Source organism: Leptodactylus fuscus, chromosome 6 (assembly GCF_031893055.1).
Source record: "Leptodactylus fuscus isolate aLepFus1 chromosome 6, aLepFus1.hap2, whole genome shotgun sequence".
In the NCBI taxonomy this organism is placed as follows: Eukaryota; Metazoa; Chordata; class Amphibia; order Anura; family Leptodactylidae; genus Leptodactylus; species Leptodactylus fuscus.
Window position 1 is genome coordinate 43,226,895 of NC_134270.1, and position 288,358 is coordinate 43,515,252.

A 288,358-nucleotide genomic window follows, 5' to 3' on the forward strand; every position below is an offset into this window, starting at 1 on the left:
TTATGTCATAGCTGACATAATGATATAAATCCAAGCACCAAATGAAACCAAGCAAGAACATTTAATAAAAATAAATAATCAGTTCTGTATATGGCTGCATTGAACACCTTTCCAGAATAATTAATGTCAGCAAATACATTGAACTTTAAATAATGAAGGCAACCAAACATGTCTTATGTGGTGTTTAGCTGAACATGAATTAATGATTGAATAATCAAAGCTGTTGCTGATTTCCATGAACAACATCCGGAAAATGAACATAAGTCAATGCAAAATACAAATAAATGTAGGTGTGCAGGCGCTTTGAGGTATCCCACCTAGAGGAATCATGCCAATATCATTATCTAGTTGGCAAATGATGCCAGCTACTCTTTGCTGCACAACCTATTGAGAAACAGATTATAGTCCACAAAAAAAAATGAACCAAAACAAAGATATGGATTCAATACACTGTTATATTTGTATATAAGCAAGTGTGATAGATGTTGCTAAAATAATTGAACAAAATTATAAAATATAACAAATTAAGTAAATTAAAGTGTAACTAAACATTAGGACGAATGATATTCTGGAGGTATTTGTTACAAAAATGTGTAATATACTAATAGAATTTTGGCTCCTTTCTGTGAAATCCTGCATTTGATCACTCTTTCCCTTGCTTCTCTATTGAGAGCTGATCCTGCCTCTCACTGAATGTTACTGTGTTCAGCAGGGGTGCTCACACTTTGTCAGCATGTGAAGTCGAAAGATCTACTACCCACTTTGTGTGGGCGGGGCTGGGCATGTGGGTGGGGCCTGGCGGAGCGTGAGAACAGGAGACAGCGGCGTTCTGTGGCCACCCAGGGATCCCCGCTGTCTGCTTGTTCACAGCGCAGGCTGACAGTTATCTCTGGACACTGGCAAGCTGGGGCTGCAGCAGCCCCGCCTGCCAGTGTCCTTAGATGACTCTCAGCCTGCGCTGTGAACAAGCAGCACCCCGGCCCCCTCCATCCCTAAGAGCGGCCTGCAAGTGTCCACTTCAAATACTTTGCTTTGGTGTCATATGAAAGAGGAGTTTGCTATCTAAATTATTCCGAGAGATATCACTGGTTGAAAATAGTCAGAATTATAATTTTTACATCACGTACATTATACAGTTGCACATAAATATCCTAATCCTGACTGTGTTTTCAACCAGTGATATCACCGAAAATAATTCACATAGAACTGCAATGTTGGTGTCATATAAAAGAAGAGAATCTTCTCTTTTATATGACACCAAAAGTGTTTTATGATGTTCAAGATATAAATGTTTGATGTGACCCTCCTTTTATTTTCTCTACATTTTACACAGCCCCCCTCCCCCATACAGAGTACATTCAGTGAGAGGCAAGCATACCACTGTTGTTCAATGTCCTCCTTTTGATGGATTTATGAACATTAACATTAGCTTTATCTTAAAGATTATTTGCATTCCTTTGTAACCTTGTGAGCTATACCATGCCTTGGTCTTGGCTAGAGATGAGCGAACACTAAAATGTTCGGGGCTCGAAATCCGATTCGAACAGCCGCACACTGTTCGACTGTTTGAACGGGTTTCGAACCCCATTATAGTCTATTGGGGGAAATGCTCGTTTCAGGGGTAGGCAACATTCGATCAAATTCTACTTACCAAGTCCATGAGTGAGGGTCGGGCTGGATCCTCTGTGCAGTCTTCCCCCTACGCAGCGTCCCCGCGTCCTCTTCCGGCCTTGAATTCACTCTGCTAGGCATCGGGCCGGGGCAGAGCCGACTGCGCATGCCCGCACTACAAGCGGACATGCGCAATCGGCTCTGCCCAGGCCCAATGCCTGGCAGAGTGAATGCAGAGCCGGAAGAGGACGTGGGAGTGCTGCGCAGGCAGAAGACTTCTAAAGGTAGAAGAACCAGCGTTGATTGGCCGACTGTATAGCATTCTGCCAATCAACGCTGGTCCTGCATCGAATCTTAACTTCGAACAGCTAGTAGTACTCGATCGAGTACAAGTATTTTGAATACCGTAGTATTCAATCGAACACCTACTCGATCGAGTACTACTCGCTCATCTCTAGTCTTGGCATGACTGTGGATTGGTTACATCCAGACTCTTTAGAGATGTTTTTTTTAACCTTTTTCAGCCTAATGAACATCAACAACTCTTCTTTGTCTTTATTCATGCCAATACAAAAACATAGGTATCCACAGCAAGGACATGGTCTGCATTTTTTCCCAACAGTGGTTGAAAAGGAGGACTAGTACCCAGGGAACGCTCTAGATTGCCATGGTAGAAAGGGTCAGAGGGATGAGGAAGGGATGAAGAGCATAACCAACCCTGTCTGTGTTTGTAAAGTGCCATATGTGGCATGTGTGGAACCTACTTATGTAAGTTAAGGTGCTTAGTTAATGTTGCTGTGTAACTGGATTGGATTGGGCCAAATAAACTGAGCTGTGGGCTCATCCTGTCTCCTGTGCTTTTATTCACACATAACACCAAGGGCACCCCAAAACATAACTACATAAAAGACAAGCAGCAGGAACCCTAAACCATCATCTCAGAGTGAGCCCCTCATCAGTGTGGCAGACCTGCAAGAGTATTTAGTGGCAAAAGCCACCGTGATCAGAGAGGCTGCCACTTTGGGCCTACTCTTAACCATGTCATCAACATCTATATGTGCCCTGGGTTACTCTACCACAATTATATTATAAATAAGCATGTACAAAAAACAATGAACATGTGGATTAGCATACATACGTCTGTCTTTATTTCTAATGTTAACTTTTGTGGTTCCTCATTGGAGGGTGAATCAATTATCATTGGAGATATTTTGAAGTTGTAACTTTATAAACAGTTATCTGATGCAACATGTTCTGCACTACGAAAAGAACAAAAGGGCCTTCTTCACTGTCAAAATCTCTACTCTAGTCAGTATTATGGTTTGGCAGCGGTGTAAGTCATTATCCATACAAGGGTCATTGACTAAAACGACAGGGATTCTAGGTATAAAAAATCCTGCCCTTTTGATTTTTTTTTTTTTTTTTAAGGGTCCCTTCACACATAGGTGATTCAGCTAACAAACACAGTTTGCCTGTCGGTTGCATTTCTCTGCGTGATTATGACTTGTAAACACAGAACTTATGGCATCATAGTAATTTATCACGTAGACATGGACCATATTTCTCAGACTGGTCACAATTGCGGGTTAAAAAACTTCTTATAAGTTTATCCAATAAAAATGTTTAGGTGCTTTCCTATAATCACTGTTATGATCTATTTGATGAAAGTTTGCATGGTTGTGAAGTGCAGCAATATGGGTGACATGAAGGGGATACTCTGTTCTTATGATTGTGGAGAACCCAGTGGTTAAACATGCCCCTTTAAATATTGAATAATTTTGAATAAATTAAACTTTTTATTAAAAAACATTACAAAATGCCTGATACTATGCTCTGTAATGTTATGATGTCATATATAAACCCTAATGAACAACAACACCAGCAGTGCTTTGGCTCAACTTCTGGATCTAGTCCAAGGGTTATCTTGTCCATTTTCCTGCTATTTTTGGGTTGTGGATGAAGGAAAAACAAGCATGTTAAATTTCCCCTTTTTTTAATTCTGCAAAAGCTTATTCACACGACAGTGAAAAAAAAATATAATAAATTTTAAATTTTAAATTATTTATAAAAAATGGTCATGTAATGGCCCTTTCAGCAACGTCCATCACACATCTGTTTTGAGAACACATTGAATCCAATGTGTCTATTCACATATCCGTTTTTTGACAGTCCATTCATTTTTCAATACCTTTGTCCTTCAAAATGGACATTGGTAGTGCCAATTAAAATTTTATGGGCCACGTGACTGCCATTTCAAAAATAGCCATCACATGGCCATTGTTCACTGCCATGTGAATATGTGCACTTGCTCAGATAGACCCAACATGTGCATAAGGCCTACGTCTACAGTATTACTTCTGCATTGGTTACTCGTGGTTTTATTTTACTGTATTACTACATTATTTTAACGTACTGTATAATTATATCATAAAACCATAGGCAGAATTAAACAAAAATCATAGTATTTCTTCCATTTATTATATAACAACAGACATAATATTTTTGTAAATAGGTATATATTGCAAGTAAACCTTCATATACATTTTTGAGGTGGAGAGGTGGCTCAATCAATTTTTTTTTTTTGCAGAAAAATAAAATCTATAAATTATTGTGACTTGGGGGAATATTATACTTGTATCTAACACCAACACAAAAAAAAAAAGAATTGTATCTATAAAAATTCATTTTTTATTTTGACTATATGTATAGCTGAAAATTGTACATGATAAATCAAATGTGAAATATGTTATTATGTTTAAGATAGAATTACTGCACAGACAACTTACAACAAGGAGCAAAATCAAAAATAATAATGAATAACAAGAATAAAAGTAAAAATAATGTACTACAAATATTAATTCGGTAAATCAGTTTAATGTCAGAGAAAATAAAATATAAGATAAAAAAAAAAACAAGCAACTAAACTGTATGGGGTTTTTTATGTTATAGCATTTATAACTGTGCTTTATAAAGTCATTTTCAATGTACACTGAATTAAATAAAAGTGCCCTTTCTATTTTACAATATAAACTCACAGTATATAATATCGAAAATCCCCAAATCTTGGGCATCCCTTTAGGTAACAGAAGCTCGGGCGTTGTCTTTTTCATTAGGTTAATGAGTTATCTTTCAGTCCTGCTATTATTTAATATATAAACAATACGTATAATAATAATAATCTAGTTCTCCATTAACTATTCCATCATTCTATTAATTGCTCAACGTTCCGTGAACAGGATATTCTTGTGACGTTCTTAAGTTTTCAAATATTTAAGATTTGTTAAAAAAATAATTGTATCTTTTTTATTAACTTGTTTTATTATTCAGTAGGATATCAGACATGACTCAATAAAGCATATCAAAGTTTTGAATTTACGGTTCTTTAAGAATTTTATTTCTTAAGAATATTGTTTATCTTGCTTTAAAGGGATTCTATAATTAGAATCCCGTTTTAAGCTAAACCCACGTTGGAATAGCCTTAAGAAAGGCTATTTTCCCCCTACCTTTAGATGTCTTCTCTGTGCCGACGTTCCTTAGATATCCCGATTTTCATCTATGTGCTAATTAGTTTTATCGCAGCACTGGGGGAGGTCCCTGCGCTCAAACAGCACTGGGAGCATCCACAGTGCTGCGAGAAAACTATCCAGCACCAACTTCTTCTTGTTCACTGCCTCCGCCTTCTTCCTTATCCCGTCACATCTTCTTCAAAATGTACCGATTGCACATGTCCGTTACATAGTTACATAGTAGATGAGGTTGGATAAAGACATTAGTCCATCAAGTCCAACCTATAACCCTACAATCCCTACAGTGTTGATCCAGGGAAAGGCAAAAAACCCCATGTTGCCGAATGGATGAGGCCACAGGAAAATGGCCAATGAACATGCGCAATGGGCGCAGTCAGCCATTTTCCTGTGGCCAAAAAGGAAAGAAGAGGTGGAGGAGGCGAACAAGAAGAAGGCGGTGCTCTATAGTTTTCTCGCAGAAATTACTGTTTGAGTTCTGGGGACCGCCCCCAGTGCTGTGAGAAAAATCATTAGTATATGGACGAAAATCGGGATCTCTAAGGAACGACGGTGTGGAAAAGACATCTAAAGGTAGGGGAAAGATAGCCTTTCTTAAGGCTATTCCTACATGGGTTTAGCTTAAAACGTGATTCTAATGATAGAATCCCTTTAATTATTTAGCCACTCTGTGATGTCCCACATCACTTCAAGGGAAGATTTGTAAAATAGTCTGAAATTCAGTATAAAGTTTATTTCTAATAAAAAAAATTATTTCATTTAAATATTTAATTATTTTATGATTTCTGAAACTTTAGGGAACACGTTAGATTTCTTTTAAAATTTAAATATATATTTTTAAATATCACTATTTTTTTAATTTCCTGTCCACCCCCCAAAAAAAGTTTAAGAAAATAAAATAAAGGAAGGATCATAAATTGTTTTCCTCAACATAAAGTTAATAAATAAAGATAATACAAAGTATTGTTGCATATAGGTTTTCAGTATTACAGTATTAAAAGGCAATTCAATACTTTAAAGAACAATTCAAATACTGATTCCTTAAAAAAGTCATACTTTCACATGGATATCTTTGAGTATTTACTTATTTTAAAGCGGTAGCAATGACTGTTTTTAAAATTATACATAAAATTCTGAGTGTGATAAAATAAATGCGTAAAACAAAAACAATAGCCGTTCAAATGCTACACCACCAAAAAAAGAAAAAGGAAAAAAAAAAACGAAATGTAGTTTTACTGTCTCTATACAATGTTTAATTCCCTATAAACAGGTCACCAAATCCATATTTTTTTGCCGCTATTCAAAGATGAATTCACTTAGCTTCATTTTCAATGGAAGCCTCCCAAATCAACTCATGGCACATATTGGTATTATTGGCACAGGTTCAAAAATCACAGTCCAAATCCAAAAATTCATATGGTCAGTCTTTTGTTTGATAATTTCTTTTAATCTCTTAAATTTATTTTTTTTTTCTTCATTTGTCTTTTATCCAAAACAAACCAAAAAACTTTTTTTTTTTTTTTTTGAGGAAAAAAGTTACAGTGTCTGTAGATTTTACATATTATAAAAATAGATTTGTCCAGTAGAGTTCAGCTCTGTGAGTCCCATTGGTAAACAAAAATAGTAGACACCTGCTATATTTTTTTTTACAGGTTCACTAAGGGAATCCTGAAGAGAAATGAGAAACAAAAACAAATTAATACAGTTGTTACAAAAAGTCACAGAACACTTGTTACAGATACATTGTATATAATACTAGTTATATAGTCAGCTATATTGTTTTATAGGAAGAAACATCCATTACCTACTGGATAGAAATGCTGTATGCTGGGTACATAGAGTTGTTTGATAGTCAAAGTAACCTATTATTTTATGACACCCCCTGCACAACCAAAAAGTAGAGCTTGAAATATAATCTAAATATCCCATCACCATTGGTCTGGATTCAGAGATAAAATCTTTAATATTTTTTGTGTGTTCTATATTTTTACAGAATTCAGTCCAAACATTTGCACTCTAGAAAGTGTGGGCCTTATACCAGACATTGACCTGTATTCTTATATAGGGAACACAAAGGCCTCATGCACAAGATCAAGTGTGCAGGACAAGTCTCTTCCATTGGGGGCTCTTCCAATAGAATTGAATTTCCCATTAAAATCAATGGGGGGCAGAAGCTACTTGGATGACTGGGATGTCAGCCAAGTGCATTCCACTATGAAATGACCCTTCACCCTCGGCCTAACTACCCCTGTGTTATAGATACTAGAGATGAGCGAACAGTAAAATGTTCAAGGTTCGATATTCGTTTCGAGCAGCCCCTCAATATTCGACTACTTGAATCAAATATCGAACCCTATTATAGTCTATGGGGGGAAAATGCTCGTTTCAGGATGAAGTCGTGGGAGGAAATGTTATATAATTCTATTTTCATTTTTACAACTGTCACTTAATGGGTCATTCGAAAGGTAAGAAATGATCCTGTGTTGCAGTTTTGGTTTCTTTCCAGAGCTGCACTCACTATTCTAGTGGTCATCCCTGAAAACAGTGAACCAAGTTGAAACAAGAAATGTATCTATTACAGATGAGCGAGTAGTACTCGATCGAGTAGGTATTCGATCGAATACTACAGTATTCGAAATACTCGTACTCGATCGAGTACCACTTGCTATTCGAATGTAAAATTATACTTACCAAGTCCACGAGTGAGGGTCGGGCTGGATCCTCTGAGCAGTTTTCTCCTTGCAGCGTCCCCACGGCATCTTCAGGCTTTTCATTCACTCTGCCAGGCATCGGGCCTGGGCAGAGCCGACTGCGCATGCCCGCACTACAAGCGGACATGGACAGTCGGCTCTGCCCAGGCCCGATGCCTGGCAGGGTGAATGAAGAGACGGAAGACGCAGCGGGGAAGCTGCACGGAGAAGACTTCTAACGGTAGGAGAAGAACCAGCGTTGATTGGCCGACTGTATAGCATTCGGCCAATCAATGCTGCATCGAACTTTTACATTCGAATAGCGAGTGGTAATCGATCGAGTACGAGTATTTTGAATACCGTAGTATTTGATCGAATACCTACTCGATCGAGTACTACTCGCTCATCTCTAATAGATACATTTCGTGTTTCAACTTGGTTCACTGCTTTCAGGGATGACCACTATAATAGTGAGCGCAGCTCTGGAATGAAACCAAAACTGCAACACAGGATCAATTCACACCTTTCGAATGACCCATTAAGTGACAGTTTTTGTAAAGATGAAAATAGAATTATATAACATTTGCTCCCACGACTTCTTCCTACTTGCATTAGAGACATTGCACCATCTTAAGTTCTAGATAGTACAAACTCAGACTAGACAATTTTGAACAGCACCACATTTATCAAAGTGTCTAATGCTGAAATATTATTGTCTGGTTTATTTTTACACCACTGCTATTGGCTTAGTTTTTTACACAAAATGAATGAATTGGTTGTGAATGGTAGAACCATTTTAAGCCTTGCCTCTTTTCTAATATCCCATTCCCCCTTTCATACAAGTCATAAAAATATCTAAAAAGTTTCTAAAGCACTTTGTAAAATTGTGCCATTGTACAACAAAAAGCACATAGAATACAGATACCAACTTATAATGATGTCACTTCAAAAAAAAAAAAAACTTGGGCAAATTGTCCAAACTAATAAAATGGACTTACCAGGGTCATATAACACATTTGGACTAAGTCATTAAGAAAGAAGCTTTGTGCATCAATCTTAACCCATTTGTATGTAAGCAGAGATCCACCCTACTAAGAATTTTTAGGATACGTAGGCCCGCTTCAAATCTGCATTTGTGTTTCCATTTGGGGAGTCTGCTTGGGGACCCTTGAACGGAATCCTATACGCATTAAAAAGTGGTTACCTAAGGAAACCACACATACCCCATAGACCATAATGGGGTATGTGTGGTTTCTGCTCAGAAACCACATGATCATGTGTTTATAAAGAATACTTAACATGCGATACACATATCTGTATATGTATGTCCAAAACACAGGTTAGGGAGGCCACATATGTAAATCTGTTGGATAGAGGAATCCCTATCCCAGCTTCCCTTGATCCCCGCCCTTCCACTGACTTATTAAAAAAGTGGCAAGTGGAGCACCAAGGGCAAATTTTCCACAAAATCCCTGGGGTGCACCAAAATTGTAACTTTTTACATGCCTTGTACACCAGAAAATTGGTATTCATAGCATGCTACTGCTTGTACAAAGCCTGCTCTGTTACTAATTGTAAAAAAAAAAAATGCTAAAATTTCATTAAATAAATAGTAGATTAAATATAGAAAGAATGAAGTAAAACAAATCAAACATAATATATAAGTAAAAAAATAAATTAAAAAAAATCCTTAAATAAGAAATGAAATAGATAAGTAATTATTATTTTGTATATTTTAACTTCTATTTTTTCATTCTCGTTTTGGAATGAATTCATTCTCTTGTTATATTATTATTTTATAAATATTATTATATAATTATTATTATTATATAACTATGAAATCAAACAATAAACCATAGAAATAAACATAAAATATCCAAAGTAATACCATTTTAATCTGACTATAATAATCCAATATCCCAGGCTTTGTGGATTTTGGCCATTCATTTAACATAAAATTTCAAAATTGCCAAAAAATTTTTTTTTAAAAAAATGTGGAAAGTCAGGATACTACATAAGATTTACCAGTCAATTCAAATTTGCGCAGAAAGTTTCGAAACACAGGAAAAGATAACATGACAGGAGGTGGAAGCAATGACATGAGTCAGAAAATGTTGTCGAATTGGGTCAAGTAGAAATCTTAAGGGGATATCAAGGCTGGTAAAGGCCATCACTTAGTGTTAATTTTTGACACTGGGATATAGGAAGCAACAATAAGCTTAATCTATAGTGATAGCTGAGGAGTGAATTCAATGAAAGTAGTGTATATACAGAATGACATTGGCAGGATGGCAGGTGTAGGGCATGTGTTACATGTATGACTTAGGAGAAGCCCCCATTGGCCCCACATCTGTATGTGCTGCCCTACCAGCTCTAATAGCAATAAGGTGTTAAAAGCTGTCAATCTACATCTGCCCTATCTTCTGTTCACTGCTGAACAAGGTAAAGCAGCCGCTCTATACATAGAACAAGAGGTCTGGCCTAAGGTAGAACTTACAACTCCATAAAAGTCTGCAGTAGTCAAAGTTATACCATAAGGTACGGTAATGTCTCACAATTTCTGAAGCTAAGTAACCTCTACATAAATAAACTACATGAAAGTACTCTCGGGGTTATGAGAATATACAGAGCTGTACATTGAAAGCACAGACCACAGGATGAGAAACTCGCTTATGGTACTTACAACGCTAATCATTTCCTTTATTCGGACGGATAGTTTTAAGAAATTGCGTTTTAGGTGCAATATTTTGTTCTAATTCACTTCTAATCATTTTTATGACTCCTAAGGGCTCCATTGTTTCTAGCAAATCCCCTTTATGGAGACAGAGCAGTATAAATGATACAAGTCTATTATGATCATCATGTAACCCTTACTAGCCTACTGCATGCGGTTATTCAGTTTACTGTACAGATGACCATCGGTGTGTCCACCCAGTAAATGTCTTGTAAATTGTAGTCTCTTAAGGGTTTTGTTAGCATGTTACAATATTGGATTGGTTCCATGAGAAATAGGGAGTCCTTATCCGAATGTGAGCTATGTCAAGGTTGGATACATGTGTATAAACAGAAGAAAGTAACTTCTGGCAGGCGCTAATACATATAATTAGAGATGAGCTAATCAAAGCCAACAAAGAGGAATTGGATCCGAATTTCAGGAAATATTCGATTCACATCGAATCTGAATTTCCTCACACTTTGTGATAATGAATTGCACAGCGCCGATCATGGGTTTTAACCCCCTGGAAGCTGCTGTCAAACATGACAGCATTATCCAATTGGTTTCACCATGGTACATGTCCACCCCAGAAACCGCCGTGGTTAGATCGTGGGGTACCGTCATGGTTAAAAATTAAAAAAAAATACTGATATTCACCTGTCCTGGGCTCAGCATCCACCCAGGAGCCCTTACGTTTGGTGGCTGAGACTCTGCTCCCTAGGCGTTACTGCTGGGGCCTGTCACGTAGAGCGCACCGGTGTAATGACGTCAGCGTGCTGGCAGAATGACATTAGCGCGCTGACATAATGACGTCATCATGCCCCACTTCACCGCTGAGGCCCAATCACAAGCCCCAGCAATGACGTCTGGGAAGCAGGACCTCAGGACCTGTGGAGCAGGACCTGAGTCATCGGCCAGAAGAGCTCTGGAGTGGATGCTGAGCCCAGGATAGGTGAGTATCAGTATTTTTTAAATTTTTAATCAAGATGGCACCTCAAGAGAATGCGTCCGATCAGGATGCCAACGTATGGTAAAACCCCTGAGATGCCATGGCATGACCCATGATTGGAGCTCAGCTCGACCAGGGATGTTAGAGGACAGTGTCAGCCATTACATACGGCTGACACCCACAAAGCACGTTGCACACACAGCTTCTGCGTGCGCACCATGCTTCTGTGTGGTTTGCAGGAAGTCCATCCCATCAGCACCGTACTATTAGGGTGGATGTCGGGAACGGGTTAACATGATTCGCTGCGAATTAATTCGGTTTGAATCGAATAGTATCAGAAAATTGGCTCATCTCTGGATATAACTTGTAACTTTACATACAATAAGCATCTGAAGATTAAGATGACAATTGGCTGTGATGGAAACTCTTTGGCATCCTGTGATCGCATCCCCCTAACTACTTAGAAGTATTGGCTACTATCGACCATGGTAACTGAGGGACTATAAAGCGGGGGTCACAGTTATCTATTGTAACATTCTCTATGCTATAGCTGCTATATTTGCTGCTATGGATGACACCGGTTTAGCTTCTGAGCTCACAAATACACTGCATCATACATGAACAGTGTGTTGTGGGCACTACTTCCCAATACCAGCATATATGTACCGTATATTAGAAAGGGTTTAAAGACTTTTTCCATTATCAGCAAATTAGACTTACAGGTTGTATAATAAAAAAGTAATACCATTATACTCTATATAACTTTATAAACCGAGAAGGATCATACTTTGTTTCCATACAATGAATTTGTGCCCCAATTATATCATATTATATTCAAAATAAACTTGAAATTTCCATTGCTTTTATTATAAGAATAATTATGTTTCCTCCAGACCCCTCTGAAGCTCTCTAAAGTGATACTGAACTTTTTTTTACTATTGTATAGGGGATATCTGGTAAACATTTTTGCAATATACTTTACGAGACCATTTTCTTCTAACTAAGCATTGGCAAAGAGGTCTCTATAGGATTCAATGTGTATTGCCAGGATGTACAGAGATAGCACATGCAACAGGGGGAAGTTCACTGCAAATAGCTGTATCGCCAATGCTTCTGGTGTCATATGAAAGCTGAGTTTTCATATTCTTCCATGTTGCAGTTCTAACTGAAACAAAAATGGTGACATCATTAGCAGTGCTTAAATTGGGAAACATTTTTAGGGGAAATTCTGAAATAATTAACCATTGCCCCTTATCCTGACAGACCCCCTTCCCTGACACAAACACACTATTATGCCCCATATTGACCCCTGCACACAGTATTATGCCACACAATAGCCCCTGCACACAGTATTATCCCCCATAGTGGCCCCTCCACACAGTATTATCCCCCATAGTGGCCCCTCCACACAGTATTATCCCCCATAGTCGCCCCTACACACAGTATTACGCCCCATAGCCCCTGCACAAAGTATTATGCTGCATAGTGGCCCCTGCACACAGTATTATGCTGTACAGTGACCCCTGCACAAAGTATTTTGCTGCATAGTGGCCCCTGCACAAAGTATTATGCCCGATGGTAGCCCTTGTAAACAGTATTATGCCCCACTGAGAACCACCCATGTACAATTATTATACTCTGGGATCTTTTCAGACCCCAGAGTATAATAATCGAAGACCCAGGGATGGATATAAACATAAAAAGCACAATTACTTACATCTCCTGGGCTCCAGCGCATTCCCTGCTGACGTGAGCCATTTTCAATGATGGAAGAAATGTTACTTGAGCTGGGCTTGCATCGTGATGCATAATGACACAAGCCCCGTCCCATGTGACGTCTGGGATGACACTGAGGAGACCTGAAGCCTTCCAGAACCAGGAGAGGTAAGTAACAGTGTTTTTTATGTTCCGCATTCAGACACATTTGATTATTGAAGCTTTGATTTCTTTATACCGTAATGCTGAAAGACAGTTTGTAATTAAGCAGAAACTGAGTTTCAGCACATTTCGGCCCAATTTAAGCACTGATCACTATCTCACTAGCTAGAATTGTAATCTTGGAAGCAAATGGAAACTGAGACTCTAATCTTTCGTATGCCACTAGGCTGTGGTAATACAGCTATTTCACGTGGCCGCCCACTTTTGCAACTGCTATATCTCTACATATTGGCAGTACACAGTGAATACAGGATGGAAAACTGTTTTCTACCAAAAGGAGGTAAAATAATTTAATAAAGTATATTCCAAAAGTGTTAACCAAGCCCCTCCTTGTGCAATAGTAAAAATGTGAAATGTGAAAATGTGAAATGACAATGAAGAAAACGTAGAATTATGTGGAACAAAAACAAAGTTTAGCCAACTAATATAAAAATGTTGAAAGGTTAACATTCATGTTATCGTTTTCCATTTCAAAATAAAGCTTAAATAATGTGATTTTCTAATATATTTTGAACATAAATTCCTCACATTTTTCAACTTTCTACTTGCAGTCAGCTAATGAGAACAAAAAGAGAAACTGCAGCTGCATCTCCCTCCTCTTCCTTCCATTCTGTTAATTATGAATTGAATGCTTTTGGTATTGAGTTTTTTTTTTTATCATCTACACTTTCACTTTTTAAATTATTTGCAAATACTATTACTTTATATTAAACATATTATATTATATATAAGCTTTGACTGTAATAAACTGGATAATTGTGTTCTGATAGTCTGCTTATCTTAGGCTTAAAATCTGCTAAAACGACTTAGGCTTATAATGAATGATGGATCATAGGATCATTCCTTTAAATTCTAACAATTTAATCTTTGTGACATAGAAGATCCCAGATCTCAGCTGGCCGTACATTACACACTCTATGTCATCAGTTTTACAGTCCAGATACTGACAGTATAATTCCCACTTATGACTTTAATATTTATATCTGTCACATTTATTTCCATACAAAATCCAAGTAGAAAAAGCAAATTACACAAAGCTTAAAAACTCAGTTGCCTCAATCAGCTGAATAAAATGTTGTAATTATACATAAAAATTAGATCTAAATTATGGGATCTGGACAAAATTATGGATTTTTTTAAAAGAAATTTTAAATGTTACAAAAATTTAACTTGACATCAATTAAAAAGACATTGAGAGGCTACTAAAATGAAAGGCAAATTAATCTTCTGTGTCACAGTGTAGTTAACATGTTATATGTCAAATTAAACTTTGTTACAATTGTATATTATGGGGATAATTTATAAAGAGTGTCATACTTCCTGCTAGTCTTAGGTTTAGTTCACACATAGTTTTTTGGTCCAGATATTGACGTGGGAAGCTGCTTCAGAATTGGACCAAAATGCACCTGTTGTGGCTAGCCGCGACTGTTGCAGCTTCCGACAATTGCGGTTTTCCGCTGCGGATTAGGCCCAAATGAATGGGCCTAGTCCAGAGGGATTGTCTTGACGCGGATTCTGCCACAGAATCTGCATCAAAATAGGACACTCAATGGGAGGTGGTTTTTTTACCCAGATTTTGACGCGGATTCTGCATCAAAATCTGGACCAAAAAACGATGCGTGAACTAGCCCTTAAAGGGGTTGTCCCGTCACAAGGATCCTATCTATAATGCTTATTAATGTGAATGTAAGACTTTTCCTAAATACACTGCTTCAGCAAAACTGCTTTGTTTGGCCACTATATTACTTTATTCATTTTTTTGTGGCCACAGCCCTGACCTAGCTGCTCCTGAGTCAAGTGATGTGTCTGCCTGCTCTGAGGGGGGAGGGAGGAGGGGCTAAGTGCACGGGAGCAAGCCTGGTGGGAGGAGGGGGGGGGTAGTTTACCCTTTGGGGGAAAGGGCCGCCAATACAGGGTTAGACGCCGGCACAAGTGAAGCCAGCAACATCGCTATGTGCCTGCCCTGCATGAAGCCAGCAGTGGCAGAAGCGATGCTGCTATTCCGGGGGGGGGGGCGGAGGAGCGGAATAACAGCATCGCTTCTCGCGACGTGGGAGTACCCCTTTAAATAATTCCTGGCTGGCGCAAGATGCTCCTATATTATTAAGAGGCTTGGCCTTCCAATAAGTCAGGAGAACTCTCATGAGCCAGAATTGAAGTCTTCTCCAGTCAGAAACTGACAAAAATTTCAGGTAGAATTTATACCATCCTTCTGGGGTGAGTTATAATAAATTTATCCAGACAAGGTGTCCCCGGTGGCCATCTTTATCTCCACCCTATTCTTCCCACTTTCGTAAAAAGAACAACGTGGCGCATTTTTGGCCCAGAGAGGGGTACATCTTTGGGGGTAAGAAAACTGTCAAACATGGGTTAGTAAATTTCCTCCATATGCTTAATTTTATGTTACTACTGATTGTCTTATGATTGAGGTTAGCCTATTCTACAGGATACTACAGATGATAAATTCATGAACGGCTAGAGGACCACCACTGGCCACCCCACTTATCACTGGAAGAGGGAGCACAAGTTCCACATTCCACCATACTACATGACTGCAGGGAGGAGTTTGAATAGGGCAGTATTCACACATGTATCACTCCATTTAATAATTATGGGCCTGACAAAGATAGCCAAGTGGTATACTAGACTGTAGAGATGAGCGGATAGTATTCAAAACTCTAGTTTCGAATACCTCGCTCCATAGGAATGAATGGAAGCGGCCGGCGCTTAACCCCTTGGTGTTCGGCCACTTCCATTTATTCCTATGGGAGTGAGGTATTCGAAACGAGCGTTTCAAATACTATTCGCTCATCTCTACTAGACTGTTGTTGTCAGCCCCATAGAATTAGAGGAATTGACAGGTCACATTCATGACTACTACTTCACTCAAAACCCTCCTCACTGTAGTCGTATCACACAAAAAGTCGAAACAGTGGGTTCAAGAAGATCAAGTTGAGAGAACTGAGCTACTTTGCAGGAAGCAGACTAGGTAGATATTTCTTTTTTAAAACATAGATTGTGAACCCCATATAATGCTCACAATCTACATTATTTGCAAACATAGGGAGAACATACAAACTTCTTGCAGATGTTTGCCCTTGCAGGATTCAAACCCAGGATTCCAGCACTGCAAGGCTGTATCTCTAGTACTAATCACTAAGCCACCATGTTGCCCCATAGGGAATCCAAAAAGCATCGGGGACATAATGGCAAGTACAGAATGCAATAGCTACACACAGGAGCCTTCACTTTTCTGTATTGTGTCTGTCTGAGTAGATTAATATATAATTGTGTCAAAGCCCCCTTAAAGTGTGAGTTGCCAAGTCTATGGTTCAGGCACTTTTTACTACACTGCCTCTACCTGCAAAGTAGCGTACTACAAGTAGGCTTTTGATTTACATGTTGCTTTGTGTAATCTTACAGCATTTTTCCTATACTTCTTGCTTCCATATATCTAATAGTAGTAGCTTTATATCTTCGTCTTTCCTCACTTATTCTTCCGTGGTTCCAGTTGGCTCACCTGAAGTATTTAATGGCTTCACTGGAAATTAGGGCTAGTAATAAGCCATTATCACTTTGGGTAAAACTTTCAGAATAAGATGTTATACGGCACGTAGAGTTAAGTGTACTGTATATCTGTGCGCACTTTTGTTTAAAAAAAACAACATAAATTCCATCATTTTTTATATTTTCACATACAGGCGTTGGGTTACTTTTATCTTTAGGTAGAATTTTACTTTAATGCATCAGACATTTAATCCTAGCATACTGAAGGTAAATGTCAAGAAAAATACAGGCAATGCATCCTGGTACACAGTGTCCTGAAAAACATAATGTGTGGCAGGCCGATGCTTAAGGAATATTCTGGTAATAACAACTTATACTATAACTGCTAGATTTATGGGGATTCAAACACTGTAATATCTATGAGACTGGGAAAAATAAGCCACATATAGAGCTTGACAATCTCCAGGAGTCCCATATACAAGAAAGGGTTGGTGTGACACAGAGGAGAGGGGATATCTTGTTATTATGAAAATACAACTTTAAGCTTGACGGCCTCTATGAGATGTTTTATTTCTGACTGGTCACAATCATCTAAATTTGAGTCTATAGTACTATATAGAGCCTCAATTTTTCTTGTTTTCTGGTATATACTATGGGCTTCAGAGGTCATGGTACTGTGAAAATGAAGAATTATGATAAATAGACAGAAAGATAGATAGGGTACTATTAGATAGATAGACGATAGATAGATAGATAGATAGATAGATAGATAGATAGATAGATAGATAGATAGATAGATAGAGTCCTATGAAAAAGTTTGGGCACCCCTATTAATCTTAATCATTTTTAGTTCTAAATATTTTGGTGTTTGCAGCAGCCATTTCAGTTTTATATATCTAATAACTGATGGACACAGTAATATTTCAGGATTGAAATGAGGTTTATTGTACTAACAGAAAATGTGCAATATGCATTAAACCAAAATCTGACCGGTGCAAAAGTATGGGCACCTCAACAGAAAAGTGACATTAATATTTAGTAGATCCTCCCTTTTCCTCTAGTCGCTTCCTGTAGCTGTTAATCAGTTCCTGGATCCTGGATGAAGGTATTTTGGACCATTCCTCTTTACTAAACAATTCAAGTTCAGTTCAGTTTGATGGTCGCCGAGCATGGACAGTCCGCTTCAAATCATCCCACAGATGTTCAATGATATTCAGGTCTGGGGACTGGGATGGCCATTCCAGAACATTGTAATTGTTCCTCTGCATGAATGCCTGAGGATTTGGAGCGGTGTTTTGGATCATTGTCTTGCTGAAATATCCATCCCCGGCGTAACTTCAACTTCGTCACTTATTCTTGAACATTATTCTGAAGAATCTGCTGATACTGAGTGGAATCCATGCAACCCTCAACTTTAACAAGATTCCTGGTGCCGGCATTGGCCACACAGCCCCAAAGCATGCTGGAACCTCCACCAAATTTTACAGTGGGTAGCAAGTGTTTTTCTTCGAATGCTGTGTTTTTTGGACGCCATGCATAATGCCTTTTGTATGACCAAACAACTCAATCTTTGTTTCATCAGTCCACAGGACCTTCTTCCAAAATGAAGCTGGCTTGTCCAAATGTGCTTTTGCATACCTCAGGTGACTCTGTTTGTGGCGTGCTTGTAGAAACGGCTTCTTTCTCATCACTCTTCCATACAGCTTCTCCTTGTGCAAAGTGCGCTGTATTGTTGACCGATGCACTGTGACACCATCTGCAGCAAGATGATGCTGCAGCTCTTTGGAGGTGGTCTGTGGATTGTCCTTGACTGTTCTCACCATTCTTCTTCTCTGCCTTTCTGATATTTTTCTTGGCCTGTCACTTCTGGGCTTAACAAGAACTGTCCCTGTGGTCTTCCATTTCCTTACTATGTTCCTCACAGTGGAAACTGACAGGTTAAATCTCTGAGACAACTTTTTGTATCCTTCCCCTGAACAACTATGTTGAACAATCTTTGTTTTCAGATCATTTGAGAGTTGTTTTGAGTAGCCCATGATGCCACTCTTCAGAGGAGATTCAAATAGGAGAACAACTTGCAATCGGCCACCTTAAATACCTTTTCTCATGATTGGATACACCTGGCTATGAAGTTCAAAGCTCAGTGAGGTTACAAAACCAATTTTGTGCTTCAGTAAGTCAGTAAAAAGTAGTTAGGAGTATTCAAATCAATAAAATGATAAGGGTACCAAAATTTTTGCACCGGTCAAATTTTGGTTTAATGCATATTGCACATTTTCTGTTTGTACACTACACCTCATTTCAATCCTGAAATATTACTGTGTCCATCAGTTATTAGATATATCAAACTGAAATGGCTGTTGCAAACACCTAAATATTTAGAACTAAAAATGATTAAGATTAATAGGGGTGCCCAAACTTTTTCATAGGACTGTAGATAGATAGATAGACAGACAATAGATATATAGATAGATAGATAGATAGATAGATAGATAGATAGATAGAATGCAAAAAAAACAAACCAAAAAAAAACAGATGGCACTCCAATTTACATGAAAAAAAAGTGGAGTTTATTAGCCCAATGTCACTTTTGGTTCATTATTAACCTTGAAAAAGGTTCAATATGAACTGCAGCATCACATTGGGCTGAACAAGTCCACAAATTCTTCACACTAAGGAGTGCTACCTGTTTTTGGCACTTTATTACATGGTGATTGAGGTACTGACCAGGAATTTGCACTCCAAATCTTTAGATAGATAGATAGATAGATAGATAGATAGATAGATAGATAGATAGATAGATAGATAGATAGGAGAGATAGATAGATAGATAGATAGATAGATAGATAGATAGATAGATGATAGATAGATAGATAGATAGATAGATAGATAGATAGATAGATAGATAGATAGACAGATATTAGTCTAGTGAAGATGTGGGTCACATAATCTCCTCTCAGACTGCTCTGAAAACTAGACCCTTGTAGAGCTATGAGCTAAATTTAATCTCTCTTTCATGTGACACACTTGTACTTGCTCGGCGCCTAAAACTGGTTACTCTAAAGTCCTAGGAAGACTCTAGTTAAACACTTCAAAGGTCAGACTCTACTACTCACTTTGCATTCTGTCAGTAAAGGTATAAATCAGCTATGACTAGAGCTAAAAATGAATTGTCTTACTTGATTTAATACAAGTGAACGTCAAGTGAAATTTCTACTTTGGACAAAGCATTATGCAATGTATAAAGCAGATATGAACACATGAAGTAGATGCGCATAAATACAGATTACTAACCAGCATGTGAAAGGGGAATAGAATGGCGTAATGGAATAACTGAAGTCATACCCAGCTTACCTTTCCCTGTTGCTCCAATTCCAATGCCAGTTATTATACTTCCATGCCATGGACACGTGACCTCTCCAGCTAATGTACCAGGTCACCACTTCAGCTAGGTTCCAACATCCACACGTCAAGTCAAGACTGGAAAGCATTGGAATGGGAGCAGCGGGGATCGGTAAGGTATGAATTACTTTATGACGGTATTTAATATTCCTCAAAGTCCTTATAAAATAACCTCCTTTCACTTGTATGAAAGTTACATAAGCATTTTGGATTTGACTTTCAGCAGGGACAAGGTGAGAGAAGTTGGGCAACAGAGCCTGGGGGGGAGGGGGGGTTATTTTAGAAATAGATGTGGGTCCCATATGCCATAACCATGTTCTATGGACAAACACCTTTCTATGACAATTCTACATCTATTAAATATATACAGATACTGATATATACGGTACTTTACAACAATTTCTCTTTATTACATAGGTTGCACCATTATGAGATATTACAGTTAATTGAGCCAAACCAATATCCTTTCTGATAGAGATTCAAAGAGTTCATTATTTTGTCTGGTAATCCCTTGAGCTCTTACACCATAAGATAACTCAAACTAAAAATAATGGGATTTTTTTTTTAACAAACAGTACCAGGCCTGACCACACGGTGTGCTGTTGGGAAATGGATACATTCGAGCCAAGTTATGTGCTCTAATGCTCTAAAATTCCACTTATTTGCAGAAAGTTACAGCAGTATAACTTCTGATTTGGAATTGACACATTTTGTGACATAATTAAGATTTTCCATCCCACTCTATTGATGTAACATTGATACATATAGTACTTAGAACATTTTCTATGAATTTGATATTGGTTCAGCTCCAATGTTATCTCTGACTAGACATCAAGTACAAATTAAATACATAAATATTTTACCAAATAATATTCCAGAATCTTAAAACCTTATGTTCTTAAGAGCGGTACGTACCAGTATATAGAAACATGGCGTCTGCCCTGCCCTCAGGAAGAAAAACAGACTTCAGCCAGTCAGCAGGAGATTTCAAACCATTTCTCAGACACAAAGGCCACAGGAATTAGATGCCGATCAGAAGAAGTAGGTCTGCAGCGAGCAGAAAAAAGGGCTTGCGCGTGCTGGTACGTAACACACAACAAGCAAGCCTGGTCAGGCCTGCTGCAAAAAAATTGCTAATTAAAAGACACATGCTCTAAACAAATGCTTTACTGGCAGGTTGGCCTCTCATACACATACAACTGGTGAATATTCGGGATAGAACGTATATATACATTATATGCTTAACACAGATTGGTTGCTTCTACATAATGGAGAAATACACTTTTCACCCCTAGCATATCACTCAATCTACTTTCTAGATATTTCTAGTCTATCTTCCCCTAGACACAGTGGTCACCTAGACCCAGGGCAGACTATTAACTTAAGGAGGCCCAGGAAGGAATCTAAAAGTAGCCCATGATATTTTTGGCTTAGTCTGGCAGAAGACAGGGCCAACATGAGTATGTAAGGGGGAGGTTGGGTAAATTCCATCAACTATGAACTGCATGGACTATTTTTGTAAGGCTTCATGCACATGGTGGTATTTTTTTGTTTGTTCACTATCCATTTTAGAATACGACTTATGTATATAGACTTATACATTTTAATGTCCCATACATGCAACCTTGTTTTCCATAGGTTTTATATCTGTCTGTTTTGCAATTCAGGCTCATTCATTATGGTGTATGGGTGTGTGGAGAACATAGATGCCACCCTTGTGTAGTCCATTTGTTTCATGGACCCATACCAATAAACTTTACGCCTCCTGTTGGAATAAAGTTGAAATTCCAAGTTCCACTATGTACTATTCACAGGGCTGAACCTAGCTTTTTTGCCGCCTGAGGCGGATGACAGAAAGCCACCGGAGCGGAGGGGGCGGCGTTAGCAGGCAGAGAGCAGGCAGGGAGAGAACCTGCTCTCTGATAAGCGTGAGGGGAGGCTACTGGAGCAGCGCTGCGTCCACAGGACCTCCCCAATACACCACTTGTTTCCTGTGCTGGGCTGCCGAGACGGTGATGCTAAGCCAGTCCAGGACAGCTTGTCCTGGACTGGCTTAGGTCAGCAAAAATAACTCCCCCTCCCCCGGGGCTCTGGCATAGCACCGCCTGAAGCGGTCGCTTCAGGTCGCCTCATGAGAGGTGCGCCGCTGACTATTCAGACCTGAGTAGAAAAGTAGAACATAGATGTGATCACATGAGTGTGATTTTACTATATGTCATCTGGCATTTGTCTATAAAACTTCAGTAAAGTCTAAGAGTGGTGACCATAATGTAGATGCTTAAATGTTGCAATATTACTATTTTGTAATAGTGGTTGTGAGCAGGAGCAGGGATCAGTAAGCAAATAGGGCCCTTTACCTGCTAGGCACAGGCCGCCTAATGTCCGGGGCCCTGAGGCAGCCACTACCACTGCTACCCCAGTAGTTAGGCCACTGACCTCCACAAAACCCACCATAGACCAGATCTTGAGGTGGAAGTGTCTAAATACAGATACATGAGGAATGGAGGATCTGTATCTCACTCACGGGTCATGGAGGGCTGCAATCTCTGCAGGAGGTCAGTACATGTCTTATATATGGAGAGGGGTCAGAATTACTGGATACTCACATATCAGTGAGCTGACTCCTTATTGGATCAGAATTTATTTTCTGAACATGCTAAAGGTGGCCATGGTAGAATAAAGCCCCAATCTAAGGGTTGCGATGGGCCTCCATAGTTACTTGTTACTGCCCTGATATTGATATTGTATCCAAATAAGATTATTAGGACTTACCAACACAATGGGGCAAATTCATCATTCCTTATGCTCCAGAAAACTGGCATAGAGGAATGATATTGAGGTGCATGTTTCATCCAAGACCATTTCTTGCGCCAAGTGTGTGCCTCAAGCCCTGATCTATGCAGCCTATTCATAAATCTCTTGGTTGGGCCATTTATGAAGATTGGCGCACGATACTCCAGTCTTAATAAATTTGCCCCACTGAGTACATTATGTGTATTTTAAGGTTTTTTTTTAGCCATAATGATTTGACAATGTTTTTAATATGCAGTAAAGCTATTTTACCATTTTATCATGTTAATACTTGCTATAATGAAATATATCTCTGCTATAACTTGCACCCACAATTGACTGACTTCATTAAAAAGTAATTGTAATGGAAACGGCTGATTTTCTTTTTACACTCCTGGAATTTCAATAAAAAGTTGCCATAATAGAAATATACTGTATTTTTTAAAACTTGTTCAAAGAATTATTTGCTGTCAATTTATGCTAAAATGAACACGAGAAAAATGTAGAAGCATATGTCAAGCAAAACTAATGAATTTAAAATATTTCCGTGTAAAATAGCAGAAAAACAGAAAATGTAGCAGCACTCCAATACTTGTAAAAATGGCAAACAAAACAAAATGAGGGAGGTCATCGAGTTTAGTGTAATGTCCCCCGGAATGAAGTGTACGCCATGTCATGAATTAGACACCTCCTCCGGGAGTCCCTGTGCTTCATGGATAATGTATGGTAGGACTCTGCTGGTGTAGGTTTCAGGTGTCATTTATGCCTAAATTATAGTGAATCTGACATGGCCAATGCCTATTCATCGAGGCTTGGTTTGGTGGCACCACCTGCTACCTGAGTGCTGTTTTTTAATGTAAAATAATGTAAATGGAGGAAATAAAGTTTATTAACATTACATTAATGGGGTTTTCCAGGCAACTTTTTTTTTTTTTCCAAAAAGGTCAGTTAGTGCTATTAATAGGTTAATAAGCGCACTTAAATAGCAGTGTGTTGAGTGATTGAGATTCTCCGTGAGCTCCTGGTATCTTCTGCATTTGTTTACATGGGCATCTTCCTGTTCTGTGTTTTTCTAAAACTACCATGATGCCTTGGGCTTCACTTGGAGCTGACTCACAGCACGTCCCACTCACACCCCTCCCCCTCCCTTTCTCTCTAGCTAGTCCACCCACTACTAGCCCTTCCTAACTAACTCAACCTCCCCACCTACTTACCTGTCTTCTGTTCTGGACCTTCAGTGCATGAGGCTCTATTGCACAGGTGTGGGCAGCCAGCAGATACCACGAAGAGGAGGTGCCAGCCGCCCAGAAGAAGTGATGTCCTGTGTCAAGAAGATCCAGACCAGAAGAAAGGTAAGTATTATGGGGTGGGGAGTGGGTTGAGTTAGTTAGGTGACGTTCCATTTCCAGTAGGGAAACTACAAGTTCCCTGTAATGTCACCGGAAAATTGGAAAATATGCCTGGGGCAGTCACATGACCGCCCCGTTGATTAAGTTAATATAGATTTTTGTTACATTAAGTAATTTAGATGGTAGGTGAGGGTTGATGTTTAGCTTATATTAGAATTTTAAATTTACCCAGGGAAACCAATGTTCATTTTGCACCCAAACATGTTTGTGATATTCTTCAAAATCCTTGACTAGACCTTTACCCTTTTGTTAGAGCATTAAATAAAAAAGGGATGTACAACATAGTAATGGATCCATTGCATGATGGACTCACAGTAGCAACTAGTGGTTCCCATTAAAGGGATCGTCTGGAGAGTTTAGATTCATTTAGCTGATATGGCACACTCTTGATAATGGACTTGGGGGTTCTGGCTTGGTTCCGACCCTATGGTCATGTTATAGGAACTTGTGATATCGGAGAGGATGGAGTGATCCAAAATGTGGAGCACTGGGTATAATCTCGGCAATCCTTTTACATATAATAGGGAATCTGGAGGTCAATGAAGGAAATCCCCACTTAGGATAAGAGGACTACTATAAAAAAGCATCTCTTGCTCTGGAGGATCCAGATGTTACTTTATTACTTGTACATTCACTTGAAGGGCAGATGGTTCACACTACAATCACCATGCTGCAAAAATTGGCAGCTTTATCTATCCCCAGGATCCTCTGAATATGGACTGTGATGATCAACTAACCCTTCCTTATCTTCATGAACTTCCAAACACTAAACTCAACAGAAGTTATTTTTTAACCTAACCATAGAAATACTGTACGCAGTATGACTAGAGATGAGCGAGTACTATTCGAAACGGCAGCCGGAGCCGGCATCCTGCCGCTTTAACCCCCTGTGTGCCGGCCGCTCCCATTCATTCCTATGGGAGATTGCTATTCGAAACTGCCGTTTCAAATAGTACTCACTCATCTCTAAGTATGACCATTGATCATATAGTCATAAACCATCAAAATAATCACAAAAATATTCTTCTCATGTTTTTGAAGCAACCATGTTGAATTCAATCGTGTATCACAACAAAATTTAACAAATCATTCTTAGAGGCCAAGGAAACCAATAAAAGCATTAGTTTAAGGCTACATAAAAAAGCAATGAACTATATTCAACAAATGCAATACAGTAATGGGAAAAGAACAGTGATTTACAAATACAATGCTTACAATGATACACAGATGGGCCCTAAAAAAAGAAAAGCCATATTAAAAATGAAATACCTAACACCCAGCATTAAGTGGTCAAAACATATTATAATGTTATTACATATATGTGCGAAATGGTTTGAAAATTCTTGCCAATTGTTTTCTGAAAAATGCAATAATTCCAATTTAAAACTTTTGTAGGCTCTATTCAACGGAAAATAATGGCAGGGCCCTTCACCGTCACATACAATCATATTTTTAGACTTTTTGATATCATCTGCAATCTTTAAATTCAGCAAAAATCAGGATAAAACATTTACAGAGGAAAGAAAGGACAATGGAAACCACAGACTTACCGGCACAAGTAAAAAGAATGTTCCGAGATCAATATTCAAAAGGCTAAAAATATGAGAACATGTATATTCAACTAAGTGTTCATCATGGCTTACAAAAATCTAATCATATTGTATCGCACCATATTATGCCGATAATTTAATATAAGTTATAAGATCCCCCAGGGGCATGAGAAAGGGTTGGGAGATGTGAAACAGTCATTGGCCCGTGAGCATCTTCTGTTATCCTTGAATTTGCAATAAAGGTTCAAATAAGTTCTTCTGTTGTTATTGAGATACTATATCCTATATAGAGAGCCTCAGACTATATTTGTGCCGAACAACTAAAATGTGTTCTTAAAGGGGCTGTCCACTTTTTTTTATTCTTCCTTAGGATAGGTTGGGATGATCATTGGGATGGTGTGTGTGTGTGTGTGTGGGGGGGGGGCGATATTTGGATTCCCATCATATTCTTTGTATGAACCTGCAGTCATGAGTTAATTTTTCCTGTAGTGGCACCGCAGGAGCTATGAAGCATTACACAGTAGCCAATTAGAGTCAATGGTCTCTATAGACATATTGTGCCTTCTAGAGATAGAGACACTGTTCACTGGTCTGCAAAATAGATAAGTGTCCAGAACATGAGACCTTTCATCTATTAAAAGGGAATTCCCATCTCAAGGATCCTATTTATCAAGAGTTTTCTTAAATAAACTGCTTTGTTTGTCTGCTATGTGAAATTATTCCTCCCATTGTTTACACATTGTTTCCATAGAGCTGGACCTATTCAGTTCAGCTAATTTCAGTTTTATGATAAAGGCTCCAGGTGCCCTGTCTGTTATCTCTTTAGAAGCATGGTAAGTGTTCTATACACACCTGTATAATGTAATATACATTTACTGTGCATATTATTTGATCTACATTTATATTGGATTTCTAGTAATCATAATAAATAATCTCTCATTGTAAGGGCAAAGTCTATATTGTGATACTTCATAGTGTCCTGTTCATCAAACAGGCAAAACACTACCACCAGCTAGTGGAAGAAAACAGTAAGTGAGAAGAAGAGACAGCAAAAAAGCTGCTAAAACAGAGAGATTGGAAAACAGGGTTCTTTAATCCTGACAGTCCCTTCTTACAATAACTGTATATGTTGCGTACTTTTCCTTGCCCAACCTTTAGTTGAGCTTCTCAGGAACGTAAAACTTGAATATTAATCTGAAAGTTATTGTGTACTTTTATGCTGACTTTAGTTTTATGTTCTCCAGATCGCATATGATTTTTCGCAATTTCCCAGATGATCCGGCATCTTCTCTATTCTGTTTTTATTTAGCACAAAAATGTCAAATTAGTGAAGGATTACAGGAAAATGACTGTACTTTTCTACATTTATTATTCACAAGTACAAGTAAAATCATGCATAATTTCAACCTGATGCTCATTTAAAAGTAATCTGTCCTTCGATATAGACGTAAAGACAAATATATTCAGATTTCTGGATAAGGTTAGAGAATGTGGGAATGAAAACTCCCGGAAAATAGTATATCTGAGCTGACTAATGGGAAATATTCAATGAAATATTTGCAAACTCTACAGCACGTACGATAATGAGGCAATAAATCTAGAGTTAACGAAGAACGGTATCCTACAAGCACCTTGTAAGGTCTTACAAGAACTGAATACGAGATAGAGGAGGCGTTTGCTTAAAGGGGCCTTTGACTTACTTTGGATATAGGTTCTGCTGCAACAAGCTACCTCCCAGATGGTAAAATTAGATTAAGGCTAAGGCCTACATTGCAGAAATGCAGCTTTTTTTGTTGCAGACATTTTTTTGAGCCAAAGTCAAAGCCAGGAGAGGATTGAGCAGGAGGTGGAAGTATAAGAACTTCCTATATATTTTCCATTCCTTTTGTAGCCATTCTTGGCTTTGGCTCAAAAAACAGCAACAAAAAAAAAAACAGCGTTTCCGCAACATGGGGCCTTAGGCCAACAAGGGGCCTCAACTTTAGGCTAAAGCCCTTTGTTGCAGAAACACAGCTTTTTTTTGTGTGGTTTTTTGAGCCAAAGCCAAGATCATCTACAAAACGGAATGGGAAATGTATAGGAAGTTCTTATACTTCTGCCTTCTGCTCAATCCACTCTTGGCTTTGGCTCAAAAAACTGCAACAAAATCTGCAACAAAAAAGCTGCATTTCTGCAATGGTGGGCCTCAGCTTTAGGTCGGGGCCCCACGGGCCGGAAACAATGCGATTTGGCCGCGGCGCGGGAAAAATCGCGGAGTTGTACAGTACTTGCAAAGTGGATGGGATTCATGTGAATCTCATGCCCACTTTATGGAAAAAAATCAGGGCGGACACGCTGTGCTTTCCAAAACCGTTGGCGTTTTGAAAATCGCAGCAGGTCAATTATGTCTACGGAAACGCCGGCGGCTTTCCCATAGGTATAATTGTAACAGAAGGTCTGCGGAGGAAAACTCCATGAACTTTCTGTTCAAAGCGTAGCCGGAAGAACCGTAATGTGTTCACGCCGCGGTTGTTCCTGCAGCGCTTTAGCGAGGCGGTTCTGGCCCTTGGGGCTTAGCCTTAGATGGTATTCTAGTAATTAAAATCTATATTCTATTCACAGGGTAGGAAATAACTGTCTATCTCTATTAGTTTGCTGAAGGGAACTTGATTATACAATTGGACTATCTTTATCGGTAGAATTAAATATAATGTGTATACTTGACCTCCTGTCCTATAAGACCCTTGTTTTTGTGATCAGTGGGGTCCAATAGCTTGTCCCGATCCATTTCCCTATCTTGTGGACAGAGGATAAAAAAGAACTTTATTTAGTCTTAGGCCCCAAATTGCGGAAAAGCTACTTTTTTTGTTGTAGATTTTGCTGCGTTTTTTTGCACCAATGCCAATAACGGATTCAGCAGAAGGGACAAGTATAAGTGTATCCTAGATATCTCCCATTCCTTTTGTAGCCACTACTAGCTTTGTCTCAAAAAATAAAAATAAAAATAAAAATGCTGCAAAATTTGCAGCAAAAAAAAAAAGCAGCGTTTCTGCAGTATGGGGCCTTAGACTTAATACTTTTGTACCTCTATATGAAAACTTCTGCAGATAAGACCTCCAGATGATGCCCATAGGCTTATCTACTGTATCTGTCTGGATATTTATCTATCAATATCTATCTATTGATCTATCTAAAAAAAAACAATTGTAGCAGCACCAGAAAATCTGGGTATCATCCCATAAATTGCATGGCAGAAACCCATCTCCAACCAAAGGGGTACCTAATAGAAAAAACAATCCAGTCTGCCAGCAACTTGCGTAGATGGAACATGTCCTTTAGGCTGAGGCCCCATGTTGTGGAAATACAGCTTCATCTGCTGCAGATTTTGCTGTGTTTTTTTTTAGCCAAACCTAGGAGTGGCTACAAAAGGAATGGCAAATATATAGAAGCTCTTATAGGTCTACCATCTGCTCAATCAACTCCTGACTTTGGCTAAAAAAAAAAAAAAAAAACACAACAAAATCTACAACAAAAAAACTGTGTTTCCGCAACGTGGGGCTTCAGCCTATTGGAAAAAAAGTACAACATGTATCGGTCCTCACACATTCACTTGAGAAAGGTTCCTGTGAGGACTGATACGTGGTGTACTGCTTTTCCAATAAAAGGACATTTTCCATCTATACAAGTTGCTGGCAGACCGGATTGTTTTATATATTTATTTAGCTGCCTACCTGATATAAATCTATGTATTGATCTATTTATGATCTCTCATCTATCTATCTATCTATCTATCTATCTATCTATCTATCTATCTATCTATCTATCTATCTATCTAATCTATCTATCTATCTAAAAATCCATCTATGCATCTGTCTATAGTATCTTCTATCTATCCATCAATCTAAAGTAACTTAAATCTAGCTAGCTAGTTAGCTATGTGCACTTATTGTTCAATAGGAAACAATTATGTACCAAACAAAGCATCTATTTATCTTCTATCTATCATCTTAAATCAGTCTATCTCTATCTATCTATCTATCTATCTATCTATCTATCTAATTCAAATCTATCTATCTATCTATCTATCTATCTATCTATCTATCTAATTCAAATCTATCTATCTATCTATCTATCTATCTATCTATCTATCTATCTATCTATCTTCTATCTATCTATCTATCTATCTATCTATATCTATCTATTTATCTATCTATCTATCTCCTATCTATCTATCTATTTATCTATCTATCTATCTATCTATCTATTTATCTATCATCTATCTATCATCTACAGTCCTATGAAAAAGTTTGGGCACCCCTATTAATCTTAATCATTTTTAGTTCTAAATATTTTGGTGTTTGCAACAGCCATTTCAGTTTGATATATCTAATAACTGATGGACACAGTAATATTTCAGGATTGAAATGAGGTTTATTGTACTAACAGAAAATGTGCAATATGCATTAAACCAAAATTTGACCGGTGCAAAAGTATGGGCACCTCAACAGAAAAGTGACATTAATATTTAGTAGATCCTCCTTTTGAAAAGATAACATCCTCTAGTCGCTTCCTGTAGCTTTTAATCAGTTCCTGGATCCTGGATGAAGGTATTTTGGACCATTCCTCTTTACAAAACAATACAAGTTCAGTTAAGTGTGATGGTCGCTGAGCATGGACAGCCCGCTCTCAAATGATCTGAAAACAAAGATTGTTCAACATAGTTGTTCAGGGGAAAGATACAAAAAGTTGTCTCAGAGATTTAACCTGTCAGTTTCCACTGTGAGGAACATAGTAAGGTAATGGAAGACCACAGGGACAGTTCTTGTTAAGCCCAGAAGTGGCAGGACAAGAAAAATATCAGAAAGGCAGAGAAGAAGAATGGTGAGAACAGTCAAGGACAATCCACAGACCACCTCCAAAGAGCTGCAGCATCATCTTGCTGCAGATGGTGTCACTGTGCATCAGTCAGCAATACAGCGCACTTTGCACAAGGAGAAGCTGTATGGGAGAGTGATGAGAAAGAAGCCGTTTCTGCACGTACGCCACAAATAGAGTTGCCTGAGGTATGGCAAAGCACATTTGGACAAGGCAGCTTCATTTTGGAAGAAGGTCCTGTGGACTGAGGAAACAAAAATTGAGTTGTTTGGTCATACAAAAAGGCGTTATGCATGGCGTCCAAAAAAACAGCATTTCAAGAAAAACACTTGCTACCCACTGTAAAATTTGGTGGAGGTTCCATCATGCTTTGGGGCTGTTTGGCCAATGCCGGCACCGGGAATCTTGTTAAAGTTGCGGGTCACATGGATTCCACTCAGTATCAGCAGATTCTTGAGAATAATGTTCAAGAATCAGTGACGAAGTTGAAGTTACGCCGGGGATGGATATTTCAGCAAGACAATGATCCAAAACACCGCTCCAAATCGACTCAGGCATTCATGCAGAGGAACAATTACAATGTTCTGGAATGGCCATCCCAGTCCCCAGACCTGAATATCATTGAACATCTGTGGGATGATTTGAAGCGGGCTCGGCGACCATCATGCTCGGCGACCATCAAACTTATCTGAACTTGAATTGTTTTGTAAAGAGCAATGGTCCAGAATACCTTCATCCAGGATCCAGGAACTGATTAAAAGCTACAGGAAGCGACTAGAGGCTGTTATCTTTGCAAAAGGAGGATCTACTAAATATTAATGTCACTTTTCCGTTGAGGTGCCCATACTTTTGCACAGGTCAAATTTTGGTTTAATGCATATTACACATTTTCTGTTAGTACAATAAACCTCATTTCAATCCTGAAATATTACTGTGTCCATCAGTTATTAGATATATCAAACTGAAATGGCTGCTGCAAACACCAAAATATTTAGAACTAAAAATGATTAAGATTAATAGGGGTGCCCAAACTTTTTCATAGGACTGTATCTATCTATCTATCTATCTATCTATCTATCTATCTATCTATCTATCTATCTATCTATCTATCTATCTATTTGTCTATTTATTCCCTAAATTGAAAACAATTATTTAACACTCAAAGCATTTTTTAATAAATCCATTCCCCAGATGAACCTGAAAGTCTATGTATGACTGTCTTTTATGATAATGTGCCTATAGCAATTCTTTCGTTCCTCATATCTATTCATACATTAGGTCACTCCGGGATCTAAACATGTATCACATTATCATTACACTTCCAAGGGATTGATTGTTGTCCACGGCCTGTGTGTAGCCGCAATCAAACTTCTCTTCTTTTGGCAACACAGCAAGAACAGAGGCAGTAGCTTGGGGGAGAATAACAGATGGTGTAGTTGATATGATCTATCAAGCACAGTGCTCTGTGGTGTAGCAGAACTTCGGATGGGGATAGGTGATAATGCACACATGAAATAAAAGCTGGACCTCTGAACACTAAACTAAAAATGTTTTATTCAGTTGAGTTTAGAATTTGGGATAACTTTAATGTTAGTAGACTGTTGTTGCTTGACATTGTCCTTTACACATTTTACAATGTAAAATCAAACCTGTACCTGCTTTGTGGATACTTTTCTGCTTCATTATTTTAGGAAATATTGGATTATTTTATCTTTTTATAAATTATTGGCTCTAATTCTTCTCCATAATAAAGCTTTGGCAGTAATGTCTGGAGCCTATGACAATTCTCCCTGTATTAAACTTAGATGTTCATTGCAAAATTGGTTAAAAACCTCAACCCTGTGCAATGGCAGTGAATACTGTGAATTTATGGCTACTGTACTGAAGCCCTTGTTTAGGACTTTCACTTATCACTAATATTACAACATGCTCTCGGCCTCAATGATGTCTTATTACGGCCAATGGATGTATTTGTAACATCTCTGCCTGATCGGTTCTCCCTCCGCCCGGACGCTGGAGCCTTGTTCAGTTTGATTCTTTGCCTAGAGTTTTTTGTTGCTCTGTTTGAATGCTGCTCTATTACTTCCCCTCTGTAATTGAATTTCCTCCACACCCATCTCCTGCACCTTGTTTCCCTCTGTCCATGAAATAGTTAATCTTAGCCTTGTCTGTGTGATTGACAGCCTGTCTACCGGTCGAGTCTGGGGCAGCCCACACAGGTTTGCTGACTATTGTGACTCTGTCCTGTGACTTTATCCCTGCTAAGATTCTCTTTCTGCTACTATTGTGTTACTGACCTCTTACCTTTGGATTCCCTTGTGACTTCTCTTTTGGATTACAATTTTGTACTGCTTTGTCTCTCTGGCTTTGACTTGGCTTGCTGACTTCGCTTCTGTGTTGTTTGTCCTGTCTTAATGTATGTGACATTTATTTCAGAGAAGGGATTGTTGCCAAGTTGCTCCTGTCATTAGGACAGTGTGGCAAGTAGGTAGGGACAGGGGCTGGGTCAAGTTTAGGACTCACTGTCTCTGTCTTCCCTTCTTCCTGGTTCTAGCAGCAGCCACTGGGGAATTGCACTACTAGCACTACTAGCAGTATTAGAATTGTGTTCTGTGCTGGGGGCAAGAGGAGATTGAATAGAATGACTCTTACTCTGATAACTAAATGAGAAGGTGATTCACGTTATTTTAATTCAATGAATTTTGCACCATGTACTGTAATATTAAAACACTCTCATCAGTGATTTCAATCTAGGTTGTTGCCCACACTAATGTCCTTTAGGGGAGATTTATCAAAAGTGTTAAAAAATGCATGAATTTATAGTTTATAAAATTTGAGCAAAAATTTTAAAAATTACGCTTGCAACATGATAAAATTTGTTTCAAATTAATCCATGATAGAACCATATGGGTCACACGTGCCACTATAAGTTTTTACACACATTAATCTCATGAGTGTCTAACTTAGACATAATATTTTAACCATTAAATAGATGTCTTGTAAATTACCGTTTTATACATTTCTTATCATACTATACACTGATGAGATTGTACAAGGTAGAAACTGTACAAACTGAAGACCAAGTTCATGAATGTTGTTTATTAGATATTTTATTTGCAATATAGTTTATTCAGTGTAAAATCTAGGCATCAAACTAATGTTGGTGTTTGCTACATCGGTATGTTATAAGTCTAAAATAGAGAAACCACTGTAATGCCCTTTTGTGCAAAGTAATAATATCCCAGAATTGTAATGACAACACTCCCATGTAATGTAAATGAGATACATTTTAGTTCTAAATGTTTTTTTTTTGGTAAATTATTGTCCTGTAAATTCTCTACAAAAACTTATCATCAGCAAACTATACGAAGTCCTTGAAAATGTTATAGCACATACAAACAGTAAGGTAGATTTTCTAACCCTGTGTAATGTATAAATCCAGGCAGTCTGAACTGTGTTGCAGTGGCTCATATAGTTGATAAATCTGGTGCATCTTTATTCCTTTTGTCTAACTTTATAACCTTTTTGTTGGCTTAGTGTGTGCCTAATATTAATGTATGACAGGCTATAACACTTGGGGTATTTTACTTCACATAAAAGTTGTTCAAATATATGAATGGACAGTACAGAGAGATTATCAATAATATCTATATACCAGGGCCTGTAGTCATGACAAAAGGGCATCCACTAAGAGCGGGTTCACACCTGCGCCCAGTCTCCACTTTGTAGGTTTCTGTCTTCTGCCCGAGAAACTCGACAGGAGACAGAAACCGGCAGTAAGTTTTCAAACCCATTGCAGAGCGTCCGCCCGTGAGTGTCTTCTGCCTCTCCACCGCGAAGCTGTTTTTTTTTTAACCGGACACAAAGTCAGACATGTAGGACTTTGTGTCTGGTTAAAAAAACCGGTTTCACCACGGAGAGGCACAAGACACTCACGGGTGGACACTGACTGCTGGGTTTCCGTCTCCTGTGCAGTTTCTTGGGCACAAGATGGAAACCCACAAAGTGGAGATAAGGCGCAGTAAAGGGCTTATAGTCATCAGTAAAGGGCTTCTTTACAGTAATTTACAAAAATTCTGGCATATGATTTTGATCAAAGGACTTATTACAACTTCCATATTTGGAATTTGGATGAATCTTTTTCTCTCATGGGGCGATTAACGTTAGTGGGTTTTTTTGTCTTCCTCTGGATCAGCTTGGAAAGTTTCTAGGTTAGATTTGATGGACTATTTGGTGTCTCTATCCAATCTGATCTACTGTATTATTACTACCGTGTTTCCCCGATAGTAGGACATCCCTGAAAGTAAGGCATGGGGTTTATTGTTGTAGAATTGCCTAATATAAGGCAACCCCTGAAAATAAGGCATGATCAAAAACCATTGCAACCGGCTGAACACTGTGCAATGTCTTCCGTGTGCACAGGAAAGCCAGCTACTGCCCCTGCTGTTGTATCCACTGTCCTTGCTGCTGTAGGATAAGCTGGGAGATGACCGCTGTGCATATGCTGCGGGGAGTCAGCTCTCCCAGCTCATCCCAGAGGCAGAGGCAGCAGACACCTTTACTGTGCACATGGAGCACAGTGCACAGCATCCAGCTGGCTGCAATGCCAGTGAAATGAGGGTCTCTGGTGCAACCGCCAGAAGCCTCGCTAAGCCCCGCCCACCACTTCCGCTGCCGGGATGAACAGCAGCACCAGCGCTTCTATGAAGATGGGAAAGGTAAGTAGGATACCTTCCCCCCCTCCCCTATACTACCTACAACCGGCAGTCATGCCGGAGCTCCGCGAAGGAAGTGCCGGCATGACTGCCGGTTGTCATAAGACGCCCCCGAAAATAAGACAGGTCCTATATTTAGGATGACAATTTAATATAAGACACTGTCTTATTTGGGGGGAAACACGGTATGCTACTATGTCAATGATCTATTGATGACTATGTACATGAATCAAATAAGTCATACAAACTACAGTAATAAGCCATACAAACCACTGAGTAATATAAAAATACAAATATAATATAAAAATTATAGCAATAACAATAACATGTTATTGGGATGCAGTTTAAGTTATACTTCTTGGCAAACTTCAAAAAGTCCACACAAAAATTCAATGTTATTTGTAATATGCTTGGTCGTTACCATTACAGTGTATTCTGTTGCTCATCCTTGTGTAGTCTTGCAGATGTCATGAAGATAAGATCCATTATTGCTGTGACATATTGAGCTTTAATTATGATCCCTCACTGACAATATCTTTAATAGCTTTTCACTATCCAAGGTTCTCAAAAACACAATGGGTTGGGGTTGTAGAGGTTTTCCAGAAAGACTCAAGTATCTGCCATAACCAAGGACAGTTCTCACTATAGTGTTAGTATTGCTTATACTGCACATATACACCATTGAATTTCTTCTTCAACCAACAAAAATTCCAGTCCAATAAAGTAAGCCTTAAAGAGCAAGATTAAAAAGATCAAGTAACTTACTCACTAAAAAAATAAGCGAACACACAAGCAATTCCACTAAACATAACTACATGTAAAAATTTTCCGTTGAATAGATACAATAGTTTTAAATCTTAGATTTATTAGGATCTACTATTGTAGGTTAAATAATTTTTTTAATGCAAGAATATGTAACCAACCAGGAAACTTAAAGAGGTAGCATTTAGACTCTGTATGGGTGTATTTATCCTGTATCTAAATTCAGAAAACATATCAAGCCTTATTGAATTAAAAAAAAAAAAAACTGTAACAAAAATTTCAGAGTTGGCCAATGCAACCAATTGGACCAATTTGTTTTTCTCATTCTGAAGTCAACTCTGATAAAATTGAAATTTAATTGGCGGCAATGAGCAGCTTTAAAAATTTTTGACGGGAATTTGTACGTTGTTTGGGGACCAATGTGTCCAAAAATATTTTCAAAAATTGTCAAGACTTTGTTTTATTTTGATCAACAAATATCAGTGAACATTGATGGAAGCAAAATAATTTTTACCTAATAAAACAACGGTTTTTTTTTTAGACAAGTTATCAAACACTCCAGTAGCACTCCTGAGATTGGGGCTTTAGAGTATTCGGATGCTCGAGAATAATTTTTTGACTAACAGCATAGCCTGTGGTTACTTGTGGTACTGCTGGCAAAAGTTTTTCTGCAAAATGTTATCACTTGAACAAATCATATGTTACACGAACACCAATAAAATCCATTAATAGTTAAATTACGTGTGCACAAAAAAGAAGTAAAAAAAAATATGTTTAAAAAATATCCAGTTCCGAAAAGGTCAATGGCAAAAAATTACTGGCATAAGATTTTCAGAAAAGAAAATCTCATTTACTTGCTGAGATGCTGAAAATAGTGCCATCAATTCCATAACAAAAAAAATATACAGTCCTATGAAAAAGTTTGGGCACCCCTATTAATCTTAATCATTTTTAGTTCTAAATATTTTGGTGTTTGCAACAGCCATTTCAGTTTGATATATCTAATAACTGATGGACACAGTAATATTTCAGGATTGAAATGAGGTTTATTGTACTAACAGAAAATGCGCAATATGCATTAAACCAAAATTTGACCAGTGCAAAAGTATGGGCACCCTTATCATTTTATTGATTTGAATACTCCTAACTACTTTTTACTGACTTACTGAAGCACAAAATTGGTTTTGTAACCTCAGTGAGCTTTGAACTTCATAGCCAGATGTATCCAATCATAAGAAAAGGTATTTAAGGTGGCCAATTGCAAGTTGTTCTACTATTTGAATCTCCTCTGAAGAGTGGCATCATGGGCTACTCAAAACAACTCTCAAATGATCTGAAAACAAAGATTGTTCAACATAGTTGTTCAGCGGAAGGATACAAAAAGCTGTCTCAGAGATTTAACCTGTCAGTTTCCACTGTGAGGAACATAGTAAGGAAATGGAAGACCACAGGGACAGTTCTTGTTAAGCCCAGAAGTGGCAAGCCAAGAAAAATATCAGAAAGGCAGAGAAGAAGAATGGTGAGAACAGTCAAGGACAATCCACAGACCACCTCCAAAGAGCTGCAGCATCATCTTGCTGCAGATGGTGTCACTGTGCATCGGTCAACTATACAGCGCACTTTGCACAAATAGAAGCTGTATGGGAGAGTGATGAGAAAGAAGCCGTTTCTGCACGTACGCCACAAATAGAGTTGCCTGAGGTATGAAAAAGCACATTTGGACAAGGCAGCTTCATTTTGGAAACAAAAATTGAGTTGTTTGGTTATAAAAAAAAAAGGCGTTATGCATGGCGTCCAAAAAGAAACAGCATTCCAAGAAAAACACATGCTACCCACTGTAAAATTTGGTGGAGGTTCCATCATGCTTTGGGGCTGTGTGGCCAATGCCGGCATCGGGAATCTTGTTAAAGTTGAGGGTCGCATGGATTCCACTCAGTATCAGCAGATTCTTGAGAATAATGTTCAAGAATCAGTGACGAAGTTGAAGTTACGCCGGGGATGGATATTTCAGCAAGACAATGATCCAAAACACTGCTCCAAATCAACTCAGGCATTCATGCAGAGGAACAATTACAATGTTCTGGAATGGCCATCCCAGTCCCCAGACCTGAATATCATTGAACATCTGTGGGATGATTTGAAGCGGGCTGTCCATGCTCGGCGACCATCTAACTTAACTGAACTTGAATTGTTTGTCCAAAATACCTTTATCCAGGATCCAGGAACTGATTAAAAGCTACAGGAAGCGACTAGAGGCTGTTATCTTTGCAAAAGGAGGATGTACTAAATATTAATGTCACTTTTCTGTTGAGGTGCCCATACTTTTGCACCGGTCAAATTTTGGTTTAATGCATATTGCACATTTTCTGTTAGTACAATAAACCTCATTTCAATCCTGAAATATTACTGTGTCCATCAGTTATTAGATATATCAAACTGAAATGGCTGTTGCAAATACCAAAATATTTAGAACTAAAAATGATTAAGATTAATAGGGGTGCCCAAACTTTTTCATAGGACTGTATATATATAAAAAAATTCAGGAACATTTTTATTTCTCAGACTCAATTTTATATTGAGTTTATTTTCCATATATCTCACACCAGACAGTTCTAAGAGAGTTTCTCTTCAGCAGCTCAGCAAAATTCACAGGAGAAGACCGGCTGATTGTCAGGATGGAAAATTCTTTTCGAAAGTTAGTTCTCGAGTTATATTTGGGTGGAGTTGTTTTTCAAAGTCATAGCAAATGTGGTGAATAGAGATGAGCGAGTACTATTCGAAACGGCAGTTTCGAATAGCACGCACCCATAGGAATGAATGGACGCAGCCGGCACGTAGGGGGTTAAACGGCAGGACGCCGGCCCCGTCTGCGTGCCGGCCGGCTCCATTCATTCCTATGGGTGCGTGCTATTCGAAACTGCCGTTTCGAACAGTACTCGCTCATCTCTAGTGGTGAACATTAATACAGGACCGAACTTTAAACTAATATACTGTACATATAACCATGACAATCTTGTGATAGATAACAGATGAATGTGTTTTTCAAGGTTGGGTCCAAACCCGGTTGAACAAATAGAAAAAAACTTCAGGACTGTCTTAGTATGATGCAGATAAGTGATAGAATTAGTATAATCCACAGGCAACACAAAAATCAGAAGTGACGTTTTGGCCTAAGTGGCTTCATCAGACTCTACGCAACCTTATGTTGTGCTGTGCTTGTAGTAGTAGCATGGCGTTAAGTAAAGCAGCGGTATGGTGCTAAGTATAACACTCTGGTAATTCACCGTACCGTTAAAGAAATCCCATCTCCGCACTGTAGAAACAAATCTTCAGTGCAAAATGTCATGCGCTGTGGGATTCAGATTAGCATCATGTCTATTGTTGTTGCGTTTGCATGGGGTTTTTTAATCTTTGCAATGCAAAGGTCACCTGGGAATTACACCAGCATATTTGACTTGCTGTTGTGGGTTCATGGTGACATCTCACAGTAGACCCAACATGTAGGGCCTTAGCCTCAAGGTTTTTTTTTTGAGACCACCGCAGTCTAAGGATTGGCCATCAATATCAGATTGGTGGGGAACAAATTCTAGGCATCCATGCCGATTGATTGTTTTTAATGGGCCGTTTAAGGGGCATTTGTGCAAAAGCTGCTTTTTCACTGTTTACCTTGGTCCATCTAAATGTGACATATCATAGTAACATAGTCATAAAGCTTGCAAGAATGAAAAAAGACACACACACATACTCGTATGGTACTTCTATCCATCTAGTAGCTATAACCTGTAACACAATGAAAAGATTTTATTTGGATTTTATTTCTGGGTGCTCTATAACCCAACTCAAGCTGTGCTATGCCTTTCTTGTGCACCGGTGCCAAAAACTGAGCATAATATTTCATGTGTGATCTGACAGGTTATTGGTAGACATGGTCACAACTAACATGATGTGACCCAAATATTCCAAATTAGCTGCTGCCGGTATATTATTATAATCTGGTGCCTCCTCATAGTGTCATGATGTTCGGCGTGCCTCAGCAGTGACCGTGGGTGCATGATGTCTCAGAAGATGGCCAGACACCACAAGGAGGCGTACACAGATGGCTGGAGGAGACCCAGGAGAGGTAAAGGAAGGTGAGTATAAATGTTTTCTAATTTTTGTCACCTGCCCTGAGCCTCCAGTTATTATACTCTGGGGTCTCAATAGCAATGGTCTAACTAACGTCTTGTGGGTACGGTGCAATCTTTTGTCCAGGGCCCCTACCTCATCCCTACAGAGAATTCTTGATCGTGATGGTTACTGGTGCTAAGGAGTTTAATCCACCTTAGTTTACCTTCACACGGAGTAACGCTGGGCTTGTAAAAATCCTCATTCAGAGCCGTACACGTGAGCGCTGCAGAAGGCTCCCGAACACTTCCCATTCACTTCAATGGGAGCGCTCGTAACGCCGGCTTTATAAGAGCGCTCCCATTGAAGTGAATGGGAAGTGTTTGGGAGCCTTCCGCAGCGCTCGCGTGTACGGCTGTGAATGAGGATTTTTACAAGCCCGGCGTAACTCCATGTGAAGGCAGCCTTAGGGCCCCTTCACACGGCTGATATGCTGGCTGCTTTAGACCGTGTAAACGTTCCGTAGCAGCGGCGTCTAAAGCAGTTCCCATTGTTTTCTATGGGTGCGCTCCCCATAGAAATGAATGGAAAAAGCAGCCCATTCATTTCTATGGCGAGCGCGCATCTGCCGGCTCCCATAGAAAACAATGCGATCTGCTTTAGTCGCCGCTGCTACGGAACGTTTACACGGTCTAAAGCAGCCAGCGTATCAGCCGTGTGAAGGGGCCCAAAGTGTGTTTAGGGTAATCTGTGGGTCTCCTTGGCTAATGGGCCAGATGGAAGATGCAATCTCAATACTGATGCCAGTGCTTATGGGCCCCCTAAGGCTCCTGGGCCCTGATGCGACTGCACCCTCTGCACCCCCTCAAGTTATGTCCCTGCACAAGAGACCCCAGAATATAACAGTTTTTCTTCCTATCTGAACAAGTTCGGAGCAAACCATAAGTTTGATTAGTCAGAACACAGGATGAAATGAATCTTCTGAGGTTTGCCCATCTTTAGTGATTTATGAAGTGGCAGAACTACAGTTTGTTTGCATCTATTGACCCACCCCATCTTGTTTGCTTTGGCAGCAACTACCCGCATGATATTAGTATTTTGGGTGCCAAAAACAACAGAATTGATTGATCAGGAACAGTTGGGGCTAGAGAAAAATTCTAACTGCACTGGAATCAGTGAAACGGCATCAATTGAAGGGTATAAAGAGTAAGAATTGGTGGAGGTAGTGAAAGGTCCTGTGTAAATGAGAAATAGCTGGAATGTAAATTACAGCTGCTACTAAGTATATAGTATACATGGACCAAGGTAAACAATGGAAAGGTTGCAGCACACAACAGCTCATGGGTAGCCAAAGGCCACCAATATCCTTGGAATCCCTATTAACTATGCTAAGAGTTCTGGCAGAAGTTGAGGTTAACTCTGCTACATCTGTGTATCTGCTGTTTTATATAAGGAAGGATCTTGTATATATGGTTATTTCCACAACATGAGCTCATTTATTAGTTGCTTTTATCACACTGTTGTTAAATTAATAGTTACTGAAATGTATTTGTTGATCAAGAAAAAACAAAGCTAAAAAGTATAAAAATAATATAATATGTAATATTACAAAAATGATGGCACGGGAATAATAAGAACTACCTTGTCTCTAATATGAGCCTTCATACTAAAAATTCTAATTCTCATTTCAGTATAATGAAAATGTTCCTGACTTGAGATACAAATTAACTATTATTATATTATCATTAAATTATATTGTACCCTATATCAAACCACAGTTATATCTTTTATTTCAGCTCTAAACTCACATTTATTGTCATGCATTGATAATGAAGCTCCTAGGCTGATAAATAAGAATAGGATCTGTGCTCAGTTCATTAAACTTTACATAGATTTTGTTGGTTGTGTTAGTTATTTATAGCTATTTTTGGAACTAGAATGCTAAAATTGTGTGAAATCTATAACCATGCATTTTAGGATATCAGTATCTTATATAGCAGAGGAGCCTTTGGCAACTACCACCTCTGGACCATTTTTAGAGATGTCCATAGATGAAGATAGATAGATAGATAGATAGATAGGAGATAGATAGATAGATAGATAGATGTATAGATAGATGATAGATAGATAGATAGATGTATAGATAGATGATAGATAGATAGATAGATAGATAGATAGATAGATAGATAGATAGATAGATAGATAGACACAGGGAGAGATAGATAGATAGATAGATAGATAGATGATAGATAGATAGATAGATAGATAGATAGATAGATAGATAGATAGATAGATAGATAGATAGACATGAAACAGAAGAAGAAAGGATATAAACCAGGGGCGTAACAGGATCCAGGATCTGTAAATGAGGCCATAGGCCCAAGAACCCAACAAACACTGCTATCATTATACTCGAGGGGTCTTATCAGACCCCCGAGTATAATGATTGGAGGCCCAGAAGAGGTGAGGGAACATAAAAAAACACACTTACTTACCACTCCTGGCTCCGGCAGCCTTCAGGCATACTTGGTGACGTCCTAGACGTCATGTGGGCCGGGGCTCCGTCATTATGCGTCTTGACATAAGCCCTGGCTTACGTGATGTCCCTACATCATTGAAGATGGCCAACATCAGTGGGCAGTGCTCCAGAGGTATGGAGAGGTAAGTAACAGTGTTTTTTTATGTTTGTATCTTCCCCTGGGTCTCCGATTACTATACTCTGGGGTCTGAAAAAACATGAGTGGTTCACAATGGGGCATCATACTGTGTGCGCAGGGGCCACTATGGGGTATAATACTGTGTGCAGGGGCCACTATGGAGCATAATAATGTGTGCAGGGGCCACTATGGGACATACTACTGTGTGCAGGGGCCACTATGAGGCATAATACTGTGTGCAGGGGCCACTATGGGGCATCATACTGTGTGCGCAGGGGTCACTATGGGGTATAATACTGTGTGCAGGGGCCACTATGGATAATAGTACTGTGTGCAATGGGGGGGGCACTATGGGGCATAATACTGTGTACAGGGGCCACTATGAGGCAGTGCATGCAGGAATGCAAGAAGGGGGGAAAAGCAGTCAGTCAGGTTCGTTCGAGGTGGGGGGGGGCAGTCTGGTGGGAAGGGGGGGGGGCTCCATGTCAAAAGTTCACCATGGGGCCCCGCTATTCCTAGTTACGCCACTGATGTAGATAGATAGTGACAGGAGTCAGACAGATAGATAGATAGATAGATAGATAGATAGATAGATGTGACATGGATAGATAGACTGACTGACTATCAGAAGAAATAAAGTTTTAATATAACTTTGAGATAGTTATTTAGTAGTGTAATCTATGTTTTATGACAAATCTTTACACCATATTTTAAAGAACAGGGACATGCCTAGTGATACTTTTTTGGAAACTTCTTTAAGTTCACATACACTAGCACCTATACTTATGGTGGATATCTCAGCTGAGGTTATTATGGAGTATGATGGAACCCTATTTATTCATTTTTGGACACTTGCTTCTATGCAATATATTTCACCCTAAAATATATAAATATATTATATGGCTCTACTACCCTGATAGCAAATATAGTCTTATATTGATATATAAGGTAAAGGAGCTGCGTCTTACCACTACCTATGGCTTCTATGGAGGTGCAAGATCTTGCCTCCGGACCGGAGAGGAAATCAGCTGATGAAGCTGTGTGTATTTTCTTTTGGACACTTTGTGTATACTATCTTTTAACTCATATGGAATAAAGCTACGAATGTTTTAAGGCTCGAGGAGTGTCCGCAGATCGTCTCTCTTCATTTATCTTCATAGTCTTATATTCTTTCATTGTTGTGAAAAATGTGAAATTATTTGCAAAAAAACAAAAAAACAAAAACAAGTCGGTATGGTGTCCTTTTCTGGCCCAGATTTCTGTCCTCATTAATTTTTTGATATATCTTTATTGGAATCTTTTCTGACACAGGCCCCCAATACAACACACTTGAATAATATAATATTAATAATCATTAGAGATGAGCGAACAGTAAAATATTCAATATTCGTTTCGAATAGCCGCTCAATATTCGACTATTCGAACAAATATCAAACCCCATTATAGTCTATGGGGAAAAAATCTTCGTTTCAGGGGATCCCACCATTCAAGTCAGGAGAGTCACCAAGTCCACTATGACACCCCAGGAAATGATGCCAACACCCTGGAATGCAACTGGGACAGCAGGGGAAGCATGTCTGGGGGCATCTAACATGCCCAAGTCACTGTATTACATCGGGATCCCTGTCAGCTTATGATATGCAGGAGCTGACTTTTTCCCATAGGAATGCATTGACCAGCGTTGATTGGCCGAATGCCATACAGAGTACAGCATTCGGCCAATCAACAATGGTTCTGCCGGAGGCTCGTCTGTGAGGAGTCTAAGATCAGACCAGAATGGTCTGACCGCCATAAAGTTATATCAGAAAATTGGACAGAGAACTATGGACATATTTATATGAAAAATACAAAATAATTTTTTAGCCTGGGTGTTAATTTTAATACCAAAAGGAGAATATTAGAGGCTTATCTTCCTTTCCTTGTAGTATATGTATTATCGGAGGGTGCAGTGATCATCACCAACACGCAAAACATCACAATAGCTTGCACTGGCCTATATGATAAAACAACACTGAACACAAATAATAATACACGTACAATAAAATAGAACATGAAAAAACAACTTGGAATCGATTCAAAATGAACAAAATACAGAAATTCTGTGTTGAGTCCGTAAGGACAGTTAGTCTCTCACCTATTGCCATTGAACGTCGTCTTATACGCTCCAGTTTGGTGTAATGCCTCATCTGTGTAGACAGGGACAGGGGTCCTTACACACTCATGGGAACATTGCAGGGTCTCATTGTATGCAGTGAATATATCCATGTTGCTGGGCACACGAGCTGGTGTAAAGTCTGTCAGATTTTGGCAGCTCTCTTCTTGTTGGGTAATTTTTCGCTGGTGGCTGTTCCTCCTGGCGTTTCCACTTTGTGCACAGCTATGGTAAAGGAAAAAGAATATTGTCATTAGTCATGGTTATAACCTCAATGCACATACAGTAGTGGCCAGAAGAAAGTCTAGGATATCATAGTGGTCAGGCCACAATATACTGGAGCGACAAGGAAAAAGATACCCTAAAATGAGAAGATACTGGGTTGGGGAAGTCTATGGTGATACATGTAAAAATGTTCTATTCTTTTCAAACTATAGGATGGACTTGATGGACTGATGTCTTCATCCAACCTCATCTACTATGTCAACTAAGGGTGGGATAGTCATGAAGTCAATGAGAGGATAACCAAATGTGGCACCAGTAGATGTTGGGTTTGGGTGGTCTATGGTGATCTGAGTAAATATTATCTATATTTCTTAAGCTAAAGGAAGGATAGTTAGGACACCATCACCCAAGAGCTCACGTATACTTGACCCTTGGGACAACTCACCAGGTTTTTGTATTATTTTGCCCATGACTGCATCATGATCAGGCAGCTGTATCAACACTGTAGGGGATTGTAGGGTTATAGGTTGGACTTGATGGACTGATGTCTTCATCCAACCTCATCTACTATGTAACTATGATGTACAGGCTAAGCTGAAATTGTAGAACCAAAATCAACATTTCTTATCACATAACAAAGAAGAGGGGGTCCCATAAAAATGAATCTTTTTTCCATTTTCTGCTATTCTCCCACCACCCATATCCAGAACTTGTTCAAATTTCTTGTATGGTAGATGTGAACCTTGGGTCATTTTACTCATTGTTTGTTTATACTGAAAGATTTGTAAAGGGATAGCGTCATGCTTACATACAACGTCAAGGCCGAGAATTGGCCTCTGTGGGCCCTTGAGCCAAAGTATTAACAACTGTAAGGGGGCGATCACACTGCTGCCGCTGTCCGCCCCGGGTTTTCCTGGACAGGGGATGGCTTGCGGGCGGTCAGCTTTAAAACCCATTCATTTGACCGCTTATGTCTGTATGCGGCCTCTCTACCTGGAAACTGTTTTTTGTTTTTTGCATGGACACCAAGTCGTACATGCAGGTCATTGTGTCCGCACAAAAAAAACAACAACAAAAAAAAAAAACGGTTTCCAGGTGGAAAGGCCGCGTACGGACACCAGCAGTCACCTTTAAAAACCCATTCAAGTGAATGGGTTTTAAAGCTGACCATCGGCAAATTGTTCCCTGTCCAGTTTCCCCAGGGTTTACGACGGAAACCCTGGGGCGGACAGCAGCAGTAGTGTGAACCCAGCCTTAGGTATATATAAGTAGATAGTCTAGGCCTCTCCAAGCCCAGGGCCCTAAAATCTCTCACATGACCCTGTTAAAAAAAGTAAGATAGGAAATTTAAGGACGGAAATGAACAGATTCCAAAAAACACTGAAAAAACTCTGTGCATTTTGGGACCATACAATACAGAACATCTAATATTAGAATCTTAGGTTTTCTTAATTTTTATTTTTATTTTTGCAGGAGTCAAAAGTGATCAGTATCTCAAGTGTCCTGGGAGCTCTTCTACAGTACAACTCTGTATCTTGGTGTTGTCTAAATGCAGATGTCCTCCGTGGCCATGAACAAATGACAAAGATTCTGTTCTGAAACAATTACATCCAGCGTCCTGTAGTTTACTTCTCCAGAGATGTGAGCTGGACATGACAACCATTTATTTCATAGTGGTCCTTCGATATTCTATGACATTCTGGGAACGCTGCGCATCCTGGTGGCAGCGGCTATGAAATCTATTCGCTTGATTTATTGAAAAGTAAAAGCAATTTTACTTGAACTGTCTACAGTAAGTCAACGGCAACTAGTTGCACTGAAATGATGGTGTTTTTAGGTAAGTTATAAAACAGATAAGAATTGAGGTCTGACATTGGTACAAATATTAGGGATTGTGAAGTCTATCTATTGATCTGTCTACCCATGTGTCTGAATTATACCTAATGGTCATTTCTTTGTATCTTTCTCTTGCCCATCTCTTCATCTATCTATCTATTGATATGCAAAGTAGTACCAAATCAGATAGAACTTTTAGGCTAGGCCCCACATTGCGGAGACGCAGCTTCTTTTGTTGCAGTTTTTGCTTAATTTTTAAGCCAAAGCCAGGAGTGGATTTAACAGAAGGGAAACGTCTAAGTGTTTCCTTTATATTTCCCATTCCTTTTCATGCCACTCTTACCCATGGCTCAAAAAACGCAGCAAAATCTGCTACAAAAAAGCTGCTTTTCCGCAACGTGGGCTCTTAATTAGAGATGAGCCAGTAGTACTCGATCGAGTAGGTATTCGATTGAATACTACGGTATTCGAAATACTTATACTCGATCGAGTACCACTTGCTGTTCGAATGTAAAAGTTCGATGCAGAACCAGCATTGATTGGCCGAATGCTATACAGTCAGCCAATCAATGCTGGTTCTTCTCCTACCTTTAGAAGTCTTCTCCGTGCAGCTTCCCCGCGGCGTCTTCCGGCTCTTCATTCACTCTGCCAGGCATCGGGCCTGGCCAGAGCCGACTGCGCATGTCTGCTTGTAGTGCGGGCATGCGCAGTCAGCTCTGCCCAGGCCCGATGCCTGGCAGAGTGAATGAAGAGCCGGAAGACGCTGCGGGGACGCTGTAAGGAGAAGACTTCTCGGAGGATCCAGCCCGACCCTGCTTCATGGACTTGGTAAGTATAATTTGATCGAACGTTGCCTACCCCTGAAACGAGCATTTTCCCCCATAGACTATAATAGGGTTCGATATTTGATTTGAGTAGTCGAATATTGAGGGGCTACTCGAAACGAATATCGAACCTCGAACATTTTACTGTTCGCTCATCTCTAGTCTTAACCTTAGGCCAGTGCCCCACGAGATGGAAATACGATTTTCCCACAGCGGAAACACTGCGGGAAAAATTGCAGCATTTTATAGTAATAGTAAAGTGGATGGGATTCTAGCGAATCCCATGCCCACTTAATGATAAAAACCGTGATGCGGACACGTCGCGATTTCCAAAACTGGTGCAGTTTTGAAAATCACACCATGTCAATTATATTTATGGAAACGCTGGCGGTTTCCCCATAGGTATAACTGTAACAGAAAACTCCATGAAGTTTCTGTCTAAATCTCTGCGGGAAGAACCGCGATACGTTTCCACCGTGGTTTTTCCTGCAGAGCTTTATTGCTGTAGGTTGTCCCATGAAGGCTTAACCTTAAATGGGATATACCTACCTGAATGATTTTCCTATCTAAAAAGAGGGGTGGGTTATCAATAGTAATAAAGAGGGGTGGGTTATCAACAGGGGTGAACCTGCCCCTTTCGCCGCCCAAGGCGAACGACAGAAAGCCCCCCCCCCTCGGGAGGAGGAGGAGGAGCGTAGGGGGCATGGCGCATCGAAGGGGGTGGGGCTTAGTGAAGGGGCGGAGCTTAGCGCCGTTCGCAGGCAGAGAGCAGGCACGGAGAGGCCCTGCTCTCTGCCTGAGCGTGAGGGGAGGCCGCTAGAGCAGCGCTGCTCCAGTGGCCTCCCCAATCCACAGCTCGGTGCTAAGCCAGTCCAGGACAGCTTGTCCTGGACTGGCTTAGGTAAGCAAAAATGCCGCCCTCTCTGGGGCCCTGGCATAGCGCCGCCTGAAGCTTCAGGTCGCCTCATGGGAGGTGTGGCGCTGGTTATCAATAGCGAAAAGAGGGGTGAGTTATCAACAGCAATAAAGAGAGGTGGGTTATAAATAGTAATAAAGAAGGGTGGGTTATCAATAGTGAAAAGAGTGGTGGGTTATTAATAGCGATAAAGAGGAGTGGGATATAAATAGTAATTAAGAGGGATGGGTTATCAATAGCGATAAAGAGGGGTGGGTTATGTAAGTTGATTAAAAGTCGATTAAAAGAGAACAGAAACAGGTCTAAGTGACATTTTCTGTAGGTGAATATCGAGTTCCGTTAGCGACCATAAATAGTTAATTTTCTGAGCATTTCATTCAATAAGCTACAAAACTTTTTATAACGGAGATGAAATGTTATATCAATATCCTGCCATAAAACAATATATTATGGCATGCAGAAGAATGCAGGATATAAAGTTTATAGGATCTCTTATGTTTGCAGCTAAATCCAGCACAAGTAAATTATAGTCTCTCATGGACAGTAACACAGAATTCTATTATTAATGGACCAAACAGAACTTTTTTGTTGCCTTTATATATGAAACTGTATTGAATTTGTCAGACCTGCTGGGCGAGGTTTACAGGAAACTTTCTTACTATAGTTGTAATATACTGATACTAGTTCACCAGGGTGGTCAAGTCATGAACTGCAAATAGTTGAAATTTTATGATGGTCTCTAAAGAAATATAACTTTATTAATGATATAGCATGTATTTTATCACACTATTAACAATGTTAAAGGGATCCTATCATTAGAATCCTGTTTTGAGCTAAACCCATGTCGGAATAGCTTTAAGAAAGGCTATTCTTCCCCTACCATTAGATGTCTTCTCCGTGCCGCCGTTCCTTAGATATCCCGCTATTTGTCCATATGCTAATTAGTTTTCTTGCAACACTGGGGGCGGTCCCTGTGCTGTGATTAAATTATCCACCACGCCTTTTTCTTGTTCGACGCCTTTGCCTCTTCTTCCTTGTCCCGTCACAGCTTCTTCAAAAAACACTGACTACGCATGTCTGTTGCCACAGGAAAATGGCCGACGGACATGCACAGTGGGCATGGTCAGCTATTTTCCTGTGGTCAAACAGGAAAGAAGAGGTGGAAGCGGAGAACAAGAAGAAGGTGGCACTGGATAGTTTTCTTGCAGCACAGGGGACGCCCCCAGTGCTGTTTGAGTGCTGGGTACCATCCCCAGTGCTGCAAGAGAACTCATTAACATATGGATGAAAACTGGGATATCTAAGGAACGGCAACATGGAGAATACATCTGATAGTACAGGAAGATGGTACAGGAACATGGGTTTAGCTTAAAATAGGATTCTAATTATAGAATGCCTTTAAAAGTATTAATTGATTAATATATTTTTTTATTATTATTATTGTTGTTGTTGTTTATTTATATAGCACCATTAATTCCATGGTGCTTTACATTTGGGGGTTACATACAATACACAAAATATACAGGTAGATATAATGCTAACAGTAACTGGCGCATTGGGGTAGAGGGCCCTGCCCGCAAGGGCTTACAACCAGATGGCACTTTTGTACATAATTGGGGTCTAAATGTAGTCCCAGAATCTACAGGCCGATAAGTTTAACCTCTGTTAAGGGAAAATTACTTGTAAGGGTTTCTAAAGTGATGCTTGGAGTATCTCAAAGATAATACACTTATATCACAGCACCCGCATGGTGTATGAGTAGAGATGAGCGAACAGTGTTCTATCGAACACATGTTCGATCGGATATCAGGGTGTTCGCCATGTTCGAATCGAATCGAACACCACGTGGTAAAGTGCGCCAAAATTCGATTCCCCTCCCACCTTCCCTGGCGCCTTTTTTGCACCAATAACAGCGCAGGGGAGGTGGGACAGGAACTACGACACCGGGGGCATTGAAAAAAATTGGAAAAAGTCATTGGCTGCCGAAATCAGGTGACCTCCATTTTAGACGAATAGTGGATTTCAAATCCGGGTCATATGAGAATGTGAACTTTGTGACTATGAGACAGGGATATCTGTACAGGCAGGGATAGCTAGGGATAACCTTTATTTAGGGGGGAATGTTATTAAAAATAACTTTTTGGGGCTCTATCGGGTGTGTAATTGTGATTTTTGTGAGATAAACTTTTTCCCATAGGGATGCATTGGCCAGCGCTGATTGGCCGAATTCCGTACTCTGGCCAATCAGTGCTGGCCAATGCATTCTATTAGCTTGATGAAGCAGAGTGTGCACAAGGGTTCAAGCGCACCCTCGGCTCTGATGTAGCAGAGCCGAGGCTGCACAAGGGTTCAAGCGCACCCTCGGCTCTGATGTAGGAGAGCCGAGGGTGCACTTGAACCCTTGTGCACCCTCAGCTCTGCTACATCAGAGCCGAGGGTGCGCTTGAACCCTTGTGCACACTCTGCTTCATCAAGCTAATAGAATGCATTGGCCAGCGCTGATTGGCCAATGTATTCTATTAGCCTGATGAAGTAGAGCTGAATGTGTGTGCTAAGCACACACATTCAGCTCTACTTCATCGGGCTAATAGAATGCATTGGCCAGCGCTGATTGGCCAGAGTACGGAACTCGACCAATCAGCGCTGGCTCTGCTGGAGGAGGCGGAGTCTAAGATCGCTCCACACCAGTCTCCATTCAGGTCCGACCTTAGACTCCGCCTCCTCCGGCAGAGCCAGCGCTGATTGGCCGAAGGCTGGCCAATGCATTCCTATGCGAATGCAGAGACTTAGCAGTGCTGAGTCAGTTTTGCTCAACTACACATCTGATGCACACTCGGCACTGCTACATCAGATGTAGCAATCTGATGTAGCAGAGCCGAGGGTGCACTAGAACCCCTGTGCAAACTCAGTTCACGCTAATAGAATGCATTGGCCAGCGCTGATTGGCCAATGCATTCTATTAGCCCGATGAAGTAGAGCTGAATGTGTGTGCTAAGCACACACATTCAGCACTGCTTCATCACGCCAATACAATGCATTAGCCAGTGCTGATTGGCCAGAGTACGGAATTCGGCCAATCAGCGCTGGCTCTGCTGGAGGAGGCGGAGTCTAAGGTCGGACCTGAATGGAGACTGGTGTGGAGCGATCTTAGACTCCGCCTCCTCCAGCAGAGCCAGCGCTGATTGGTCGAGTTCCGTACTCTGGCCAATCAGCGCTGGCCAATGCATTCTATTAGCCCGATGAAGTAGAGCTGAATGTGTGTGCTTAGCACACACATTCAGCTCTACTTCATCAGGCTAATAGAATACATTGGCCAATCAGCGCTGGCCAATGCATTCTATTAGCTTGATGAAGCAGAGTGTGCACAAGGGTTCAAGCGCACCCTCGGCTCTGATGTAGCAGAGCTGAGGGTGCACAAGGGTTCAAGTGCACCCTCGGCTCGCCTACATCAGAGCCGAGGGTGCGCTTGAACCCTTGTGCACACTCTGCTTCATCAAGCTAATAGAATGCATTGGCCAGCACTGATTGGCCAGAGTACGGAATTCGGCCAATCAGCGCTGGCCAATGCATTCTATTAGCCCGATGAAGTAGAGCTGAATGTGTGTGCTAAGAACACACATTCAGCACTGCTTCATCACGCCAATACAATGCATTAGCCAGTGCTGATTGGCCACAGTACGGAATTCGGCCAATCAGCGCTGGCTCTGCTGGAGGAGGCGGAGTCTAAGATCGCTCCACACCAGTCTCCATTCAGGTCCGACCTTAGACTCCGCCTCCTCCAGCAGAGCCAGCGCTGATTGGCCGAATTCCGTACTCTGGCCAATCAGCACTGGCTAATGCATTGTATTGGCGTGATGAAGCAGTGCTGAATGTGTGTGCTTAGCACACACATTCAGCTCTACTTCATCGGGCTAATAGAATGCATTGGCCAGCGCTGATTGGCCAGAGTACGGAATTCGGCCAATCAGCGCTGGCTCTGCTGGAGGAGGCGGAGTCTAAGATCGCTCCACACCAGTCTCCATTCAGGTCCGACCTTAGACTCCGCCTCCTCCAGCAGAGCCAGCGCTGATTGGTCGAGTTCCGTACTCTGGCCAATCAGCACTGGCCAATGCATTTCTATGGGGAAAAGTTAGCTTGCGAAAATCGCAAACTGACAGGGATTTCCATGAAATAAAGTGACTTTTATGCCCCCAGACATGCTTCCCCTGCTGTCCCACTGTCATTCCAGGGTGTTGGTATCATTTCCTGGGGTGTCATAGTGGACTTGGTGACCCTCCAGACACGAATTTGGGTTTCCCCCTTAACGAGTTTATGTTCCCCATAGACTATAATGGGGTTCGAAACCCATTCGAACACTCGAACAGTGAGCGGCTGTTCGAATCGAATTTCGAACCTCGAACATTTTAGTGTTCGCTCATCTCTATGTATGAGGAATCGGTGCTGTCGGATTATCCTGATCAGCTTTGATGAAGAGGTAAATTCTAGACTGGACACGGGTAATAGGGTACATGTAGTATATCTGAATTTTTCAAAGGTGTTTGATACTGTACCACATAAAAGGTTTGTACGTAAACTGAGAATACTGGGAATAAGGGAAACTGAATAAAGAATGATAGCTCCCTGAGTAAGTCTATCAAGTGTACAAACCTCAACAAAGTCAACGTAAACCAAGGGTACGGGAAAGAGTAGGAAAAGAGGTCGGCAAAAGATGTGTAATAGTTGTAAACATAACTCTTATTTGTGATATTAATATCAAATCATCTCTTAATAATATAAGTATAAAATAATTAACCCCTTCTCCCCGCCACAGGCATTTATTAATAACCTGATAGAGATAGGCTTACAGAGAAGACCCTCTATATTGTCAGATGATACAAAGCTCTTAACACTGAGGAGGGTAGTAGAATATTACAGAGGGATTTAGGGAAGCTGAAAGCCTGGGCGGGAAATGGCAGATGAGTTTTATTGTGAGTAAATGTAAAATTATGCACCTGAGCCATGAAAGCAAGTGTTACAATTATGTACTAAATAATAAGACACTGAGTAAGACGACTGCTGAAAAGACTTGGGAATACCGGTAGACAGAAAACTTCATTTTAGCAACCAGAAATAGGAAAATAAAATTGGTTTGGATCTTGAAATGAGAAGGCACAAAAAGTACTTTAAGAAAACTTTACTGACTTGTTATAGCTGAAATTTCTCCATCCATTACCCACTATGAAATAGATATATAGTAACAAATATATAGATAGATAGATAGATAGATAGATAGATAGATAGATAGAGTGTAAGCCGATGGCTGGTCAGGTAATGGAGGGGGTGGTACATCTCACCCAGGCTACTCAGGTGGGTGAGGTGAGAAAACTTCAGAAGGAATGTTTGTTCTCAGCAGACAACTTTCGTCTGCTGAGCAGTTTGGTAAATGCTCAGTACTGGGCTGGATTTTTAGGAATGGCAGGTAGGTTGGTAGTGGGACCTGCCATTCTACCCCCCTCCAGTTCACACTTAGGGGATGTTCTGGCAGCGACTCAGCTACAGAGAGTCTCCTTGTCAAGGAGGCTTAAGAAGCCAGCTCCAGCAGCAACACTTTGGCAGAGCTTGGCTGGAGTGCCAAACAGAGAGGTCATTTTTTTGGAGCTGTGTCCTGAATTATTCTACTGGTTTTGGATTTCTGTTATCCTAGGTGAGGTAACCTATTCTATGTTTAGTTAGAGCCTAGCCGGGCAGGGATTTATTTTTGTATTGTTTCCTTTTGTTACTGTACAATATTTTTGAGTGAAAATAAAACTCTACCTTTGTTTTGGACTAAAGGGCCTGGACTTGTGTGTCTATGCCACCCCACCTAGCAACCTAACTGGTATGTTAACGGAAAAATATAAAGGTTTTGGTTTCTGGAATATGGGAAAAAAAAGTAATTAAGGCACAAATTAGGTTATCCATCAAGAGGATGATAATACTAATATGTATATTACTACTACCAATATACTACTACTACTACTGCTACTACTACTACCACTACTACTATTACTATACTGCTACCAATATACTACTACTACTGCTACTACTACTACTACTACTACTACTACTACTACTACCACTACTACTATTACTATACTGCTACCAATATACTACTACTACTGCTACTACTACTACTACTACTACTACTACCACTACTACTATTACTATACTGCTACCAATATACTACTACTACTGCTACTACTACTACTACTACTACTACTACTATTACTACTACTACTGCTGCTACTACTACTGTATACTACTACTACTCCTACTAATATGTATACTACTACTACCAATGCTATTTTAAAAAAAATTAATAATTTTATTATAATAAAAAAAAAAATCAGAAAAACCATATGGACACACACCTTAGGTAAATTCTGACGATAATAATTGTAATAATGATGCTATTTATTTTCCCTGCATGTTTATTATTTTACTCTATATAAAATTGATGTGCGGCTTAAGTTCACATTGTAAGGAAAATGCATTGCGTGACAAATACAGCAGCCAGTTTTCCTATTTAGAAGTCTGTAAAGTAAAGCTGCGGAGATGTCTTGGCAATGTGACATCTGTTGGCAATTATGCCATTATCATCCTTTATAACGCTCCAGCTTCCTGCTCTTCCTGTTTCCTGTTGCTTGTCTGTTGTTTACTTCGCTGCGCAGTGCAATAGATTTATGTATTATTTGGATAATTCACTAGAGTGTGACCTTCACTTGCTCCATCATTGTCTTGCTCCCTTCATTTTACTATAGATTGATCCCATGGCTCCTGACCACTGATTGTTTCCTGCTCCTCTGACCATCGGCTCTGACCTGATTCTACTTGTTTGCTTCCTTTTCCTGACTGTGCTTATTACTCCTGCTGCAGTAATCAGCACCTGCCATGATCTGTGTCCATCGCTTCAATAGCTGCAGATAAAGGCATAGAGTCAGTCACCTCTGCCAAAAATACTGGGTGAACAACGCTTTATTCACCGGCATACAAGAAAGCAAACAAAGAATTAACAAGGTGACAGATGCAGCAGTGAAAAAGCGCTAATATAGGGCAGTCAACAATAAACAGGGACTCTATAAACTACTGTATATAGGAATCATTGAAATAAAGCTTAGTTTTACTGAAAAACTCCAAACTAGGGTTGAGCCGATCTTGAGATTTCAAGATTGATGTTAAAATCCTATTTCCGATCATTTTCCAGCCGATCTCGATCCCGATCTCGATCGTGAAATTTGCTCGATCGCCGATCGGAATCCGATCTTTTCTGATCCCGATCTTCAACCCTAGTCAATGATTTTCTATGGGAAAAGTCACTTTTAGGGTTGAGCCGATCTTGAGATAACCTCCGATCTCGATCCCACTGGAAAAGATCGGGTCGGAATTCTGATCTCGATCGTGAAATTTACTCGATTGCTGATCGGAATCGCGATCGCTCAACCCTACTCCACACCCATAAAGTCCAGGACGCTCAGGCTAGTGGGGCTATTTGATGGGGGACTAGTGCTTTATTGCTATTTCAGTTTTCTCTTTGTCTCCAGCGAAACTAAACTATATAGGAATCATTTACATAAAGTTTCGTTTTGCCCAAAAACTCCTCACCTAGGAAGATCTAGGAAGCAGAGATGCGTGAAATTGTTCCGCAAGGAAGCTAACACTGTAGAGCCGCTTAGCTTTTCTTTGTCACTAGTGAAGATTGTCCTGCTTGCTTGGGCTAGCTCAAGAGTAGGTGGGCTTTGGGGGCCCTTTCTACAGTACTCTGCACTTGACTGGGAAAGAATAGGGTAGGCGTAACTAGGAATGGCAAGGCCCCATGGCAAGCTTTTCACATTGCCCTTCCCCCACATGAGCCCTCAGAGTATAATAATCGGAGACCCAGGAGAGGATACAAACATAAAAAACACTGTTACATACTTCTCCTGTGCTCCAGCGAACTCCCTGCTGATGTTGGACCTCTTCAATGATGGACCAGACGCCACATGAGTCGGGGCATGCGTCGCGACACATAAGGATGCAAGCCCGGAACATGTGACGTCTGGGACGTCACACATGTAGACCTGCAGTCATCCGGAGCTAGAAGAGGTAAGTAACAGTGTTTTTTATGTTCCCTCACCTCCCCTGGGCCTCCGATCATTATACTCAGGGGTCTGAAAAGACCCTCAAGTAGAATGATCGATATTTGTGGGGTTTGTGGGCCTGTGGCCTCACTTGCCAATCCTGGTTCCTGCTCACAGCCACCTCCACCAGTGCAAGCATTTATGAGAAGGAGCCGGGATCGGTAAGTAAATATGGCCTGTTACCTGCTGGAGTTATTACTATTAAGAAAAATTAAATCCACAGTAGTAGCAGCTGTCACAGGTCCATCTAATTTACCACGGTAGTTATGTCCTTGCCCTATCACCAGTAGATTCCAAAAAAATAATTGCTATTCAAGGCTAGGCTCTGTACCTCACGTAGCCCCATCTTTTATCTATCAATTTTTCATGAAGGAGATAACAGCAAAAGCCCGGACATAGAAGTATTGTTGTATTTGGCCCCACAGATGGAGAGTTTCAACATAGACTATCACTCCACTCTATCATCTATCACCATGTGTTCCACGTTCTCGATTAATTCTAAGGTGCCCATATACATACAATCATTGGATACAATCTAACAAATCAATGTTTTGGATGACTGATATTTTAGCTGTCGTCATCTGAACAGAAGAGGCCGTATTCAAAAATTTTGTCCAGTAGATGCTAGTCGATGAAATCTCTTTCCATGAAGGACCATTCCCAGAAGATCCCCAGATAATTTGTTCTTTGTCCGTTGTTACTGAACCTGTATGGTCAGATTAAACCTATGTAACAGCCAATATGACTATGTCAGTAGAAGGATCATTCACCAGATGATAGTTAATTCAACAACTGTTCAACCACCAACCTACTTCCATGGAATGTGTATGGCCAAGTACAGACTGTAGAAAATGGGGCAGATGACTACAAGATGAAGCCACATACAGGAACTCTATATAACTATGGAGTCACCTACAGTATGTCATCATAAGAGTTGTATACAGAAAATGGCAGGACATTTTTAATAATTTTTTGAATAAATTTGCATTATAGAGCTTTGTAACGTGAAGCCTCATGATAATCCCACCGTAGACCCATTCCATTCCATCGTCCTATATAGAAGGAAGTCAGAAAATCCAAATTTAATTTTTAATTCTCTAAAATTATAGTCAATTTTGATATTCATTTACAAAAAAACCTTTTCCTTTGTTCCCAACTAATGTTATACAAACTTCTACATTTTTTTAAGGAACTCTAGTCTCCAGGCCTTCCAGACATTGTAAGAAAACCGCGGTCTATAATTACTGTAACGTTATGTTTATTCATGTTTGCAAAAATACTGCAATTTCCAATAAAAAGCTCCACAGGTTGTCTTCGAGAACACTGTTGAGGAAAACGATAATTTATTTTTCCCTACAGTATTTTTGCAAAATCAAAGAGCTTATTTAAGGATGCGTAAAAAGGAAGAAAAAGAAATGGATTGGAGAAAATTAAATCCCAGATGGATCTGAATGTGCACATGAATTACTTTATATTATATTCTAGGCGAGGTAAAACCCTGTACCGTAACGAGGTTGTCCTACAACTTAATCCAAGAAAGGTAGAGTACATGGATACATGGATATCGGCAAATGATGGCACCACTTCTCCTTGTGATGGTTAAATCCTACACTGTACGCAGTCCATTTCATGGTACAACTGAGAAATATAGGGAGTCACAGAACTGGCAGTTATGATTGGGCCCCTAAACCCAGGTACCCATAGAACCAACTCTCCACATTACTGCTGGTTGGGTACAGCACTCTGTAATTAATCTGCCTAGTTATAGAGAGGACTGTGAAGCCATTCAGTTACCGCTGTTCCTCTGTAACTCTTCTTGTCACTCATCTGTAATTAGTGCAGGGAAGAAACAAGAATTTACAGGCACTACAAGATTGGAGCCTGGAGAGGTGAGTAACTACTGAACCCCAGGTATGCAACATCCACCTTTCCCCTGCCCACCTACTAGGAATATTAAAATAAGCCCCCTCACAAGCCTAGACCACTAGTGACACTATAATTTACCCAATCACTACCCTAGAAAACTACTTATACTGACTTTAATTTCCATTGCTTTAGACCATGAAGTATACAGACCTTAATCCTTTTACTACCCTAGACTACTGGCTATACTGACATTAACCCGTTCAATGCCCTAGACCACTAGGCATAATGGCATCAACTTCTTTGCTGCCCTAGCCTGGTTAATGTAAGTATATTGCCTTAAAATGGCAAGTATACTTACATGAACATCTTCTACTAGGACTAGTACACATCTCACTGCTGGCACTGTATGTTAATATTTATTCTATATAGTTCAGAATTTCCTGGCTTAGAGGGAACAGAACCCAAGTCCCTAACTGTCCTGATACTAGTCACAAAGGCTTAGAGGAGAAACTGCCAGGAATGTAGCTAAAATGTATGTGCCAGCTGACTGTGACTGGTATTAACAGTCATGGGCCACTCCCCTCTGAATAGAGTTCAAGGTACTAATGCTGACATACAAAGCCATCCACAACCTGTTCCCTCTATATATCTCCAACCTAATCTCCTGCTACCTGCCCACATGTAACCTGCCTCACACATCTGTCTCCAAGATGTCTCCCGTACATCCCCCATACTCTGGAACTCCTTACCAAGACACATAAGACTGACCCCCACAATCACAGGCTTCAAGAAGGCCCTGAAGACTCACCTATTCAGGAAGGCCTACAACCTCCAATAACACTAGTCACCACACCTCCATGCAGGGTTTTTCTGTCTGCTTGAGAAGTCAGGCATCTTCACTTGCGGACAGGAAAGGACGGGCACGGAGTGCAAAAGAACGCACCCGATGCCCATTGAAATAAATGACAGGTGTCACGGACACAGCTAGTGTCCGCTCCTAGTGTCCGTGACAGATTTTGAGCGGACACTACCTGTCGGACACCGACGGTAGTGTGAACGCCCCCTAAGACATATGCAGAATACAAGTGTTTACTAAAGCAGATACCTAAATGTGAGGAGAATGAGCAACCATTTGTAAATCTATACTGCAGAGAAAATAATCCCTTATAACTGGATACAACAGTGGCGCAACTACTGCCATAGGGGGCCCCTGCTGCGTTTTTCTTTTTATTCTTTATTTACATACCAATCTCTGTTCCTGCTCAGGAGGGCAGAAGGGGTCAGCTGTAAGCAGGAGCAGAGATTTCATAAATAAGGCTGTGCGTCTGTGATAAAGCATTTGTTAGGCGAACCCTGCAGGATTAGTCTTGCGAGGTTCGCCCAGCGGTTCCATTCAGACCAAATATGTTCAAACTAAAAGTGCTATTATTATTCGCTGTGGTTTCATTAGACCCCAGAATATAATGATCAGAAGCCAAGGAGAGGTGAGAAAATTAAAAAAAAATATGCTACTCATTTAAGAGGGCCAAAGACAGCAGGGAGTTTGGCCTGGAGCCCAGGAGAGGTAAGTAACACTTGTTTTTATGCTTGGACCTACAAGCATTATACTCTAGTGGTGAACCCCAAAAATTTCGGGTTATGCTGAACCCAAAATTTTTGCAATATTTGCAACAAAAACCATAGTTGACAGTGTGGTACATTATACTGTGTAGAGGGGCTATTATGGGACATTATACTGTGTGGAGGGGCCTCTATAGGACATTATACTGTTTGGACGAGCCAGTATGGGATATTATACTGTGTGAATGAGCTCTTATAGGACATTATATTGTAGGGAGGGGCCAATATTGGACATTATACTGTTTGCATTGCAGGGGCCACTATGGGATATTATACTGTGTGGAGGGGCCGCGATCGGACATTATACTGTTTGCAGGGGCCACTATGGGATATCATACTGTGTGAAGGGCTCCTATGGGACATTATACTGTGTGGAGGGGCCAATATTGGACATTATACTGGTTGGAGGGGCCGATACAGGATATTATACTGTGTGAAGGGGTCGCTATACTGTGTGGAGGGACCAATATGGGATATTATACTGTGTGAAGGCCGCTATGTGACATTTTACTATGTGAAGGGGCCACTATGGGACAATATACTGTGTGCAGGGGCCAATATGGGACATTATACTGTTTGCAGGGGCCAATATGGGACATTATACTCTGTGGAGGCCACTATGGGACATTATATCGTGTGAAGGGGCAGCTATGGAACATTTTACTGTGTGCACGGGCCGCTATGAGACATTATAATGTGTGAAAGGAAAATACTGTAGGGGGGGGGGGGTCTACAAGTCAAAAGCTTGATATGGGGCCAATCTTTGCTAGGTATCCCCTTGAGAGACACATCTATTTAGAAAATCCATGTAATGAGGCAAACAATGCATGCAGTCAGATAGTCAGCCTCCTGTGTATATAGAGATCAATGTAAAAAAAAAAGCTTGATTCATTCCTATTGGGTTTTATTGATAGACCAAAAGTATGGAATAATGAATTTTTGTGTTCTTCAAAAACCAGACAGAAACGGGTATGGGTTTTTTTCACACTGATCTATAAGTAAACAAAAGTTTTTCGCATCCATTAAATTGATCTGCTAAACAAATCCAAACAAATGATGTGAATGTACCTTTAGTTTCATAGCAGTTTGTTTTACAACCTCAAGCTCAAGTACCGTATTTCCCAAGTGTGTACAGAAATAGTCTAACTATACGAGCCTTGAATATGATAAATTTGGGCAGCATGCTGGTAAATATAGCAAAAAAACCCTTCAATAAGTGTAAAAACTAACTATGATCACCACCGTCCAATGCCTACTTGAAGTTTTAAAGCTCAAGTGTGACCTTAGACTACACGAAGATGATACCCCTGGCCCAATCCCACTGTACTGCATATGCATTATACATCTAGAACATGCTCCCAATTACTTCCTTGCATAATATTGAGTGGAAAATGAGTAGAAGTCATCCTTACCAATTTTTCAAGACGAGTGTTGTTATCAAGGCTGCAATGACCATGATTAGGGAGACAGTGATGGTAATAATCTGGTGTACTGCTAGACCTGTACAGAGAAGCAGAGACAGAAGCAAAAGCCATGTGATATATGAGCGAAAAAAACAAAGTCAATAACAGGTAATAAAGTAGCAGGAAATGCAATTAAGATGTGGAAAAGCTCTATCAATGCTCCCATAGGATGCCATAGATAGGTCCAGCCTGGTCCATGTTGGTGAAGTGGGACAGGAGCATTGTCTGTTTATGTTCTAATGGATTTGTTGGCAATATATTGGGACATTAATTACACTAGGTCTATAGAATGTAGTAACAATATATTGCAATTCATTACTTAAAAACACACTAAGTGCATATGGATTTTCAATAAGAGTAGGAAAATAGGCGACTGCCAAATTTTTGTCGTATACCCAACAATCACCAGCCCAGCGCTTCATACACAATAGATGGTTCTTCTCATGTAAGTCTTATGTGTATTTCTGATGAAGGACACCATTCCTCAACTATTATAGCAACACTGAAGTGATCTTTGTTGATGGCATCCAAGTTCATTTCTCAACAGTATCACAAATAATTTTCCAAGTAATCCTGAAGGCCTAGAATAAAAGACTACACATACACGCCTCTGTATTTTGGCAGTGATCCACTGAAAAGTTTCCTTTAAGGTACCTGGTTTTTGTTGGTCTTCCACCCACTCGTGAAAATGTTAGCCAACCCGTGAGTGACAGATGATGCTGCGTTTCAATGGAGCATTGTCTGGTCAACCAATGATCGGCAACATTGCTCACATGGTTGAAGGTCAGGGAGACTGAAGACCCAAAGGTAGAATCAGGGGTGAACCTACTCCTTTCGCCGCCCGAGGCGAACTACAGAAAGCCGCCCCCCCAAGGAGGAGGGGGCAGAGAGGGTGGAGCAGAGGGGGCGGGGAGGAGCGCAAAGGGGCGGGTGAAGCAAGGGGCGGGGCTTAGCGGCGTTCACCGGCAGACAGCAAGCAGGGAGAGGACCGGCTCTCTGCCTGAGCGTGAGGGGAGGCTGCTGGAGCAGCGCTCCTTCAACGGCCTCCCCAATCCACCGCTTGGTGCTAAGCCAGTCCAGGACAGCTTGTCCTGGACTGGCTTAGGTAAGCCAAAATGCTGCCCTCCCTGGGGCCCTAACATAGCGCCGCCTGAAGCGGTCGCTTCAGGTCGCCTCATGGGAGGTGCGGCACTGGGTAGAATGAGAACAAGACCCACTTCCTGCTACACTGCACCAAATACTCAGCTGTGAGAGCTGTCTACTTCCAAAGACTCTCTGCCCACATCCCAGACTTCATATCTGCAGACGAGAAGAGGAAACTCTACATCCTACTGGGAGAAGAAGAGGCCACTGTGGAGATCGCTGCCCGATACATGTCCAGCTGTCACCAAACAAGAGGAAGATGAGACCCCACGGACTGTTATACCCCAAACCACCCACCCCACCCTCCCATATAGCGGCCACCAACTAAGAGGAAACTGAGACTTCACGGACTGTTATACCCCAAATCAAGGATAAAGAGGCTTCAGGAAGAATTAACACGATAAATTGTACCATAAGATCTGCTATTGTAAGATCTGCTTTGTATTTCTACAGATTAATTGCACAGATTAATAGACTTTCTCGATTTCTAGTAAATCATAGAATATTATGTACAATGGTTATCTGATCTGGAGGAGCTGATCAGGCTCTTTTTCTGTTCACCCCCTTGCACACAGACACACACACTGACATTTACTGTAAAATCTCTGCTTAATCTGATTTATGGCCACAGAAGTGTCATGTTTATGAAGAGGGGAGAAGAGTGACACTAGGTTCACATTAATTTTGCATCTCCTTTGTTCAGATCCATCGGGGGACCCCAACAACAGAGAGGCAGACGGCTAAAACAATGGTTACACACCGAGTCTAGCAGACCCCATTGACTATAACAGGGTCTGTCGGGTGTCCGTTGTTTTTAAACTGAAACCTCCTTTTTCTACCACCAATTTTTAGCTAACTTTGGCACAGGTGTGAATGTAGACTTAGAAGGGAGAGGAACATAGGCACAGAGAGAAGCATTCATAAGGGGGCCACACAGTGGCTCAGTGGTTAGCACTGCAGCGTTGCAGCGCTGGAGTCCTGGTGTTCAAATCCCCCCTAAGGGCAAAAAAAACATCTGCAAGGAGTTTGTATGTTCTCCCCGTGTTTGCATGGATTTCCATCACATATTTCAAAGACATACTGATAGGGAATAATGGACTATGTGAGGCTCACAATCTACATTAAAAAAAAAAAAAAAAAAAAGAGAGAAGCATTCATACTAAGTGCTTTATACACAAGTTCAGTACTATCTTCTATAGCAAGGGTCAGCAACCTTTGGCACTCCAGCTGCTGTGAAATTACAACTCCCAACATGCTCCATTAACTTCTATGGGAGTTCCAAGAACAGTAGAGCAAGTATGCATGCTGGGAGTTTTAGTTTTACAACAGCTGGAGTGCGGAAGGTTGCCTACCTCTGATCTATAGCCATAACATCATCCTGCTGTTGCTTGGAGTGAGTAAGACATAGTTAGGGAGCAGATTCTCCTCTACTGTCTGTGCACTTTTCTACAGCAGACATTATAGCAGCTAGTCTCCCCCCACCAGCTCAGAAGAGACCCCAGAGTATAATGCAGCGGCCATTTTATTTTGCCCAAGACAAATTTCGTTTCATAAACAAGTGAACAATTCGGAATATTTGGCTCGAACCCGGTTGATACAAACAGATTTCCTATTTCTAGTCTTAATACAAAAGCCAAAAAAAAGTTATACTTTACATTCCTAGTCTTTAGAGCGGACATAAACCACAAGTCCTTCTTCACTGTCCATACAGACAGAGAGGAAGTATATAGTGTTTCTTGCAGAAGAAGAGGAATTGCATAAAGGGGTTCTCAGGCCCCAAATATATATTTGACCCTGATGACCTATCTGCTAACCTTAGACAAGACAAGTACTGTAAATCTTCTCCATTATTTCTCTTCTGCACGCGTACCTTTTGATTGAAATTAACAAAAGTTCCATATGAAACCCTATATAGGCGACATTCCTTTTGTGCGCAGGTACATATACGCGTCTATGGCGTCACAATTGCATCAAATCGTGTATCAGGCTCATCCAGGTCGTGGTATATTCTCCCCTAACATAGAGAAATAAATCTCTGTCAAGGAGATTTTCTATGATATGCAAATCCATAGCTGTAATCCAATTGTGAAGTAGAATTACACAAAGACGCCGAGTGTCCTAAACATTTTGTAGAATCTACTTTCCAATTTAAAAGGCATCAATTCGGCGGCGATGATGAAAGCTCGGAATAGCTCATCCACAAATTGACTCTCAAGCCTTTTTTCTCTCTTTCTTTCTCTCGTTCATTGGCTCATCTATCGGCTGCTTGGGTAAGTACAGTAGATGAACATGGGCTGGCATATTTCATTTTCTCCTCTAGTGCCATATGCTATTATAAGACGCCTCATCACTGACATGATCTTATGGAAATTCTCTAATGTTCACGATTCTAATAAAACATCTCTGAGAACATTGAGTTTGGTCTCTATCTCTAAAATCATTTCTACAGGCTCTTCTTATGACTGGCATAATATTGAGGAAAGTCATAGCGAGAGCTGAAAAAAAGGAAAAAGTCATTTACTGCTGATATAAAGGCTTCTAAAAAGGATGAAAATATGCCATTAGAATTGTATGGCTTATGTAACCCATATTGTAAAGCAATATTGACTCTGGGCAGCATGGTGGCTCAGTGGTTAGCACTGGTGTCCTGGGTTCAAATCCAGCCAAGGACAACATCTGCAAGGAGCTTATATGTTCATCATGAGATTCCCCCGGGTACTCCGATTTCGTCCCTTTCTAAAGCCACTGATAGGGAATTTAGACTATGAGCCTTATATGGGACAGTGTTGACAATGTCTGTAATTTGGAATGTGGTGGAACTATATAAGTAATAAGTGTATTTTGACATCATCATATGGGTGCTGCAAATGTGTCCCATAGACTCGATTAGGCCACCAATCTATGTTATCAAAAGTAAGTAGAGTAGTGCCCATCATGTAAGCAATGCTAGGTGCTATGCACTCTGGGAACAGCTGATCTGCGTGGGATCTGACAGTTAGGTTTTCCATTTTCTTGCTATTGATGATCTGTACCCAGAATAGATCATCAATAAGAGATCAGAGGTGTCAACCGGGGCTCCCACTGATCAGCTGTTTGAAAGGACCGCTGCACTGTGACCTCTTCCCTGTTTACATCATCTGTTTTTATAGAGATTGTGCATAATATTCACTTCTATAGGATCATAGTATAATTATTTAGCATGGCTTCTACAAAATATTTGGAGTGCAATCATTATTAGGTAAATAGTGAAGGGGTCACGGCACTTGCACAAGCCTTTAAACAACTAATCAAAGTGGTCCCAGGTTTTGGACCTCCACTTATTCTCCTGTGCATAGGCCATGCAAGGTAACTGGAATAACAATTTAAAGGTGTTATTGATTGAGAAGTCCTCACTCTAGGTTCATGACACCAACCAGGGAAAACCTGATTGCTGTCTCCCTGACATCACTGACAGCAGGGATCGGCACTGCCTGGAGAGTTTAGTGCAGTGACCTCTGCGGGGAGCTGGCATCTCAAGCTGACCATAGGCCCCTCCGGGTCTAGTTGCTACACCCCTGTTCTACAGTCAGAGGAAATATTACTTCTCGGAATGACTGGTGCTCCTCTGAAGAAGCTTTTCTTTCCCCTAACAATAAGACAATCTGAATAATTCTTAAAACAAAACTCTGCATCTTAGTGAGACGTAAGCGGGAGACTGAACAGCTGCACATAGTCTTCTGACCTTTTTGGATTAATTAATCATTTTCTCAACTTCACGAGCAGTCGCTGAAAGCTCTTCTATTTATTTCCAGCCTTTTGCATCTAACACGGTTCATTATTTTGCTGCTGCAATATTTTTTAAAGGGAATATATCATAAAACCAAATCTAATTTATTATTCACACAACCATAATAAATGTGTGTGTCCTAAGAAACAGAGTCATCATCTTCAATTTCCTGAGTAGCCGCACAACCTGTGACCTTACCGTGCTATGTTCAGAACCGATTCAATTTCCATCATAAATTGGGATAAGAGTAATTGTGTGACATCATTGCACTTACTGTAGTTGGCGCGTGTAAGAAAATGACTTAAGTGAAGGGGTTTGAAAGGAAAATGGCTTTACTGGAAAAATATTTTTATGATGATTCTTTATTTTTGCACACAGTGTAATGGCTTTGGTAAAAGGGTTGTACGGCATTAGAAAAACTTGACAGCTTTTTATCATAAACAGAACTGCACTTGCCCATAGGTTAGAGCTTAGCCCAATTTATTCATTGCAATACCAACTATAATCCATGGTCCAGCATGACAATGTACATGTAAAAAATAAAGTAAGGCCTCGTTCACATCTGTGCTTGGATTCTGTCCAGGGAGTCCGCATGAGGACCCTCCCGAACGGAATACCGAGCGCAACTGCAAGCGGTGTGCCAGTGAAAGCACAAGGACTCCATAGACTATAATGACTTGCCGCCAGATCTACGCAGGGATCATGCGGACAGGGAAGTAGTTCACAATCTACTTTCCTGTCCGCATGTTTCTTGCGGGCAGTGTGTGACAAGCACAAACTGTAGGGGGCGTAACTAGGAATGCCAGGGCACCATGGCAAACTTTTGACATCGGACCTCCCCCTAACTGACCCCCCCTCCCTGAAGACCCTGACTGACCGACTCTCTCCCCGCATTCCCGCATGCACTATTATGCTCCATAATGGCCCCTGCACACAGTATTATGCCACACAATGGCCCCTGTACACAGTCTGATGACCCATAGTGGCCTCTGCACACAGTCTGATGGGACATAAGGATGCAAGCCCGGCCCACGTGACATCTGGGTTGTCACCAAGTAAGCCTGAAGCCCTCAGGAGCCAGGAGAGGTAAGTAATGTTTTTTTATGTTCCCTCGTCTTCTCTGGGTCTCTTATCATTATACTTGCAACGGCCCATTAAAAAAAAAAATAATAATAATCTGTAGAGGTAGTTACACCACTGGGTATAGCTAGGGGAGAGGGCAATTGGAACATGTGCCCCAGGTGCTGAATGGCAGGAGAATGCCAACAAGTCTCTTTTATGTATTTAGATACAGAATAATGGGAATGAAATGGACGCCTGCCCTTGGTGACGGAAAGCCTAGCTACAACTCTGTGAACTGTATACAGAAACAAATGGTTTGTGCACTGTCTGTCTGGAAAGTTATAGAAACAACATAAAAATAATTAAATAAGAATTTTTCTTCTGCTACAAACTTTTATTGAATCTAAATACATGATATATCCTCTATAACATGCCTCAAGATGGGAAGAATATGCAAATCTGACTTCCATGATGTAATTAGGATGCCAGTGCCTCAAGTATGCACACCAATAGAGGGCGCTGACTGAGAATGTGCAAGTCTGTCTTCCATGATGTAATTAGGAAGACAGAGTCTCAGTCAAGCAAGCCTATAGAGGGCGCTCCCTTTAACATCATGCCGACCTTCTCATGGAAGTCAGATTTGCATATTTTTCCGATGTTCCTTTGCAGTGGAGCGCTCATGGCTTAATAAGACTCCACACACCTATATGGTGGTCTCTCCCTATGGAGTGACGATATCCCTTAACCATGCCTCAAGATGTTAATCCTACCTCTAAGCCTAGATTTCTCTATAGCAATGGTCTCTACCTTTGGGCCCCAACTGTTACCAAATCACAACACACATCATGCCCTGAAAGCCTGCAGCTAGATAGACTACTACTCTATAGGAATGTTCACAGATACCGGGACCCACATGGCGAAAAGTCCAGTGGAACTCCAACTATACATTAATTATATCCTCCCTTAGGCCTCCTTCATATTATAGTGTTATAGTTATGGTATAATGTGTTATAGTGTTTGTGTTATGGGCAGAACCCGTAAAAAAATGGCTTAAAATACTAGGGTTGGCCACCAGGGACGGACATCCCCTTTACTAGCAACGCTTCTAAGTGTATAATTCATCACAATTGTAAATTTCAGATGGTGACAACCCGCAATGTTCATTTGTGTCTAGGCAAGCAATAACGAATGCATGTTTACATTTCATTCAAGGTTTATCTTTCTTAACTCATAAGACTTGTGGATGTGCGCACAATGCATGGCTGTTCAAGTGAAGACAACAATTAATTTCCAATCAGCGCTAATTGCGAGACTGAGAATTCTTGTCGAAACTTTATCCAAATGAGTCAATTTATTCTGAGATAGCGATTAAAAGTAGATTTATCAGTAACATTAAGATTCACCGGAAAACATCATAGGATGCAGTAGTTGGTGTTTTGTTTGTGTACTGTCAAAAACAAAAGATTTTCTAAAGTTAGTGACTGCGCAGCGACAAAAATACAAAACGTCTTAAAGTGAAACTCCATGGAAATGTTTACAATTGGTATAATGGATATAGGGTCAGAGAGCGTAACAGGGACATCCAATCCTCCTTGACGGGCAAAACAACACCCACTGCTCTGACATCACTTCCTGCTATGCAGCTATTGGCTGAAGTTGTAACTTATAGACTTCCTGTTCTGTCAGCCCTTGCATGCATGTTGCACATAATATTAGCAATGCTATTACCAGTTAAATTCAACATAGATATAAAGGGTCAGTGTCTACCATATAGACACTATACCATATATCCGACGCTAAATGTAATTCTCAGAGGTCACCATTCTAAACCTAACCATGGCCTTATTGGTATATATACGCATAGAATCAGTGGCGTAACTACCATAGAGGCAGCGGAGGCGGCTACCACAGGGTCCGGGCCATTAGGGGTCCGGTGACAGCTGCTACCGCTGCGTTTTTTTGTTTTTCTTTGATAGGCTGTTACGGGCCCTATTCACTTGCCGATCCTGGCTGGGTCGGGATCGGTAAGTGACACCACGGGCCCCACAAAGACTATCATTACACTCGGGGTCTTTGCAGTCCCCCGAGTATAATGATCGGAGGCTCGGGAGAGGTAAGGGAATGTAAAAATCACTGTTCCTTACCTCTCCACAATCCTGCCAGGCCTCCGTCCTACTTGTCTGACGTCTCTGACGTCACATGAACCCAGCCTGCTTCCCTGGTCATGTGATGTCCGTCATAGAAGAGGGCCGACAGCGGACAAGACAGCGTAGGAGCCGGGGGACAGGTAAGTAACAGTAATTTTTTATGATTTTATTCCCTGAAAAGACCCCAGAGTATAATAATTGTTTATGGGTGTCCACTATGGGCTATAATTCTGTGTGCAGGGGCCAGTAAGGGACATAATATGGTGTGCAGGGGACACTATGGGCTATAATACTGTGTGCGGGGCCACTATGGGGGATAATACTGTGTGTAGGGGCCACTGTGGGGCATACTAGTATGTGCAGGGGCCACTATGGGCTATAATACTGTGTGCAGGGGACACTATGGGCTATAATACTGTTTGCAGGGGCCACTATGGGGGATAATACTGTGTACAGGGGACACCATGGGCTATAATACTGTGTGCAGGGAACACTATGGGCTATAATACTGTGTGGAGGGGCCACTATGGGGGATAATACTGTGTGCAGGGGACACCATGGGCTATAATACTGTGTGCAGGGCCACTATGGGACATAATACTATGTGCAGGGCTTACTAAGGGACATAATAGAGTGCGGAGGAGGGAGTCGGTCGAGGTCTTCGCTCTGTGTCGGTTGGGGGGGGGGCATGTCAAAAGTTCGCCACAGGGCCCCGCCATTCCTACTTACGCCTCTGCATAGAATGTAAAAGGCTACATTTTTATGGAAGCTGAAACTCCAACTTCCCACAACTTTGAGTTTGCTACAGTTGTGTTTGATATTAAATGGTCCCAATGAATGATCTGTCCATAGGATGTCATTCATTTGAGATTCATAGGGGTCAACACGATAAGCTGAATCAATGGGTTTTAAAGCTGACCGCCAGGAAGCCATCCCCTGTCCAGTTTTGCCGGGAATTAGGATGTAAGCCTGGCGGAATGACACAGGGTGGACACGGACGCAAGTGTGAATGCCCCTGATCGGTGCAAGGCTAGGCATCGGATCCCCAGCGATGTCAAATTAATGACCTATCCCAAGATCAGGTCATTCATTTTAAGTCTTGGACAACCTCTTTATGTTATGTCAGTCCAGGTAGCTGCAACGGGGCTAAGGGATACCAGTAGGGAATCTCGCCCTGCACTACTCCCACTAGCTATCCCGGTCCCTGCCTCACGGGTGTGGGTCGGCTGTACTCAGGCTAAGCCTGACCCCGACAGCTCCTCTCTCACTGATTCCGTAGGCCTAGAGGGAAGTGGGAGAAGGAATGCCCTATAAGACCTCTAGGGACTGGAGACTAAAGGGGGTCACCCCTAACGAACAAGTGAAGCTGCTACTGACAGGGACTGACAAGGGTGTGCGCTGACTAATAACACAAGCAGCACACAGGAAAAATGTGGGAAAGGTTCCCCAAATCAATATGGGAAGGAACTTTACACTAGGAAACAAACACAGGGAAACTGAGTAGAAATCGAAGGATAAGGCAATACACTCACACAGTCAATTATACACAGAGGGAGGATTGGTGAACACAGAAGGGAAAACACACAAACCAACTCGTTCACCCAAACCTCCCAAAAACCAACCACGGAACTTCCTCTATCCAAGATAACCACCTACTCCTCCTGCTAAGGCCTAGCTCTGTAAAAGCGACACTCAGCACAGAACCATGGGAGGCATGGGTTTAAATACAGAGTAGAGACCACTCCTCCCAGGTGCAAATGGGAGGACAGACTAATCAACCAGGAGATAAAGCTGCCTACCATCAGTGCGCACGTGCCAGTCAGAAGGTGTGCACCAATACTCACGACAGGACAACCCCGCAGCGCCAGGATGCCACCCCAGACACTGCGCAGCCAAAAACTCCCCAGGTAAGAAAAATAGAAAGTAAAGAACCTAAATACTCCTAACAGGATCCTCCCCTCAAGGAGAAGACTCCGGATTCTCTAGGAGCATCCTTCTTCGGGAACTCCTTGTGGAATTTCTCCACGAGTCTGGGGGCTGACATATCCGACTCCAGGACCCAAGAATTATCCTCAGGACCGTATCCCTTCCATGCCACCAGATACCGTAGCTTCCCCTGAACATATTTGCTATCCAGAACTCGGGATATCTCATACTCCCCGGACTCAGAAACTGGTGGAACCTTAACTGGAGACGTTCCCTTCTTGGCCTTCTTTAACAAGGAGACATGGAAGACCCGGTTTATCTTCCACCTTTTAGGTAGTTGCAGCTGCGCCGCCACTTCATTTACCATCTTGATGATCTTAAAAGGACCCACAAACCTGGGACCCAGCTTCTTGCTAGGAACCTTCAACCTGATATTCTTGGTGGACAACCAAACCATCTCACCAGGGAAGAACTGCAACTCTCCTCTCTTCCGATCCGCCTGGACCTTAGCCTGGTGCGACGCCCGCACCAGATTCTCTCGGATACGGGACCATACCCCTTGCAGCTTTTTAGAAAATAGCTCCTCCTCCGGAACTGGGGAAGAAATGGAAGAAAATACTCCGAAAACAGGATGTCTACCACCGGAGCAAAAAAAAGGTGTGGTACCTGTGGCATTGGAATCATGGTTGTTTAGGGAAAATTCTGCCAGGGGGAGAAAGGCAGCCCAATTATTCTGGTTCTCTCGAACAAAACACCTCAAAAACTGTTCCACATCCTGATTCTTCCTCTCTGTTTGTCCGTTAGACTCTGGGTGAAACCCGGAGGAAAACGACAGTGTAACTCCCAACCTGCTGAAAAAAGCCCGCCAGAATTTAGCCACAAATTGCGGTCCCCTGTCCGAAACGATCTCCTCAGGAAGACCATGCAACCTTACAATTTCTTTAATAAACGCCTCTGATAGTGTCTTGGCACATGGCAGCCTGGAAAACGGGATCAAATGGCACATTTTCGTGAAGCGGTCAACGACTACCCAAATGACCGTGAAACCCTTAGACACCGGAAGGCCCGTGATGAAATCCATAGACAGATGAGTCCAAGGTGCCTTAGGAGGTTCCAATGGATGTAGAAGACCGTGGGGACGGGTATGCGACGCCTTGGCTCTTGCACAGACCGAACAATTTTGAACAAACTGCAAGACCTCCTTACTCCACCCTGGCCACCAAAAATTCCTAGACACCAATCTCATGGTCTCTGAAACCCCCGGGTGACCAGCAAGAACCGACTCGTGACACTCCCTCAGGAGACTTTGTCGGAGAGTAGTTGGGACAAAAAGCTTGTTTCTAGGTATCTTGGAAGGTGCAGCGTGTTGCGCTTCGATCAAGGCCTTCTCCAATTTCGCGCCCAATACTGCTACCACCACTCCATCCCCAAGGATAGTGGCAGGCGTCTCTCGTTCCTCCTCAGTCGACATATACCGGGATAAAGCATCAGCCTTAACATTCTTTGAACCCGGCACACAAGTCACGTTAAAATGGAACCGCGCAAAAAATAGAGCCCATCTGGCCTGCCATGCATTTAATCTCTTCGCCGACCCAAGATAAATCAAATTCTTGTGGTCAGTAAATACCTGGACTGGCCTTCTGGCCCCCTCCAGGAAATGACGCCAATGTTCGAACGCTAGTTTTATTGCCAGTAGTTCCCTATCTCCGATGTCATAATTCCGTTCAGAGGCAGAGAATTTCTTAGAAAAGAAGGCACAGGGATGCGTACCCTCCTCGAACTCCTGAGAAAGTACTGCTCCCACCCCCACTGAGGAGGCATCCACCTCCACTCGGAAGGCCAACCTCTCATCCGGCTGTCTCAAAATGGGAGCGGACGAGAATCGCTTCTTTAGTTCTTCAAACGCAGCTAGCGCCTCTGGCGACCACTTAGCACAGTCAGCCCCCTTCTTAGTCAAGTCCGAGATAGGTTTCACAACCTCAGAAAATCCCTTGATAAACTGGCGATAATAGTTGGAGAACCCCAAGAACCGTTGGACCGCCTTTAGGTTCTCGGGTCGCGGCCACTCCAAGACTGCCCTGACCTTCTCAGGGTCCATCTCGAACCCCTTGTCCGATAGGATATAGCCAAGGAAACATAATTTATTGACCGCGAACACACATTTCTCCAGCTTAGCACTTAATTGGTTAACCCTCAGGAGATCTAAAACCTCTCTCACTCTCTCCCAATGAGTCTCCAAATCCGGGGTGTAAATGAGTATATCGTCCAGATATACCACAACCCCCCTCCCTATGACGGCACTTAGTACATCATTAATAAAATTCTGAAAAAACGCAGGCGCATTGGTTAGACCAAAAGGCATCACAAGATTCTCAAAGTGTCCTAGGGGTGTGTTAAACACTGTTTTCCACTCATCCCCCTTCTTGATTCTCAGCAAGTTATACGCCCCACGTAAATCTATTTTACTAAACCAGCGGGCTCCCGTAATCTGGCTGAATAGATCCAAGATCAACGGAATGGGATAGGGATTCCGCACCGTGATTTTGTTAATCTCCCTAAAATCCAAACAAGGGCGCAACCCTCCATCTTTCTTCTTTACAAAGAAAAACCCCACTGCTACTGGGGACTTAGATGGGCGAATATGCCCCACCTCTAGACTCCCCTCAATATACTCTTTGAGCGCCTCCCTCTCCGGAATAGTGAGATTATACAACCTTGTCTTGGGTAACACTGCATTTGGTAAAAATTTAATCGAGCAATCATAGGTGCGATGTGGTGGTAATGTCTTGGCTGCCCTTTCCTCAAAGACCTCCCTGAACTCACATATTTCTCGAGGCAAATTGTCTATAGACAAAGACATAACGGATATGGGCAGACATCGACCATTACACCCCTGCCCCCAAGAAACTACAGACTCGGTCTCCCAGTTGATAATAGGGTTATGCTGCTTCAGCCAGGGCCACCCCAAAACTACTTGTGCTGGTAACTTAGACAACAAGAACAAGTCAATCTCTTCCCTGTGGCCACCCACAATAAACTCCAAATCCTCCACCTGTTTGGAGATGACAGCTTGCTGTAGAGGGGTCTTATCAATAGCCCACACCGGTATTTGAGACTCCAAGACCAAAGGACTCACCCTTAATTGCTCACAAAACTCTGAGTCAATAAGGTTGACTGCCGAACCACAATCAACCAAAATCCGGCACTTCTGCCCATTTACCCATCCTTCAAGGGTCAACCCGGCAGTCTGAGTACAGGAAATATGCACACCTCCCTCCTTAGTAGGTTTTCTCCCTTTACCCTCAATAGATCTGGGGTTATTACTCTCCTTGGCGAACCATTCTCTGGAGGGGCATACCCTTGCTACATGTCCCATCCCTCCACACACAAAACAGCGTACTGTGCGGGACCCTTCACTCTTGGGTCTTGCACTTCGCACAGTGGCCCCAATCTGCATGGGTTGGTCCCCCGGGTCCTCTCTAAAAACAGAGAATTGAGGAGGGCTAAGCCCCCCAGGACTCTTGTCTCCACGCTCCCGGAGGCGCCGTCCAACTCTAATTGCCAGCTGCATGGCCTCATCTAGATCTCCCGGAACAGGGTGAGAAACTAGATGGTCTTTAACCTGGTCCGAGAGCCCTGCCTCAAACTGACTAAGTAGAGCGGGGTCATTCCAGTGTACTTCTGCTGCCCACCTACGAAACTCTGTGCAATATTTCTCTATAACGTGATCCCCTTGCACCACAAGTCGTAGGTTATACTCAGCCGTGCGTACCCTGTCTGGGTCGTCATACAGTAACCCCATTGTGGAGAAAAACGCCTCTACAGTTAGTAAGCAAGCTGAGTCGGCTGATAACGAATGTGCCCAGATGAGGGGATCATCTCTCAATAAAGTAATAATAATCCCAACTCTCTGTACCTCAGAACCGGAGGAAAACGGCCATAGCCGGAAATACAAAAGACAGTCCTTTTGAAATCGGAAAAAATCTGACCTCTTACCTCGGAAGGGTTCAGGTAAGCTGACTTTTGGCTCCAGAGGTCGACCCACAGGGGCGCTACTTACCTGCCTCTGTATGCCCTCCACCTGAGAGGCTGTGTGTTGAGCCAACTGCTGTACTTGAGATACGCCAGAAGCTTGGATGGCATCCATTTGTAGCTTGATCCCCTCCATCTCAGTGGAAATCTGCTGCACCGCCTGGTACAACTGTTTCAGGTCTGTCATAATGCAAACGAACCTTTTTTTTTTTTTTTTTTTTACCGGCTGAGTGTACTGTTATGTCAGTCCAGGTAGCTGCAACGGGGCTAAGGAATAGCAGTAGGGAATCTCACCCTGTACTACTCCCACTAGCTATCCCGGTCCCTGCCTCATGGGTGTGGGTCGGCTGTACTCAGGCTAAGCCTGACCCCGACAGCTCCTCTCTCACTGATTCCGTAGGCCTAGAGGGAAGTGGGAGAAGGAATGCCCTATAAGACCTCTAGGGACTGGAGACTAAAGGGGGTCACCCCTAACGAACAAGTGAAGCTGCTACTGACAGGGACTGACAAGGGTGTGCGCTGACTAACAACACAAGCAGCACACAGGAAAAATGTGGGAAAGGATATCCCCAAACCAATATGGGAAGGAACCTTACACTAGGAAACAAACACAGGGAAACTGAGTAGAAATCGAAGGATAAGGCAATACACTCACACAGTCAATTATACACAGAGGGAGGATTGGTGAACACAGAAGGGAAAACACACAAACCAACTCGTTCACCCAAACCTCCCAAAAACCAACCACGGAACTTCCTCTATCCCAGAACACCACCTACTCCTCCTGCTAAGGCCTAGCTCTGTAAAAGCGACACTCAGCACAGAACCATGGGAGGCACGGGTTTAAATACAGAGTAGAGACCACTCCTCCCAGGTGCAAATGGGAGGACAGACTAATAAACCAGGAAATAAAGCTGCCTACCAGCAGTGCGCACGTGCCAGTCAGAAGGTGTGCACCAATACTCACGACAGGACAACCCCACAGCGCCAGGATGCCACCCCAGACACTGCGCAGCCAAAAACTCCCCAGGTAAGAAAAATAGAAAGTAAAGAACCTAAATACTCCTAACACTTTAACCCTATGTGACTGACATTTCACTTGAACTGATACATTGTAACAAAGTAAAGAGGCTGTTGCTGAATTAATTCCATAAATGTTCATACGATTTTACACAATAATTCAGTTATCTTAAAAATCAAAGACAGAAAAACTATGTTTCCACCCAAAAGAAAAGATATATCTGAAAGAAGAAATCCATCCATGCTTTTACTATTATAAGGGAGATTTGATTTCTTTTTTTTTCTAATCCTCTGCACCATCCTCTATTGGACCAAAATGATAGAAGTGCGAATGCTGGTGTGAACAATCCCTTACAGAGGAGTGCCTAGAGCAGATAGATTTGTAGCAGTCCCTCGGGTATCAGAATGTTCCCGCTCACCAACAGCAAGCAGACATCTTGAAAGTGGTAAAGAACTGAAATCTATTGGAAAATATCTAATGAGGTCCTGAGATGGTGTATAGGCAGGTACATGACAAAATGTTATTTTACGCTATCGCTATAAGTTTGTAAGCCAAATTATTAATGCTTGTTTTTTTTCTAAACCCAGGGAAGTTGGCAGAAATTCTGATTTTGTCCTTAGAAGAACCCTGGCAGTGCCTGAGCCTCTTACTATTCATCACTGTCACTGTTCTTTGTGCAGTCTGTCCTGGACTGGATACAGTAAGTATAATTTAAGCCCTTGTTATTTACATCATACATATTCTTGTATACAGTCCTATGAAAAAGTTTGGGCACCCCTATTAATCTTAATCATTTTTAGTTCTAAATATTTTGGTGTTTGCAGCAGCCATTTCAGTTTGATATATCTAATAACTGATGGACACAGTAATATTTCAGGATTGAAATGAGGTTTATTGTACTAACAGAAAATGTGCAATATGCATTAAACCAAAATTTGACCGGTGCAAAAATTTGGGTACCCTTATCATTTTATTGATTTGAATACTCCTAACTACTTTTTACTGACTTACTGAAGCACAAAATTGGTTTTGTAACCTCAGTGAGCTTTGAACTTCATAGCCAGGTGTATCCTATCATGAGAAAAGGTATTTAAGGTGGCCAATTGCAAGTTGTTCTCCTATTTGAATTAGGGAAAGGGTCATATGAATGTATACTACAAGGTACAGTACATGGATGCCTAGAAAAACACTGACATCCCCACAACTGGGAAATATAAATCAGGAAGTTTTGTTTGAGCTTAAAAATATGAGGGATGGTAATAATGGTCCAAACACACATAAAGGTCCTCAGTTATGTTTAGTCATTTATATAACAAGCTTTTCCTGCCTTAACACTTTCTTGGTCCCAGAAATCCCCTTTAATTATTGCTAGGGACTGAGGGAGAGATGTCTATCTTTTCACAATACTGTCAGAGAAGCCTGCATTGAATTGCAGCACAGACAGTGAGTGGTCATTGTCATGTTCATCTGCTGCACCAACATTCAATCACAAATTCTCAGACTCCAATTCACATTTAATCTGTACCTTGTACCCTGTACTGTGTGTGCTACTACACTGCACCATACTATTCTTATTATACAAATGAAGTTTTATCTGCTATTATTATATGAAATGGGGTATTATGTGCCATTTGACTATTCTCTAGGCATTAAAGGGACCAGATCATTACAAAAGTTGCAACAGTTTATGATTGTTCAGACAGGGAAGAAACAAATGATGCCTTTCCTGCTGCTTTTAGTCTTAATAAAAAAAAATATCAAAAAATAAACAAATGGAAATTTATAGCTACTGCAGACCTTAATTCATCAGGGAGTTGCAAAATCAGTGCACCAGAAAGCTGAAGGCCCGCCCCCAGAGCACCAACTACCTGTTTTGCATAAGACTTCAAAGTTGTTTTTATCCAAATCTATAAATAATAATAATAATAATAATAATAATAAAAAAAAATGTTATTTATATAGCGCCAACATATTCCACAGCGCTGTACAATTTGTAGAGTTCAAATACAGACAAAAAGATACATTACAAAGAAAGTCATTTCACACAATGGGCTGAGGGCCCTGCTCGCAAGAGCTTACAATCTATGAGGACACAGGTGTGCTGTTTATCACTAGAGATGAGTGAAGTAGTTTAGATTGGCCACATTTGACCCAAATTTGACAAAATTTTGGGTTACACCTAAACCTGAAAGTTTGGGGTTTGGTTATCCACAACTCAGAAGTGAAATTATTGTACTCTGGGGTCTCTTCAAACCCCATAGCACAACTTGGAGCCCAGAGGAGATATATGAAATAACAGTTATACCACTTTCCTTCACCTCTACTGGCCATCTTCATTGTGTCTGGCACTCCCTCTGGGTCTTTCTGTCTCCTGGGTGACAACATGCACCCCAGGATCACCACTGACACCCAATCACAGACCCAGTGGAAAGCGAGATGCTGTGAGGATGCCCAGAAGAGGTGAGGGAAGGTGAGTATAGCTGTTTGCCATCTTTCACATCTCCTCTGGGCCTTCATCTATTATACACGAATGGTCTTAAAAGACCCCAGATATAATAATTTAATTTTCCATGCATGATGAACTTATTCAACCAAAAATCAATTTTTGGGATTAACCATCCGAACCCAAAGTGAAACAAATGTTCAGAGGTTTGCTCATCTCTATTTATCAGCATAATGCAGTGATTTGATACCTGCTCTAAATCTCCACCAACGTCGTTTGGACAAGCATTGAAACGCATTGCTTGTAACTTTGTATCTCATCACACGCAATATCCCAATCCAGACTGAACCAGTAATATCTCTGGGAATTATACAGGTAGGATTGCATGCTTAGTAGAGATGAGCGAGTAGTATTCGATCAAGTAGGTATTCGATCGAATACTATGGTATTCGAAATACTCGTACTCGACCGAACACTACTAGCTGTTCGAAGTTAGGATTCGATGCAGAACCAGCATTGATTGGCAGAATGCTATACATTGCCAATCAACGCTGGTTCTTCTCTTACCTTTAGAAGTCTTCTCCCTGTGCAGCTTTCCCGCATCCTCTTCCGGCTCTGAATTCACTCTGCTTAGGCATCGGGCCTGGGCAGAGCCGACCGCGCATGCCCGAATTCAAGGCCGGAAGAGGACGCGGGGACGCTGCACAGGGAGAAGAATCCAGCCCGACCCTCACTCATGGACTTGGTAAGTAGAATTTGATCGAATGTTGCGTACCCCTGAAACGAGCATTTCCCCCCTTAGACTATAATGGGGTTTGACACCCGTTCGAACAGTCGAACAGTGTGCAGCTGTTCAAATCGGATTTCGAACCTCGAACATTTTAGTGTTCGCTCATATCTAATGCTTAGTATCATATGTAAGAAAAAACTTATAATACCTGAGACATAGCCAGTACATCAATAGAGAAACCAGGGAACGAGTGAACAAATTCAGGATTTCACAGAAAGGAGCCAAAATATGTTAATAAAGTATATTACAAAATGTATTAACGGAACAAGAACTACCCAAAAATCTAAAGTTGTTCAAAAGTTTAGTTACACTTTACCAGTCCCATTAACCCCATTTCTAGTTACACTCATGAATTTAGAACTTGAAATACAGAAACTGCCGAACTACGTCCTCTGCCTGTATAAGATTGTTCCATTCATTCCCCAGCTACTGTAGCTGAGAACAGCAAAGCATGGAAAGAAGTCAAGCTCAATCCACTATCTGCAATGCACAACAGCATCAATACAAAAAACTGTTAATTGTGTTATAAATCAGGGCGCTCGGTGCCAGGACCGGTTTAGAAATCAATGTCTTCTTCTTGTTAATATTCATTACTAGTGGTGGTATTTTATGGATCATATATAATTCATGTTTAATTAGCGTTTACTGCCTTTAACATTTCATGAAATAACATTTCATAGACTTCTCATGATTACTCATTAGTAAAAGAAAATAATAAATGAAGGCTGTGTAATAAAGATCCCGCATTGTAACTCAAACATGAAACATCATTAGCGCCCATCTCCGTAATGATTCACAGCGGTAAACGTGCGCTAATCTCATAATCAGCATTGATTACAGGGGTAACATTTTGGTTGATAGAGTAAGGACTTAGGTCCAGAAAGATGTATAAGGATTCACAAGCTAAGTTTCCTGCTGCATGAGCTCCCATTGATAAGTTGTGAACTGGTGGTGCAACCTGGTGGCAGGATTTCAATTCTCCTACTGTGCCCCCGAAGGGCAAATGAAGTATTACACAGTGCCCATAGCCACCAGTGAGTCATTCACAAAAAATGGAAACCTCACAAGCTTATAAATTGGTTACCCACCCAAAAACTGCGGAAAAAATGTGTCCACATTTTTTAAGCAGGGTTGGAGACAGAAATCCCAAAGGGAGTTCAAGCGCTGGTGTGAAACCAGCCTTATTTTTTATTTTATAACATTCATTACATCAGTAGATTGCCTGCTTTGACCATGTCAGGAGAAATTAGGTATTACATGGCATCTATTTAAGTGAGTGAATGACTTTGCAATTAGGGGTGAACCTAGGGTTTCTGCCGCCTGAGGCGAACGTCAGAAAGCCGCCCCCCGGAGCGAGCGTCGTTAGCAGGCATAGAGCAGGCAGGGAGAGGACCTGCTCTCTGCCTGAGCGTGAGGGGCGGCCGCCCCAATCCACCACTCGGTGACGGTGACGCTAAGCCAGTCCAGGACAGCCTAGGTCAGCAAAAATGCCGCCCTCCCCTGGGGCCCCGGCATAGCACCACCTGAAATGGTCGCCTCATGGGAGGTGTGGCGCTGTTTGCAATACATGGACATGCTGAGTCCTCCAGAGCAGAAGCCACTCTTGACCCAATAGGACATATGGACTGGACAAGTTATCCTTTATTGTAAGATGAATTTCAAAAAAGTTAAAACATTTTCTAAAATGTTCTTCAAATTTCAGACCCCATTATTCATAGATTGGTAAACTTTAGTCACGAGACATTCCCACTGTTTTTCATTATTACCACTTTTCCACTTTTTTGTGTTGTTAACACCAATTTCTAAATGAACAATTTATTTTTCAAATTAAATAAAAATGATGTGTGTGAAGTGAAATGAAATATTATGTGCTCTGTGTTCTATTGTGACTACAATATGGTTGAAGTTCCAAATCATTGCGTTCTTGTTTTCTTTATATTTACACAATGTGACAACTTTTTTGGAATTGAGATTGCAGACAAAAGCACAACTAGATACGACTGAGAAAATTGTTTGATAATGCCAAAATTTTTCATTGCAGAAGTTATCGATGGAGATGAATGAACCTATAACAAGCTGGATTCATTATGATTTTTCCCAAAAATGTTATGTATGGCTGAGCCTGAAATGTTTGGGGTTCACAATCTATGAATCAGTATTATATTCTGGGGTTTCTTCCAGCTTCTTGGGTGTTGTTTACCTTCCCTTACTCCTCCTGGACCCCCTTGTGGTCCTCTTCCAGCCTCCTGGGTGTTGTCATGGATCCTGGGGACTTTGGAGGCCTGAGATTGTGCCTCAGCTGTCATATGGGCTGCCCCAGTGTCACAATGTTTTGACATACTGGTCCGAAATGAAACAGGCAAGTTAACTTTCCCTACTATAAGATCACAGGATATAAGGTAAGGGTTTGCCATGTCAGGCAGGAGGTCAATGAATGGATTCCTGGCTTCCCAATAACACGTAGGGGATCTATATACTGGAATATAGAAGAGATTCCAGGATCAAGTTTGGAAAATAAATTTAAAAAAAGTTTAAAATAAATAAATTATTAAAAGTTTTAAAAACCTCTTTACAATTTACCAAAGAAATAATGTAAATAAAAAAAAGCCTAATGTGACTAATAATATGATTATTTATCCCGTAATGTGAACGCCTCCCAACAACATTAATAAGTGCTATCCAAAACATTATATGTACCCCAAAATGGTGCCAACTAAAAATACAATTCATCATGCAAAAAATAAGCCCTCATATGTTTACAGAAAAATATAAAGTTATGAATTTTAGAAGACGGAAATGAATATATAGAAAATAGTCACCGAGCCTTCCTTAGGGTGCATTCACACTACTGATACGCTGCCTGATTCTGAATGTTAAAACACGTTCAGAATCAGCGCGTATAAAGCAGATCTCATTCATTTCAATGGGAGCCGGCATACGAGCGCTCCCCATTGAAATGAATGGGCTGCTTTTTTCTCTAAGAGTGCTCCCATTGAAGTGAATGGGGAGTGCTCGCGTGTACGGCTCGGAATGAGCAGAGCTAGCCGTACACGCCAGCACATCCCTTTCACTTCAATGGGAGCACTCTTAGAGAAAAAAGCAGCCCATTCATTTAATGGGGAGCGCTCATATGCCGGCTCCCATAGAAATGAATGAGATCTGCTTTATACGCGCTGATTCTGAACGTATTTTAACGTTCAGAATCAGGCAGCATATCAGTAGTGTGAATGCACCCTTAGTGTTTTTTTTGTTGTTTTTTTTGTTGTAAAGGAGCCTATAAAAGAGCTGCCCAATGAGAAGGATTCAGATATATCTGATGACTGCTTCTTCATCCTCCCATCCAACTACTCACTACAGCTCTATAACTGCTTACGCTAGGTTCACACCTGCGTTCTGGTTTCCGTTCTGTGCTTTCCATCTTCTGCATGCAAGAAGATGGAAAGCACAGACCGGGTCCGGCCGTGAGCGGCGGTGAGCGTTTTATGCTCTCTGCCGCGAAACCATTTTTTTAAAATCCGGACACAGAGTACTGCATGTCCGACTCTTTGTCCGGATTAAAAAACCCGGTTTCGCGGCGGAGAGCATAAAATGCTCACCGCCGCTCATGGCCGGACAGCTTTCTCACCCATTCATTTGAATGGGTGAGAGACTCCTGCAGGTTTCTGTCTCCTGCTCTGTTTTATGCAGGAAACGGAAACCTGCAGAACGGAGTGCCGGGCGCAGAAGTGAACGAGCCCTTATAATAACTTATAATGGGAACACAAAGTCTGAAAGAAATCTATCAGACTCTTTGGTGGGGCTTAGAACGATTTCATGATTCTTATAAAAATCAGAATCACGTGTTTATTTAATTGACCTAGTAGCTAGGTCTTGGTCAGTGTCTTGAAGAGCTTTAAGGGTAAGGACCCACGGGACTTTTTGCTGTAGGAAAAACCATGGCGGTAATGCATCGCAGTTCTTCCTGCAGTGCTTTAATCAGAAAGTTTGCAAAGATTTCCTCTGCAGACATTCTGTTACAATTATACCTATGGGAAAACCATCAGCATTTCCGTAGGTATAATTGACATGTTGCAATTTCCAAAAAAACAACGGTTTTGGAAATCACGGCGTGTCCGCACAGTGGTTTTTACCGCAAAGTGGGCATGGAACAGGGGCTGCAAAACCGGACAGGAATAGGACCTGTCCTGAGTTTTGTGGCCCGTTGTCCTGAATGGGTCAGTGTGCTATTCGGGAAAAACCCGGAAAAACCCGGATAGCACACTGAACTAGCACCCTGTCATGTGTAAGGGGCCCTAGGGTATGTTCACTCTGAGTTTTTTGCAGGCAGATTTTGACACAGAATCCGCCTCAAAATCTGCCCACAAAAAAGACTCCCATTGACTTCAATAGGAGCTGCTCGCTTTTTTTTTCCACTAGAATTTTTTCTGCTAACGGGAAAAAGAAGCGAGTCACTATATCTTGCCACGGATTCGCGGCTGAGTCAGCTGCGGCGTCCATGTCTCGAGACACGCTCCTGTTTAGGCCCATTCATTCGGGCCTAATCAGGAGCGAGATGCCGCGCGGAATGTTCGCAAGGCGGAAAAGGTTTCCGCAACCTTTTCCTCTGTGTGAATATAGACTGAGACTGAATGAATATTAGACTGAGTGCACACAAGGTTTTTTGGTCTGGAAACTGAGGCGGCAAACGGGTAGCTGCGACTGGATGCCATCCAGTCACGCACTCTGCTACAGATTAGGCTCAATGAATGGGTCTAGTCTGGAGGAGGGAGTGTCTTCAGGCAGATTTGCTACGCGTATCGTCCTGAAGAATGAGCACGTCCGATCTTTTTTCTGGGAGCAGGAACAAACGGCTCCCGGAAAAAAGACCTGATTTCAATGGGAGCCAAAATCCTGACCAAAAAACTCCATGTGAACTCAGCCTTAGGGTGAATTCACACTGAGTAAACGCTAGCTTATTCTGAACGTAAAACACGTTCAGAATAAGCGGCGTCTAAAGCAGCTCCATTCATTTCTATGGGAGCGGGGATACGAGCGCTCCCCATAGAAATGAATGGGCTGCTTCTTTCACTCCGTGCAGTTCCATTGAAGTGGATGGGGAGTGCCGGCGTATACGGCAAGCTCTGCTCATGCCGGAGCGTACACGCCGGCACTCCCCATTCACTTCAATGGGACTGCACGGAGTGAAAGAAGCAGCCCATTCATTTCTATGGGGAGCGCTCGTATCCCCGCTCCCATAGAAATGAATGGAGCTGCTTTAGACGCCGCTTATTCTGAACGTGTTTTACGTTCAGAATAAGCTAGCGTTTACTCAGTGTGAATGCACCCTTAGGGTGTAGTAAAGATTCTGATGCTGACATTCAGGGTATCACCTATAGGTGGCACTAGAGACAATTTTCTAAAAGGGTAACTATTTTGTAAAGTATAGCACATAAATATGAAATCCGAATCCGAATACTAGGACTTCTAAGCATTATATATGAATGTGACCTGGTTTACGGAGATAGACATTACGCTGGGACAACAATCATCGCACCGATTGCTCACTGATAGCAGAAACATTACAAGAACACATTGGCCATATTTTCTTTTTTCCAGGTCTACAGAATAAAGTCAGTGCATTATCTTTATGTAGTTTGGATAATACGGTGCGGCTCCAGTAATTGACATACTGTATGGGGCCTGAATATCGGCTTAGCTGTGTTAGGATGCTCACTGTGATTATGTCAAAGTGCTTAAAAGGAGGTTGAAAGCAATTTAAGTAACACACTGTGTCAGTGACAAAGGAGAGGGCGCCGCAGGGGTGCTGGAACAAGCAGAATATGATCCGTCCATGGGTGGTAAAGCTGACTTACTTATATCATCCAAGCAATATGCGCATTGTCTGAGTGATTGTTACAGGTGAAATCGAAATAGGTTTAATGTTGATATACTGTATTTTCTAGATTGCACGCTGTTATAAAGAGATGTAGCAGGGCTAGGTTTGTCATTTGGCACAAATTATTGTTCCTGTGACCGCAGGTAAGCGACTTCATTATGTTTGCTTGGAGGCTTTATTAAAATAAGGGTAAAGGCACAAATTCAGCTCTGCTACATGTGTACGAATGCAGATTTGTATTATATTATGATTAGGTGATATGGCATTTAGACCATGTCCAATATATTCTCTGTACATCAATATATATAAGCATCAAACTAGATGCTCATTTGCTATCATTATTATGCTAGACCAGCTGCCACTCGGGTAATTAATTGGCACGCGGTTGTGTCTATGGCACAAATTCGTGGAATTACATCCAGCCAGCGTTTGAGAACTTACAGACTGGGAGCATTTCTCACTCCAGGCTTGTTAAAGAACATACTTGGAATTGATTCATGGAGAGATAGATTTATAAGATTTATAGAAACTCTAACAGATGTATTTGTTACAATTAGGGCGGCTACGACAAGCCGAAACGCATGATTTAAATGCAAAACCTATGCAAGGTATGGTACGGTATTGGAATGCTCTAGGCGTAGATAATGGGGTTTCCACACTGATAATACTTATCCCCTATGCAACATCTGTTGGCTGGGGCCTTACGTACTGCGACTCCCGGTGATCACAAGAATGGGGATCCCTGACTACCACTTCCATACTTAACAAAGTTGTGGTAAGAGGAATAGAAACCTTTAGGCTAAGTTCAGACGGAGTTTTTTGGTCAGGTCTTTTTTTCCGGGAGCCGCTCAGGTCTTTTTTCCAGGAGCCAGTTTTTTCTGGCTCCCGGGGAAAGAAGCGAGGTGCTCATTCTTCAGGCCGTTTCGCCTCGCGATTCAGCCTGAACACACACCCTCCTCCGGACTAGGCTCATTCATTGGGCCTATTCCAGAGTGGAGTGCGCGGCTGGATGCCGGTGCAGTGCACCAGCTTTCAGTTGCAGCTACACGTATTTTGGTCGGGAACCTGAGGCAGCCTCCGTCACAGCCAAAAAGCTCTGTGGGAAAAATCATGGCATAACTTTCCGCTTCCATGATTCCATTATACTTATGTGGAAACCGCCAGTTTAACATAGATTTTCAAAATTGCAGCCTTACCGTTGCAGATTTTTTTTTTCTACAATGTGTGGACGGGATTAGTTAAAATCCCATCCGCTTTGCACGCAATGAAAAACGCAGAAGATTTTGCAGCTGCCAAATTGCAGAATTTACACTATATGGAGCCCTGGCCTTAAAGGGGTTGTGCCATTAAAGACTTCTATACCCTATCTGCACAATAGGGCAGTGATGGCGAAAGTAAGTAAGGGGCCATATACTCATTGGCCAGAGGAGGGTCATATACCATGTCATGGGCCAAAAAAAAGGCTCATATACCTTGATAGGCCAGAAATACATGTAATACAAATACATAGATCAAAAATAGAAAACTATTTTTTTTTACTAGAGGTACAAACATCACAAAATGATGGATATTTCTAGATATGATATGGAACCCGAGTTAAGCTAGGTTTTTTTTTTAGCAATTTTTTGACACACCGAGCGCAAAAAGTTATTATTGCGATAAGTGTCATTTTGGCAACACAGGGAACACTGTAAAAACAAAACCCATTACAAAATGGCTCAGATGCAATTATTTTTAATTCCACCTTATTATGAATTTTTTCCACCCTTCCAATAGATTGTAGAGATAGAGAATTGTATATGGCACCACTATGAAGTATCTCTGTCAAGAGAACAATGAAAATTCTAGCTTTTAGAAAGTTGGAAGTTAAAAATGAAAATGGGTTAAACAAATCCCATCCCTATTTTGCTGAAAAAAACTGCAACAGCTGAATATTTTGCTGCAGATTTGGCGCTGTTTTCAACTTCTGCCTTTCTCTATTTGCTTCTGAGCACAGACAATGCCCTGTTCTCGCGATCGATGTGTTTTCCAGAGGAGGAACGGCCATGTCTCAGGTATATACAGTGTGTCATATTTATATCCTGTCCTATGGATACAGCTACAAATAAGATAATATTAGAATATGCCTAACATAATAAAAGTGATGAAATAATGGGAAACATTGAAAAATATTATTATACGGTGATTAGCATTAGTGTCATTGTCATAGGAATGAACTGTATAACCTTCAAAATCACCTTAAAGACTTAACTTTTCATTTTCATTTATAGTTCACATTTCTTAGAGATGTTGTTTTTTCTAATAGTGAAAAAGAAACTTCTAGACATATTGCTGATGTTTTATAAAATACATACAGAATATAAAGAGACAGACAGACAGGAGAGCGATGTTACAGTGAGGGGTAGTAAATCTTGGCAATGATCATTCCTCCAGATGGCTCACTATAATATCTGACTTGAAGACGTGTTATTTCACCCTCTGGTACTTGTCAGCAGGTACATTAACATGTGCCACATTCCGGTCTGTGAGAAGTAATGCATAGAAAAGAAAACTATGTGTGTATATACAGTATATATATATATATATATATATACAGTGGCGTAACTAGGAAAGGCGGGGCCCCGTGGCGAACTTTTTACATGGGGCCCCCCCCAAACCGACGCCGAAGACCTCAACCGACCCCCTCCTCAGAACTTTATTATGTCCCTTAGTAAGCCCTGCACACAGTATTATGTCCATTAGTGTCCCCTGCACACAGTATTAACCCCATTAGTGTCCCCTGCACACAGTATTAACCCCAATAGTGTCCCCTGCACACAGTATTAACCCCAATAGTGTCCCCTGCACACAGTATTAACCCCAATAGTGTCCCCTGCACACAAAATTAACCCCAATAGTGGCTCCTGCACACAAAATTAACCCCAATAGTGGCTCCTGCACACAGTATTAACCCAAATAGTGTCCCCTGCACACAGTATTAACCCCAATAGTGTCCCCTGCACACAGTATTAACCCCAATAGTGTCCCCTGCACACAGTATTAACCCCAATAGTGTCACCTGCACACAGTATTAACCCCAATAGTGTCCCCTGCACACAGTATTAACCCCAATAGTGTCCCCTGCACACAGTATTAACCACAATAGTGTCCCCTGCACACAGTATTAACCCCAATAGTGTCCCCTGCACACAATATTAACCCCAATAGTGTCCCCTGCACACATTATTAACCCCAATAGTGTCCCCTGCACACAGTATTAACCCCAATAGTGTCCCCTGCACACAATATTAACCCCAATAGTGTCCCCTGCATACAGTATTAACCCCAATAGTGTCCCCTGCACACAGTATTATGCCCCTTAGTGTCCCCTGTACACAGTATTATGTCCCTTAGTGGCCCTTGTACACAGAATTATCCCCAATAGTGTCCCCTGCACACAGTATTATGTCCCACTACGGACATCCATAAACAATTATTATACTCTGGGGTCTTTTCAGACCCCAGAGTATAATAATCGGAGACCCGGGGGAATAAAAACATTTAAAAAAAAAAAACAGTTGCTTACCTGTGCCCGGCTCCTAGGCTGTCGGATGCCGGCTGCTGCTCTTGTCCTGCATTAATGACGTCGGACGTCACATGACCCGAGAAGCAGACCCGGGTCATGTCACGTCAGAGACGTCAGACACGAATGAGGGAGGCCAGAGGCAGGATCGTGGAGAGGTAAGTAACACTGTTTGTTATGTTCCTTACGTCTAATGATAGTGTTTGTGGGGCCCGCGGTGTCACTTGCCGATCCCGGCCCAGCCAGGATCAGCAAGTGAATGGGGCCCATAACGGACTATTTAAAAAAAAAAAAAAAAACGCAGGGCCCTGTGGCAGCTGCTACTGCTGCTACCACGGTAGTTACGCCACTGTATATATATATATATATATATATATATATATATATATATATCTATATATATATATATATATATATATATATATATATATGAATATATATGTTATAAGTGCTTTATTTGCTGCGTTTTTTGTTTGAAAACGTGCCAAATGTTTTTCTGTTAGTAAACAGGTCAGACAGGCCAATATAGCACCCAGACTCTCCTTCTGTGAATCCGTGCTGCTGTGCGGGATACAGTATATGGTTTAGCATTCTCTCACTGGAATAGGCAAAGCCTTCCCCAAAAAAGACATTGTCTGTTCTAAAACCATTATATACTGCTCAGTACTGATAGCGCCTCTCAGGAGGGGTAAGCTGCCCATACCATAGGCACTAATGCTACCCCATACCATCGTACATGCAGGCTTTTGAACCATACACAGTTAAAAAGCTGGAGGGTCCCTTTCCTCTTAAGTCTTCAGGACATGGTGTCCATGGTTCGCCTAAAGAATCACAACTTTTGATTCATCCCACCACAGAACAGTTTTCCATTTTGACTCAGTCCATATTAAATGAGCTTCCACTCAGAGAATACAACAAATTGTGTTAAAATATGGATCTTCTTGCATGATTAAGCTTTAACTTGCACTTGTGGATTTCACATTAAACTGTGTTCACAAACAATGATTTCTGGAGCTATGCCTGAGCCTATGCATTTGCATTACCAATTCAGGTCTGTATTAGAGATGAGCAAACTGTGAAATATTCAAGATTCGAGATTCATTTCGAGTAGAGCCTCAATATTCGACTACTCGATAGAATATCAAATCCTATTATAGTTTATGGGAAAAAAATGCTCGTATCAGGGGAAACCACTATTCGACAAAAGGAGTCACCCAGTCCACGAATAACAGGAGGAGAGTGTTTAGGAGGAGCGCTGTGCAGTTAAAGCGCACGGACCTCATTATAGTCTATGGGGTCCGTGCGCTTTAACTGCACAGCGCTTGCAGTTGTGCTGATAAAAAGTGAGCTCCCTCGTAACCGCAAGCTGCCAGCTCTCCCGACTAGCAAAGACGAGCCTGTGGCAAACCAACGCTGGTTCTGCAGCAGGCTCGTCCTTGCTAGTCAGGAGAGCTGGCAGCTTGCTGTTACGAGGGAGCTTACTTTTTCTCATAGGAATGAATTGACCAGCACTGATTGGTCAGTGTACAGCATTCAGCCAATCAACGCTGGTTCTGCCGGAGGCTCGTCTGTGAGGAGGCGGAGTCTAAGATCGGACAACATTGGAGATTGCTGTGGTCCGACCTTAGACTCTGCCTCCTCACAGACGAGCCTCCGGCAGAACCAGTGTTGATTGGCCGAATGCTGTACACTTTCCAATCAACGCTGGTCAATCATTCCTATGAGAAAAAGTAAGTTCCCTCGTAACAACAAGCTGCCAGCTCTCCTGACTAGCAAGGACGAGCCTGCTGCAGAACCAGTGTTGATTTGCCGATTGCTATACACTGTATAGCATTCAGCCAATCAACGCTGGCTCTGAATAGAATATTTACTGCGAATAGCTAGTAGTATTCGATCGAGTACGAATATTTTGAATACCGTAGCATTCGTTTTAATACCTACTCAATCGAATACTACTCGCTCATCTCTAGTCTGTATTTAATCTAGTACTGCCCGAGTACTGCATTGTAACTTGTGCACATGCATTTCTCTAGATTCTATTAATCTTTTCATGATATTTTATACTGTAAATGATGGGATATTCGATATCTTTTCAATTTTCTGCTCAATTTTCTGAAATTGTTTTGCAATTTTTAGATAAAATTTTTTACCTGAGAGACTCAATCTCTCTATTGTGCTCTTTTATACACAGTCATGTGACCTACTTGAAAACTGACCTTCCAGTTTATTTCCATTTGTTCCACTTACTTTTCTAACCTTTTGTTAACCCTCTCCCAACTTGCTATAGAGATGTGTGAGATAACTTTCCCCTTCTGACGTGTTCTATGTTCTATTGGGATTTAAATATGGTTATATTAGCATACAAATTCATTTTATTCTTATTTCTTTCTACTTTTTACGCAGTGTAACAATTTTTGGGGGAATTGGAGTTGTATTTCAATAAGAAGACAGAGAGAAGGAGTGAATTAAACCATTTCTACTTTCTTGCACTGTTTTCTCGGCACTAGTCCTCCATACTATCTGATTTTCTCCTTTCTGTGTCTATATCTAACACCTTCATCTTGCCTCTAAGCATTAAGTATTCGGGCTGCTCTACTCTGACAGTGAAAGTAATTCATGAAGACAGACATCAAGGAAAAATATACATCTACTAAGAGTCCCAGAAGGACTTTACAAAGGGATCAACATCTGGAAGTTTATTTTAGGTATCACTAAGGGCACAGATATGGCAAGGTCTTTGTAATGTAATCTTCTCAGATATATATAGTGTAATTTCTTACAACTGTACATCCTGGTATGTGATATGACTTACACTTACAACTGTGTCACGTTTACATAACCAGAAACTCTTTCTATAATTTTATACTGTTTAAATGAGCTCAATGTATGAACAGTATGCGGTATGCTCCTAAACACCCTCTAGTGGTGGCTGCAGGCAGTCAAATTATTCTTAAAGAGACTCTATCATTAGAATTCCTTTTTTAACTAATACCATGTAGGAATAGCCTTAAGAATGGCTAATCTTCCCCTACCTTTAGAATTCTTCTCTGCGCCGCTGTTCCGTAGCTATCCCATTTTTTTCTCGGTATGCTAATGAGTCTCCAGATAGCACAGGTGCGTTCTCCCCTGTGCTGCTTGAAAATAGTCTAGTACAGCCTCCATCTTCTACAGCCCTGCCTCTCCACCGCACCTCTTCTGCTTTGTCTTCTTCCAGCGATACTGTCTTCGGGATGTAAAATCGGCGCATATACCGACTGTATATGTCTGTTTGACAATTTTACTGTGGCCCAGCGTACTGTTCCTGTAAGCAGCCACAGTAAAATGGCCGAATAGACTTGCATAGTTGGCTCTGCCCAAATCCAAATGGCAGAGCCGACTGCGCATGCAACAGACTTACATCCTGAAGACAGGATCGCTGGAAGAAGACAACGCTAAGGATGAGTCGCAGCTGTAGAAGATGGAGGCAGCATTGGAGAGTTTTCAAGCATTACAGGGGAAGCCCTCAGTGCTGTTTAAGCACAGGTAAACGCCCCCTGTACTGTTTGGAGACTCATTAACATACCGAGAAAAAACTAAATATCTACGGAATGGCGGCGCGGATAAGAATTCTCAAGGTAGGGGAAGAATAGCCTTTCCTAGCCTGGTATTAGTTAAAGAAGAGATTCTAATGATAGAATCCCTTTTGTTAATGCATATGTTTCATTTCAGGTGACTATTCAGGATAAGCTTCCTTGTGTGTGTACATGAGAGGTAACACTATTTTTAGTTAATATATGACTTGTATTCTGCATGCTTTATCTGTAGTTTGCAGTTTTCCCTAATCTGGTGGTTGGACACTAACTGCATTACACTGCACACAGTAAGTAAAAGAGAATCTGCTCACCAATTTTTACTTCTATTTCACTTAGAAACAACCCCATTATCATGTAGGAAAATTATTTTATTATGCACTGTTGATTTATGAAAATTTTTTGTAAGAATATTAACCAGGTCTAGGTAGTGGATTTGGAGTTCTGTATCACCAAACATTATTATAAAATGTATCAGCATAGAATTCTAGACTGTTCATTTTATCGAAAAAAAATGGTATTTATGAATGCTTGTCTACTTTAAGACTGCTTTTTCTCTCGCGTCACCGTCACGTCTTCATCCACATGCACATGTCCATTGGCCATTTTCCTGTGGCCTCTCCCATTTAGCCACAGGAAAATGGCCGATGGACATTTGCAGTCAGCGCTTTTGGATGAATGCATGCTGGTCAAGCGGGAGAAGAGGCAGTCTTGAGAAGAAGATGGAGGGTCGCGGTGGAGAATTTCCAAGCAGCACAGGGGACGCTCCCAGTGCTGTTTGAAGACTCATTAGCATAACAACGAAAAACAGATACCTACTGAACGGCGGCACAGAGAAAAATTCTAAAGGTAGGGGAAGAATAGCCTTTCGTAAGGCTATTTCAATGTCCACTTAGTTAAAAACGGGATTCTAATGATAGAATCCCTTTAAATTTTTCAAGTGGAGAATCCACATTATATATCAATATTTTTGGATAGAAATGAAGTAAGATTCATATGCAGCAAAAGGAACAAATAACTGAGATCCAAAGAATCAGTCTTTTGAGGGATTCACTATTTGTTCCACAGTACCCAGGGGGTAGCTATAGGGGGTGCAGGTGTACCAAATGTTCCTCTGCCACAAAAAATATACCACTGTTGGGGGGCCACACGGTGGCTCAGTGGTTAGCACTGCAGCCTTGTAGCGCTGGAGTCCTGGTGTTCAAATCCCACCAAGGGCAAAAAACCATCTGCAAGGAGTTTGTATGTTTTCCCCGTGTTTGCGTGGATTTCCATCCCATATTCCAAAAAGACATACTGATAGGGAAAAATGTACATTGTGAGCTTCATGTGGGGCTCACAATCTACATTTAAAAAAAAAAAAAATCCCATTGTTCTAAATGACAGAATTTAGGTAGGGGCCCTATTACAGATTTTGCATGAGGGCCAAGAAGCTTCAAATTGCATCTGACAGTAACACAATGAGAGACTACTACATTGCCTCATAGCAGACAGCCATACTGCCTCAAGAAAGGCCTCTACAATAACCCCATACAGAGTTGGACTGGCCCACCGGGGCATCGAGGAATTCCCCGGTGGGCCCTGACTTTCACTATTAGTCCTCATTATGGGGGCCTTTATGGGGCCCTACCGGACCTCCACTGCCTTTTTTTAATAGGTAGTAGAGGTTTGGTAAGGCCTCTACCCATGTCAGTGCTGACTCTGTGAGGTGCTAAGGGAAAGAGACTCTGTGGGCAGGAAGATGCTCTTGGGCTTAAAGAGGACCTTTCATGGGTTTGAGCACAGGCAATTTTATATACTGCTGGAAAGCTTACAGTGCGCTGAATTCAGCGCACTGTCGGCTTTCCCGATCTGTGCCCCGGGTAATGTGCTATCGGTCCCGGTACCATAGCGCTTTATAGTCAGAAGGCAGCGCTGCACCTCCCATGAGGCGACCTGAAGCGACCGCTTCAGGCGGCGCTATGCCAGGGCCCCAGGGAGGGCGGCATTTTTGCTTACCTAAGCCAGTCCAGGACAAGTTGTCCTGGACTGGCTTAGCACCGAACGGTGGATTGGGGAGGCCACTGGAGCAGTGCTGCTCCAGCGGCCTCCCCTCACACTCAGGCAGAGAGCAGGTCCTCTCCCTGCCTGCTCTCTGCCTGCGAACGTCGCTAAGCCCGCTCCTTCGCTTCACTCTGCCCCTTCGCTCTGCCACACCCCTCCGCTCCGCTTTCTGTCGTTCGCCTCGGGCGGCAAAAGGGGCAGGTTCACCCCTGTCAGAAGGGCGTTTCTGACACTTAGCCAGAGACGCCCTTCTGCCCAGCAACGCCTATCGCGCTGTACAGTGTGAGCGGGGAGGAACGCCCCCTCCCTCTGCTCACACAGCTCGTCCATAGACAAGTGTTATAAGGAGGGGCGGGAGGAGTTCCTCCCCGCTCCACAGTACAGCGCGATAGGCACTGCTGAGCAGAAGGGCGTCCCTGGGTAAGTGTCAGAAACGCCCTTCTGACTGTAAAGCGCTACGGTACCGTGACCGATAGTGCTTTACCCAGGGCACCGATCGGGAAAGCCGACAGTGCGCTGAATTCAGCGCACTGTCAACTTTCCAGCAGTATATAGAACTGCCTGTGCCCAATCTGATGAAAGGTCCTCTTTAAGGACCTGTGATGATGTCATGTGTGGGTGGAGGTACACGGAATTGTACAGAACAGGGTGATGTTACACAGGAAGATGGAATCTGCTGGGACCTGTCTGATGGAAGGAGAAGATAAGAGACAGCATGTGCGAGTAAGAGGGGAGACATGGGGTTGCAGGCTGTATGAGCAAGAAGGGGGGAATGGTGTTGCAGGCTGTGTGAGCAAGAGGAGGCAATGGGGGGTTCAGCCTCTGGGGGGATTACTTACAGCCATATTACTTACAGCCATAGTGCTGATAAAGGGAATATGTCACCAGATCTCATTTTTAAATTAAGTTTTTATATTAAACATAACGTTTTATGCTTTTTGAAATTTGCCATATCACTATTTATATTGGAATAAAACCTGCAATTTTCACTCTGTCCACTAAGTCAAATAATAGATTGACACTTGTCAATTCTATAGGAGTTTTCTAGGCGGTAGACACCATGATCACGAAATGGCAGGATAAAGAGACCAGCGGGAAACTGGAAGTAGATCGGTACATAACATTCTATATGGTTTTCCAGAAAATATTTCACAAGACAGAACTCCTTTAAAAAAACACAGATGACCAAAAATCTCTGTTTTGTTCTGCAGGAAAATTTGGAATTCTGAAAATATGAGAATCCTACGTAGGTATTAAATTAGGGAGCTGGGCTTCACGTAATCCCCTAATATAGATTTCTTACAAATGAAATAAATACGGAGAGGATTGTTAGATGAGAATGTCCTACAATGGTCTTTTAAAAACGATCAAGCAATTAGAAAATCGAAGAACACTTTGACAAGCACCAGTGCTCTGCTGATGTGCCGTCTTTGTTACACTCTTTCAATTTCTGCGTGGCTGAAAAACATACCCTGCTAGGATATTTATCTTCCCTGAAAACACAGCTAAGGGAAAAAATGGCATCTTGACAGAGGCTTGTTGACTTCCTCAACTAAATTAAGGGGTTGTCATAGGACTAAAGGTGGTGCAACACCACAAGGTGATCCGATCTCAGTGGTCGCTGCCGATATCAAGAATAGGCCAGTCAATGATACCACTTGGCTGGCTGACTGCAGTTGGCAATTCTCATGCATCAGCGGGGATGACTGATTCTAGTCAATGGCTGATTTGTACCGTAGCTTGTATTTTATTTCCGAGTTCAGGTTTTTGAAAGTAGCTTTTGATGCCAACCCCAGGAGTGGATTGAAAAGAAGAGGAGAATTAGCCCTGTCCTTTATACTTCTGCTACAGATAACACCAGGAAGCCATCATTACATCCTCTACTGAGAATTGGTGATGTCACAGTGTATCTACTCCCCTTCCCCGAACAGAGCATGGCTTTCATAGATCTCAATGAGATGGCTGCAGTTTTTTTCTGCCTATGGCCATAACTATTAGAGATGAGCGAGTTGTGTTCGATCGAGTAGTTGTTCGATCAAATACTACGGTATTTGAAATACTCGTACTCGATCGAACACTACTAGCTGTTCGAAGTTTAAGGTTCGATGCAGAACCAGCGTTGATTGGCAGAATGTTATACATTCTGCCAATCAATGCTGGTTCCTCTCTTACCTTTAGAAGTCTTCTCCGTGTAGCGTCCCCGCGGCGTCTTCCGGCTGGAATTCACTCTGCCTAGGCATCCGGCCTAGGCAGAGCCGACTGCGCATGCACGGGCATGCCCTAGCATGCGCAGTCGGCTCTGCCTAGGCCCCGATGCCTAGGCAGAGTGAATTCCAGTCGGAAGATGCCGCGGGGGCACTGCGCCGGGAGAAGACTTCAAGGGGAATCCAACCCGACCGTCACTCGTGGACTTGGTAAGTATAATTTCATCGAATTATGCGTACCCCTGAAATGAGCATTTCCCCCCCATAGACTATAATGGGGTTCGAAATCCGTTCGAACAGCCGAACAGTGTGTGGCTGTTCGAATCGGATTTCAAACCTCGGACATTTTAGTGTTCGCTCATCTCTAATAACTGTCTAAGTCCTGCAAGCAGCACCTTTTTCTCCGCATTTTCCGTGCAAACTGAACGGAACCCACATAGACCCCATTATAGTCTATTGGGTCCACAGATTGACTTAGGTGACCGCTTTTTTATGTGGATGGGTTTCCAATCAGGGGGTCTCCAAGCAGACTCCACGAACGGAAACCTGAACGCAGATGTGAACCGAGCCTTAGATGGATGTAAAATGGACGAATATAGCCTTATAATGGTGATCTATGGGCATATAGGAAATTGTTACAAGGATGAATTGTCCAGTAGTATGTCGCACTTCACTAAGGAACTTACAGGACATCTCTGTAGCACATCCAAGATCAAGTTATCATCTTACTGTACAAAAAAATTCTCATTATCAATCCATCCTCATGTCAACTTTCATATCAAAGCAGTGCTCAGATTTACTGTTCCCAATCCACTTCTGACGGAATGTGCTATTTGCTCTATATCAGTCATTCATCATTATCTCTCTAAACTGAGATGAGTAACACAAGCAAAAGCCATAACAGCTAAAGGCGACATATTTATTTTCAGCAAAGTTATTTCCACACATATAAAAAGACAGATGTGGTTTGTTTGATACGTCGTCTATATTCATCATAATTTGAGAGAGACACAAAGGCTGAAATGCAATGAACTGTACAAGTGACACCACCTGGATGGCGGGTCAATGCTGATAGAGTTCTGTATGAGATCAGGGTTTCTGATATGGAAAGGACAATTGTCAACAATTTATACCGTTTTTGCAAAAAATATTCCAACTAATTGTAGATTTTTATAGGGCATAAGCCGATTATTGGAACATTTCTATTAGTTTGTTCACTAACTGTATTAATGTAAGTTCTGTTCACTTTATTTGCTTCATTTTTATGGCAGAACGCAAAAAAAATCTCAATGGAGTTTTTCTACAAACAATTATTAATTTACACTTTTCATTCCATCTCAGAATGTCTATCTAATGTGTTCACTGCCGCCATGCTCAGTAGGTCAGTTCTCCTTAATATCAATGACTGGTTTAAGATGAAGTCAACGAGGTTCCTTTTGGTCACTGAATGTAGGTCTTAGGACGGACCGGGGCCTCCGCTGTGTTGCGCAGAGACGCCCGACCCGATCCTTGTCCAGCACCAGAATCACTGCTGGTTCCGGCGCTGGGGTAGGCTGTAGGCCTCCGCTTGAGTGTGTGGAGGTTCCAGTTTCCCCCTAGTGCCAGGACTGGCACTGTGGGGTCAGCGGCTGGCCTGAGGCTATTTAGGCCTCATTTTGGTTCTGGCCACTGGTTATACATTTACCAACGGAATCAGACCCCCTAGCAATGAGCCCTCCTGTTTTCCTTCTCCCTGTCACCTGTCTCCTGACTCCTGTCCCTGAACTTGGATTCACTGGATGTGTTTGACCTGGCTTGCTGTTCAGACCTCTCCTCCATGATCCTGATTTAGCACCTTCCTGACCTCCTGTGTATGACCTTTGGGTTCTACCTGACCTCCCTCTTGAATCCTGTTTTTGGCTACTCCATTTACCTCCAGTGTGTGACCCGGCTTCCCTGACTAGGCTTTTGCCTCTGCCTTCTGCAACCATGTGACTTCCAGTTATCATCTTGGCTTGTTTGACCACGTATTTGCTTCTTGGGTATCTGCGTGACTCCCCTGGATTATCCTCCTGCTCATCTGCAGTCCAGTCCATCCTGCTTTCTTGGACTTCACTCTCAGGTTAGTGTCTGGGTTCCTCTGGGTCCTCTTACTTGGGGTTTGCTGGGTGTGCGTCGCTCTCCTAGCAGTTGTGGATCTGGGCCTCGGACTTTTACCAAGTCCAACACTATCAGGAGCTCTGGTGAAGAACTCCACACCCAGAACTGTTTTTGCCTCAGCACTTGGGGATTCTGGTTTCCCAGGATTTACAGAGTTATTTGTTGCATCAGATTACTAACAGTAGGTCATTGACCTAATTTCAGAGTAGCCTCCTGGACCTCATGACAGCTGTGATCTACTAACAGTGGTCACTGGTTGGTTTAGATGGTGGTCATTATGGTTACTCTCAGTTATTAATACTAGGTCATTGACCTAGTTAGACTGTTTAGATCTAAAACTCTTGGTCACCAATTGAAGATCAATGATCTGCTGTCAGCGACCAAGAGTAACATGGCCATTTTGAGCGATTCATCTGTAAAGTTTCACATTCACAATGGAATCTGAAATTTTGGGGAAATTTGGACCAAATTTGATTTGTGCCTAATTGATTAGCTTATCATTAGTCATGACACAACCCCTATAAAGAGAACAATTTTTTTTAGAATTTTAGAATTTTTTTTAGAACAATTTTTTGGGAATAATTCCAGTGGATCTAAAATAATGAAGTGAAGAGCTATATAAATAGTCTTGTTTTAAGAAAAAAAAACAAAAAAACTATTTTGTAGATTCAGCTGTTACAAGATACAAGTGTCAAAGGGGTTGTCCAGGATAAATAGCAAATCAATTCCTAAATTAAACCCCCTCTCCGCCGCCTAACTTCTAATTGACTTTATTTAAAAAAAATCTATATTTACCTATATACCTTGGGGCAGTCACGTGATCACCCCAGGCACATTTTCTGATGATCCGGTGATGTTCCGTTTCCACATTTCCAGAAATGAAACATAACCAAAACTCCCCCATCCCCGTCCCTCACATACTTACACATCTTTTGGCACCAAGTGGCACTTCCTCTGCTTCTGCCTGTGCAATAGAGCTTTATTGTACAGTGACCGGTAGAAGCAAAGAGCGCATCTCACACATGCACAAGAAGACCACAGAAGAAGATGCCGACGGGATTGAAGATTCTGATCCCCAGGACACAGAAGACAGGTAAGTATGATTGTGGAGGATTGGAGCTGATTGAGGTAGGTAGGTAGGTAGATAGGGATAGTAGTTCACGGGCTAGCTAGGGAAACGGTGTGACAGAGGGAGTGAGAGGGGATCATGGGAGTTTTAGGCTAGGGAATTATATAAACAAATGTAGAAGATGTCAGGAGCTACCAGAGAAAGCCAGAAAACATTCAACATGCTGCTAAAGATATTTTGATGCAATTATTAACCCATTAATAGCACTAAAATACCTTTTTTTTAAAGTTTTTTTTTTACCGAAAATCCCCTTTAGGGCTACAAACAAATCCTGAGTTTTATCCTGTAGCCATATTACTTTGTTCCCCAAATTCTGCAGGCAGTAAATAAGACGCATAAGGAAGAAAGTAATAGATGACTGTATGATCAGACTACACATCAGGGTGAGTTTGTAGTCTGTTACGAAGGAGACCAATAAGAATGAGGATCAGGACAACAGGACTGAAACTCTTCTCTTTAAGATCTCCATTGCAGCTGTATACAGTAGTTAGTCTGTAAAGTATATACACTGTCTACCAATAAGTACTTGGACACCCATGCAAAATGCAAATGAAGATATCTGCGGTGGTGATGTATGTCACGCCTTCTGCTGTTAAATATCGTGTAGGAAACAGCATTGGCATTAGACACATGCAAGATTCCACAAAGTGCAGAGTTGTCCGATTTCGAGAAAGGGGTAATTAAGGGGTACCACAGAATCTTTAAGGGACATAGCAAGCGAACTGAATTACCCAAAATTGACAGTGGCCTATGTGATTACGAAGTGGAAGGTGAACGGTGATTGTTGGAATGTGCCCCGAGTCTGAAGACCCCCTGAAACTGCAGCTGCCCAAAATCAGAGAAAGAACTGTCTTCTCCAAGCCGGATGGAATAAAATCCCACTAGCCGTCATACAAGGACTTGTGGAAAGCATGCCCCCGGAGGGCTGAGGCTGTAATTGCCACTCGTGGAGGCTCTACCAACTATCGAATATGAATAAATGTTGTTTTCTATTCTACTATAGGTGTCCGAATACTTATTGGTAGACAGTGTATACCATAGTGTCATATCCATAAATGGCCATACAGATAGCGTGAATTTTAATAAACAATATAATAGGCTTTGTTATTTTCAACATATATATAACAATTTCCAAATGATTAACCAAAGCCAATTTTTTTACATAAATTCTACACATCCATTTACTGCCATCTAGTGAATCTTTGGTCAAGTTCTATGTGTAGATATATGCAAAATGATCCAGTGGACTCTTTGAAGAAGTTTTATTGAGCTTACATTTCAGAATTACATAAGGAAGCGCATCATTAATAAATCTCTTAAATTATGTTTAATGTGGATTAGCATTTCTTTGATATGCTTCAAAGCATTGGAGCTTAAAACATAGCCCAAATATCTTTTTTGCAGACCCATAATACATTATCTAGATTGGATTTGCTGTATATTTTACTAGATCGACTGAAGTAACTAAGTAAACAAGAAGAACATGAAGGATTAGATAGAACACAGCCTTAAGCAACAATATTGTTCTACAATGAAACGCTTGAGATGTATCAGCCAGTATTTCTGATATCATGTGTAGCAGATAGAAAAGAACATGGAAGACAATGTTCTGGTTCCCCGTTACGATGATAATACCAAAACATATTGTGCGTCTCCGGCAAACACGAAGAGTTGTGCAAGTCATATTCTCTTTAAGTTCATCCACTGAATATTTTTCGACTGGTGGAAAGGCGTGTGATTGTTGATTATTCCTTTTGTGGCATATCATGGCTGAGATGGGAATAACTGGCCACAAGTCAAGCTATGGAAACAAGTAACTGAAATTTCCCCACTGTGGGACTATTAAAGGATTATCTTATCTTAAGTGGCGCTGCTCTTCCATGGCGCCATAGTTATGGAAACAGTGTAGTTACATGTGCTATACTGTTTCTGTGGCTCCCAATTACTTCTACTGAAGTTATGGAAACAATATGAATGAGCGCTGTTTACTAATCCCCGGTGGTCGCGACTTATGCCCAATATTTCCTGTGTAGGCCATGATTTGCCAAGATAGGAGAAATCCTTCGAGCATTTTATTAAAAAATATTAATGAATTAAATACTTATGAATTAAGCTGTGTTCATTAATCCCTATGCACACCAGGACATAAATATATGTTGTGGTTTACGTGGCTAACTGTAGCGTCCACTCTGAAATAGACGCACTAGCTCCCGGGTTTGTACTACTTCACAGAGCGGGGACCCAATAGCATTGCCCATGATCAGAGATGACTCTGATCACGGGCATTTAACCACTCAGATGCTGTGCTGAACTGTGACCACAGCATCTAACAGGTTACTTTTGCTTCCAATATGAGGATCAGTAACGGGGCGGCAGGCTTCAATAGTCACATAGCAAATCTGCCAAACTGTAATACAGTAGTATTCCAATCTATGGAACAAGTGATCTGAGGATTACACATTCAATTCCCTTGGGGAAGGAGGTCAAAAAAGTAAAAAAAAATATTTAAAAAATAAAATAAGATTCAAAAAAACCTCAAAGACTAAATCCCCCCCCCCCTTTCCCTAGATCACATACAAATATAAATAACTAAACACATTAGGCATCCCTAATTTCAAAAATGCCCAAACTATTAAAATCTAACAAAATCTGTCCCTTGTGGTAAACGCTGTAACAGGAAACAAAAACAAAATGGCTGAATTGTCATTGTCCTCCCTAAAAAATGGAATAAAATTGATCAAAACGCCATACATTCCCCGATGTGGTATCAATAAAAACTACGTATTGTCCCGCAAAAAAACAAAAAAAAAAACTTAAACAGCTCCATACACTGAAATCTAAAAAAGTTACAGGTGTCAGAATATGGTGATTGAAAGAATTTTTTTTTCTTCATAATTTAGAATTTTTGTAAAGTTATTAAACATGAAAAAAAAACTATTTAAATTTGGTATCGCCATTTTTGTAGAACAAAGCTAACATAGAATTTTTACTGCACAGTGGAAGTTGTAAAAGTAGAACCTATATGAATATGGTGGGACTGCATTTTTTTTAAATTCCACCTCATTCTGATTTTTGTTCACCGCTTCCCAGAACATTAGACAGAATAATAAATGGTACCATTCTGAAGTACAGTTTGTCACGCAAAAATTAAGCCCGAATCTGTCTACTTAGGGTCCATTCACAAGGAGTAACGTGCCGCGTGATGTGGCACGTATACGGCATGTGAGACTTTGCGCGCCGTAAAAGCTCCCATTGATTTCAAAGAGAGCCTGGATCATATACGCCGCGTTATTTTGCGGCCATGATTTTGCGGCCGTGAAGTAACGCGGCGTATACGCAAAGTCTCACATGCCGTATACGTGCCACATCACGCGGCACGTTACTCCGTGTGAATGAACCCTTAAACTGAAAGTTATGACTTTTGGAATGCAGAGAGTTAAAAAAAAAAAACACAAAAATGAAAAATGTTAGGGTACAGCTAAAACCTGTTCAGAGTATGGAACCTTTAAAATTTAAGTAAACTCGTATTTTTTTTTTCCATAAATCAATGGTGCAAGTGTATGTAACAAAATTTGCAATACATTTCACTAAAGAAAAGTGCCTGTGTCTTTAAGTATCACTCCTATCTGTATGTCTTATCTGAGTGATTCTAATCTGTACTCTATGCATAAGCATATTAGTTTACAAATAAGTCTATGGAGAGAAGGAAAGAGATGTACAGTCTACAGCGGGGGATAGGGAACGTACGACTCTCCAGCTGTTGCAAAACTATAACTCCCAGCATGCACACTTGCTCTGCTGTTCTTGGAACTCCCATGGAAGTGAATGGAGCATGATGGGAGTTGTGGTTTCACAGCAGCTACCCCTGGTCTATGGCATTAAATGATTAATTTTTTTTTTTTTTGTAGATTGTGAGCTTACAATGTACATTTTTCCCTATCAGTATGTCTTTTTTGGAATATGGGATGGAAATCCATGCAGACACGGGGAGAACATACAAACTTCTTGCAGATGGTTTTTTGCCCTTGGCAGGATTTGAACACCAGAGCTCCAGCGCTGCAATGCTAACCACTGAGCCACCGTGTGGCCCCTATTAAATGATTAATTTCCTTCAGGAGAAGGGTGGATAGTAATTCCTAAGAAACATGATTTGTTATGAAAGAAAACTGTCTCTCTATAGTGCAGATGTGTCTCTGCTTTGAGGAGATCTCTACATCCTCCCCCCCGCCTCCATAGACAGCTATTGTACAGATTTGATCAGGGAAAGGAGGTAAATAGGTTAAGAACCATGTATGTCCCTCTAAACTATAATAAAAGATAAAAGTTTACTTAGTTACTCTTTAACCCCTAACAGTCAGATTAAACCCTTCCAAAATTGTCGAATTTTTTATCGCACATTGCGAATTTATGGCTGAAATTAATATTACTAGCACTTAACTCTGATGCTTTATGATATCGATCTAACAGATTTTATTCCTCTCTGCATTCCCCTTTAATAACTTTTTACGATAACTTGTATTTTGTGGGTTCATATGACTATTTGATCAGTTTTCATTACTTTTTGTTTTTGTGAAGTGTGGTGTTGTGGTGAAACCAATTGTGTTTTTTATGATATTTTCATTAACAAAGGGAAAAAACATATATTTTTATTTTTTTCCCTATAAAAATAAGGGGTTAAATGACAATTATGCGTCTGACTGATAATGGGGTGGGGGGGTGATGTAATAAACAAAAGTCCATGGTACCCTCTCCCCTGGGGTTATCCGAAGTGAGACAGGACAGTAATACAATAATTTTCTCCGCTCCCTGCACTGTCAGCTGTTCGTATTCTCCTGCACACTGGTTAAACCGAAAGTTCGAGTACCTCTCCTTTAACCAGTGAACAAGACATAATCTTGTTCTTGTCTGCTTGGCTTTAAAACAAGACCAAGATCATGACTTTAGCCCCTGCGGATCTGACGTTAGCGCCGTTTAAAGTTACAATGTCAATGAAAGTTCTCTACTTGGGGTGAACTGTAATGCACTTAGTTCAAGTCCCAAGTTCTGCTCGTCCAAAACTGGTGAAAGAGAAGCTTGAATGGAACTTACAAATCATGCAGAACCTTCCTGAGGGCTTTGCTCTGTTCATATCTGACCCTTCCAAAGTGTTCATTTATAATTTTGTCTTGGAACAATAGCCACATATTCTTGAACCTTATCTACAGTTTATTCAGAAGAAGGTAGTGGGTGCATAGTGTTGACCTCTTGCAGAAGCTTATTGAGCAACATTTCCCATGAGTCTTAGGAGTGTGCACAAAGCCTCAACCAATTATCTATGTATTTTATATTTTCATGTTACTTATAACATTATCTGGACAGATCTTATATATAAAATGTACTGTATGTACGAAATAATGTCTGTGGTTCTATGCAAGCTAATCCTCTAACAAGTACAGTCCTATGAAAAAGTTTGGGCACCCCTATTAATCTTAATTAGAGATGAGCGAACAGTGTTCTATCGAACACATGTTCGATCGGATATCAGGGTGTTCGCCATGTTCGAATCGAATCGAACACCACGTGGTAAAGTGCGCCAAAATTCGATTCCCCTCCCACCTTCCCTGGCGCCTTTTTTGCACCAATAACAGCGCAGGGGAGGTGGGACAGGAACTACGACACTGGGGGCATTGAAAAAAATTGGAAAAAGTCATTGGCTGCCGAAATCAGGTGACCTCCATTTTAGACGAATAGTGGATTTCAAATCCGGGTCATATGAGAATGTGAACTTTGTGACTATGAGACAGGGATAGCTGTACAGGCAGGGATAGCTAGGGATAACCTTTATTTAGGGGGGAATGTTATTAAAAATAACTTTTTGGGGCTCTATCGGGTGTGTAATTGTGATTTTTGTGAGATAAACTTTTTCCCATAGGGATGCATTGGCCAGCGCTGATTGGCCGAATTCCGTACTCTGGCCAATCAGTGCTGGCCAATGCATTCTATTAGCTTGATGAAGCAGAGTGTGCACAAGGGTTCAAGCGCACCCTCGGCTCTGATGTAGCAGAGCCGAGGCTGCACAAGGGTTCAAGCGCACCCTCGGCTCTGATGTAGGAGAGCCGAGGGTGCACTTGAACCCTTGTGCACCCTCAGCTCTGCTACATCAGAGCCGAGGGTGCGCTTGAACCCTTGTGCACACTCTGCTTCATCAAGCTAATAGAATGCATTGGCCAGCGCTGATTGGCCAATGTATTCTATTAGCCTGATGAAGTAGAGCTGAATGTGTGTGCTAAGCACACACATTCAGCTCTACTTCATCGGGCTAATAGAATGCATTGGCCAGCGCTGATTGGCCAGAGTACGGAACTCGACCAATCAGCGCTGGCTCTGCTGGAGGAGGCGGAGTCTAAGATCGCTCCACACCAGTCTCCATTCAGGTCCGACCTTAGACTCCGCCTCCTCCGGCAGAGCCAGCGCTGATTGGCCGAAGGCTGGCCAATGCATTCCTATGCGAATGCAGAGACTTAGCAGTGCTGAGTCAGTTTTGCTCAACTACACATCTGATGCACACTCGGCACTGCTACATCAGATGTAGCAATCTGATGTAGCAGAGCCGAGGGTGCACTAGAACCCCTGTGCAAACTCAGTTCACGCTAATAGAATGCATTGGCCAGCGCTGATTGGCCAATGCATTCTATTAACCCGATGAAGTAGAGCTGAATGTGTGTGCTAAGCACACACATTCAGCACTGCTTCATCACGCCAATACAATGCATTAGCCAGTGCTGATTGGCCAGAGTACGGAATTCGGCCAATCAGCGCTGGCTCTGCTGGAGGAGGCGGAGTCTAAGGTCGGACCTGAATGGAGACTGGTGTGGAGCGATCTTAGACTCCGCCTCCTCCAGCAGAGCCAGCGCTGATTGGTCGAGTTCCGTACTCTGGCCAATCAGCGCTGGCCAATGCATTCTATTAGCCCGATGAAGTAGAGCTGAATGTGTGTGCTTAGCACACACATTCAGCTCTACTTCATCAGGCTAATAGAATACATTGGCCAATCAGCGCTGGCCAATGCATTCTATTAGCTTGATGAAGCAGAGTGTGCACAAGGGTTCAAGCGCACCCTCGGCTCTGATGTAGCAGAGCCGAGGCTGCACAAGGGTTCAAGTGCACCCTCGGCTCTCCTACATCAGAGCCGAGGGTGCGCTTGAACCCTTGTGCAGCCTCGGCTCTGCTACATCAGAGCCGAGGGTGCGCTTGAACCCTTGTGCACACTCTGCTTCATCAAGCTAATAGAATGCATTGGCCAGCACTGATTGGCCAGAGTACGGAATTCGGCCAATCAGCGCTGGCCAATGCATTCTATTAGCCCGATGAAGTAGAGCTGAATGTGTGTGCTAAGCACACACATTCAGCACTGCTTCTTCACGCCAATACAATGCATTAGCCAGTGCTGATTGGCCAGAGTACGGAATTCGGCCAATCAGCGCTGGCTCTGCTGGAGGAGGCGGAGTCTAAGATCGCTCCACACCAGTCTCCATTCAGGTCCGACCTTAGACTCCGCCTCCTCCAGCAGAGCCAGCGCTGATTGGCCGAATTCCGTACTCTGGCCAATCAGCACTGGCTAATGCATTGTATTGGCTTGATGAAGCAGTGCTGAATGTGTGTGCTTAGCACACACATTCAGCTCTACTTCATCGGGCTAATAGAATGCATTGGCCAATCAGCGCTGGCCAATGCATTCTATTAGCGTGAACTGAGTTTGCACAGGGGTTCTAGTGCACCCTCGGCTCTGCTACATCAGATTGCTACATCTGATGTAGCAGTGCCGAGTGTGCATCAGATGTGTAGTTGAGCAAAACTGACTCAGCACTGCTAAGTCTGCATTTGCATAGGAATGCATTGGCCAGCCTTCGGCCAATCAGCGCTGGCTCTGCCGGAGGAGGCGGAGTCTAAGGTCGGACCTGAATGGAGACTGGTGTGGAGCGATCTTAGACTCCGCCTCCTCCAGCAGAGCCAGCGCTGATTGGCCGAATTCCGTACTCTGGCCAATCAGCACTGGCTAATGCATTGTATTGGCTTGATGAAGCAGTGCTGAATGTGTGTGCTTAGCACACACATTCAGCTCTACTTCATCGGGCTAATAGAATGCATTGGCCAGCGCTGATTGGCCGAATTCCGTACTCTGGCCAATCAGCACTGGCTAATGCATTGTATTGGCTTGATGAAGCAGTGCTGAATGTGTGTGCTTAGCACACACATTCAGCTCTACTTCATCGGGCTAATAGAATGCATTGGCCAATCAGCGCTGGCCAATGCATTCTATTAGCGTGAACTGAGTTTGCACAGGGGTTCTAGTGCACCCTCGGCTCTGCTACATCAGATTGCTACATCTGATGTAGCAGTGCCGAGTGTGCATCAGATGTGTAGTTGAGCAAAACTGACTCAGCACTGCTAAGTCTGCATTCGCATAGGAATGCATTGGCCAGCCTTCGGCCAATCAGCGCTGGCTCTGCCGGAGGAGGCGGAGTCTAAGGTCGGACCTGAATGGAGACTGGTGTGGAGCGACCTTAGACTCCGCCTCCTCCAGCAGAGCCAGCGCTGATTGGTCGAGTTCCGTACTCTGGCCAATCAGCACTGGCCAATGCATTTCTATGGGGAAAAGTTAGCTTGCGAAAATCGCAAACTGACAGGGATTTCCATGAAATAAAGTGACTTTTATGCCCCCAGACATGCTTCCCCTGCTGTCCCAGTGTCATTCCAGGGTGTTGGTATCATTTCCTGGGGTGTCATAGTGGACTTGGTGACCCTCCAGACACGAATTTGGGTTTCCCCCTTAACGAGTTTATGTTCCCCATAGACTATAATGGGGTTCGAAACCCATTCGAACACTCGAACAGTGAGCGGCTGTTCGAATCGAATTTCGAACCTCGAACATTTTAGTGTTCGCTCATCTCTAATCTTAATCATTTTTAGTTCTAAATATTTTGGTGTTTGCAGCAGCCATTTCAGTTTGATCTATCTAATAACTGATGGACACAGTAATATTTCAGGATTGAAATGAGGTTTATTGTACTAACAGAAAATGCGCAATATGCATTAAACCAAAATTTGACCGGTGCAAAAGTATGGGCACCTCAACAGAAAAGTGACATTAATATTTAGTAGATCCTCCTTTTGCAAAGATAACAGCCTCTAGTCGCTTCCTGTAGCTTTTAATCAGTTCCTGGATCCTGGATAAAGGTATTTTGGACAAACAATTCAAGTTCAGTTAAGTTAGATGGTCGCCGAGCATGGACAGCCCGCTCTCAAATCATCCCACAGATGTTCAATGATATTCAGGTCTGGGGACTGGGATGGCCATTCCAGAACATTGTAATTGTTCCTCTGCATGAATGCCTGAGGATTTGGAGCGGTGTTTTGGATCATTGTCTTGCTGAAATATCCATCCCCGGCGTAACTTCAACTTCGTCACTGATTCTTGAACATTATTCTCAAGAATCTGCTGATACTGAGTGGAATCCATGCGACTCTCAACTTTAACAAGATTCCCGATGCCGGCATTGGCCACACAGCCCCAAAGCATGATGGAACCTCCACCAAATTTTACAGTGGGTAGCATGTGTTTTTCTTGGAATGCTGTTTCTTTTTGGACGCCATGCATAACGCCTTTTTTTATAACCAAACAACTCAATTTTTGTTTCCAAAATGAAGCTGCCTTGTCCAAATGTGCTTTTTCATACCTCAGGCAACTCTATTTGTGGCGTACGTGCAGAAACGGCTTCTTTCTCATCACTCTCCCATACAGCTTCTCCTTGTGCAAAGTGCGCTGTATTGTTGACTGATGCACAGTGACACCATCTGCAGCAAGATGATGCTGCAGCTCTTTGGAGGTGGTCTGTGGATTGTCCTTGACTGTTCTCACCATTCTTCTTCTCTGCCTTTCTGATATTTTTCTTGGCCTGCCACTTCTGGGCTTAACAAGAACTGTCCCTGTGGTCTTCCATTTCCTTACTATGTTCCTCACAGTGGAAACTGACAGGTTAAATCTCTGAGACAACGTTTTGTATCCTTCCCCTGAACAACTATGTTGAACAATCTTTGTTTTCAGATCATTTGAGAGTTGTTTTGAGTAGCCCATGATGCCGCTCTTCAGAGGAGATTCAAATAGGAGATCAACTTGCAATTGGCCACCTTAAATACCTTTTCTTATGATTGGATACATCTGGCTATGAAGTTCAAAGCTCACTGAGGTTACAAAACCAATTTTGTGCTTCAGTAAGTCAGTAAAAAGTAGTTAGGGGAATTCAAATCAATAAAATGATAAGGGTGCCCATACTTTTGCACCGCTCAAATTTTGGTTTAATGCATATTGCACATTTTCTGTTAGTACAATAAACCTCATTTCAATCCTGAAATATTACTGTGTCCATCAGTTATTAGATATATCAAACTGAAATGGCTGTTGCAAACACCAAAATATTTAGAACAAAAAATGATTAAGATTAATAGGGGTGCCCAAACTTTTTCATAGGACTGTAACTCTCTCTTCTCATCCCGGTCAGAAGAGTTAACTAATCTTCATGTCTTTTCCCTCTTCCTCTGTTATTATTGACACAGATCTTTGCAGTTATAAGAATACCTCCCTATCAGCGCCGCACCTCCCATGAGGCGACCTGAAGCGACCACTTCAGGCGGCGCTATGCCAGGGCCCTGGGGAGGGCAGCATTTTTGCTGACCTAAGCCAGTCCAGGACAAGCTGTCCTGAACTGGCTTAGCGTCACCGTCACCGAGCGGTGGATTGGGGCGGCCCTGCCTGCTCTGCCTGCTCTGCCTGCTCTCTGCCTGCTAACCACGCTCGCTCCGCTTGGCCCCGCCCCCTCCGCTCACCCCCCCCCCCTCCTCTGGGGGGGGGGAGGCTTTATGATGTCTGCCTCACCCCTGCTCCCTATGTCTGGTGAATCTCCATAATGCAGGGAGCTGACAGGAGGTAAGTGACTTTGCAGAGATAGTGCTTGTGAGGGAGCTGCTGGACCCACCTGTTATTCACCCACCGGTTTCAAAACAGTTTTTAGGGTGAGGCCCCACGTTGCAAAAATGCAGCTTCTTTTGTTGCAGATTTTGCTGCGTTTTTTTAGCCAAACCTAGCATTGACCAAAAGAAAGGAAAGGGAAGAAAGGAAAGGGAAATACATAAGAAGCTCCTACACTTCTCCCTTCTGCTCAATCCACTCCTGACTTTGGCTCAAAAAAACACGACAAAATCTGCAACAAAAAAAGTTTCCGCAATGTGGGGCTTCAGCCTTAGGGTGAAAAACATCAGATTTTTTTTTAATGAAATGATTTGCAGTTATGGTCAGGATGGGGTATGCGATGAATTGAGTATAAGTTTTGTGGAAAGGTAGTGACCATATAACTACTTTAAATACACAGTGCTTAAAATAAGTCACAACTTTTCCTTGTAATAATGCAGCAAACTCTGAAGGATCCTCACAAGGAATTCAGACTCCTAAACAGAGATGTAAGATGAAGCTACTGGGCTCCAAGGCAAAATCTGTAATGGGGCCCCCACTTAGCATTTGCTGTCACTAATGAAGTGTTTCTTATGTTGGAGTCCCCAAGCTCCAGGGCCCAGTATCTATCTCTGCACCTTCTATAGCTATGCACCTACTACTAGAAGGATCCATTTAGCCCTAGCGGAAGACATTGTGCCTTTCTAATGCAGCACCACCATATGTAATGCCATGTTATTATGCCTAATGTATGTCTTTTGCACAGCAAGTCTGAAATAGATGCCTATACTATAAGAACTATATATTACAGATAATGCATTATAAAGTAGAAATAGTCCATTCATTTATATATATCGGCTTTGACCTATGATAGGTTATGTCTCAAGGCTACAGTATGTGAGATCTTAAAGGAGGAAAAAACCTTTAAGAGATACTGTTGGCTCTATAAATGCTGAGTGCAGGTAAGCATTTCTGATTCTTTTTTTCAACCTCATCTCCAGCTATATACTCTGCGTAGGGGCTAGGAGAAGGTTCATGTTTTAATTGAATGGATCCATAACTCTTCCCTCCTTGTAATTGATAGTTATTGCCCTGTTTCTCTTCATACCAGGCTGTTTCCCTGCATCGAATCCTCTCTGCTAATAAAAAAGTTTGTTGTAAAAATATCTCATGTCTATACAAGTCTATGGAGAGGGGAGGGAGAAGAGTGAGCAGCACATGAGGAAGGTGGGGTTGGAGTGTATATAAACACAGCGTGGAGTGCGCTCTTGATGGGACTATAACGTATAAAGACAGTCCTTGCGGTTATCCAGTTAAACCCTCCAAGTTCAGCTGGAGCTAACCGCCTTTCAAAGTCCTGGGAAGTGAAATGGTCCAATGCTGATGTATATGAGGGTCGCAAAGACAACACCCAGTTGACCAACTAGCAAGCAAAGGCCATATATTGTCGGTGAATGAAGTGGGTAGGGACATGAGGAAGGTAACACAAGAAATACAGCTGTTAGACTGACCGTATAGTTTTCTTTAGAGATGAGTGAACAGTAAAATTTTCGAAGTTCGATATTGTTTCGAGTAGCCTCTCAATATTCGACTACTCAAATCGAATATCGAACCCTATTATAGTCTATGGGGGGAAAATGCTCATTTCAGGGGTAGGCAACGTTCGCTCAAATTATACTTACCAAGTCCACGAGTGAGGGTCGGGCTGGATCATCCGAGCAGTCTTCTCCTTGCAGCGTCCCCGCGGCGTCTTCCAGCTCTGAATTCACTCTGCCAGGCACCAGGCCTGGGCAGAGCCGACTGCGCATGTCTGCACTACAGTGAATGAAGAGCCGGAAGACGCCGCGGGGAAGCTGCATGGAGAAGACTTCTAAAGGTAGGAGAAGAACCAGCGTTGATTGGCCGACTGTATAGCATTCGGCCAATCAATGCTGGTTCTGCATCAAACTTTTCCATTCGAATAGCGAGTGGTACTCGAGTATTTCGAATACCGTAGTAGTATTCGATCGAATACCTACTCGATCGAGTACTACTCACTCATCTCTAGTTTTCTTACAGCCAAAGCAGTCATTCACATCAGTGCATGTCAGTATTTCTCTATATACAGTATGTCCTGCATGACCCTGGGGCTGTTTCTGAGTGAGAAAAAGACAACTGTAAACCAAGTTCCTCAAGTGCAATTTCCTTCTACAGCATGCAGAGCATGCTAAACTGGCTAAAAACTGCAGAATATAAAACTGCTAAAAAATGATGAATGTAAGTCATATAATGGCCGAATATAGTGTTACACGTCATGTATACACCTATAACCGCTTATCCTAAAAAATCTAATGGAACAACGAGTACACTTTAAAGACTTTCTCTAACCATCTTAGTGGTGACCGTCCTTTTTCTTCTGCTAATATTTGCAACCAGGAATTTTTTATGGTCTGACACTTGTCAGAAACCCAGCCATGATTTCATTATTGTGGCCAGGTTATCTTCTCGTGCATGCACTGTCCCTGTCTCTTCCTGTGCTCCTGCAGGAGAAGATAACCTGGTCACAATAAGAAAATCATGGCTGGGTTTCGGACAAGTGCCAGACTATAAAACGTTCCTGTCACCTCTGAGATAGACAGGAAATCTCAGCAAAATTTGTAATTATTTCTATTTGTATAAATGCCTAAATTTTTATTGTCTACAAATGTAAATAAGGGTATGTTATTAGGAAAACCCCTTTAGGCAGCGGCCCTATGGGAGGGAAATGCCACGATTTGCCCGCAGTGGAAACACTGTGGGAAAAATCGTTGCATTTTACAGTCAAGGAAAAGTGGTTGGGATTCTAAAGAGTCCCATGCCCACTTTGCACTAAAAACTGCAGTGCGGACATTCCGCGATTTCCAATACTGGTGCGGTTTTGGAAATCACAGCATGTCCATTATACCTATGGAAATATGGGTTTCCCCATAGGTATAATTGTAACAGAAAGTGCGCAGAGGAAAACTCCGCAAACTTTCTGTCTAAAGCCCTGCAGATAGAACCATGATGCGTTGTCACCGAGGTTTTTCCACAGTGCTTTTTTGCTGCGGGATGTTCAGTGGGGCCTTAGCCTTAAAGAGTGTATTCATGATACAGCTGAAGGGAGCAAACTTTGGCAATATAATATATTGTACTAAAGAAAAATGTTTGTGTCTGTGTTAAATCTGTCTTTACTTCTTAAAGGAGTGATTGTAATCGTGCTCCATACTCTAGCAGGGTCAGTTTACAATGAAGCAATGGAACACAGAGATATAACTTAGTCTGCAGCATTAAAGACTAGAGATGAGCGAGTAGTACTCGATCAAGTAGGTATTCGATCGAATACTACGGTATTCGAAATACTCGTACTCGATCGAGTACCACTTGCTATTAGAATGGAAAAGTTTGATGCAGAACCAGCATTGATTGGCCGAATGCTATACAGTTGGCCAATCAACGCTGGTTCTTCTCCTACCTTTAGAAGTCTTCTCCGTGCAGCTTCCCCGCGGCGTCTTTCGGCTCTGAATTCACTCTACCAGGCATCGGGCCTGGGCAGAACCGACTGTGCATGCCCGCTTGTAGTGAGGACATGCGCAGTCGGCTCTGCCCAGGCCCGATGCCTAGTAGAGTGAATGAAGAGCCAGAAGACGCCGCGGGGACGCTGCACGGAGAAGACTTCTCGGAGGATCCAGCCCGACCCTCACTCGTGGACTTGGTAAGTGTAATTTGATCGAACATTGCCTACCCCTGAAACGAGCATTTTCCCCCCATAGAATATAATAGGATTTGATATTCGATTCGAGTAGTCGAATATTGAGGGGCTACTCGAAACAAATATCGAATCTTGAACATTTTACTGTTCGCTCATCTCTATTAAAGACACCAGACCATATCATGCCTGCACTCAGGTTTCCATTCTTCGGGTCCACTTGGGGGCTCAAAAAAGAGAAACCGAATCCGATTAAAAAGTGGTTACCCGCGGACTATAATGGGGTCTTCTGGGTTTCTTGCAGGACTTTTCTCTTTGCATTTTTCAAGCAGAATCAGGGACGAAAACCCTGAACGATTATCAAGCGCTGGTGTGAACTCAGCCTGAGCCAACTTTCTGCCAAGAGAAGGCTGAATAATATTTCCTGAAAACACAGCTGTGTCGTGAAAGAAAACTGTCTCTCTATAGTGCAGATGTATCTCTGTTCTGAAGTGCAGTCCTCTCCATAGACCTCTATTGTACAGATTTCATAAGTGGTAGAAAGAGACAACTAAGTGAAGAAAGAGGCACTTTTCTTTATTAAAATACATTACAAAGTTTTTCATCTGAACTATATATTTATGAAAATACTATATATTTACTTATTCTTTAAGCCCAGATAAAGCAAAGACACTCAATAAGTTGCAAGATATCCTAAAAATATTCCCATAAAACTATACAGTATATGAAACTACAGAATATATTCCTCCTGCAGATATCGGCTACTAAAAGATTCTTATGTCAATTTCCATTGAAAATTAAAAATAAGTAGTAAAGGGGCGACCACTGAGCAGGGGTTAAGGTGGTTTGGATATTCTGTGGTAGGTGGAAGTCCCTTCATAGAAGATGAAGCCCCACGTTGAAGGGAGTCTATTATGGTGTATTGATCAAGATACCTAAACTAGAATCTAATATGGAAATATTTGCAAGGTGTCAGTTTATATGATATTTATCTACCCCCTCCTGAAATTAGGGACATGAGGCCAAACAAATTGCAATGATAATAAGAAAACAATGACTTTGTACATGATTCCTATAGGTAACATATATAATCTTGTCCTGTAATGAAATATGTAACACCCGCAACTATTTTGACAATTGCAACACTCAATATGGACGACTCTTCAATGACTGCTTAATATAATAGGTACTCTTGATCAGTAACAGCAATATTGTCTTAAAGGGATTGTCCAGGGAGTTTCAATTTACTTACCTGGTTCGGGGATTGCTGATGATGGACCCAAGGGTTCCTGCCATGTCACGAACCCTAGGTCATGTCATGCAAAACAGCATTCTGCCCCTTGGGTTACTCCACCCCCTTCTCCTTCCTTGATCTCATAGGTAATCAATCAGTGAAGGACGAGGGAGCGGAGTGACCCTGGGGTGGAACCGTGCATTGTATCACATGACCTGGGGGTTGTGACTTGGCCAGAAATCCCCGGACACCCCCTTTAATGAAGAACTGTCCAAATCCAATATCTCTTGCTCTAAATGTATTGAGCTATAGCTTATTTCTTATGGACAGACATCAACTTGGTTGAGATATATTTGATATGTGCATGGTCTACTGTATAATATAGTTTCTACTAGAATGGCGTGCTATACAAATACGGTAGCATACCCTTATTCCGACATACTGAATTTACATTGTATTCCATATTCACACACGATGCTTGCTACATCTATATGTAAATGGAAATTTTGAAGTGAAAAGGGTTGCAATACTGTACCCCAAAGAGCTTATGGATGTGTATCCTGATTTGTTGGGTAGTACATCTGCCCATTCCAAAATTGTGACCCTTTGCTATGAAATATCAATGACCTATCCAGAGGTTAGACCATCGATATTTTTCAATATAATTCATTAAACCACATCTAACGTGAGGTTGGGAATCAACTTTGCACCAAAAATTGTAACTTTAATTTGTATAATATGTACAAGTTAATTATTTCATTGTCTATAATCTTTATATAACATACCTGAGGTTTCATTAGGTATCTTCGGTCTTGCAGCTTTTCCATTACCTGGAAAAGGTTCTGTTGTGCTAATCCTCCCGGGGGGCTTTTTACCTCTATGCACCCCTGGGTTTTGAGAAGTCATCTCTTTACTCTGCGTTGTTGTGGAAGTTGTGGTGGACGTAGTAGTTCCCAACAATGTTGTCCTTCCTTGTGTGGTAGAGGTTCTTGTGGTCTCATAAATCCCAGGGATTGTGCTAGATTCCACATAGTCATCATCTCCAGTTGGACCCCATAAAATAAATTCTGATATTGTGGTTGGTTGACTTTCACTGTCCAAAAATGGTCTAATATTCCAACTTCTCCTTTGGACTTGTCTTTTATCCCTTTTCAAATGAGTAATTTTAAGTGTGTCTCTTACCCCATGCATTGAAGAAAGTGTTTTTGCTCTGAAAGAGTCCTGTAATGGCACCAATCTAGAAAACCTGTGGTCCACATTGTCTTTAAGATAGATCTGTTCAAAATTTGTAAACGGACTCTGGAAATATTTCCGACTTCTTGGCTTCTGCCTCCCCTTTGGGTTCCATAACGCTGTATGATGTATCCTATGTTCTAGTGATGGTCTTTGTAGGTATTTGTATGCAGTACTTGGTGGTCCTGATTCGCAAATAATGAAATCCATGGCTAGTTGAAAAATGGCTATCAATATCCAAGCATGGCTTCCTATCGGAGGGCCTGATCTGCAGATAGATAGTTAAGACATATTAGGAAGACCATCAAAAAGTTTCACTTTGGGTTACTTCATTAATATATCATTAGCAATTGAACATATCCCTATAGGACACAACATCTTCTAAATGTTTTATGCTATTTAATGAAGACCATGTAGTATCATGTTGTGATACATTGCACAAGGGAGGGAAAGAACATTTCATAAAAAATACTTGAGAAAATGTATTCGTATGCCAGAACTTTTTCTGACCTCCTTTACATCGGCAAGTGCCATGAACTTAACTTAGGACAGATTTACTATGATTATGACTATACAATGTATTCCTTCATTGCTATTATCAGGCTAATGACTTAAAGAGAAACTGTCACATAAAAATACAATATAATCTGTATTCAGCATGTTATAGAGCAGGAGATGCTGAGCAGATTGATATGTAGGTTTGTGGGAAAATATATACTATAACTTGTCATTTATCCATAGAAATCTCTGCTCTTTCTATGTTGAGATGTCAAGGAGCTATCAATGACCCATACCTCCCTTCTATGTGCGTACAGAGATGGCTATACACCAAATCTAGATCTCTTTGAAGAATATATAGTAGAGAACAAACTATACATATGACGTGGGTTTCTACTATTTTGATGGATGGGTTAGAAAACCTGTTTCACTGAGTATATCAAAATAGAGAGTGTGGTACCAGTGTCACCATAAGACTACAGTATGATGGTGACATGACATGGCCTGTGAAGCCATCTACCTTCAGATGAGAGAACTCTCCAGCGCTGCCTCCATCTTCTTCAGGAACGGCCTCTTTACGCGTCTTGGCGCTGGGGGTCAAACTTCTAGGCCTCGGGTCTCAGGCAGAGCCAACTGCGTATGCCCGTGGCCACAAGAAAAATGGCCACTTACACAGTAAGTAAGCAGCTATTTTCTTGTGGCCTGTGGGCAAGCGCAGTCGACTCTGCCAAAGGCCTAGAAGTTTCACCCCCAGAGCCAGAAAAAGACGCGTGAAGAGGCCGTTCCTGAAGAAGATGTCTTCTCCACCCCGCCGTTCGGTATAAAAATTAGTTCTCTCGCATCACTGGAGTTGGGCCCCAGTGCTCAAACAGCAGTGGGGGCATTGCCAAAGCTACAAGAGAACTTTCCAGCACCGCCTCCATCTTCTTCAGGAAGGGCCTCTTCACGCGTCTTCCTCCGGCGCTGGGGGTCAAACTTCTAGGCCTCGGGCAGAGCCGACTGTGCATGCTCACAGACCACAAGAAAATGGCCGCTTACTCACTGTGTAGCGGCTATTTTTCTTGTGCTGTGGGCATGCGCAGTTGGCTCTGCCCGAGACCCGAGGCCTAGAAGTTTGACTCCCAGTGCCAGAAGAAGACACATGAAGAGCCTGTTCCTGAAGAAGATGTAGTCAGCGCTGGAGAGTTCTCTCGCAGCATTGGGGGCACCCCCAGTGCTTTTTGAGTGCTGGGGACCGCCCCAAGTGCTGTGAGATAACTCATTTGCGTAACGAAGAAAAGAGGGATTTCTACTGAACGGAGAAACGGAGAACGGAGAAGACATCTAAAGGTGGGAGAAGAATAGCCTTTCTTAAGGCTATTCCTACGTGCTAGTCACAAAAAAATAGCTTTTTAATGATAGGATCCCTTTAATGTTCACTATGGGCAATAATAGGAGGTGTAAAAATTCAATGTGATCTCATTATAAAGGGATTTTCCAGGATGTAGATATTGATGACCTATTGATGATCTCATCAATGTGAGATTGGTGAAGACCCAACATCTGGCCCATATCCAAAATTGTAACTGCGTGCACTAGTACAGTGTACAAGGTCAGAAGCAGATGGTTTTTATGGATAGTGACTTTTTTGTGTTATTTTTGTGTTATATTATGACAGTGCCTATTATCTCTATACTATTATATCACTTTTTGTATTATTCCTGTGCTGTAATGTGACTGGGCCAGGGTTGAGCCGATCTTGAGATTTCAGGATCGTTTTTAAAATCCGATTTTTGATCATTTTCTAGCTGATCCTGATCGTGAAATTTGCTCAATCACCGATCGGGATCCGATCTTTCCCGATCCCGATGGCTCAACCCTAGACTGGGCCTATTCTGTGACACCACTGAGTACATATATATGGACAGGGTTGTGCAAATGGGCCAATTATTACTGACCAGATTTTTAACTGAAATACTGTGAACCAATTACTTAGCCCTTTGTCCCTATGGGAGGAATCCTCTAGTAAATAGCACTAAATTCAAGGTACAGAATTGAATGTAATAAAGTATGTGCTAAGCGAGAAGATTAAGTAGAACTTATGGATGTTCACAATTACAAGTAATGATCTATATCTAAAATGAGGCCTAAGAGGCAGTATAAACCTCACATCGCAACGGAGGAGAAGCTCTTCTCTATGTATTGTCCTAGAACAATATTGTGCTTAGAAGCTTTCTTCGGCGATTCTCCATTGTCTTTGAGCTGCTCATCATGCTGAGGCATGTTATAGTTTTATTTTTCAAAGCAGCATATTCCATTTATTGTCTCTGTTCTCTCATCTACAGTCAAGACGTGAAATATTCACAAATACAATTTTAACACTTTCTCTACAAAAGGAAACCAAGAGTATTAAGAGTTCCATTCTTGAGGTGCATGAAATGATAAGGTTATACAAAGAAAATTTCTAACTTCACGGATACGTTCCCATTCCTTCAAGGTGACTTTTCATTTTGGTATTATTTTACGAGAATCCATCTATTAGTGCTGCAATGGTATCCAATCAGCTTTGTGGACACTTTCCATTAAGAGGTCCTGGAGGGAGATACATTATTAAATATCTTGGGTTAATCAATGTCAATGGGGTGGTCTCATTAAAATAAGCTTCCATCTTATGTTATATTAGGGCAAAGAAACATTACAGAGCCAGAAGGGTTCCCACGGCAGATGAAGTGATTCATCCATTTGTTGAATTGATTTGAGTCATCCATTCAGATGAGGGTCTGTTATGTGATATTATATTTCCCTTGAGCTAACTACTGGTAAAATACTTGAGCAGCACCATGTTCTGTAAGGAGATTGCAGATGTACCCTTACTTACCTATCCTCTTGGTGCAACGTATTTAGAGATGTTTGGCAAGAGATGATTGACTTTAAAAAAAAAAAAAAAAAAAAAAAAAAACATGGTTTCCTGATATTCTATCACATGGTCTTTACTCTTTGATATTGTGTTAACACATGTTGAATGCTTCAGACCAGCAAACTGCTCAAACTTCTCCTTTTATAGAGTTGGTCACACTTGATTAATTAATCAAGGGCATTTGATTAGCAGCTCCTATCTGATACTTATCCTCTTAATTTCTCTGGAAATAGTAAGGTTGTACCTAATTTTTATTATTTTTCTCTAGTGTAATAGTGTTATCATGTATTCTTGTTTATGTGAGGTTGTATCTACCTAAATTTAAGATCTTCCAAGGGCTAGATTTCCTTATTATGTCCTGATATGTAAAACCATAGAATTCAAAGAGGGTGTACTTTGCTTTTCTCATGACTGTATGTTAATCAGGCGAGTTTTATGGTTTAGGGGGCGTCAAGTACTCTTCTGTTTATCATCTAGGATGTGTTCACCCTGAATGAATGGGCATAATCAGGACAGAGTCTAGAGCTGCGGACCCCGCAGCTAAATTACCCACGGAATCTACGGCTTCTTTTTTACGCGTCCTGCTGTGATCTCTGCCTCTTGGGAGGAATCTGCTACGGATTCAGGGGTGAAAACCACCTCAAAACAATTACCAATTTCTACGTGTGAACAGACCCTTAGGGTGGAAGTAAAGCATAAGCTAGGCAGCTGGTTGGTTTATAAGTAGCAACAGATTTATATTTTTACACACGCAAAACAGAAAAATACTTTGGAAATATCTGTTAGCGAAGGGTAACTCAGTAAGTTTACCCACAAACTGGGCTTTACCGCATTGAAAGATAGACAGACAAATAGATAAGTTTCGGCTAGTCTTCTCCAGATAAACACTGTAAATAATTAAAATGTATGATTTATATCCACAAGAACAGCCGGTAATAGCCAAACCTCTCTAGGTCTCACTTTTTAAAACCTGTTCCAAGAAATTCATGTTCCTGGCGCAGTCCCTAGTTTTTAGCATTGGACAAATGCAGAGATTCATGTCTATCATTCTGCATATTGGCTGAAATTCCCATATTTTCCAGTTCTGTATTAACAGTTTCCATCCACAGACATTTTGTGTCGACTAAAAACCTTTGCGTGTCTGTTTATGGATTTCTCTTTGTATTGTACTGTACTGTACATTGTGTATACTGTGTGTTATAATTCTTATTATCATTGTCATGTTAAAGACTCTTCTTAGAAAATCCACCTTATGGCATAAACTCCGTGGTTTGCCCGTGGTGGAAAAGCTGCGAAAACCCCCCACAGCTTTTTATAGTCACAGCAAAGTGGATGGGATTCTAATGAATCCTATGCCCGCTTTGCAGAAAAATACTACAAATTCCAAAACCGTTGCGATTTTGGAAATCGCTGCATGCTAAATATGCCTATGAAAATGCCGGCAGTTTCCCTATAAGTATTATTGGTGCAGAAAGTGCGCAGAGGAAACCTCTGTCTGTGAATAGCGCTGCGGGAAAAAATTGATGATGTACCACCGTGGTTTTTCCTGCAGGGCTTTATTGCTGTGGGGACGCTACATGGGGCCTTAGACTAAGGTTATGCTCACATGGCAGAATCTGGTTCTGATTTTGAGATGGTCCTTCATCATTATGCGTTGTGATTTTACCAAACAGGCCCAAAGCCTGCTGGAGTGCAGGAGAGGTAAGTAACAGTGTTTTTTATGTTCTTTCACCTATGTTCTCTCTGGGGACGGAAAAGACCTCAGAGTATAATGATAGCAGCATTTGTAGGGTTCATGGGCCCACGGCCTCAATTACCGATCTCTGCTCCGGATCACAGCCGCATCCGCAGAAGGGGAAGCGCCGGTGGCCGTGAACAGGAGGGGGGATTGGTAAGTAAATAGGGCCTGTTACCTGCTGAAGTTACACCAGCAGGTAACAACCAGAGATGAGTGAACAGTATTCAAAACAGCCATTTCGAATAGCAGGCTCACATAGAAATGAATGGAAGTGGCTACGTCCATTCAATTCTATAGGAGCATGCTATTCGAAACGGCTGTTTCGAATACTGTTCACTCATCTCTAGCAACGACCTATTAAAAACAAAAAAACATCAGGGGTCCACCAGGCTCCTATAGTCCTGAGCCCAGTGGCAGCCACTACCTCTGTACTTACTCAACTGTCTGTACTCTTAATTGACAGCCTCCACTTATCCTACAGCTTGTTGAATTCTTGGTATTCCCTGACTGGAACCCTTGGAGTTCCTTGCACTTGAGCCTAATTTGCACTTTTTTTGCACAATCCATGGATCGTATTGCATGTCAGCTCCACTGTATTGAAAGTGGCTGGTAGACAGGTGTGGTTCTGTATAAGTAGAAAGCAGTTGTATTTTTCTTATCCTTTACAATTCCTTAAATATATCCTTTCCATGTAGACACAGCCTGAAACTTGAAGATATACAATTAAATACAGCAATATATTTCAGGGCTGAAGCAGCTCCTTCATCAGTACAAGGTGTAATAACACTGTCAGGAAGAATCGTTTATTCCTTAGGGACCACTTTCTTCAAGAGAGATAGACAAGTTTAAGAGGTTTTCTTAAAGTTGTGCTTACTGAGCACAACCAAATAAGTTGAATGTGAAAATCCTATACTAAACTTTTCCTGGCTCAGCCAAAGCTCTCCTCAGCAGAAACATTAATGGAAAAGCAGCAACATTAATGGAAATCATAGCACCCCATAGCAAAACTCTGGATAAGCCTCACTACAACACCTGATTACATTCAGATTATATCTATAAAGGAGAACTCTGCTTTCTCACTTAAAGGGAACTTGTCATATGAAAAGTGCAGTTTAACGTGTTGGCAGATTATAAAGCAAAAGGGGCTAAACAGATTGATATGCAGTTTTCTGGAAAAAAAAAATCAGAATTGTTTTTATTTCTTGATATATTTGCAGCATCCCAGAGTACTCTTAAGTGTTTGTCTTTTGTGCCTCTGGGTTATGTTATCCCGTCCTCTATGTTCTATGTTCTGAGTCATTGTTTGCAGCTTTTCCATTATTATTTATCCCCAGTGTTTCAAACCTTCCCTTGGTTCAGCCTTGGCAATCACAGTCTACTAGGAGACTTTTGTCTCTGTGATGACCATTGAGGGCTCAGTTCAGTGATAACACAGATCATGTGCAGTTCTGGACTGTGCAGAAAGGAGAACACCAGCACCAAGACTATACCTTAGCGGTTATCCATAAAGCCCCTGGAGGAAAGAATAGCCCTAGGCTTACCCAGAGAAAGCCCTGAGAACAGGGGGATTGGATGTCAGGACTTTGGACTCTGCGCCAGGAGGTGCAGTGGAGGATGCTGACAGGAGGAGGTGACTCACGTCTAGCAAAGGTCACTAGATTCCTGTCAGGACTACCCTGTCTCACTGTCCCCAGTATCCCTAGCTGGGAGTGGCACAATAGGAGTTGTAGTTGGGGAGATGTCTGCTTTAGAACCTGTATCATCCCTAAACACCCTTCTAAGACCAAGGATGGGGATTTGGACCCTAAGTTACTACTACCCTCATTTGGAAGCTGCTGTTTGTAATTTTCTCCGGTTGCTGAATAAAAGTGTTATCCTGTTTAACTGCATCTACTGGTTGCCTGAATTGTACCTGCTTCACCATCAGAGAGGAGAGGTCCCTTCTCCAAGTAGAAGCACCCTGGGGGAAATTACTACCACCACCATCTAGTAGTTCTACAGTATGCCCTTCAGGGAAGTCCAGCCCGGGAGCAGGGCGTGATTGAGTGTCCTCGGCCTAGCAGGTGGCACATCATCTGCCACCACTACTGCCATCCTCCGGTTCCCTCCCTCTGGGTTGGTATTTGCTCTTTCTATACTTAGAAGCATCTACTCATGCGGCAATGCTAAAAGTGCTTGACAACCCTCCATGTATTACTATATATACAGAGATAGGACCACCCCATGACTAGATGGCTGTTTCCAAGTATTGAGTGCCAAGTGCCACCTGTTTTTTGGTCTATTGATTAAGCGGGATATAGCCTTTTCCCATTGGTGACCACCCTATATATTTCTTTTACTAGTGCGGTCATACACTTAGTCTTTAATATATATATATATATATATATATATACATACATATATACAGTACAGACCAAAAGTCTGGACACACCTTGTCATTCAAAGTTTTCTGTATTTTCATGACTATGAAAATGGTAGATTCACTCCTCTTAACAGTTGTTGTAGAGATGTGTCTGCTGCTAGAACTCTGTGTGGTATTGACCTGGTCTGTAATCTGAGCTGCTATTAACCTGCGATTACTGAGGCTGGTGACTCGGATGAACTAATACTCAGCAGCAGAGGTCACTCTTGGTCTTCCTTTCCTGGGTCCATCCTCATATGAGCCAGTTTCTTTGTAACACTTGATGGTTTTTGCAACTGCCCTTGGGGACACTTTCAAACTTTTCCCAATTTTTCAGACTGACTGACCTTCATTTCTTAAAGTAATGATGGCCACTCGTTTTTCTTTACTTAGCTGCTTTTTTCTTGCCATAATATAAATTCTAACAGTCTATTCAATAAGACTATCAGCAGTGTATCCACTTGACTTTTGCACAACACAACTGATGGTCTCAACCCCATTTATAAGGCAAGAAATCCCACTTATTAAACCTGACAGGGCACACCTGTGAAGTGAAAACCATTTCCAGTGACTACCTCTTGAAGCTCATCAAGAAAATGCCAAGATACACTGAATCTTTTACTACAAACCCTACATCAATGTGCTCAGCTTCCATTGTTCTATAACTTGCTGCATATATTTTTAATGTGACAGGTTCCCTTTAAAAGGATTTTCCAATTTGAAAAAAAAATTGCCAAGGGGGAGAAATGTGATAAATAATAAAAGAAGCATTATTTATACTTTTATATTCTCTGTGATGGTGTCTCTTTACCTGTCTGTCAATCACTGACTTTAGGTTGTATATAGCAAAAGAACTCTATGTCCAGTGACTGACTTCAGCAGTGAACACATATCGACTGGGAGGACCAAGCAATCCTCTACGTCTGGTGGAGAGAAAGTTTTACCAGCAACATAGAAGGGGATTCTTCACAGTAAGAACAGCGAGGCTATGGAAGTCTCTGCCCCAAGAAGTTGTGATGGTGGATTCATTGAACAAGTCCAAAGAGGGCCTGGATGTCTTTCTCGAAGAGAACAATATTACAGGTTATGGATTCTAGATTTTAAGGACCCTCTTTTCCCTTGGAGGAAAATTTTTTGCCCAACTGTGAATTCCGTGAATAGATGCATACAGCCACCATTTGGGAGAACTAGCTGCTTATGGGTTTATAAAGTTCAGTTCTGCATAGTCTCTATATGTATTCTTTCTCTGATGTCTTCTTTCCAATTGCAAGTAGCTGTTATGACAGTTCCATAGTAAGCAGAAGAAGTAATTCAGTGCCAGGCTCCCTTACACCATACATTTACTTTTAAGGAAGTTATCCATGTTGTGCTACATAAATCTCTGACGGCCCTGCTGTTTGTTCCTTGAACAATCAATTGTAATCTGTGGGAGAACGTGGCAGCAAGTTTTAAAGTCTAACTAAACCTTTATTTTTATTTTTTTGCCTAAATCCATAGTACAGACGAATAAAACAAACTTCTTAATGTAGTTTATTAAAGAAAATTGGCAGTTTCTTCACCTATTTGCCTCCTTCTGATACTGCTGAAATCTGTACAATAGAAGTCTATAGAGAGGGGAGGGGGAGAAAGAGGAGAGAGACATCTATACTATAGAGAGAGAGTTTTCTTTCACTACAAAGTTGGTTTATCAAGAATTACTATCCAGCTTTCTTTTGACAGCAATGACTCATTTAATGCTGTAGGTGTTATCATATCACTCCTCCTCATCTCCTCTCCCTCCTTCACCTCCTCTCACCACAGATTTCATTGTAAATTTGTACTGCTTGTGTACTGAGTATGGGACAAAATCACACATATAAGATATAAAGACCGGAGTAATAGTTAAAGATACAGACACTTTTCTGTAGTGAAATATATTGCAAAGCTTGTTTGCTTCACCTGCACTATTGTTTTATGAGGAAATGCTTTAAATGGAGTTTGTCACCAGAACCAGCCTGTCAGCCCAGTCCCACAGATAGATAGGTTAGTGTCACCAAAACACAGCCTATCAGCCCAGTCCCACAGATAGATAGGTTAGTGTGTCACCAGAACCAGCCTGTCAGCCCAGTGCCACAGATAGATAGATTAGTGTCACCAAAAGTCAGCTTATCACCCCAGTCCCACAGATAGATAGGTTAGTGTCACCAAAACACAGCATATCAGCCCAGTCCCACAGATAGATAGGTTAGTGTTACCAGAACCAGCATATCAGCCCAGTCCGCAGATAGATAGGTTAGTGTCACCAGAACTCAGCCTAACAGCCCAGTCCCACAGATAGATAGGTTAGTGTTACCAGAACCAGCATAACACCCATCTTGCATATAGATAGGTTAGTGTCTCCAGAACCCAGCCTATCAACCCAGTCCCACAGATAGATAGGTTAGTGTCTACAGAATCAGCATATCACCCATCTTGAATATAGATAGGTTAGTGTCACCAGAACCAGCCGATCAACCCAGCCCGCAGATAGATAGGTTAGGGTTACCAGAACCCAGCCTATCATCCCAGTCCCACAGATAGATAGGTTAGTGTCACCAGAACCCAGCCTATCATCCCAGTCCCACAGACAGATAGGTTAGTGTCACTAGAACCAGCCGATCAACCCAGCCCACAGATAAATAGGTTAGTGCCACCAGAACCCAGCCTATCGGCCAATTCCCACAGATAGATATGTTAGGGTTACCTGAACCAAACAATGTATTTCCCTTTGTGAATCACTGCCTCTGTTGCCAAGATATCCCGATTTTTGTGAATATGCAAATAATCTCACTGAAGCAACTACTTATCTCTTTAGTGCAATGGCGACACCCCTATTGCTCCAAAGAGCTTATTTGTTTATTAACAAATATGGGGATGTCTTGGCAACTGAGGCATCAATAAACAAGGGGAAAACACTGCTTCTGAGACCCTAACTCATCTCTCTGGGCTGATATGCTGGGCTCTGGTAACAGACTACCTTTAAGTTCCCCTGCAATGTCACCACAAGGGAATCAAAGCATTACACAGCTCTCATAGAAATCAATGTGCTTTCCTGTAATACACAGACGAGGTGAATATTCAAGAGACCGAGGTGCCTTAGACCGTTCTCCATTCTGGATAATAGATGTTCCCCAACAATTCGTCTTAGAATTCCTTAATAAGGGTTTTTAAAAAATGGGTCTTCTAAGCCGCACAACCCTTGAATATGCAGCTTGAGATAAGCTTTTACATTTAACCGCTATATTTCTATGAGATATACAGTAAAACACATTATATTCCTATCCAAGATGGAGCAAGGAACCCGCTTAGCAGCAGGAAACCCTGTCTTACATTTCACTAACAAATTCTAATTGTCCAGGATAAAGCTGCAGAATTATTTTTGCTCCACAGTTGCATTATGTTTCTATACGTTGCGCTCCAGTATTATGATGCCACCGAGCACATTTAGCACTGCTGCGGAGTCGCCGAGCGGCGGCTGATTTCATCTAATTAAACAGCAGTCGATTTTCTGTTGAAAGTGTCATTTCCTCTGCCGCTCACTGGTGGCTACTGAAAGATGACTTGTCATGCAATCTCATGCTGATTCACAGCCTTAAATACACGGCAAAGAAGAAGACATCATAAATGCAAACTGAACGCATGTCGCGGATTGTGTAGTGTGCATCTAAATACCACCAACATGAAATCACTGGATCTGATACTAATAGGACTGTGTTATCTTCATGGAGATTATGTGTATGTCATATCCTGACAATCTTGGCTTCCTATAACAGTAGGAATACTCTGATGTATAGACTAAATGTGATATTGATACATAGGAACTATTAACACTCCCAGATTTTCACTGCCCCCCATAACAATACTAGATAGGACTGGATATCAGATAGAATATGAGTATTCAATGACTGGCTGGAGTCTGCCATCAGGTAAAGGTCCAAATTCAATGTGTTCAGTATTTACATATGTTAAAGGGGTTTTCCGGGCAGAAAATCTTTTTTATTTTTATTTTTTTTATTTTTAAGAAAGGTCTTTTAGTGCTAGTAATGGGTTAATAATTACACCCATGTACCTTTAGCAGTGTTTGGAGTGATTTCTCAGTGTCTCTGGTTGCTGCTGGCATACTCTGCATTTGTTTATCAGGTATAACTTCCTGCTGTGCAGCTTCCTGTGTAGCTTCAACCCTAGTTCCTTCCTCACTCTGTTACACTACCCCTCCCATCTCACTAGCTAAACTATCCCACCCACTAATAGCCCCTCCCACCTTCCCCCAATCTCCCTAGCCTAGTGATTCACCCATTACTAGCCGCCTCTCCCACCCTCGCCCAGTCTCCCTAGTCTAGCGACCGGCCCATTACTAGCAGCTCCCACCCTCCCCCAGTCTCCCTAGCCTAGTGATCCACCCATTACTAGCCTATCCCACCCTCCCCCAGTCTCCCTAGCCTAGCAGCCCACCCATTACTAGCCCCTAATACCCTAGCCCCCTCACACACACACCCCCACACCCCCATCTACCTAGCTAACCTATTCCGCCCACTATTAGCAGAGAAGAAGAGGGAAGGAGCTGTTCCCAGACACAAGAAGGCTTAATAAGTATTGATGGCGATGATGGAGGGGGGGGGGAGTAATGATGACGTTTCTGAATCAGTGAAACGGAACATCACAGGATTATCAGAAAGTGTCCCTGGGATAATCACATAACTGCTCCAGGGATATGGGTAATTATAGATTTTTGTAATTGAAGTAAATTAGAAGTTAGGTGGCGGGAGTGGGTTTAGTTTAGGGGTTAAACTCCTCTGTGTAACATAAGGTGATTAAGCATCCTTGGTGCTCTCACACACTATAACAACTCTTAAGCTTCCCCGCACAGTATAATTCCTCCACTTGTTGAATGGCATAATGTCACCTTAGTGGTCTGCTTTTAGTGTAATGCCCCCTAGCTTCCTTCACATAGCACATCAGTGTTCAATCACAGTGTAATGCTCCTTCATATAAGACCTCATTTAGTGGCCTCTACATGGTATAAAGATCAACTGGTGCCCCTTCATTGTATAATACCACATTTGTACCCCTAAACAGTTTATGATGCCGCACTAAATAATGCCCCAATAGTGTCCACACATAGTACAGTGCCACCTCTGTTAAACCATGTCGCAATGTGTAAGGGGTCACTGGTAGCTCACTCCTTGATGACACTGCCAGAGGTCGGGGAAAGACCAATTTCCTGACTACAGTCCCTTTTGCACTGCCATAACTCAGTCACAGAGTAGCAGAGATTGACGTTTATTCCTATAGCCCACACAAGAGCATAGCCATTCTCATACTACTGCTGTGTAGGCAGCAGAGATGACTGCCAATCCCTGCTAATCCCTGCTCTGCTGCTACTGAGATATATCTGTGCAAAAGAGACAAAAATTTTGTGTGCACCCTGCTTTATGGGTGTCACCATATGTAAAAGCTGACACTGTCCTCTAACACCATCAGTTGGAGCTGAGCTCTGATCATGGGGGTTAATCCCTGAGATGCCACGGTCAAACATGACTGTGGCATGTCAGGAGTTTTATTATATATTGGGGTCCCAATTGGCCTGTCCCTACATAACGTTTTTGGTAGGTGTCGTCATGATTAAAAATAGAAAAATATTGTTACTCACCTTCCCTGGGCTCAGCATCCACTCCAGAGCTCTTCCGGCCAGTGACTGAGGTCCTGCTCCCCAGACGTCACTGATGGGGAGCCTCTAACTGGGCCTCAGTGGCCATGTGGGGCATGTTGACATCATTATGCTGGCGCGCTCCACGTGATCGCTGAGGCTCAATCACAGGCCCCAGCAGTGAGGCCTGGGATGCAGTACCTCAGTCACTGGCCAGAAGAGATCCAGAGTGGATGCTGAGCCCAGGACAGGTATCAGGGTTTGTTGTTTTTTTTTTTTTTTCTTGTTAATCACGACGGCACGACCCAATCTCTCGGCGGGGGGTGCAGAGGGGTACATGTAACATGGCAGAACCCCTTGGATGCCACGGTCATGTTTGAATGTGACATCTAAGGGGTTAAAATCGATTGGAGCCATCCGATTTGTTAACACAAAGTGTGAGGAAATCTGGATTCAATGCAAATGGAATATTTCTTGAAATTTGGGTCAAATTCCACTTTGTCAGCTTCGATTCGCTCATCTCTAATAGTCACATATTAAGAAATCATTCAGCAAAGAATGATGAACCTAAAATTGACATAGTGTTAAAAAGTAGACATTCTTTTAAAGGAATGCCCTAAAAACTGACAATCTTTTGCGTGTCGCCTTTATATAGCATTACCTTCAGCTGAAATGCTGTCATTTTCTACTACAAAAGCATCTTCCGCTCACATACAACAATAGTACCGTGAGTCATATTATAATGTATGTAAATGAGCAATTACTGGATTATCCGGCATTCGACTGCACATAGAGTGCTAAGCTTCCATGCACCTTATATTAGGATATTTGTAAGAAGCAGCTGCTCAGGACTAGCAAAGTGTGTTTATCACTGAATAATATCCTACTAGAAGAATAAAGGTGTTACTCTCAGGAATTTCGTAACTTGTAGATGTGAAAGCTTGTTACTAACAGATTCTAAGAGAGTCATTAGAAAAAAAAATCTTTTGTTAACTTGTAAAATATCAGTACGGCATACAAAGGCTTATAAAGTCAGTGACGGGTAGGCAAACCATATGTACAACCTTTACAAATGTACAGGGGGCCCGTAAGTTGGGGGGGCCCTACCACCAAAAAAGTAGCTTCCTATTGTTTATTAAGCTTCCTATATGAGCTAATGTATTTTCTGGCTTACAACGGCTGAGGCTCTGTTACTAAGGCGTAAAAGGGTTCTTTATCATATGCTTATTAATATTACATAAGTGTGTGTCCTTCCTCACTTTTTATTTTGGCTCAATATGTGTGATGTACAATGATAACCAGCTTTTTCTTTAACCACTTCCGGACCGCCCATAGACTATATACGTCCGGATAGTAGTTGCCTTGTTCTGACAGGACGTACTGGTACGTCCAGTCAGAACACACCGGTACGTCCAGTCAGAACACAGCAGCTGCACGGAGATCCTGCAGCTGCTTTCAATGGGAGCCGGCTGTAACTCTCAGAGAGAAGACAGGGAAGATTTATTACCTCCCCTGCCTTCTTGATCGCTGTGTATACAGTGCTCAATGAGCGCTGTATGCACAGCTATGGACACCGCCATAATTCAGCCTCCCTCTGACCCGGAGGTCACGTGATCTGCTGGGAGCAGAGTCTTGCAAAAGCTGCTGAGTCCTACAGGACCCCAGATCAGCTCAGTAAGCTGTATATACAGCGTGCAGGAGGCTGGATTTCTCCTGCAACTGAGGCTGAATGTACCAGCCCCAGTTATAGGAGAAATCAGCCTCAAGTACAAAAAAAAAAAAGTGATCAGATGTCCCCAAAGGTCTCTTATCACTTTATGGGGACACAATCTGGAAAAAAATAAAATAAAAAATATAATAAAGTTTTAAAAAAATGTAAATAAAATAATAAAAAATAAATAAATAATACGCTAATAAATCGCCGTTATTAAAGGTTATAGCCCCACCCCCGATGACACTATACAAAATAAAAATTATTGTAACAGAGAGGAAAAACTATATTATAAAGTTTTTCAGTGACACTTTGTGTTATTAAATAAAATAAAAAAAAATTATAAATTGAAAACCAGACACAATTTCCCTCCTATTTTGTTTATATTTTCCTGGATATAAAAAAATTAAAACACATTTGAAAATAAAAATAACATAAAAATAAAGCCGTATGTGTCCCCGAAAAAAAGCCGCAAAAATTAGTTGACTGAGACATACGAGAAAAATGTTACAGACCTCAAAACCGCACATACAAAATAAACCTAAAATGTGTCTGGTCCTGGACCACAAATTGGCCCGGTACTGAAGTAGTTAAAAGAAACATGATTTTACATTACTTTGTCACAAGATGTCTATCCTATGTGTCTCTATCTTTGGCCACCCAGTGGTCGTGTTGTCAATTGCAGTCTGTCAAGGTTCCTCTTAATATGTTAAAAAATAATAATAACAAATTTTATTTATTTACAGGGTTGCGCCAACATATTCCGCAGCACTTTACAATTTGTAAATATTTTACCTTATTAATTTTTTTCATAAACAATTGAAGTCCTTGACCAAATACATAGCTAAGATAAGAGAGGCCATATCTGTAGATAAACAGATGAGATAGATAGATAGATAGATAGATAGATAGATAGATAGATAGATAGATAGATAGATATTATTTTGGTTCAAGGAGTGTGAAAGGATTTTTAATTACATAGTGGGATGAGTCACACTTCTCCCATAATATGGCATGTTCTCAATTCTGTATAAGGTGCCAAACCATGCCCCAAGCATCAATACAATACTTCTCCATCTGTACTGACAGCATAAGCATTAAAATAATGCTCATTAAAAATGCCTGCTCATGTTGCAGATCTAGAGCCGTAATTACATTCAATATTGCAATGATGATTCGCCAATTAAATTTTAAAGAGTACTTCAACATTTTTTGACAGAAACAATCATCATGGCGATAGAACTTTTAGACATTTTATAAGTGCGGGCAACACCAACGACATTCATCATATAATAATAAACTTTTTGGCCCAAACTTTGGGTAGTAATTTGTGTTTTATCCGTAAAATAGAAGTGAGTGGTTGACTCCATTTTTAACTTGTTTTTCAGATTTTTTTATTCTCTTACTATAGCTTTTAAAATTAAAAATTGGAGTTGGCCAAATCTGTCAAAAACTGCTTATATAACAATATCTTATTACTACCAAATACAATTAATTTTTGACAATTTTTATATGGGATAATAATAGTAATAATAATAATAATAATAATAATAATAATAATTTGTTATTATGATGATGACAATTGCCACTAAGTCTAATACACTCTATGACTTTATCTTTCCATGGGCCGTAGAGAAACGCTATTCATTTATATGGGAGAGTTTTCTAGGCACGCTCTGTCACCTAGGTGACTGCAGCAAAGAAACCTCCTACAGTAGGGGGCAACACAGGGGCTCAGTGGTTAGCACTGCAGTCTTGCCGTGTTGGAGTCCTGGGCTCAAATGCTGCCAGGAACAACATCTGCAAGGAGTTTGTGTGTTCTCCCCGTGTTTGCATGGATTTCCTCCCATTCTTCAAAGACATACTTAAATGAAAAAAACAAATTGTGCACTGTGATCCCTTCATGCGGCTCACAATCTACATTTTTAAAAAAACTAAAAGAAACCTCCTACAGAAAACATGAAGTCTAAGCTTAGAAAATGGTCTATTGGACAGCGCCAGAAGTGTAGGATTTTTATTATATCTCCCTATATTATAAAAATGAATTTCTGTCTGTCTGTCTGTGCTCTAATGCGAACCAAACGACTGGACCGATCTTCACCAAATTTGGTACAGAGATACTTCAGATATCCGGGAAGGTTTAAGACGAGACTCCAACTCGCTCGGACGCACCGTTGCTGAGATACAGCATTCCAAACACAGTGCCCCCCCTTAGCCAATACAAAGACTTTCACTCATATTCCAACTGCAATACACACGGTCACTCCACATGCACAATACAACACTGATATCCAAGCTGAGATACACGCATCAGAGGATTAGATACACAGATCAGCACACAGTATCACACGCCACAGGATTAGATACGCGCCTCTTCACACAATACCACACAAGGGAGGATTAGATACGTGTGTGTGCACACAGTACCACACTTTGGAGGATTAGATACATGCCTCTGCACACAGTACCACAAGCCAGAGAATTAGATACGCGTCTCCGCACACAGTATCACACGGGGGAGGATTAGATACACGTCTCAGCACACAGTACCACACGGGGGAGGATTAGATACGCGCATCTGCACACAGTACCACACGGGGGAGGATTAGATACGCGCGTCTGCACACAGTACCACATGCCGGGGGATTGGATACGCGCGTCTACACACAGTTCCACATGCCATAGGATTAGATACGCGCCTCTTCACACAATACGACACAGGGGAGGATTAGATACACGTGTCTTCACACAGTTGTACACGCCATAGGATTAGATACACGCATCTGCACACAGTAACACATGCCGTAGGATTAGATACGCGCGTCTACACACAGTACCAGATGTTGTAGCATTAGATACACGTGTCTGCACACAGTACCATTTGCCGTAGGATTAGACACGCGCATCTACACACAGTTCCACACTCCAGAGGATTAGATACGCGCGTCTGCACACAGTTGTACACGCCATAGGATTAGATACACACGTCTGCACACAGTACCACATGCAGTAGGATTAGATACGCGCGTCTACACATAGTTCCACAAGTGGAAGGATTAGATACGCGCCTCTTCACACAATACCACACAGGGGAGGATTAGATACGTGTGTGTGAACACAGTACCACAGTTTGGAGGATTAGATGCATGCCTCTGCACACAGTACCACAAGCCAGAGAATTAGATACGCGTCTCAGCACACAGTATCACATGGGGGAGGATTAGATACGCGCATCTACACACAGTACCACATGCCATAGGATTAGATACGTGCGTCTACACATAGTTCCACACACCGAAGGATTAGATATGCGCCTCTTCACACAATACCACACAAGGGAGGATTAGATACGTGTGTGTGCACACAGTACCACACTTTGGAAGATTAGATACATGCCTCTGGACACAGTACCACAAGCCAGAGAATTAAATACGCGTTTCCGCACACAGTATCACACGGGGGAGGATTAGATATGCGCGTCTGCACACAGTACCACACGGGGGAGGATTAGATACGCACGTCTACACACAGTACCACATGCTGGGGGATTGGATACGCGTGTCTACACACAGTACCACATGCCATAGGATTAGATACGCGTGTCTGCACACAGTACCACATGCCGGGGGATTGGATACGCGCGTCTACACACTGTTCCACACGCCATAGGATTAGATACGCACCTCTTCACACAATACCACACAGGGGAGGATTAGATACACATGTCTTCACACAGTTGTACACGCCATAGAATTAGATACACACGTCTGCACAGAGTATCACATGCCGTAGGATTAGATACACGCATCTACATACAGTTCCACACTCCAGAGGATTAGATACGCATGTCTGCACACAGTTATACACACCATAAGATTAGATACACACATCTGCACACAGTACCACATGCTGTAGGATTAGATACGCGCGTCTACACACAGTTCCACACGCCAAAGGATTATATACGCGCCTCTTCACACAATACCACACAGGGGAGGATTAGATACATGCATCTGAACACAGTACCACACTTTGGAGGATTAGGTACATGCATCTGCACACAGTACCACATGCCAGATAATTAGATACGCATCTCACCACACAGTACCACACGAGGGAGGATTAGATACGTGCATCTGCACACAGTACCTCACACCAGGGATTAGATACACCTGTCTGCACACAGTACCACACGCCAGAGAATTAGATACACGCGTCTGCACATAGTACCACATGCTGTAAGATTAGATATGCACGTCTGCACACAGTTTCATTTACCGGAGGATTAGATACGTGCCTCTTCACACAATGCCACACGGGGGAGGATTAGATACACACATCTGTACACAGTACCACACCAACAAGGATTGGATACTTGCGTCTAAACACAGTACTGCATGGGGAAGGATTAGATACAGCTTTACTCCAGGTATCCATAACAACTGATCACAGGTTTTTCACTGATATCCAAAATGAGATACATAATCACATGACGCTTATGGACATACACACAAACAACATACAAAATACATCAGTGCAAAATTGGACAATTCTTATGAGGCCACTACACAAACATAACATGTAATATACCCGTGCGAAGCCGGGTCCTCCCTCTAGTAGATAATAATTTTGAAAATTAAAAAAAAACAAAAACTCAAAATTCTTTCAAATAAAACTTGATTAAAATAATAAGTCATTTTCTGATGACACATTGCCTTTAAGTATGTGCATTTTTGTATTTCATGTGTCATGGAGAAAGCTCTTTGTCAGGTTCCATCTGTTGAAAAACAGAAGACCCTCCTATAGGTTTACAACGAAGGCATGCTAGCATTTTAATAGAAAACTTGCAGTAAGTACAGTATGGGCCACAGATGACCATATGGTCCTTGGTGGGCCCAGGAGTAATAAGAGATCCAGAGCCTATAAGGCTCGGCATGGGGCAAACCAATCTAATGACAAGGTTCCCTTTCTACAGGGGCAGAGGGGCCCTGTGTGTGGGCCCTTGCTCCCAGCATAGGGTTGTAATCCACAACATAACCCCTAGATGGCCTCCCATACACCCATATAGGATATACATTTTGTGAAACAGTGCTATGAATTCGAGGCCAAACGGTGGCTCAGTGGTTAGCACTGAAGCACTTGCAGTGCTGGAGTCCTGGTGTTCAAGTCCCACCAAGGATCTAAAACCATCTGCAAGGAGTTTGTATGTTCTCCCCGTGTTTGCATGGATTTCCATCCCATATTCCAAATGACATTCTGATAGGGGGAAAAAAATGTACATTGTGGGGCTCACAATCTACATAAAAAAAAATTATGATTTTTTTTTTTTGCTAGTTATCTTGTGCCATACATCCAGGGGTATATTTGGCTTAGAGGAAGGATAAGTAAGGACTAGAGATGAGCGAACACTAAAATGTTCGAGGTTCGAAATTCGATTCGAACAGCCGCTCACTGTTCGAGTGTTTGAATGGGTTTCGAACCCCATTATAGTCTATGGGGAACATATACTCGTTAAGGGGGAAACCCAAATTCATGTCTGGAGGGTCACCAAGTCCACTATGACACCCCAGGAAATGATACCAACACCCTGGAATGACACTGGGACAGCAGGGGAAGCATGTCTGGGGGCATAAAAGTCACTTTATTTCATGGAAATCCCTGTCAGTTTGCGATTTTCGCAAGCTAACTTTTCCCCATAGAAATGCATTGGCCAGTGCTGATTGGCCAGAGTACGGAACTCGACCAATCAGCGCTGGCTCTGCTGGAGGAGGCGGAGTCTAAGATCGCTCCACACCAGTCTCCATTCAGGTCCGACCTTAGACTCCGCCTCTTCCGGCAGAGCCAGCGCTGATTGGCCGAAGGCTGGCCAATGCATTCCTATGCGAATGCAGAGACTTAGCAGTGCTGAGTCAGTTTTGCTCAACTACACATCTGATGCACACTCGGCACTGCTACATCAGATGTAGCAATCTGATGTAGCAGAGCCGAGGGTGCACTAGAACCCCTGTGCAAACTCAGTTCACGCTAATAGAATGCATTGGCCAGCGCTGATTGGCCAATGCATTCTATTAGCCCGATGAAGTAGAGCTGAATGTGTGTGCTAAGCACACACATTCAGCTCTACTTCATCGGGCTAATAGAATGCATTGGCCAGCGCTGATTGGCCACAGTACGGAACTCGACCAATCAGCGCTGGCTCTGCTGGAGGAGGCGGAGTCTAAGATTGCTCCACACCAGTCTCCATTCAGGTCCGACCTTAGACTCCGCCTCCTCCAGCAGAGCCAGCGCTGATTGGCCGAATTCCGTACTCTGGCCAATCAGCACTGGCTAATGCATTGTATTGGCGTGATGAAGCAGTACTGAATGTGTGTGCTTAGCACACACATTCAGCTCTACTTCATCGGGCTAATAGAATGCATTGGCCAGCGCTGATTGGCCAGAGTACGGAATTCGGCCAATCAGCGCTGGCTCTGCTGGAGGAGGCGGAGTCTAAGGTCGGACCTGAATGGAGACTGGTGTGGAGCGATCTTAGACTCCGCCTCCTCCAGCAGAGCCAGCGCTGATTGGTCGAGTTCCGTACTCTGGCCAATCAGCGCTGGCCAATGCATCCCTATGGGAAAAAGTTTATCTCACAAAAATCACAATTACACACCCGATAGAGCCCCAAAAAGTTATTTTTAATAACATTCCCCCCTAAATAAAGGTTATCCCTAGCTATCCCTGCCTGTACAGCTATCCCTGTCTCATAGTCACAAAGTTCACATTCTCATATGACCCGGATTTGAAATCCACTATTCGTCTAAAATGGAGGTCACCTGATTTCGGCAGCCAATGACTTTTTCCAATTTTTTTCAATGCCCCCGGTGTCGTAGTTCCTGTCCCACCTCCCCTGCACTGTTATTGGTGCATAAAAGGCGCCAGGGAAGGTGGGAGGGGAATCGAATTTTGGCGCACTTTACCACGCGGTGTTCGATTCGATTCGAACATAGCGAACACCCTGATATCCGATCGAACATGTGTTCGATAGAACACTGTTCGCTCATCTCTAGTAAGGACACATGTGTACAGGCGTTTGGTAGAGCATTTGTTTTGGAGGTGGGCCCACAATAAGCCGATCCGTTGTAGCGTTCCCACAGATTATATGAATCAGTGTTGGGAGTAATAGTTACTGACAGCAGACTCATTCAGTCCTGGTGGTGAGTCACTGAAGTCACAGGCAGCGGCTCGGGATTGTTACGACTCAATAAGGTTGCTCATTCCCATTATCTCTGCTCTGTTTCTCCTCTGACTCAGTGTCTTTTACTGTCTGCTAACAATTATTGCGCTTCACTAATCATTAAATATATTCGGGTCAGTTTTTAAAGCATAAATAGACCAGTTTTTCGGGGCATCGAGTAGGAAAATGTGTACGTAAAACAAGTGCCAATAAGCAGTCATCATGAAACCATGTTGTTTAGCTCATTAGGATATTTGTTTGCAGCTAATCAGTGGAAACATAAATTAACATATATGCATAACATATGCAAATCAGCTCTGTTGAAAGGTAGTCGTCCTAGAAGTCAATGTCCGACCATTTATACTGGTCTGAACCCATGACTTGGATGAAACCCAAAGCAGACATTGATGTAAAGGTATTTTCCAATAGATGGCCCTAGAGGCATGGCATTTCTTCTTTATTGTTTTTTTCTGGTTGTTTTGGAGGTTTCTTTATTATGTTGTAGATTAGCTTCACCACACATTCACATGACCGAATTTCAGTGGTGTATTGGTTGGATTTACTGGCCTGGACAGTATGCCGGAAGAGGGACTCTTAGCAGTATAGTTATCTATGCTGCTAGGACTCCCATACTGTCCCATACCGATTATAGTGCGCGCAGTATGTCACTAGGGGGCAGCATAGATAACAGCATCGCTAGGTGCAGGATGATAAATCTGGCCAACACACGGACCAAGTTGCATGACTGAAACTCGGTGGTGTGAATGCGAATAATTCAAGGATGTCAACTGCAATATCGTACACAGTTATAGTAATGTTTTTGGGAAGGAAAACTGGAATAACCTTCTTCATAAAGTCATACTGAGCAAGTTCAAAGATGGCCTGGATGCCTTTCTTGAAGAGAACAATATTACAGGTTATGGATTCTAGATTTTAAGGACACATTGATCCAGGGTTTTATACTGACTGCCAGATTGGAGTTGGGAAGGTGACACTTTAATATTCCTAGGTAAAGGAGTAAAACTATGAAAACTCAATCTATTGTATTCCTTGCGGACCCCACCAACAGAATACTGAACACATTAAAGAGTGGTTAGCAGAGAAACCACAGGGACCCCATAGACTATAACGGACACTGGTTCCTCTTCTATGTAAGAATAAGTAATATTATATATGGCAGACAATAGATATAGATTTTGCAATCAGGTTACTCTGGATATAATGCTACTTTATAGTACCTCCATAGTGGTGATAAAACCCCAGTTTTATACAGAATATTCCTTTATTGAACTGAAGTTTTTTGTCTTTCACGTGATCCCCTGACTATTTAACATGGCATCCTACATGGAATAAAAATAACTAACCGGAATAAGCAAAGCATAACAAATTTCACATGACATAGAAGAGACTGACCTTTAGAAAGTCAGTTTTATGCTAACAGCATATTCCGTAAAACAACAGCTGAAACATCCAAAGAATGTAGATCTTCTGAGCGGCCTCATCATCAACCAATGGCAATGATGAAACCCTGCGATATATATAGCATACAGAATAATATTCCCACACCTGTAAATTAGAAGACATTTATACAAGTCACAGAGCTCTGACTCTGGCAAAAAAATCTCAGATGCTGCAGAATCTCTTTTTTGAGGAGAAACACTAGCGTTGGGGTTTCCGTCCTTCAGATCAGCATAGGGACCTTAAAGACGGAAACCCTGTCCAATTAAGGGCTAATGGTAAGAGGGGTTACAGACATATAATAATCATGCCATATAATGGACAACAGGTCACAGGGACCACATCTCATGAGTCAGTAGACTTGGGCGACACAACTGGCCATAGCTCTGAAGATGAAGCTGCATACAACAGGCTGAGGTCACTTTATCTGTTCCTCTCTAGCTCTGGATGTGCCCATTACTTTCTTGAGAATCCTTTGCAGTGCTTACAGATGCAGCAGTGGAAACTCACGTCATATCATTGCTCTCTATGGAGAAATTTAGTGTTGAAGACACAGACAACAAAGCAAGTACATGATGGAAATGGTAGGGGAGAAGAAAACTAGAGCGTGCGCTGTCATCTACTATACTTTGGGAAAACCTGTGCACTTCACTAGGGAATTTCCATAGAGATCAATGATTTCTTCTGTAAGTTCTTTGCTTTATTCCTTCTACCTGTCAAAAGTGGAAAGGAGGAGAAATTCAGAAATGTGCATAATTTTAAAGCTTTCAAAGGTTTGCACTTGCAATATAAGTATACTCAGTTCTTTTCCAAAGTGTTCTAGGCTGCATTGAACAAAGGATATTGTCACAAAGATAATATCATCGGTAGTTACATATTCTAAGACGTCATGTAATGTTTAGTAATCTGGGGAGGAAGTCTGAACATCTGGACAACTATAAAAATACAAGTTAAATAGATAGGTATGATAGATATGATAGATAGATGATAGCTAGCTAGCTAGCTAGATATTATTAAAGAGAACCTCCAATTATGAGACATCTTTTCAGAAATGAATAGTGCATGTAAATAGAAGAAACTTTGTAATATATATTATTATAGAATTCTGTTTCCTTCTCCACTTATTAGATTGCTCTTTTCCTCCTTCTCTCCATATCAGTCTGTTTGTTTACATAGAATCCATCTCCAGCTCACACACAGTACTCTATGGAGAGGGGAAGAGGGAGGAGGAGGCTGCTAATTGATCTACTGCTTTATTGTATGCATTGTTTATCTTGAAGCACAGCAGTGTTACATGAGCACTTGACTCACAGAATAGTAGAGTAGTTGTGTGGGTGCGTCCTCTTCCCCCCTCCATAAACTAATAAGTAAAAAGTAACTCACTTTGATAAATGGAGAAGGAAACTTATATCTTAAATAGGATATATTACAAAGTGTCTTATATTTACTGGTACCATCCATTTATAAAAAGTTGTCTTATACTTTAAGGACAGTAATCCTAATAGAAAGTGAATGCAGCAATGAATGATGTAAATGTACAAAAGGTAACAATGGATGATGAGAGCGTCAATGATAATGTGACACAATAAAAATAGCACAAGTATTGTTACATTTACAAGTGATTAAAATAAAACTCGAAAAAATTTAAAGGAACACTAAACCTAGAAATGGCTGATAAAAGTGAACAAAATATACAGTTGCCGCAGAAGGGAGAAGTATGAGAACTTCCAGACATTTCTCATTTCTTTTATAGCCATTATTGGCTTTGGCTCAAAAAATCGCTGCAAAATCTGCAACAAAGGGAGCTGCTTTTCCGCAACATGGAGCCTCAGCCTATATGTTGGCTTTTTCTGTGTTTAGTGGTCCTTTAATACATGTTATCACAAAAACATAGATGAAAGATGGACAAGACTTACAAAGAAATGTAGAACATGGATGTAGCATGGTGGCACTGCTTAGAATTAAGTTGAAGTTCATGGTGATTTCCATGTCCTGTAGAGAGTAAAGACATGCTACTGGGTGACGGTGAAGACAGATTATTCTAACAAGTTAGGATAGAAAAACAGACATGACAGCATTGTATAAATGGAACCATAAATGGATGATTGAGTTGTCCCTCCAGAAGACAACAGGATCCACATTTGACCAGGTTCTAACACAATAAGAAGGTCTTGCCACAACATGGCAAGCTGACTTAAAGGAGTTTTCAGGATAAAATAATTTCTTAAAATTAGGCCATGGGAGGTGAAAAAATAAACTGATACCTCCCAACGTGGTCTGGTCCTGCCACTCTGATATTTTCTTCTAGCAGACGTCAATCGGCAGCCTCAGCGAAGGACATGGGATGTCACTTCCTATGACACCCCTGGATCCTTTCCTTAGGCCGCTGATTGGCCTCAGAGGTCACGTGACTGCTGAGGCTAACCAGTGTCCTAAGGAAAGGAAGCTGGAATGTCACAGCTGCGAAGACTTCAGGCAAAAAAGACATCAGACCAGCAGCACTGAGTGGCATTGGAGCATCGGGGACAGATGAGTATGTTTTTGTGTTTTATGGGGTTTTTTTCACCTCTCCTGGCAAAAATTAAAAGAAAATAATTTATCCTAGACATTGTCTTTAAGGTGCATCTGATCTTGATCTTCAGATCAGAAGTTCTTGAGTCTATAACTTCTATGATATGTTATTGATGGTAATGGAGATGTTAAGGCTCTGATTTGCCAAAGTTATTCCAAGATGATCTCTGTTTAGGACCTCACTCCAGAATAAACACTCAAACAGATTTACTCATTTCTAATATTTACACAGAACAGACAAGGCAGTCTAAGTATACGTCGCATTTATGACAGTGAGATTTGGATGCTTGCTGAATATTACATTTTGTCCATTTTCAGACATATGTATCTAATTTTACATCTCCATAAAATAGATTGTAAAACTCACCACCCCTTTCAAAATCAAAAAAAGTATAAAGATAAACTAAACTGAACTGAATTTACATTATAACTGAAGCAGCTCTTTCTCTCCCTCTCCTAGTGGGAACTCTCAGCATATCTACATGAACCAGAAATTACATCCAGTTAATAGATTGCATGTAGCCAAGCTTTATGTCTCTGACGATGAGGACACTGAGCTTTTATGCAGTTCAGAAAAAGGGCTGCGTAGCAAAACTGTAATGTGGCCCCACCCTACCTTGACCACCTTACGCAGGAATTTCAAAGCCTGACAAATATATGCTTCTTCTGGTCTCCGTTACATAACACATAACACATATTGATTTTACAGAAAAGATAATGTACACTGTGATGTCACAGTACAGCAATAATGCACACAGTAATGTCACAGTATAGGTGTGGAGGTTATAATCATGTAATGTATGAAAAACATTGTTATCCTTAAAAGCTGAATGCTAGATATAGTTACTTACGCTTGAAACTAGAATGCTATTATTATAAAAGTGAAAATTTTGGATGTTTGTGGGTTTGTGTGTTTGGATGTTTGGATGATTTTTCCTCAATCACACCCGAAGGGCTGAATGGATCCACTCGAAATTTCGCACACACCTACATATTGGCCAGAAAGGGGTAATAGGCTACTTTAAAAGTGTCTCACTCACCCCAAAACGCCACCTCGACCCTCCAAGGTTGTCTCCTGCTCTGCTGTCGGCCCGAGCATGAAGTCACCACAGAGACTTACACACAGCTGCTATTGGCGCATGCCGGTGTGTGGGTGGGATTGGGAGCCAGCACAGCGGCCCATAGGTTGCCGCCGAATTGTGAGCATGGCCAGCGCGTGGGAACCCGATGCTGAACATGGCATCGCTCCAAACGCTGCTGACATGCCGGCCGGCCACACATTGCCTCAGGCCGGTGTAGTATGCAGCAGCGCATACAGCCCGAACAAGCCCAGCCGCACCTACCAGCGAACTGTGTGGCCGGGAACACACATGCCATGGGAAGGACCGCACACCTCCCCAGCATGTAAATGGTGAGTGCTGCGGGAACAGGGATCGGTGGGATGCTTAAGGGAGGGGAGGGGGGTGCTGGTGCTACTGAGGGGGCCGGGGGGTGCGGGTTTGGCAACAAAGGGCAGAAGGTAAGTAGGGGGGCCAGATTTCACATGTGGAAAGGGGGGGAGGGGGTACATGTAGGAGGGGACTGTAATCTCTAAGGGGGGGAGGGGGCCAAGGACACGGGTGGGGGGAAAACGGAGGTGCAGCAGCAGTGCAGTGGGGTCCCAGCCCACGATGCTGTGGGAGGGGCCCATGCCGGCCGCAAGGAAAGGGCCGTGGGGGGCCACGGGCGGCGCTGCAGGTGGTTTGCGCAAGGGTGAGATGACAGCGGATGAAGTCGCGGGTTATAGCTAGTATAGTAATACATTGACAAGATGGCACCTGCACTCCAGAGTGCAAGAAAAACAAATGCTTGGTTTGCTGCCAGAAGACAGCACCCCAAGGTTACCACGGAGAGCAAGAGCAATTGGCTATATATGGAACTGCTTAAACTTTCTCTTTCTGTTTGATTGAGATGTACCATACCAATCAGGAATGAATATGAAAACTTACGTTGTTGTTATCTCTCTTCCTTTCTCTGCTGCTATTTGACCCCCGTTGTTTTAATAAAAGTGCATTAGTATTTCCTCCTTGGTTGATAGAGGAACTAATACCAACATTGTGTGCCTGGAGTCATTGCCTTACTGCTGGCACTCAGCCTAAATTAATTAGTATGACAACAGTTACTCAGGATTATTGGTCAATTGGTCATGAACACGGCCTCTGACTTTATCATAGGGATAGTGCACACAGTCATGTTACAGCATAGGGATAACGCACACTATTATCCATGGTTATCACTGACTGCACACTAGTTCTCAAGGTCCGCTTAATTTTTGGGACTCATAGCACTGACTATGTCTGCTACCCTAACAATCATGCCCATGTTTTACCTGGTAAGAGACTGTGTAGTTACTACAGGACTTCTGAAGAGAAGGGACAAGGTTATCCCCAGTGTTTTTGCTGCTGCTTATGCAAGATTTCCAAAACTTGACTCCCCTGTTTTAGAAGAAATCCATTGTTCACATACAAGAGATAGACAGTTGTTCCAATAGTCACTGACAGCGCTTCCCTGGCAGCATGGGTCCATCTGATGGCCATGCAATGTGTGTATGTTTGTGACAACCTTGAGACTAACAGTCTAGAACATTCCTATTGCATCATCCTGTTTTATATGAACTATTAATTGTACTGTACTTTATGTGCTAGTGCCACAATAATAGTAATAATAGTAGTAATAATACAGTAAGGTACATCGAGTCTCAAACAGCTCCATGGAAATGGTTTTTAAGGCTGACTGCCAAGGCTTACAGAGAAATTGACAGTGCAGAGGAAGTATACAGCGCTGGCGTGATTAAGTAAGATAATAAATATTGAATTTTTTGTTCTCTATAAATCTTACAAGTATTCTACAGAAATTGTTATTAAAGAGGATTTCCAAGAGTTTAAAAAAATTATTCAGTGGGAAATATACTAAAATAAAAAATAAGAAAATACCTGGTAAATCCTCTGCCACTCTGGCACCAGTGCTGCACTGGCCTTCATCAATCTGGGTTTACTTGTCCTGCAGTGATGGTGTCATGTACAGCCATGTGACCACTTCAATCAATCACTGGCCTTAATGGGCCGGACATGCAAACATCCCCAATAAGCAATTTTACAGCAAATTAAACAAATACTAGCAAGGGTCACGTTAACTATAAGGCCAACGGTGCATTGCAGCAGGTCCTATGGTAGCAGAGGCCCCCTTGGGACAGCAAAGCACTCCTGCATTCAGAGGGCTGTTACGCTGTTCTGGGCTGCCCCAATATGTCACAACTTCAACTCATCTGGGCACAGATAGAGGAGTACAATGGTGAGGCAGGGAGCCTGTTCCCTGCTTCACCATTCAGCCACTCTGATTTCCCAGCTACTGTCCAGGAATATTAGGGGTTTTATTTTTTCTTTATTTGGTTGATACTATGGGGGGACATGGAAAGGGGACATTATACTGTGGGAGTAACCTAAAAAAGGTTATATTACACTGGGGGAGCAACCTGGAAAGGAGACATTATACTATAGGGTCAAAGTGGAGGGAAACAATATAACAATAAATATAATAACAATATAATATAATGTCTGAAGGGCCACTGGGGTGGGACAGGTTAATGTATGAGGGACCTCTGGAGGGGCCTGTTAATGCCTGTTTCCTCTGCAGGGGCTTTTTATAGTGTAATGTGCCACTGAGCAGCATTAAATTGTATGGGACCACTAAGGAGGCATGGTACTGTATGAGGGACACTAAGGGGCATTATACTATGTGGGAGCCACTGAAGGGGCATTATAATTTGTGCAAGTCAGGTATTTCCAAGGGGTCATGAAGTAGGGGGCCCATTTCTTTGCACTGGGCCTAACAATTTGTGTTAAAACAGCCCTGCTATTCTCAGATACCTCTATCAATGGCTACTGAGCCTCAGATCCTAGTTAGCAGAAAGTCCCCACACAGTGCCAGTAATGCCCCCTTACCAAGCCCTGATCCACGCCAATACCCATTTCCTGTGCTTTTCTATATCTGAGGGGCACTCATGTATACATGCCACATGCCTTTCAATTTCTCAGAGGCAACTAAATTGAAAAACAATTTGATAGCATAGACCAAAGAAATCTGGTACTATACCACAAAAATTGTACTTTTGGAATGATACTTTGGGGGAGCATTTTATGTAACATAATAGTAAAAATAATAATAATAATAATACTATTGATAATAATAATAATAAAATATCATCTTATCTTATTGGTGATCTTATTGGTACATGATTTTTTTACGGTATCCTAACTCTTTATCTTTTTATTATGTAGTTTATATAGACCTTGGAAAACACATCTGAAGCAATAGGGCCCATCTGGTAATGTATTTATACCACTGAAACTATATAACCCATATAAGTCTATTTACACATCCCCTATTTTTTTCATTAAAGATGAAAGTCTTTTTTTCCTAATACCATCAGTTACCTATACATGACAAAATATTCTGTTCGATCCTACGATGGCCATTGTATTCAGATCATGGGGAATAGGAGATAAAATAGCCTTATGGGAAAGACTCACTATAATACTACAATATTGATGCCAGATAAAACAAGCTATTCAATAACAGATAAAATACATGTGGTCCGTTTGTTCTTCTTTATCTGTTTCCCTATGGCGGAGCAGTGAAGATCAGCACTCCCGTAGTAACTGGAATAACACTATAGGGGATATTATTATCATCAGAGAAGACATACAATATTATAGACTGAACCTCATTAGTCACTGTAAGGAGCTCGGCCGCTTTACAAAGTAACCTTCCATTTTTCATCTTTGCCAATTACGTAGCGTTGCCTAACCTTGCTGTAAATAAGAGAATAATCCAGCTTTTTTCCGTCATCATGAATGCTAAACTCCCTGTGTGTGCGTCCCTTGCCCAGACATCACAAAGGAAGGCATGGTCAGATGCAAGATGCAACTGATGAAAAAATAAATATAATATATATATTTGTTATTTTTTGTGGCCACATAAAATATATTGTTTGCTCTGAAAATTAATTATTGGAGAAATCTATTAAGCCATGTACCCATAAACCAGGAGTATAAGCTTGAGGGCATGTTCCCAGATGCTGAATGTCAGGGGAGACCCCAACAAGGGCCAACAAGATATAGAATATGGGTAATGAAATAAAGACAATGGGGGGATTACATAGTTTTCTGGTATAGAGTGTAAATGCAGGACCTTCAGAGAAGGTAAGTTGCTGGGACAATCAGACGGAGGCAAAGGTGTTCAGCTCACACGTGTAGGTTTATTGGTAACAGTTCAGACAGTCCAGCAGTAAATAAAACAAATTGGCTTTCTTCAGCAAAACGGATAACTCAAAATAGCTTGCTCCAGCACAAAGGATAAATTCAAATAATATAAGCAGTCCTTACTTCAGGTACAAGAAAGTAAATTTCCAAGGTTTTTCTCACCCACACACCAGGGGATTTGTTTAAGTTGTTCCTTCAGACACATAAGGCAGTGTGTCTAACCAGGTTCTCCTACAAGAGACAACCACACCCCCTCCCATGGGCAACCTCAGGTCTTTAATAGCTGACCACTTGGGTCAGCCAGAAAAACCAGGACTGGAGCATAGGCTTGGGTTCGCAACCACTCTTAAATCCTGGAGCCATACTCCAGCCAGTCACCTCATGTATACCAGCCACTTCAGTGGAATGTACCTGCCATCTAGAACTTGACCATCTGCTTGTCTACAAGAGGAATAAGATTGAGGTGCAGGTTTGGAGCAAGGTCCTTTCTTGTGCTAAATGTGTGCTATAAGCCCCCATCCACATCTCACCTGCCACACTGTGTGAATGTGGATGTCATGGGGTGGGGAAGCCTCGCCCTAGAGCTTTCTTATTTCTTATGCTTTTCATAAATCTCCCGTTGCCGGCACCACTTGGGCTGTTTATTAAGACGCCAGTGTTAATAGGGTTTTCCCAAAATCTTTTATTTATATGTTTTGGAATCTATTGTCCCTGTGGTTTCATGTACACGCCTGAGTGTCATGCAAGGGTCTGTTATCTTCTTATGAAAATAGATAAGGTCCTATCCTGCTCTGTGTCATTGGAATGGAATGTATCGGAAGCCACCAAAGGGGTAAGGGCATAACTAAACGCACTTGGATGATACTAAGATGTCACTTTGAGTATCATCCAACTGCATTCCACTGCAAAATCGTCTCCAACTTGGATGCAGCAGAGCTGAGTGTGCAGCAGGATTCACATCTCTGGTGTAGCAGTGCTGGCCGTGCGCTCAGCTCAGCTGCATCTCCGGTGTAGCCGAGCTGAGCGCACGGCCAGCACTGCTACATCTCGGCATAGGAGTGCATTGATCAGTGTTGATTGGCCGAATGCCATACAGAGTACAGCATTTGGCCAATCAACGCTGGTTCTGCCGGAGGAAGCGGAGTCTAAGATCGGTCCACAGCAGTCTCCATTCTGGTCCGATCTTAGACTCCGCCTCCTCACAGACGAGCCTTTGGCAGAACCAGCGTTGACTGGCCGAATGCTGTACTCTGTATGGCATTCGGCCAATCAACGCTGGTCAATACATTCCTATGGGAAAAAGTCAGCTCCCGCATATCGCAAGCTGGCAGGGATCCCGACGTAATACAGTGACTTGGGCAAGTTAGATGCCCCCAGACATGCTTCCCCTGCTGTCCTAGTTGCATTCCAGGGTGTTGGCATCATTTCCTGTGGTGTCATAGTGGACTTAGTGACCCTCCTGATTTGAATAGTGGTTTCCCCCTTAATGAGTATTTTTTCCCCATAGACTATAATGGGGTTCGATATTCGATCGAACAGTCGAGTATTGAGCGGCTACTCGAATCGAATTTCTAACATTTCACTGTTCGCTCATCTCTATCAGACATCTCATGGCGCTTTATCGAAGTATAATGCAGTAGTACTACTTTACTCTCTAGGCAAGTGTCTTATTGCCATCTGCTCATTCAATACACAATACAGATTTTCCGCACTTTCCTTCTGCAATGACTGTTCTGAATGACTTTAACCATGTAAATAATAATCAAATCGATTAACTTACTAATTCCCTCAGTGCAGGTACCAGCAAAAATCAATCTGAACTTTCTCCTCAAACCATTCATGCATTCCTGAAATCATTGTAAAAGGCTGCGAGGAAATATTCTCACTCCCAGCTGAAGGAGCAGAAACACAAGTAATATATCCATTAGCAGCTACCGCCTCGGCCAAAAGTGTTGAGATTGACACAAATTTTGGTTTTCACAAGGTGTTTTTAGATCTTTTCGCCAGATGTCTCTATAATATACTGACATACAGTTATACTGTTATTGACAAATGTATCAATTTTATGCAACAAATTAATATTTATAGGGTTAACCTTATTCAAGACTTCCCTGACATCCTGGATATCAAATTTTGGGCTAAATAGTGACAGATGGTAACCTGTTATTTCTTAATCAACATTTGGAGTTTATCACAATTTCTATGTTTTGGTTTTTCCACTTACTTTTTGAGGATTGGTGACCAGATTTTTCTGGCCATGAACCCCCATAACTACAATAATGTATTACTTTATGCCTAATTTATGAGGTCGAATCAGAATTGAAGTGTAACTGGTGATGGGTGAACCTCTCAAGATTTTTTTCGGGTTCGGTGGCTCGGGTTCCCAATTCCTTTTGGGATGAACAAGTTCAGTAAGAAGCACACTTTAAATTGGCTTAATATGTGTTTACCGTCAGGGCTTTCAGGAACCTATCGATCCAATTTCTAGCTCTCTAAGCAAACTCAGTCAACGTTATGTCAAAGTGACAGTGACATTATTATATATCTGGTGACTCTTCAGACCCCAGAGTATAAAAGAAGGAGGCCCAGGGGAGGTGTAAAAAATAACAAAAACCCATTCATGGTACCCTTCCATTACCTCTCCTGGGCCTCTTTGTGATGCCATTCTGTGATGTCATTGGCCTTGGGGACACAATTGAGGCCTGTGATTGGGTCACCAGTGATTCCATGGACAAGCTGAGTGTTATGATGTCATTAGACTTGGCATGTCCAGGTCCCCACTGAGAACCAAGACGGTCATAGAAGAGTGCTGGGTGTCGAGAGGAGGCCCAGGAGAGGTAATGGAAAGTTATTCACCTCCCTGGGCCACTACCTATTATCTGAAGAGGCCCCAGAGTATAATGCGGCAGCCATTTTTGTCTAAGATAAATCTCCATTTGTTTGGTTTCATAATAAAACAAACAATTGGGAATATTCAACGTGAACCCAACTTGTTACAAACCGACTCACCCATCTCTAAGTGTAAATGTGTCAGTAGTAACATACTAAGGGTCCATTCACATGGCGGAAAATGAAGAGGAAATTGGTCTGCATTTTCTGCCACCAGCGTTTTTGCATGGGCTAGCCGAGACTGGATGCTGTTCCAACGCAGCATCCAACTCTCTATTAAGCCCAGATGAATGGGCCTAAACAGGAGGGAATCTTGAGCCGCAGATCCCGGAATCTGGGACAAGATCGAGCAGGACGCATCTTTTTTTCCATGTCCTGCTGTGATCTCTGCCTCCCATTGCAAACAATGAAAGGCGGGTTCAGGAGGAATCTGCTCCAGGTTTGGGGACGGAATCTGTAGCAAATTCCTCCGTGTGAACTGACTTTTAAGGTTTTAAACCAAAAATAAGTTGCGGTCAGAAGTAACATTGCTACAATATTTTGCAGATGTATCCAATTTGGTCACGGACTTTAACTTCTCATGCAACAGATTCCATACAATATCTCAACATGTTAGCAAAATTTTTGACAGGCTTCAATTTACAATACAACCATTGCAAGGCTACATATAGCCACATATAAGATAGACATCTCTTAACCGAGTAAAAACTTTTAAAAAAACTGACTGGGTTCCATTCAATGCAGTACTTTTAGGACCTGCTGTTTGTAGCTTATCTCACCTCGGCATATGATTTCAGTAATATAATATCAGATACAAAAGTAAAATCTCCATTTTTAAACATCATTGCTCTGTCTCTCCTAACATGATCACTTATAGTTAGACCCGCCGTTGCAGCTGCCACTTCCCCTCTTATAGACTCTCCGTTTGTCTTATTATTTGTGTCTTTCCATTAAATATTTACTAGAACTTCCTGAATATTAATCATTTGTTCCCGGCTTCTTCTCTATAATTACAGCCAAAAGCGATTGCCAGAGATCTACAAAGCTACAAAATAAGTGATGTCAACTGTGAGAATTTACTGACGAAGGTGCGGACCAATAAATACTTGTTTTCTAGGTGCAGCAATGACCTCGGGCGGATTAGAGGGATCACGTCTCAGCTTTTTACCTTTACACTTATCACTGGTTCCAATTATGGAAATGTTGTTTTTTAACAATTATGGTAATGAGCATCAATTTATGCTAATTATCCGCTATTAATCCTAGTTTTCTGAATTGCACATTGACTTTCTAAGGAATATGGAGGTTCATATTATACATTAATTAATAAAATCCTTAATTATCCAAGTGATTGCTGTGGTAGATAGCGAGAGCCATGGCTGTGAAGAGCCCAAGCAGGATTTCATGGATCTCTTTACCTAAGGATTACTGTAAGAACATACAACATGGAACCCAACATGAGCAAACAACTTTGTAACATTCAGACCCTGAACTGAATGTAAGACTACAGTAGTAACAGAGAATTCAGCGTTTTACTTATAGTTTATTCAAAGCCCTTTATAACATCCATCTTACTGTCATAATAACAGTCCTTCCTGATAACAGTCCTTATAATAGTCCTTCTTACAGTCATTATAACAGCCCTTCTTATAGTCATTACAACAGTCCTTCTTACAGTCCCTATAATAGTCCTTCTTACAGTCATTATAACAGTCCTTCTTATAGTCATTACAACAGTCCTTCTTACAGTCCTTATAATAGTCCTTCTTACAGTCCTTATAATAGTCCTTCTTACAGTCATTATAACAGTCCTTCTTACAGTCCTTATAATACTCATTCTTACAGTCATTACAACAGTCCTTCTTACAGTCCCTATAATAGTCCTTCTTACAGTCCTTATAACAGTCCTTCTTACAGTCCTTATAATAGTCCCTCTTACAGTCCTTATAATAGTCCTTCTTACAGTCCCTATAATAGTCCTTCTTACAGTCCTTATAACAGTCCTTCTTAGAGTCATTACAACAGTCCTTCTTACAGTCCTTATAATAGTCCTTCTTACAGTCCTTATAATAGTTCTTCTTACAGTCCTTATAATAGTCCCTCTTACAGTCCTTATAATAGTCCTTCTTACAGTCCCTATAATAGTCCTTCTTACTGTCATTATAACAGTCCTTCTTACAGTCCTTATAATACTCCTTCTTACAGTCATTACAACAGTCCTTCTTACAGTCCCTATAATAGTCCTTCTTACAGTCCTTATAACAGTCCTTCTTACAGTCCTTATAATACTCCTTCTTACAGTCATTATAACAGTGCTTCTTATAGTCATAATGATAGTCCTTCTTACAGTTGATATAACAGTCCTTCTTACAGTCATCATGACAGGTTTCTGACAGTAATTATGAGACATCCTTATTCTCATTGCAATCCTTTTTCCACTCCTCAATCCGGTCCCTTTTTTAACCATGTTGACAGTGGTGTAGAGTATAATAGCCACCATCAGCATCCTGTTATATACATCAAAACAGCCCCACTAGTTGGCATAGTCTACTGATACTGATGATGTTATTTCGCCACCTCCTCCAACTCCAACTCTTTGCCTTCTTCAATAAGTGTACCTCCACTGATGTCTCTACCCCCAGTCATTCCTGAGCCATTAATTTCAGATAGATAGATAGATAGATAGATAGATAGATAGATAGATAGATAGATAGATAGATAGATGCTGTAAATAGATAGTATGAATGATAGATAGATAGATAGATAGATAGATAGATAGATAGATAGATAGATAGATAGATAATAGATAATATATTATATTGATAAATAAATCGTTATAAATGATACACTGTAGATATATAGATAGATAACAGGAGATTAGATTAAATTAGATAGACAGAACGTGGTTATACATTAGTATTGGTAGCTGAGCTCTTGTCGCACTTCATAGTAAGTCACCGTGTTAGGGGGACAATTACGTTGCAGTCTCCTCTTCTGCATTTACCTCTTGTTATTATTTTATATAAAAAATCATACAGCAAGAGGGAGCTATAGGGTGCCAATACTATATTTTTTAGGCACACTATCTGGCAACAGACAATATTTAGATATATATGCTAGCATCAGTATGGGCATCAGTGCTAGCATACTTATTATTTTATATACCTCAGGGGCTGCACACATTGCTGGGGGAAGGATGTGCCGACTTGTGGTGCGCTCCATAATTGGGTAAAAGTAAAGTCTTCCCTTCGGGGAGCCGTAAAACTTCATGACTTGCTAAATGCTCTGATTTACTGTAGGAAGAAAAATTCCCGCGCTGAAGTGGAAACTAGGCCATGTTTTCAAGATCCCCTCCAAGAACAGCTTAACTTTGTTTACTAATGCCTTCAGCGGAGACACCTGGGGGACCTAAGTCAAGCGGCAGACAGAGCAAAGTACTGGTCCATAGATAAAATGTCAGCTGTGTAACATATGGGTGCTCTAAAGCTTCCGTACTGGATCCCATTTGCTTACTTAGCAACCATTTCTCTTGCAGACTTTCAATAGTAACGCCCTTGGAAACTGAAATCTAGAATTACATTATTAGCTGTGGGTCCTGTATGCTTTACTGTTTGCAGCTCTATATGTTCGCTTTTTTGCAAACAACTTTTGTGGCAGGGATGAGTTTGTCATTCAGCAATCTCTGTGTTACAGTATCTGTGGATTTCCATTAAACTGTAGCTGTGGCGGGAAAAACGTGGCAGTTTACAATACCTGTAAAGTGGATAGGATTTTTTTTCCCTATCTGTAAGTCTTTGGGATGTGGAAGGAAACATATGGAGAACATATGAACTCCTTGCAGATGTTGTCCTTGGCAGGATTTGAACCCAGCGCTGACCACTGAGCCACTGTGCTGCTGAATTGGCTAATCCCATCCACACAATGCAGAAATATATCTGCAGTGGACATGCGGCGATATCAAAAACTGTTGCGTTTTAGAAATTGCAGCATGTCAATTATACCTACGGAAACAATGGCGGTTTCCATATAAGTATAATTGAAAAAGAAAGTATGCACAGGAAAACTGCAACCTTTTTGTGAAAAACTGCAATGCATTTCCACAGCATTTTTTTACTGCAGCGCTTTTTAGCTGTGGCTCACTACATGGAGCTTTGGCCCAAAGGAGTTTTCCTTAACATAGGCTGTCACTGTACAATCAGTAAGAGTCCCAACGAGCCCAAAGTTACCACAACAAAAGGTCCACAAAACATGTTAAAATTCTGTCTGCCAGCAGCTAACACTAGGGGGAGCTTAAGAGTGCTTATAAAATATGTCTGTTTAAAGATGAATGTTTGTGAGTTGAGTTGATGTCCATTTTACACTTGACAATGAGGTTTACATGAGTTGTGTACCTGACACTAATAAAGAAGATTTCTTTCATCTTACTGGCTTTTACGGTTCTGTGTATATATATAAATATTTTTTGAAACAACAGAACCTCTTAGCTGTAGAACATTACAGTGAGGTCCACAGGCCTAATGGTGGGCGGCTGTATGGCTGAACTCAAATGTGAACTACTGCGAAGACTCTGCAGTGTGAAAATCAATGTGAACTACTGCAGAACACTGCAGCCTAACTCAATGTGAACTACTGCAAAGACACTGCAGCCTGAACTAAATGTGAACAATATGTACTGTGTGACACTATGTGAACAAGGTGCAACTAAAACCCTGCCAGTTTAGCTCACTGGCCAGGTGCACCATTACAAGTGAAACACACACGGCTGCCAAGGGTTAACACTCACCCCAGGCCAGCAAACACACACATTTACCCCTGCGACAGCTAGGGGCCACCACGGAAGTTTTAGAACATTCTTCTGCACACAGCCATACATGAAAACAGACAGTACACATAGGCTATCTCAGAGACCATACCTGCTGCAGATCTACAAGCTGGAACGGCGTCTAGCGCTCCTAGCCCTGGTGTAGATCTAGCAGTTCAGGGTTTACAGGTCCTACCTAACACCACCCAGGATGTTAGAGTTAAGTCCTCCATCTTTGTATTTTGTCAGCCATCTTGATACCTTTTTCATATAAAGTGTATGAGAATGTCTGTTTAAAGTTCAAGAGGCCATTTTTGGGTGGTTAAGGAATGCTGTGTAGATGAATCCTTATCTTTGTCTATCTCAAGGGTCTCATCTTTTGAAGATGCAACTGACTATTTGTATATCTCTTATCTCTTTACTCGATGTATACACTTAGAGAGTGTATATACTTAGAGTTTATGTAGCCTATTCGTTATCTTCAAGGTTGGAATTGATTGGCACCAGCATGTAATCTTCTCTATCTTGCCATGATATATACATATAGACATAGTGTGAGATGTCAGTTCACACATAAGTATTTTGAAACTTTGTGTTTAAGGACAAAGTCCATCCTAGTCTGGAAAGCTGTAATGAGATGCAAAATACATTGGGCCTTTAGCCAATAGTCATGTGCCAGGTTTATGTTAAAACTCTACAATGTTATGTCATTAGAATAGTCCAACCTACTTTTGTCTGTATTGTATTTAAACTGCCTTTTTGCACTATTAAAATCAGAACTCACTTGACACACTATCAGCTGTGTGTGTGTGTGTGGCTTCTCCAGACCCAATGGGTGGTAGCCCATCTAGGCCTGTTAATTAATTATTTAATTTGGAACCCTGCAACATACTCTTATTATGGGGACCGCTTGATATCCCCAACAAACCTGGCGCCCAACGTGGGGCTTGAGAAATAAGGAGACGGTTTGCTGATCCCTCGGACAACCAGTGATTACAGAAGTTCCTGAGACCACAGATCCAACAAAAGTCAGCGCTGCAGGTAAGAACTTTTTTCTTACCAATCCGATCTGTGTTTCTAAGGACTTTTGTTTTCCTGTCCGAGTGTGAGGTAAACGCATATGTTCCTTATATAGATATCTCAAGCTTTTTGCAAAGAACCTAAGAGCAGTATGTTGTATGGGTGTTAAGTAGATGGAAACTTGGGCTGAAATTGTTCTGCTGACTTGTTGTGGTTGTGCATTTGTTGTATTTCTCATCTGGGTTCTGTGGAAATTGACTAGTCACGTGAAAAAGGGGAATAGTGATCCCTGGAATCCTCTAACTGATCTTTAAAGTCTCCATTGAATAAGATATAGTATATGTTATATTGAGGAAATCTTATAGGAATTTGGAGCAGGATAAGACAGGAGGAAGGAGGAAAGAATAGAATTCACACAGAACAGAATGGGAGGAGTGCAAAGTCAGTCAGTGTGGAAGTCAGCCCAAGAGATAGTTGTAGAAAGAGCAGGGAAGAGAGCAGTTGGAAGAGGATGCAATAAACTGTTGAAGAAAGCAAAATGTAGTGCAAATGGAGTGTTAAACAGCAGCCATTGGGAAAGATTTGCCTCTCAATACAGAGGCTGGGTTCAGGATCAAAAGCTAGGTGAGATATTGGATAATTGGACGCAGGTAAGCAGGGAAATAGAAAGGGAAGGGTATAGAAATAAGGAACAGGAGGGAGTCATGTATTATGCTCCCCCTGAGAAAAACCCATCTCCCTACGGGCAAAACTCTGCACCATCTGCTCCAGGTAATCCTGATGGATGGACATGTGCTAGATGTGGTCAGGAAAGTGCCTGTAAACCAAAATGGCGGCATAGTGAAGCCCCTGCCTTATTACAAGCTGCCAAGGGCCTTGAGTTAGATCACAGGTCTGAGAAGGAGAAAAAGGTATTGCTTGCCTTCAATAATAAAAATTCTGGCCAGAGAACTCGCAACAGACAAGGAGGCAAACAAAAACACAATTACAAGTGTCATCACTGTAGGAAGCCAGGCCATTTTAGAAAGGACTGTAGGTCTTTAAAAGCTGGAAACCCCCCAGCTCAGGGCACTGACCAATGTGCTAACACCCCTCAATGAGGAGTTGGCAACCCTGTACCAGTCCTCCCTGCAAAAACATCAGAAGAAGGTGTGGCAATAATACATAAAAGGGAAGGTATTAGGGAAGAAATCCCCTTCTTAGTGGATACAGGGGCTGCCATTTCTGTTGTTAAAGGATGCCACATACCTTATGAGCTGAGGACTGATAAATCTCAATCTTGTGTTGGATTAGGAGGGAAAAAAAATCATTTTAAAGGAAACAGTGCCACTCAATGTGGAATTTAGAGGGCAAAATGTTGTCACCAAATTGCTTGTTAGTGACGATGTGCCAACATCTCTTATTGGTACTGAGGTGTTCACGGTGCTTGGTGCAAATATAAAAATTTGATCCTAGTGGGGAGGTACAAGTGGAAACATCAGCTATTACCACTGATGAATTTTGTATGCTGGCTGTCTCATTGTCTGAGTCATTTCCTGTTTCTGTACTAACTAAGGAGGAATCCACCCAGCTTTCCCAGGTACCAGATAAATTCACAATGAGTGTCAGGCCCCTCCCCCACCTCCTATTGTCCTCTGTATATCCACAGCAGAGGTATCATGTTATACAGGTTTGGTAGGAGTCAGCAAGAAGGGGGAAGGGGAGACAGCAGGTGGCTAAGTTGTCAGCTATAAGTGAGATTGTAACACCATTGGTATAATGTATGGAGAATTATGAATATATGGTTTAATAATTTGTAACTGTATAGGGTAAGGTGGTCATATAGATGGTATGTCGAAAGAAAAGAAAAGATATTAATATGTAATGTTGGTATCAGTATTGGCTGTTTAAATCATATTTAATGTCTTTAGAATTGGATTAATGGCATAAATTTTAGATAATCATTATTATGTTTATTTTTCAGTGATACATATTGGTGAGAAGATGAAGCCTATAACTAACTCTGTGCTTATTTGTAGGAAAAGAAGACTAAGATTTGGCCTACCTGAGACAATAAGATTTCTCACTGTACTTAATATTTGAAAAAATTTGATTTTAGTTCAGACAAGTTCTTTTTGATTTAATGGACATTTGTTTGGTTTGTCTGGAGCTCCAGTGTGAAGTTTGTTTTTGTATGGAAGGTTCAGAGAAGTGAATGGGCCCATATGTCTGTCAGTTATATGTACATGTTACATGTGTCTGCTATATGTACATGTTCTATTTGTCCATGTCTGTATTGTTACATTTTCAGTCTCCACAGCGAGCAGATGTAGATATAGACTGGTAATAACCCCACAGAGGGTGGTGACAAGTAGATATGAAAGGTAGGCATAAAAGTTCTTTCCAAATGTTGAATACATATATGTGTGTTTTGGTCAATATGAGATGTACCTGATATATCATGTACATGTACTATGTACTCAGTTTTTTTTATTGGTTCTTGTGAGTATCAAGTATATCACATGGGCTTTATACTTGTAATATAAATATTGGTTATGGGTTTATACTATAAATCTATGAATGTTAACAATCGGGAATTATTTTGAGAAAAAAGTTGAATCTAATACTTGTACAATGTTATTGGTCATTGTTATTCAGATGATCCTTCTGGTATGGGATCAGGCAATACATGTGAACTTTCTTACCACAAGGGGAACAGAACACCCCTAACATGTACACGCAGGTAAAGGTAAATTGAAGTTCTGCAAAACTAAAGTGGTGTTTCTGGAACATTGTTTGTGATAAGGTGCTAGATAGCTGTCTAAGTAAATTAGAAGTCACTCACATATCTGATCTGTAATGTGTTTTTGTGTTTAAATTTTTGTTATGATGATTGGGGGGATAGACTTGATCCCTTATTTAAAGCCTCTGCCTTCTCTTTTGATATATTTTGAGCATTTACTTACCTTAATGAATTGTTTGTAATTCTGGAGTATTTTGAAGTTTTAGAGAACTGAATTTACTTGGGATTGTATAAATAAGCTGCTGGGATATGTAGTACTACAGGTATAACAAGTTTGGGAAGAGCCAGCGCAGCTGCTTCCATGATAAGATACTGGGTAATAAATCTTGATTTGCAAACAAAGATGACAATGGCTGCATGGCTCAGACTGCAGTGTGTCTTAACTACGTTTTCTAATGTAAGCTTTGCATTCTGTGCTGCACTACAAGTCCCTTCTAAACCTGTTAACAATAGTTTCAGGGGAAAAGGGAAAAGTCAGATAACTTAAAAATTAATTTTATTTTTGCTGATTTGGTTATGCAAATGATGAATCTATTGTTAACTCTGATGAGAGTTCTTTTATTTTAGATGATTCTCGATTTGGGAATGATGGTAGATTCTGCACCAGATATGTCATTGTCACTGAATATGAGGTAAACCAAGGGTAAAACCAAGCACAAGTAGAACCATTATAGAACTGTATGGGTCTCAGCTCATGAAGCTGAACTAGAAGCCATCACTGAGACAGGGTACAAGGCCTGAGGGTAGGTGTTTGATATAGTGGGACTATGGTCCAATCTGGAGAGCGAGAGCTTTCAGTAGGGTTAATGTTGAGCCTAAAAGGATGTCCAGGCTGTTCAGATAGTGATGGACCCTGCTGCTGCCCCCACACAGGTGGGTATAGTCAGAAGTTAAGGCACACACCAAGGCTGATATGAAAGAAAGTAGAGGTAACATGTAGGCAGACACTGCCACTAGCCCAGCTGCATAGGCCTAGGGGATATGCTTTACTGATAATTGGTCATTATACTAGGCCCAAACCCGTTTTAGCTCTCTTTTCAGGTTTTACAACACTGAGGCACCAAAATGGTCCAGGAGGAAAGAAGCCTTGGAAATAGCAAGGATCAAAAGAGGATGAATAACTCCTGGTGTCTGGTGGTAAGAGAGTATGTACTGAGAGCATCGTCCCCACTGATGGCATAAGCAGATTATTATTAAGTGTACTGTTTAGTAGTAGCCATATGTGACCTGGTGAGCAGAGGATGGGCAGCTGCAGGATTTAGCATCACTATAGTCAGATATATATGTGAGCCTGCATGATATGTGTTATACACAATATAGATCAAAAAGTGAAAAGTTTCTTTGAGCCATGCCCGGAGCCCTTGTACCTGTTCCAGAGATTGCAGGTTAATTATAGTCATAACTTATATAACTATAACTTTAGTAACTGCTAAAGGTGAGACGGTATAAGTACGTGCTTGTGTATATAGTTATTTCTCTTCAGGAAAGTCTGGGGCATATCTGGTGAAGAAAGCCATCACAAACGGGGCTGCAGATAGACGGCTACTAAAGAAGTAGTGTGTCACTTGTATTGGTATTTTCTGTAAGGTACCCTCCTGACAGAAGAATTGGTTTTAGCCCATAGCAAACTTACTTCGGGTCAGCCCCTAGGTTAGAGTTGTATTATGGTGTACTGACTGACTATGTGATGTATTGGCAAAAACATTTGACTAATGTATAGTTTTGAGTTTTCTCTTCCCTCTCAGATTTTAAGTTAGTGGACGGGACCTATTCGTTTGAGACAAGAGATTGATGGTGATAAAGAGACACATGAGAAAAACCTTGGACCCGAGAGTTGATGGTCCTTCCAAGTGCTGCTGATAACCAGTGTTTCTATGAAACTTGAAGGAAAATCTAATTGTATCCATGCTTCACATTACAAGGAAGTCTCTACACACACAGCGATGAAGATTCTCCTGATGTTACTGTCATAGATAATTCTGGCGATAAGCCTGCATAGAACATTTGACAACGAGTGGGACAATAAGTTTCTTAAACATCATATGATCGTGAACGAAGATCTGAATGTGTTAGATTGTAGAATATGTACTCATAGCCCCATATTAGCCTCAGTCATGTCATATAACTGTTTTCATGACACAACAGGAAATGTTTGAAGTATGTAGTTAAGAAGATACCACCTTATATTTTAGGAATGATACATAGTATAAACAAGTAAATATAAGCAAGTTGCAGTAATAATCTTATGTTTCTTTTGCTTGTTTAAACTATTACAGTGTTTATGCAACCGGATGAAAAATACAAAACTTGAGAGGCCAGACCCCTAAGAAGGATTTTTTGAGATTCAGGTTGAAATGCAGAAAACACATGTAGGGAATCTGGGAAAATCCGGCAGTAGACATTAGGTCACTGAAATACTTACATGTTTATTTCTGTATTCAACCATCTCAAAATGGGGGAAATGTTAGAGTTAAGTCCTCCATCTTTGTATTTTGTCAGCCATCTTGATACCTTTTTCATATAAAGTGTATGAAAATGTCTGTTTAAAGTTCAAGAGGCCATTTTTGGGTGGTTAAGGAATGCTGTGTAGATGAATCCTTATCTTTGTCTATCTCAAGGGTCTCATCTTTTGAAGATGCAACTGACTATTTGTATATCTCTTATCTCTTTTACTCGATGTATACACTTAGAGAGTGTATATACTTAGAGTTTATGTAGCCTATTCGTTATCTTCAAGGTTGGAATTGATTGGCACCAGCATGTAATCTTCTCTATCTTGCCATGATATATACATATAGACATAGTGTGAGATGTCAGTTCACACATAAGTATTTTGAAACTTTGTGTTTAAGGACAAAGTCCATCCTAGTCTGGAAAGCTGTAATGAGATGCAAAATACATTGGGCCTTTAGCCAATAGTCATGTGCCAGGTTTATGTTAAAACTCTACAATGTTATGTCATTAGAATAGTCCAACCTACTTTTGTCTGTATTGTATTTAAACTGCCTTTTTGCACTATTAAAATCAGAACTCACTTGACACACTATCAGCTGTGTGTGTGTGTGTGGCTTCTCCAGACCCAATGGGTGGTAGCCCATCTAGGCCTGTTAATTAATTATTTAATTTGGAACCCTGCAACATACTCTTATTATGGGGACCGCTTGATATCCCCAACACAGGAGAAGCAGAGAAACCCCACACAGAGGCCTAGTCTGGAACCTGCCTGAGTACTGGAGCCTATCCCTGAAAACTACTGTCATTCACTCCGTGGACTTGAGGAAATTTTAGTGGACAAAGTGTGAGCCCTCGGCAGGCGTCGGCTCACACTATTTAAAGGGCAGTCCCTGCCCAATAGGGGCGGTGGCCATGACCTCACCACTCATGCTCAGTAGGGCAGAAATGGCACTTAGCTTGTGAGCAGCTCCAAAAGTCTGAGCATGCTCAGTAGGCCGCAAGCTGGATGGTTAGACTGATCCGCAGGTGTGCGCTATGATGGCAGCTTGCAGAACCCAATCCTAACACTGGCTAAGCGCTGATCACTCCTATATGCTATTTATACTCTTTTTGGTTGTTGTGACCTCATCACAACCAAAAGAAGGTGAGTGAGCATTTTATTGCTTTACACTATCCACCCTCCAAAATGTTATCACACGAGGTTCAGCTCAGTGCTTTCTCCTTTCTGTTATAGTTCATTATCACCCAGTCTGTCTAGGATTACATAAAGAGACAGAAGGATTGGAGCAAACCTACAACTACAGAAGATCTGTGCCTAGTTATCCGAATGTTTGGAACAACCTCCCTGCCAAGTTCCTTCTAAAGGTGTCTGCAAGTACCGAAAAGGATTGATGGAAGGCAAAGGATGGTCACACCAAATATTGATGGGATTTAGATTTCTCTTTTCTTCATTAACTTACGCTAGGTTCACACCTGCGTTCATCTGTCCGTTCTGAGCTTTCCGCCTTCTGCATGCCAGAAGTCGGAAAGCTCAGACTGGGTCCGGCCGTGAGCGGCGGTGAGCGTTTTAGGCTCTCCGCCGTGAAACCAGATTTTTTAATCCGGACACAGAGTACTGCATGTCCGATTCTGTGTCCGGATTATAAAACCCGGTTTCGCGGCGGAGAGCCTAAAACGCTCACCGCCGCTCATGGTCGGACAGCTTTCTCACCCATTTAAATGAATGGGTGAGAAAGTCTCCTGCAGGTTTCCGTCTCCTGCTCTGTTTTAGGCAGGAAACGGAAACCTGAACTACGGAGACCGGGCGCAGATGTGAACGAGCCCTTAATTGTGTTAATTGTCAAACATAAACTATTGTCACTTCTATTCTTTAAAGCATTCTTACTTTCCAGGTAAAACATTTTTACAAACTGTATATATATATATATATATATATATATATATATATATATATATATATATATATATACAGTCCTATGAAAAAGTTTGGGCACCCCTATTAATCTTAATCATTTTTAGTTCTAAATATTTTGGTGTTTGCAACAGCCATTTCAGTTTGATATATCTAATAACTGATGGACACAGTAATATTTCAGAATTGAAATGAGGTTTATTGTACTAACAGAAAATGCGCAATATGCATTAAACCAAAATTTGACCGGTGCAAAAATATGGGCACCTCAACAGAAAAGTGACATTAATATTTAGTACATCCTCCTTTTGCAAAGATAACATCCTCTAGTCGCTTCCTGTAGCTTTTAATCAGTTCCTGGATCCTGGATGAAGGTATTTTGGACCATTTCTTTCTACAAAACAATTCAAGTTCAGTTAAGTGTGATGGTCGCTGAGCATGGACAGCCCGCTCTCAAATGATCTGAAAACAAAGATTGTTCAACATAGTTGTTCAGGGGAAGGATACAAAAAGTTGTCTCAGAGATTTAACCTGTCAGTTTCCACTGTGAGGAACATAGTAAGGAAATGGAAGACCACAGGGACAGTTCTTGTTAAGCCCAGAAGTGGCAGGCCAAGAAAAATATCAGAAAGGCGGAGAAGAAGAATGGTGAGAACAGTCAAGGACAATCCACAGACCACCTCCAAAGAGCTGCAGCATCATCTTGCTGCAGATGGTGTCACAGTGCATCGGTCAACAATACAGCGCACTTTGCACAAGGAGAAGCTGTCAGGGAGAGTGATGAGAAAGAAGCCGTTTCTGCACGTACGCCACAAATAGAGTTGCCTGAGGTATGAAAAAGCACATTTGGAAAAGCCAGCTTCATTTTGGAAACAAAGATTGAGTTGTTTGGTTATAAAAAAAGGCGTTATGCATGGCGTCCAAAAAGAAACAGCATTCCAAGAAAAACACTTGCTACCCACTGTAAAATTTGGTGGAGGTTCCATCATGCTTTGGGGCTGTGTGGCCAATGCCGGCATCGGGAATCTTGTTAAAGTTGAGGGTCGCATGGATTCCACTCAGTATCAGCAGATTCTTGAGAATAATGTTCAAGAATCAGTGACGAAGTTGAAGTTACGCCGGGCATGGATATTTCAGCAAGACAATGATCCAAAACACTGCTCCAAATCAACTCAGGCATTCATGCAGAGGAACAATTACAATGTTCTGGAATGGCCATCCCAGTCCCCAGACCTGAATATCATTGAACATCTGTGGGATGATTTGAAGCGGGCTGTCCATGCTCGGCGACCATCTAACTTAACTGAACTTGAATTGTTTGTCCAAAATACCTTTATCCAGGATCCAGGAACTGATTAAAAGCTACAGGAAGCGACTAGAGGCTGTTATCTTTGCAAAAGGAGGATCTACTAAATATTAATGTCACTTTTCTGTTGAGGTGCCCATACTTTTGCACCGGTCAAATTTTGGTTTAATGCATATTGCGCATTTTCTGTTAGTACAATAAACCTCATTTCAATCCTGAAATATTACTGTGTCCATCAGTTATTAGATATATCAAACTGAAATGGCTGCTGCAAACACCAAAATATTTAGAACTAAAAATGATTAAGATTAATAGGGGTGCCCAAACTTTTTCATAGGACTGTGTATATATATATATATATATATATATATATATATATGATAGATAATGTATAGATAGATACACGATAGCTAGACAGATAGATAAATAGATATATGATGAATAGATAGATGATAGATAGTGACTTTTTGATACGGAGTGATATAAGGGTTCATATGTCTAAGGGGGGCACTTACTTTCCATATGATTATACAATGTAGATTTCTGTGAGTGTTAGTGACTGCTCCATCGAGCTGCGGAGAAGTTGCTGTCGCCTTGAACACACTTCAAGCCAAATGTCTTGTAAATCTGCTCGGTGTTATAGGCTGTAACACTCCCCGCCAGGCTTCAGCTTGGTTTTGTTTGTATTCAGCGAGATGTTATCACGACCCATTTACTGTTCCACAAGGGCTAATGTAGCTTCACTTTAGTGTCAATTGAACATGTAGGACACAGCGCCTCTCACTGGTGGGGTATGCGGTAACCTGTGGATGGGCGAAGGGATATGTTGGCTGTGCCCACTGTGACTGGCGCGGATATTCAGGGCATCACTGTTTATATGAAAAAGCAACTTGTTCTATCAGCTGCCATAAGAGAGAATACAACAGAACAAAGCTGCGACTTTCATTCTGACTAATTGTCGCTTTTTAAAGCCGGCTTCTGTCGTCCTGTAGGTAGCGATCGCTCACTGCCAGATTCATGCTTAGGAACAGGGAGCGTGGGATTTTTTGGAACTGAATTTCTTGCAAAAAGAGATACACATGAAAGCAAAGTTAAGCTGCTGCTTCTCCTCCTACATACATTTAATCATCGCAACGCGCTAATCTGTAGCAAGTAATTGCCTGCAGGATCAGAGGCTGCTGGTATCGTACAACGTAGATATGTGTCTTCCATTACCTTTCCACTTGGCTTTACATGTCCTGATATTAGTGTGATGAAATAACTATCCTGTCACAAGATGTATACGCCATATTAGTCTATGTGTAGCCACCCAGTGGTTGTATTGTGAACTGCAGGATAGGATTTAGATTTGTTTTAGGCTGCATTCACACTGAGTAACGCTGGCGTTTTTTGTGCTTATTTTTGCACATAGCGCCGCGTTAACGCCGTGTTAACGCCGCATATACGCCACGTTTGCGCCGTGCAACGCGACCGCAAAATAGCGCGTTAACGCAGCGCTATGTGCAAAAATAAGCACAAAAAACGCCAACGTTACTCAGTGTTAATGCAGCCTTAAACTGATTTCATGAGAAATTCAAGCTAAGGTGAATGTAGACACCTGGACAGTAGGTCGTGATCTCTCAAAGACCATTGACCACTGACGTCATGGTTTCACAGTACGTACAGGTTGGAGACCGATTATTGTAACAGGGCTATTATAATCTATAATTTACTGTTCTACTTTAATGGAGGCTGATAGTACAAGGGTTCACTCAAAATCTATCCCCTATCTGTCTGCCTTACTGAATGTCTGGCTCTTAATACAAGGAGTCTGTCACTAGATCCAGCACACACACACAGATGGATTCGGGTCACCAGAATCAGACAGTGTTTCGCACTAGTGAATCTGTGTGTCGCTTTCCGAGACATCTATGTTTTTGTCTTTGGAGCAATTGGGGTGCTGCCATGTTCTTCTCCGGAGCAATGGTAAAATCAGGGGCTTAGCTATACAGAGTGCAGATTTACCAATCACTACTGGGCCCTGGACTCTGAGGGAGCCCCAAATGATCTTCTATTATACAGGATAGCCAACTAGTTTTAAGGACAGATTTTGCATCGGGGCCCATGAGCTTCAAGTTCCCTCTGGGTAAGACCCCCATTGCTCTAAAGACAAAAACAGAAAACAATTTGGCAAAGGAGGTGCGGATTCATAAGAGTCAGGTGAATCTATCCTATCTATGTACTGGGCTAGGTTGATATGCTGGTTCTGATTCAATAATAATAATAATAATAATAATAATAAGATATGTATATTTTTTCCCCTGGAGTGCTGGTTGCATATACAGTATATCCTTACAGCTCTGCTACATCTATACATGTGCTTGATAATTTGATATAGCATATCATGCTCTGCTACGTCATAGTCATTCTGCATTCAGCTCTGTGTCATCTATACCCTGATACATTTAGCTTTGCTTCATGCAGTTCGTAGCTACTGTCTATTAATTTATACAATATCTACTGTGAAATACTTTCATCTCTGATTTATCCGCACCCTCCATACATTCAGCTTTGCTGCGCCTACTCTATATCCTACAGACTGTATACTATGCTGTGCTAGATATGTTTATCTCTGCTGCATCTATATCCAAGACTAAATCAGCACTGCTTCATCTATATCTTATCTTATATACGGTACACTGCTATACCTCTATCCTAGATATAGTCAGCTTGGTTTCATCTATATACTACTTTACATACTGAATACTCTTTTGTGCCACATCTACTGTATATCCTACATCCTACATATGTATTTATAAGTAGGATATACAGTATATGCTACATAGATATATTTGTCTCTTTTTATCTGTATCTTATATATATTCTGCTGTGTAACATGTATATCTTCGATGCATAGATTCTCCTACATCGCACCCACATTCTTCTCCTCCATATGTTATACATTGGTTATCGGGCTGCACCTTGTATCCTGCAATAATAGACGATGCTTAAATGAGCATTTTTTGCCTAGCAGTGAGTGCACATCATTTGTCCTCTAGCACTTAGCTGTGCTTTACCTACTAGGTGGATAAGGAGGAAACATAGCGCCTGCTAAATGATCCTGAATTAAGTGAACTATTGATCGGACACCGATCGATATACTTTGGAGAACGTTTGTGGACTTGCTACAAAGTTTGTTTTTAAAGTAAGACTTCTTTTCATTTAAAAGGCAGTAAACTTTAAATACACCATAGAATATACAGAAATATATATATATATATATATATATATATATATATATATATATATATATATACACACACACACTAGCTTCTTCCTATGACTTCATCTGCGGGTTGTTGTTGGTGATGATTCGCCTATATTTAGTGAAATGCGCCCGGCAATGACCCGATGTTACGCCTGTGCCCTCGTCTTGGCTCTGCTACATCTGTACATATGCGCAGCAGACCCAGGTATGTACATCCCTATGGAAAGCAGAGCAAGCTGTGCTACAGTGCTGTCTCAGCTCTGCTATATCAGGCAACTTGGATTACAGGGGTTGTCTCCTGTCAGTGTGTGAGCAGCTTCTGTGCTAGAAACGGCTGAACGGCTGTTGTTGAAATTTGCCACAGTTTGCCCCCCTCCATCAGAGGCCGAACAATCATATTCCCCTGTCTCACGCACACAAACTGAACCCAACATATATTCCTTGTGCCCACACAAAGCCTGCATCTGCTGCACTCGCCTGACCTTCCCTGAGACTCCATTGTGAGAGGCTTCCACGGTGCCTTTTGCAACCCTATATAGCTCCGCCCACACCATAGCTTGATCCTATCCGAGAACGGCTCAAGGACCTGTGCTGACGTCATCAAGGTTCTTTAGCGTACAACATTAAATCGTTCATAGTGCTTGCGAAGCCATGTGCATTACCGGCCTAAAAACTAGCCTATGTTTCAATCAAGGTCACAATGTATGTATGTGCCCAATTTCATGCAAATCCGTTCAGCCGTTTTTGCGTGATTGAGAAACAAACATCCAAACACACAAACATGATGATATTTATTACTGTGTATATACAGTATATATATACAGATCTAGTCAATATGATTTATAATGCATTAAAGAGGTTGTCCGAGCGAAACTGTTATTTGTAAAATCGGCCTCGGAGGTGGAAAAAAAAAATCAAAAAAAAAATCATACTCTCCTGTCCCTGCTGCTCTGGTGTCCTGGCAGTGTGGTCTGGTCCTGCAGCTCTGGCATCTTCTCAGAGTGAAACTGCTCTCTGACTGTGATGTCCCAGGAAAAGACCCCAGGACATCACGTGCCCTTCTCTGAGGCTGCTGATTTGCCTCAGCAGTCATGTGCATCGGGTCTTCTGCCAGAAGACAGCAATGGACCAGGAGGACCGAACCGCGCTGGGAGGCAATGAAGCACCAGAGAAAGGTTAGTGTGATATCTTTTTTTATTTTTTTCACAACCCCCTGCTGATTTACAAAATAATTTTTATGTCCATGTTTGCTTGAACAACCCCTTTAAGTAAACAGTTGCTAGTCACTTTGACAGTGCATCAAGTTATAAGATTGAATACTTGAGGGACCTCAAATGTCACATATCACAAAACACATATGGTATATGCAACTTTTGCAATAAATTGATGGTTTCTACGCGAGTTTCCTCCCACACAAGACATACTGATAGGGAATTTATATTATGTGTCCTACTTGGGACAGTGACTGACAATATCTCTGTATGGCGCTGTGGAACATGATGGCGCAATATAAGTAACCAAGATAAATAAATAGCATTTCTGCTGTCTTTATGCTTTACCAACCTGCACCAAGTTTGGCTAGTTTCAGCTCTCTTGCGCCAACTATTCTTAACAAATTCACAAAAGCAAATATAGCACCGCTGACTTTCTTATCAAGGATCTTACTCCATGTCACATCACATGACCCATAAAGGCTTGCAGGTCATTTGTTCTTAACCTCACTGACATACACTATTATGTTCTTAACTTCACTGACATACACTATTATGTTCTTAACCTCACTGACATACAGTATTATCAGAGGATTACAACACTTATATATTAAATTACATGCTTACCTTTTTTCTTTGTTATCAGGCAGTATCAGAGAATGGTATATCTATAGCAATAGATAGATAGATAGATAGATAGATAGATAGATAGATAGATAGATATGTATATACATGTACATAGCAGTTCCATTTATTCTGTATTGCAGAAAAATAATCTGTTACATGGAACAGTCAGCATGCGGGTTATTTGCAGTCGACAGAATGCTTTATATCTATTTTATTTATGACTAGTTTATGTTACATCCTGAAATATAGTGTATTAACACATAGACATCCAAGTACACTGATAAGACGCTATCATACACACAAAACACTAAGCAGAACTACATAAGAATGATAAATCTGTCAAAAGCAACTTAGTCATGGTTTTCAGATAGCTTTGCTGCAAAGGGATTAAAGTTCCTATCAGTAAAGCCAGTTTCACATGAACGTGGGTTAACCGGCTGGCATTAATGAATGGCATGGACGGTGCAGGGGACACATGCATGTCAACCATGTGCAGTCCATGCATCAGCCGTGCTTCCGTGACCCCTTTGGTTCAATGAATAGGAGTCACGGAAGCAGGGCAGGAATAGGAACTGTTCTATATTTTGCGGCCTGGACTGTCAGCCCACATATGTGACTGTGTAATTTACAGTCACGTGTACAGGTCCATAGAAATGAATGGGTCAGTGTGATATCCAGGTTTTTTCCCATTCATTTCTATGGGCCTGTACACATGTAGCACGCTGTACACATTCATACGGTGTGTGCAAGGGGGCTACATGTAGTATCTAGGATATAGTGAGTCCCTCCCATTGTCCACTCTGTGATCAGCATTGACTGGGCTGTTTAAGGGATTGAATGGTCGGGTTGGATTTTTCTCATATCTCAGCCAATAGTCAGAAAGGCTGGCTATCAATCGCAGTCATCCCCCAGTGGTTGTTGGTGCAGGCACCCAAACAGGTAACTTCGAGGTCTTGGATCCAAATGCAAAATCTGTTATGGGGATCCTACCTACCACATGCCAATCACAATAGTAGTGTATTATGTGTCCTGGACCCGAATGCAAAATCTGTTATGGGGATCCTACCTACCACGTGCCAATTACAATAGTAGTGTATTATGTGGCTGAGACACGTTTTGGTTTCTCCTATAGTTATGCAACAATTCTGTGTCTTATACATACAATATGTCTTGTACATACAAGCAGGGATGCGGACAGGGGTCCCTTCTGACAACATGCATGAGTTGTATATGATAATTCAGGAAGGGACACGTAGAGGTAGACCCATAATGCCATAGTCTAAGCTGTCCGTTCTTCTTTTACTTTCTTCCTTTATAACCCTACAATCTTTACCAGGAGCTTTCTAATGTGGTCATCTAATTTTATGCTGCTCTTTCTGGGTTTCCACAGTACCTCTCCTCTGAAGTCACTTCTTTCCTTCAGGGTAGACTTTAATATCTTTAACCTTTAAACGTTGGCTCATTGCCACTAAGTAGTATAAGCATGCAATTCCAAGTCACCACAGGACAAAACTGAACTTTTTATGACCTTCCTAAACTTACTTACTTATTGCACTTACACTTTTCCAGACAAGGCCATTGACTTGACACCTTTGCTTTTTCCCCAGAAACAGCGCCACCCAGGTTGTTTCTGGTATTACACCTCGAGTAGAGGATTATACACATTTAAATAGGTAAAATTGTCATTTGCAACATAGTCATTAAGATAAAAGTCGCTCAGACAATTGTAAGAAAGGTCCTAAAACTATCCTGATTGAAACTGTGTCGCACGGAGGACGACCTCTAAAATGTAAATCTCAGCAAGGATGTCAGAGGTAGTGAAAAGATGACGGACACATGTCAGATAATATACAGTCTACGAGTCACGCGCTGAATACAAGAGCAAGAAACAGCAAGAACGTGTATATAATATTAGATATCAAAGTCACCAAGCCAGCTATACAGTATATATGGTACGGATGTGTGTGAAGGGTTAATTTATTCATCACAATAAAATTGAGTAAACTATTATTGTATTAGTAACAGAGAAACCAGTGCCGTAGGTATGGCGGGTGTATAGGTAGCAGTACTGGGGTCAGGATTTGGGGACCTATTGATCCCTAGGTCTCATAAGAATAAACTAGTATTATAACTAGGCCATAGTATGTGACCGGGCCCTCCTGCACTTTATATTTTGGGAATCATAAGGTTCCATTTATGCCCCGATGCATAACTGGTATATGTTGAAGTCATATATCACTTTTGTATTGTGGCGTTATCGATTATAACCTGTTTGGTCAAATATATATACATAACATAATATTTGGCCACCAAGGTCATGTGATGTGGCTATAGATGATGCAAATCATAAGGAGCAAGGAGAGGTGGCGTATGACGGAGAATATCAGACAGACGAAGATATATATATATATATATATATATATATATATATATATATATATATATATACTGTATATATATATATATATATATATATATATATATATTTTATGTAGAATTTGAGCCCAATATGGGGCTCACAATGTACATTTTTCCCTATCAGTATGTCTTTTGGAGTATGGGAAGAAATCCATGCAAACACGGGGAGAACATACAAACTCCTTGGAGATGGTTTTTGTCCTAGGCAGGATTTGAACCCAGGACTCAAGCACTGCAAGGCTGCAGTGCTAACCACTGAGCCACCATGTTGCCCTAGAAGAAGATATATATTGACAAATTTATTTCTCAATTTTACATTCAAAAAATGTTGGAGCCACAGAAAACTCCTTTAGGGTGCATTCACACTACGGAACGCCAGCGTGTATCACAGCCGTACATGCCGGCGTTACAGCAGGGCTGCCGGACACTTCCCATTCATTTCTATGGGAGCCGGCATGCGAGCGCTCCCCATAGAAATGAATGGAAAAAAGCAGTCCATTCATTTCTATGGGGAGCGCTCGCATGCCGGCTCCCATAGAAATGAATGGGAAGTGTCCGGCAGCCCTGCTGTAACGCCGGCGTGTACAGCTGTGATACACGCTGGCGTTCCGTAGTGTGAATGCACCCTTAGGCTAAGGCCTCACACAACAACTTGTAGCGACAACGTATCATGGTTTTTCCAGTAACGCTTTTTACAGAATGTCCACAGAGTTTTCCCCTGTGGACTTTCTGCTTCCTAATAGGGAAAACCGCCAGGGTTTCCAGAGGCTTAATTGACATGCTGTGATTTCCAAAACCGCAACATGATCGCTAAAATCCTATCCACCTTGCAGTGAGCGCAAAATGCCCCACATGGGGCTTGGGCCCTAATAGGATAAACAACTTGCCATGGGATCAAAACTAGTTTCACAAATCATGGGGTATTCCTGACACTAAGAAGATTATAAAAATGGATCACACTATGGCGGTGCCATGGTATAGCCAAGCCCCAAACTACCTTGTTGGGAGATATTTACATAAATCCTATCTTCACTGAAGTTACGTTCATGGAACAAGACAGCAAATTTTGACTGATATTCACAGGGGATTTTTCTGGCTAAGGCCACTTGAATGGGGTCACATTTGGGGGGCAGCCATTTTTAGTGGTCATTAAACTATTAAATTGGCATCTATGTCTACATTTTAGGAATTTTCAGAGGTAGCATAAAAACAGTACTGTAAAGACTCTACAGCGCGTGTTCTTCGGTAGATGCCATATGTCAGTCTTGTATATATCCTACAGTATATTCTCATATATTGGAGGATAAGTTGTACATCTCTTCATATAACCAGCTTAACTGTTATAAAACGTGAAGTCATTCACACAGTCATAAATACATTTTTTATAGCAGACGCTACTAGAAAAAAAAAAAAAAGGAAGTTAATACAAGGAATCTTGAAGATGTTGTATTAAACATGATAAAAGGCTGAAGGAGCGGAGAAGCAGATAAATGCACTACAATTAAGGAGGCTGCCAGGAGGCATTCTCAGGCATTAATGAGGAGCCATCTTACTAAGTGAACACAAACACATTTATGACTTCTATATGAAAGCAGATATAGTGAAAAATGCGGCTTCAAATAGAAAGCTACGGGATAGTCATGAAGTGAGAGAGTCGCAGAGGGAAGGTGAGAGCTCTGAGGAAATATAGAGGGGATGGGGGCAACCGAAGTGCACTAAGATGCCCACACCAGAGCAAAACCCAATGCCAGGCACCCATTATTAATACTTTGTATATGATGGTATCAGTATCATACCTAGAAAAATACTTTTATATTAAAGGGATTCTATCATTAGAATCCCGTTTTAAGCTAAACCCACTTAAGAATAGCCTTTAGAAAATCTATTCTTCCTCTACCTTTCGATGTGTTTTCCGCGCCGCCGTTCCTTAGATATCCCGGTTTTCGTCCATATGCTAATTAGTTTTCTTGCAGGACTGGGGGCGTTCCCAGTCTTGCGAGAAAACTCTCCAGCACCGCTTTCTTCTTGTTCACCTCCTCCCCCTCTTCGTCCTTGTCCCGTCACGTCTTCTTCAAAAAGCGCCAACTGCGCATGTCCGTCGCCATTTTCCTGTCGTCAAACGGGAGAGGCCACAGGAAAATGGCCGATGGACATGTGCAGTGGGCGCAGTCGGCCATTTTACTGTAGCCGAACAGGAAAGTAGAGGGAGAAGCGGTGAACAGAAGAAGGTGGCGTTGGATAGTTTTCTCGCTGCACAGGGGACGCCCCCAGTGCTGTTTGAGCGCAGGGGACGCCCCCAGTGCTGTGAGAAAACTAATTAGCATAGGGACGAAAACCGGGATATCTAAGGAACGGCGGAACGGAGAAGACATGAAAAGGTAGGGGAAGGCTTAAGGCTATTCTGATGTAGGTTTAGCAAAAACGGGATTCTAATGATAGGATCCCTTTAAATATTTCATTGGCACAGTATGATCACTCCTGAGAACCAGCTTTTTAGATTCCATCATTCACCATTCTATCTATCTATCTATCTATCTATCTATCTATCTATCTATCTATCTATCTATCTACACATAGATGGCTCTGCAACAGTTTCAGGCAGGAAAAATGCTGCAAAGTAATGATTTTCATCAATTAACACAATGAGGGTGAATAAACAAAAAAGAATTTAAATCCCATCAATATTTGGTGTGACCTTTGCCCTTTGCCTTCCATTAATTCTCCTCGGTACCTGCGCACAGTTATTGAAGGATCTTGGCAGGAAGGTTGTTCTAAACATCTTGGAGAACTAAGCACAGATCTTCTGTTAGATGTAGGCTTGCTCAAATCTCTTCATGTCATCCCAGACAGACTGGATGATATTGAGATCAGGGCTCTGCGGGGGCCGTATCATCACTTGCAGGACCCCTCCTCCAAAGAGCTGCAATTTCTCTTTTGCTTATAACTTTTTTTTTTATTTGACAAAAATAAACTATTAACACTTCTATTTCTGAAAGCATTTTACTTTACAGCATCGCCCACCACCACACTTACCTAAATGTTTTGCACAGTTACTGGACTTGTCCCAGTCCTATGTAGAGCTATGTGTCCCCACAATTACACAGTTTAATATGAATAGGAGAGAAAGTGAATCGGAACATCAGACTACAAAGAATTTGTTTGTAGTCTGTATCCATGGTGACAAGAGTTTTCGGTGGAGCTGTATACAAGGCCTAGTTTAATCCAAACTTTCTTACAGTTACATCTTTCTTATTTTAGATGCAGTAAAGAAAAAAAATGGCAGTAGGGGTACATTTATCAGAGGTTAACACACCGCTGCTAATAATAATATAATAATTCATTGAGCAAAGTTTCTTGCAAAAAGGCCCCTTACTGTCGGCCCCGCCATGTAATGAGACTGAGCTTGAATAACATATCCTTTGGGCATGAGTGGAGCCGTTTCCTATAATAATAAGACTTTTTCCTAATCTTCTATAACCCCTTGATCTAGAGGAAGAAATCGCAGTTCTAGAGCAGACTCTTATCTTTTAGGCAATTAGCTGCTCGGACAATATCTTTACTCTTTCCATGATTTGTATTCTTTGAGGTTGAAGGCCGGGCATCTGCAATAAGCAGACATTACCTGAAGAGCTTGGCTTTCAAACACAAGCAAAATCCATATGTCTCCCATGGGCACGTGATAATCTGAAGAAGTGTAAGTTAAGTAAATAAGAAAAAATCAAAGCGCCATTGAAGAGGTAAAGTAAGCCGAAGAAGTAGCCATTCCCCATGGGTTAATATAATCAAGGCTCTTAATTGAATTCGGTGTATTGGCTCAGTAAACGCTGCGTCTCCGTGTTGATCAGAATGAGTGCCTGCATTTGCATTTAGATAAGCAAACAGTAAAATGTTGAATCATTTTTAAAGGTTACTTCCTCGTGTACAGTCGGCGGGAGGAAATGTCACCTTTTCTCTCTGCTGGGACTCAAATGGCGCATTTTGGGTGAATCGATAAAACGCAGCGGCTAATTATATTTGGAACTTCATTTTCAGACTGTTTTAGTCATCCAGCAAACATGAGGATCTGAGGCTCATAGGATGGACTGTCCTTTGTCGTAGACAAGATTAGAATTGCCAGCGGGGTGAATGTTAAGAGACGGAAAATTTGATAACAGACTTTTTAACTCTTGAATATCTACATGACAAAATCCTTACCAAAATGTTATATTCTTAAAGGAGTAATAACTCTTTTATAGTGCATGGGGTCAATTTTAACTATTACTAGTAATATTATTAATATTAATAGTAAGTGCTATTTATTAGCTAGAGGTGAGGGCAGCTACAAAGACCATCTCTTTCATTTTGATGGGCACCATTTGCAGTACCTAGACAACTGTTTGACTAAAATGGTGAATTCACAAATTTGTTTATAAGGTAACTAGGGGTGCAATTCTTGTTGCGTGACCAGAGGTCACCATCTTGAATTGTCATTAAAGGGGTTCTATCAGCAAAATCATGCTGATAGAGCCCCACATATGCGTGAATAGCCTTTAAAAAGGCTATTCAGGCACCGTGAATGTTATATTAAACTACCCCCCCCCCCCCCCGTTTTAAAATAATAACCTAAAAAAGAATGTGCTCTACTTACGGATCGTGCACCCTGGGAGGGCATTCAGGGTGTGTCTTCTTATTCATCCACGCCTCTTCTTCCTCCGATGTCTTCAGGTCCCGTACTCCGCCGCTCGCGGACACTGATATAAAAAAACGGCCTGGGCGCATGCGCAGTAGCATGCGGCTTCTACTACAGCTACTGCGCATGCGCCCAGACAGGGCCGCCATCAGGAATTTTGGGGCCCCATACAGCTTAAGTGCTGTAGCCGCGTATGTGTCCAACTCAGATCTGCGTTGAAATCAGACACACGACTGCTGCGGGCGCCAGGGGGCCGGCACACGGTGGCGGTCCAAAACCGCCCCCCCCCCCATTTTTCAATTTAGCCGGGCCCCTGACGTCAGTAGCAGCAATACTGGCCTATCGGCAGCCCTGCGCCCAGGCTATCACTGTCCGTTCGCGAGCGCTGGAGGAGGACCGGACCGGAGGACATCGGAGGAAGAAGAGGCGTGGAAGAAGATGAAGACACACCCTGAATGCCCGCCCAGCGTGCACGTTCGGTAAGTAGAGCACATTCTTTTTTAGGGTATTATTTTAAAACGGGGGGGGGGGGGTGTAGTTTAATATAACTCTTACGGTGCCTGAATAGCCTTTTTAAAGGCTATGCACGTATATGTGGGGCTCTAGCAGCATGATTTTGCTGATAGAGCCCCTTTAACTCACCAATGTATGTGTATGGAGGTGTATTGCAATCCCACGGGGGCTGTGACTACTATTTGCAAAAAAATCCAGCAGTGCTTGATTTTTTTGCAAGTAAGAGTCTCAATTTTTTGAGGGGTTATCCCACTTTCTACTATTGATAGCCTATCGTTACGATAGACCATAAAAATTAGAACTTCAGGGGTCTGATCAGATCAGCCTTTCCTGGACAGTGGGGCTCCTGTTAATTTTTACCTGTCAGGAGCTGTACCGCTGACTTGACCTACCATACAGTGCATGCTTAGTAATGCACTGATGTCCTATAGACATCCCATAGCAACTGCTACACATTGTACAGCGGCCTGACTGTCAAAGAACAGTTGATCTGTTGTGCTCCTGGCAGTCAGACCTCCGCAAATGTAAAATTGATGGCCTATCCTAAGTATAGGCTATCAGTATCAGAAAGGTGGATAATCTCTTTAAATGATTTCCAATTAAGTTAAAGAGGTATTCCCATCTCAAGGATCCTGCCTATAATAGTAGCTTATGTAAGCTGAAGACTTTTCCTAAATATATTGCTTTAACATTGCTGCTTTGTTTGCCTGCTGTGTGAAATTATCCCCTCATTGTTTACACAGAATTTCCATGGAGCCAAACCTATTTGGTAAGAAAGGACCAATGCCATCACTGCTCTCTTTGGGGGGCTGAGTGCTCTCTCTGTTATGTACAGCTCTGCAATAAGCCAATCAGTTCAGCTAATTGCAGTTTGCTGATAAAGTCCTGTCTATTATCTCTTTATGTAAACAGAAATATAACGCTGAGTTGGCTCATTTCTCTGCAGCATGTGTTTGTTTTTCTTTCCAAACCTTTGCAATGTAATATACATTTACTGTGCATTATTGGATCTACAGTTATATTAGATGTCTAGTAACCATAATGATTAATCTTTCACGGTAAAGGAAATTCTATATTGTGATACTTCAGAAAGCTGGGAGGAGTCGACTTTGACTGTTTGATGAAGAATACAGAAAGTGAGAAAAAGAGACAGCAGGCAACGCTGCTGAAACAGAGAGATGGGAAAACCCCTTTCATGAAACCAATTCAATATCATAACATGCTAGAAAAACCCTTAAAAGGGTTCATTCACATGGACTAAACGCGCCGCTCATTTAGATATGTAAACACTAGAGATGAGCGAACACTAAAATGTTCGAGGTTCGAAATTCGATTCGAACAGCCGCTCAATGTTCGTGTGTTCGAACGGGTTTCGAACCCCATTATAGTCTATGGGGAACAGATACTCGTTAAGGGGGAAACCCAAATCCGTGTCTGGAGGGTCACCAAGTCCACTATGACACCCCAGGAAATGATGCCAACACCTCTGGAATGACACTGGAACATCAGGGGAAGCATGTCTGGGGGCATCTAACACACCAAAGACCCTCTATTACCCCAACATCACAGCCTAACAACTACACACTTTACACACTCAATACCACCTCTCTGACAGTAGGAAAACACCTTGAAACATGTGTATTTGGCACTTGCAGTGAGGAGAGCTTGTCACCAGCAGTGAATTTGGCCCTTGTAGTAAGTTGAGGTTGGCACCAACATTTGTTTTGAAAATCAGGGTGGATTGAGCCTCTAACCAGCAGAGTTTGGGCAAATTCATGGTGGAGGGAGCCTCTAAAAACCCCAGTTTGGACCAATTCATGGTGGAGGGAGCCTCTAACCAGCCCAGTTTGGGCAAATTCATGGTGGAGGGAGCCTCTAAAAAACCCAGTTTGGACCAATTCATGGTGGAGGGAGCCTCTAACCAGCCCAGTTTGGGCAAATTCATGGTGGAGGGAGCCTCTAACCAGCCCAGTTTGGACCAATTAATGGTGGAGGGAGCCTCTAACCAGCCCAGTTTGGACCAATTAATGGTGGAGGGAGCCTCTAACCACCCCAGTTTGGACCAATTCATGGTGGAGGGAGCCTCTAAACAGCCCAGTTTGGGCAAATTCATGGTGGAGGGAGCCTCTAAAAAACCCAGTTTGGACCAATTCATGGTGGAGGGAGCCTCTAACCAGCCCAGTTTGGACCAATTAATGGTGGAGGGAGCCTCTAAACAGCCAAGTTTGGACCAATTCATGGTGGAGGGAGCCTCTAAAAACCCCAGTTTGGACCAATTCATGGTGGAGGGAGCCTCTAACCAGCCCAGTTTGGGCAAATTCATGGTGGAGGGAGCCTCTAAAAAACCCAGTTTGGACCAATTCATGGTGGAGGGAGCCTCTAACCAGCCCAGTTTGGGCAAATTCATGGTGGAGGGAGCCTCTAACCAGCCCAGTTTGGACCAATTAATGGTGGAGGGAGCCTCTAACCAGCCCAGTTTGGACCAATTAATGGTGGAGGGAGCCTCTAACCACCCCAGTTTGGACCAATTCATGGTGGAGGGAGCCTCTAAACAGCCCAGTTTGGGCAAATTCATGGTGGAGGGAGCCTCTAAAAAACCCAGTTTGGACCAATTCATGGTGGAGGGAGCCTCTAACCAGCCCAGTTTGGACCAATTAATGGTGGAGGGAGCCTCTAAACAGCCAAGTTTGGACCAATTCATGGTGGAGGGAGCCTCTAAACAGCCAAGTTTTGGGAAATTCATGGTGGAGGGAGCCTCTAACCAGCCCAGTTTGGACCAATTCATGGTGGAGGGAGCCTCTAAACAGCCCAGTTTGGGCAAATTCATGGTGGAGGGAGCCTCTAAAAAACCCAGTTTGGACCAATTCATGGTGGAGGGAGCCTCTAACCACCCCAGTTTGGACCAATTCATGGTGGAGGGAGCCTCTAACCAGCCCAGTTTGGACCAATTCATGGTGGAGGGAGCCTCTAAAAAACCCAGTTTGGACCAATTCATGGTGGAGGGAGCCTCTAAACAGCCCAGTTTGGGCAAATTCATGGTGGAGGGAGCCTCTAACCAGCCCAGTTTGGACCAATTAATGGTGGAGGGAGCCTCTAACCAGCCCAGTTTGGACCAATTAATGGTGGAGGGAGCCTCTAACCACCCCAGTTTGGACCAATTCATGGTGGAGGGAGCCTCTAACCAGCCCAGTTTGGACCAATTCATGGTGGAGGGAGCCTCTAAAAAACCCAGTTTGGACCAATTCATGGTGGAGGGAGCCTCTAAACAGCCCAGTTTGGGCAAATTCATGGTGGAGGGAGCCTCTAAACAGCCCAGTTTGGGCAAATTCATGGTGGAGGGAGCCTCTAACCAGCCCAGTTTGGACCAATTAATGGTGGAGGGAGCCTCTAACCAGCCCAGTTTGGACCAATTCATGGTGGAGGGAGCCTCTAAACAGCCCAGTTTGGGCAAATTCATGGTGGAAGGAGCCTCTAACCAGCAGAGTTGTGGGAAAGCAGGGTGGAGGGAGCCTCTAACCAGCAGAGTTGGTGGAAATCAGGGTGGAGGGAGCCTCTAACCAGCAGAGTTGGGGGAAATCATGTTGGAGGGAGCCTAGTATTAGCAGAATTGTGCAACGCTTATGGTGGATGAGTATGAGGATGCGGAGGAATTGGAGAGGTTGAGTACAGACATGGAGTTTCATGTTGGGGTGCTTTACACAGGTGGGCACAAAAATGAAGGCTCTATCCAGTGGTGGTTCATTTTTATCAAAGTGAGCCGGTCGGCACTCTCAGCTGACAGACGGGTGCGCTTGTCAGTGATGATGCCACCGGCTGCACTGAACACCCTCTCAGATAGGACGCTGGCGGCAGGACAGGACAGCACCTCCAAGGCATATAGGGCAAGTTCAAGCCACAGGTCCAACTTCGACACCCAATACGTGTAGGGCGCAGAGGGGTCGGAGAGGACAGGGCTGTGGTCGGAAAGGTATTCCCGCAACATGCGCCTATACTTCTCACGCCTGGTGACACTAGGACCCTCCGTGGCGGCACTTTGGCGAGGGGGTGCCATCAAGGTGTCCCAGACCTTAGACAGTGTGCCCCTCGTTTGTGTGGACCGGTGAGAACTTGGTTGCCTACTGGAGGAACTGCCCTCCCTGCCGCCAACATCACATACTGGAAACATCTCCATCATATTCTGCACCAATTGCCTGTGGCAAGCATTGATGCGATTGGCCCTCCCCTCTACCGGAATAAAAGACGAGATGTTGTTTTTATACCGGGGGTCAAGGATAGCAAAGATCCAGTACTGGTTGTCCTCCATGATTTTGACAATACGCTTGTCGGTTGTAAAGCACCCCAACATGAACTCAGCCATGTCTGCCACAGTGTTAGTTGGCATGACTCCTCTGGCCCCACCGGAAAGTTCAATCTCCATTTCCTCCTCATCCTCCATGTCTACCCATCCGCGCTGCAACAATGGGACGATTCGAAGTTGCCCGGAAGCCTCCTGTATCACCATCACATCATCGGACAACTCTTCTTCCTCCTCCTCCTCCTCCTCCTCCTCCATTAAACGCAGTGAAGCGGACAGATGTGTGGACCTACTCTCCAGCTGTGACGGATCGGATGCTATCCCTAACTCCTCTGTGTGATCTGAGTTATCCCTGATGTCAATCAGGGATTCTCTCAGAACACACAAGAGCGGGATTGTAAGGCTCACCATCGCATCCTCAGAGCTCACCCTCCTTGTGGACTCCTCAAAGACCCGTAGGATGTCACAAAGGTCTCTCATCCATGGCCACTCATGGATGTGAAACTGAGGCAGCTGACTTTGTGGCACCCTAGGGTTTTGTAGCTGGTATTCCATCAAAGGTCTCTGCTGCTCAACCACTCTATTCAACATCTGAAACGTTGAGTTCCAGCGTGTGGGGACGTCGCACAAAAGCCGGTGTTGTGGCACATGCAGGCGTTGCTGGAGAGATTTTAAGCTAGCAGCGGCTACTGTCGACTTGCGAAAGTGGGCGCACATGCGCCGCACTTTCACCAGTAGCTCTGGAACATTGGGGTAGCTCTTTAGGAAACGTTGCACCACTAGGTTGAAGACGTGGGCCAGGCATGGAACATGTTGGAGTCCGGCAAGCTCCAGAGCTGCTACCAGGTTCCGGCCGTTATCACAAACGACCATGCCTGGGCCCAGGTGCAGCGGCTCAAACCATATTGCCGTCTCATCGAGGAGGGCATCCCTCACCTCGGAGGCAGTGTGCTGTCTGTCCCCCAAGCTGATCAGCTTCAGCACAGCCTGCTGACGTCTACCAACGCCAGTGCTGCAACGTTTCCAACTCGTAGCTGGGGTCAATCTAACAGCGGAGGAGGAGGCGGTGGCGGAGGAGGAGGCGGTGGCGGAGGAGGAGGCGGTAGAGGAGGAGGAGGAGGGGGGTGTTCTTCTCGTGTCCCTGCCAGGAATGTTAGGCGGGGAGACGAGGTACACCGGGCCAGTTTGGGAAGCAGTCCCAGCCTCAACTACATTCACCCAGTGTGCCGTCAGTGAAATGTAGCGTCCCTGTCCGCATGCACTTGTCCACGCGTCGGTGGTCAAGTGGACCTTTGTGCAAAGCGCGGAACTAAGGGCCCGCCTGATGTTGAGTGACACGTGCTGGTGCAAGGCGGGGACGGCACACCGGGAGAAGTAGTGACGGCTAGGGACGGCATAGCGAGGTGCCGCAGTTGCCATCAGGTCCAGGAAGGCGGGAGTTTCAACAAGCCGGAACGCCAACATCTCCTGGGCCAGCAGTTTAGCGATGTTGGCGTTCAAGGCTTGCGCGTGTGGGTGGTTAGCAGTGTATTTCTGCCGCCGCTCCAATGTCTGAGAGATGGTGGGTTGTTGTAAAGAAACGCCTGATGGTGCCTTTGATGGTGCAGGAGAAGGAGATAAGACAGGACCAGGGGAGGATGAGGTAGAAGTCAACAAAGTGGCGGAGGCAGATGAAGTGGTGTCCTGGCTCGTCCTCTGGAGTGCATCGCCAGCACAGTCAGCAGTGGCAGTGGCAGAGGCAGAGGCAGTGGCAGAGGCAGTGGCAGTGTCGTGAACGGCAGGCGGCCTTTGTCCTGCCGTTGCTGCCTGCCACTGATTCCAGTGCTTGGATTCCAAATGACGGCGCATTGAAGTGGTGGACAGGTTGCTCTTCTCAGAGCCCCTAATCAATTTCGAGAGGCAAATTGTGCAGACAACACTATATCTGTCCTCGGCGCATTCCTTGAAAAAACTCCACACCTTCGAGAAACGTGCCCTCGAGGTGGGAGTTTTTCGGGGCTGGGTACGAACTGGAACATCTTGGGAGATTCCGGGTGTGGCCTGGCTTCGCCTAAGCTGCTGACCTCTGCCTCTGCCTCTAGCTACCCTTTTTGGTGCTGCACCTGCCTCAACATCCACACTACTTTCCCCGCTTGACATCCCCCCTGTCCAGGTCGGGTCAGTGTCCTCATCATCCACCACTTCCTCTTCCAACTCCTGTCTCATCTCCTCCTCCCGCACAATGCGCCGGTCAACTGGATGCCCTGACGGCAACTGCGTCACATCATCGTCGATGAGGGTGGGTTGCTGGTCATCCACCACCAAATCGAACGGAGATGGAGGAGACTCTAGTGTTTGAGCATCTGGACACAGATGCTCCTCTGTTAGGTTCGTGGAATCGTGACGTGGAGAGGCAGGTTGAGGGACAATGAAAGGAGCGGAGAACAGCTCTGGGGAGCAGGGACAGTTTGGGTTATTGTTCTGTAAAGCTTCGGAATTTTGGGAGGAAGGAAGACAAGACTGTTGGGTAATAGGAGGAGAGGAGGCAGAGTCTGACTGGCTGCTGGACAATGTGCTGTAAGCGTTCTCTGACAGCCATTGCAAGACCTGTTCCTGGTTCTCGGGCCTACTAAGGTTTGTACCCTGCAGTTTAGTTAATGTGGCAAGCAACCCTGGCACTGTGGAGTGGCGCAATGCTTGCTGCCCCACAGGAGTAGGCACGGGACGCCCTGTGGCTTCACTGCTACCTTGCTCCCCAGAACCATTCCCCCGACCTCGCCCACGGCCTCGTCCACGTCCCTTTCCGGGAGCCTTGCGCATTTTGAATTCCTAGTTAGAAATTGGCACTGTATACCAGTAGTAAAAATTGTGGGTGCACGTAACCCCAATATATTCTTTGAATTCCCAGTCAGACACTGGCACTATATGGCAGTAGCAAGAAATGAGGGTATTTGTATTCCCAATATACTCTTTGAATTCCCAGTCAGACAATGGCACTGTATACCAGTAGTAAAAATTGTGGGTGCACGTAACCCCAATATATTCTTTGAATTACCAGTCAGAAACTGGCACTATATGGCAGTAGCAAGAAATGAGGGTATTTATAACCCCAATATATTCTTTGAATTCCCAGTCAGACAATGGCACTGTATACCAGTAGTAAAAATTGTGGGTGCACGTAACCCCAATATATTCTTTGAATTACCAGTCAGAAACTGGCACTATATGGCAGTAGCAAGAAATGAGGGTATTTATAACCCCAATATATTCTTTGAATTCCCAGTCAGACAATGGCACTGTATACCAGTAGTAAAAATTGTGGGTGCACGTAACCCCAATATATTCTTTGAATTACCAGTCAGAAACTGGCACTATATGGCAGTAGCAAGAAATGAGGGTATTTATAACCCCAATATATTCTTTGAATTCCCAGTCAGACAATGGCACTGTATACCAGTAGTAAAAATTGTGGGTGCACGTAACCCCAATATATTCTTTGAATTACCAGTCAGAAACTGGCACTATATGGCAGTAGCAAGAAATGAGGGTATTTATAACCCCAATATATTCTTTGAATTCCCAGTCAGACAATGGCACTGTATACCAGTAGTAAAAATTGTGGGTGCACGTAACCCCAATATATTCTTTGAATTCCCAGTCAGAAACTGGCACTATATGGCAGTAGCAAGAAATGAGGGTATTTGTATTCCCAATATACTCTTTGAATTCCCAGTCAGACAATGGCACTGTATACCAGTAGTAAAAATTGTGGGTGCACGTAACCCCAATATATTCTTTGAATTACCAGTCAGAAACTGGCACTATATGGCAGTAGCAAGAAATGAGGGTATTTATAACCCCAATATATTCTTTGAATTCCCAGTCAGACAATGGCACTGTATACCAGTAGTACAAATTGTGGGTGCACGTAACCCCAATATATTCTTTGAATTACCAGTCAGAAACTGGCACTATATGGCAGTAGCAAGAAATGAGGGTATTTATAACCCCAATATATTCTTTGAATTCCCAGTCAGACAATGGCACTGTATACCAGTAGTAAAAATTGTGGGTGCACGTAACCCCAATATATTCTTTGAATTCCCAGTCAGACACTGGCACTATATGGCAGTAGCAAGAAATGAGGGTATTTGTATTCCCAATATATTCTTTGAATTCCCAGTCAGACAATGGCACTGTATACCAGTAGTAAAAATTGTGGGTGCACGTAACCCCAATATATTCTTTGAATTACCAGTCAGACACTGGCACTATATGGCAGTAGCAAGAAATGAGGGTATTTGTATTCCCAATATATTCTTTGAATTCCCAGTCAGACAATGGCACTGTATACCAGTAGTAAAAATTGTGGGTGCACGTAACCCCAATATATTCTTTGAATTCCCAGTCAGACACTGGCACTATATGGCAGTAGCAAGAAATGAGGGTATTTGTATTCCCAATATATTCTTTGAATTCCCAGTCAGACAATGGCACTGTATACCAGTAGTGAAAATTGTGGGTGCACGTAACCCCAATATATTCTTTGAATTACCAGTCAGAAACTGGCACTATATGGCAGTAGCAAGAAATGAGGGTATTTATAACCCCAATATATTCTTTGAATTCCCAGTCAGACAATGGCACTGTATACCAGTAGTAAAAATTGTGGGTGCACGTAACCCCAATATATTCTTTGAATTACCAGTCAGAAACTGGCACTATATGGCAGTAGCAAGAAATGAGGGTATTTGTATTCCCAATATACTCTTTGAATTCCCAGTCAGACAATGGCACTGTATACCAATTATAAAAATTGTGGGTGCACGTAACCCCAATATATTCTTTGAATTACCAGTCAGAAACTGGCACTATATGGCAGTAGCAAGAAATGAGGGTATTTATAACCCCAATATATTCTTTGAATTCCCAGTCAGACAATGGCACTGTATACCAGTAGTAAAAATTGTGGGTGCACGTAACCCCAATATATTCTTTGAATTCCCAGTCAGAAACTGGCACTATATGGCAGTAGCAAGAAATGAGGGTATTTGTATTCCCAATATACTCTTTGAATTCCCAGTCAAACAATGGCACTGTATACCAGTAGTAAAAATTGTGGGTGCACGTAACCCCAATATATTCTTTGAATTACCAGTCAGAAACTGGCACTATATGGCAGTAGCAAGAAATGAGGGTATTTATAACCCCAATATATTCTTTGAATTCCCAGTCAGACAATGGCACTGTATACCAGTAGTAAAAATTGTGGGTGCACGTAACCCCAATATATTCTTTGAATTCCCAGTCAGAAACTGGCACTATATGGCAGTAGCAAGAAATGAGGGTATTTGTATTCCCAATATACTCTTTGAATTCCCAGTCAAACAATGGCACTGTATACCAGTAGTAAAAATTGTGGGTGCACGTAACCCCAATATATTCTTTGAATTACCAGTCAGAAACTGGCACTATATGGCAGTAGCAAGAAATGAGGGTATTTATAACCCCAATATATTCTTTGAATTCCCAGTCAGACAATGGCACTGTATACCAGTAGTAAAAATTGTGGGTGCACGTAACCCCAATATATTCTTTGAATTACCAGTCAGACACTGGCACTATATGGCAGTAGCAAGAAATGAGGGTATTTGTATTCCCAATATATTCTTTGAATTCCCAGTCAGACAATGGCACTGTATACCAGTAGTAAAAATTGTGGGTGCACGTAACCCCAATATATTCTTTGAATTCCCAGTCAGACACTGGCACTATATGGCAGTAGCAAGAAATGAGGGTATTTGTATTCCCAATATATTCTTTGAATTCCCAGTCAGACAATGGCACTGTATACCAGTAGTAAAAATTGTGGGTGCACGTAACCCCAATATATTCTTTGAATTACCAGTCAGAAACTGGCACTATATGGCAGTAGCAAGAAATGAGGGTATTTGTATTCCCAATATATTCTTTGAATTCCCAGTCAGACAATGGCACTGTATACCAGTAGTAAAAATTGTGGGTGTATATAGCCCCAATTCTATTGCTAGGGGACTTGCAGGGTATTTCTGGGGTGAAGGTGGGGAAGCACACCGTTGGAACGGGTATCGGGGTATATATCGGGTATACGGGAATACACTGACAGTGTATTCCATTCAGGATCCTGGGAAAGCTGGGTTGCGGCGATTGAGCCCGTCAGTGCCACGTTACACTGACAAGCTTCTCCCTGGAATTTAGCTCTTACAAGAGCTGTTGGTTGTCTTCTCCTTCCTATCCTAGCCTGTCCCTGCCTACCCAGAATCTAAGCCCTAGCTAGCTGGACGGAAACCTCCGTCCTCGGTGAATTGCAAGCTCAGAATGACGCAAACCTGGGCGGCGCTGTTCTTTTAAATTAGAGGTCACATGTTTTCGGCAGCCAATGGGTTTTGCCTACTTTTTTCAACGTCACCGGTGTCGTAGTTCCTGTCCCACCTACCCTGCGCTGTTATTGGAGCAAAAAAGGCGCCAGGGAAGGTGGGAGGGGAATCGAGTAATGGCGCACTTTACCACGCGGTGTTCGATTCGATTCGAACATGCCGAACAGCCTAATATCCGATCGAACATGAGTTCGATAGAACACTGTTCGCTCATCTCTAGTAAACACGTGTCAGAGAGAGGCGCTTCAAAATAGATCCCATTGACTTCAATGTGTGCCGGCTTACGCGCGTTACCCATTGAAATCAATGGGTTATAAAGCCTCCCATTGATTACAATGTGTTGCGCGCGTAAGCCGGCACCCATTGAAATCAATGGGATGTGTTTTGAAGTGCCTCGCTCTGACACGTGTTTACGTGTCTAAATGAGCGGTGCGTTACTCCGTGAGAACGGAGCCAAAGGCTGCAATTCGCACCATAACCACATAAGATATAGAGCACATCACTTTGGGATAACTTTGTGATATATTACAAACAGTTGATTGATACAATTTTTGACACATGTACTGTAAGGCCATATTGAAATGTCATTGTTTTTTGCATCAGTGTTTGTAGGCTAAAATCACTGACCTGGTCTAGGTAGTCTCAACTCCTGGTTCTGTCTTACAAATAGTGAGGAAAATCACTGATGAAAATACTGATGTGTGAATAAGGCCTAAGGTAGACATACCCAACCCAGAGGAAATATAGAGACGGACACATCTGTACAGTATGTTTTCTTTCCCCTGTAGTGTCGCCGCAGGAGAATAAATACTGTCATGTCCCCCACAAGTTTCCGGTAACAAGAGGATTCTCTCTGTTGCTAAACCTTTTACACACAGCAGGAATTTCACATAGACTCTTACAGCGGAACTAAACTTTAGGACAACTTTTGATTTTCTGGCAGTATTTGTGTCATTGATAAATGCTGTAATATACTTTATTAACACATCTGATTCATTCAAACTCCTAAATGAAAATTTTCCCCATTTATTAAATGATCACAAGCCTCATCCTAGAACTGCTATATGAAAACACGTGTCCACCCTTAAAGTACCCAAAGTTTGGTTAAGCACTTTAACTTTTCAATATAAGAATCAAATACAATCTTGCAATACAGGTTGCAATTCACATCATAACCACTAGGTGGCCACATATAGACAAATATACTATAAACAACTCCAGGCAGAGCATTGCGAAATCATGTGCTTTCTCAAAGCTTGTCATCTTGCAGCACACATCTTATGACATGTCATGCTAAGAAGAAAGGTAAAAAAGGACACATCTGTTGGAACAGATATCATTTATGGTCTATAACCTATATTGTTCAGAAATATGTTAATTAAATATTGCAATTTAATTAATAGAAAAGTCTAAACAACCAAAGCCTCGAAATTAAGATTATGAGAGTCCATTTACATAATATTCTTATTTTCTCTGTAGACAATCCAATGCTATCAGCTTCTCACTCAAGAAGTCTATTTTAGGAAGAAAAGAGGAAAGGCCCTTGAGATGTCATTTGCTAATTTGCTCTATTAAAATTCATCTTGTAAGTCTTCAGATCAGTGAACTGAATATACATTCTCTAAAGCCACTGGGACCAGGTAATAAGAATTAGCCGAGGACTTCCCAGAAAAAGCAACAACTGGAGTAAAATATTATTGTTGCCTATTTAGTTTGTCAACAGAATAAGATGGAATAATACTCGTATATAACGCACCTTCTAGATAGAGGACAGGGATTTTTGGATTATCAAATATTCTGGATTATCAGATATGGTAGTCATATAAAATTATTTAAAATGATAGAGAATCTCCATCAGGCGGCAAACTTACAAACCCGAACTATTAACATCTCCTATGGCTTGTACTTTTTATATAATGTCTGAGAAATATGATGCCTGGAAACCATCAACATGTAGGTTAAAGAGGACCTTTCATCAGATTAGGCACAGGCAGTTCCATATACTGCTGGAAAGCCGACAGTGCGCTGAATTCAGAGCACTGTCGACTTTCCCGATCTGTGCCTGGTGTAAAACGCTATTGATCTCGGTACCGTAGCACTTTATAGTCAGAAGGGCATTCCTGACACTCTGTCAGGAACGTCCTTCTGCCCAGCAGCGCCTATCGCGCTGTACAGTGTGAGCGGGGAGGAACGCCCCCTCCCCTCCTGATAATACTCGTCTATGGACGAGCACTGTGAGCAGAGGGAGGGGGCGTTCTTCCCCGCTCCACAGTACAGCACGATAGGCGCTGCTGGGCAGAAGGGCGTCCCTGGCTAAGTGTCAGAAATGCCCTTCTGACTATAAAGCGCTACGGTACCGGGACCGATAGTACTTTACACCGGGCACAGATCAGGAAAGCCGACAGTGCGCTGAATTCAGCGCACTGTTAGCTTTCCAGCAGTATATGGAACTGCCTGTGCTCGATCTGATGAAAGGTCCTCTTTAAGCTAAATTGACAGATCTTATTTTTTGTGTCATTCAATGGGGATTCTTATCTTAAAGATGTCATAAATCTGCTGTGATACGAAACATGGTTGCACGTCTGTGACTTTCTCCATTCGCTTCTATAGGAAATCTTGAATTTAGGCAAGCAAACGTACGAGGTTGACCGAAGGAGGTTTAGGCCTTTAGACATTTAGGCTAAATCCATAGGATTTACCCTAAATGTCAAATATGAGAATACTCCTTTAACTGAGGTCCCACAGGGCGTCCCGTGGCAAAAAAGTGCTGTGGAAAAAACGGCAACGCATGGCAGTTCTTCCTGCAGCGCTCTAGACACAAAGTTTGCAGAGGTTTCCTCTGCAGACTTTGTATTAAAATTATACATATGGGGAAACTGCCAGCATTTCCATAGGTATAATTGACTGCGATTTCCAAAGCTGCGCCAGTTTTGGAATTTGTGGCGTGTCCGCACTGTGGATTTTACCGCAAAGTAGGCATGGATTCACTAGGATCCCTTCCACTTTGTTCTAACTATAAAATGCCACGATTTTTCCCGCATTGTTTCTGCGTCGGGCTGATCACAGAGTTTACGTCCTGTGTGTCCCTGGCCTTAGGCTGAAGCCCCACGTTGCGGAAACGCAGCTATTCTGTTGTTCCATACTTGCATAACATGCAGTTTTTGAGCCAAGGCCAAGAATGACTACAAAAGGAATGGGAAATATATAGGACGTTGTTATATGTCTGCCTTCTGCTCAATCCCAATAATAAAAAAAAAAAAACGCAACAAAATCTGCGTTTCTGCAATGTGGGCCTTATCCTTAATAGGCAGAGACACATCCCACTCCCAATGGTTACGTGCTTGGGCACTAAATATATAGACACTGAACAGAAATCAGTTACTTAATAAAGATCAGTTAACAAAAACTTGCTGATGGTTTCCAGGAAGCACCTGGGTATGTTCTATTATGCTGCATACACAATAAAATAGAGCAAAATAAGAGTTAAAATCGCAACAAATATTGAACTTAAAAATCAATGTAGAGTTTATAGCCTATCATTATACTTTATGTACTGGCTCAAATTCTGTCTGAAGGTGAATTCACACAGGGCCCATTCATCTGAAGTAGACTTGCAGAAATAAATGCATATACTACAAAAATAAACCTATTCCGATGAATGGAGCTGATTGTCAGTCGCAATCTGCTGCATGTGAATATACTCTTAGGTTATGTTCACACAGCGTGTATTAATGGCTGAAAAATACAGAACTCATTTCAGGATGAATCAGTCTCTGAAATCTAGGCCCCTTTTTAGCAGCATTTTAACCCCGTATACACCTGGAAACTACACACCAGATGGCAAATATGTGTGGCTTTTTTGCAGTATTATATCACAGCAGCAAAAAAAAAACACTTGCAATGTTTAAGAACTTCATTCACATGATGTGGAGAAAAAAAAATCAGTGTAGAACATGTGCAGGAATAGACCTGCAATGCAGATTTCCAACCCTCTGTGTCCCCTGGATGTCCGCTCCCTGTTTCACCATTCTCTAGTCATGGGGGCGTGAGTATTGTTCTTACTGTATTGCATATATTTTGTGAGTGCAACAGGGAGGGGTCTTCATACATTTTGAGGGTCATAAGAGGATATTATAGTGTGTGGGTCACAAGGGAGATATTATACTATTTGGGGGTCACAAGGGGAACATTAGACCATGTCAGAGTCACAAAGAAAATATTATTTTATGTGCGAGTCATATGGACGGCATTACAGTGTGTGAGGGCCACAAGGAGACATGGCATCATATATAGCCCAAAAGGGGACATTACATTGTGTGGAGGCTACAAGAGGACATTATATTGTGTGGAGCCAATGGGGGAACCTTACATTGTTGTTGAGCCAGAAAGGAGATATGGGGTCTCAAAGGGACATGATACTGTATGGGGAAACTAAACCATGGAGGCACCACTAAAGGCACATTATACTGTGTGGATGAACAGAGGGACTGTGAGGGATTTGGCAGGATTAAAAATTAAATTTGGTGCTCTGTGTGAAAACTGTGAGTACAACCAATATATAAATGTGGTATAATATATGGTTGTGCAGGATCAGAAAAATATGGCTTCCATTTTCCACATCTGTTCATATTGAGGTAGTCTATTTGTTGGAGCTCTCAGTGTACGATAGGTGAGGCCCAATGTAAGTTTTACTGTGGGGCCTCTGGTCTTAATTTTGGGCTTGTATAGACCGTAAAATTGCTTCCCAGGCTTTTTTTTGTTGGTCTATTCTCAGCTTATCAATATCCGATTGGTGGAGAGCTGATACTTAGCACCCACACAAATCAGTGGTCAGAACTGTTGCCAGACCCAGTATTATGAAGTGTGTGGAACAGGAAGCAGAGGGCTCCATATATTTTGTAGTGGCCACATGATGTTACTGCAACTCAGCTGCCATTCACATCAAGGTCCCGAACAGCAGTCTTTAACAGCTGATTGGTGTATGGAATGGGTGTTTGTCTCCTACCAATCAGACATTCTAAAGGTTAGTTCATACGGGGTTCTTTGGTCCGGAACCTGAGGCAGAGGCCTCTTCAGGTTCCGGACCAAAAATCGGGTAGCCGCGACTGAAAGCCGATGCACTGCACCGGCATCCAGTCGCGCACTCCGCTCTGGATTAGGCCCAATGAATGGACTTAGTCCGGAGGAGGGAGTGTCTTCAGGCCAAATCGCGAGGCGAAACGGCCTGAAGAATGAGCATCTCACTTCTTTTTCCAGAGCCGGATTTCAATAGGAGCCGTCTTTTAGGTTAGGATTTTGGGCCATGTGAACTTACCCTAAGGGTGCCTTCACACGGAGGAAAATAGTGAGGAATTTGGTGTGGAATTTTCAAACATTTCAATGGGCTCTACTAGTTTTTTTTTTTCAACTAACAGGATTTCATGGATAGCACACTGACCTATTCTTTTCTATGGGCCCATACTCACGACGATGAATTTCACGGCCCCATGTGTGGGCTGATGGGCAGGTGGAGCACAGCCATGCACGGGCGGCACGTGGGGGACATCTTTTAATTCACAGCACGGACGTCAGCAACCAGCCTAAGTCTCATAACCTTATTGCAGTTCCTCAAAATATCAATAAAGGTTGACATATTGAGAGCTTTCTGGATGGCAAACACCTAAGAACAAGGCTCAATGCTGTTTACAACAAATCTCCTTCATATTAAATATTCACGAGAGGCCAGATCACTTGAATCAATGTAATCACATGGCGTAACACTTGGCTCTGAAAAACACCTTCCTTGCATCTGGAGAAGTCATTTTTTGTCACAGTGTCTTAGCAATGGACATTGGGTAATTAATACAGGTGTTGCTATTGGTGTTATAGATCCAATTAATCATTGCTACTGGCGGTCGGCTAACACAATCTCGCCTCTCGCTCATGGTATGATAATTAATCGTTCCACTTGTAATTAAGTTAATTGCCTCTTTCAGTTGCTGTGTTTTGATCAGACCTACCTACAGTGACAGCAAGCACAATATTGCAGAGCATACAGTATATTACTACAGTGTGTAGCCATGTCTAAATCCCTGCTAAAGTAAAGATGTTTTAATATATCTCCTACTTGTAATTGGCCACCTGCTTAGGCTTAAAACCTTTACAAAATACTTCCAATTTCTTCTAAGATCGTGATTTTTAACCCTACACACGCTCATTTTACAAATTATGAAACCAAGGATAAAAAAAAGTCCCCCTCTTCCTCATTTTGTCAGTCCACTTGATGCTACCATACAGTACTAAGATAATACTGCCATATACCGCCTCTATAAATACATATACGGAATGCTATACCGCCAATTACAATTCATATGCAGTATCTAAATAATACTCCCTATGGCCTGGTTCACATCTGAATTCGGGAACCTATATGCATTAAAAAGCGGTTACCTAAGGAAACCACACGGATCCCATAAACTATAATGGGGTCCGTGTGTTTTCCACGCGGTGTCCGCACAAATCATGCGGAGACAAAAATGCTGCTTGAAGTACTTTTCTCTCTACATGATTTGTGCGGAAAACACACTGGCCCCATTATAGTCTATGGGGTTCATGTACTGTAATTGCTCACTTTTTAACATGTTTGGTATTCTGTTCAGAGGAGTCCCCAAGTGCACGCACCGAACGGAATATTGAACGCAGATGTGGACCAAGTCTAAAAGGAAACTAGACTGCCCCATATAGCAACTAGCCATACATTTCTATAATTGAGGGCAGGATCTATAAGTCAATGCATCCTAAGGCCCCACGGGACAACCCACATCTATAAAGCGCTGCGGGAAAAACCACGGCAGGAACGCATCGCGGTTCTTCTCCGCAGCGCTTTAAACAGAAAGTTTGCGGAGTTTTCCTCTGCGGACCTTTCTGTTACAATTATATCTACAGGGAAGCCGTCGGCATTTCCGTAGATACAATTGACATGCTGCGATTTCCAAAACCAAAAAGTCTGCGTACTTTCATTGCTCACCACTTTTTAATGTGTTCAGTATTCTGTTCGGAGGTCCCCAAGTGGACTCCCCAAATGGAATACCAAATGCAGATGTGAACCAGGTCTAAGGGTAAGTTCACACAGATTTTTTTGGTCAGGGTTAAGAGGCCATATCCACCTCAAAACCCTGACCAAAAAGACGGCTTCCATTGAAATCAATGGGAAATGCTCAGGTCCTTTTTCTGGGAGCCGTTTCTTCGCTCCCGGAAAAAAGTAGCGATATGCTTATTCTTCAGGCCGTTTTGCCCCGCAATTCGGCCTGAAGACACACCCTCCTCCGGACTAGGCCCATTCATTGGACCTAATCCGTAGCAGAGTGCGAGGCTGGATGCCGATGCAGTGCACGGGCCTTCAGTCGCGGCTACCCGGTTTTTGGATCAGAACCTGAGACGGCCTCCACCTCAGGTTCCAGTCCAAAAAACCCCATGTGAACTTACCCTAACAGAAAACAGTGCTAAACACTAAACTGCCCTCTGCAGCAACTAGCCATACATTTCTGTCATTGAGGGCAGCATCTATAAGTCAATGCACCCTAGAAGGGCTTACAAACCCTTTAAATTTAAAGTTTAAATTTAAAGTATTTTAAAGTTTAAAATAACTATAGTATGTAGGTTAACCAACCGGGCAAGAAGAAAACCAGACATAACACAAACAGCCATAAGAGTTGTAGAAAGTTGGCACAATTATGTCTCTTTTATTTTTATTTATTTATTTATTTTTTATTATAGCACCACTTTAGCCCAATGGCTATGTCTGGTACTGCAACCAGCCCGAATTATTTTAAAAGAGCTGTGCTGCAATACCAGATGCGATCTACAGACAGGATTTGTGCTGTTTTTTGCTACTCCCTTTCCATTTCTAAGAATTGAGCTACCAGGGTGTCTTTGTGGCGAATAATTAATATATTTTATTTTCTGTTGTTCTGAGCAAGGTCCTTTTAATAGAGGTTTACAAACTACTGGCTGCGGTTTGCATCGAGCCGAACAGTGGAGCATTTCATCAAACTGTCGCAGAACACTGTACGCCTGTCTGTGCGAGACAAAAGCTCTATTGTATACATTTGCCTGTTTTCACCAAGAGCTGCACCTGCCTTGTAGATTTACTTCCCTAAAATGCAAAACTAATCAAGCTCGCAGATAGACGGGACAGACGTCTCCACCAGGAAATGTCACCATAAGCCCAACAGAGACTGGTATTCTGTGCTGTCCGCAGCAGACGCCATATGTAAAAAGGACTTTGTGTCAGTTCAGGGATTTTACTTGCCAAGACAGAGATGAGATTTAGAGGTTTTCATACAACCAATGCTGGATCCTAAAATATAGAACGAGAGCCATAAATTCAGATTCAATGTATCGTCCCTTCCAGACAGTGATGAGAGATAGACAGGGATTTTAGGCTGCGCGAGACGTAATGGATTGGAAATGACAACTATGAAATATGGGAATGAAGCAAAGGGATTTTCTGTCATAGTCATAGGGTTAGAAGAACTTAGATGAGTGTTATTGTATTAAACCGGTTAAAATAAAAGTCAATATGCCTTGTCTATATCTCCGGAAACAGCGTCACCTTTTCTGTAAGTTGTAAGCCTTATTCACATGTCCGCATTTTGTAGATGCGATAATCGCAGCTAGCGCTACAACCTGCTCATTTGTGGGTGTTGTGTTGTCCATCGCTGATCCTTTATTTACATCCCTGAGTAAGGCTGGTTGCACATGACCGTGCTGTGAATGAACGGCGCGGGTGGAGCATGGGGGACATGTGGATGTTACCTATGCGTCGCTGTGCACCGCCCTTCTTCCACAGCTGCTTTCATTAAATTAATAGGACCCATGGAAGCAGGACTGCAAAATCGTACAGTAATAGGTCCTGTTCTGTATATTGTGGTCTGGATTGTCTTCCCGCACACCATGTAATTGACAGTCATGTATCCGGGCCCATAGAAATGAATGGGTCAGGCGTGGTTCACATCTGCGTTGGGTATTCCATTTGGGGAATCCGCATGGGGAACGGAATACCGAACACATTGACAAGCAGTGAGCAATGGAAGCACACAGACCCTGTAGACTATAATGGGGTCTGTGTGTTTTCCGTGATGCCTGAACCAGCACTTCATGAACTACTTTCCTCTCCACATGACTCGTGCGGACATGGGGTCCGTGTGCTTTCATTGCTCACCACTTGCCAATGTGCTCGGTATTCCGTTCCCCATGCAGACTCCCCAAACAGAATCCCGAATGTAGATGTGAACCGGCCCTCAGTGTGCTATCGGAAAAAACCAGGATAGCACACTGACCAGTCATACAGCACAGTATCCAACTGCTGTCCATGGTTTTTAGGATCCATAGACTCTATTGGATCTCTGAGGTCCACAAAATGGACAAAAATAGAACATGCTTCCACTCTTAATGTCCGCTGTAAACTAATGGAGGTCTGCATTCACCTATTAAGAGAAATGGATCTGCATGAAGTCTGTGCTGATCATGGATCGGACATGTCCATAAAATATGGATGTGTTAATAAGGGTCATCTGCATTACCAGACACAACCTATGCACAAGAGTGGCACTGTTTCTAGAATGTATTGGAAAGGAATAACTTCAGAATTTGATTCTTCCCCTTTTCAAAGTAACATATTTAGTTTTGCTTTAACCTTTCAGATGTGAGCAACGCCAGGTACCAGGCTGAATCTCAAAGACATTACTACTAGAGATGAGCGAATATACTCGATTGAATATCTGCATAGCTCCCGGCGCCAGGGAAGGTGAGAGGGGCAGTAAAAATGCGCAGCCTCGGAAGTGTTTTTGCAACGGGAGCTAAGCGGCAGAGATATTCGATCGAGTATATTCGCTCATCTCTAGTTACTACATCACACATGTCTAACTCGAAGACACCTGTTTTGATTCTGGAAAGGTCTAAGCCCATCCTAGTTTTCTGCTTATGTACTGCATAAGAATCCATCAGGTGGATCATCTGATTTAGAAGTCTACTGGTTCAATATCATTGAATTGCATTGATCGTGTGTGAATTGGCGCGCACAACGTGTGAGCTCCCCAGCGTGTGAGCTGACTTCAAGCTAAGTGACTACTAATATTCTGCATGCTTGCTTATTAAATGCCACTCATCATCACCTGAACACATTGTTTCATGTAATTGCTTTCTTTTGCTGCATTTGCCTGATATTTAGTCAAGTCACAGAGGCCAAGTTATTAAGATAGGCAAGGAGTATGTCAGTGCAATGTCAGAACAATCACGTCAGAGTGACATGTGCCAAAATTGTCAAGAGGTATATGCCTCTTAATAATGTTGGTGTATCTCATGTGGTTTGTGTGCAAGAAATTGAAATCTTTGCCAGCTGAGGGGGTTGTGGTGTATATTTCAGATGATTTATTACTTGTTGGGTGAGAAGCTCTGTCCTCTCTTGGTTGTCTTGTACCTCTCAACACAGGATATACTATGGCTAGGTTCACATCTGTGTTCGGGGATTTTGTCCCCCATTCTGCATGAAAATTTCTCTTTATTTTCCGTCGCCGGCATTTTCGCCACGGTCTAGCTGCGATGGGATGCCCATGCAGTGAATCAGCATTCCATCATGGCATCCCGCTCCTGATTAGGCCCGGATGAATGCACCAAATCAGGAGGGAGTCTTGAGTCGGGACCCCGCAACTGAATCAGCCATGGAATCCATGGCAAGATCGAACAGAGAGCTTATTTTTTCCACGTCTTGCTGCGATCTCTGCCTCCCATTGAAATCAATAGGAGGTGGATTCATGGAGAAATCTGCTCCGGATTCAGGGGCAAAATCCACCCCAGAACTGTGGCAAATTTCTCAGTGTGAACAGACTCTAAGTATGACTTTACTCTCTACATTTTTTAGGCCAGAAACCGGATAGAAACCTGGCGGATCCCATTATACTCCTTAGGGTCTATGGGTTTCCGCTAGTTAGCGTATTTAATTTCCTTTTTTTCGGTCCCCAACCAGACGAAAAGAACGGAAATGCCAATGCCGGGGTAAACTTAGTGTAACATTGTTTGACTATGTGCTGGGATCAAGATGAATGTTTTGGTTCTGACAAGTTCTGAAGTTCTGACAAGAGCTGCACCATGAACAAGGTATCTAGATTAGAGATGACTGAAATGTTTTGTAAGAAACTGGGTTCCTTACAAAATTTCTAAAGCTCTAGGACCACCCTCGAGTTATTATTCAACTATGGGTTTTCTTCAGACCGCAGAGTCCAGGGAAAGTATAGGGAAAAATAAAAAAAGAATCAAACACATATTCACCTTTCATGGGCTTTGCCATGACATTTGACGTTTTTTTTCAAAACATTCCTGGTGTCTTCTGGCCTCCTCTCTGACAACAGGTCACCACAGAGGCCCATGATTGGGTTTGCCAGGGAAGGAAGATCAGGGGCTGCAGCAGAGCCCAGAAAAGGTGAGTATGAATGTTTTTATTTTTTCACACCCTCCCTGGCCTCTGATTAGACACCCCAGAAAACGATATGATAGCTCCTCCATTTCAAAAGGAATCATGCGGGTAATTCTCACAAAGTATTTGCCAAAAGAATCCAACAAGGCTCAGGTTTTGTTCACATCTATGTCAGAGTTTCTGTAACAGACTTTTTCTCTGTCGATTTTTAGTGGGATCTACAATGGAGTCTTGCACAAAGGACTTTTCTCTCTGCAGGTTTCAGTATAAAACAGGCAAAAATCCACCGGACACCCGGCAGACCGTGTCGGCTGCATGCATGTGACATGGACGTTATAGGTGAGCCCTATGTCCATGATTGTAATAGGCATGGAGCTGCTTAGTACAGATGTAACATAGCACGTCCATGCTATTTGTGTATCGCAACGCAAAATCACTTAGTACTTGAATGACTGCAAATAGCATACAGAAGTGCCCTATACTATTAACACACTGAATGTTCATTTGGCAAATAATACATGTGTTTAGTGGCTCTATGTAAATGACAAGATACTGAAAACAGAAGCAAAGAAAGAACGATGTGCGCAGTTCGGCAGAATAGTCAGTGGCGGCCACCAATGCCTCTTTGATCACTGTCTTTTTTGCTGTTGCACATTACATGTTCAGTGATTTTCCTCATTTCCTCATAATGCGTTATATCTCTCAGTAGAGCACAGCCATATTTCTTTGTGCTCGGAACGCAACAACAAAAACAACAACGTTGAATCTTTCTCAGGCTTAATGACCCTTCCGATAAAAGTTATAGCTGCAAGGGCTCATTAGGAAACTGATCCCGAGCTATTTAGAAAGTTTTCTAAGTAGTAAGCATAGTAAATCTTTTCACATTTACTCACACTTGGTTTCACTAGTGATATATTGCTCTGGTGGTTGTGTCGATTCGCTCTAGATTTAAAGATTCTAAGTGTAGTATAGTTATATGTGTGGATGGAAATTGTTTACTTGCATAGCATTGGAACTAATATTTCTTCAAATATTACAAGTTGACACTACGGTATATAATTTATTGACTTCCAGTATCCCCTGACAGCTAGAGAGCTAATGGTTGGGAAATCAGTGTCCTGCTTTTAGTTTCTCAGGGGAGGGACAATCAGTTCTAGAGATACACCCATGAGGATCTACTAATATCTTTCCTTCTCTTTAATAGGCTAAATATATTAGACCATCTCTCACCTGCAAGCATGTACATCTAATTAGATGTTTAATAACTTAAAGCTGAGTGTCATGATGCCAGTGGCCATAAACATTACCCAGAAGCCCATGAGAATGGAGGGAAGGTCAGTATAAGTGTTTCTTTATATTTCTCCACTTCCCCTGGTCTTCTACAATTATGCACACGCTTACAGCTAGCAAGGTAGAAATAAGGACCAGCATGGTTATATATAGAAAAGGTATGGATATAGGGTATATAGGTGTAATAGATAGCTGTAGGGTATGATAATCAGTAGGGCGTCTGAAAAAGAGCAGTTGATAAAAGGCCCAAAAACTGACCAGGCAGATAGTGAGATGTAATGAAATATGACAACAGATCTATGTAGTCATCTCAACAGGAAGAAAAGATGTGAGTAAAGACAGTACAAGAATAAGCGACTCCAAGAGGGTAAGGTTGTGTCAGTGAGAAATATATAAGCTTCGGAAACATGATTCTGGAAGCAGCGAAGGGGATGAATCAGCTGCTTAAGCTAGCTACAAAATCAGATGCTATTGCTGATTTCCATCAAGGCCTGGCATCAACACTGAATGAGCAAGTAGATGTTTTATCAGGAAAGGATCAAGTGGTGGATATTTTACAGGGGGAGCGGGAAAATAAATACGATCTGTTTACAGAGGTGAATGACAAGTGTAATCTTCTCCCACCACACAAAGGCAGATTGCCATCCAATGTCACATACTGGAGAAGAATGGAGAATGAAAACTCAGCAACAGATAAAGAATGTTTCCAGTCCTGACATTTCTCATTCCGAGGACCTTATAAAAAATGTAACATTTATGGTAATGTTTAAATAAAGATTTTATTATAAACATATACATTGCTCATATATATATATATATATATATATATATATATATATATATATATATATATATATTTATAGTGTATATATATATATATATATATATATATATATATACATATATATATGTATATATAGATATATACACATACACATATATAGAGAGAGATACTGTGTATATAGTACTGTGCTTTCAGAAATAGAGGTGTTAATATTTTATTTTTGTCACTTAAAATTAAATTTAATTAATTAATAAAGGAGAAAGCTAAATACCATCAATATTTGCTCTTTGGAGGCGGAGTCCTGGAAATGATGATATGACCCCCCCAGAGTCCTGATCTCAACCACATCCAGTCTGTCTAGGATTAATGAAGAGACAGAAGGATTGGTGCAAACCTACGGCCACACAATATCTGTGCTTAGTTCTCCAAGATGGTGGGAACATTCTCCCTGCTGAGTTCCTTCAAAAACTGTCAGCAAGTGTACCAAGAAGAACTGATGGAGGGCAAAGGGTAAAGGTGACACCAAATATTGATGGAATTTAGATTTCTCATGTTTTCATTCACTTAAAGGGGTTTTCCCATCTCAGTGTTTCAGCAGTCTGGTTCAGTCTTTTCAGCTAAACGGGTGGGAGAAGTCTCACAACACTTATGCAGGTCAGATAATATGCAGATGCTTGTACAGAATGGGCTCAGTGTTATCTGTGTGTTTACATAGAGAGATAACAGACTGGGCTTTATCAGCAAACTGCAATTAGCTGAACAATTGTCCTGCCATCACGAGCAATGAGTGATGTCACTTGTCCTACAGGTCTGTGGTTATAAAAACGCTGTGTAAACAATGGGAGGAATAAGGTCACATAGCAGAAGAACAAAGCAGAATTTCTAAAGCAATATATTTAGGAAAAGTCTTTATTTTGTATAAGCTACCAGTATAGATAGGATTCTTGAGATGGGACAACCCCTTTAATATTGATAATTGACTAAAATGCCTTGCAGTGCTGGAGCCATGGGCTCCCTCCAGGTTCTCCTGTTTTCTCCAACACTCCAAAAGAAATTTAGATTATAGGACCCTAAGTGGGACATTAAGTGATACCAATATCTGAAAATCACTGCAGAATAGGTTGATGCTATATAAGTAAAAAATCAATAAAATAGATCATCAGTATAAGATCGGTGATGGTTTGACTCCTGGAATTCTCAGTCTCCACATCTTAGCTTCCATACTAGCAAAAGGGAGCTGCCCTTCAGTAACTTGCTGATCCACTACATATAGAATGGACCTGTCTGTGTCCTGCTCCATACTGTGTATCAGCTGCTGAGAATCAATGGCGATTAAAGGAGTCCAGCTGATCTGATATTGATGACCAATCCTTAAGTGATCAATATTTATAGTCAGAGAAACCACTTTAAAGCTCCTACATTGACATGAGGAGTTTATTCATTTACAGAACATGCGGCTGCTTGAATCATACAATGATAGGTTCATACAGTAGCTCGGTTTCTCCATAGGAGGATTCCACCCCATGAGAAGAGAAATGTGTCTATTAACACTTTATCTCAGTGGGACTCTAACTGCAGCCCGAGACTTGTGAGCCGCTGCCTTGTACAGTCGTAGCTCACTGCATCTTGGATGGTAAAACTCCGAGTCTCAGAGTCTCTAAATACAGCCCGCAGTCATGTACAAGCTGTGAGTCTGTTACTATGTTCTCCTGGCCTGGTACTGCAAGCAGACATGTTGCTATATGTATGAAGCAATCCTAGTAGTTACATACATTATTTATATAGACACGGCAATAGAATTCTAATCTATAATGTCTAGGATTCTCGTATCCTCAACCCTACTGGAGCATGAATATATTGTAATAAATATATAGCACAAACTCCACATATTACAATCCCAAATCATAAATCATTTTAATCTGAAAACCGCATTTTCAGTTTTTTCCGTACACGCAATTTTGTGGTTTGGGGTTATTCAAATTGTTTTGTCTTCTTTTACATTGTTTTTATTTTTTAAAGTTTTTTTTTTCTTTTTTTTAATATCTGAGAAAATATATACAATAATGGAGGGGAATCGGGTCTAGTCTTCACATTCTTCATATAAAGAAATATTAATAATAGATTTCCCTCTGTTGTGTCGCCAGGGGCAGGGCTAGCACCTGTTACGTGGATGTAGTAATATTTTAATCCTTTTACGTTTTTTTAACATTGTGCCCTCAATAAGGTCAAACATTATTTTTTTATTTTTTTTTTAAGTAGATTTTAAGCCCCATATAGGCCTCTCAATCTACACTTTTCCGAATCAGTTTGTCTTCGGAGGATGGGATGTCGTGCTTGGAAGGATTCGAACCCAGGCTGCAGTGCTAACTACTGAGCCACCATGTTGCTCCCTTAAGGGTTGGTTCACACTAGCGCTTGTATTCCGTCCGCAAGGAGTCTGCATGGAGACCTCCCCCCGGACAGAATGCAATCGCAATTCCAAGCGATGTGCTTGCAAAGTACATGGAGCCCATAGACTATAATGGGCTCCGTGTGCTTGCCGCGCACTGCCCGCCTGAATGAATTGTGTGGGCAGTGCATGGCAAGCACACGGAGCCCATTATAGTCTATGGGCTCCGTGTGCTTAATTGCACAGCGCTTGCATTAGCGTTGGTATTCCATTTGGGGGGGTCTCCATGCGGACTCCTTGCAGACGGAATACAAGCGCTAGTGTGAACCAACCCTAAGGTCAGTCCTTTGGGAGCATTTTAACACTACTTTTTTTTTCTGCTGATTTACCCTGTAACTGGGGTATTAGTTCTAGTTATAGGAAGAACGCAGTCTACTAAATTACACCGCAAAGTTGATCTGGGCCGCATCATGGCAGATCACATAGCACCCTAAACATGGACCGTCCTAATGCATATAGTCAACGTGTAGTCAGGGAGTGATTAAGCCACTCTTGGTATCACTCCCACAATATACAAAGCAAATGAATGAGAAGGGGCGGAGTCAACATAAGTGGGCGGAGCTAAATTTGCCACAGCGCACTGTGCGTGACGCATATTTTGTCCCTCTTTATAATCTTCAAAAGTTGGGAGGTATGCCTAAAGCCATCAGAAAATACATATTTCCGATGGCTTTAGCCACTGAGAAGCCACGCTACTGTCTGCAGCAGCGCTATTCAGCTGGAACACAGCCCCATTATGGACGCACATTCCAAACTGAATGGGGTCACCGGAACATGAGGAACTGTATTCCGGGGTCACGGCATTAGAAAGGTTGAGAACCACTGCCATAGAGAATATAAGGCCATTGATACCCCCAATGAAGAAGCTAGTTGATAGAAATTGAGTAAAAACTATCCATGGGGTATTGACCTATAGAAAAAAAAATTAATCAATTTCCGGCGATCCTTATTATGGAAGCATAGTGATCAAATAGCAACACACTTGCCCACAGGTTGTTTCTGGTATTACAACTCCTTTCAATACAGGGTCCCTGGAAGCCCAGACATAAAATAACATGCCATTGGGCAGGACAAATCAATCTTGGAATGATAATTTTTTTAGGATCTCCGTACAATCCCATGACTTTTCATTGTCAGTGCCTTTTGCTCTTTCAAATAAAGGCTCAGTCTCGCAGGTTTTAGAGAAAAATGTCTCTTTGCACAGGTTCCTTTGGATACTGCCATTTTATTTTTAATACTTAGAATATTTCAGGTAACAGGAAATCCCAGGTGTTTCGGTGCAGCTCTTAACATGTTATTTGTGGAGAACAAGCAGGGAACTTGGCTCCTTTTGAATACATGAAATTACCGAGTGATAGAACGGCAAACAAAGCCCCTGTCTACGGCAAAGTAAACAGACAAATTGTACTCGCCTAAAGCCAACACTGCAGTCAAAGCTTAAGCAGCATCCCTAGACAAAATGAATGTTCCTATGCAGTCAGCTTGGACGCCAAAAGGTATATACTGTGCACTTTTATATCTGCTAAACTATTGAATCATTAATGACTTACAGATGCAGCAGTGCTGAGTTTGTCATTTGACACAGTTCATTGCGATACTATCGGTACTTTTCAGAAGAGAAGTAAACCTGCTAGATATTCTTAAAGGAGCTCTATCAGCAAAATCATGCTGATAGAGCCCCACATATGCGTGCATAGCCTTTAAAAAGGCTATTCAGGCATCGCTAAAGTTATATTACACTACCCCCCCAGTTTTAAAATAAAACCCTAAAGCAGAATATGATCAACTTACCCATCGTGCACGGTGGGCGGGCATTCAGAGTTCGCCGTCTTCTTCAGCCACACCTCCTCTTCCAGCGATGTCCTCGGGTCCCGTCTAGCTAGCTAACTGACATTGTTAAAAAATGGCGCAGGTGCATGCGCAGTAGCATGCTGCTTCTACTACGGCTTGATCATATACTGTTTTAGGGTTTTATTTTAAAATTGGGGGGTAGTTTAATATAACTTTAGCGGTGCCTGAATAGCCTTTTTAAAGGCGAACTTACTCCAGGAGGTAATGGTCTATTAAAAAATAAAGAAAAATAAAAAAATCCACAACCGTTGTGGCTGCCGCTGGGCCCCCTGATAGTTGGGCTACCCGGTAGTTGGAGATCTGTGGTGGCTATACAACTGGTCATATACAGATATAGCTAATGTTACGTCATCTCTGTTTGATTTCTGTTCTTCTGATACGGAGGAGGACCAAGTGAATGGAAACACGGACCATAACGGACCCTGAAAATAACATACATGAATGGAGCCCAACCTTATCGACCATAATGGGGGTCCATCGAGTGTGCTTTTTTTTAAAACTGAAAATGGACACCCAATGCAGATGTGAACGTAGCCTATATTTAGCCTTCTATTGATAGCATTCTCTGCCATATATCTTGTCAAGGTGGACAAAACAAATTTTTATGAAAAAATGAACACTTTGCACCAAAGTGTAAAGTGTTATCTATAATGTAACTTTATTCCTTCTGAACTTGTTGCCATTACTGGAGACACCTAAACTGTGGGTGGGTTACAGCTGGGATGTGTAAGATCACATGTCTAATGTATGGCACAATGCACGGAAAAATCTAGAAGTGCAACAGGGTCATGTGGGGTCAAACCTAACCACAAAAATGCTACAGATTTTTGCATGGGGTTATGTCAGGGGCTAGGGTTTGCAATGTAACTTTAACCGGTTAAGGACCGCCGTACGTAAAATTACGGCCTGCGGTCCAGGTACCTAAAGACCGGACTATTGTAAAAATACGTCCGGCCTTTAGGTACCTATTTCGCGGGGGGATGGGTGCGGGGAGGACGGGGGTTAGGTGTTACTAACACCTAACCCCTTCCTCAATAACGTCCAGTCGGAACTGAGTCCGACTGGACGTTTTAACCCTTTCGATCGCGCCGTGAAACATCACGGCGCGATCGAAAGGCATCCGCCGACAATTAAATCAGATCGGCACCCCCCGCGGCGAGATCGGAGGGTGCCGATAGCAGTAAAAGGTAGTCTGGGGTCTGGCCAGTGACCCCAGACTGCCCGAAGCCCCCACATACCTGGTGATCCTGCCAGGACCTTCTGATGTCAGGCTGTGCGTCTACACAGCCTGACATCCTGCTACGGAATGCCATGTGGGACACCTGCAGGCTGTGTCTCACATGGCATTCTATATCAGCAAAGTATTGCTGATTGAAGTGTCCTAAATGGACACATGAAAAAGTAAAAAAAATGTAAAAAAAATAAAATGAAGTGTATGAAAAAAATTAATAAAGTTATAAAGCCCAAAAATCCCTTTTTCTCAATAGAAAATGAATTATATAAAAAAAGAACTAAAAAGTAATAAAAACAATGCATATTTGGTATTGTCGCGTCCGTAACAATCTGTACAATAAAACTGAAATAATATTTAATGTACACGGCGAACGCCGGAAAAAAAAAACGGAAAAAACTCGCCGGAAGTAATGATTTTTCGCCATCTCACCATACAAAATATGCTATAAAAAGTGATCAAAAAGTCATATGCATCCGACAACAGTACCAATAAAAAGCGCAGGTTGTCCCGCAAAAAATAAGCCCTCAACCAACTCTGTCAACCGAAAAATAAAAATGTTACGCCTCTTAGAAGATGCGATGCAAAAAACATTGATTTATGTCCCCAAATGTGTTTTTCCTCTGCAGAACTAGTAACACATAAAAAAATACTATAAATGAGGTATCGCCGTAACCGTACCGACCCGCAGAATAAAGGGAACATGTTACTTATACTGTACGCTGCATGGCGAAAAATTAAAAAAGTAAAACTCAATGCCAGGATTGATTTTTTTTTTTAAATCCAGCAAAAAAGGGTTAATAAAATGTATTCAATAAGATGTAGACACTCAAAAATGGTGTCATTACGAAATGCATCTCATCCCGCAAAGAATAAGCCCTTATATGGCCGCGTCACCAGAAACATAAAGAAAATATAGCATCTCACAATGTGAAGACAAAAACCCTCAAAAATCGCCAAATTATTAGAACACAACTGGGTGCGTCATGTAGGGAATATATAAGCTGTGTGAGCGGATATCAGGGGACACCCCAGATTTACAGCTTATGAGGGAACAGACACCAGAAGTGACCCCTAAAGTGACCCCCAGAGTGACTCCCCCAATCATAGGAGCTACGGGGACATAGTAGGGAATTTGGTGTTTGCAATGTCCTCCGCACTGCTTATATATTCCCTCTTCGCCATCCGCTGTGCAGTCACGTCCGGGATACTAATACTCACTACACCCCCTGATAAATTCTTTGAGGGGTGCAGTTTTCAAAATGGGGTCACTCCTGGTACCCCATGGAATCCACTTTTCTGGTACCTTACAGGCTCTACAAACATGACATGGCGTCCAGATACCAAACATCTGAATCTGTACTCCAAAAGCCGCATAGCGCTCCTTCCCTTCTGCACCCTGCTGTACGTCCAAACTGCAGTTTATGACACATGTATGACACATGTATGACACTGGTGTACCCCCGGATAACGGACATAATGTCATATGTGGGTATAAACTGATACTAGGGCACAGCCGGACACAGAAGGGAAGAAGGGTCATTTGGTTTTTGGAGCACAGACGGTTTGGTTTTTGGATGCCATGACACTTTTGTAGAGCTGAAACGCCAGTAATTTGGAATCCCCTGATAAATTACCTTATTTTGGAAACTACACCCCTGAAGGATTTATCCAGGGGTACAGACAGCATTTTTAACCCCCAAGTGTTGCTATAACTTTATATATATAACTATAACTGTAGTGGATTGTGAGAGGTGAAAATGACCATTTTTCCAGGAATACGTCCTTTCAGTGCCTAATATATTGTGCCCGACTTGTATCAGAGATGAACGCTCTAAAAGCTGTTGTGCCTGGGATACCCGTTTAACAGTTTTTGGAGTGTCTCTGCTGACATAAGTCGGGCACAACATGTTGCACACTGAAATGGCAAATCTGTAAAATTTTCATTTTTAACTTCTCTATCAGTTGCGATTTCATTTCTGGAAACTAAATAAATGCAACACTCAAGGGTTAAAAATTCTCGCTACACCACTTGATAAATCCCATCAGTGGGGTAGTGTCCAAAATAGGGTGACATGTCTGCGGATTCCACTTTATTGGCAATTCAGGGGCTTTGCAAAAGTGGCAAAAAAAAACAAACTGTGCTCCAAAAACCAAAATAGCGCTCCTTCCCTTCTGTCCCCGGTTGTGCCCAAACAGCCGATTCTACCCACATATGGCATTAAGTACGTTATCCGGGGTACACCAGTGTCATACATGTGGGCATACACTGCTATTTGGGTACCCAGCAGGGTGCAGATGTGAAGGAGCAATATGTGCTTTTGGAGTGCAGATTTAGATTCTTCGTTTTTGGACACCACGTCACATTTGCAGAGACCCTAAAATTGCCCCTACAAAATGGGGTCACTTCTTGGTGAATTCCAGTTTACTGGAACCTCCAGGGCTCTGCAAAAACATCATGGCGCCCAGAGGGTCCCTCTAAATCTGTATCCCAAAAGCTAAAACGCACAGTGGTCCTTCCCTTCTGAGCCCTGCTGTGTGCCCAAGCAGCAGTTTACACCCACATATATAATTTTTTGACCCCCGGGATGGCCCACTTAATAGTTTTAGGAGTGCAGGTCTCTGACAACACAAAGTGGGTGCAACGTATTGGGCACCGAAATGGCATATTTTTAAAAATTTCAATTTTCATTTTGTACATTAATTTTTGGGAAGCATTTTAGGCTCAAAATGATAATACCCCTTGATACATTCCTTGACAGGTGTAGTTTCTAAAATGGGGTCACTTTTGAGGGGTTTCCATTGTATTGATACTTTAGGGGCTCTGCAAATGCGACATGGCACCTGAAAACTATTCCAGCAACATCTGCCCTCCAAAATCCAAATAGCGCTCTTTCCATTCTGAGCCCCAGCATGTACCCATACAGCAGATTTTGGCCACATATGGGGTATTGCCGTGTTCAGAAGAAATTGTGTAACAAACTGTGGGGGGCTTTTAATTCTTAAACTATTTGCAAAATTAAAACTATGGCGCTAAATGGACAATTTATTGGGAAAAAAAGTAATTTTTCATTTTCACGTCCCAATGTTAATAAAATCTGTGAAACACCTGTGAGGCCAAAATACTCACTCTACCCCTAGACAAATTCTATGAGGGGTGTAGTTTCCAAAATGGGGTCACTTATAGGGGGTTTCCACTGTATTGGTACTTTAGGGGCTCTGCAAATGCGACATGGGACCTGAAAAATATTCCAGCAAAATCTGCCCTCCAAAAGCCAAATAGCCCTCTTTCCATTCTGAGCCCCGCCATGTTCCCATACAGCAGATTATGACCACATATGGGGCATTTCTGTGTTCAGCAGAATTTGTGTAACGAACTTTATGGAGCTTTTTCTCCTTTATCCTCTTGTGAAAATTAAAAATTTGGGGCTAAATTGACAGTTTGTTGAAAAAAAAGTAATTTTTCATTTTCATGGCCCAATGTTAATAAAATCTGTGAAACAGCTGTAGGGTCAAAATGCTCACTCTACCCTTTAATATGTTCTGTGGGGGGTATAGTTTCCCAAATGGGGTCACTTTTAGGGGGTTTCCACTGTATTGGTACTCTAGGGGCTCTGCTAATGCGACATGGCACCTAAAATTATTCCAGCAAAATCTGCCATCCAAAAGCCAAATAGCGCTCCTTCCATTCTGAGCCCCGCCATGTTCCCATACAGCAGATTATAGCCACATATGGGGTATTGCCGTGTTCAGGAGAAATTGTTTAACAAACTGTGGGGGGCTTTTACTCCTTTAACCCTTTGTGAAAATGAAAACTTTGGAGATAAAGTGACATTTTAGTAATTTTTCATTTACACATCCCAATGTTAGTAAAATCTGTGAAACAACTGTAGGGTCTAAATGCTGACTATACCCCTTGATGAATTCTGTGAGGGGTGTGGATTCTAAAATGGGGTCACTTTTGGGGGGTTTCCATTGTTTTGGTACTCTAGGGTCTCTGCAAATAAGGCATGGCGCTGAAAATTATTCCAGCAAAATCTGCTGTTCAAACACCCAGTGTCGCTCCTTCCCTTCCATGCACTGCCGTGTGCCCAAAAATCAGTTTACACCCACATGTGGGGTATTTCTGTGCACGGGAGAAATTGCACAATAAACTGTCAGATGCATTTTCTCCTTCAACCCTTTGTGAATGTGTTAATTTTGGGTCTAAATGAATGTATTAGTGAAAAAAAATGAAATGTCTAAATTTCACTGCCATATTATTTTTATTCTTATGAAATGCTTAAAGGGTTAACAAACATCCCAAATGCTGTTTTGAATAATTTGAGGGGTGCAGTTTTGAAAATGGGGTAATTTATGGGGGTTTCTATTATACAGGCCTTTATAATTACTTTCAGAACTGAAGTGGTCCCTAAAAAATTGGTTTGGAGAATTTTCTTGTAAATCTGGAAAATTGCTGTTACACTTGTAAGCCTTGTGACGTCCAAAATAAATTAAAATACAATCAAAAGATGATGCCAATATAAAGCAGAGATATGGGAGATAATATTTATTCATGTATTTGGATGGTATGACTATCCGCCTGAAAAGCAGAGAATTTCACATTTTGAAAATTGCAATTTTTTTCAAATTTCCATCAAATTTCCTAGTTTTTTTTATAAATAAATGCAAAAATATTGATTAGTGTTTACCACTAACATGAAGTATAATGTGTTACGAGAAAACCATCTCAAATTCATTTGTGTAAGTTAAAGCGTCTCAAAGTTATTGCCATTTAAAGTGACACATGTCAGTTTTGAAAAAAGAGGCCTGGTCTTTAACATACTTTTGGGCCTGGTCCTTAACCGGTTAATAGAGGGAAGTCCCCCCACCATTATTCATGACCCTTACCTATTACTAGAGTGGTGGTGAAGAATATCTCTCAGAAGCTGGATATTACCAAAAAGATAAAATAACGTGACCTCACTTTTGCTGATTTTTTAAAAATATTGTAATGTACATATAAGCGCCAAAAAAACTTGATGTCAAAATGGTGAAAGTATTTTTCCTATTTTATGACTCCATCCTAATCGTTTTCCTTGACATAAAGCAGTGGTTTTATTCTGAACAAGTATATAATCTATACTATCACAGTTCAGCAATAATAAACTGAGAGCGATTTCATGATTTACAAGGCGGCCGTGGTTAATTACTGTTTTACTGTACTATAAATTTGCTGCATGGACGCTTTTCTATTTGAAGCCTTTGCTGCTCTCAGTTTATTATATCCAAGGGTCCGTATCATAGTTCACAATATAACGGTACAAGTGCAAATTAAAAGCAGCCATTGTCAAGGACTCCAGACTGAGAATTATTGGATAATTAAAGGACTTGTGTACAAATAACTGAAGTATTAAAGAGGATGTCTACCTTGTCAGACTCAAAGGGTTATTCAGGGTAAAACAGGAACGGAAACAATATTGGCTTGTCTGCTCTTATAACCTTTACCTATTTAGTGGCTGGGGATAAACTTCAACCACAGACTAGTATTCAATGGTGTAACTAAAGCCTTCTGGGCCCCGGTGAAATCTTTTGTCCAGGGCCCCCTACCTCATCCCTACAGCGAATTCTCGATAGTGATGGTTACGGGTGTTAAGGAGTTTAATCCACCTTAGTGTGGTAAGGATAATCTGTGGGTCTCCTTGGCTTATAGAACAGATGGAAGATGCAATCTCAATACTGATGCCAGTGCTTATGGGCCTCCTAAGGCTCCTGGGCCCTGGTGCGACTGCACCCTCTGCAACCCCTCAAGTTACACCCCTGCTAGTATTGTAAAAAACCTAAAATAATTTTTTCAATTTTTTTTTCTTAATCCAAGAAAACTTTTCAAAAACCCCTTTGCCAAAGGTCGACTGAGAATCATGTAAGGACCCCATTAATAATAGTCATGGGCACCTAACCCACTTGAATTTAGTAGAGCTGTAGAAATCGGTGTGTAGTAAATTACCTTTGGTGGCAACTGAATACAGACAGAATTTTTTAATTTTAAGGGATAGCCCTAAACTTACAAAAATGTTTTAAAAAAAATATCAGGGAATTTGATAACATGAAGAAAACCTTATACTCGTCTCCTATCCCATTCTGTACAGCACTGCCATACAATATGATTTATATGTGTAGGTGCGTGCTGCCGTGTCTACAACAAAAAATGGGAACACAAAAAGTTGCAACATTACTGCTACTAAAATAAGATTCTTTGGTAACATTTTTTTTTTTTTTAGGCGCCGCCCCCCTGACTGACTGGCTGGCTGCCTGATACAGAGCAACCTTTATCTTTATCTTTCTCTTTCCTTTCTCACTCTTTTTCTCTGTATCTTCAAGAATCCTGTAACCAAGCAAACTAGCACTATGAATTAGCAACTATAATTCGAATGGAAGACCCTGTGGAGTATTTTGTTCCTTTTGTTTCTATTGTAAAGCATAGACAATGACAAGACCTGGTTCAGCTGGTTTCCTGTGTGCACACATGGACACAATGCGGCATGGAGGAAAACATACATGGAAGTGTGGACTTCTTCAAGGAGATGATTTTTTGGCATCTATTGCTGATGCGTGAAGATGCCTACAGCTGACTGGTATTTCTTTCTTCTACTGTGGACACGTGGGACTCTGCTACAGCCTGGGAACCTACCATCACCCACCTACCCCAGGAGTTATGGAAGCATGGCAAGAGAGCAGCACCATGTATACCTGGATGGTTTCTGACTTCTTTGGGGCAGTAGAACACAGTGGTAAGAAGAAAGGAGGAGGAGGAGGGCTTGTGATGAAGGACATTTGGGGCATTTTTTGTGGTTAATGGACAATAGTTCTGATGCAAGATACTGAACTATCAGCGGTGAGCAGGAGATCTCACTACCTTCCAAGAACTACCACATGTTATCACGATAGATGACTATGTCCCCCACCTCTGCAAAAATTTCTGCTTGTTATATTTACATGCTGTGACCCCTCCTCGTGTCCTACAACCACAGTCGGCTGTATTATTATTAACATCAATCCGCGCAGAGAACTAAATGATCCTGCAGTGTGTCTGTGTTTCTTTCTTTTTTTAGTTGCTATGATTCCTATGATTTCTCTATCTGCCATGAGCTTGTACGTGTTTCTCTCTTGTTATATACTACTGTACCATCTATGAAACCGTATCACTGAAATTTCCCCATTGTGGGACTATTAAAGGAATATCTTATCTTATCTTATCTTATTAAATTTTAAAAGCCCATCTGCTAGCCAAGAGGTACTAAAATGATTCTCCAGTGAGGCCAAGTGTAGGGTCCCATCTACAGAGTCAAGATGTCATGGGTGGAAGCATGTTGGGATGAAGAAGAGAAGTGAAGAGAGGTGACAATTAATATAGTCCGCTACCAAAATAATTCAATAGGTAATGGCCAATTAGAAGAAAAAAATCTGCCAGTGGGTTTGTGGTGGGCAGGAGGCTGTCCTGATCTCTCGCGCCCCAAGCAATTGTTTGGGTTGTATGGTGGTTGACATAGCCCATACTCAAAATATAAGCAACAAAAAAAGCAGTGTCTAAAAAAATAATGCTGCTTTGTATGAGTGCTGATGGTATTGAGTTCTGTTTAGTAGACGGCCAGAAAACATTAATAAAGTAATGGAAGGTGCAGATCTGCCATAAAATGGATAGCCAAAACATAAATTAATATAATTACACCTAATAACACTATTAACAGAGTGTGGCCCAACTTAATTCTGCCAGGAATATATAACAGTTTGAAGGAAATTGAGACTATAATATTGACAGCCTATCCAAGGGATCAATATATGATCAAAGTAGGTCCAAACCCCAAGGATCCTTATGCCAATGGCCTGAATGACTTGGCAGTGCCATCAACATGGACTGTTGGCTACTTCTTCATTTGTAGCACAGCAGTTAAGCTGAAATTTGGACATTGGACCACCCACCAGCAGATTATTAAAGAACACCTGTCACCGGGTCTGAAAAACCCAATGGCACACATCACCTGATAGGTGCTATCACCCTGAGTATTTTCATGTTTTGTTTTTTTACAAAAATACATTTAGCCATTAGAAAGATATAGACCTTGTTAATTTAGATGCAAATTAGCCATGTGGGCAGTAACACTGTGGATTCTCTCGGGCGAGGTCTCTGTGTGCTGTATGTCATGCAGTGTTACCGCCCACTTGGCTAGTATACTCTAATCTGCATAAACAGTTAAGGGGCCTATATCTTTGGAATAGCTGAACAGATTTGGACTAACAAAACATCAGTATGCTCAGGGTGTCTGCACCTGTCATTGGGCTTTTCAGATCTGGTGACAATGTTTTAGTATTTCCAACATGCCTTCAGTAAGCGTGCCTCTGCCTGGAGTTTTTTTTTTTTTTTTTACTGAAAGCCCTAATACTGCTTTTATGTAGACCAATGTCTATCCGAGGCCTTGGGTCTCTAAAAATGTCAAAGCAGGTATGATATCTTCATACAACAGGAGAACTTGTTTTTAAAGAATGTGTTTTCCTTTGTTTCAATTTTTTTTTAGTCCCTGACGAGAATAAACAACATGATGATTTGACGGCTTTTTAAAGTCTATCTGAAGTCAGATTTGTATTCAAGTGTGACAAGTCTGGCAAAATTTGCCTCTCCGCATCTCTATAATTACGACACCACAAGCTAAAAAGGCTGGTATTGTGTATATACCACATGAGTGAGCAGAATCAATATTTAATTAGTATAAATGCATATACCTCCCAACCATATGATTAACCTGAGTCATCCATGTAAGCTCAGCCATGATGATTACATATGCTTACAATTTACTCATCTCATCCAATGTCAAACAATTGTAAATGCGTCACTTATTCATTCAATACAATTTTCAGAATAAAGCTATAAAAAAGAACCAAAAAATACATATACTTTATGTACACCTATGTAAGACAGATAAGCATTTTCTGAGCTAACTAGAAATTTTAAATTTTAAATTTAAATAGGAAATCCTACTTAGCTACCCCTGGCATTATGATCTGGTGAACCACCTTAAATTTCCTCCACTCCACTAGAAGTTGTGAGGCCTATGTGATCACATGTGCAGGATCAATGACATATCAGCAATGATGTCACCAGTCCTGTACATTAAAGGGGTTATCCTATCACAAGGATCCTATCTATACTGCTAGTTTATGTGGATTTAAGACTTTTCCTAAATTCATTGCTTTATCAAAACTGCTTTGTTTGGGCGGGCGCTATCTTAATTTATTCACTTCATTGTTTACACTCTGTTTCTATGGCCCTTGGGATTATCTGCTCATTTGTCAAGTGATGTAACTGCCTGCTCTCAGGGGGGAGGGAGGGGCTGGGAGCAGCTCTGAGCTGTTTGTGTCTGATAAGTAGTGGAGCTTCTCAGATAGGGGAGGTGAGAGCTCCAGGATTTCTGAGTTCTTATCAGTCGGTTTAATTGAATTTGGCTGATAAGGGCTGAGATAGGGAGTCTGTTACCTCTGTATGTAATGCAAATTGACTGAAATCCAGCTCTGCTACATCAGCTTCACACTGTGGTAATTCATTTACAACCAATCCCGTGCAAGTGAAACCCCGCCCACCTATGTGCCGAGAGAAGCAGGAAGTGAAGAGAGCACAACAGCCTGCAGGTTAGTGAACAAGCGTCATGGGAATACCCCTTTAAATAAGTGATGTTAGGCCTTAAAGGTGTTGACTGGTATTGAAGCTTGGCCCAATTGACATTCATGGCTGGCACAAGTGTGTTAAAATAAAGTTTCCTTACCCTTTTGTCATCTTATCTAATTGTAATGGAGTTCAGAACTTCTTAGATAATTCTGAATTTCATGTGACAATATTACAGCTAAATTTAATGGTCACACTAAACCACTTCAGCCATACTGACTCATTGTAAAAAAACAAAACAAGCGTATACTTTGCCTATGGATGTCTCTGAATAGAATAGCATAATCTACTATTCCACATTATGCAGAGAGAGTTGGTACACATCTGCTTTTGTATTCCATCCGGGGGAGTCCGCATGGGAACCCCCCGAACGAATTACCTATTGCAATTGCAAGCGCTGTGCAGTAAAAGAACACGGACCCCACAGATTATAATGGGGTCTGTGTGCTTGCCGCGCACTGCCCCCATGAATCATGCGGACAGGAAAGTAGATTGTGAACTATTTTCCTGTCCTCATGTTCTGTGCGGAGATCTGGCAGCAAGCACACAGACCCCATTATAGTCTATGGGGTCAGTGCGCTTTTAATGCACAGCGCCTGCAATTGCGTTTGGTATTCTGTTCGGTGGAGTCCCCATGCAGACTTCTCCAGATGGAATATCAATGCAGATGTGAATGAGGGGTAAGAGAAATGGAATGCCTACATATATTGACCTATGATACGCCAAAAGGATACACATTTAGTCGGGATAATGGAGCCCTATGGATATGTTCACCATATGCATCCATAGCTTCAAGCACTTTCTGAACATAGCCTAGTTTTACTGATTATGTAGAAAAAGGAGATAAGAAAGAAAAAGACTAGCAGCATGGTGGCTCAGTGGTTAGCACTGGAGTCCTAGGTTCGAATCCTGCCTAGGGCAACATCTGCAAGGAGTTTGTATGTTCTCCCCGTGTTTGCATGAGTTTCCTCCCACATTCCGAAGACAAACTGATAGGGGGCAAAACAATAAATATAGAGAATAGCAGATCATTGTATCCATAGTATAACCATAGAACATATAACTGTATAATGGGAGATTTATCAAAACTAGTAATGAAACATATCACTTCTGGAATTATCCAAGTAGAGCTGGAATCTCATTGATGGCTATGGAACACATCTACAGATAAGTGTTCCCATTCTCTAGAAGTTCCTCATTCTATATTAAAAAAAAAAAAGACAAATTCTTGTAATTCTTCTGCATATTGAGAAAGTTACTCCAGCTACTTGAACCTCACCTATATTTAAAATTTCTCTTTGGTATTATAGCATTATTTTTTATACCATAATACTCAGAAAATCTACTTATTTCCTTAGCATTGTTAATATCAGATATAAGTCTAATATCAGAAATTATTTTATATTCCTTAGTATTACTAGCCGTACTATACTGGTATATTAAATCAAAGATAAGTAGAAGTACGTTGTATTTTTATAGGCAGACTAATTTATTGAATCCTTTGTATTCACATATCGCCTTGCCTAGGCTTTCAGTAGTACAAAAGAGCTGTTAACAGCTATAATATACCCAACGATAATGAGACAACTCTACTGACCCTTTTCCAGTCTCCGCAGTAAAGCTGTGAATGCGAGTTACAGAGTCGGGAAATGTCATACAATTTTATGTGCACCAGTAGTCAGAGTGAAAACTGTGATGTTTGTCTGCTTGTTAAAAAAAACAAAGAAAGAAGGGAAAAATAAAGTTCTAGGACATCTGGAAAATGGGATGGCAAATGTAAGTGAATATGGCTACACTCTTCAAGTCCTTCTCCTAAGTCTAAATCGTAAGCCACCTGTAACACACCCCCTGATAATTTGCCAACACCTCGCCAATGCACCAACCATCCTATGAAGCACCAACCAACCGTGATAGTCCGGCCCCTGCAATATGCCCTGCTTGTACAATACTCTGCTCTCCCGCAATTTGCCCTCTTCCTCCCAGAATCCTCCTTTCTTACAAATCCTGCCTGGTGGTTCTTAAAAGGAACATGACCTACTATTTAAATTATGTTTTTATGTTAAATATATTTTTTAAGATTTTTTGGAAAATTTTTTGTTTTTAAATTTTCCAATTTAATAGCAATATTTTAAAAAAATTCTAAGAATCTCACAACTCCAACTTTTGTCACTAATCCTAAAACACTAGTAATTGTACCAAGTCACAAGTCAATGACAAGAAATTGGTCTATGACAAAATAAAATATTTTTTAAAAATGTATTCTCGAATTATATGTATCTAAAATTTTAATTCAATAAAATCTCTGCCTTTCCACAAAATAAGCTCTCATCCAGCTTTTCATTGAAAAAAAATTGAAAAAGTGATCATTTTTATAACATGTTGACAAAAAAAAATTATGGAAAAAAAAGGACCAAAAACAATCAGGTCCTTAAAGAGTTAACAGAACGTATAGCCTGAGTGAGTTATCATGCCACCGACTACATAGAAGTGCTACTCTTTGATTCAGTCAGCTACATCATAGGGAAAATTTATTATAAAAACACCACCTTTTATGCCTTCATTTAACAGGCAAATTACACTGAATTTGCATGAATATTTATCATAATATTCGACAGATTAAAAGGAAGATCAAGAGAATTCATAAAAGTTACCAGAAGTTACTGAATCTTTAAAATACAATCTGCTGGCTCTGTGAAACACAGTTTCCTTTTATAATTTTTTTTTACATAATATATCAATAAAATTGGGGGTTTTTTTGCAAAAAAAAAGGCATCAACTCAAAGCTAGTCTGAGGAAGCCATATGCTAATAAACAAATATAAAAAAATGTATTTAAAAATCTAAAATTATTTTTGGTGTAATCTGTGGAGATAATGGTCTAAAGACCATTCAGGCAGTGGAAATTGAAGAGGCGCTGAGGCGGACTTCACGCTCAAACTCCTCACCATGTTGTGGCCCACCAGCTCCCTGCTGCAGAGAGATGAACTTTGACTTTCTGCCATAACTTTTACTCGTTGATTAGTCCCAGATGAATGGGACTAATGTTCAGAGTGTCTAGGGCTGCAGATTCTGTGGACCCAGTGGCAAGATTGTAGAAGCCATGAAACCCTGCTGAGACCAGTGATTGGCTACAGTAGTCTCATGCTTAGAAAGAATGTGTCAGCTGGAGATCAGCAGGGATCGGAGTGGAGGAGGCTTGTATTGTATTGTACAAGTATTGTTTACTTTATTATTTTACTGCATAACCTGCCTTTGTGAATGAGACCTTTATTTAATAGACAACCTCCTTAAGGAGTCATCACTGAAGACAATGCATAGTGGGGTCAAGCAAGAGGAGATAAGAGGTAAGGAAAGAAGGAGAATTCTGAAGTCAGTTTGCATTTTTGTCTTTATAAAACATCTGTTACTTGCCGTTCATATTAAACAAACATGCAGAGAAGGATTTAGAGCTTGAGCTACAGAAACAAAAGGCAGGGATAATAGCTGAAGATACTCAAGGTTAACACATCTCTGCATTCTGTGATGTCTATTGTGCTGATCAGAAGGGATAAACGGTAAACCATATACAAACAAGGAACAGCCGGACTGTAATGGACCTGCTTCATTTGGCAGGGAATCGACATTGTCTAATGTATCAAATGTATTTACAGTATAAAATCTCTGCATGCACACAAGTAATACAGTGGAATACGTAACTAAGCACCGTCCTGTCTCATCACCATGAAATATAACAGAAAAGAAGGCAAGGTAATGATTACTAGTGAGAGTCATTATTGGTGAATATTTGTGGATTCCATTTTCACCAACAAGGCTGTGGAGTTGGAGTTGGGGCCAGTTTTAGTTGGAGTTGGAGCCAGAAAAAATTACTGACCCTGATTCTGGCTCTAGAACATGATGAAGTAGAATAAATTAATTGGTATTGTATAATTAATGTGATGTATCATTTGTTGCATATTTACTTTCTTACCAATTCAATCAGTAGTTTATTTCCTGAACTAGCGGCGCTTTACAGCTTCTGTTTGACCATGATTGTCAACCATTTATGAAGGGATTATAGTCGGGGCAGGAGATGGAGTCAGAGTCAGTGCTGTGGGAATCAGGATTTTGGCTACCAATACCATGGCCTGGTCACCAACTTACTAATTTGGCTGTACTAACCATTGAAGTAGTTATATTAAAGGGGTTTTTCAGGCAGAAAATCCTTTTTTTTTTTTTTTTTTTTTTTTTAAATAACATACAGAATATACAGAAATATATATCAGTGAATATCAAGCAAATACAGGAAAAAGTACAATACAATACTGAAAATAAAATGAGAATAACGGATAGAAAAGAAACAATACCAAAACCTGTTCACTGAGGCCTCACTGCTAGGCCTCAGGGCACGTCCTTCTTCAGTCATGAACCACACCTCCCTCCTAGGTAGCCCCATCCTCCTTCTCTCATTACAGGAAGCAGGGAAAGAAGGATGTTTTCCTAAGTGAGAGACAGCGTCGCACCTCCCATGAGGCGACCTGAAGCGAGCGCTTCAGGCGGCGCTATGCCAGGGCCCCAGGGAGGGTGGCATTTTTTCTTACCTAAGCCAGTCCAGGACAAGCTGTCCTGGACTGGCTTAGCACTGAGCGGTGGTTTGGGGAGGTCACTGGAGCAGCGCTGCTCCAGCAGCCTCCCCTCACGCTCAGGCAGAGAGCAGGTCGTCTCCGTGCCTGCTCTCTGCCGGCGAACGGCACTAAGCCCCGCCCCCTCCGCTCCGCCACGCCCCCTCCTCCCCCGGGGGGGGGGCGGCTTTCTGTCATTCGCCTCAGGCGGCGAAAGGGCCAGGTTCACCCCTGGTGAGAGATGTGTGTCTGTGGGTGAACTTAGGCTCACTAGCCTCCCATCACTCTTTGGATATCTGCCATCTGTCCAGGGCAATAAACTGGCTGGCTAGAAAGGGCCATCCCCCATGGTGTACACATGAAACCACTGAAGTGAATTGATACAGCTTAAACACAACATTCCTAAAGGTATGTGTAGGACTGATATGAACAAGTAAAAAATCAAGAAACATAACTCACGGTCTCTTCATCACACCAGTTCACACATTGCAGAGAATACCACTGTAGGACAACATATCCTGCGTTGCTGGTTTTGTACATGCACCATGTCAATTCTTGGTGAGTGTTTGGCTGTGGTTTTCAACCTTTGCAACAAATTACCTGTACTGACCTGATTTAACTACATTACAATAAAACCGCCACCTACGGTAAGAATATGATTACATCCATACTGTCCCGAAAGGTCAAGGATATACAATAATATGTTCAGTAAAGTAAAAGAATGTGACTACTACAGTATTGCTTCCAAAGAACAAGAACAGAACTACTGTAAGGTTAAGTACCGACAGAGTGGTTTGCAGGCAGATTTGCAAAAAGAAAAAAATGCAATAAAAATTCTAAAAAAAACCCTACATCTTTTTCGAGGTTTCAGGATTACTAAAATGATCCCTTCATCAGGCTGGTACCAATATCTCCGGTATCATTTTAGTAATCCCGAAAGCTCGCAATATGTCATCATTTTTAGTTAGCCATTAATAAAGGTATCAACTACTGAAGACTCCTCAAAAAGTTTTATATTTTTTTTTTTTTATTTCATATCCACTGGCTAACACGGTACAAATATATTTTTCCTTATACATCTTTTTCCTCTAGCTGAAATATCATCTATAGGAAAAAAATCTGCCCCTATACAAGATACTGCCCCTATGTACAAGAATATAACTATTATAATACTGCCCCCTATGGACTAGAATGCTATCTAAACAGATCTGTTCCTAAACAGTCCAAGCGGTGTACATGAAATATTGTCTCTGTATGGTACGGGGTCCACTATACATTCAAGTGTTACATTCCATGAATAAGATGCCTGAAGTTACTGAAGGAAGCTAATGCTGGATTTATCAATGCCAGTCGGCTAATCTGCAGTACAAGCAGTAGTTACCTTGAGAAGAACACTTAGAAAACATTGCAGGCCTGCACAATGTATAATGCAAATGTATCTGAAAAGACTAAAAATCAATTCACAGAACATTCAGTGCTTGCTACAATGGTACAAGGCCAGTAAGTAGCGCTGTACTTTCTGCAAGAGGCTACACAATGTTGGGAGGAACCCATATATAACAAAGGCCTCTATCTCACATTGTGAGCCTCGAGAGGAAAGCCATGAATGTATAATCCTTCTATTGGTTACCGTTTCTTCTGAAATAGAATGTTTTAATAAATATGGAACATTAGAATACATAAAAAATACTAAAAAAATAGACTCACCTATTCCCCCATCCTTTTCCTTTATCGTGACTATTAGATACTATTCTCTTACCGGACTCCTACAAATTTCCTTTCTTCTATTTAGTAAGAGGCAAATATGGTATATCGCAAAGAAACCTTGTCATCCCGTTCCCAATCCCACAGTGGTTTATTGGGATTGAAGATCCTTGGGTCAGAGCGAGTACTGTGGACTTTTCTTTGGAAAAACTCTAACTTTCCAGTTGGACAGACAATCCCTATGGATTTTATTAGATGTAGCTTTAAAGGGATTCTATCATTAGAATCCCTTTTATTACAAAGACCACGTCGGAATAGCCTTTAGAAAGGTTATTTTTCTCCTGCCTTTGTTACTCTGATCCACGTCGCTGTTCCTGAGAAACTTTTTATTTTTTCTTTATACAAAAGAGTCTTCAGAAAGCACAGGGGGTGTGCTCCTCGAAGACTCTCCAGTGATGCCTCTGTCTTGTTCCACCAATGACTCTCTACCACGTTAACACAAGCGTCATCTGTCGGCAGGGCCGACTGCACTTGTCAGTTCGGCCATTTTCCTGTGTAAGAGGCCACAGTAAAATGGTCGAAAGGACATGAGTAATCAGCTATGCTGGCTGATGACGTGGCGGAGAAGCGTAGGCGGAACAAGACAGAGGCGTCACTGCGGAGTTTCAGGGAGCAAAGGGGATGAGAAATTTCTCAGGAGTGGTGGCATGGATCAGAATAACAAAGGTACTGTAGAAGAATAGCCTTTCTAAAGGCTATTCCGACGTGGTCTGAATTTATCAGTTTTGTAGGTATGTGCTCAGATACCAGAGATATTGGTACCAGTAGTTGCCACTTGGGCCTGGCAGCTTCATGTGTTGTGTTTTATCATGGGATTCTATGGAAATGAATATCGTATCATGTTCTGATCTGCAGACGTGTCTACACTTTACTGATCTGCAGTTTGCTTAAGGATTTCAATTTGTAATGAAACCAAATGAAGGCAATATCATCACAATTTCATGAACTTGTCACAAGACCACGTTGAGTTGAGTGCCCAACCAAGAGGACAGTTAATGGAGGACAGAATTGTAGTAACAGACAAAGTCATGGAGGGAAGGGGTGCACAGGGTACAGTTATATCAACCTCAGGAGCCTTAGGGGGCCCATAAACGTAACTATGAGGGTTTCAATGGTTGCAGCCAGGGAAGCCCATTGCCCACCCTCACCCCACTAATTCTCAGTAAATGTCTGATCTTCAATCTGATTTCCTTTGTTGGCTGTCTATTTAGACTCCATTACAAGGCAGCGAGTGTTGGACTCTGGATACAGTCTCACTGAACCAACTCACTTACATTAACATGAACAGGGATACAAGAGGAGCTAATACAGCAGAGCCTGGCTACAGGAACAAAGAAGTGACAAAACAAAGATAACTCATGTGGCTGCAATAGCATCAATTTACATTACCAGCCTGTGTATTGTAAACTTATGACCCCTGCCATCTGGTGCACTGGAGTGAGACAGGGGAGAAGATTTATGATATACAAAGTTTTACTGTCAGAAAGGAGAAAGTTAACACTTAATGCCAAAAGTGCCAGTTGGTCAGAATGCAGTCATATGGGATTCTGTGAATGGAGGCGGCGGCATAGAAGGGGGCACATTACTGTATGGGGGTTCACTGACAGGAGAAACAAATGAAGAGAAGCTTGTGTGCACAGGCATATTGTTAACAAGTCTTCAGGGTGGTCTCAGCCCAGGTAGATTTGGAAAAGGGAATGTAAATGCTGCTAAAATGTACAGATGGGAAATGTTGACAATTGTGAGATGATCCTCAGCCTAATTCTCATTCGTTAGCTACCAGGATTTGTCTACAATTGGTAGACAATCTTTTCAGCACAACAACTCGTTTTTATTCCGGACCTGAGCTTATCAATATTATTTGCAATTCTTCAAATTAAGGTGAAAAATAACTAGTATAAATATATAAAAAATCATTGGTGAGATAAAAATCAATATTTTCATCTAACGTGAACCACTGTCATACTTTCTAGCACACTGCTCCCTCTAGTGGAGCCCAAGTAAATCAAAATTTTATCATTAAACTCTATGTAGTAAATTGTGAACTCTATATAATAGAGAAAGATACTCCATCTCCTATAAAGATTTATTATAAAGTTATTCTGTTCAGTATGTTGGACTTACAGATAAAAAAATGGACATTCCCTTTAAGTACGCATCGCTTGCCGCAGCTTAACCACTCACTATACTTCCTATCTAGATAACATACTGAATGCTAATTATCAAATTATGAAAACAAAACATTTCTAGATCTTATATTGCTAGCACCTGCAGTCATATGAATGAAGCGGTGCCGAGATCAAATCTACCTAATGGTCTGTAAAAGTATTTTCCCTCCATAACTGCTTCCATTATGCAAAGCTGCACAGAGAGCATTTTCTTGTTCTATCCCTAGGCGAGCAACCTACTTAGTAAATAAACGTTGCATATGCTACATGTATTATATATTAATGTTTATCCATTGCATATACAGCACATGCCGGGAGACTCTGATATTAAAAAATGTTGCATATAAAGTCTAAATCAAACATGGATGTGGCAGACAATAGGTGAGCGGAATAACAGAAACACATGTTGATGGCTTTTATAACCTTATTCCATGTGCTGATGGGAGCTCTGCCATGATACCATAAAAACCAACTGAGGCTCTGTTCACACTAGTATCATGGATTTCATTGAGAATGACACCTATGCCAAATTCCATACAATCGCTCTGTTCCCTGTTGAATTTATTGGGGTGTGTCTAGGTTCCCTTGGAGTGTTACTGCAGATTACATTATTCTTGCTGTCAAAGAAAGACCTTGAATCCTTAAATGCCTGTATATGACTCAGAGATCACTAGACTTACAAAAAAAAGCCAGAAAAAAAAGGAGCGAAAGCAAAAAAAAACAAAAACAGAGAATTCCATCGTCAGCTGAAATAACAGGGGAAGCCATTCTCAATTACACAAGTCTATGCTGTACATTTCTTATCAAAATAGTTACATAGTTACATAGAAGATGAAGTTGGATGAAGATATCAGTCCTTCAAGTCCAACCTATAACCCTACAATCCCTACAGTGTTGATCCAGAGGAAGGCAAAAAACCCCATGAGGCTCATGCCAATTGCCCCATTTCAGGGAAAAAAATATTTCCCGACTCCAATCTGGCAGTCAGTATAAGACCCTGGATCAACGTGTCCTTAAAATCTAGAGTCCATAACCCGTAATATTGTTCTGATCAAGAAAGGCATCCAGGCCCTCTATGAACTTGTTCAGTGAATCCGCCATCACCACTTCCTGGGGCAGAGACTTCCAGAGCCTCGCTGTTCTTACTGTGAAGAATCCCCTTCTATGTTTCTGGTGAAACCTTCTCTCCTCCAGACATAGAGGATGTCCCCTTGTCACTGTCACTGGCCTAGGAGTAAAAAGATCCTTAGAAAGTTCCTTGTATTGTCCCTTCATGTATTTGTACATTGTTATTAGATCTCCCCGTAGATGTCTTTTCTCTAAGCTGAATAACCCCAAGTTTGTTAATCTATCGTTGTCCTCCAGTCGGCCCATTCCCCTAATCATTTTGGTTGCCCTTCTTTGCACTTTTTCTAGTTCAATTGAGTCTTTCTTGTATATTGGGGCAAAAATTGCGCACAATATTCTAAGTGTGGCCGTACCAGTGATTTGTATAGAGGCATAACTATGTCCTTGTCATGAGAATCTAGACCTCTTTTGATGCATCCCATAATTTTATTTGCCTTGGCAGCAGCTGCCTGACACTGGTCACTAAAGGTAAGCTTGCTGTCCACCAAAATCCCCAAGTCTTTTTCATTGGCAGTCTTACTCAGTAATTTACTATTAAGTACATAGTCAGTCATGTTATTACGTCGACCAAAGTGAATTACTTTACATTTGTCACCATTAAACTTCATTTGCCAAGTCTCCACCCATGCTTCCAGCTTCTATAGATCCCCTTGTATTATTCTACTATCCTCCTCAGGGCTCGTTCACATCTGCGGCCCGGTCTCCGTACTTAGGTTTCCGTTTCCTGCCTAAAACACAGGCAGGATACGGAAACCTGCAGGAGACTTTCTCACCCATTCACTTGAATGGGTGAGAAAGCTGTCCGGCCGTGCGCGGCAGTGAGCGTTTTGCGCTCTCCGCCGCGAAACCGGGTTTTATAATCCGGACACAGAGTCGGACATGCAGTACTCTGTGTCCGGATAAAAAAATACGGTTTCGCGGCGGAGAGCCTAAAACGCTCACCGCCGCGCACGGCCGGACCCGATCTATGGTTTCCGTCTTCTGCCATGCAGAAGACGGAAACCATAGTACGGACACATTGAACGCAGGTGTGAACCCAGCGTCATTATTAATTACCCTACAAAGTTTAGTATCATCTGCAAATATGGACACCCTGCTTTGTAAACCCTCTACCAGGTCATTAATAAAGATATTAAACAGGAGAGGACCCAATACTGCCCCCTGTGGCCCCCCACTGGTGACTGTGACCCAGTCTGAATATTTACCATTAACAAGTCCCCTCTGTTTCCTATCAGTGAGCCAGGACTTATCAAAACCATCTTAGGGTATGTTCACATGGAGGAAAAGGTCGCGGAAATGTAGCATCGGCATTCCTTCGCAGCATCCTGCTCCTGTGTAAGCCCGAATGAATAGACCTACACTGTAGTGTGTCTTGAACCACAAAATTCACAGCAAGATAGGGCATGTCACTAGTTAGCAGAAAAAAAGAAGGACCTGCTCCCATGGAAGTCAATGGGAGACTTTTTTGGCGGTGGATTCTACATCAAAATCTGCTGCCAAAAAAGTCTGTGTGAACTAGCCCTTAGTTGTGTGTGATAGGAAAAAATCTCCAAGCTGTGAACTTGTTAATTGTGCTTACGCTTTTACTGGTCAGAATCTTCAAGAATGTTAAATCCTTAAAGGAGTTTTCTGGGCAAAATGTAATAAAGTTGTACGCAATGCGTCATATATCTAATATTTTTCTAAATGACTTGTTCTATGTTCTGTGCTCCGTTCTCCTGCTCTTCTATAATATACATGCACCATGAACAACATGATTTTGGCCTTTCTGAGCCTTTCAATTGAAGGACACATCACTGCTGTTCACTGGACTAAGGGCGAGGACAGCTGAGAAAATTTATATATGGATTTTTTATTATTAATTTTTGAGTCAACCAGGAATTCCCAGGCAGTCTCCCATGCCGTTACTTACCAGGCCTGTGTAGTATCCGCGATCTGACCACATTCAGCTTAGAATGGCCGTTGACCGGTTGTGTTATTTGCGACATGTTCAATTTGGACGTTCCAGACAGGACTGGAAGTTTAACCCATCTTCATTGATGTGCCCTACTGAGGTCAGCTATAGGGTGGGCAGTATGGGAAAGGAACTTGCGCGGTGTCCCTGGTATTTTCAGGACTTGTCACAGCGGACTGAGTGGTCCAGACAAGGAAGAAGAATAATACTTGAATTGAGAGTGGAAATATGACCACAGGAGTTGGAGTGGTTACAGAAATGGGCAGTGAATGGGGCAGAGATTAGTGCCATGAGCAGTCTATGTTTGGAAAGGTGCTAGTACAAGAAGTAAGCACAGTGCTGGACAACATGGGAAATGGATAAGGAACTGGCCCTGGAATTGCTGGATATAAACAAAGAAGCCCTGACAATTTAGTGGGATATTGTGACATGTCCACCAAAAAAAATACATTTGTGGCCTGAACATCCCCTCTAAGCTACCCATGCACATAAATTGGAAGGTTCATCGTATGTATACAGTATGAAGGTATATTGTATACCGTTCTATATGCAAAGAAAATATCTTTAAAAGGGTTGTACAGAACTTCAAAAACAAGGCTGCGTTCTTCTTCCTAAGAAGTGACTTCATGTCTGTTGGTCACATGACAATGTCACAGCTCTGTCCTATTACAATAAATACATTACAAATCTGGCTCTGCTATATCTACAATGATTTATCACAGGAGGAGTCATTTGCAAATGAATTTTAGCACAATATAGCTAAGAGTTTGCGGAAATTTTGAATAATATTGTATTTCATATTCATTTCTAAGTCACATACAGCGGTCATGGCGATCACGGCCCAGTCCCTCTTTCTGTAAAACTAAACCATGTATTTATTGATTTATTGGTTGCAGGTTTTCAATTATTCAGGCCGTAGACTTGATCTGCTGAGAACACAGCAAACCCAATAATCAAGAATAAAACAAAGGACGGCGAGCGTGTTTGGCTGCATAGGAGTGAGCTCTCTCAAGTTAGTACAGCGCCCGAAGCGAAATCGAATCATCTGCACCCCAAAGGGCACTAAGCATATCAAATATATATAAAGGTTAGAGCATAAATACGGATGCAGTAGAGTTGGGATTGTCTTTCGCAACAATACATTTCGATGTACAGCCTGTGGTCTTACATAGGACCACAAGTAACTATATCACATATACAGTATATCTGGAATTATCACAAAAGACAATATTGCAGCTGTACGAAAAAATAACGCTGTTTTTAGTTCTGCCAAGTATCTAGAAGGGTTGATGATATAGATAGATAGATAGATAGATAGATAGATAGATAGATAGATAGATAGACAGATACATAGATAATAGATAGATAGATAGATAGATAGATAGATAGATAATGGATAGATAGATAGACAGATAGATAGATAGATAGATAGATAGATAAACACATGATAGATAGATGATTGATTGATAGATAGATAGATAGATAATAGATAGATAGATAGATAGATAGATAGATAGATAGATGATAGATAGATAGATAGATAGATAGATAGATAGATAGATAGGATATAGATGATAGATAGATAGATAGATAGATAGATAGATAGATAGATAGATAGATAATAGATAGGTTTGAAGACATTTAGTTTGTGCTAAGGGTAGAATTATTAAAGAGGTTTTCCAGCAGTACATATAAATGACCTATTCTAATTTATGTGGTTGGTGGGGTCTGACATCTGCACATTTATGCATCGCATGTTCTCTTTGCAGTTCAGTCCTATTCAAGTGGATGGGACTGAACTGCAATACCAGGCACAACCTCTACGAAATGAAAGGCACTGTGCTTTGTAGTCGGTGAAGAGATGGCGGCGCTCACCCAGATGCTGCAGTCTCTTCAACCAGCAGATTTCTGGGGGTCCCAGGTGGACCCAGACTAATCACTTATTCAACCCCCAGTAAAGTCCTTTAAAGGGGTATACCAGTAATTCCAAGTAATCCCACCAAGGCTGTTATCATAAGAACAAAAGCCTTGCGCGCCCTGTATGGGTGCAATGTTGGGTAGCACCTATTGGAAATAGTTTTTGGCTTCTCTTTGGCCTTCCCTTACATATATTGATAAGGGGTACGCAGATGTGACCAGACTTTACGAGGCTTTAGTTTGGTTAACTACTGCAATCCTTCAACAAACCATTTCAACCCAACATCTGATACTAACAAAAGCCATAAAAGATTGCAATTCACCCCCCCGTACCCCAGAGTGGTCACATAAAGACACACATAGGATAGGTAGGATATCCCTTTATGTTAACTTAGCAAGAGGATCATGTTGTGTTATAAGAAGGTTCTTAACTTGTGACTCTTATATCTGGACATGATCGGCTAAGAGGTAAGGGAGGAGACATCTGTAAGTCTCCAACCTATCGGACCACTACCAAACATGAACAATAGTTCCGTATGCCCCATATTAAGGGATTAGCAGATCACACATGTGCGTTACTGCTCCATTCAATTCTATGGGATTTTGGCAGATAGTGATTGTCTTCTTTTCAGCAGTCCTGTGATGAATGGAGCAATCATCTACATGTTTGATCAACTGCTCCAATTACATGTCAGACCCCCTATGGAAAGACAAAAAGTTGATCATTTTGTACAATCCCTTCAAGAAAAGTTTTTCTTTTGTCGATATAATCATAGAACTATCTCTTATTTTCCATTAAAGAACAACCATGAAAAAAGAACACTTCACTTGACTAAAGGGCCGCTATAATAGAGCACTTATCAGAGTCTTCAAAAGCAAGAGCATATAACCTTCCTGCATCTTTAGCAATTATAAATGTCTCTACCTTATCGTCTAGTGCCAGTCAGCAGTGACCTAAGGCATGTCGCCTAGTGACACGGTGACATGTGATGACATACTGTCAGGTCTAAGCACGAGGTGGGAGGCATCGCAGCCACCGCTTCTGCTGAATCTGCAGCTTCTACCACGCTACAAAACGATGCCGGAGATTAAAAATAAAATAGGACTTTTTTATGCAGTTGAGTCCCATGAATTGTAAGTGCTCTTTCTTCTATATCGAAGGGCACAGAATATTCAGCTGAAAAGATTACAATTACGACTATGATAGGATCTCAGCATCCCGAAATCAAAGATGTAGTAGAACTCTATGATGGTCACAAAGTAAATATCTAATACAATGTGCACATTTCATATAAAACTCATTGTATTTTTTGGAGTAAAAGGAAGAAGAGGGAATTCGGTTTTATTTTTTTTCAAAAACAACACCATTGCAAGACTTAAGTAAATGAGACTGAGCTGCAATACCGGACAACACAATTTTATATATATATATATCATTACAAGTAAGGAAAAAATAATCAAAAGTTCAATATATTAGTATTAGGGGGGCGTTCACACTTGCTTCCGTGTCTGCCCACCGGGTCTCCGTCCTGGATAGGGGATGGCTTCCCATTGGTCAGTTTTAAAACCTATTCATGTGAATGGGTTTTTAAAGCAAACCTCTGGTGTCCGTATGCGGCCTCTCCGCGGGGAAACCATTTTCTTTTCACGCATACAAAGTCGGACATGCAGGACTTTGTGTCTGTCCCAAAAAAAACAGTTTCCCCATCAAGAGGCCTTATATGGACACAAGAGGTTTGCTTTAAAAACCCATTCTGGGTTTTAAAACTGACCTCCAGGAAGCCATTCCCTATGCAGTTCCCCTGGGGAATAGGATGGAGACCCGGCGGCATGTAAGCAAGTGTGACCACCCCCTAAGGAAGTGAAAATACTCATGGCTGCAGGCGTGAAGGAAGAGGAAACTCCATGATTACAGGCAAAGTAGGAGGAAGTCCCATGGATATAGACAACAAGGAACAGGTAACAGGTATCCAGGAGGAGTAAATTCCGTAGTTACAGTCTTCAAGAAACAGGAAATCCCATGGCTCTAGATGGGTGAACAGGTTCCATGAACCAGGTTCGACCCGAATATTCAAAAAATTGTTCGATATTTCATGAAATTCAATAAAAGGCAATTTGTCATGGATGAACTAAAATGGTCTCTGCTACATGTATTGCATAGTAAAAATACAGAAGATATGTGTTTTGTGAGTCACTGTGATGTTCCAGCACCTCCTGGCAGCCTCTGTCATATACAGTATATAAGCTTGTGTGGGTTGGAACATGAGGCATATCAGTGATGGTGGAAGTATGGGATGGATGTGTTAGCCATCACTGCTTGATACTGAGCACTGAGTGATGCCAAGCTTACAGTACAGCCAGGAGTAGGAGAATTAGAACACAATTTAGTCAGATGCATTACAGGCAGATGAGTGATAAAAATCATAAACAGGAGTGAAGGAGAATATATATGCTGTGTGAGCCTGACTGTAGACGTAATACAGGCATACAAAGGATAGTTAGCCCTTTCACCGCCAATAATCTAATCTTGTCTAAGTCTGTTTGCAATAGAGCAGTTTGATCTGTCCACTGATTATCTAACATAGTTTATACTAAAAAACTCAGTCCTGTTAGTGAAAAATATTTTCTTAAGAGGTTTTTTTTTTTTTTGCAACCAATGAAATCCAACGCTTATAGGGAAGAGGCAATCCCATGGATGCAGGCATCATGGAAGAGAATTTCCCATAACTGTAGGGATCTTGGGAAGAACCAATTTATAAAGCTTATGAGATGACCACCATATACACAGATAATGTATCAAGCTTATGAGATGACCACCATATACACAGACAATGTATCAAACTTATGAGATGACCACCATATACACAGACAATGTATCAAACTTATGAGATGACCACTATATACACAGACAATGTATCAAGCTTATGAGATGACCACCATATACACAGATAATGTATCAAGCTTATGAGATGACCACCATATACACAGACAATGTATCAAGCTTATGAGATGACCACCATATACACAGACAATGTATCAAACTTATGAGATGACCACCATATACACAGACAATGTATCAAACTTATGAGATGACCACCATATACACAGATAATGTATCAAGCTTATGAGATGACCACCATATACACAGACAATGTATCAAGCTTATGAGATGACCACCATATACACAGAAGATGTATCAAGCTTATGAGATGACCACCATATACATAGACAATGTGTCATGTGAGAATCATCTACGCTGATCTTGGTGTTAGCTGGATCGCCTGCAGATGAAATAATGAAATGAGTTGCATGGGTTAAAATAAAGCATGCATTGCCAATCTCGTCGTTCTTCTGCTGCTACTTTACTGACTTCTCCGGTTCCTGGCTGCATTCTAATATCTGGTCCCCCTCAACAGGCAGGAAATGACCCTTTAGACGATTTTTGGCCATAGCAGTTACCTGCATCAGCCTGGGTTAGTGGTAATTCCTGTGCGTCCAGAGGGACCAGAACGTTGTGAGTCGGGGGAAGCATCAGAAAGATAGCAGTGGGGTACGGTGAGATAGGTAATCCTTATTCTATTTTTTAACCCATTCTACCTCTTATCCAAAAAATAACCCACCAAACAATCCCTTTTATGTCCATTTTTACGCATTGAGGATGCCAACACTGGACTGGTAGAACCTTGAAACAAGTCCTATAGGTGATCAAACATAAAGTAGTACTAATACGTATATCTGGTGTTCCCCTTGTTGTACCCTTCGCCCATAGGCTTCTGTTAGGGGTAAAAGGTATCACAGGATCTACGGGCCATATAATATTGCATGAACACATAGTTACAAAATCGAGTGGAGCCAGTCATTGGAGGGAAGAACAGAATCCAATGTGATTTTATCTTTTATTGTTACTATTTAGGTCTGTTTTGGGCAACAAGTCTAGATCGTATCTGCAAACTTTCTAAAGCCTCTCCAAAAGTATTTTCAAGAATTTCCAATATGACAATTGGGTCATAAATTGGGGGATCTGTAATTTTGACTTCCTATTTAGGCAGGATTTGCTGACTATGTCTATGGCCATCAGTTGACTCTACTGTCCATTTGTTGACAGGGAATACAATTCTCACCAATCCTCTGTTTTTATATTCCGATCAGATATACCATATGGGAACAGACATAACCCACATCTTCTGTATACATATACGTGCATCTCAAGAAGAAAATCAGATAATAGATAACATTCAATGAAGATCATACCGATCTCCTCTCTGTAGACCTCATTCTTCAGGTCTTCTATTCAAGGAATGGTTATTATTGGCCACCTTGGTATTGACTGAAAAGATCAATTTTTACTATAAAGCTAAATTAGAAACTAGATATTTATCCTTCTACTCCATATACCAGGAAGGTATGAAGGTGGGAGATAATCCTCAATAAGACGTGTATTTAGGGTTCATGTTATAGGATCCGTACACTGTAAAATATCAATTGTCCATCCAGTTCTTCTATATACTAAAGTCTAGGTTTACAGGTCCAAAAACCATTCAACTAAAAAGAAGTTAACTAGTTGAGAAAATTCAGTCTCAAATATTATATTAGGACATTCTGGGCTAAAGACCTGACCTTTGGGGGTCAACAGCTTACCATGAAGAGACCCTTGTAACAAAATAGATTGCTCAAGGCAACTCCTCTAATGGAAGCTTTGTGGAAGGGGCTCATTTACAATACAGGTCACCTACCATTTGGACATGTATGAGCAACGTGACCGTGTTGTGACTAGCATGGTTCCCATTAATACTGGAGAAGCCTTGCTGGACTACTGTCGCTCCACTTTCAATGGTGGTAGCTATCAGTGTTCAGTTGTGGAGATAGGTGAACTGGGTTAGTTGTTTTTGTAATATTGGTACCTTGAGCTGGACGCAAAGGGGACAGAAGAAATGCTCCATGCTGATGGTCTCCCCTAATGCATATGTTAGTTGACATTTTTTATAATATATATTTCATCATAATTTTTTAATATCACGTTAACATTCGTATATCACTAAGGATAATAGGAACAGTAGTAGTTAAAGGGGTTCTCCCTGTAATCGTTAGACAAGTCCCAGGACAACAAACTAATATCAAAGTATCCTCCGCTGGAATTCCCAGTGATCAAATTTAATCTCTTGGGAGATCCACAGTAAGTTTCAAATTCCCTGTAGCGCCATCTTGGGAGAAACAGAGAATTGCATTATTCTCATTGAAACCATTGCACTGTCCATGTGATGCAGAACAGGACAGGACATTCCTTGTAACTGCTCCCCTCCTGTACAGAGAACGCCCTCCTCAATTACCTGGAGTACAGATTTTATATACTGGACAACCCCTTTAAAAATTACACCGATGAGTTTTGTATGGCAACGCGTAGGTGTTACTAACCACACCCTTTACTAAAGTATTATCAACTCAGCACCTGGCACTACCCAATTGTTACCATCTTTTGCTCAAATTTTGCAAATTTGCAACCACGGATGATCCTGAGCTATAGAGTATAGAGCTCCGTGGCTATTTATAACCAGTATAACCAGTAGGAATGTGTGTGTGTGTGTGTGTGTGTGTATATTATATATATATATATATATATATATATATATATACAGGGATAGATAGACAGAATAGACAGATTCATAATCCTGTACTATTTTGCAACACAATGAATTAAAATAAGTGAAATTTCACCCAACCAGAAGTGAAGAGGTTACTATTGAGTGTTCAGTAATCCAGGATATGACAGATCCCAGTAATACCGGATTGATGAAATCATCTATCTCTCTCGCTCTCTCTGTCTGAGTATATATATTCCCATAACCTCTCCAATAATCCAAGTATTCCAATACTCTGGCACTTGTTGCTGACAAAGAATTACAATACTGCAAGATCTCAGGCCAGATACATAATGCGAATTGCCGCTATGAGATGAAGACTATTACAATAACATACGACACTTTGGGTTCTAAATGTTATATACTGTACTATGTCCAATAATGCAGAATGTCTGATAGTCCGACCCCCGTCAGGTTCTGTTAAGAAGTAAATACATTGTATTGTAAATTCCAACATTGTCAAAAAGTTGTGAATAATTTTATATAGAAACGGAGGGTCCCTTTAAATTGTGCCAAACAGTATACAAGTCATGAGAAAAGATAAATAGATATATAGATAGGTAGACTCGTTGTGTCCCTGTTCTGATTTAGACAAGTCTCTCTCCAGTTCCCTCTAATAACTGATCTATCGGTATGGGTGAGACATCCTCAAAGTCAATAACTCAATTGTATCAGGTTATGTTCCGTCCCCTTTCCTTATGCTTAGTTTTGGATGGATAATAATTCCAAATGTTTAAAACTGATTTAAAATAAATAAATTTAAAAAATAAAAATTATTAAAAAATAAATTCTTAATATTAACGCACATACGACTTCATAGGTAACAGGTAACCTATGACCAAAAGGTTTCTCCAACTCCTGTGTACCTGAATCCTCTGGGTGAATAGCATATTTCTATGTACCTGCTCCTGTCCACTGTAATTGCCTCAGTTCACTGAACCCAGTGATGTTTAGAGGATAAGAGGCATTTGCTTTGGCAGTTGCACTTTTTGTAAGAGCATTTGTTCCCCTATTAGGCGGCACACAACAAAAATGGTTTCGAATTAACATATATATACAGAATTGGGAAAACTCAACACAAAAGAAATTTAGATCCTGTGATGAGAAATATTTTCCTGGAGTCTATCGCACCCTAGCGGTGAAGGGTGGAACAGCATGTTTGTTTCAAACTCTGAAAACATGAAATCATAAATACCTAGGGTTACCTATAATTAAAATGGATAGATTGCAAATATGACATTTAGTTTATAGATCATAGACTTATGTTATTGTCAATGCATGGACAAGATCATACAACTCTCCCAAGCACCATATGCAACTTTGCAGTCAAATTGCAATTCATAGCCTATGACAACACCTATGCACTTCTCCAGATAAACAAACAGACTGTATATGTGCTGTATATATTCACCAAGGGTGCACAGCCAATGCTATGTTCTCGGAATATCCTACTTAATAGACAGTAAATGGGGTTGTATCAAAAAACAAGGCAAAACAAATCTAAGTCATTGAGCAAGTGTTACTGATATGTCTATATACATTACATGCAGACATGTATGCCACAGGTACACCTAGTTCTGTATACCCCCTATAGCTCATGTGACCTTGACAGAAGATTGTACTATATGAGTTACTGTATAGAATCCATGCTTCTATAATAAGCAGATACTGAATGATTTCACAATAATATTATATTCTGTCCAAGTTCTCTATAAGACAGAGGTCAAGGCAACTTATCTCAATGTCTGCTCTCTATGGCATCCCTAATGGCACAAATACACTATTGTAATACTAATATTTAAGAGCCAAACCACGTCCAGTACAAGCCATAGAAGGGGTAAAACAACTTCCATTCAGTACTGAGAAGGTTAATCCTCGCCTATTAACATTGTATTCGCAGTTACCTTGACTATGGAGCAATGTTAATTTCTTGCAGCCATTATTCAGTCTTTTGCAAAAGTCTTCACCCCCATTACATAATATAATGTAGATCCACTGGCAAAGATTCCTCTTACCTGATTCCTAAAAGCTGCTTAATCCACATGGTCACGTCTAAATGGATCAGATCTTCATGCACTTATCCATCTGTGCTGCTTCCAGAATAGGATGTAGTCGTACAAGATACAAAATGACTATTCTCTAAGTATCTATGTAGGAGAGGTGCAAAAAAGCTGAGATATTCCTTGGAGATGTGCTAGATAGGAGCTGGCTCTAGCTGTTGGTATACAGAGAAGTAGCAGCTGCTTCCATAAAGGGCATTCCTGCATAGATAGCTTATGGGGACATGATCAAATCTGGTTTAGAGAAGGGCAGGGTGGTGGTGAGGAGAAATTTGGGCAGCAGGCATAAGATGTGAAGCCTTCTCATGAGGTCTTGTTCTTTAAATGCACATGTCCACATGTAGAGAGGCAGCCCTAATGCCACACAGATGCCAGGAGAAGGATGACAAGCTGAGCTCCAGGAGCAGCAAGTTCTGGAGATGGTCCTGATGATGATGATGGTGGTGGCTGGACAGATCTTACATCCACTTCCTTGCATCCACTTCCTTACAGGAGTCTCATATTTTGGGCTGCAAATAAGAAGAAGAAGAAGAAGAAGAGGAGAGAATGGGTGGAAAGCATTGTACTGAGCCACACACAGCAAGCACTGCCAGTTTACCAGGGGTAGGCGCTGGCTGGTAATAGGGGTTTACAAGGTAAGTGATAAATACCCTGCTTCTAAGTTGTATAGTCCAGGCAAGGTCCCAGTCTATGACCCTATACACACCAGAATTCTCCAGCAGCAGCAGCAGCAGCACTGTGCTCTCTTCTGCTTTACAAATCTCTATGCCAGTGAATTGCAATGTGGTCTCTGCTGTCTGTAGCAGGCAATGCATGCACGGTTAACCCCTTCTCCTCCACAATGGATCATGTTTGTATCTTATTACTGTACCGTGTGAAGAGCTTGCACCCTGTCAGCTCTTTTTAATGTGCCTGTCCTCACCTGATCACACTGTCTGCCAGTCTACAGTAACAGTGACCTCCCTGCTCTCACCTGATTGCTACACTGTGGTCCCCCAGCCCTGACCCATCTCCCCTCCTTGCCTTCTGTGGCCAATCCCCTGCCTCTAATCATGTAGCCTTGTAATGCCCCTATCCAGTAGAAGTAGCACCTTTCCCTGCTCTCTTGGATTTCTTGACATTTGTCTCCTCTATTCCTCCAGTTAGTAATGCATTCAGTAAATTATACAGACAGCCCACAGCTTCACCAACTGAGACCAGGGATGTGCTGGATCACTTGTGTTAAAGGGGAATCCTAAATAGCAACTTGGTTTATGTTGAACTTGAGGACTTGTGTCTTTATCCAACCCCTTATCAACCTTATGTAATAAATTATTACTTTTATCATTATTATGGAATATGTATATAGCACATAGGATGCTCCAAGTATATTTGGCTACCAGAACTACAAGTGACATGTGATCCCCCCCCCCCCTCCCCAATTGGGGATGAGACTGCACATCTGTCAAACTGCTGCAACCTGCAAAAAGGCTAAATATTCTCTTCACCTCGTAAATGGAGTATCCTGCATATCACACAGCACAGCATGAGAGATGCCTTCACCTTGGTCCTTGTTCCTGGCGAGGCTCACTATATAATTTCCCTATATCGAGCTCTCATGCCAATATAGGGCCAGTCTGAGTGCAAAGCAAAGAACCGTAGCATGTGTATAGAGTATGAAAAGGTGTTGGAGTTACCAGGGGGTAACCCACCTTAAAGGGAACCTTAATGGGAACCTGTGAGGTGAATTTTGGGTGGGAAGACCTCACCACCAGCTTCTACCTGGAGGTTATAAACACGGTAATGCGTAGTAAGAGTACTGCTAAAAAATTATTTCTGTTCTATATGCAAATTACCTGAACTAGTCATGTGGGCAAGCTGAGTGCCTCGACTAGTCACATACGTAGTAGTGTGATTGACATTATGGAGGGGGTTAGAAATCATACAGGCGTCATGATAAGAATACCTTAGGGGCATGATTGATTTTGTGTCCGACGTCTTGGCGCATTTCTGAATTTTATTTATTGGCTATGTACTATAAAACCACGTGTACCAGCTTAGGCTTCATCTGCGCACTGCGCATGTGGCAGGAGGATGGGGAACCATGTTTGTAAACTATTAGTACAACACTAGAGCAAGGTGCGGAAGGCTTCACGTCTAAAATCCACCTGACACGTTCCTGTTAAATAGTAGTCGCATCATAATTAGCAAATATAATAATAATAATGATGATACAATATTGCATATATTACAATAATAACATGCTAATATGGTATAATAATAGCAAAATAATAATAATAATAATAATAATAATAATAATAATAATAATAATGATACAATATTGCATATATTACAATAATAACATGCTAATAATATGGTATAATAGTAGCAAAATAATAATAATAATAATAATAATAATAATAATAATAATACAATATTGTATATATTACAATAATAATATGCTAATAATATAGTATAGTTGTAGCAAAATAATATAATTAATATTGCAATACTAGTGAGAATAATACTAAAATAATATTCATAGAACAGTAATTACAATATATTGAACTAATGGTAATAATAGTAATAGAAAACGAATAATAATGCAACAATCCCCATAATGTAATGTCGGTAATAATATAATAATATTAATAATATACTACTTATAATATCATTTATTTGAGTTTCTCACATTTGGTAGCTATGATAACATTGGATAACTCGGTTTGACGTGTTTGTTGTTCTCACTTGCCACAAATACTGTAATTGAAGACTCGACTCAGTTATTGTATTTAGTAGGTGGATAGGACCCATCGGATGGATTGATTTGCTTATGTCTATAAATAATATTGTATCTAGCAGTAACATCGGACAACAAAGCAGATATCATGAAAGTATACAAAACATTTAACCCTGATACAACTGTACAGAGGGTCCTGGCCTTATGAGCTTACAGTCTAATGGAGGTGAGGACAGTGATACAGTAGATAGGCGGAGCAGCGTAATGAGGATAGTAGGCATCTCTATGGTTATATCATGTAACAGGTGGAGGTGCTGTGACCACTTTCAGATATATTCTGTAAACCATGTGTGAAGCTACTTGCATATTATGCCACACAATGGCTGGTGGTAATAAAGACCAACATATGGTCTTTAAGCCTAAGCACTCCAAAGTCGGCAGGGATTGCAGGTAACCATGATGCCCCCATCTAAGATAAGATAAGATAAAATAAGATAATTCTATGTCACTCTCACTAAATATGGGAGATCATTCTTAAAGTTGATGAGCTCCTATTTTCTTAAAGGTATATGCTTCTTCAGAGTGGCCCCCAAATACACAACGATTGCATTCCCAACACAGTATAATGCTACCTCAATTCAGCCCCGCACTATAATCCCACTTATTGTGGCTCTCACTGAGAATACAATTCTCTTTCATTGGGGTTTTTGCACATTATAATGCTCCCTCATTATGACTCACATTGTATAATCCCCTATATTGTGGCCCCCACACAGTATAATGTTCCCTCATAGTGTCCCACACTCTATGATCCCCTATATTGTGGCCCTTACACAGTATAATGCTCCCTCATTGTGACTCACACTGTACAATCCCCTATATTGTGGCCCTTACACAGTATAATGCTCCCTCATTATGAGTCACACTGTATAATCCCCTATATTGTGGCCCTTACACAGTATAATGCTCCCTCATTGTGACTCACACTGTATAATCCCCTATATTGTGGCCCTTACACAGTATAATGCTCCCTCATTGTGTCTTACACTGTATGATCCCCTATATTGTGGCCCTTACACAGTATAATGCTCCCTCATTATGACACACACTGTATAATCCCCTATATTGTGGCCCTTACACAGTATAATGCTCCCTCATTATGAGTCACACTGTATAATCCCCTATATTGTGGCCCTTACACAGTATAATGCTCCCTCATTGTGACTCACACTGTATAATCCCCTATATTGTGGCCCTTACACAGTATAATGCTCCCTCATTGTGTCTTACACTGTATGATCCCCTATATTGTGGCCCTTACACAGTATAATGCTCCCTCATTATGACACACACTATATAATCCCCTATATTGTGGCCCTTACACAGTATAATGCTCCCTCATTGTGACTCACACTGTATAATCCCCTATATTGTGGCCCTTACACAGTATAATGCTCCCTCATTGTGTCTTACACTGTATGATCCCCTATATTGTGGCCCTTACACAGTATAATGCTCCCTCATTGTGTCTTACACTGTATGATCCCCTATATTGTGGCCCCCACATAGTATAATGCTTCCTCATTATGACTCACACTGTATAATCCCCTATATTGTGGCCCCCACACAGTATAATGCTTCCTCATTGTGACTCACACTGTATAACTCTCCAATTTTGTGGCCCCCACACAGTATAATGCTCCTTCATTGTGACTCACACTGTACAATCCCCTATATTGTGGCCCTTACACAGTATAATGCTCCCTCATTATGACTCACACTGTATAATCCCCTATATTGTGGCCCTTACACAGTATAATGCTCCCTCATTGTTTCTTACACTGTATGATCCCCTATATTGTGGCCCTTACACAGTATAATGCTCCCTCATTGTTTCTTACACTGTATGATCCCCTATATTGTGGCCCTTACACAGTATAATGCTCCCTCATTGTGACTCACACTGTATAATCCCCTATATTGTGGCCCCCACACAGTATAATGCTTCTTCATTGTGACTCACACTGTATAACTCTCCAATTTTGTGGCCCCCACACAGTATAATGCTCCTTGATTGTGACTTACACTGTATAATCCCCTATATTGTGGCTTCCACAGAGTATAATGCTCCCTCATTGTGACCCACAATCTATGATCCGCTATATTGTGACCCCCAGACAGTATAATGCCCCTTATCTACACACTAAACTTCTAATTTATTTCAGCCTCCCTCCTATAATCCAACAAGGTATAATGCTTTCTCATTGTGGCCCACATGCTACACTGGTCGATCATTGTGGCCCCCATAGTATAATGATCCATAATTTAAGGTCCTAAACAGTATAATAGTTACTCATTGTGACCCACACATACTATAATCCCACCTCACTGCAGCTGTCACACTATAGTGAACCCTTCTTGGAATCCCCACAATAAATTGTGCAAAAGAAAAAAATTGATACTCAACATCTCCTTGTTGACTCACAATTTACTCCCGTCTCTGCTACAGGCAGCTTAAGAATAACTGGACCACACCATCACCCCTGCCTGCTTCCAAGTCGCCGACAGGGGCTCAGGGGTGAAGCAGGGAATGGACAGCCCCCCTATTTCACCATGGTACACAACTCCATCTGCATCCAGAGGACATAGATAAGTTAAAACCGAGATATACCTTCTGCTGCCCAGGGTGACAGGACCACAACCAAAATCTGCGACTGACCCACTTAGTCTGGGACACTTCAGAGGAAGGTTCATAGAAATAACATGCAAAATGCTTAAAGTGATAGTAGTCTGTAGTCTACTCACACCGATTTTAGACTCCGCCTCCTCCGGCAGAACCAGCATTGATTGGCTGAATGCTATACTCTGTATGGCATTCGGCCAATCAACGCTGGTCAATTCATTCCTATGCCGAGATGTAGCAATGCTGGCCGTGCGCTCAGCTCGGATACACTGCAGATGCAGCCGAGCTGAGTGCATGGCCAGCACTGCTACACCAGAGAACCGCTGCTATACCGGAGAACCGCTGAACTCTGCTGCACACTCAGCTCTGCTGCATCAGAGATGCACTGAACCCTGCTGAACACTCAGCTCTGTTGCATCAGAGATGTAGCAGGGCTGAGTTTGCGCTGAACCCTGCTGCACACTCAGCTCTGCTGCATCAGAGATGCGCTGAACCCTGCTGCACTTCATCTCTGCTGCATCTTAGCAGAGCTGAGTGTGTAGCAGGGTTCAGTGCACACTCAACTCTGCTACATCTGTGATGCAGCAGAGCTGAGTGTGCAGCAGGGTTCAGCGCATCTCTGATGCAGCAGAACTGAGTGTGCAGCAGGGTTCAGCGCATCTCTGATGCAGCAGATCTGAGTGTGCAGCAGGGTTCACATCTCTTTGGTGTAGCAGTGCTGGCTGTGCACTCAGCTCGACAGCATCTCCAGTGTAGGTGAGCTGAGCGCATGGCCACCACTGCTACATCTCGGTATAGTAATGCATTGACCAGCGTTGATTGGCCGAATGCCATCCAGAGTACAGCATTCAGCCAATCAACGCTGGTTCTGTCAGAGGAGGCGGAGTCTAAGATCGGTTCACAGGAGTCTCCATTCTGGTCTGATATTAGACTCCGCCTCTTCACAGACGAGCCTCCGGCAGAACCAGCGTTGATTGGCCAAATGCTGTACTCTGTATGGCATTCGGCCAATCAAAGCTGGTCAATGCATTCCTATGGGAAAAAGTCAGCTCCCACATATCGCAAGCTGACAGGGATGCCAACGTAATACAGTAACTTGGGCATGTTAGATTCCCCCCAGGCATGCTTCCCCTGCTGTCCTAGTTGCATTCCAGGGTGTTGGCATCATTTCCTGGGGTGTCATAATGGACTCAGTGACTCTCCTGAGTCGAAGAGTGGGATCCCCTGAAACGAGCATTTTTTCCCCATAGACTATAATGGGGTTTACTGTTCGCTCATCTCTAATAGCTACCAATTTGCTGGACAGTTCTAAGTTGTTCAGTAAGTTATCCCAATATTTTTGGACATGCCCAGGTCCAGAAAGGTGCATGACTTGCACAAACTCTTTTGGGGAGGCCCAGAGCAGTATGGGTGGTGGTCTTGGGATAGGAATTAAACACACCTATATTACTACTGTAAATGGCTATAGGTATGGAACAAATACAATACACAGAGGCAAGTTTCATGTTTTCCCAATCATGGGACATTTCAAGGTGTTTTCTCATGCAAGGATTTCCAGTCTCCTCTCTCCTACACTTCCTGGTTTTAGTGACAAGCTGGTGGGTAGACTTTGCCAATGTGATGTACAAGCTAGACCAGCACAGTGCTCAGAGACTAAACTACATGCTACTATCTATAGATTTACATACAAAAATAACAGAAGGACTTTTCAAGCAGTGCTCTAGTCCTTATTATGGGTTGGTAGCTAAATGCACTTTGAAGATCTGACAATGACTCGATTTACCATAATATATCGAGAAAAGAAAAAACACAACGCCAAGCGCTAATAGCGTAATATTGTAGAATGATCATAGCATAGCAGAAACAAAGGTAGAAGGCCTCACTTTTTGTTGTTGTGACAGTTATTTCACAACCACTGTGTAGGCATATAGCAGAAATAAAATCTGCAGATAAACGGACCCCAGTAGGCAACAGCCGGCCTCTGGAATGCATCAAACAACGTTGGGCGTCAGGGACATCCAATGTAGAGTACAAAGAAGGCAATGGGCGTGCTGGTCCATATTTAAATCTCTTATTAAACACATGACACATTTCGGGAAAGCAGGTTCTTTTCTTAAGAAAAAGACCTGCTTTCCTGAAACGCGTTGTGTGTTTAATAAAGGATTTACATTTGGACACACATGCCCATTCCCTCCATTTTGCTCTACAATGTCATCAATCACAGTTAAGAGAAGAGAACAAAGGTGACAGGAAAAAGGAATAATGTCACCAAGTCTACCACTACTGCTGGATAGCAGTGGTGGTCTGAAACCTAGGCAAGCAGCTGTAAACACTTAGGATGCATACAGAGCGGAGTAAATAATGAAATGTATTGGATAAAACACTTCAGTTAGATAAAGACATAACTTTATATTTGATCCTGGAGATAAGAATGCCACTTTAAGGCATACTCCTAAAACAAACCAAAAGAGCCTCTTTTTGTGCAAATTTGTATAAGCCTCTTCCTTTTGAGGTCCTTTATCTATTATAATTCTTGGTGAGAGTTTTTGATGCATCTGTGTATACCTATTGGAAAACTTTCAGGAGGATTCAGCTTCTGTTCTAGTGCTGGTGACGTGTCTCTTTTTGCCTACAAGAATATTCATAAGAGTGTCTGAAGGAGTATATAAATAGGCGTATGAGTAGATCTTACAAGTGTGTGACACAGTACAATGGGCAACCATCTTGTGTGTCATACATGTACATTGTTTTAGTCATCTGTAGAGTCTGTAATTTCACATGTGTTAGTGAACCTGTAACATGCACCTATGCACAATATAAGCATAACATATTCAGCTCTGCTACATCTGTCTGTCTGTGCTGGTGGTTTGCAGCCCTGGAGCCTCCAGCTACTGTGAAATTACTGCTGTCAGCATTCAGGGAATAGTAGTATCTAAATAGCTGCAGGGCTACAGGTTCATCACCTCTGTTCGATGCTGAATATTATTAACTATTTATTTGTCCTTTACGTTCTGCTCTGTGACAGCGTCTGTGGCTCTTCTGTATAGGATGCACATACAGTATAATCAGCTGTTGCAGTGCTGTATTGTGGTGGGTACACATCACAGGGGCAGGGGAACTCTTGGTAATTAGGTAAAGGGAGCAATGAGGTTGGAGTTATAGTCACTTGGTTGCTAGGTCTTGGTTTAGCCAATAGTGCTGTGTTGCTGCCTGGGATTAGGTTTCTAGGCAGATCTACATAAAAGGGACTCGCTGGTTGGTTGCTGGTGATTTTAGGAAGCTGACATCGAATTAAATTGGGGATTATGCATCCATTACTGTGCATGACAAACATTGTAAATGCAGCAGAGTTAATGGGACTGATACCATATATCTGGAGTCCGTCCAATTTTAGGTAAATTGATTATAGTCTATAAAGCTCTGCAACTTTCTACTATACTTTATCTAGTATTGGGGACCAGTGAAGGGGGACTCTGTATGTAAGGGGACCGGTGAAGTGGCCATAAAAAAAAGTAGTCTGAGACAACCCTTTACAGACCTTGTTCATAAACTGGAGTGATCCCCGTGGCAGCCATGGAGGAGTAAAAATAAATCATACATACTCACCTGTCCCCAGCACCTCATTGTCCCCCAGCAGTGCCTGCACAGTCTTATAGCGGCGCCTCTTTTCTGGAAATCCTGTATTTCCTGTACCTGATGGGTCTCAGTGGTCACTTGAGGTGCAGGACTCCCAGGATGAAGGTGCTGGCAGAAGACTGGATAGACACTGGCGATGGACAACAGAGTGCTGAGGACAGGTGAGTATGCTTTTTTTTAATGTTTTTTTAATTTTTTTATTTTACACCTCCTTCCTGCAGCACGGGTTGCTCCAATTCCTGGACAACTTCTTAAAAGGTTTTATTCATGTGTCTAATATTGATGTCCTGTGCTTAGGATAGTTCATCTCAGGGGTCTGACAGCCAGGACCCCTGCAGATCAGCATTTGCAGGACAGTGTGGCTACAAGTAATGTTAACAATTCCAGCAGTCTAGTGGTGGATTTAGGTAGTGCAGTGGTGTACATCGTATGGCAGGCGAGCAGTGTGGCAATGTTATTACCCATAGCTACAATGTCTATCTATAAAACCCTAGAAACAATTCCACTTTTGATCCCTAGACATCCCAGTATAACACTATGTAGGAGTATTTGGATTGCCCTGTAGAGTGCGATGGAGTGAACAATGGTGTCAGGTATGCCCCCTCTTGCCAAAGACACCTATCTGAGTTGTTCAATGTCAAGATAGACCCAGCATAACTGTGTAGGACTTAGAGAGGTTACCTATACCCTTGAAGCAGTGGAGGACCAAAATATACTGTACACGAGTACGTGGCACACAACAGGAACACTGCCACCACCAATTGGGCTCCTTTGCAATTGATAAGCTTGCATAAGAGTTTAGAGTCTGTGTCGCTCCGTAAAAGCTTGTCTTCCTTTTTTGGCTGCTGTTATTCTGCTGCCCTGTTCAACCACAAGTTTTCAGAAAAAAGCTTGGGGTTGTGAGAGACAGTGTCGAGTCAATCTTTATGGTCCCACAAAACCATTGAACCAGGGAACCCTTGCTCATGTATTGTACTACAGAAGGCAGGGGACAATAAGCTCCAGGACCATGACCCTTTTTGATTTTTACTTTTGCCCCCACTGTCCTATACACATCACTAGGTCCAAGTACATAACAAAATCAACAACCATTCCTAGACAAGAGACTTTGAAGGTTGCCTTGATATTTCAAAGTGAACATCACGTCCTCTGCCGATGCCAGTCACCGGTGACAAACATGAATCATGCCAAGCGTATACTGTTGCTGTCATTTTCTTTAAAATACTCTCTGGATAGACAGAGCCACAAAATTCAATCTCTACATAATATCCTTAATTCTCATTTTGTTTACTTGATGTATGTCCAGCAATGGATTTCCGAAGGTAAATGCTTGTTAATTCAGATTAGTAATGCACGCCAGACTTGGCAAAATCATATTTTAAGAGTCACTTGTGCTGACACCGCTTTCATGCTCATAGTCGGACTGAACCATCAGAAATTATGAATGTGGAAGTTGACATTTTGTGAAGGATATTTACATCTAGCATGAAAATACATAGACAACGTTACGCTACCTGGCAATGATATGGAAAGATCCTGGCACCCGAGCCCAAAGCATTATATTGGATAAGTTTATATTCCTTTGTTCTGAATTTGGCTTACAACATAATGTCACGCAAGGAAGTTCTAGAGTTTATATCCATCCAGAAAGTTTGTTTCACAGCTGTGCTTTTTATTTTTCTCATTTTATTTTAACTTTTACGGAGCTTCATGGCGGTGGGAGATGGGCGATAGTGAGGTTTGGGTCCTGCCAAGCCTTGATAACCATTGTCTGACCTTAGATCAGTTCCAAGTTTCATTTGAAGACCTGTACCAGAGACATGCTGCAGCTAGCTTTGCCTTAAATGTTCCTGTTGTTCCCTTCAAAACTAAGTTGGCGCAGTCTCGGGGCTAGTTCACACAGAGTTTTTTGCAGGTGGAGTTTGACGCAGAATCTGCCTCAAATTTCACCTACAAAAATGTCTCCTATTGAGTTCAATGGGAGCCGCTTGCTTTTTTTTCCGCTAGCTAGTAGCGGAAAAAAGAAGCGAGATGACCTATCTTTGCTGTAGATTCTGCAGCTGAATCAGCCACGGCGTCCGTGGCTTGAGACACGCTCCTGTTTAGGCTCATTCATTCGGGCCTAATCAGGAGCCGGATGCCGCAATGGAATGCCAATGCTGCATCGGCATCCCATCGTGGCTAGCTGTGCGTAATGTTCACAAAATGGAAAAGGTTTCCGCAACCTTTTCCTCCATGTGAACATACCCTTGGCAGGAGGGGGACAAAAGAGGAGCCTTGTGGGAGTCAACCTATTTATTAGAGATGAGCGAACAGTAAAATGTTTGAGGTTCGATATTCGTTTCGAGTAGCCCCTCAATATTCAACTACTCGAATCGAATATCGAACCCTATTATAGTCTATGGGGAGAAAATGCTCGTTTCAGGGGTAGGCAACATTCGATCAAATTTTACTTACCAAGTCCACGAGTGAGGGTCGGGCTGGATCCTCCGTGCAGTCTTCTCCTTGCAGCGTCCCCGCGGCATCTTCCGGCTCTGAACTCACTTTGCCAGGCATCGGGCCTGGGCAGAGCCGACTGCACATGCCCGCACTACAAGCGGACATGCGCAGTCGGCTCTGCCCAGGCCTGATGCCTGGCAGGGTGAATTCAGAGCCGGAAGACGCCGTTGGGAAGCTGCACAGAGAAGACTTCTAAAGGTAGGAGAAGAACCAGCGTTGATTGGTCGACTGTATAGCATTCGGCCAATCAATGCTGGTTCTGCATCAAACTTTTACATTCGAATAGCGAGTGGTACTCGATCGAGTACGAGTATTTCGAATACCGTAGTATTCAATCGAATACCTACTCGATCAAGTACTACTCGCTCATCTCTACTATTGATGTGTCCCTCTTTACCTTTCCACATGGTTTATCTTGTCCCGAGATGCACGTCACTATTTTTGTTTTTAATTTTTTTTTTTATAAAACATAATTATAGGATACTCTGTCACAAGACGTCTATATTATATGTGTCAATAGCATCTCTAGCAAATTGAAATATTGTAGTCATGAGAATTTTGAGTCTTTAAGTAAATTTCATCCAAGACATAGATAGATACATTTGTATTCCCGACCCTAGGATTGTGTACTCTATGTGTGACCTTGAACATCAGACTCTCAATGGGCCCACCTGTGTACCCCAACCCCTACGAGAACAGACCAAGCAGAGATTTACATACATTGCTATTTGCCCTGACATATGACCAACATCAGTCTTTCAACACTCCGTCTTTCCATGTAATATTTGAAAGAATATCAGATGCTGAGATCTGGGATGCTGTATGGACGATCTTTGCACTGAAGATCTTATGAAGCAGCCATTGTGACAGCTCAGCTAACGTATATTGATGAAGGTGACACTGAATAACTTTTGGGTCTACATAGTAAAAAAATATATTCCTTACTTTGACTCCGAAGAAAAAAATCACTGCAAAAAGAGGATCTCACTAAACTACTCCCTTGGATTATTATGTGACAGGTCGGGGGCATGGGGGTCCTTACTTCAAGTTATATCAGATTTTATCCATTTTAATGAATGTGCCCAATGTACTTTTGCCGAGGCAATGTCAGGCAAATGAATGCAATTTAGAAAAGCAGTTTTAGTTCAATTTCAGTAATTTAATAGTATTGATATCAACAATGTATTAGATTTAATATTGTATTGGTGATTAATGTTTGGACAGTGAGGAGCCGAGAGCTAGAACTGCATTCCCAATTAAAGGGACTGTCTAAGACTGCATATTGATAGCCTATCCTTACGTTAAAGCATCAGTATGAGATCATGTGCTATCTATACAGCATACAGAGCTAGAAGTAGGCAGTAAGTAATTAGAAGCTGGCAAGGGTGGAGCTAGAATCGCCCGGGCCCCAATGCAGCATTGTTAATGGTGCCCCCCTACATACCTTGTACCATTTAGAATAATGGTATTTTATGTGGCAGATAAACCTTTGGAGCCTAGTCTGGGTCCAGGGCTTGGTAACGACTTCCACCCTATACTTATGCACCTGGACTCTGGAAAGCAATAGAATGTCATGGTCATACATGTCCTGTACACAGATATAAGCGGTAGAGGTGAGCGACCACTATTCGAAACAGCCGTATCGAATAGCACACTCCCATAGAAATGAATGGAAGCGGCTGGCACGCAGACTTTGCCGCTTAACACCGCCCCCCCCCCCCCGGGCTACGTCCACTCATTTCTATGGGAGCGTGCTATTCGAAACGGCTGTTTTGAATGGTGTTCACTCATCTCTAATAAGCGGCCATTGTGTAAGCGGCCGTTTACTTGTGGCATGTGGGCATGCGCAGTCGGCATAGAAATTTTAACTTCTGGAAGAAGACGCGAAGAGAGGTCGTTCCTGAAGAAGATGGAGGTGGCGCTGGAGAGTTTTCTCGCAGCATTTGGGACGCCCCCAGTGCTGTTTGAACGCTGGGACCTACCTCCAGTGCTGCGAGAGATCTAATTTGCATACGAAAAGACAAAAACCGGGATTTCTACCGAACGGCGTCACAGAGAATACATCTAACGGTAGTAGAAGAATAGCCTTTCTAAAGGCTATTCCTAAGTGTGATCAACAAAAAATGTTATTTTAATGATAGAATCCCTTTAATGTTCCTCTTCCCGCAGTCCTATTGTGGATAATGGACATGGGACCCCCATTTTTGTGATCGTTATTCTTCTTACCTCTTGTAACCCCATCCATCTAACATTTACTTCTACCATGGAAAGCATAGAAATATCCCAGCTTGGAGAACCCATTAACTATACATATTCTGTACTCCAGCTCATTCATAGTTAAAATTCAGCTATAAACGTGTGCATCAACATATATAGCATATCATTGTCATCTGTTGACTTTAGGTTGTCATACATTTGTGTAATAGCTGTCAGTATTAATCACTTTCTCACAGTGGCTCAGTACTTAGCACTGTATCCTTACAGCACTGGAATCCTAGGTCTGAATCTGAGTAAGGACCACATCTGCAAGGCGTTTGTATGTTCTCCCCATATTTGTTTGGGCTTCTTCTGGGTTCTCCACTTTCCTCCCACATTCCAAAGGCATATTGATAGGGAATGTAGATTGGAGCTTTATATAGGACACTGACAATGACAATGTCTGTAAAGCGCTGCAGAATATGTTAGCGCTATATAGTAAATAATCAAAATCAATACAGAAATAAGACATAGAGTATACATTATGTCTTTACTTGGTGCATTATCATCAATATCTTTCTAATTTATACAAGAAATATACAGAACGTTGTATAAATGTACAGTACTCATTAACTCTATGTCTTTGTAAAATATCCTTTGAATATCCTACATTTGGTATGTTAAGGCCCCACAATCTCTCAAATCTTTAGCAATGTCTTTTTGGAGCAGTAGCTATGTAACGACAGCACAAAAGACAATTGGTCACTTCAATATCCAACCTTGGGTATAATTTGCACTGCCCTTTATTGCATTGGTGTGGAATTGTGTCTGTCATGCAAGGAGAGAAAAGCTGCAAGTTTGGCAGAGTGCTCTGTAGGGGTGCACTGCTAATGAGACGAAGTGAGGTGGCCGCCTCATGCGGCACAATTAGAACGGCGGCAATTTTACCTTCCCCCCCCCCTAAACTAACCCAAGACAGGCTGCTCTGTAAACAAAACTGGAAGGATTTGTCCTAGGCTGGCTTAGACCTTTGCGTCTCAGACATCATCACGCCTCCTGCACTGAGACACAGACGTCTTATGCGTGGGTGAAGAATAGTAGGCGACGGCAGCTCCATCAAGGGATTGCAGGCAGGTGAGGATAACTTTTTTAGTTTTTTTTTTTTTTAATAGGCCGCTACCTATTTACGTACCTATCCTCAGTCCTGCTCATGGCCGCCCCCTGCAGACGCGACTATGAGCAAGAGCAGGCCCATGAACCCCAATAATTACCGCTATATACTCTAAGGTTTTTTCAGACCCCAGAGTATAATAATCAGAGACTTGGGGAAGGTGAAGAAACATAAAAAAACAGTTACTCACCTCTCATCTGGTATTATTTCTAGCAGGCTTCGGGCCTTTATGGTAATGTCCCAGACGTCATGTATAGGGGGAAGGGGTGTCTTTCTGTCATCTGCCTCAGGCAGCAAAGAGGCTAGGTTCACCACTGGCACACCATAGTTATTTGGTAGTTGCTATACATCTTTTGAAAGGAGCATGACTGTATGGAGTTTAGAGGATGTAGCTTTATCCAGGAGCCTTCAGGGGTTTTTGTAGATTATTAAAGACACATAATCACTTATGAGGCCTCTGATCTGCATTGAGACCCAGGATCTCCAAGTTATTCCACTGGCTCTCATTTAATAATCTGGAAACCACAGATGCCTCCATGTAGACTTTACTACCAAAGTCATCAGCATTCAAACATAAATCTTTATCGTTCCATGGCCTCTGTGGATCCTTCATCCTCAAGTAAAGCACAAGGAATAGAGATGAGGCGTGAAATATTCGATATTCGTTATTCGTTTCGAATAGCCCCGCAATATTCGTCTATAACGAATATCGAACCCCATTATAGTCTATGGGAAAAACTGTTTGTTTCAGGGGAAACCACTATTCAACTCAGGAGGGTCACCAAGTCCACTATGACACCCCAGGAAATGATGCCAACACCCTGGAATGCAACTGGGACAGCAGGGGAAGCATGCCTGGGGGCATCTAACAAGCCCAAGTCACAGTTTTACCCCACCATCTTAGCCTATCAACTACACACTTTCCACACTCAAAAAAACCTCTGTGAGGCTGTATTCACACAGAGTAACGGCAGGCGTTTTTTGTGTGTTTTTTGCACATAGCGTCGCGTTAACGCCGCGTGTACGCCGCACTATTTTGCGGTGGCGTTGCCCGGCGTTAACGCTGCGTATACGCGACGCTACGCGGCGTTAACGCGGCGCTATGTGCAAAAAACACACAAAAAAACGCCTGCCGTTACTCTGTGTGAATACAGCCTGAAAGTGGGAAAATACCTGGAAACCTTCTTTCCTCCCCAATTGTATGGACAGAAACCCAAATTTTAAGCTAAAGAAACATTACCAAGCACCCCTTTAAATCACGCTGCCCATGCGAACCACAGATGGTATAGGCAATGAGAAATCCAACAGTCCCCACCCTGAACTGTCATTGTCTATGTGTGTGTGTGTGTGTGTGTGTGTGTGGTAAGACCTTCAAAAATTCACTTTTCTGGTCCTTAACGTGAGCCCTTCCAAATTAAGTTACAGGCCCTTAAGCTGAGCTACCAGCAGAAATTGAGGCCCTTTAGGTGACTTCAGCCTTTTACCAGCAGAATTTTAGGCCCTTTAAGTTAGTACAGCCTTATACCAACAGAGTGTTTTGCCCTTTGGGTCAGTTGAGCCTTGCACCAGCAGAGTGTTAGCCCCTTTAAAATTGTTAGCTCCTAAAACAGTGGTTCCAGAACCATCACTCTCATTGTGTGGAATTGATGCAGTGGATTGGAGTGAGGACCCAGACATTGACCTTGAATTTGATTGGGAAATTGATAACATTTTGGCATAAAGTCCTGGGGGTAACTTTTATTTAGAGGACCGCAAAGGGGGAGAATTGGCTGCAACCACTACTGGTTCTCTAATATGGGACTCTACATTGAGCGTATATAGCCTGACAATTGCTGTGTATCCCAGTTACTTTTTGGGGGTACACACTGTAGATAGCCGGATTGAGTGTATATAGCCTGACAATTGCTGTGTATCCCAGTTACTTTTAGGGGGTACACACTGTAGATAGCTGGATTGAGTGTATATAGCCTGACAATTGCTGTGTATCCCAGTTACTTTTTGGGGGTACACACTGTAGATAGCCGGATTGAGTGTATATAGCCTGACAATTGCTGTGTATCCCAGTTACTTTTAGGGGGTACACACTGTAGATAGCTGGATTGAGCGTATATAGCCTGACAATTGCTGTGTATCCCAGTTACTTTTAGGGGGTACACACTGTGGATAGCTGGATTGAGCGTATATAGCCTGACAATTGCTGTGTATCCCAGATAGGTTTTGGGGGTACGCACCGTGGAATACTGGGTTGAGTCTATATAGCCTGAAAATTTCTGTGTATCCCACTTTGGCGTTTGGGGGTACACACCGTGGATATCTGGATTGAGCATACATCGATTCCTCTCCCTGCAGTATAGCTCTGAAAAGAGCTGTTGTTGTTCTTCAGTTTTTTCCTGCCTAGCAGAAGCTAATCCTCTCTAGCCCTCTGCAGATCTCTGTCCCTATTTCTCCAAGCCCCAAAATGAGACGACGATGGCGCTGACTATTCTTATAAATCCGAGGTCACGTGATTTCGGCAGCCAATGGCTTTTTCCGATTTTTTTCAATGCCTCCGTTGTTGTAGTTCCTGTCCCACCTCCCCTGCACAGTTATTGGTGCAAAAAAAGCGCCAGGGAAGGTGGGAGGGGATACAAATTTATACTGCGTTTGCCGCGTGGTATTCCATTGGAATTGAATACCTCAAACAGCCTGATATTCGATAGAATACCAATTTGATCGAATGCCATTCGCTCATCTCTAGCAAGGGACAATAAAGATTAACTTTGTATTTGAATTTTGATATCATTAGTCTATCTGGATGGAGTTGGAGCTGACCCATGTACATGAACTATTGCATTGACCATCCCCATTTGGAAGTGACAGTGCACAATTCATATCTCCATACTTCTCCATGTGTCATTCATCTCAATACATGATGCAAATGACTTTTTCATAAATGGATGCCTAATAGACGCACATTCAATTAATTTACATGATCAAATGTTATGTCCCTCCATGTATTACCTACTGTAAAAAGTGCAAAGCCAAGGAAAGCAAAGAAAGCCCTTATTTGTAGATCCATTTGATTAATATCTCCTAGGAAATGAGAAATAATTAAACAAGCCGGGGAAACATAGCTTTGTGTAGTGATAAGCAAGCATTTAGACATATCTATGGAGGATCCTGTACTATAATCATTTGCCACATCCATAGAAAAGACATTGGGGAACATATGTCAAGCACAACTTTAATAAGTGTGAGGTGTGATTGAAAAGACTAATCCTCAAGCAATATGGAGGGAAAGCTAAGACAGAAAATTAGCAGTCATTAGGTTTATGCCTATAGGGTTTATCATTGAGGGTAATGGTAAACGGAACTGTCATGCTAGGTGACCTCCCCACCCTAATTCTATAATAGCTGATACTGCCTCTGAAAAAGAGAAAAGAAAAATATAATTCAAAAGAAATGGATTAAAATGAATCTATAAAACATTGGAACTGCATTGCTATCACTGGGAATTATTTTCCAACAAGGACAAGCTTAGATAGTTGTGGCTTCCATGGCAGCCATGTGGTATGAGTTCAATTAAGAAAGCACCATATACAGTAGTTTGAGTCCAGTAGCGAAAAAAGGACTACATGGTATGTTTCCAGCAAAGAGACAAGACTGCGTAATATGAATCTTGTGGGGTGAGAATGGAACACATGGTATGAGAGCATAGACCTAAAAGTACAAGCCCTTGGAGAAAAGGTATTATAACCCCCACCTGGAAACACTGAGAGCAATCACACACAAATTACATCCACTACTGCAAAAAGACAACCGTCTAAAATCCATATTTCCAGACCCCCCTCTCCTGTGCTACAGACAGCCACCAAACCTCAGGAATATGATTATTAGCAGCTCACTGTCACCTCCAACTAACAAAGGAACATTTCCATGTGGACAGAAGAGGTGCAAGACCTGCCCGCACATACTGACCACTGACAGGATAGAGATACCAAACTCTAACAGGGAATATAAAATCCCAGGTGTGTTCACCTGTAACACACCTAATGTGGTGTATTTGATCATTTGCACCACATGTTCCACTGAAAGTCTGTATGTTGGAGAGACCGGACAGAAACTCAGAATGAGAATTAATTCACATCGCCATACAATCAAACAACAGAGAACTGATCTTCCCGTGCCAAATCATTTCTGTCAGGAAGATCATAACATCATCAATGACATGAAAATCTTGATCTTAAAAGGGAACTTTAAATCAAGGAAACAGCGACTGATTTATGAGTACAAGGCCATGACCCTATTCAAGTCACTGGACAATGGAATGAACGTTTCACGTGGGTTTATGTCTTTTTATACAAATCATTGAGACAGCCATTAAGATAAGAACCTGGGATCTGGCAATTGATTATTTGTTTTTATAAGTATATAGTAATAAGCCTCTTCCCCCCTCCCTCCTGTAATCCTACCCCTGTGTCCAGTTATAAATATGCAGCCTCTAGAGAGTGTTTTTAGATATATCTGAAGGAGCTCTGAGGAAGCTTCGAAACGTCATATTCTGTCATCATTATGAGTTAGCCATTAAAAAAGGTATCACCTACTGAAGACTTGCAAAGTTTTTTTTTTTTTTTTTTTTATATTTCATAACCACTGGCTAACACGGTACCAAAACAAACATTTCAGGGGTAGGCAACATTCAATCAAATTATACTTACCAAGTCCACGAGTAAGGGTCGGGCTGGATCCTCCGAGCAGTCTTCTCCTTGCAGCGTCCCCGCTTTATCTGTAGAAACATTTTATGATGCATTTATGGCGTTGCCCTTTTTTTAAAAAAAAAAACAAACAAAAAACAATGCACAAAAAAGGAGCAACAGCGCTCCAGAACATGGGCAGCCTAAAGTGTCTGACAGTCACAAAATCTCAATTAGACTGTGGCAAATTGGTGCAAGGCTCATGACACATCTTGTACATTTTTTTTAGAAGATTATTCTCATACAGCTATAAAAAGGGGCAGAAATATGCAAATAATGAATTTTACCCACTGTACGGAAGGAATAAAGCAAGCAACTAGCTGTCCTGTATGGGAAGAATAGGTAACCCTTTGTTCACATCTGTGTTTGATATTCCATTCAGGAAGTCGCAATGGGGACCCCCTGAGCAGAATACCAAACGCAACTGGAAGCGGTGTGCAGTGAAAACCCACGGACCCCATAGACTATAATGGGGTCCGTGTGCTTGCTGCGCACTGCCCGCACAAATCATGCGGACAGGAAAGTAGATTGTGAACTACTTTCCTGTCTACATGATCCCTGCGGAGATTTGGCGGCAAGCACATGGACCCCATTATAGTCTATGGGGTCTGTGTGCTTTCACTGGCACATCGCTTGCAGTTGTATTCAGTATTCCGTTCGGGGGGGTCCCCATGCGGACTCCCCGAACGGAATACCGACTGCAGATGTGAACGAGGCCTGAGATACATACTCCATGATGTTCTGAATCACAACCATTAGGAACGCTCCATTTTGATACCTCGTTGCAAGGTAAAAAAAATGGTCATTGACAATCTGGTACAAAAACAGTAACTTAAAGTTCATATGGCCCATTGTAAAGTCTCGTAGAGGGCGTTATACTATACTGCCCTGTTATACTGCACCCTGATAATTTCACCCCTGATTTTTTATTTGATGATTGAAAGCGGGAAGTGCCTGTACCCCCTTCCGTGGATGATGTACCATCTACGTTAAAAGCGCCAATTATTATAGAACTAAGAAAAATCTTTCAAATGTATCCAAGTGATATATTATTTATCTTTTCACCAAGAAGAGAGCAGCTATTTACAGTAAAGCGTGACGCAGTAAAACACAAAGTGGAATGAAACACTTGAAGCTTCTGCCGGGTAGCATCTGCTGTTAGTGGCAGAACGTGCAGATATCTCACTGTAGCAGATGATTTATCATGTATGCATGAAAACGGAGCTTGTCTTTGGTAAAGCAGAGTAATACTGCACATCTGACAAGGATGTTCTAGCTTCACATGTTTTTTCATGTCTGCGTTTTATGATGTTCATACTTTTCCTTTCAAAGGGTTATTTGCTCTTTTTACTGATATGCAAATAATGAGGATTTCTCTGCTGTGCACTATTGGAAGTATTCTTCTGTAGGTCTTGTATTATATGCTGAAAACACTGGAGGAAGGCAAAGGCAAATATGGCAATGACAAATGTTTGTGCATGCCACCAATTGTGCAAAAATTTGCAACATTTAGTACTTTTACGATGTGGTCTTCACTTGTAACAAAAGTGGGCAGTGCATTGGTAGATAGGTGGTAGGACCGGGGTGAGCAAAATGAATAGGTTTAGGAATAGGTTTGGGAATTATATGTTAGCACAGTAGCTAATGTATGTTGTGACAATTATAGTAAAGATATTACAACTGCTCGAAGACTGTCTTAGGCTAGGTTCTTGCCAACACTGGGTCTCTGCTGGGGGATTTCATTCCCCATTCTGTGTTAAGAATGCAGAGACAAAACAGCACTTTTCTCTTTCATTCTTTCACCCCATTAGAGCAGAAACCCAGTTGACCCCATTATAGTCTGTGGGGTCCATGGTTTTCTAAGGGTAACATATTTTTTAAGCGGATCCCCCTGAACGGAAACCCAATTGCAGGTGTGAACCAAGCATCAGTGCCAAAGTTGAAAACAGGAAAATGTATTCTCCAACCCCATTGTAGAGACTGTCTAGGTACACAGTCCATTCACTGATGTGACCAGCTGTCAAAATCCAGAATAACCACTTTTTCGCAGAGCGGACCACTGCGAGGCGTGCAGGAAGAGAGGGGATGTTGTGATGATGTCCATGCCGACTCCAGTGCTGTGGCCAGCTGCGCTAGGTTACGCGGTTGAGCATCCATGGTGCAAACAACCCGATCGAGGTGGTCCCACAGATTCTCGATTGGGTTCAAGTCTGAGGAATTTGCTGGCCAAGGGAGTATGGTAAACTCATCCTGGTGCTCCTCGAACCACGCATGTACACTGTGAGCTTTATTACATGTCGCATTGTCCTGCTGGTAGATGCCATCATCCTGAGGAAAAGCAATTTGCATGTAGGGGTGAACATGGTCCGCAAGGATAGATGCATACTTGTGTTGATCTATCGTGCCTTCCACAATGATGAGTGCACCCAGATGGCTGATGACACATGCCTTCTGCAATTGGTTATTTAACATTGATGTCAAAAGTAGGCGGTGGTCACATTAATATGACTGGTCTGTGTATTTATAGATATGTAACCTTGGTTTAGATGGAAGGCTTTCCTCTTTAGTGCAACTAACCTCAAGCTGCAGTACCATGGGATGGTGTTAAGTATCCTTGTAATACACAACCAAGCTGCTGAAGCGCCTCTTCAGAAGAAGCAGGGGAAAGTCCAATGTTCACAGATGTGGGGTATTATGAAGAGCTTCAGAACGGACAGTGATAATCTAGTAAAGCTGTTACAAAATATCTTTAATGGCAGAGCTTTCTTTTACCTAGTAATTGACAAAATTGTCCTTTCCCGTTTCCAGCTGAATATTCTAAAGTGCAGTGAACCTTTTTAGAGGAGTAGAACGAACTGAGGATGTAAATCTTTCTACACAAATATGTTAGGTGCATGTGCCGCAAACCCAGATGGAGGAGACTGGAGAATGGGAGTTGCAGAGGCAGATGATACGTCACCTGCTAGGCCGAGTACACTCCACCTAACACTCCAGAACCCCTCCTGGGCTGGAGGCCGCCGAGGGAATCCTGCACCACTACCGGATGGTGGTGGCAGTAGTTTTCCAAGGGGCGCTTCCAGTTGGAAAGTGGACCTGTCCTCTCTGAGCGGATGTGGTGTCTTAGCTAACTGTTTTTCAATGCATATAGGTTTACATTCCGGGGATCCACAAGCGGACTCCCCCCAAACTGAATAAAAGGAATGCCTACAATAGCCTTTCTAAGGGCTACTTGAACATAGGCTTAGTTAAAATCGCAAAATCGCAATGATAGAATCCCTTTAATGCCAATCATTGAGGAGTTGGAGTGGAACTTTAAGATGGAGAGTGAATTACAGTGGGGGGATTGGAGAGGGGTTTTTGAGGAAGTTATTACAGATCACTTCAGATCTTCATTAACCTTAGAAGTTGCCCCTTCACTGATCCTTGTTCCTTTTCTATACGATCAGAGCATCCCGATGCCATACACTGCATATTGGTTTGTTTTTTCTATATTTTTTATTATGCATTTTTTATGTATTTTCACACAACTTCATCTCTGTAGCCACGGGAGCCGATCCAGGATTTACAGCGCTACATAAGAAGCAATATATGGCATCCAGACTACCTCAGCATGCATTAAAGTCAAATGTTGCAAAGGCACTAAAGGCAATTTAGTTTCCCATATAGACAGAAATTCATAGCGCATCTTGAAAGCAATGTCATATGGGTGACAGCAAAAAAGAACAGGGTTTTTTTTCCGCTTTGTCCACACAATGCATCAATGCAAGGTTTGAAGTTAAAAAAAAAAAAGAGAACGATGGTAAAACAGAAATGTGAAAAAATAAAGGCATAAAATAATGTATAAATAATGGGTATGAAAAGTCTCTTCAGCTTTCTATATAAATGTATTGTATAATAAACATGTTTTATATGTATTTGTGACGTGATCTTCACTGCAGGGGACGGGATTGTGTTTATGGCATCATATAAAATATGAAACGCGCAAAGAGAAAAAAGAAAGCCATTTTTTTTTTTTGTATGGATTTACAAACTGAAGTATTTTGATAGATGGATAGCAAAATGGACGGGCAGATAAATCATCTTCATAGATAGATTAGGATAAAATAAATGAATGTATCCATATAAGTTGTATAAATAAATACACAAGTAGCGCCCTCTCGTGGTCACTCATGGTGGTAAGTTACATAGTCAGTTTATGATACAAATAATACACACAGTGATGTCACACTACTGGGATAACGCAACAAACGGGCGCAAAAATCCTTGTGGTGGACCGTCACACAGTAATGGTGGACAATGTTGAAAGGAAAAGATCCTGACATATTGAAAAAGCCTTCGTGGAACAGGTTTCGGGATATGCAGACCCACCTATTTCCTATTGGTCTACTGCCCATTCTAGGGATGAGAAAGTCCAACTATTGCTCCACCTCTTTATTCTGATTCACCCTTTGGATCCAGGATTAGGTGGAACTACAGATGATCTGGACAACCATCACATTCTAAGTCCATATCTGTAACCCCACCTCTCCATTATAGGCTCTCAGGTCAGGGGCAAGGTACTCGCAAACCCTACGGCCTCTCCCTGGACCAAAGAACTCTACCAAATGGCTGATCCTCACCTAATAGCACTGTAAGCATATAAGGTACATCTTCTCCATCTCTCAATTCCAAAAGGCTGTTTAATTACCAGGATTTCAATCTGTTTGACCTTTAACCCCTCCTGTCTGATAGGGGACATTTCCTACTGTTCAAATGATGAGGGTTTTTTTAGCCATTTTTGTTTTAGATACGTGTCTGATGTGATGTTTTATGTATACACTCTCTGTGCCTCTAGTTTATTTCTGGGATCTGTCCCATTTGTTCCTGTTCCTTCCCCACCCAGATGCAAGAGCAGCGTATATAGCGGCATTACATGTGGCTACAATCACTTATTGGGCATCAATAGAGTTTTGCTGTGCATTCTTCTATTGAAGGTGAGTACAAGATGAATGAGTAACAAATTCTACTGTCTGTGATGTTATCACCCTGTGAACTGGGATAATGCACACAGTGATGTCATAGTACCAGGGTAATGCACACAATGATGTCACAGTACAGGATAATGTACACAGTGATGTCACAGTACAGGGATAATGTACACAGTGATGTCATAGTACCAGGGTAATGCACACAGTGATGTTACAGTACAGGATAATGTACACAGTGATGTCACAGTACAGGGATAGTACACACAGTGATATCACAGTACAGGGATAATATACACAGTGATGTCACAGTACATGGATAATGCACACAGTGATGTCACCGTACAGGATAATGTACACAGTGATGTCACAGTACAGGATAATGTACACAGTGATGTCACAGTACAGGGATAGTACACACAGTGATGTCACAGTACAGGGATAATACACAGTGATGTCACAGTACAGGGGTAATAAACACAGTGATGTCACAATACAAAGTTAATACACACAGTGATGTCACAGTACAGGGATAATCACATTGATGTCACAGGATAATGTCAGGATATTGTCACAGTATCAGGATAATACACACCCTGATGTCACAATACCAGGATTACATACACAGTGATCAGGGCCGGCTCCAGGTTTTTATGGGCCCTTGGGCGACAGAACCTCAGTGGGCACCCTTGTAAAGGAGGCGGGGGAGTCGAGACACTGTGCGTCGCAGATAAAGCGAGTGGCGTCACGCAGGAGTGTGGCGTCACCAACGCCATACCTCCCAACTTTTAAAGAGTAGAAAGAGGGGCAAAATGTGCTCTACGCGCCGCGGTAAATTTGGCTCCACCCACTTTTATGTTGACTCCGCCCAGTCTCATTCATTTATCATGTGCTCCCACACAGTATAATCCTCCTACAGTCACCCGTAAATTATATGCCCCTCCTCCATCTCTCCCCCAGTTTCATATACACCCTTCCTCTGCCCCAGTTTCATGTCCCCCCCTCCATCTCTGTCCCCAGTTTCATCACGTTCTCCCCCTTCATCTGCCCACAGTTTCGTGTCCCCCGTCTCTGCCCCAGTGTCATGCTGTTCCACCCCCTCATCTGCCCCAGTGTCATGCCGTTCCCCCCCTCCCCTGCATTTGCCCCCCCAGTTTCATTGGGCCCCCTCCATCTCTGTCCCCAGTTTCATGCCGTTCTCTCCCCACCCCCTTCATCTTCCCCAGTGTCATGCCGTTCCCCCCTCCCCTTCATTTGCCCCCCAGTTTCATGGGCCCCCTTCATTATGTTCCACCTTAATATTTAATACAAAACAAACACTTACACTCACCTTCCATTGCTCCCCCAACGCTCCTCTCTCCGCTCTCACTCCATTCACATAGGCGATTAAAGCAGGAGCTGTGAGCTCAGCTCCTGCTTTAAAGCTGCGGCCGGCTTGCGTGTGTAGGCACGATGTGATGATGTCATCGCGCCTACACATGCATGCCGGGCTACAGCTTTAAAGCAGGAGCTGAGCTCACAGCTCCTGCTTTAATCGCCTATGTATTCAGCTCATCGGCGTCCGTCAGGCGCCGATGAGCTGAAATCAGGACAGGCAAGTGCTGGAGCGGGCAAGTGCCAGGGGGCCCCCAGAGGCTCTGGGGGCCCCGGCACTTGCCAGACTATGCCGTGCGCTGACGCCGGACCTGACAGTGATGCCACAGTACAGAGAAAATATATATAGTCATGTGACAATACAGGGCTAAAATGCAAAACAATGTCACAGTATAGGAATAACGCACACACAAAACGATCACTATGTACACTGTGACAACTCAGCATGCTATGAAAGCAATTATAATGTCACATACCGATATCATAGTATACTAGTAAAATAATGGAGGCACATTCCGTTTTCCACAAACATGTTTTCCGTTTTCTTTATGAAAATGGGCCCCCTTAATTTTTGGGCCCCTGAGCAGCTTCTATATCTGTTACCATAGTAGTTACACCTATGAAAACAAATATTTAATTTAGTGGAACTGAGTCCCACACTCATCTAAAGTAACTTTGCACAGATAAATCTTAGAGCAGTACACTTTACTTCGCTGTGCATATACTTTACATACATTAGTCCTATAGATATAAATTATGATTTTTTTCAGAAAAGATTATTTCAGATTTTAATAGAAAATAAAATAAAGACTTCATGTAGTTGTTATATACCCGCACATACATGGTAACATCATTCAGATTTAAAGGGGTATTCCCATGTCGCATACTCACCACTCTTTGCTGCTGGAAAATCTTCTTTCTTCCTGCTTTGTTGCGTCATTGTTGGGCAGGGTTACATATGCAAAGCCAGCGGCTTTCTATGCCGCTGGCTCTGCGTGCGCGCTCCCGATGCAGCATTGTGAAGACCAGTCAGTTCACCAGCCTTCACAATGCCAATACAGACCCGGCATCCGCTGTAATAGAAAGGTAGATGCCGGGGAGTTTTAGACGCCGGCACATCGCTACGCTCCTGCCTTGCATGAAGCCAGCAGTGGCAGGAGCGATGCTGCTATTCCACTCCTCTGCCCCCCCCCCCCTTCCCCCGGAATAGCAGCATCGCTCCTGCCTTCTTGCAGGGCAGGAGCGTAGCGATGTGCCGGTGTCTAAAACTCCCCGGCATCCGCCTTTCTATTACAGCGGATGCCGGGTCTGTATTGGCAGCCCCTTCCCACCAAGGTGTATAATACCCCCCCTTTCCAGGGCCAGTCCCCACCGACCACATACCTGTACAGTTGCACGCCGGCTCCTGTGTGGCGATATCGCAGGAGCCAACCTCTTCCGGTGACAGCCGGGAGCCTACTGAAGGCTCCCAGGCCTGTCATGGCTATATTAGTATTGCGGCTGGGTCTATGACCAGACGTCTAGACGTCTATGGGAACTGCAATAAAATGACTGCAGGTTCAAGCCCCCTGGGGGGGGGACTAATAAAATAGAGAGACACAGGCACGCTCCCGAGAACTTAGCCCCTCAGCCCTCCCCTCTCACAGCAGGCAGCTACATCACTGGACTTTTGACCAGATAAGTCAAGGGTTGTGTAAACAATAATTGAATAAAGTAAGATAGTGGCTGAGAGTCATCTACAGACACTGGCAGGCGGGGCTGCCGCAACCCCAGCCTGCCAGTGTCCAGAGATAACTCTCAGCCTGCGCTGTGAACAAGCAGACATCGGGGATCCCTGAATGCCACTGTCTCCTGCTCTCACGCTCCACCTGACCCTGCTCACATGCCCGACCCCGCCCACAGACACGCCCCGCCCCACCCACAAGAAATGGGTAGTAGATCTTATCCCATGGTCAGTTTATAAAGTAGCTCACATGCTGAAAAAGTGTGAGCACCCCTGCTTTAGAGGATACAATTCTGGTTTCCTGCAGCCACCACTAGGGGGAGTATAGGAGCATATTGCATATGGTTTTATTATTGAGATTAATGTGCTGTATATTCAGTATGCACTAAGCATGTAAGATCTCTCTGAGCAGACAGAAATTTATTATTAACACTATATCAGCGCAGAGGATTTGGATTAGCGATAAAGATGTATAATGAAATTGATCAGTACTGACTTCTGAGCCTATGAAGAATAAAACTTAAAACTGTTGTTCGAGTCTGGGCCTTCCTATTTGAGGTTTTGACATATCTCAAAAACCTTCCTAATAGGATTTCCTATTTGTCAAAAATCTTGGCACAGAAATAAGTTTCTAAACCGTAAGTTTATAGTGAAGAACAAATTAGCTGAGAGCGTTGGATTTATAATTGGCTAACCATGGCGCGTGTGTTGTCTCTAGTGATACATATGTAGACAGACTATAAGCATCTCCAACGAATATTTATTAACTTTCTTTCGCGCAAAATAATGATGTCCTAAGAGAAAGCCGTCTTCCAGTAAACGACACATTCTGAGTAATGTATCTCCTAATTTGCTGCTTTACAAATGACTGCAGATAGTCTGACAATTTTCCCTGTTTTTTTCCCGTCTCTCCGGTTTTACAGAAGGGCTGCTGTAAGGAAGGAAAGCAGGAACCCAGGCGTGATTGCTTTATCTCAATGATTGCTATTTCTGAACTTCTAATAACCAATTGTCACTTCAGAAGACATAATTACACATAGAGATTTTTTCTTTTTCTTTTTTTTCTTTGCGTGCCAGTGGTAACAAGTCAGAATCAACAGTTGGATCTCTCTACTACTGATTTCTCGGCATCGAGTCTTTTTTTTTTGTTCTTCTTCTGCTAATTGTCACAAATGTGGCAAGTAAATGAATTCCACATTTTGTATGTGCTATCTTCAATGGAAGTGGAAATCTGTAAAAACTGTATAGTTGCCAAGTTTTTTGCTGTTTTTTAATTTCTTTTAAGTTTTTTGTATTCATTCTTTTCTCTCTTAGTACTAACATCTTGTTCATTACGTCACCCATGTAGGATAGAAAAATAGATAGATAGATAGATAGATAGATAGATAGATAGATAGAGTGGCATAACTAGGAATGGTGGGGCCCCATGGTGAACTTTTGACATGTGTTCCCCCCCTAAGACTCTGACCGACCCCTTCCCTTCACATTCCTGCACACACTATTATGCCCCATAGTGGCCCCTGCACACAGTATTATGCCCCATTGTGGACTGCCCATGAACAATTATTATACTTTGGGGTCTTTCCAGAACCCAGAGTATAATAATCGGAGCCCCAGGGGAGGATACAAACATAAAAAACACTTTAACTTATCTCTCCCGGACTCTGGTGCACTCCCTGCTGTCAGCCATCTTCAATGATGGACCAGATGTCTCAAGACTCGGGCTTGTGTCGTGACGCATAAGGAGGCAAGCCCCAGCCCACGGGACGTCTGGGATGTCACCAAGTAGGCCTTAAGCTTTCCAGAGTGTAGGAGAGGTAAGTAACTGTGTTTTTATGTTTCCTCACCTCTCCAAGCCCTCCGATCATTATACTTGGGGGTATGAAATGACCCCCACGAGTATAATGATAGTGTTTGTGGGGTCGTAGGCCCGCGACCTCACTTACCGATCCTGGATCCTGCTCACAGCCGCTTCCACAGAAGGGGAAGCACCTCCTGCCATTAACACTAGCCAGGATAAGTAGATAGGGCCTGTTACCTGCTGGAGTTACTCCAGCAGGTAAAGGCGTATTAAAAAATAAATAAATAAATCTGCGTAGTAGCGGCTGCTGCCGGGCCCCCTAATGTCCCGGGCCCTGTAGCAGCTGCTACTGCGGCTACCCTGGTAGTTATGCCCTCAGATGGATGGATAGATAGATAGATAGATAGATAGATAGATAGATAGATAGATAGATAGATAGATGGGTTATTTTTGGCAATCAACAATAATTGGATCTCTCTTCTGCCGATTTCTTACCCCAATACTTTTTTTATTCTTCTGCCGCAATAATGACAACTGTGAGTAAAACGTTTCTCATTTATATCTTATATTTTATTTTATGTTTTTTATTATATTATAATTTGTTCTCCCTCTTGGCACTAACACCTTGTTCATTGTTTTACCTTTGTAGGACAAATTCCCTAAGGGACAATTAGTGATGTGAACACAGTTGCTATTAATGCAGACAAGTCATAAATTGGCAGCTTGTGTTGTAAATATATACATAATTGTCACACTGATGCTTTTCCATGTCACACTGTCTCATTTTTCAGTGCAATTGGTGACGTCTGATATTCTCATGAGGTTCATTAGTCATGTAATATCACCTGGAAGAGCAAAGATCATGGTTGTTAGCAATGAAAATTTGGATAGAAGCTGAGGAGAAGAGCATGTAACATATAAATTGCTACATTTGAAGAGATGGGAAATTGGATGGGAAATTACAGCATTAATTATTGATCTTGGATATTTTTAGCAGAATATTTGATAGAATTCAATATTTGTTAACACCATTATGTGAGGGTACTTAGTATGGGCTCGATGCTTTAGCTCTCAATGATACTAAATGACAGTGTAGCTGTAGGTAACCAGAATAAACAATGTAAAACCTGGGTCCATCACACAATAATAAATGGAAGTCCCAAAGTCTTTTTGAGACATCATCACCACCTCTTACAATTTCATCTCTTTTCATCCTATAATTGGTGACTCTCCACTCATAGATTGATCACCACCTGTGTTCGGTCTTGCACCTGAGCCTGGATTCTGGAAGTCCTGCAGGCCAAATGACCAATAAGGCCTCAGAAGTCAATGGTAAGGTGTCAGTGACACATGTGGTGGTCTCAGAATCACGTGGGGTGTAGGACGTCTGGCATCCAGGCCTTGGCTGGAGACAGAATGGACACAAGCGGCAGACAACAGAGCATCGGGAACAAGTCAGTATGCTCTTTTTTTTTTAATTTTCCACCTCCCCCAGCCTCCCCAAGGGTTTGGTCCAATTTCTCTTCATTTCTGTTGCTTACTGTTATGAGATCTTCAGAGGGGTTAGGTCACTTGATTACCATCTTTCTTTGGCTAAGGTTGCACACACAAAACAAACCATGAACTCAAATTCTAGCCTTATCCAGGCGCTAAATATACAAAGAACAGTCCCTAAGTTCTTGGACTAGGCAGAACTCATCTCAGACCGGTCAAATACAATCACAGTGTGTACAGCAACCTATCGTACTTGCAGTTTTCCATGCACAGGATTTCCGAAGTCTCCTCTCAGGTAGATGTATCCTCTCTACCTTCCCAGATGTCTGACTATTGAAAACCGTTCTTTAGGAGTATTCCGAGCTAAAACCTAATGCTATTTAAAAGCAACCCAAGACTTGGACAATCCTACTGGATGACGTAGGATCTACTCTTTGATTTTCTTCCAATTCCAACAAACCAGACACTTTCCAGTTTTTTTGCACAGCGAATGTTGGCAAAAGTGCCTTCTCTAGAAAGTATAAAAACAAAAAACTTGAGAGTCTTCAGTACTTGATACCTTCCTTCTCTAGAAAACACATTCTTATTTTGACATTTCTTACTAAAAACCTTCCTTTGGATAGCTGCACTGCCACGCTGTATATAGCTTACGCTGGGTTCACACCTGCGTCTGGGGTCTCCGTTCTGTGGTTTCCGTCTTCTGCATGCCAGAAGACGGAAACCACAGACCGGGTCCGGCCGTGCGCGGCGGTGAGCGTTTTGCGCTCTCCGCCGCGAAACCGGATTTTTTTATCCGGACACAGAGTACTGCATGTCCGACTCTGTGTCCGGATTATAAAACCCGGTTTCGCGGCGGAGAGTGCAAAACGCTCACTGCCGCGCACGGCCGGACAGCTTTCTCACCCATTCAAATGAATGGGTGAGAAAGTCTCCTGCAGGATTCCGTCTCCTGCATCTGTTTTATGCAGGAAACGGAAACCTGCAATAAGGACCGACGACGCAGATGTGAACGAGCCCTTAGTCTGCAATATACATATTCACCCCTGTCCACAGTTGGTGCCATATTTAAAGGGACATTTCATGCGCCATTAATAATGAAACATCCACTAACGTGAGCTGATACTGTCTGTTAAATTTGATGCATCTTCAGACAATTTCTGAGCTTTCATAGATTTATGCTATGATAGCAAGAGTTTGTTATGTAGATTATAATAAATCTGTGGCTGGACCACCCCCTCTTACTAATCCTCATGTAAAGTTTTGAAAATGAAATAGGCTATGGAAAATTGAAGAGTTTTTTATGCAAAATTTACCTTGTACAAAAATAGCATTTTTCTTTTCTTGCTGGAAAACTGTTAGAAAGGGCTTAATAAATCCCTCTTAAGTTTCTTATTAACACAGGCAAAATAAAATTGTAACATTTTAAAAATTGGAAGACCTATAATAAGACCTATTCTCAATAATAAGGCCTATAATAAAGAAATCACAAAATGTAAAGGGGCTGTTTGGGATCTTATAAATTTACCCCAATCTTGGGAAACTCATAAAATGACAAAATATGGACCATGGAACAAGCTATCAGCTGTTCAAAGGTAAAGGGATGTATGATGTAAAATAGCACCATAGATGTATACCGGTGCTACAGTATACTATGTGTTATGTGTTGTGAGGAAGTTAGCTCTGTAGAAGCAAAAAACTTCTTGACTTCAGGCACAAAATAAGCAAAACAAAATACAGCTTTAACTTCAGGCAAAAACAAAACAAAAAGCTGCTCGTCTGAGCAACTAATTAAACAGAACTGATAGCCTAACTATACATGTGGCTTACTTCCAGCCACACGAACAAAACAGACGCAATATAGTCTCACTGGACTCAGGGTTACAGGACAGAACCTCACACCTCCTTTCACCTTATGGAACTGCACATAATGAAGGATCTGCAGCCTTTTTCTGGCCCAGTAATGAGCCAAGGATCTACACCTGGGCTAAGGCCTACTCCAGATTGGCCCTGGACCACACAAAGGTCAGAAACCTGAGGCTGATATATCTGGACTCCAGCACTCTGCCTGTCACCTACTCATAGTCTATACTGGACTCTCTGCCTGAGGCCCCATATGTTATAATCTCATGCACTGGAAATGCTGTGATTTACAAAACTGTTGCGTTTTTGGAAATGCTGGTAGCTTCCCTAAAGGTTTAATTGAAGCAGAAAGTCTGCAGAGGAAAACTCTACAGACTTTCTGTGAAAAGTGCTATGGGAAACACCACAATGCGTTTCTGTTGTGGTTTTTCCCACAACGCATTTTCACTACAGCCCAATACATTGGGCCATAGCCTCTATCTATAAAATGGAAGTGTTCCTGAGGCCTAAAGGTTTACGCTTGGCTTTGAACAAATCCACCACCATACAGAACTGAGTAGGAGATCACCAGTCAGAGGAAACTCTAATAATGTGCTATAAATAGGTAGAACCATGGGCACTCATTTTTATTACTATACGCAGATGAAATTCAGAAAGATTACAGTATAAGTAAATTTACTTTTTTGTATTAAAATATTTGCATCTGTCTTGTACAGAAACTGTGATACTATAGGAAGTCTACTGGGCGATAAAGTTGGCCATTAATGTAGTGGATAAGGCCGGGGCCGCTCCTTTGATCCCCGGATTTAGCTGGGCCCCTCACAGTTTTGCCACCAGACTCCAAGATAGCAAACCTTAGATATATATTTTCCTATCTTTGAGAAAGGTCTGAAAACAGGAAGCCTTTTAAGTCTAGTACAAAAAAGGATAATGTTCTGCAAATAAATGCGACTGGTTCATATTTTACATTACGCTCTTATGTCGCTGGCAGCATCTTTTACTTCTCAGTCACATAACATCCCAGTGAATGCTTCTGATGCTGGAGATAAGTAAACAGATCCATCCCTAGACGGTATTTTTGCTTTGTTGGTAAGCTTTACATGTTGTTGGGGAAAATGTACCTAAAGTTTTCCAAAAACAAACATAAACAAATACATCCATCTGTTAGTGGAACTGGGCAGCATGTCTGTAATACTGCGACATGTGTTCACGAAGAGGCGCTAGTAGCGTCTGCCGCGTATGCTTGATGTATATTTTTAGAAGATTTTATGTTAGAATGTTTTTACTTTATTGGAATGTTCGTCTTAGGTTACAAATGTTACAAATGTTGCTCATTTCTGCTGTAACCTTGTGTTGAGTGTACGTGAATATCTCCAGACATGTTTTATTGCTTTTGTCCATCTTTTTCTATTTTTTTGTTTGCACATCTAGGAGTTTTTATGAGTGTTCTCTATGGATTAGAGATAGATCTTAAAAATGTCCTATACATTGGATTCAGGTTTTGGAAAGTGCCTTTGTCCAGTTGTGCAATCCGTTTTCTGCCCCACAAAACTGGACAGGAGACGGAATCCCAGTGGTCAGTTTTCAAACCCATTCACTGGAATGGGTTTGCAAAGGTAGCCACTGGGGTTGAGCGATCGTGTTCGATCGGATTCCGATCGGCGATCGAGAAAATTTCATGATCGCCATCGGAATTCCGAACACGATCTTTTTATGTGGGATCGAGATCGGTGATCTTTTCCCAAAATGCTTTGCTTAGCCTTCACACTGAGTATACGCTGTATACTCAGTGTGAAGGCTCCGCTGCTGTTCCATAGGAATGAATGGAAGCAGCCAGCACACAGCCTTAACCCCCTGCGTGCCGGCTGCCTCCATTCATTGGAATTGGAGGCTAAACTAACATCTGTAGCAGCTACTTACCTCTAGAGATGGCTGCTCCGGTGCCCTCCTTCTTCTTGCCTCGCTGCCCCGAGCTCCCAGGTTAGTGTTTAAAGCGCTAGGTAGGTGGGGCTTGTGGCTTAGGAGAGTGTGGGCGGGTACAGGGTGGGGAGATGTGACGTGTCCCCTCCCAGTACCCACCCACACTCTCCTAACCCGCCCACACTCTCCTAACCTGGCAGGGAGGGAGCAGGGGGCAGGGAGCAGCGTGGAGCCGCAGCGAAGCAAAGAAGAAGGCACGGGGCACCGGACTAGCCATCTCTGGACGTAAGTGGACACCAGGGGGGACTAAGTAGCCAGAGGATTAAAAAAAAATCCTCTGGCTACTTTAGTGATTCACTACACAGCGTGGATTCTAACAATTGTTAGATTCCATGCTGTATAGTGAATAGGATTGCTTTTAAAATCCGATCTCCGATTAATAAAATAATCCCATTGACTTGCATTGGGATCGGAATTGGGATTGAGATCGGGTTCGAATGAAAAATGATCGGAAATCGGATTTTAAAATCGATCCTGAAAATTCAAGATTGGCTCAACCCCAGTAGCCACCCGTATGCGTCTTCTGCCTGTCCGCGGGGAATAATTTATTTATTTATTTTACCCAAAGTCCTGCATGTTCGAATTTGTGTCCGGCTAAAAAAAAAAAAAAAATGGTTTCCCCGCAGAGAGGAAGGAGCACACTGGCGGTTACCGTTGCAAACCCATTCAAGTGAATGGGTTTGAAAACTGACCACCAGGTTTCTGTGTCCTGTTCAGTTTCGCGGGGAAGAAGACGGAAACCGGTCAAATTGCACAAACTGGACAACAAGCGCAGGTGTGAAAGCGCCCTAATTTTTGGTTAAGTCATACGAGGAACATCCTTAACAGGCTGAAATCTCCATCATAATCCTACTTTCTTGCAAATAAAGCTGTTCATTGTAAAACATCTTGGCACATGTTGAGCCAAGAGGAAAGGAAATGAATTGTAAAGTTATTCAGTGTTTTACAATGTGTTCTTGAGGTTCGGAGAACAAGAATGCCACACAACACTGAAAAGATAGTAACAAGGAGCTTACACTCAAGCTTGGAGGAACCCAATGTCATGCATGCCTCAAGATGTACAGGCACTTCAAAGATGAGAAGAAACCAAGCAAAGGTCTGGAGAAAAATGGGCTGAGTATCATATTATATGCTGAACATTGATAGCTTCTAGTCACCCACCCTCACCCCCTCCCTTACCGGCTTCACATATAGAATTTTTCAGATTTCTATGCTTGTCAGATGGTCTCTAGTTTGGAATGTGACCTTACACCATTGTATTACACAGTCTTGAGACCTTCTAATAAGCTAAAATAGAGTTAGAATGGAAGTGGAAGAGCAATCGACATCATAAATAACTCTTTCTAATACATTCAGGTAATGAATATTTATATGATACACACAGATGTATTTGAAGCTCCTGGATTCTAGTGCAAAATCTGCAACTGGGCCCCATTCCTACCTTATGCCATTTAGAATAGCGGTATTTTTTTATGTGGCAGAGGGATCTTTGAGCCTCTCCAGAGATCAGCCCAAATAATGACCGCTACCACTGCACCCCCTATAGTTAGGCCCTGATTATACACAAACTTCACTCTACAGGAGGGTACTATTCCTTAATGATAGCATCCGCTTTGTGGCAGAGGCCAACATGGCTACCGGGAGGTCGGCAGAGATCCAAAGTCAAATGCCCACACTCAGACTTCATTCTGTCGGGAAGTAGTCAGGAACCCTCCCCCCCCCAGTGCAAAAATGCCCCCCAGGGCAGTGCAGTTTGGTCCCCACACAGTGAGATCACAGGAGCCATCTTGTTTCCTTGAAAGCCAGGAGCCTTATGACGGATCCCAGACCTGTAATAGTCTATGACCAGCCTCAATAGCTATATAGCTCCCTGAAGAGGATAATAAAATAGATTTTAAAAAAAAGTTTTCAAAAATATAAAAAAACGAAAATTTCAAAAATTTAAAAATAAACAAAAACAAACATCCCTATGTCTGAAAATGTCTGGTCGACTAACATATAAAAATACTTTTCCTGCATGCCGGATGCTATAGCAGGAAAAAAAACAATCAAAAGTGCTAAATTGACATTTTTTTCTCTGTTTTGCTTCCCTTAAAAATATGAATAAAAAGTGATCAAAATGTCAAAATTAAGTGCATTGTGTCCCGCAAAAAAACCCTATGCATTCCCATACACAAATATATATATATATATATATATATATATATATATATATATATATGTTATGGATGTTAAACCCACTATATGAATTTGGTATCTCTGTAATTGTACAGACCCATAGAATACAGGTGACTGTTAGGATGGGGTCCCGCAGGTTTTCCTTTCGGCGCACAGCACCACCTGCGGGTCGATCCAGCTCTCAGCCTCTGCATTGGACGGTGAGGTTTGTGGAGTCTAAGTCCAGCATTTGGCCTACTGAGCATGCTCGGACTTCTTAAAGACGCTCTGAGGCTGTCTCATTATCCCCCTACTGAGCATGCTCAGACTTTTTGGAGGCACTCAGAGGCTAAGTCCCATTCGGCCCATACTGGGCATGCCCAGTGAGGTTATGACCACTGCCCTGTGGGCGGGGACTTGCCTTTATATGGTGTGAGCCGACGCCCACCGGGTGCTCAGCCTTTGACTATTAACTTTGAGACAGGAGGTCAGTAGTATTGTAGCTCCAAAGCTGTTTGTGGAGCCCTTTGTGTTGCTGACCAGGGGTGACATTTCACCCTTGGCAGCCTTTGCTGCAGCCTATACTCAGGTGCAGTTCCCCAGTATGTTACTGGTAAACCATTGTTGCCGCCAGTTCACATTAAAGCTGCACAAATACACTTGCCCAGTGAAGCAAACTGGTGTAAGCCTCCTTGCAGTCTGTTCACATTGGGAGCTGCGCAGTCACATTCACCCAGTGAAGTTAATTGGTGAATGTGTGTTGCTCCCTGTTCACACTAGAGCCGCACAGACATACTGCTGCTCTGTTTAGGCAGACGTCCGCCCTCCTGGGGCTTGTGGACCTCAACTGCAGCCTCTACCGCAGTCAAGAGGTTCTGTCAAGTTAAAATTTATATCTATAGACAGAACCTTAATAGTGACATGTCATTTTGACTGCACAGTAAACGCGTAAAGACCTATAAGTACCTGAGTGTGCTCCTCAATAATAAGTTGGACTGGGCTGATCACCTGGAGGCGCTGCACAGAAAGGGTTTCTACCTGCTCAGGAGGCAGAGGGCCTATGGAGTCCAAGGGGCACTTCTTAGGGCCTTCTTCTTCAGAGAAATAGACTTGACAGGCTGGTAGATTAAAATATGGTATGTGCCCACCCTTAACTTAAATTTTGATTAAGGATCAATGAAGTCCTAGCAGCAGTTCACAGCACAATCAATGGGTGACCATATCACTCAACTTACACCTGCTATGATCTGTCTCTCTGTTCCCTCTCCAAGGCTCCATTCACATGGAGGAATATGGCTCATTATTTGGCACTGAATTTTCAGCGCTGAAAAAAAAGCCTCCCATTTATTTCAATGGGTTCTGCTAGTTATTTTTTCCACTAGTGGAATTCAAAGATTCGAAGCAGAATCTAATTACCCACTTGATCGAAATTGCCAAGTCGTTTATTCCACTCCATTGGCTACAGACCGCCCCTCCTTCCCTTTCTCAATTCTTGGAGAAGACTGACCAAATAGCTGGGTTTGAGGAGCTACTTAAGCTGGTCCTCATGCACCCACCACAAGTTTCTCAAACTCTGGACCGCCTGGCTCAAGTTTCGCAACTCTGCTGTGACCGTAGTTTAACATATGGCCGTCAGATGACTTCTGGAGACGGTCAAAAGACTTCATCAGTGCATTGAGCCTAGTTGACTCTGGGAGTTCCACTGTCTAGTTCTATTCTTGCCGAGCTCCACTTTACATGGTTGTTCTCTTATTTCATCCTAACCTTCACTTTTCTACCCTATCCTTCCCCTCTAACTATTCAAGCAACCTTGCTTTTTGCCCCCCTTTTGACCCTATTGTATCTTTGTGAAATTTTATTTACAAATTCTGACTCACTATGCAATGTTAGTTGCCCCGTAATATTCGCCCTCCACCTTTTAGGTGGGGTTTGACTGTATTCAGCTGTACTGTACTTGTGGCTTTTGTGTATACCAATGTTATGTATCTTTTTGCTGTTGTAAATTTGTTAAAATTAATAAAACTTGAATTACAAAAAAAATAAAATAAAATCAATGGGTGGCCATATATGTACATATAGGATAGACATCTTGGGACAAAGTATCACAAAATCGTGTTTGAAAGATAGTCATTTTGAACTGTACCAATTTGGAGGGGAAAGGAAAGGAGGGAAACATCTATAAAATGTTTCAAAAACACTTTGGATTAAAAATAATTTTTGTCCGAAAAATAATTTTCATTTTACATTTTTTTGTTGTGCAATTATTTTTTTTATTTTTTGGTTCCTTGGTTAAATTTTCCAATTTGAATTAGTATTGGTAATAATAGTTTCTAAAAAATACTGGTCAGCAGGTCATTTTGACTTAAGAAACTTTGTTGACTGTTGCTATGAATGAGCATATATTACGGCGTGATATACTACAAACTACTAATATCTCTGTAGGACAATTTCTATAGACTTAAAGTATATAAATGTGGTTTAATAAAAAAGAGCAAATAACACACTTGGGTTAAGGGAATCCAGCAGCAGAATAAAGGATAAATGGTTCTATAATGTTACCTACTGTGGAGAGTCATTACTACAGGTGAAGATTAATACTTTCCCAGTTCAAAAGATCAAGTGAGTATCAAAAGATCCTGTTCTTACCCAAGACTGCACTTAACTCTTCCTCACTAATGTACTAGGAAAGAAAAATATAAGAAAGGCTATAAAATATAGAAGATGCATTCTAGAAAGACTCAAACATTGCAAGTGTAAGCAGAATTGTCTACCCCTGGCATTATGCACTCGGGTTACTTGTTATCACTCTAGAAAATTCAGAACAGGCTACATTGACTATTTCAGTCTAGATTTGTATGCACATTTTGTACTTTTTAGTCCCAATTTTATGAAATACAAATTTAGCAAAAATTTAAAAGGAGCCTGATGCGGAAATGGAAAGATACATTGGTGGTTGTGCTCTTGAACCAGGGTGTCTTTGGTAAATTCTACACTGTGACTTTCTAGAGTCATCAACATGGGAGAGGCATGGCGCAGGGTTTACTAAGGATAGCCTGAGCGCATACTTATACATATATATATACATATTTGCATACAGGGGTGGATTGGGACCTGAAAGTGACCCTGGAAAAAAATGCAAAAACATATAAAAAAAATAAATGGAAAAACATATCCCTTGGGGCTCTGGCAGTTTGTTCAGTCAATCACGCACCGTGCTTCGGTCCTCCACTTGGAAGGAATAGAGGCTGCACGCTGCAGCAATAGTCAGGACAAGGGGCCTCAGGCAGGTAGTTTGTCAGCTCAGTGGTCCATGTTCCACTGGGAATTATCCTAGTGATATACATGGCCAATCTGTAATTGACAGATTTTGATTGCATATATGATAAAAATTTGTCTTCCTGGCAATTATGCCTCTATCAATGGCTACAAAGTGATATTTCCAAATATTTTTTGTGACAAATATAATTTTATTTTGTTTCTCAGGTTTTACCCATGGGGAGATCTACTAACGAAAATTGAACTGAATTTTAATATAGTTTACACCAAAGAGGTATTCATGCTTTGCACCACATTTATATGTTGTGGGAAAGTTAGCTTAGTAGCAGCAAAGGTGTGAAAACAGGGAAACAAAATGTGCAGCAAACTGGTTTATTTAGAAAAAAAATGGAAAATAAACTTTGACTTCAGGCACAAAATGAGCAAAATAAAATACAGCCTTAACTTCAGGCAAAAAAACAACGTGAAACAAAAACCTGCTCGTCTGAGCGACTAACTAAACAGAAATGATAACCCAACTATATGTGTAGCTTACTATCAGCCACACGAAAAAAACAAGCACAACTTGGTCTCACCGGACTCAGGGTTACAGGACAGAACCAGACGCCTCCTCTCACTCCCTGGTTCTGCCCTCAAGTGCAGGATCTGCAGCCTTTTTCTGGCCCAGTAATGAGCCAAGGACTCACTCCTGGAGCTGAGGCCTATTCCAGATCTGGACCACACATAAGTTAAAAACCTGGGGGAGATAAATCAAGATTCCAGCACTCTGTCTGTTTCCTTCTCTCAGTGTTTAAAGGGGCACTATCAGCAAAATCATGCTGATAGAGCCCCCCATATGCGTGAATAGCCTTTAAAAAGGCTATTCAGGCACCGTAAATGTTATATTAAACTACCCCCCCATTTAAAAATAAAACCCTAAAAGATAATGTGATAAACTTACCCATCGTGCACTGTGGGCGGGCATTCAGGGTCCGACGTCTTCTTCATCCACGCCTCCTCTTTATGCGATGTCCTCGGGTCCCGTCTTCCTCCGGTGCTCGCGAACTGACATTTGCTAAAAAAAAATGGCCTGGGCGCATGCGCAGTAGCCGTAGTAGAAGCAGCATGCTACTGCGCATGTGCCCAGGCCATTTTTTTTAGCAAATGTCAGTTCGCGAGCGCCGGAGGAAGACGGGACCCGAGGACATCGCAGAAAGAGCAGGCGTGGATGAAGAAGACGGCGCACCCTGAATGCCCGCCCCCCGTGCACGTTCGGTAAGTTTATTACATTCTGTTTTAGGGTTTTATTTTAAAATGGGGGGTAGTTTAATATAACAATTACGGTGCCTGAATAGCCTTTTTAAAGGCTATTCACGCATATGTGGGGCTCTATCAGCATGATTTTGCTGATAGAGCCCCTTTAAAGGGGTAATCCTTTTTATACTATTGATGGTTAGTCCTTAGCATAGGCTAATATTAGATCTGTCAGGGACTGACATCTGGGACTCTCGCAGATCAGCTGTTACTGTACAATACACCTCCCAGTAATATTTACATGCCAGGAAGGTCCATCATCCAGAACCATCATAGATCAGCTCAAAAGGAAATACAACTGTACTAGTTACACACTGTACAGTGTAGTCACAATTTCACGTATTTATATTTCACGGGACCTACACTGTCATTGGACAGTTGATCTCTGTAGGTCCTGGGTGTCTGATCCACGCAGATCTAATCTTGATGGCCTATTCTAAGTATAGATCTTTAATAGTATGAAGTGTATAAGCCCTTTAGCATGCTTTATATACCTCACTGGCAGTGGCGTAACTACCGTGGTAGCAGCAGTAGCAGCTGCCACAGGGCCCGGGACATTAGGGGGCCCGGTGACAGCCGCTACCGCTGCGTTTTTTTTTTTTTTTAATAGGCCGTTACCGACTGGAATTACTCCAGCCGGTAACGGGCCCCATATACTTACCGATCCTGGCAGGGGCCGGGATCGGTAAATGACACCGCGGGCCCCACAAGCACTGTTATACTCGGGGGTCTTTTCGGACCCCCGAGTATAACGATCGGAGGCCCGGAGAGGTAAGAAACATAAAAAACACTGTTACTTACCTCTCCAGGCTCCGCGCAGGCTTCGGCCTACTTGCGTGACGTCATATGACCCGCGACGCAGGGCCCTGTCACATGACGTCCCGGAAAATGGCCGACGGAGAGGAGGGGAGTCGGGAGAAAGGTAAGTAAGAGAGTTTTTTATGTTTGTATCCCCCCCCCTTGGGTCTCCGATTATTATACTCTGGGGTCTGAAAAGACCCCAGAGTATAATAATTGTTCATGGGTGTCCACTATAGGGACATAATGCTGTGTGCAGGGGCCACTATAGGGACATAATACTGTGTACTGAGGCCACTATGGGGCATAATACTGTGTGCAGGGGCCACTATGGGGACATAATACTGTGTGCAGGGGCCACTATGGGGACATAATACTGTGTGCAGAGGCCACTATGGGGACATAATACTGTATGCAGGGGCCACTATGGGGACATAATACTGTGTGCAGGGGCCACTATGGGGACATAATACTGTGTGCAGGGGCCACTATGGGACATAATACTGTGTGCAGGGGCCACTATGTGGATACAATACTGTGTGCAGGGGACACAATACTGTGTGCAGGGGCCAATATAGTGTGTGCAGAAATGCGCGGGGGGTGGTGGCGGTGGTAGGGGTCAGTTGGTCGAGGTTTTCAGCGTCGGTCGGGGGGGGGGGCAAGCCCATGTCAAAAGTTTGTCACGGGGCCCCGCCATTCCTAGTTACGCCACTGCTCACTGGATAATTTTTCAGTGTCTGCTGCTAACATGAGGGACAAAATGTGGCAGACATAGGCAGTAGGATTCCAGCTATGAAGCTATACATGAGCAGGGTAGAAAGTAGGAGCCTTGGGTCAGAATTGGAAGGTGAACCAAGACAGATAAAGTAATCTCAGGGATAAGGCAGAATGCAAACTGCAGAAACGCTAGCTATAATACTTTGTTTATTGAAATTTGCAGAACAAAGCTGATGGCAAGAGGTAATGGAGGACAACCAGAACCAATCTGGCCAATGACATTGGTCTCCATAGCAGTGGATGCAACATGGTGGAGCAGCATTGGTGAGCCAGGAGTAGATAATTATTAGTGTATTATTTTTCCTAGGATGTTCCTCTTACTGTGTACATGTATGTCTATGTATTTCTGTACCAATAATTTAGACCATTCTTGACATTCTGTCACTCGCCTACATATTTGTATTGCTTGACTTTCAAGTTTACTTGAAACTATGGAAAGCTTACAAATTGCCGGCGACACAAAATCAGTTGATTTGCACTTGATTAAGTTGTTGAATCAAGTAAGACAGTAAATCTATAAATCGTACCATTATATGCTAATCTCTTTTGGAATCCTCTGCTTGATATTTTGCCCTCAGCCATTAGTTAGAAAGCCTTTCAGGTTGAAAGATTAAGTACCAAAACACTTAAACAGCCATGATACTTAAAGTTTAGCATTCTTTCTCAAGCACGACTATTTCTCTATATTAAGACTGGAGCAGATACCTATAAGAAATGCTAATGAATTGTATATAAATGTATTGAGTTGCTCGCTTATACACTGGTACTGCATTGCACTGAAGACTAGGCTTGAGCCGATCTTGAAATTTCAGGATCGTTTTTAAAATCCGATTTTTGATCATTATCCAGTCGATCCTGATCGCGATCATGAAATTTGCTCGATCGCCAATCAGGATCCGATCTTTCCCGATCCCGATTGCTCAACCCTATTCATGATATATACATGAGTAGGGATGAGCCAATCTTGAGATAAATTCCGACCTCGATGCCACTGTAAAAGATCAGGATCAGAATTCCGATCGTGATCGTGAAATTTATTTGATCGCCAATCGGAATGTGATCTTTTCCAATCCCGATCACTCAACCCTATTGAAAACTTGTCTTTACTGTTTCCATATTTTAGGTCAAATCTTACATGATTGGTAAACTTAAAGGAGTTTAGAAATTAGTATTAGAAAAAATGGCCTTTACAAACAACGCCATACCTGTCCCTGGGTTGGGTTTGGTAAGGTCTAGAGATGGCTAAAGTCATGGCTAAAGTTTGGCTAAGTCAACCTTCCAATTCATTTTAGCCCAAACTTGTTCAGATGGAACCAAAAGTAAAACTATTCTATTCTGCGGTCTCTTATCCCCAAGGGTCACATGGAGCATGTCGATGTCATGACTTCCACCAGGAGGACATAAGAGGAACCAAGGAGAGCAGCGGATGCCGCAAGGTGGAGTATAACTGTTTGTCCCTTGGGTCTCTACCTAATGTACTCTGGTGTCTGAAGAGGCCCAGAGTATAATAAATTATCTTATGTTTCGTGGGTAAAAGCTGAAAATATCATGTTCAGATGAACACAAAACATCTGGAAATATTGCATGAAAACTGGTTTTATCCAAAATGGTTGACTCATCTCTAGAGAGGTTGCACCAGCATAGAAGGTAACTCAGGAAGATCAATACCCTCTCTATGAAAGTATAATGTGTAACCAATGTCTTACCTTTGATTTGCCATGAGTAAATCAGTATCGCTGCTGGGAAAATTCTCAGACACATAAACAAACAAACAAACAAACAAACAAACAAACAAAAAAAAAAAAAAAAAAAAAAAAAAATATATATATATATATATATATATATATATATATATATATGTATTGTATCTGATCATCCAAAAAGTCTGGTGCTTGTTTCCAGCAGTATCCACTCCAACCTTAGCTTGAATGCAGTTAAAAAGGTCAATTTCACATGAAGCCAATTTTTTACAGTATCACAACATATTAGCAAAATCCATGAAAGACTGCAATTCACAGCGAAACCACTGAGTGGCTGTACATAGACACATGTAGGACAGGCAACTGTGACAAAGTTATGTGAAGCCATGTGTTATGATCTAGCCATCTCATCACACACATGGCTGACTAAAACACAAGAATTAGTGATGAGTAATCCTTATGAGAATATTTGGGAGGTACGCCCACTAATTTTGTTAAAACCAATGGTGCTGTTATTTTACTCCATAGTCTCTTCAGACCCTAGATCATAACAAGCAGAGGCCAAAGGGAAGGTGTGGGCAAAGGTGAGGAATGCTTGTGTTCCCTCACCTCCAGTGGCATAACTAGGAATGGCGGAGACCCATGGCGAACATTTGACATGCCCCCCCCCAACCGACCCCGCTGAAGACTGACCCCTTCCCCCCCATTCCTGCACACACTATTATACCTAATAGTAGCCCCTGCACACAGTATTATGCCCCATAGTGGCCCCTGCACACAGTATTATGCCCCATAGTGGCTCCTGCACACAGTATTATGCCCCATAGTGGCTCCTGCACACAGTATTATGCACCATAGTGGCCCCTGGACAAGGCATGATGCCCCATAGTGGCCCCTGTACACAGTATTATGCTCCATCATGGACACCCATGAACAATTATTATACTCTGGGGTCTTTTCACACCTCAGAATATAATAATTGGAGACCCAGGGTAGAATAGAAACATAAAAAAACAATGTCACTTATGTTACTCCAGCAGGTAACGGCCTTTTTAAAAAAACAAAACAAAAACGTAGCAGCAGTGGCTGCCACCGGGACTGCTGATGTCCCGGGCCCTGTGGCAGCCACTACCACTGCTATCCCGGTAGTTTCGCCCCTGCTCACCTGTGGCGTCTGGTGCACCTTTGATAATCTTCCAGCTGCTTTTGGCTTTATGGCCTTGGTGCACCCATGTGACTTCTGAGGCTCAATCACAGACCTTCCACTGAGTCCTGTGAGATCACCCAGGAGACCGTTAGATGACCAAAAATGACTGCAATGGAGTTCCAGATGCCACGAGGGAGCCCAGGAGAGGTGAGGGAAGGTGAGCATGTTCCTGGGCCTCTGCTTTTTATACTCTGTGGTCTGAAAAGTGTAATAACGATGGGGCCACACGGTGGCTCAGTGGTTAGCACTGCAGCCTTGCAGCGCTGGAGTCCTGGTGTTCAAATCCCGCCAAGGGCAAAAAAAACCCATGTTCTCCCCATGTTTGCATGGATTTCCATCCCATATTCCAAAAAAAAGACGTACTGATAGGGAAAAAATGTGCATTGTGAGCTCTATGTGGGGCTCACAATCTACATAAAAAAAAAAAAAAAAAGTATAATAACGATTCATGGGCGGCAAACTCCTAAAACTTTGGATTCAGCTCAACCCAAGATTTTTGAAAAATTCATAATGAACATGACTCTTTACAAACTGGGTTGTCCATTTTTAATCAGGATACATTAAGCCAAAAGGAAATGTGAAATTTTGGAAGACCAGAATCCGTGGCAGATCAAGGTTGGTGGGGCTACTCATCCCACCTCTATGACCCAAACCCCATCTGATGCCTGATCATAGCTGCATATCGGTTGTGCTTGTGCATGAAGTATATCTGTACAAATAATCAGGCCACCAACTCTCTTAGGGTAAGTTCACACGACAGAAACCTTTTCTGCCATGTGGCTTTTTGGCGCAGCTTCCCGCGACGGGATATCGATGCAGTGCATCCCGCTCCTGATTAAGCCTGGATGAATGGGCCTAAGCAGGAGGGTGTCTCAAGCCGGATGCTGAGACTGGCTCAGCCGCAGAATCCGCATGAAGATAGGGCATGCCGCTTCTTTTTCCCGCTAGCGATTTTTTTCAGTGACTTCCATTGAAATGAATGGGAGACGTTTTTGCAGGCGAGTTTTGAGGCGGATTCCGATTCAAAATCTGCCTGAAAAAAACTCAGTGTCAAAATACCCTTAGCTTTCCAAAGAGAGACACACATGTAGGCATTGCGACATCTTCTCTAGTAGATAGAATTGCTACGGAGGACCTTTCCCCACCTCCACCAACTTACTAAACTATGTGTGTTTATATCCTTAATAAAGTCTCTTCTTTCTTACTTTTTCCTTGCCTTTGTCTTACTTTTGGAAGTCCTTTGATGAATCTCTTACATGTGGCTAATGTAAAGCTTTAATGACGAGGCCTCGAATATCTGATTAACAACTGTAATGAATGTCGGCAATTTAGGTCCCCTCAATATTGTGTGCTCTGTCAATTATAGAACTAGTAAAATGTAATTAGGTCGGAGACACTTGAGCATTTTTTCTTTTTTTTTTAATCAGTGTTGAGCTTAAATGCTATGTCTGACATGTAACTCACAGACTAATTATACGGAAGCCTGACCTCAGAAGTACATCCTACCCCAGCGCCGAGCTGGGATGCTTCATGGCAATTCATCAACACCTTTTGTTCCAGTCTCCCCTCAGTTTGTCTCTTCTTCATTACTTGAATGTGTCAATTGCTTTTTACTTATTGCTTTCATACAAATGGTATTCAGGATAAAATGTACAAACTAGCTCAATAGAAACAACCTTGAGTGATAGGGACTTTGCAAATTTATAATAGACTCAATATAGAACAATTTTTCCACCTTGTCATTTTAAAGTCAAATGCTACAATTCTGTCTGTAATAAGGAAACATCCAATTATTTCTAAGCTGTAATCCATCAGCGCCCCCTAATGGTGACTTGAAACAATCTGTATTTTAATATTTGGTCTTCCAAAAATAAAAGTAGTGTACAGAAAAATTTAAGAAACTGATTGAAAGGGAGACAATTATCATTAGTCATACCATATGAGGTTGGCTCATATCAAATATACTTACAAAAATTCTATTTAGAAGGGCATATCTACCAGCCCCAGGGTTGAACATATACAACGGTGTCTTAAAAAAATGGTCTCTCTTTCTACTGTACACATGTCTTACTTGCACTTTCTTTGAGGTCATAGGTTAAAAGGAATGCCTGCCATATAACACTCTTT

The 288,358-nt window shown here is 41.8% G+C and overlaps 1 protein-coding gene across 4 annotated transcripts; it reads right to left on the reverse strand.

Moving 5' to 3' along the window:
• Positions 1 to 6,012: 6,012 nt before the first annotated feature.
• On the reverse strand, positions 6,013 to 241,328 carry AJAP1 (adherens junctions associated protein 1). 4 transcript variants are annotated; one of them, XM_075279811.1, is made up of 7 exons: positions 241,113 to 241,328; positions 240,146 to 240,699; positions 117,776 to 118,491; positions 62,165 to 62,252; positions 45,313 to 45,555; positions 21,253 to 21,384; positions 6,013 to 6,803 (listed from the first exon to the last, which is right to left on the reverse strand). In XM_075279811.1, the coding sequence occupies exons 2-6, from the start codon at positions 240,172 to 240,174 to the stop codon at positions 21,312 to 21,314; spliced, it is 1,149 nt and encodes a 382-aa protein (XP_075135912.1). In that variant the 5' UTR covers positions 240,175 to 240,699; positions 241,113 to 241,328; the 3' UTR covers positions 6,013 to 6,803; positions 21,253 to 21,311. The 4 variants fall into 4 exon arrangements, with proteins under 4 accessions (XP_075135912.1, XP_075135911.1, XP_075135913.1 ...); XM_075279810.1 differs by lacking the exon at positions 241,113 to 241,328 and adding an exon at positions 240,841 to 241,100; XM_075279812.1 differs by lacking the exon at positions 241,113 to 241,328 and adding an exon at positions 143,723 to 143,798 and having other exon boundaries at positions 240,146 to 240,819.
• Between the last annotated feature and the right edge of the window lie 47,030 nt (positions 241,329 to 288,358).

What these genes read in the sequence shown, in the direction of transcription:
- AJAP1 (XM_075279811.1), bottom strand. Translation starts at nt 240,174, where the DNA reads ATGTGGATTAAGCAGCTTTTAGGAATCAG. An exon ending in AAGCAGCTTTTAGGAATCAG is followed by an intron (nt 118,492 to 240,145) that starts GTAAGAGGAATC and finishes ATCTATCTGCAG; the next exon opens with ATCAGGCCCTCCGATAGGAA. An exon ending in ACACTCGTCTTGAAAAATTG is followed by an intron (nt 45,556 to 62,164) that starts GTAAGGATGACT and finishes CCTTTACCATAG; the next exon opens with CTGTGCACAAAGTGGAAACG.